Source organism: Phalacrocorax aristotelis, chromosome 12 (genome assembly GCF_949628215.1).
Source record: "Phalacrocorax aristotelis chromosome 12, bGulAri2.1, whole genome shotgun sequence".
NCBI lineage: Eukaryota > Metazoa > Chordata > Aves > Suliformes > Phalacrocoracidae > Phalacrocorax > Phalacrocorax aristotelis.
Window position 1 is genome coordinate 18,099,268 of NC_134287.1, and position 248,733 is coordinate 18,348,000.

Sequence of the window (248,733 nt, forward strand, 5' to 3'; positions counted from 1 at the left end):
GTTTAGTCACTGCCCAGAAGTGCTATATATGATTTTAAAGCATAAACTTTTTGCATTTCCCTTGAATGCACTAAAATAAATGCTACTATTCAGGATGAAGAGATAAAGCAAGAAATTAATTGTCTGAGAACATTGCCACACAGGACCTGTTACCCAGAGATGGCTATTCCTGCCACAAAGATAATCCTGGTAATCTGAAATGGGGCCTGGACTAATTGAAAACATCAGAAACAGAACATCTTGAGATACTTGCCATTCAGCTGCCAGCTCTGCAAGCAAACACAGATGAGGGGAAGCTCTTTTAATGTGTGCAGCTAACTTACTTTAAAAAAAATTGTTTTACCAATGTAGTTCAGTAATGTAAGTTCAGGTACTTGGTTCCTGCAGCAGCTTTTATTTCCATATTTACAGATAATCCCGTGGGAGGTAAAAATCTGGCACCAGATATTCTTCCAGTGGAGCGGGTTAGGTTACAGCCCATCAAATCACAGTATACATTGTGCCAGTCTAAGAAGGTATTTTCAGAGGAATATGAAAGAACAATTATTAATAGAACTCTGAAAAAAATCTGGGGCCCAGTCTGGGGGGATGTCAGGTGAAACAATCCCAACAGGATCAAACCCTCACTGGCACCAGGAACTCTTTCTTTTTAATGACTTGGAAGGTTTCATTAAGTGAAACATTGACACAGGGTTGCTACGACAATATGGGGAAGTCATGCTGGTGGAGATTAAAATGCTCAAAAACTTTCCACTTTTCCCTACAATCCAACAGCAATTTAGTTTAGGAAAATAAATTTTTAAAAAATCTTTGCAGGAAGAAGCAGGAAGTATATACATCAATGATGCCTCAGAGCAGAGAATAGCCAGGCAGCTGCTGACTTGGTGGTCCACCCAGTACATTTCTAATGGAGGAACAAAGGAATTAGAAGCAAATGCAGAACAATGTCAGAATTTTGCAAAAGAAAAAGCCAATTAGTGCTGCATAGAGTTGTGCCCAAATTTTACATAATTGCATGGCAATCTTTTGACATTGAAATTTTAATATGCCAATCATTCCTATATTCCCAGAAAATGCACGGGAATTCGTTTCTGTTTATATTATCTCTAGAAGTTTTCACATATTAGACATCTCCAACATCATGCAAACAATTAACTTAAACCTAAGCACTTCTGTGGTAAGTTTAATCCTTTCACAGCAATCATTTCTTCACATCTTGTGCTGATGTGAATATATTTTTATTACATGTGGTTAAAGGCCTGTAACGCACAACTTATTTTGAAATAAATATTTTTTTCCTCTCTGAAATAACAGATTCCAAGGGAGGATTTTCTAAAAGTACCATGTAACTGTAAACATGTTCTACTTAAAAGTAATTTGTATGATTGGTGTGGGTTTCCTATTGCTTTTGGGGTTTATAGTTAATACAACTCTATACTGAAGTGGCATGTTTTTTTTCCTGAAGGGCTCACAGATGTAACGCTCTAACTGCAACTGCTACATTCAAACAAGTGGGCTGAAAGATCCATCTTACCCATCGGGGGCAGAGACAAGCTGCTTTCCCTCTTTTCTGACTGTGTGGGCAAGAGGAGACTGAACACAGGTGAAGGGATGAAGAATGGAATGGAGGCAGGAGACTTATTCTTTTTCCTTCTCTCCCTCCTGCCAGGTAATCTACTAGCATTCCCAGACTTTAAATGTTTATTCTGAAGTCCAGCAAATCATTCCTCATGCATATGCGGAGCAGTGCTGACTTGCAATGGTTTTCTTAAGGCAGCTATCACTTTTAGCGATGCTGTGGTTATATATGGTTGTCATGTACTAAACTGATTCATTTTCCCAAACTTAGCTTACTAAGTTGATCGGGTGAAACAGAGAGACTGATACTTAGTAGTTACAGTCCTGGAGTGAAAAGCCAGAGGGTAAAATTCCAGTGGCATTGGTGTATCATGGAACTTGTCTCACTGCCTTAAGCAAACAGTAGGCTAACAACAAGGACAGTAGTCTGCACCCAGTGTACAGGATCTATCTCCTGTTATCCTCATCCAGCAACTGAGAATTCCTGTGAAGAACTGATGTGTCATAGCCCTACAGCTCCCTGGGTCAGATTCCTTACACTTCATAGCTGTCCAGCATAGTGTTCTCAAACATAAGCCAATTCACATTAATAGAAAGCTTTCATGTGATCCAGGGAGAAAGGGGATCCATACACCAGCTAGGAGTGAAGGAGTGCAGAAGGTTATAAAAATCAGGGACAGAGTGGTACATTTTCATTTTTAGTCTAGAGGAAATTTAGGTAAGTAATTTTTTATTAGTTCTTTAAATTTAAAAATGTCTAGACTCACAACAGTTTACTAATTATGTTTTAGACATTACGGAAAGGCAAAGGGAGTGTCTTACAAGTAAAAGAAACTTTTCTCCTTACCAGAAAAAAACAGTGGCTCCTTTAGAGGTTCTGTAGTTTCATAATCTCTTGTATAACTTGTTTTACAATCCACACAACCTATAAAGTAGTCTACAGGATGATGTCTGTTTAGTCAGTATCTTTCTAAGACCAAGAGAGTGATCATTAAATGTGCATGCTCTAAAATAGCTGTTTTAAAAACATGTTGCAACATTACAGACTGTAATAGCTATTTGCAAATGCTGGAATTTTAAAATATGGCTCTTTTCCACCGTTGTTCCTTTTTCAGAAATAGTTCTAAGGATTTGTCTCAGAAAGGATTGCTTGTTGATTTTAAGTTGCCATGTAATGACAAGAATATCTGTTTCTCATGCAGAATTTCTGAGATAAAATTAGCTGGCTAGTCACTAGAAAGATTATGCAGATGTTTGACAATGTTCTTAAGTGACAACTGACTACAACATTTTGTCCTTTCGTGCATAATGAAGTTTGCTTCAGGCTGTGCTGAACATCAGTAGGTAGAATATTGCCTCTGGTGACTCAAACATTTTGCAGATATTCAGGTAGTTGAAACCACTTCTAGCCTTTCCCACTAGGAGAACTAATCAGATTAAAATAATACTTCACTAGTTTGAGATTAACAAGAAATTGATTATGTTATTACTTTGAACGCTGACGGCATTATATTGAAATATGTTGTCAGCATGTAAGACCATGGCCACTTCAATTATTTCTGGATTTTTTTAATGAACAGAACAGGTTTTTTTTTTTAATGAACAGGGTTTTTTTTTATATTACGACAATGTTTTGGTATGTTTTGGAAACTATTTTTCAAGTAATCTGCCTTTAAAAAGATAGGTTTATCTTCAGGCAGAAACTAACAATCATATTGACAGACAGAGGATGACAATAGCAGACGTGCTTTTATCTGTATTATAAAGTTGGTATTTCCTACAAAATCTGATCTTATAAAAAAATAGAGCGCTTACAGATTGAATTTGTTTCTCATGATTCAGCTATTCAGGATCAAGCTGCTAATTACATAGAAGTAGGCTTTTTTCCCTTTACACAGCCCAAGAGCTGGGTTAGAAACCTGCTATACGCGTAGGAGTTAAGGAAAAAATCTCCATCCCTTCATGACAAAGCTTTTTAGTTATAGATTCAGATCATAATTAAGTAGATCCTGATACATATATCCATAAATCTTATTTTGAATGTATTTTGGAAAGGAGAAAGGTAGAAGGGCTGGTAGTTGGCCAGAAGTGTAAGATGGGCCTATGGATGGAAGATCTAATCCTCATTGGCTTTGTTTTCAGCACCCTGCCATCTGCATCTACATCCATCCATTTTTCCATCTTTAAAACAGAGATCTTTGACAGTGGCAGACCTGGATAACCTAGCTTAGGGAGATCCGTAACCACTTCAAACGTGCTCCAGAATTATCTAGTTAGTGTTTTTTCACCAAGCGTTTTGACAATCCCAGGGCAAGCTGTGGGAAGTACCTAGTCTACGAAAAAGCTGACCTAAGTTATATTTTAGCTGGGTTTTATCAGCAAAGCAAGTTGTCAATGACTAGGTGTGCTTGGATTGTCACATGGGCACCGGTTTGTGGGGCTGATTAGAAAGGACACCTGTTCAAAACCACTCAAACAGCCTACTGCAAAGAAGAAATAAAATACATGTCCCCAGTTCCGACCTTATTCTTCATACTCACAGGTATGCCTGCAGACTATTTCCCCCATGTATGAAAAATAATTTACATTGTAAATTGCTTGCTTGATATTTTGTGGGGCTTGATACAAAGCAAGCAGGATAGAAATAGAAATAGAAGCAATAGTTTGGAGAGCTTCCAGAGGAGGCAGCAGAATGGGGCCAAGGGGGAGACATCACTGAAGGTTCAGGTTGTGAAATCTCCTGCAGGCTGTGGCAGGGTCCCTGTCTTCATTGGCAACTTCCATTCAGCTGGATGGGAGGAAGGTATTTTTGAAGAATATTGAGGATATTCCTTTCTCATCTCTTCAAGTTTTCTTTAAAATTCTGTCATCTTTTATGGCAGAATTAGTGAATGATTTTATTGCAGTATTAGAGAATGTTTGATCTGTCATACTGGGCAGCTTTTAATCAGTGCTGAGTGGCTTCTTTCAGCGAGGGAAGGCAAACCAAGCTTTCACATTGACCACTGACCTTTCTTCTGGAAATATGGGCCTTCATTCTGGGGGAGGTGGGAGCCACTACTCAGGCTGCAGAATACTTTCAGATCTTTTTTTATGTTTTCTGATGCCAGGGGAACAATATTTAAAGAAGCCCCTTAAGTCCATAACAAGACTGAAAAGTGTAAAATTTTACCCTACATCTATGATATAAGCTTAAAGCTAAATGAATAGGTTAAATCCAGTTGATTCTACATTGAATTTCAGCAGCTAATGGTTTGAAGAGTTGCACTGCTGACAGCCAGTATAAGTGTACACCCATCATAGATTATAGTTTTTATCTTTCTTGACATAATCCTTTTTAAGTACTGGCTTCTAAAAATCTCATGGTGAAAAAAAGTTCCATTTTGTTTTTGCACATTTTCATTAGAAGTTCCTGAGTGCAGGATATTATGAAAATATATCGGTTGATCAAGATACATATACAGAATATACAAGGCTCAGCAAGTTTGACAAAATACTGAACTATATATTCTTGCCAAATTAAATTCATCATAAGATGCTAGTTAGGACTTGAGAGACTCATTTACCTCTCTGGTTTCACAGCAAGCATATGATCCAGCTAGCACTCTCGGTTCTTGGTCAAACCCAAGACTCAGCCAGCTCCAAGCCCTTGCAAATGGATTAGGATATGTTAGTTTGCTTCACACGTAAAGCAGTAGTGTGCTGCGGGGGATTTTATAGGACTGTAATAGGACTATACACAAATAAAAGTTAAGAACAATTTATTTTGTACCTGGATGACATTTAAGTAATCAGAAAAGATTGACTGATTCATGGCAACCTGACTGGGTGTATAGTGTAAGCACTTTTTCTTGCTATCGAAACATAATGTCATAGATATCATGCTAGTGTTTTTTTATATGAACAGTTGCCGTATTTGCAACAGAAATATTTTAGAAGGAAACACAACCAGGGTAATTGTGAGTTAGGAAGCAGAACCATGAGATAATCTCCCTAGAGGTAATGAAAGAAAACAAGAAACTTTATTAGTGAACCAACACTGTAGCTGTTTCTGCAGAACAGATCTGGCTGAGGAATTGATCAAACTAGACCAAATGGCAAATATTTTCAAAGGAGTTCTTTGGAAAATGTTTTCAGAACATTTTCTCCCATTCCCAAAATATGCTTCCTCCAGCAGACCTATAAAATATATAACTATTTTGGGGAGATACACACAAAAATAAAGAAGGGATATGTCCCTCAGCCCTATTTTCTATGATTCTATGAAGCGTTCATCCAAACAGCACCATTTCCTCGCACTTAATATTCAATGTGAGGTTTTCACTCACCCTCCAAAAGAGGCAGAGAAGATATGCCTAGATCTGGAGCAAAACCAGTTTTTGATGTTAGCACACTCTGACGTCAGGAGCAACTCCTAGTTGAAGCCAGAAGCACAAAGATTGCTGCAGTAAGAGAAGGGGGGAAAGTACAAAAACAGTTCATGAGCATCAAAATCCTCATTTTTACAGCACAGTTTTGGACTTTGCATGCCTAGATTTTAATGTGCTCCATTTTGGGTTTAGCATGGTATAGACTGAATCCTCCCACGTTTCAGAGGGATATGTGTGTGATGTGTTACATATAGCTGTCTTTGACTTCTGTTACTGTTATCCTAGCATAATGTGAGCTGTTGACCTATTTTTCATCCTCACAAAAAAGCTTTTGATTAGACTCAAAAGATTTGAGTTTTATATTTCTGTATGTGTCTGTGTTATATATACAGCATATTGATACAATTGAAACTACAGTAATTATTATTAACTGTTCGAATAGTTGCATGTCTACTTGTTACATTGTCTATTACTCACAGTTTCCATGCCACTTCCAACTGTAAACTGAAATTATACTTAACCACTTTCTTTATGAGAAAGAGCTGATTTTGCCCACAAATTTGGAGCATTGCACAGTTTTATTGAACCCATATGAAAACCTCTGCATGATGCAAGGGGGCAGGAGGTTTAAATTTACGGTCTACATAAAGTTGGGGTTTTTTTTTCAGTTCCTCTGGTAGACTCTTAACTTATTACACTGTTCACATCAAAAAGTGACATGTGTCAGGAGCATTGTGCATGAAGATAATCTTGCATTCTGATAAACTAGCCTTAACATTTCTTAATTGTCATATATGCAATATTTAGTCTCTCCATGAAGACTTGCCAGCCCAAAATCAATACTCGAACTCTGACACTATTAAAGCACTTCTGTTGGTCAAAATATTTCAAGAGTTTGGAAATTGCACTTCAGCATTTTGCATTAACATACTCTACAGTGTCATCATATCCTTCTATGCCAAGTTCTGTTCTTACATCTGAAGTTTAAAGATGTGTGATTCAACCTGTAGGCTATTCACACTTTTCAGAGAAGAATATTATTCTTTTCTAGATGTGCACCACTTTGCCAAGTAACCCTTAAGAGTTTGCTCATGCAACAAAAAAAGAACTGCATCTGGATACAAGAAGATAATAATCTTGATTCACTTTAGCCCTTTAATTACAGAAGGTGATACTGTATATACTCCATTCATAGGTGAACTTTAAACTGGACAAACAGTTGTAGACCTTATTTTGTGCTTGTTCCATTGACTTGAAATATGGTTAGTATACACTTTTGGGGTAATAGTGGCTGATATTTACTTCCCTACATTCTGTCATGATTTCATGTTAAGAGTAGAAGTTTTATATTTTTCCATCTACTAATATCTCAAAGTGCTTTGTGATTAAAAACAGTTGCTGTAGCTGGGAGACAAAAGTGCCATCTGTAAACTTGCATATAACATCAGCCTAGGCATTGTTTTTAATATTTGCTCCTGCTCTAACAGGAAAAGGTGGGGTTTTGCCAGCAAGTCAAGGACGTGCAGTACAAAAAGGCACTTGGATCTGTAATACCCAAAAGAGACAGTCAAAAGGCTTGAATAGACGTGTAATACTTCTGTCTGAAAGATGAAATTTCAACAAAAAAATCTGTCAAGCTAAAAAATTTGAGTGCTGCTTTTCTCATTGCACTGGTCTTATGCCATTATCTGAGATCTCAGTGCTGACTCTTGGGATTTCACACCCCAATGAATTACCATTTTAACTTTTGGATCCACATGTAAATATGAATCCAGTCACTGGACTGCAGTGATAGCACCGTGTGCCGAGGTTATAGACACGATAGGTGCAGCTGGAGGATAACTAGGGCAATTATGCTTATTTCCATTTACTTTATTACCTTTTGTTTTTTAGGGATGAAAAGAATAGCTCAATGACAGTAGACAAGTAGATAAATAGACGATAAATAGAAACCAACTGCAAAATCAAATTTCATCTGTTCATCTGTCAAGTTCCATCTGTTGTAATGACCAAAAGCAAAATAACTATAGACACTGTTCAAAAAACATAATTAGATTTTGATGTTAAAATCTTACTGAGATGAAAGAGGAAATTCACATCTTCACATTTCAAAAAGCCAGAGCCAGGCTGTCTGCAGACTTGGGAATCCAATACTACAGCCATTTGCAGATGTTTTCTGAAGATTTTCTGCTCAAATTGTCATTTGGTATTATAATCCCTGCTTAAAAATGTAAATATATTGCTTAGTTATGTATAGCAACAACTATTTTGTGAGGCTGGTGTCCAGGGAACCTGCCCCAAATAAAAACTGAGATTGAGTTGAAGTACTGCAAAGCATGCGTCTGACATATTCACTAATGATGAAGAAATGCCAGTGGAAAAATACACCTGTAAATTAAGAGTGAACTTGTGAAACTGGATATTGTTTATATTAGCAGAAAATGATAACATGAATATAAATAGTGTAGACCCAGCTGGACAAGGCAATATGTTATATGAATTTAAATCTGTCATTAGGAGAAGCTGATTAGGTTTATGTCTGTCAAAAGGATGAAGACTTGTGCCATCTGTAACAACAGTGAGCAGCTTAGTTAACTTTGTCTCCGCCAACCACCATGGATCACTAGGACCACTTCCCACCAACGTGGCATTAGATCATCTTTTAAAAAAGCCACTGCCACAAAGGCAAGCATCAAGAGCTCCAGTTTAGAGTAGGATAGTGCACTTCAGGCATCAGTCATTGTCACCAGATCAACATAAAAACTTTAGGGACTGTCTCTGAGATCTCAATATTGTTTTGCATGCCTGCTTAGTTGAGTCAAAGGAGTCAAGGGGGAAAATAGCTTTATAATTTACATTCACGTTCATCTTAAACATTCATTTGTTACATTCTTTGTAAACATGATGTTATAACAGTGGTGAAACAATAGTAATGACAGTAGGGAAGCATTCTCGTTATCCTGCAATTATTATCCTTTGAAAAAAAGCACTTAAAAATTATTTTAGCCTCTACTGTTTTTCTTTCCTTCCTTATTGATTATATCATTAATGATACCTCTGTGATATTACTGTGCACAAAAATGTTCTTGGCTGGCCGTTACAAATAAGCCTAAGGAAGTATTTAGGTCCTGATTAGCTAATTTCTAATTAACTAGAAATTATGGTCATTTTGTGCAGGGCTAAATCAGTGTAGCATCTTTGAGAAAAGTCGCTCATTCAGTACCTATTCCATGTAAAATATAACCTATTATTTTAGAACAGCAATGTCAAATCAAATCAGTAATAATTTTCATTCCTGAGGCTGAACACTACCCCTGTTTTCCTATTTAGTCCAGGATTACACAATATATTGATGGCCTAATCGCTTAAGCCCTCTGCGCCTCAGTTTCTACTTTTGTAAAATGTCGGCAGCATTATCCTGCTCTGTGAATCAGTGAGGAACTTGCATAAGTAATCCTACCTAAATATTTACAGTACGTGAATGGAAGTGTTGTGCTTACTTAATATAACTATTTTCAAGGTGCAAAAGATTGAAGAAACTCCACCAGTTTAATTTCAAAGTAACCATTTTTTCAGCCAACTTTTCAGCATCTTTGTGAGCAATGATTCATGGCTTTATGAACACTATCTTGACTACAAAATTATTCCAGTGGTCAGTGACTCAGTTCCCAGAGCTAGTGCTGCAAAGGTCTAGTATAATTGCTTGGACTAGAGTCTGACACCTAACCCTGGTCTAGCTATTAACAAGTTGTCTCAAGGTGCAAGTCTACTGAGAGACTTATTTTCATAGTCTGCCCTCACTACTGATAAAACATAGCACACCTGGAGTCAGAATATTGTTCTCTGCTAAATGTTCAGTAGCTGAGTTTATAGCCTAATTTATTCTCACCCAGTGATCAAACAACTATCATGAGGTTATAAAAAACGGCTTCAGGCTAAATGGTCCCTAACTGAGTATGAAGGATATAACCTGTATAGCATTTACACTTATATATACACATAATACATAATATGTACATGCATATATATGTGTGTGAGTGTGTGTATACATGATTATGTACCTGTGTTGGGCCAGCACAAAAAATTGGTAAGCGTCCACCTCTCAGCCCAAGGAAAGTCTCTGAGTGTTGGAGGCTTTCTAGAAGCCCAGGAACGAGTCCTTCTCTCCTGTGATATTCGTGTGGGCATGAAGAGTGTGTTAGCACAGAGCCCAGAAAACAGCTGCAACCTGCCAACTCTGCCATGTCAGCACACACCTCAGGCCAAGAAAGCAGGAGATTAAATACTGCTGCCATCCGCAATTAGGGAGAGACGGTTGCTGACAGATGGTTCAGTCTCCACAGCTAAAGGAGAACAAGAAGGAAGGAATCTCCTACCTTCTGAGCAGCTTTAAGCCCTGCCTCTTCTCTGCCATTCTCCTCAGCTCTCAGGAAACCAGACCTTATGACAACTCTTTGCTCTCCCTTGTATTTCCACTGGTATCTTGGACAAAGGGAGGAGAAAAAAGGGAATGTGTGGACAGAAGAGACAGGTAAACACTACAGAGGGGACAGCAAGGAAATAGTTTGAAGAAGAACCTGAAAAGAGACAAGAAATAATTCACCTTGTGATGTGTTCTTGCCATGCTTTATATGTGCCTGTAGAGACACGTTGAACCAACTGGTCCACACCTTGCTTATGTCTCCATTTCTGCCTCAACATAACATGGATTTTTTGTCTCTCTGAGCTGTGTCCCACCATTCCCAGTGCTGCTACTGGACACCACAGCAGGTGACCAGCTCTGGGAGCAGAGAGCCAGCAGATTCTGAAAATCCACCCATCACCTTAGATCTCCCACCACTCCTTCCAAAACTTTGCCCCAAGTCAGAGTAATGTTCTTCCTGCCTCATCTCTGAGGTTTAGGAACAGGGTTCTCCACTTTAAGTGAATGACTGCACATTTAGAGTGTGACAACACACGTGCACTCTGCCAAGTTGGCTATGGACCTGAATTATACAGTCATATATGTCTCATAATACAAGTATGGGTGATATTTTTCATAAATCATAATCAGCTGTTTATAAAAGGCAGGCAATAATAATAAGGAAATCATCTGCAGTCCTGCCAATGATAGACACAGATTGACCAAGTGAGCTATGTAGGTCAGCTCCTCTATAGCTTCCAAGCCCTGCTAGCTGTTTGCGGTGTTAGGAACTTAAATATGGAGCCTTTACCCAGCTCTCCATAGCCACGTGCTGCATGTGGATAGAGACAGTCAGTGCCACTGCACAGAGCTGTGTGTTTCATCTGGATCAACAGCGTTCCCACTGACTTAAGTGCTGCATATGGAATCTGGTGAAAAACTGCTGGTATAAATGTGGTTTGGAAAGAGAAATGCTCTAATACTTGGATGTTATTTTTTGGATCATATATATTTTGTGAAATACTTTTGGCATCACTTTTAAAGACACTGACATCTGCAATCAGTGCAAATTAAAGGGAATATACATGTGCTCAAAACATTTAAGGCTCAATGCACAAGAGAAAGATTACTCAGATCCACCGATGTAGGGACTGAGAACCATTTTAGACACCCTGAGGTGGCCGTGACATCCTCATGGGACTGGCAGATAAAACACAAAACAAGACCCATGTTTTCCAGAGAAGTAGTTAAGGGATAAGCAGGATACCCTAAAGTATCCAGTGTGACACTAGATGTCTCCTTCAGGCAATAGAATCACGCCTGAGATTTCCAGAATCACTTTTTTTTATTATTGCATGAAACTATATAGTATTATGAAAATTCTGTTAAAAGCTGAAATGGCAGACTTCTTTTTTTAAGCTGGGAAAATATTCCTGGATAGAATCCAAAATAAAACTCATTAGCATCCCATGTTGCTTTAGGAAGGGTACCTCGTGGTGGAGGTTAGAACGACATTAATTCTAATTCCAGCATAGTCTGGCAAGCTGGAGCATGCCGAGGAAGCCTGTGCTGACATCCTAGTTCTGCCTTGGGCAAATCAATTTATGTCCAAAGAGGAGGAGGGACTATCTGTACAGAGACTAAAATGAGAGGTAAAGTCTTGCAGGCACTTGATGTCTCTCATTATTTTCTAAAATCACTTCTAAGGGTACTATGTATAAATAAGGCCTTTGCATTTTCTTTAACTGTTACCACTGCCGTATCTAAGTACTTAATTACTGTGAGCATGAATAAAACTTTGCCAAATACCATAGCTATGTGAAGAGGTTGAATCCTGTCAGAAGTCAAAACAGTTTTTGTTCACAATGGTTTTTTCCAGGTTTCACACTGTAGCAAAATAATTCCCTTTCACTTCCTCCCTGAATACTGTGACTTTGCATCCTGACCCCTCTGGTGCCACATTCGGACCTCCATGGTGCACTGGCATCCGTGGTGCAGGAGTGCCCTGCCATAGATTGGATTTTTCCAGGCCAGGTTGTTATACTGATTGAAAATTAGCCAGGAATGGGAAGAATCTTTTTTAACTTTCTTAATCTGTTCTTAAAAAAAAACTGTTCTGACTCTTAGTAGCAGGTACTCAGCGTCCCCCTGTTTCTTTTCTTTCATACTTGTACATGAAGTGGAGCAAATCAGCCAAGGCTGGGCTGCATTAAAGAGCTGTCTCGTTTGATGTCCTGTAAATCCACAGCCCTACCCTCTATCAGTGGTGCTCTCCTGATAGGCAATTTCTGGTTAACTTGGGGGAAGGGCAGCAAAATACCATTTCACAACTCTCACAAAAGGCCAGCTCAGCTTTTTGTTGCCAAGCAACATCACGATTTTACAGCAGATCCAGCTGCTGATGTTGCTAAGCAACATCTTTCCCATTAAGTTGTGCACTCTTAAATCATTACATGTTTACTAATTCTTATTATAGGATTATGTTTTCCCTCCCAGATCTTGATATTTGCTCTTTTAGAATTTGTGAGATAACAAGGGCTGACGGACTATCCTAGGTCAGCCATTCTTGCAGATCTCTGTGATATTGTTCAAATATGCAGAAACTAAGAATGATTTTGCATTAGTTACATCAAGATCAGTGAAGAGCAAAATTCAGAACACCCCCCGCTTTCTTCTTTTACCTGCGAGACTAGCTGGTGCGTAATGGTATGCTCAGTGCTTCAGCAGAGCTTTGGAATGCTTTCGGGGTAGTATCAATCATGTGAAAGTAAGCAACATAAAAACATTTTTCTTATTTTGGCAGTATTTATACCATAAGGTAAAATTAGCTCAAACTAAATTGTCTTATATAAATACCTACGGTAGCATGTATTCAATATATAAGAAGCTTATGTATCTGAGTAGTGTGTAGTTGGTAAGTATGCCAAACACTTTATATACTAGGATTAAACAAATTGCTTAGATCTTAATGAAGTGCCTAAGTCATTAACCCACTACATAGCTTACTTTTAAGTCTGTGCTGTGTTTTCCCCTGGTTTGAGTCTTCCAGTCCTCCTGGGTAAGATCCTCCTTTGATCAAGAAAAGGCAGTCTCCCTGGATGAGCAGGAAGCATGGATGAGGAACCACAGGGGAATTCCAGCAAGTAACGGTAAAGCAGCCTGGTGTGAGTACATCATCTCCTACCAGTTCTATCATAAAATCAGAGAGAATAAATCAAGACATCAGAGGATGAGGAATGCTCTCACAATTAGTGGATTACACACACAGATTTGACTTCATACTGGAACAGAGCAGAAAAGCAGCATCTGCATAGGTGGGAACAACTTTCAGAGAATAGGTGTTGCTTGGGGTAGTTGGGAAAGGACTTGAGTGTATCCTAATTTATACACAAGAATGGGTCAGAAAACTGACCCAAAGATATAATGTCAGTGTTGCCAGGCAGAGTTGCTCTAGGTCCAGAGATCAGAGGGTGTGGTTGCTGTCTGTTAACACGTATGTCACTCCCCTCATTTCACATGACTCATGGTTCTGGCAGTAAAATTGTCTGCGTGGCTTTGGAAACCTTACACAAGATTAGCCAAACAGAGGGATTCTCCTTTGCACGTGCATTGATAAAAACAATCACAAATCATGATCAACTACCAGAAGGTCGTTTTCCCCAAGTCTGTGCCAGCCAATTGTTTTGCAAAGCAGCTTCTTCACTTTCACTTTGTGGCATTTTCTGGCCTTAGCTTTAGAAATGGAATAGCACCAAATATGAGTTCAGTTTCTGTTTATGAGGAAATAATGCAGCTAGCAGAAGTGAGGATATATTACCAGGCTTGTGTTTTCCTGAGCTCCCACAGGATCCCCGTTCTTAAATTCATGGCAGATAGCCTAAACAAAACCATTGCATATTTTGTTGTCTATAGGCAATGAATTTTACAATGGCCTTATTTTGTTGTCTACAGAAAAGCACACTGAAAGTTTCATTTTATAAACTTCAGCTTTTCTGTATTCTGAAGTAGGCTGGGGATACCAGAGAAAAAGGCAGCCACTTTCATGTCTTTTAATTTTTGAGCTTCACTATAGATCTTGAGTTTTCCATCTTGAACTCTTAGAGGTATAGCACAGATTTATTTGACATATTGGATTCCCCACACACCAACAAACCCACTCATATGTACTCTACTTTATAGCCTGGAAAAGCTCAGGGAATACAGATAATTTACTTCTGAGCTGTGGAATTCTTCTTTGATCAGTAACAGTGGCTTAAGGTGGTATAATATCACTGGAAGTTTGGGTTGCTGGATCACCAACTTCATAGAAAAAGAAAGGTTGAAAAGGCAACATGACTCATGTAGTCCCTGACCTTGCAAGTATTCATTCCAGCTCTTCTCATGCCTAATGTTTTCCAGCCAGATGTTTGTAGACCAAGATGTTGTGGAACAGGGAACAACCACAGGAAAGCCAGCAGACAGCATATAGCTGCCCTATCAAATCCTCCCTCTTATTCATGTCAGATACGAATTTTCCATGCTAGAGTCAGTAAAGCTGCCTGGCAGCTCTTCAAGGTGCAGGAAACCAGCAGCTGCCAGTTCCTTTGCTGTGTGGCACCACTGGTGTTTACAGAAACTTTATAATTCCTTGGAGTTGCCACTAATGATAAATACACTGTTTTGTTATCAGCTGTCTTTCTGAGCAGCCTTTTTTGGAAACATTGCTGGAACAGACAATGAGCATTAATAATAATAATCAGCTTACCCATAAACCCGTACTTCTTGCAACACAACACTTCAAAGGGGTTTTTGTTATGTCTCCACCCTTCAGGATGATTAAATGGGAAATTATTTCAGCATAACCTGAACAGGAACATCAACTTTTGTGAGCAGGTATTTCTGAGAGCTTTCAAGAGTAATATGAGAAAATGAAAGACAAATTTAAACACATAAACAAAACTGAAAATAAAATGCTGGGTAGCTATTCCCCTCAGTACCAATTCTCCCTTGAAAACATGTGCATAACTTCAGTGTGCTGTTGATAGGGTTTCACTGAACAATTCTTGTAGTGCCAGAAGCACTGCTCATACCATAGGCCAAGAAACACTGGAAGTGAAATATGTTTTAACCAAAATCCATTTTCTCTGGGGTTGCTTTTGTGAAAAACATTAGTACTCAATTTATGACACGCTGAGCCATAGCAGTCTCCCAGAAGCAGGGGGAGGCCTGGGTGGAGGAAGTATAACTTGTTTTCTTTTTTGCCTGGGGTGGAGGCAAGTTGGTTGTTCAGCAGGTTATGAAGGTGGGTCCCTGAAAGAAAGCCTACATTTCATGTCAGTCTGAGGAGAAGTAGGAGGAAAATAAGGTGCAAACTTGTGAGGTGAAGATGGAAGGAATGGTTTGAAGACATGCTCTTCATGTTAGTGAATCCAAAGCTGCCAGATTAATCCTGGGATGTAAGTGTAAACTTAAACGTTCTCTTGCTTGCTTGCTTTCAGAAAAGCAGCTGTTTCCTGACACACAGACAGTGTGTCAGTACAGACAGTTGTACAAGTACAAAAGTCTCTATGGGCTGATCAGACCAATTTGGTACTAGTGAGCAATTTTTGAGATATGTAATGGTAGATGATTTTAATAATGACATGTAAATTGTAAAAGATAGTATAGAAAGATGAGAAAGATTATCTTTTGTTTAACCTATGTTTATTTAATGAATAGATTTTTAGCACGTTTTTAATATTTATTTGAAATTGTCTACATATGATAAAGCACTTGTAGTTTGCAACCTAAGTAATGCTTGTGTGCTGAGAAAATGTTTTAGAAATAATGTATATTAAAAGGATTATAATAAGATTGTAATCTGAAAAATTATATCTCAGTTACTCTGCAATGTAATTCATGGATTATTATTATTACCACTTTTCTCATTATTGCAGAACCTATAACGACTTTATTCCCTACTTATGGCATTTAGCATCATTATAAAGCAGATGGTAATGTGAGAATTGTGTGACAGCTGTGAAATTTCTTACTCTAGGGAAAGAAAAGAGTAAGTAGACAGCATGACATGATATGTTAGTGGAGATTGGTCATAGCTAGCACTTTTGCTGTGCTTTTGTAGTTTCCTACTTTGATTCCTGTACATTTTAGTAACAAAGTGCAAATAAAGTACTTTTTCTTTCAACTGAATATTACAAGTCTGGCCTCTATTAGCAGTTGCTGTTCCTAACAGTCAGTACTGCTGAGTTGGTGCAGAAGCACTGAGAATGTACTATGCACTGGAGTGAATTTAAAATAGAGTAACATTATGCCATACACTGGCTAATCTGTTTAAGAACTTGATAAGCAAAAGTCACATTTTCCACAACTGCTGTACAAGACCCCACCCCAATTAACCATGGGGAACTGGAGAGTTTCATTCATTCCCAGCTTACGTTACTACCACAAGTGCTTGTGAGGGGACACCCCTGAGAGTTTTAAATTTCCTGGTGTTTTCACATGATGTCAGTGGAAACAGGAAAAGAGCTGGGAAGAGGAAAGCTCCTTAAGTCAGTGGCACAGAAATGCCAGTATATTCACTCCTAGGGAAATGTGCTGGCTCTTGAGAGAAGCATATTGCTGCTCTCAAGTTATTAGTTCTCTAATAATAAATATTAATAATAATTATTATTTATTATTAATATATTGGACTTGATTATGCTAGAGGTCTTTTCCAACCTTCATGATTCTAATATATTCTAATAACTAGAAATAAAGTTATTATTCCTCTCCTGTGCACTGAAACCTCAGCTGGCTGCTCTAACAGTGTGAGAATATTTTGTTATATCAATACATAATTTAAATATTATAATCTTAACCTGTTGTCTTGGAATATTTCATTGAGCTGGGCCTGAAAAGATTTGTGTGCGCACACTACTTCATGATGGAGTACTTCATACTTGGGGAATAGTGATTTTGCAAATATTACATACAGTCTTTAATTTAGTTCAGTACTATCTTAAAACAGTAGAGGATTTGGAAGTAATCTCAGCAGATGAAACCTAGTATTGCTACTTAATCACTGAAAGTGCAATCCTAGCCTTAGTGATTTCAACAGGAGCAAGTTCAAGCACCAATATATCCCCTGAAGATGCTCAAGTTTAAACAGAGCATATCTTAAAAGCACAATACTGAACTTCTCTCTCTTTCCAAGCCTCCTGTGAAGAAAAATAATCTTTCAAGTTTAAAAAAGTGTACTGTAGTAGTAAGTAATAAAATTCCTTAAAAGCCTATACGGTTAACTTGGCTAACAAGGTGCAATCATTCTTTTAGAGCCCAACTTTAATGGAGTTTTTCTTGACATATACAGCAGAGCAGTCTCACATTCTTTGGAAAAAAAAAAATTGGAGTGTATAATTTTCACCCACCCAGTAATACAATAAATACAGTGAATTTAAATTCCTGGTCTCCAAAATAAAATGTCTAGAACCAGAAGTAAATATCTCTAAGTGACTCTCTATTGCATACATTTACTATTGAGTATCCTTTTAAAAAAAAATACAGAAATTAATAATGCCTGGGGAGACACTTAATTCCAGAGCTGCTGGTTACAGTTCTAAAGCTCTGAGGATTTTTGTGAAATTAAATAATTAGAGTTGATCTAGTATAAAACCAATAGTAATTAAGGCGGGCCAATCCTACTAAGTGCAAAGAAAATGTGTTTCAATCATAACATTGTAAGCAGAATAATGCCTATGAAAAGCAGGGTACGAGCCCAGTGATAATGATAAAAAAATCCATTTACTCTTTCTTAAAGCTGAGTGCATATATGGGAAATTGTTTCTGTTACAGTAACGGTCAGGTTTAACGTTGTGGTTCTGACAATGGGAGAATGCAGCTTCGTCCAGGATCTCCATGACATACAAGTGGTTTGAATACATTTAAAACAATAACTATTTCATATGGGCTCTCCATCCAAAGGAACTTTGGCAAGGAAAATGCCTTTCTGCTCAAATGACATGGGGTAATCCAGAAACAGAGTAACAAAGCTGAGTTTCAAGGAGCGTCTTTCAGTATAAGTGGAGCCAGTCTAGGGAGGACAGCAGAGAGACATTACAAAATAAAAGCATTAGGCGTTCTCTTCCCCTGATTTATGACTTAAAAACATTGTAAGACAACGTCAGGAGGGGCAGCTGATAGGTTGACTGAGATGACATTCTTCCAAAATTTCCAGGGCAGTTTGTTGTTTGATTGTTTGGTTTTTTACTAAAGACTTAGACCTTTTTATTTTCTTCCAGTGGTTTTTCTTTAATCGGTGAGTGATACTGGATGTCAGCATCAAAATGGGCAATGAGAACAGTAGTGCAGAAAATCAGGTGAGTGTGATTACATTTCCCTTCCCTGCTAGCCTAGAGCAGACCTTACAGAAATTGGTTTCATGGGCCACTTACCCCATATTTATCTTCTGCTCCTAGTTACACTCCTATTTAAGTGTCATTAATGGTAATTGAAGGCAACGTTTTGTTTGTTTGTGTTTTCCTTTGGCAGTGCCACTTCTACATAGCACCAGCACACTGTGTGGGTGGTTGTTCCCTGGGGGACAGGAGTCAAGGAGGATCCCCACAGGGTGAGCAGGGCTGGCTCATCCCACCTCCCCAGCCAGGGACCAGGGCAGCCGGGGGGCAGCCGGGGGGCAGCCAGGGGGCAGTCCCAGCTCCACGCATCAGGCACATCCCTGGAGAAAGGGACAGGCCAAGATGGGTCCAGGATGTCAACCCATGGGTCAGCCCAGCTCAGCAGGGCTGATGGCCAGGCAGGGTGGGACTGTGGTGGAGCAGGAGACCAACATCCTATGGCATCACTGGGGATAATGATAACCTCCCCAGGGGAACTGAAATGGGGCCACGGGCAGGGTGGGGAGAGGCCCTGGGAGCCAGGCAATGCCTCTCGTACCCTCAGAGCCCTGACATATAGTAGCTTCCTCTTGTTCAGAAATGGATGTAGGTGTGCTGATCCAGGAATTTGCACCATTTTAGAAGGGTGCTTTGTAAATGCATCTTGGTGTTTGGTGATTTATTTTTAAATTCTTGAAATGAAAGAAACCCATATGCTATGGCTAGTTGTGTACAACTACATTAGAAATTACTATGTTGATATAAATTTGAATAAAGGTTTTAATTCCTCTGATTTCAACAGTTAAAATACTAGAATGTGTTTCATCTTCTCTTCTTCCATATGGTACAGTAGATGACAAAACGCCTTAGGGTTCATTTTGCTTCCACTTCAGGTCTCAGCAGATCTGCTGTACCTTGTGCATTGCCAAGTGGACCCTCTCAATGGAATTAGTATTGCAAGTTAGCCAGATTTTTTCATAAGATTTTTTTAGAAGAAAAATCTGCTATAATTCTTGGTTTTCTGGCCCAGTTGTATTGTTAGCCCAAGATTTGGTCCCATCTTTTTTCAGGGTTTGGGAAGAGAGAATGTGTTAATTCCTATAACTAAGTAATGAGTATTTCTTCTCCAGTGTGTACAACTTCCACTTAGGAAGTTTTTGAAAGTCAAATACATTTCTTCAAGAGTCCTCCTGAGGCTGAGAAGACTTTACTTGAAAGTTATTTAATTTATTAAGAAATTTAATAAAAAGCTCTTCTTTTCTAATAGAGAGAGTAAGCTTCTGGTCTCCATTTCACACTGTAAGAAAGCCAACCAACCAAACAAACAAAAAAAGAAAACCCTAAAGCAAAACAAAATAAATGCTAGAAAACCAAATTACTTTAGAAGTCACTATTAACAGAAAAAAAAAACTAGAAGTAGTAATAAAATCTTAAAATCCACTTAATCTGCTGAACAGTTATTGAAAAAGTATTGTGTAATGAATAGTCACAATTCATATAGTCACTGAAACATTTAAATATATTCATTTTTAGTCAGAAGTTCCCAATGTGAATAAAGTCATCCTTATACCACCAAGCCAAGGAACACAGCAGGTAGTGGATGATGAAACTCATTTGCATGGTTTTCATTTCAAAATGTTAGCATCAGGCTTGGCTGTGCATTTTCTTATGCATCTGCTTCTGGCTTTTGTGTTTTTGACAGTAACTACAAATTTGCAAGGCAGCTACATTTAAGTTTTCAGCAAGTTGTAAAAAAAAATCTGGTTTCTTTTAACTTTTCCTTTGGTAGTGATCTATGCTTAGAGAAACAGCCTGTATTTGACCCTCTTTGCATGCTGGCTTTCCTTCCAACTCTAACACAATTAAAATAGCTCAGTGGATGTTGTTCTTACACTCAGTACCATTTGACACGAGTTGTTGTTCTTGTTTATGTATTTATCAGAGAACACCATTGTCCAGTTCTAGCTTTCAGCTGAGTCATTTGGAAGCCATACACACGGTTTGCATTAAAGATGGGAGAGCCTGTGCTAAGTTTAGAACTCATTTAATAAGAGGGAAGATCTGCAGAATAAATTTGCTACTATGAAGAATGTAGTAGGCACTTATAGGAAAAGTAAATACCCAATATGTCTTGTAAAGACCAGCCTCTGAGGAAAATATAATCTAAATTTAGTAGAAATGAGCAAAGCTAACAAATAGATGAAGCGAGGCTGGGGCCAGCAGTATATTTAACAATGTGATTTTACATATACTAACCACATTCTGTTTTGTTGTAACAGTGCACAAAGTCCAAACTGATGAAGGATTCCAGGTTTGTGCCCTGCCCTATTAGAATGGCAAAGCTTGCTTCCAAACAAGGGTCTCTGTCAGTGGCACAGCTTGTTGGGCTTATGCTGAACTAAATATAAGCTATTTTTAAGTTGTATTTTCCTTGAAAAGCAAAACTCCACATGAAGAGTAATGTGTTTAAATTGAAAAAGAAACAATCTAGAAGAACAGATATTTTGACCCAGTTCGACCCTTGAGATCCAGCCTTTAGCAGAGAAAATACAGGGGAAATAAAGAAGTATTCTGCAATGGGAAAGTATGAAAAGTACCTCAGTTTATGGAACTCTAGAAGGCCTCAGCCATTGTGCTGCCCATTAGTCACATCTTTCTTCATCCATCCAAATGCAACCAATGATGTAGAGAAATGGCAGGGTCTGTCATCAGGCTTCTCCCTGGCTTTTCTGGACAGCCAAATGTTCAAAAATCATCTACATGGTCATAATAAAAAGAGAAGGCTCATAGTTTTGTAGAAGCTGATGTATCTGTGCACTTCCTCAGCCCATGATAGTCTCAATAATCTGGGCTCAGTCGCCACGAAATAAAGCCCCACATATAAACAAACACAAGCTGACCAGAGTTGACCAACAAAGCTATCTGCTATCTAGAACGTTTGGCAGAGTGAGGCACATGTGTGAAGGAGTGTGAGCCCAGCACAGCAGCCCTGCAGCCCAGCCTTGTCCGTGCTGCTCTGGGGGTTTGTGCAGTTAACTCAGGGACCAGCTCCTAAAGTGACTGTACATGACATGATTATTATTGGCTTTCATTACATTTTTTTATCATGGTCTCCAATCTACTGGAATTACACTATTACCAGGACACCTTTGCTTTCATTTTAAAGGGGTGGCTGGAGGATGTGAAAAACAGATGGAGTTCTCTATCGTTGGAAACACAAGCACAAAATTTTCTAAAGCTCAAATAGGCTGGGTTTTCTAATATGTAATAATTTTAACTCAGGTTTTTAATTCTTGCCACTCAAACTTCTGAATAGGAGAGCTGTCATCTTTCACAGCCTTTCTTGTGATTACAGAAAAGTCACAGTTACCAAGTAATTGTAAAGCTCTTTGAAGGTGAAAACTGCTGCTGAATTGAAATTCTAGCAGCGCGTACTCTGCCCCACAGTTGAATAGGAGATTTCAAAGTCATTTACCACATAAGTTATTTCTATGTATTTTGCTTTACCCTTTCTTCTTGTTTTATGAATAATAGCCAAAGCTCGTTATTCCATGTCTATGTTATTGTCCATTTCTCTTTAAGCATATATCTTTACGTGTTGTTATCTTTTTTGTTCTTGTTTGTTTTCTACTGTGAAATGCGTAAGATAGGCAACACATGCATACTTGCCAGAGGGGTCATAACTTCGGAAGAGTCTGTTTGTCTGAAGCATGATGCTGTGTTCCTGCTAGGGTTTCTCCATTTAATTGTTATGGGTGTATCTGACTGCTGCACATTCTGCAGTTAGTAGTCTGCATTATTACTTTCCTCATATTTCTACTTCCTTATGTCTATGCAAAATGATGGATCTAGCTAATTGGCATGGTTCTTCTTCCAGATCCCACTATCATGGGCACCAGCAGAGAATGCACAGGGTGCATTAGCAGCTTCCCAGCCTTCAGTCTCCTTTCTCACAGATGATAACTGGGAAAATTCCTCTGAGTTCTGGTGCTCATACTGCATGTTTTAAATACTTTTTGAAGAGTGCAATAACATCTGTATACATTCCATTGCCTATATTCAACTGGGAACAAAAATAAATTCCCAATTTTCTGCATAATAATTTTGCCTATAGCATTTTAATGAGGTATACTGTTACCCTACACGGGCTTTTCTTTGAGTTGTGTCCATGTGATTCACCACTTTCACTCTGTAAATTGTTATTTTCTTTCATTTTTCCTTCCATTTCACCCATTGCAGAGGATGGCAGAACTGTTCCACATCCTTTCAGTCAATGTTTGCCCACAACAGGGTGTCAATGGCAGTTGGCTACAGGCCAGTATGGCCATTGCTGGTGCTTATGTAGTTCTAGTATACCTCCGGTCACCATATTCACTAATGCTTACTTCTAATGATAATTACTACTGGTCCAATATTCTATGGTGAGTAATGCCAAGCATTTGTTTGAGTTTACACAAAAGGAATGTTGTCTGTTTTCAGAGAATTATATGTCCTTTTATGCAAATACAACAAATTCTGGAACACTTCTCACTACAATGAGTCTTATTGCACTTGTTCTCATCTTCCTTGTGAATGAAGGAGGGGGGGATGAAAGAAGGAGTTGTGACAGGATTCTTAATTTGAAAGCATCATGAAAAGGAAGTTGGAAAACTATTCCTCCTCTTCTGAATGAATGATTAAACCTTCTTTTGCATCTGTAAAGCCACCACCACTTCTAATGGGAAAGGTACTTGTATGGGTAGAGATGAAAAGGAAAAATATTTTACATTTATAAAGAACCTCTATAATTATTTACTAAATTTCTCCATTTAGAAATAGTGTGAAAATGTTGGACCTACATTTTCCACAGCTATGGGTAGTTAGAACTAGGCAAACAAACGCTATCGGCTGAGGAGCACAACAGAGTTTAGAACTCAGCTTGGAGACAATTTTCCCAATAGTACTTCATATGATTCTAACAACATCTTCTGAAGTCTTTTATTGCTAGGCTGCTATGAACCACTCATCAAAAAGCTGCTCTAGCTAAAATTATATTAACTGGAAATTGCAAGTTATGTGATGAAGATTTTTCCCCAACATCATCGACTTTATCCTCTCTCTCTCCTGCTATATCACATACACCTGCCAACCTCAAGAAAATAATGTAAGTACTCATTGGGCCCCCATCCAACCCTCAGGAAAGGGACAAAGGAAAATAAGCTGCAGCAAGACTAGTGGAGTTACAAGGATAACTATGAATTTTCCTTTGCCTACTGAACATAGATCACATAAACAGATGGAAAGATCAGGTTAACAAGAACCATAAAGCCAGTTATACAGCTATGCTTCATTTAGCCCAGTGCAGACTTATGCTACACACATTCAAACAGGCTAAGGCTTAAGGACAGCAGCAAGCTGTTGAGAAGACACTTACGTTGACTTTACCAGGAACTGAAGACAAACAGTTTAGTGCCCTCAGTGGATTGGAAGGGCCATAAACACAAACAACGAAGCCTGAAGGTTTGAACTGCTCTTGCTGTACTGTGGGGAAGCTGTGTATTCTGACAAGAATGCTAAACCAAGGATAAGATGGTGACTATGTATAAATACACACACACATCCCCAGTTTGTTTTTATGTTTGCTGCCAGTCATATCAGTAGGTATTTCTCAGGAGAGAAAGCAATCCTTTTTCTCTAATAAAAGGTCGTAGGTACTTACAATAGCTTGTTATATTTGTAAGAGGCAGATCAAATGAGACTTCCACTAAATGCCAACTTTTGCATTCCTGTCCCTTCAAGGATTTTAATTAGAAAAGGCATGAACTTAAAATTCTATTCCAGTGAGAGACAAATAAACCAAGTCAGGAGCAATAGCAAATTACACGATTACTGATTAAAAATAATTTTAAAAAAAACAATCTACTGCAAGGGCAAAATTCTATATGGAATCTCCCTTAGAGAAAGAGTCTGCTTTTGGCTTCTGATCATGTCATAGTTACATCTGACTAATTAAGTAGTCGTGATGTTTGGGCAAAAAACCGAGAAGTGGTCATGATGGTCATCCCCCTCTCTAAACTGCTGTACTCCAGCCACTCTCAACAAGGGGCAGGCACTGAATAATGCAATGTGACAAAACCAAGTTTTAGTGTAATTCTTCGGATCTGAATTGTCACACAGAGTTTAAACTTGGCCCAATATGTCAGGTACCAATTTGCTACTGTCCCATGATCAGTACTTTGCTGACCAGTGTTTGCTGATTTGACTGAAAAGTTCTGGTTGTTAAAGCAATATCAAATATATCTCCAAACAACAGAGAAACACTGGTTCTCCAAGGATATAAAGATTGAAAAGTCTGATTTGGTACTGAGTTAATGCACCTGCAGAGCAGGGAAAAAAAAAAAAAACAAACCAGAAGAGCAAAAAGGTAGCTCTCAAAAGCTAAACCTAAAAAAATTGCAACATCCATTTAAAAAATATCATTTCCCAGCCACATGACTCGTACAACTCTGTTTTTAGAAAAATGTAACCTTGAAAACTTCTCTTCTATCAACTTTTCCAACACAGACTGGGTATTTCATTGGTATTGACTTCTAGCAGGTCTCAGGGTATTAGGCAGACTCATTCATGAACTGTTATGTTAACCTGACTTTTAAGAATAGCAGCAAGCCATTTTGTGATGCCTCAGTTCTATTTTCAAGGAAAGGATTTAATGCTGAAGTACAATAAAAATAACGGGGAGCGGCCTATTGATTAAGACTTTGGATGAAAAACTGTTCACTCCCTTTCTCTGCAGCTGGTCCTGCAGCGAAACGAGCAGTGAAACCTTCCCAAAGAGCGCCACGTGCACACTTTTCCGCTTGATGTTAGCCTGCTCAGCCACACAGGTGTGAGCCGTTTGGCTAAGGGGGTGTGTGGCCCACTAGCCCTAACAGGGACCATGTGTCCGTCTTCCCAAGGCGGTCAGCTTGGCGGTTGATCCTGAAACCGGAGCCTGGGCACTGCAGGGCCGACCTTTGCTCTGCGTCCCGGCATTCACCTGCACTGCTGCGGCCCGCTCCCGTCCTGCGGAGGTGGTGGTGGCTGGAGGCAAACAACCAACACTTCTAGCAGGCAGACCTTAATAAATCCCTATTAAAAAACAAAACAAAACAGAACCAACTTGTAATGGAAGACATGGAGAAAAATAAAAGGTAAGTTCTGGTTTATTGATTGAGACTTGTAAAGGCTTGTTCCAGCTTCCCCTCCAATAACCAGAGGGAGTTAGTGGGAATGGAAACTTAATGTAACTCTTCAAAGATTGCTTTCAGCTAGTCAGAGCTATGGCATGTTCCTGCAACTGCTATAAAAGGATGTGTGTTTAATGGAGGAACTTTGCAGAGGGCAGATGTAAAAGGAAACTTTTATTGAGAGAAAGAAGAAAGGGGAATCGAAGGAAGTTTACTTATTTGGAGGGGTTTGAGTGTGAACGCTAGGTTGTAAAAGCAGACCCATTTTGTGCTTTGTGATCAGGAGCCCAGTGCCTTGTGGAGAAATATGAGGCTTCTCAAATTGCTGTAACACAAGGCTGTGGCAGCGCCTAATGCTGTTACTGTGGCTTTGAACAGGGAGGGGAGAGTCAGTGTTTTGGGAGCTGAGCTGTGAACAGGCTCCCATGTAGCATTAAAGTAATTTCTTTCTGGTATGATAACTTCAGCCAGAGTACAGCAGCGCACATAATCCTTTTGGCTGCACTGTTAATGGAGTTCTTTTTTTTTTTTTAACTTTTAAGTTCCTGTTCAAAGTCATCAAGAAAATAAAGTGATCCTGTAGTTTACTTAGTGTTCTTGCAGAGTCCAATGCTTGTGGAAAGGTTTAATGCAAATTACATTGCATATTTCAGGAGAATCAGTTTTATTAATTTAAATACTATGCTGGCTTTAAGGAAAAAAGTATAGGCCATTTAGTTTTCCGTCTGTTGTTTGTATGCTGTGTGTGACAAACTTGCTTTGTTGTTGGGTTTTTAAAATTATCCTAGACATAAAGAAGAAATTGCGGAGAACCTCTGTATTCTGATCTTTACTATCAGTATTTCTTTAAGTCTTTCAATTAAGTAACTTTTTATTACCTCAGAATCCTTTTCAAAACAGAGTATGCTATGTTTGAAATGAATATAAAGCAAATTTAGCTGCAAGCTTCTGTAGTAAATCACTTCAGAGGCTGTATGTATTGAGACCTCAAAAGTAATTCATTTAACAGCAGCTTTCTGATGATACTTTTGAACAAAACATAGTCTTTTTAATTGTTTTCACAGATGTTAATTAAAAATAAAAAAGCATCCTATGCAAAGCTCGTTCAGCACCTGATTTGCATGACTAGCTTAAATTTGAAAAACTTGATAGAGAAATTGAATTATGTTTTTCTGCTTGGCTGGCATAGATTCACAGACCATGTTCTTTTGTGATGATTAGATAAATACATTAAATGTAGAATACCAATATATAAAGCTTTCCCATATCTTGGAATATTAGTAGTTCCTTTTACATTTAAATATCTACATTAAAATTTCATTTTGATTATTGTTAAAATCCTCCTTTGAGCTTCTTTTGAAAATATACTTTCCTGGCCATGTGTGCTCTTGCCTGACTAGGTAAGAGGACAACTCTGCTTTTTGATAATTTGCAAAGTTGCAAAGATTGTTTTAATGTATGTTAAAATTGGTCACGTTTGGAACTGGAACAGCAAAAGTCAGATTTTTCTGTGGCCAATGAGGGTTGCTTAGGGATAGGTGGGAGATGAACTACAACTTCTTACCCATTAGATCCATGAAAGCACAAAACTATTTAAAACCAAAAAAGTCAAAACCAAACAAACAAGTGAAAAAACCCACCACCCTCCCCAGACAACCTATGGAAAATGTTAAAAGTAGTTTTCAAAACAGTGCACATAACTAACCTTTTGTTGTGATTGTTCTCCTTGCCTTCTCAATCTGCCCCTCCCAGAGTGCTTTTGTTTTGATATTAAGACTTAATGTAACAGCTGATAAAATCACTGGGATATGGGCCCTTCTCCGTGTCTAATATGGAAACATCCTAGTTTTGATGAGATTAGGTGTCCAGGTATAAAACAGGCACATAAATGTCTATATTATGTAGTTAACTTGTGAATTATGGAGATAAATAGTAAAAGTAAAATCCAGCAAACTTCTGTTATTCTGGCCCCAAAGTGTTCTGTGAAGTGTCAGACTCAGGGAGTCAATGACAAATTAGCCTGACTCCACGTTACAGTTTCAAACTGTCCTGAAATAACCATACTGCTGGCTTGCAAGTACCTACCAGATGTAACCACAGCATGAGGTCTCCTTGTATTTGTTAGTGCTATTTGACCTTTGGTAGCAATGTGCTATTGGATTTATTATATGACAGGCTGATGAGTCGTGCTTCTTTCTAATGCTGCAACTGAGCCCATGTTGCTGATTAACTATAGGTTATCATGTAGCTCATGGAGTTCATGGCTCTGGATGGCAATCCAAAGGATACTGCTTCTCTGCGCAGAAAGGAGTTTTACTTCAGAGGTTTGTGTGCAAGAGGCATCCCTGTTATGCTGTGGCTCCAGAAGTGGGCTGATGCTGGTCAGCAGAACAGAGGATTGTAACCTACAGGAGCCCTTTGGGTGTAGTGGCTGATCTTGTGAAAGAGAGATTTATTAGAAACAATGTGGGGGTACTAAGAGTGCAGGAGGTTAATGACTTAATCCTTTGCTGTGTTCCTTTCTGCCATGGAAGATGACAGGGGCTTTAGAAGAAGGAGACAAAACATGTAGGTCTTCATCTTCTGAAGAGAGCTGTGAGGTATTCCTCCTGCCTAGCACCCAAGTGAGCTAAAGAAAATTTGAGATGGTGGCAGCAGAAAGGAGGAAAAATAAAGAATTAGTTTTCACTGCTTTTGCCAACTGCTGCAGGCATCTGGACAAATTTGTAATTTGCCCGATTTTCTTGGGGTTCTTTGTGTGGTTCTCCCTGCCCTCCCTGCCCTGCTGGGAAAGGAAAGGTCATTTTTGTCTGCAAGCGGCCTGAAAATTATACTTCATTTGGCTGCTACTCTGAGGCCTTTATCTGTGGCCCACCTTCCAGATTGGCCCAATCGTAGCGCTCGCAGTAAGACATGATACATTGACTAAATAAAAGTGTGACACCATGGCTGCCTCACGTGGCTTGTGCATTCACCAACCCCCCGCCCTGCTCTTGTCCTGCTTCCCTGGTAGGTCAAGGCTGACTCTCCATGGGGTTGGGCCCATCTAGTTGAAGGAGTTCCTCTTCTGTCAAGATATAAATCCCACCCACCCTAACTGGCAAGCCGGGGAGGCTCTGGGGTGTGGGGATAGTAGTGATGGTGGGGATGGTGTGTGCGAGGCAGTTGGGCAATGGGTGCACTGCAGCATGATCACACATGACCCCAGAAGTCACTCTTTTGGTTGGTAGTTTTTTTTTCTCCTGATAATGAATTTAATAACACTTTTTTTCATAGTTCTTTCTCTCTGCACACATGTACGCATGCTGAAGTAAATTCTCCATGCAAACTTTCTCACTGAAACAAAAGCAAGGCTGCCCAAAATGTAGCACCAAAAGCAAAACAGAGCCCTGGAAGCTAACTAAGTTCTATTGGGTTTTTGTTGGTTTTGGAGTGGTTTTTTTTTTTCTGGCTGGACGAAACAAATTTTCTTGTATAAATCTTGATGTTCTAGGGTTTGGGTTTTTTTGCCATATACTGTGGTTTTGGGACCAACGTATATACTTAGATAAATATTCCAAATGCCATCTGTCAGCACATGCTGGGTGAGAGCTTAATAATCATACAACCAAGAGCCCTTGGTCTTTCCCAGTGGAAAGCCGTGTGATAAAGGAGACTTCTGCAGACAAAGCTGTAGTGAAGGGGTTCCTCCAAAGAAAAGCAGAGGATATGAGAGTTAATCAAATTTGCCTTAGGTCTAAAGGAAATCTTTTTAAATTTTCAGTATGGCCTGACCTTTTCAATTGCTCATTACATGGGCTTTTCTTGTCCACTGGGTGTCTCTCGCTCCTGATTCTGATCGTGAGAAGACTTTGGTTGTGTGAGAACCCACCATGTTCGCACAGAGAAGTATAATTCTGAAAACAATAGCTTTCCGCCATTTATTATTTCTAGAACAAAATAAACCTAAAAATTCAGAGTAAAAAACCCTAAAAGATTAGTCAGAATAGTATACTGTGCTTTTCATCTATGGCATTCTTCTGAAATGGCTGTCCCATGGTCAGCACATACACTTATGCGTCTTTACCTTAAGTGTTGCTTTGGCTTTTTACAGTTACAGTTAACAATTCTTAAAACAACGGTGTATGTGAGGGTAATCTGATTAAGCAGGTTTCTCTCTCTTTCACTATTGCTTGATGTGCCAGAGGTTTTGAAATGGAGCTTCTTCATTCAGAGTGCATTTTTCCTTTATGTTTGTTTCTCTCCAGTTCTTTTGTTATACTTGAAGAACATCCTCAGGTACTGTTCAAACAGCTTTTACCAGCTCTTCTTTGCCTTCTAAAGATAATTCTGCCAAACCAAAAAAAAAACTCAACAGGAAACTGCCACTACCTGTTGTAAGCAGCCCCATGGGGGTGTTGTAGAACCCCAGGGATTTGCGGGCATACCACAAGTCACAGCCTGGCACTTGCACAGGACTCTCTTCCTCCCTGGAGCAAATCCAATAGTTTGCAGTAGAAACAAAACAAAACAAAACAAATCACATCACTCATGTAAAGGCATGTCTCCATGGATGAAGATCCTAGGTAAATATTTACCTTTGAGAAGAGGTGATGCAGAATTACCGTATTTGTCAAATAGCATTTCTGTAGCTATTACTACAGAAACTGCAGCATTTCTCGTGGCTGTTATTACAGAAAGGCAACATGGTAGTGAATCAGGCCCTCCATTTCAGTTCAGAGGCATTCTGAGCTTTGTTGAAATGAGACAGAAAGAATCTGGACTTGGATTCAAGTGCTGGGTCTTCATTAACGTTGGCTTTATCTCTAACTTCACTCCAAAGATACTGCTAATATTATAAGTGTCAAAGTTCATAGCTTGTTTCTATTCTTTCTCATTTTAAGCTTGCTTAGCAAGGAAGCATTTGCCAGTCTTGGGAAAAGAGATTATACCCTCCTTGAGTCAGTAAAGTCCTTGGCTGCTTTAGAACAATTGTTGTGTTCTTCTCTCCCTGTTCTTTTCCTAGTATTTATTTTTGGCTTAACCACTTCCTTCTGTTTTTATGTCATTAAGAAAAAAAATGGCTTGGCTTTGGAATGTGCAAGTTCCATCAAAATAGTGAAAACTGCCACAGAAAGTTGTCCATCAGTGGGCAGAACAAAACTCCTTAAGCTTATTTATTCTCCAAAACTTCCTGTACTCCAAAATAGCAGGTCTATTTAAACTGTTCTTTTTTCATTCTAGAGCACTCTACAAGATTCAGAATTGGGCGAACCTTCTGGTAACGGGCACGGTTTAAAAATGAGCCCTCAGGAAAACAGCACAGAAAGATCTGGAGGTCAGGACATCTCAGGTCTTCCTGCTGCCGTGCAACTGTCTGAGACCACATCCCCATCAATTCCAGGACCTACAAGGTAAGAAACAAAGTTTCTTCCTGTAAATAGACTTCAAGCCTTGCTGCTGTTGATACCTGGGGGATGTTCGCTGAGTTTCTGTTCTTGTGTAACTGATTTTCAAAATCTATTATTCTGCTGGATGGTGGTCATGCAGTCTTCAAAATAACCTGACAAAACACGGCTACTTACTGTTTACCAAACAGACTCTCTCGCCTTACTGCATAGCTACAAGCAAGACTTCAGCTGTTGTAGTAACCCTTGACCTAAACTTTCTGTGCTTTTTGCTCTTACTAACAAACTCTCATCTGAGACAGAGAAACATTGAAGAGTCTTTTGTAGTCATATATCATTGTGAAGTAAGATGAAATTGTAAGCAATTGCAAGCAATTACAAAATGTCGTGCTCAGCTCTGTATAACAGTCCTATTAAAATGTACCAACTCAGCTAATAATTGTTAGCATTGCACTCTTCTAAACGTCTTAAAATTCACCTGATTAAATAAATAAGACCACTTTCAGAGTTAAGGTATTCTTCAGTGCTATTAAGGATGGCAGAAAGTAACATAATCTGGATTTTATTAAATATCCCAAAGGGAATATTTTTTCTGACGCATTAATATTTTTTGCATGAATATTTGAATTTCCCCATGGAACTAGGGTTTTCATCTGCTGCAGTGAAGAAATTATCTAAGGCCAGCACGATTTTAACATAGGGCTGAACACTTTCCTGATCATCTACCTGGGATAGAATGAAAGATACAGCTTAGAAGGGGTAGCAGTAACTTGCTGATCAATGTGTAAGATTTTTAGGCTGTGGGCACCTTTTTAAGTGTTTGCATGAACTTTCTTTAAGAATGGAGAATTCACTGCAAAAAGGCTGGCTGCATCCTTGTCAAGGGGAGTATGTGTGATTTGGGCCTTTTTCTGTCTCCGCCAACCCTGGCTACCATTTCTGATGGCTATTGTCTTTGAAAGATGTAAACGTGAGAAATGAAAAACAAGAACAAACAGTAGTCAAGTAACATATTTCAAATGCCATTAAGTTAATGCTATCCCAGGCAATAAACTCTTCTTCTGCTTTTTCTAATAAGAAATTACAAAGATTAAGCATTTCTTTACCAAGAGAGTAGTCAAACACTGGAACAGCCTTTCCAGAGAGGTGGTTGATGCACCAATCCTGTCAGTGTTTAAGAGGCATTTGGACAATGCCCTTAATCATTTGCTTTAACTTTTGGTCAGCCCTGAAGTGGTCAGGCAGCTGGACTAGATGATTGTTGTATGTCCCTCGCACTATTCTATTCTATTCTATTCTATTCTATTCTATTCTATTCTATTCTATTCTATTCTATTCTATTCTATTCTATTCTATAATTATTGGTGTCATGCAACAGTTTGTGGCAGTTTAAGTCCAAATCAAATGAGATCATAATTGACCACATCAGGGGAACTTCAGGCAAACCTAGAGACCTGACAATCTAAAAAGACTTATCTAGAAAAAGGCAGTTTGCTTTCTGGAAGGGGTAGTTTGGCTGTGCAATGGAGCTCTTACATTTCAGTAGGTTGTCATACTTCAGTACACACAGAGGAAGATATTTACTATTAATTCTATTTCTTCTGACTGCCACTAGCAAATCATAATTATTTACTAAAAATAATAAATTCTGAGCAAGACTAAGACTGCAAAGTCAGTTTACAATGATAAAGGTATTTAGGCTTGAAGTTTAAAGTAATGGAAGGTTGCACATCTCTCTTCCAGTGTGGCATCACTTTACTATCTAACACCAAGTCTATACATGAAACAGCTCTTCCTTGGATGAGTTCCTTATGCCTTTGGGAGTGTATCTCCATTTTCATGTCTAATAAGAAAAGCCACAGATGGCATTCACACTAGTTAGTAAAAATTGAGTGTGCAGTTGTGATGTAAAATTGGACAGGAAGAGACTTCTAGATGCATTTTTGTTTGTAGGTTATTACAGTTAACAAATATTACAGGAATCTTCTAATTTCACTTAACAGTATTGTGCAAAATCACTGTCATATGCGTGTGTAATTGTGAGTGACCATGTTGTTGTAGCTGAAGAAAATATGAATTTATTTTAAGCTACTTGAAACATGATCCATTGTGATTTGTAACAATAAAATAGTAATTTTCTGGTATTCTTATCAATAGGCAGGTTATATTATGGAAAGGGGAAAAAAGAGTTGAGGGGGAAATTTTGAGTATTAGCAACTGTTAAATTTTCTATGTAGGCCTATCATGAATAACATTCCTAAAAATTAGAGTTGTTTGTGAAACTGCAAAATGACCATTCTTAGACTGTGTACTTAGAACTGCAACACCTGTACACCCTCTGACTGACAGTGTTTGTACCAGCATCCACCTAATACAGTGTTTGTGCCAACTGCTGAGACCTGCCTTATGTACTGCCTCGATCCTGTGAATGAAGCAGCAGCAGAACTCACCTCAGGGTGCTTAAATTATCTAAGTTTGTCTTGTTTCTCAAAAAGCATCTCTGTCCAATTACTTTCTTGTCCACATTTTAAGGAAGATATATACACAACTTTCTCCAATGGCTGCCTATAAAGAGTCTTCTAACTAGCTGCCAGGAAGCTGGTAGGAACAGTAACACTGTGAAACACTCAAATTGGAAAATGTGCTTTCAACAACCTGACCTAACGCTAACTCCCAGGAGTGAACCTTATCAAAGCAATTAATATTTCTGCATTTCATTTTCTGCACCTGTAAAATGGGTATAGAATATTCACAGTGTAGTACGTTAGAGATTCTTAGATGTCAGCAGAAAGCAGCCAGAAGTATGCGGAGATTTAAACTTTCTGACATTCTTGCTAAGTTCATTTGGGGAAATGTAAGGAACTTGGGTACACCAAATCAGAGGGCCCCATATAAAAGCCCTGAGGAGATAGCTTTCCATCACTTCTGTGATGTTCATTTTTTAAATTCAAAATATATAAAATCAAGGAGGGGGCTTTGGAGAAGGGGAGGTTGTTTTACCCTGGTCAGCAACATCCTCCTCTACTTTTGTCTCCAAGAAAAATAATAATAGTTGGCAAATCATATCAAGCAGCTGGCAATGAAGCTGTATTCATCCATTCAGCAGGATTTTGTTGCTCTCACCCAATCTGGTGAAAACCATTCTTGATGAAATGTGTGTGCAGTCACAGCTAGGAAAGAAGGAGGATGAAATTTTGGTGGTTTTTTTTTTGGTAGTACGAAGAAGGAAGTGTCAGCTTCAAGTTCCTCTAGCCATTCATATGTGGGAAACCATTTAATACATCCTGCAGACAGATCTACATCACTGTCAGTACTGGAAGGTCATGGTAAACTTCTCCAAGACTCATCACCTGAATATTTGACCTGAGACTTCTAGAGTTTATGATGGATCTTGCATCTTCATAGGGGTGGACCTTTGTATCTTCACCCTGTGGGCAAGTTTGGGCAATCCTGCCATCAAAGGGAAGCAAAGCTACAAGGTCCTGGCTGAAGACCTCACTGTGGCTTTTAACACAATGAGGAATGGCCTGTCTTTCTGTTGGAGTCTCCCTTGAGAATGCAAAAATCTATTAAATGTGTTGCAAAACTTATATGCTGACTTTGGTGTAGTGGGGCAGAGCAGAATTTAACCCTCAAATTATTGTATCCATGCTATTCTTTTTCAAAACCTGCCATTGTTCCTATTGATGCTTTAGTATACTGTAGGACTCCCAACAGCAGTTTTTCAAGGTATTTGGTTTATAATCCCAAAGTAGCAACTACCTTCTTCCTGCTCTAGTGGTGGTAGAGATAACCAGTTGATAGAGTCTGATTTGAAGCCAGAATTTCTCCCACAATTTTCTCTCTGTGGGTCTGGATTTTAGTGGAGGCACAAGTTCAGGCTCCAGCTGTATGCAAGTAGAGGAGCACTAAGCATGAATGTAAAAATAACAAACGCTGGAGCTGAGGTGGGTTGTGTGATGGTTCCCATTAGTGTCAGCAGTTCTTGCATGTGGCCTTTCGGAAGACTGTTAAATGAAGAGGCAAGTGGTTACATACTGGTGTGGTTTGCAACAACAGGCTGAGTACAGTTAATTAACACAAAGCTAGACGGACACCCACCCAGCACATTAAGCTATCCAAACTGGTGTTAGAATGGGCCAGTGGTAGTAATGGAGACTGTGGGGTGGGGTCTCTTATCTTCGGTTTTGAGTATTTGTGGTTTAGCTGCAGCAAATGCAGTCTTGCTTTTTTTATTATTATAGGTATTTCTATACTGTTCCGTGACCAATTTGGTTTTTTTTAAATGTGTTGCTCGAAAATGGCATAGCTGCACTTCTTTAGGGGTTCCTTTTCAAAATGGGAGTACCGAGAACATTTGGATTTATATTCTAGCTGGCTAAAACAGCTTTACACTTCAGCATGCAAAACTATGACTCTTGCGAGAGGAATGTTACATGGATGAGTCAGCTTGAAGGGATTAATAAGATCCTTGTTTCAGGAAACATTAGATGGGCAGGAGCTCGGGCAATTACTTTTTATTTAGCCTTACTCCTGAAACTGCCGGGACATGCGTGTTTTGGGTGGCTTCTAAGTTATATTCTGCCAAAATAGAAACAAAGACAATAAACGGAAATCTTTGAAGTTTCAGATTCCAGGCTGTTTATTTTTAACTCGCTCCCGTATGCTGCTTTGAACACATCTTTTCCACCCTGAAGTGAACTCTTACAGTCTTAAGAGTGTAAGACCTGCCATCTTCGGATGGAGTATCTCTGTGTGGAAAACTACCACATTTGCCGTTTTCCAGTCTTCTGGGTGGCTTTCTTCCATTCCCCAAAAATTTTCAGAAATTGTTTTGGTCACTTTTAAATTCTTATGTTTTGGAATTTAAAACATCTGTGACGCTTATTTTAAAATGCTCTGTTTCAGTCCAACTTTTTGAACCTGTTTCTCACTAGTCCTGTATGCTGAGAAGTAACACAAGCAACAATTAATCTGTAAACTTGCCATATGAAATAAAAATGCTGAAGGACATACATCTGGGGAATCCTTAGCTGGACAACTCTAGCCCAGAAAAGCATTTTTTCCTGCAGGTTTAGGAAGAAGCAGATACAGCAATTTAAAAGTAGTTAAGGGGAATAAGCATTAACTGTGGATGAACTTGGCTGCTTTCCCACCTTGAGTGCTGCACACAGATCCTGTGAGACCCACACAGCCACTGCCGAACGACAAGCTGAAGCTGCCACGAATCCTGTGGGACCATCCGTTCAGTGCCATGCTTCCTGCTGACCCTCCGGATATCTCTGATGGAGACCAGGAGCCAGCTGTGGAACTGGAACTGAAGATCTGGCCATGTTTGCTTGCTGCAGCAGTAGTACAGCTTACTTTTTAAATGTTAGGATAATTTAGGTCTGTCATACTTAAAATATCACAGCCCTGCATTTTATTCTGTGTGTGGAACAAGGAGGTGAAAAGTGACCAGGGGTGGGGGGAGAAGGGGAGGACAGTTCCCAGGAGGATCATATAGATCATTATTCCTGCTTCACTTTTTCCTGAAAGCTTAGATATACAGGGAGGATGGGGGAAGCTGGCTGCTGTGAGCAGCCTTTTAGCGATGATAGATATCTCATGTGTTTGTTTACACTGAAAAGTTAAAATAGTGACTTGCTCTGCCTCTAAAACTCTGACCTTTTTTTTTTAAGAGAATGTGGAAATTATTTCCATCTTCCTAATTAACTTTCAATACCTGTCAGGGACAGATTAAAGTGCAGGATTCTTTAAGTTAACTCAAGTCATCCAGTACAGTGTGTCCAAATGTGTAAACTCAAAATGTAGATGCTGATGTCTCGTGTGTCAGGGGAAACAGAAGAGAAACATTTGAGAAGCAGCTATATGTGTGCCATGGTTGCAGAGCTGGCTGTGCATTTGTCCCCTTCAGTGCTTTCTAAATTCATCCTCAGATTTCAGGCTTTTATACTCCTGGGAATATAATCACTCAGGCCTTGAGTTACATCAGTACGGATAGCAACCGTATGTGACCTCTGGGTTTCATCGGCTTCAGCACGTGGTGTTTTTCCCTCACAAATGTGACTGAGCTGGAAAGGCTGTCTGTCTTTCCAACAACTACTGCACATTTTAGAAGGAAAGTAAAGGAATAAGAAAAGGAAATTTTAAATTCTCGAGCATCATTTTTTGTTGTTTATCAAGTAGGCTTAACATTTCTGTGCATCTCTACGCCCTGCGCCTCCACAACCCCGCCTCATATAGTTAACACCAGCTAGAGAGCTGTTGTCTAGCTGCTGCTGGTTTTATCTTCTGTCCTCTTGCCTTTGCTGTGGATGGCAAAACAGAGTAACCGAAGTTGTGACTTCAAGTGTTAGTGGTTGGTAGGCTGGGTATGGCTCTTAATCCAGAAGTATTTATTGTATATGCTCTATAAATCATCGATTTCTTAACATCCTTTATAGCTTCGCACCCTGAACACAAACCAGGCAGTGCCGTCCTAATAAACATCTTAGTAACTGGGCAGTACTCTTAAATTGTTCCAGGATAATTGGAACTTGCCACAATATATTGTGAAGGTGGAAGAGGTTAACTACAGGTATTAAAAATTAATTTGTATATTTGCAATGTGCTCCCAAACAAGCAATTTCTCAGTCATTATTTATGCAAAACAAATACTTTAGACATATAAAGATTTAACTCATTGTTATTTGATGTTGCAACTGGAAGGATAGCATTCATATAGTCAGTCCATTCAGGCCTTGACCTTGCAAATCTTTAATTGTGTGCTTAACTTCTAAGAGAAGGAGAAAATTCCCTTTGATAACGCGAGTGTCGTGGGACACTTGCACATTTCAAGTTACATATGCACCTAGATCTTTGCATGACTGCATTTTCTTTTTTTTTTTAACATCATCAATTACGTTCAGCAATTATTCCTAGCAAAATTACTCTTTCTGCCCTAAGATCTACACAAACTGAGGAACTCTAATGTTCTTTTATGCTTTGTCATTTGCATGTTTTGTTTTAAATATTACCCTACAGTATAACTTTTTCCCTTAATAATATCAAACTAGTTCAGATTACAAACAAAAGAGATCCAGTAACCTCAAAAGAGAACACATTTTATTTTCCTGTACTTAAAAAACCCAAACTTTTAGGGTCATAGCTTTATGTTTATCATATTGAATGTATTGTCTGAAAATACATGCTCCCTGCAGGTAATTATTGATTGCTAATACATTGTCATGTGAATTGGGTTTTACTCAGGGGAATTATCTTCAGCATGTGGTGTCATTTCCCTGTAGTGTTATTCCCTTTAAAAAGAGAGGAAGATAATTGGACTAGGTGTGACTTTAAGAGGTCATCTAGTCTGTCCTTCTGCCCTAAAGCAGGATCAACTGAGCTTAAGTCATTCCCAACAGATGTTTTTCTAACTACAGCAGTGTCTTGCAGACAGAAAAGCAAGATCACAAAAAATGAAAAGGAAGATGTAGGATATGTTTCCTATACAGTTTTCCTTGTTACTTACACCAGAAGGAGAAACTTAATTGAAGATATCCAGGCAGGTCAGTCTGGACGTATCTTATTATGATTGGAAACTCAAACCATTCAATTCTCTGTTAGGTCCTGAATAAAACATTGAAGCAAGCTGAAGTAGCACAGATGATGAATGTGTACTACTTCATTATAAAAGTGATAGTTTAAGTTGCTGTCACAGCATTCGCCAGCACCGTCATTTTAATTCTGTTCAGCATATATTAATTACAAATTTGTCCCAATTCCTTCATCTACTCCTGAGTAAAATTAACAAGTTTCAGCATTACTGAACACCAGAAAAAATGTTCTTGTTGGTTCATAATGCTGGATAGATTAGTTCATTGGATTGTTATCTGCCCTTGAACCTGCTAAGTCACAGGTTTGCTGCTATGACTCCTTACAAAGTTGCTACCAGCAGGGCAGTAGATAGTTCATGTGTTTGGCAATAGTATTCAAGAAAACTTAATCACTTCAGACACGTCTGGAGCTGTTTCATATTTAATAGCTGCAAATAAAAGTATAATGTAACAAGAAGTCATATCTGTAAAGCTCTTAGAGAAATTTCAGTCAGCTGAAATATGTAAAATGCAAATATATAACGATGTGTGGTCTGTATGATGAACATTACCAATATTTCAATCCCAGATTTATTACCATGCTTTTTGTAACTCAGTTGACAAATGGGATTAACAATGAGTAAGGAATCAGAGGTTAAAGATAAGTGATAAGGAGAAACTGTAGTTGTAGATGGTGCTTTCTACTTTTCCAACACTCAGTTTCACAGAGGTTAGAGAGCTTTACCCCCATCCCCAACCTACACGCACATTTGTTCTTCCCCTGAACACCGTATCTCTGACAGCTTCCAGGTTGAAGAACCCTAGGCACACTACTGCTAATGAGCAATTTAATCATTAAGAAGATAAAGCTGCAACACAAACAAAAAGCTGGAATGGCAACTGACTCCCACTTTTCCAACACCCCAGTTCAGTGTTGTGGTTTCTGCTCCTCCTCTTCTAATTAAGAGTCCCTGAGTGCAAAATTAATGTCAAATGATAAAGTCTATTCCTTCCTTAGGGAAAGCGTCCTGGCATCTCCTTGTTTGTTCATGTCTCATCATGCCCCATGTTGTCAGTGATCCAACAAATACCAGATATTGCATTGCCACCTGTGTTGTTCCCAGTGTCAGTAAGTTTTATATGGAGAGGTGTTTTCAGTGTGCTAGGAAAAGAAAAAATTTGGGGCAAAAGAATTTTTAAAAGTTTAAATAGAATGTATTAGTGTTATAAATTACATGTACAAACTGATGCCAAGCATTTCTGAAACTTGGTTAAACTATAAACGAATTCCTTGGTACAGATAATTTACCTTAGATTTGAGGCTTACCCTAAACATAGGCAAATTTCAGTAGCTCTTTAAAGACTTGTTCATTTTCCATTGTAACAACTCTGAAGAAGTTTTTATGGTTTAAGACAGGCTCACGTTCAGTTTTACCTGCAGCACTCTCATAAAGAAGTTGTTGCATTGGGCAGTCCTCAGTATCAGAGGGGCTTTAACCCCACCTGGAAGTCCATTTTGTGCACTGTACCATGGCCCAAGAGTGTCGGGTTTCAATGCGGCTTTGACAGTTACTGAAGGGGCAGTGTTTCTATACCTAAACTGCACAGACCTAAACTGCAGGGACCTGAGAGCCGGTCACTGACTTGCTTTTTGGTGAAGTATTTTGTGTGTAAAACTCAGGCAGGGAATGGGAAAGGGGCTTCTCAGATTTCTGGAGATTACTTAAAATCCAGTCTATTCTCGGCCTTACAGAAGGTGTTTTAAGGATCTTTTATAACTCCACCTTGAATTTCTGAAAGCTAGCCTGTTACTGCTAAGCTGTGGCAAGGCTCCAGTGATAAGCTCACCATGAACAAACTCTCTCTGTGCAGCTATGGAACTAGAGCGCACTGCCGTCACACTGACCTCCGAGCATTTGACACCGCGTTGTCTGTGTATCTTGCTTTGGATGGGAGCAGCGAGTTGGGAGATTCATTATTTCATGTTAAGTAAATGATGCCCCTTGCTCCTAGGTACAATTCCATGTCCAGTTTTGAACTGATCTTTCACTCCTTGTTCCCTAACACAATGAAAATATGCCAAGGCTTCCCAGGGGAGGGGAGGGAGACAACAAGACTAACCTATTCCATCACCTACAGACCTAGGTATGGAAACTGAGGTCCACACAGTGCACATGAAAAATATTAAAAATAACTTCTCTGTCTCTGCAGTTAGTGCACCCACATCATCTCTGCTTCCACTTATTCTATCTTATCTTTAATGGGTGTGGAGAGACATCGTACAAACGGTTATAGCTTATATGCACTGAAATCGACCACTGCAATAAAATGACCTCATAGGGCGTGTATCATTGAATGGCAACATCGTTCAGCAGAGTGACACCTTCAACCTTCTGGTGAGAATCGACTGTGCTGATTAGTTAGAGAAAATGTTCAACAGATGGAGCCTTCTTAATCTTCTGCTACTCAATAAAAGTATAGCACAGCATTTACTGTGGACTGCACAGCCTTTAGCTTTGCGCAACATAGCCTCATAGAAGGAGAAATGAAAAACCTTTCTTTGAGGTACTGGCGGTTTTACCAGCACTTTTGTCACTTTTTCCCATGTTGCTCCCTTAGGCTGTCAGATGTGTGTCCCCCCTCCCCACGTTTAACTAAGACAGAGTTTTGGAGTGGTTAAAAGGCATGCCACAAGCATGGTGGCTGTCACGTAAGACTGGGGACATGTTTTCCAGAGTAAGGAGCATTTAAATCACTGTAATATGTGCCTGATGGTTTAGGTCCTGAGAGCAGATTACCAGCTTCTCAGTGCATGTACTGCATGGCCTTGAAATGTCAATAGCACAAATTGTTCTTATTCTTTGCTTCATTTTCTTTATTGACGTGAAACAAATAAACATTTCCATTTTTGGCAGCATCAGTAATGAAGGCAGCAGTAACTACAGTGCTGAAGGTTTATCCAATCCAAATTCAAGCATGGTGTCTTCAGAAGTGAGAGGACAGAAGAACAGTATCTTGCAAGAACACAGAGAACAAACAGGCTCCGATTTCTTAAAGCAGGCTGCAGAAGCAAGAGAGAGAAGTCTGCCTACCTCAGTGCCTTTTGCACACTGTGCCAAAGAACATGTCACAGCAGATCTTACAAGCAACAATGACAAGTTACCAACCTCAAATTGCAATGAAGCAGTGCTGTCCCCAAGCCCAGTGAATGACAAAGAAGAGGGGAAAGCACATGCCATAACTGTGGACAGAGGCCCAAAATGTGACAATATTGCTGCCACTTCTGTGAAAAATTATGAGAACGATCCCAGAAACCCAAGCCTGGAGCCCAGCCCTCCAGCAGCAGTTACAGAAATGCAAGGAGTCACACAAATGAATTTGAGTGAATTAGGATTGCTCTGGCAGAGTGAGCAGCTGGGTGGCATGAGGGAACCACATGTCAGCACTTTTCCCCAGGCTAGAGAAGCAGGAGATTATTTTACTGCTCAGGGGGCCAAGCAGGAACAAGGAGTTTTGGAAGTAGGTCAGCCACAGACTGTAATGCAGCAAGGTAGAGAGAACACAGATGGTGGAGAGGGTCTGCTAATGAAAAAGGAAACCTTAATCCTAAATTATCCAGGAACAGGAGGCTCAGACAGTGAAAAATTTGGAGCAATTGTGAATCCTCATGGCTTCACTGAGATCAGTGAAGTCTGTAATGTACAGATGGGGGCTGTAAAAACAGCTAAAGGGGATGATACAAACCCAGCTCTATCCGGAAGCAAAGAAGAGCAATCAGAAGCCTGTACTTTAATGTCAGAGTTGCCTTCTAACCCTCCAAATCTCTTCCTGGTACCAAAGCCTGAAGAGCCTTCAAGGGAATATGTGCCTGGAAATGACTCTGAAGATCCAATGAGGAGTGAAACAGCGAAAACAGCCTCTGAAAAAAATGAACTCATTTTTCAAAGAGAGCTTCAAAAGGAGGATGAGCTTGTTAGTGCCGAGCATTTCAGCGTGCCGTTATCATTTAAGCGAGAGGAAGAACAAAAATCAGCTGTCACAACTGAAAGCCCAAAAGATGAAGCCAGTAGCAATGAAATTATAAAAGCTGATGATGTGTCTAGAGAAAGCACTACACTTTCTGAAACAGAAAGCATTATCAATCCCACCAAGGAAAATTCCCTAGTAGATAAAAGATTATTACTGGAAGAATATGCATCAAGTACTTCTCTGAGCAGATCTGCAGAGCTGAATCAAAAAGAAACCGAGGCAAATGTAACAGGAGAAAAAACCAAAATCGTAACAGAGGAGGCACGAGTGACAGAAACCAGTGAATTACCTGAGGGGTCAAGCGGGACAGAAAGACATCTATTGAACTCTGTTAGTAGCCACCACCAGGACACAGAAAATAACCAAGGATGCAATCCTGAAGAATTTGGTCTTTGTGAAAAGACTTCAACAGGTGACCTAAAGGAAGAAGAAGGGGAAAAGCCTCTGAATTTAGACAGTATCTTTAAATCACCTGAAGACAATTCATGCTCTCTTGGTTGTAAACCTGAACAACAAATGAGTAAAGAAAAAACAGCTGCCACAGATGACCTAGAGAATAAGCTTGTGGCTCCTCCACAGTTTCCAAGAGAAGAATGCCCACTGAGTTTTGATTGCCTTAACGCTGAAGCAGAAGACAAAACTTCGGGCCAGCCAGGCTGTAACAGAACTGAAAAAGTTTGTTTAGCTGGTGCATACAGTTCACCGCTCCGCTACTCTGAGAACAATAATATTAAGCAGAGTAAGCAAGATGAATCCTGGGAAAAGGCTTTTGCTAGAGAAACTGTGTTAGAATGTGAATGCAAAACTGAGAGTCAAGAAAAGCCTAAGAGCTATAGCAAGTCAGAAGAAAGTGCAAAAATGTCCAAATCAAAACTCGAGCACTATGGCTTAAATGAGTTGGCAGGGACTACGGATAGCGTGGCTGTTCAAACTGAGGAGGCCTCACAGGTTTCGGAAACCACAGAACAGATCAACCACGTTGCTGAAGTGCCTTGCAGTGATCCAGAACAAGGCCCGGCAGCTACAGCTGCACAAAGCAGTGCCATGGATGGTAAAGAAAATGAGGTTATTCAACAAGAGAAGCACCAAACTACAGTGAAAGCTTTTGTGGAGGACAAAGATTTGGCACTGAAAAGCGAATGCAAATCAGATGTGCTGATGCAAGCTCAGCAGGAGCAAGTGACTGCAGAAAGTCACAGAGAGACGCAGATAGCTTGTTCAGAAACCTCCCAAGCTGTAGCTGGTGATTCAGGACTTGCTCCTCAGCAAGTTCACAAGCAGAAAGGAGGTGACAGCCACATCAGTGGAAACAGCTGCCCCTCTGAGAGTGACACGTGCGGCTCTTCTGAGGCCCTGGAGGGCAGTGTCAGAGAATTGCAGGAAAATGCAGATGTTGCAATTGCTCTCCCCCAAGCAAAGCAAATGGAGAAGTCAGTGTCTGTTGCTGGTGATAGTGGCTGGATTTCAAGTACAGAACTCGAACAGGAGCAGCAAAGCAGTCTGACAACTGTCACGAGAGCAGATGATCAGGAACACAAAGAAAGGGCTCTAAAACCTGAATGGCCATTGGACCTAAATAATGACAGCAACATACCAGAAATACCTGTAAACATTTCAAACAACCTCAATAAAAAATCTTCTGTGCTAGGTCCAGCACCGATCCAGTGCTACTCCGACACAGCAAAAGAAAAGGACAAGGATAAAAGCAGTGTCGTGGCGTCAGAGGATATGTGCAGCAGCAAACGTGAGCAAAATATTGATGGTGTGACCATGCTTAATTTGCAAGACTGCAATGAGGTAAACAAAACTGATCTCAAGGCAGAAGAAAACTGCCTCAGAAAGCAAAACTCAAACAACCCCGAGCAGGATAAAAATTCTTTGATCTCAGCTAGTCAGCATGAAGCAGCATGTCATAGCAATACATTTTCTAAAGAATCTGACAAGAATGAACAGCCAGGCAGCGTATGCAGGGTAAAGGATAATAGTGGTGAAAGCCCTGCTGCTGGCATAAATGCTCTTCCAGGGACACAGAATTCAGCAAGTGGCACTAACATATCACAGGCTTTGCCAAGTGATACAGAAATAGCACATGCTTCTGATAATTCTGAGAAAAATGATCCTCAAATATCTCATTCAGAAACTCAAGGGAAAATGCCATTAATGGTGAAAAACTTGGAAAAGATTGAAGGTCTGACTGCTGATGGGGAAATCATCTGGAAAGATGGGAACATGGAGATAAGTTGTGAGGACAGTGCTTTGGTCACAGAAACAAGCAATATGAAAAATGATGAAAGTCCAGGGGCACAAGGATCTCCTTCACCATCACAGGCACACAGGGAAGAAATTCTCACTGACGAGTCACATGAATCCAGCTGCATTCAAGAGACACCAGAGGAGCCTGGTTATTGTCAAGCAAATTTTACAGCCCTCTCTACAGGGACCTCTGTACTCAGCCATCCTAGCCGGCAACCTGGAAACAATAGGAACAACGGTACTTGGGGGGAGTTACTAAATAATGAGCTGGAAGTTGTAACATGCCAAAACACCTTAGAAAGTAACTCGAATTTGCAGATTGCTGCAGGTTCTCAGGTGTCTGTGCACTTAGGGCCTTCACCCAGGGTAAACGCAGGTAAAACAGCAAATTCAGAAAACAGCTCTGCAGGGAGTATGTGTGTGAATGAAAATGATGCTCCAGACCAAAGTTTTCGGGGTGATGGAGATGAAAGTTTAGCCCTGCCAGAGACTTTAAATGTGGGGCAGAGTACTGGAAACTTATCACAGTTCAATTCTGAGAAGCTGAAGAAAGAGATATCTGCAATTAAATCCAAAGAAAAAAGAAGTGAGGTAAACTTCAAAGAACAGCAAAGTGACAGTTCAACAAAGTCTCTGATAGCTCACCCTACTCTAGAAGGGAAGCTGCTGAGCCTTTCATCTGTTGGTAAACAAGAAGGCTGTAATGAGGAAATTGCAACGAATATCTTTGTAGATGACAAGTACGGTAAGATCTTAGAGAAACCTGGGAATTTAGAAAAAAAGGAAGAGCTTTCAAAAGAGAATAATAACATAACCAGGGCAGAGATCAGTATTTCTGAGCAGCCTACAGAGAACTCTGGAAGGGAGCATGAGGCTCTGACTTGCAGCTCTCTGGGCATTGGCTCTAGCCTCCCAGACTTTAGGGAGCATATCAGCCAGATATTCAAAAAAACTGTCCACAGCACACTGAGTGCTGAATTACCCTATCTTTTGTCTGAAAACCATGCAGGCTTCAAGCAGAGTCCAGTGGCCAAGGATACAGCAGAACTGTGCGGTGCTGAGAACTTTTCAGAATCAAACGAGGCGAGCGAAGGAGCTCCCGAGGGCACCTCAGATGCAGAGGGGCAAGACTTGTCTTTAGCTACTGAGCCTTCCTGCAAAGCTGCCAAAGGCAAATCTCTGCAACAAGAAAACACAGTGGCAGAGCTGCCACCAGCAAGTCTCCAGGACACTGAGAAAAACAGGCAGCCCAACAGCTGTTTAGAAGTGGTCTCCAGATTGGATGGCACTACACCTGCTGAAAGTGCTCTGGAAAATCTGCAAAACCCGGACAAAACCACTGAGCATCCAAAGAGCAATGAGATGGAAAGAAAGGAAGGCGCCTGTGCTAGTGACGTTGATCATGAATTGCTAATAAGCTTAGAGATAAAGAAGCAAGGACCGGCTTCATTTGATGGGGCAGCAGCTGAGAACTCCGCATATTCTGACAGTAAGCAACAACCCCCTGTAGCTGTTATCTCTACAGGTGATGTACAGAAGAGGAACTTAGAAGATGCTGCTACTGCAAAGGGAAATAACTTAATTACAGAGTATAACACAGAACCAGTTTCATCTAAAGATGTAAGCCTTCCTACTGAACAGTGCCAGGATCCTAAGCCAAATGAACAGGAGAAAAGAGCGTACGGTGATGTAGACATTGCCAAGAGCATCTCTGGCATGACAGCTTCAACGCTTGTCCTGGGAGGATCTTGCAATCATGAAAAATTGCCGGACAATTTTAACTTGTCGCCTGGGGAAAATCAGGAGACACACATTTGCAGCAATTATATGTATGACATTAAGTCTCAGAATGACATGCAGATGATACAGGATGATGCAGTAAATAGGAAATGCTTGGAAACATTGGAAAATTCACAAGATGCACAGCAAGAAAAGAAAGTGACAATGCATGGGTTAATAGATTACTTTAAAAACGGAGTAAGCCAGGATGATTGCTTGCAAACTGACTCTAAACTAGAATCTAGCAATGTGACTGAGGGAGATGTAAAAGAGAACAGTGACACAGTGTTAAGCACAGCAAAGACAGGTAACAAAAAAGCTGGAGACATCCCTGAAACAGGTACTGCAAGGATGTTAGTCACTGGTGAAGGTGACTTAGCTATAAACACGAGCGCTGAAGAGCAGGAGACAGACCTGTACAAAAATCACTCTCCAGCCGTTCCTGTGATGGAGCAGGGTGAGCGTTCTGCATGTACAGATCTCCCTGTTTCTGAAAATCAGCTGGGCAAGATGAATTCAGAACATGAAAGCTCACTTCAGGACACCAAAAGAAAGCTATTCCCTCTTGTAATAACTGAGCCTAAGAACCTTGACCTCAATGAACTTCAAGACATGGCTGTGGCAGGATTACCTACTGAAAGGTATTCACTTTAAATTACTATGTGAAATGGTTGTCAGGACCCTGGGGCTTGATACGGAAACCCATTGTCTGGACGGTTTGGGAGGGCATGGCACTTATTCTGTTCTTAAATTTCTGTTGCTTCTGAATGTGGACTATATGGAAGAAATTAAAAATAATTTGTAAGGGCAGAGGGGTCCTAAAAGCTGACCTAAATTCTTACGTGTTCCACATTCTGGTCCAGATTCCTGACCATACCTGCGTGGATTTGTTTACACCTCCCAGTGTTCACATCTTGTAGCCAAAAGTTAGACAAACAAATTGCACTTCCTAGCTTTAAGTTAGCAGGGTTTTGCCTAAGTTTTGGTGACCCAGTTAAATGAGACCTGCAGCATTCACATGGCAGATTGCAGTATTTAAAAACAAGCCTACAGTATAACCCAATTACTCACACTGTTAGTTGTCTAGGTGTCCCTCTTATCCTCCTGTATAATATAATTGTATTGACAGTGCCTTTGATCACCCTGTTATTCAGTGTTTCTAATGACATGGAGCTGTTTCAGATGTGAATTCTTCTCAGCTGGGATTTGTGGAGCCTAAGAGTGTTTTTTTTTATTTCCCAAACATACTAGTAACTGCTTTAGTAAAGTTTAGGCTTTTTTTTTTTTTTTTGTGAGTTTCTACTTTGCTGCCTGAATTCTCAGTTAATTCAAAAGAATGACAATCTCAGAAGAGGTGGTTTCCCTTTATCTAGTTGTGTCACTGCTTCCTCTGTAACCTCGGCAACTTTTGTGCACGCTGTCCCTCTCCTTCCCGTACCAGAGGAGGCAGCTATAGCCATAACTGCTAAGAGCCAACAGTGGAGCAGAAGGGTACAGTGAAAAGTTGAACTATTTCAGACAGCATCAATGAATGGTCTGCATAGATGGAATCATTCTAAGTATTGCCAAAAAATTAGATTATACCAACTGAGTAAGGAGGGGAAATATTTCAGCACCACATTCCTTAAAGGTTAAAAAGATAAAACCATATTGTAAGTGAAAATACCTGAAGTGTTTCTGTTGTTGTGAAAATGTGGGGGACTTCCTCCTGTTGTATGTGGGTCTTGGGATGGAGACTGAATATGACCTAATTGTGTGAGCAAAATGTAATTACAAGAACATTAGAAGTACTGGAAGGCTGAACAGCTATATGACTTTCTCTTTAAGGATCTGTCTATAAAATGACAAGGAAATTAGACCCTGTTAGTTCCCTCTAGCTCCTTTCCTTTCTTTTTTGTTTCCCTTTATATGATGGCAAGCTTTACAGTGGGTAGCTTTGAAATTACCAAACAAATTGCTGGCATGGCCTGGTTCAGAAGCCTTAAGGGACTATGGGGTAGTACATGTGTATGTCTGCGCATGTGTTTTATATCAGGTATCATACTTTGAATAAATACCTGTGGCAAGCAGGGCAGTGTTTTTGAAACAGCTGCTGGCAATTCATGGAGTAGTTGCTTAATACTTTCATATGCTTTAAGAATTCATTATCACCTGTTTTTTCCAGCATGAGGGTTTGTATCAACAGGCAGCTGCTACTTTTGGACTGCAGCTGTAAGTGGTGTCACCACATACCAAGTTGCACATGCACATGGGAGATACCATGGGCAGAGTGCCTGTGATTGCAGTACTGTAGATTTAAACACTGGGGACTCTTAGAGGTAGAGAGGAGTACTTTCTTTTGCTCAGGCTCGTATCTTAGAGGAATATGCATTTTTAATACCAAAGAGAAGTAGAAAGCATTAGTTGAGCTGGCTGGTCTGTCTTCAGTGGGTCCAACACGCTGACCAGTCCAGTTTTCCTCTGATCTTAAAACTGGATTTGTATAGTTGAATTTCAAGTTGTATTCCATACCCTGTGTACTCTGGTCACAGCACTTGTTGCTGCAGAGTGGTTTCCAGTTGTTTATTGCCCTATAATCCTTACAGAGGACAAATTACTAGAGCTGAGCAAAAAAAGGTGCACATTTCTAAGAACTGACTGTGGGGGTTTGGGCCTGATGGAAAGAGCTCCAGGGAGAAAGAATCCTCCCCAGCTCTCAAAATAAATAGTAGTAACAAGTATATTATATCTAGGAGAAGGAAATGGCATGTTCTGAATTATTTCAGTGGTTTTCTCCCCCCTCCACTGCTTCTGCATAACTCCATCTCCTACAAAGCTCTTATGTTGAAACCCCACTGAACTGTGGGTGAGGGGGCAAAGTTTTGTGATCTGACTCTTAAATCCTTGTCAGGATTTCTTCCTGCAGAGGAAATAGAGGAATTTCTTTCCTTTGTGGCTATGGCACTGGGAGGAGGGTGCTCTTGTGATGAACTTGTCCATCACAATCCAGGAACTCTCTGCAGAGATTCCTGTACCCACCTCCTTCAGGAGTGGGACAGTGGTCAACTAAGAAGAACCTTTGTGTCTGAAGGCAATAGCACAGCACCAATAACTTCCCTTCAAATCTTCAGTAGAAAGGACAATTATTTTTGGAAGGGAGGTTGTGGCTGAAGCATTAGCCCCACTTTCTTATGGAAGTGCATCTGTGCTATTAGCAGAACTAGGGAAGGGTTGGATTTTGGCAAACCTGTCTGCCAGCACTGAAAAGGAGTTAAAAATAACCCTTTCTTTGATAGTTTTCACATTTCTATATCTCTACTGAATCTGTGACTGAAAACCTGTGTTCAAGGTGGCCAGATCTCGGCATCAAAATGTTGTCCTTCCCACTTACTATTGGGCATCCAGCAGCTCCATTTTGCTGTCTGAGTTTTACTTGGAAAGGAAGATCAGGGCTTGAGGGTTTGTTTATTTTTTCTCCTTTTGTAAGTCTACACCCATATATCTTCATTCTTTCTTGGAGGGAGAAAGGAGGTTCATGTACGTACAAGGAGTCCTTATACCGCTGAAATGCTCCTGTTTGCATCATGGGCTGTGGCAGATGTTGGGCAGAGCATGGAACAACACTAGAAATTATGACAAAATTTAGGGATGTTTAGAGGTGGTGTGGAGTTTTTTGATAACTTCTCCCCTGTAATTCAACTGGCTGGTATGTTCAAACTGCCCTTGGATCTTGGAAAAAGTGCTGAGGGATGTTTTTGAAGTGGAGACTGAGACTGTGAAGTCAGTCCCAGATGTGCATCCGTAAGGTACAGAGAACAGATTGCATCATTCCTGATTTGTTGTGGCGATGCTCACAGACTCGGCTTGGGGACGGGTGTGCTGGTGAGGGAAGAGTTCAACGAGCCATAAACATGCTGCAAGCAATGACACTCATTTTGCAGTAAGGTGAGGTTCTCCTCTGCACCCCTTGGCAGAACTGGTTTGCTGCACAGAGCAGCATGGGCTGTGCTCACTGCAGCACTGAGCAATACACCCAGTGCCCTCGTGGGCCTTGCATGCAGGAGGGCACCACGCAGGCTTGGCATTTCCAGGGCTTCTGGTGCTACTGACTTCTTCTGGAGCTTGTACTGCAGAAGAAATCCCTATTCCAGCCAGTCTATGCAAATCAATAAACAAGATGCCGTGCTTTCATAGCTGTACTCATGCAGGTGCTCATTCTCTCTGTGGTGCCTGAACCTTCCTTGCTGGCTGCACCTCGACCTGCCTCTCGCTATCTGAGTGGCACACAAAGCTAGCCGTAACGGGCAAGGAGGTTGTGGCACTGTACTGCTTTGGGGACAAGCGTTTCCAAACAGTTTTGACACTGCAGGAAACTCCACCAGGTGGGCCCTTCCCAGCTATAGCACCACATTGCAGGTGCTTTCCTATCACTGCCGTTGGTTTTTAGAGAATGCAGAGTTCTGTTGCATTGTCTCACACCACTTATAAATCTAAATATTCTCATATGAGAAGGACGTTGCAGCAGTTGGCATCAGCAAAGCTACTTAAAAAAACATTCTTTATGTCCTATGCATAGGTCAGACAAGATCTCTAAAGTCGGTCCAGACATACTTTTGGATTTGCTTCATGCTTTGTTCTTGCCATCAAAAATCATCAAGTTCAGTAAGTCAGAAAAGAATGTTCTCTCCTTAGCAAATACTGACTTGGTCTTTTTTGTCTGCATAACAAATACAGTATTAAATATTTTAACAGTCTTGCTGGATGAGGTATGGAATGTAGAGCTGCTTTTCAGCTCAGTGAAGTGTTCTGAGCAATAAGGCTTTGTGTCATTAGGATCTGAAAATAAGAGTTTGGAGTTCAAAGGAAACTTACCAAAACAGTGATTATGCAGCTTCCTTTATTTCCCTATTGTTTTATCTTCAGAATTAACTCAGATGTGCAGCATCTCAGGATCACAAAACGGGGAGAAACAGCTGAAGGAGATTTACACATAAATGAAATGCACAAAATTAATCAGTCTATTTGTCTCTCCTGCTCTTCTCCCTTTGCATCTGAGTTCTTCCTCTTTATTTCCCTCCCATCTTACTGTCATTGTTATCCTCAGTAGGTGCAACTGTTAGTACAGTTGTGCTTTTGGAGTTGCCAGGAGCTCAGCCGGCAGTCTTTAACTAAAATAACTGGATGGGGAGTTCTGTGGGAATTTTGTCTGTGTGAAGCCTGCAATATTTAATTTTGGTATTTTTCTGTTCATGGAACAGTAAAATTAAGATAACTGCTCTCTTACCCAATGGGCATCTCACATTGCTTTCTAAGAAGTGAAAGGGAGTTTTCCCATCTACTCTAATGGATGCCATTGACCAAACCGACCGCTGCTTTAGGCAGCGTCTAAGTCAGTGTGAAGTATTCATAAAATGCTGATTTGATAGTATACCCTGTTGTACTCAAAGCACATACCAATGGAAAACTAGGTATGTGATACCATGCTGGTTGTTTTTTAATTTTATTTACGTATGCTTCTGCTACACAAAAGTACAGAAGTAAATCACTCCTGGTCCTGCCAAAGTGCTGGTGGTACTTGCTGTATTGAAAATATTCTGTAACGTTCTTGAGAATCTTAGCCACATATTTTTAAGGGAGGCATTGACATGGATGGATAATACATCAGCTGCTTTTTACCCATCCTTTTACGTTTCTTGAGAAATTACATTTATTCAATCAAATATAGGCATTTTCTGAAGAAATCCAGCAAGGACACTGATACTTTGTCCAACGTCTGGACAGGCAATTTAGCATCAATTTTTGTCTTATTTTCTCATTAAGCTAAAAATTACTTTCAGATTACATTTTGTTCTGATTGCCTTTCCCCAGATGTATTTTTCAACCTTGCTTCTTCCAAGTAAGCGGTCTATTTTCTCAAAATTGTTTTTGCATATCCTACAGATACCCATATTTTCTCTATTCCAACTTTGTATCTTCTGGCTTTTGGATACCATGGAGCTAGTTCCACTGTCCCTGTTTCTAATAGAATATGCAAAGTAGAATTAGCCCCAGCTTTGAACCCTGCCGAGGGCAGCTCTGAGAACAGCAATTACAGACACGGGCATATTCTCCATGACTTGGATGTGGCTTTCTTCCAGTTTGTCTGCATCTTGGCATGCTTGCGTTGCACAAGTGCTTCTCCACAGAGGCTCCTCTGGAGACATGTCTGAAGAGCCAGAACTCTGTAGCACTTGCCTCGTCCTTTGCTTTTGGGTTTTTCTCCTGCTATCTTTTATGTTGATATCCTTGGAGCCTGTCTTATCAATGTTGGTCCAGCTAATTGGAAGCCCACATGTGCATTGCTAATAGCAGGTGGGGTTTATGTAGATATTGCTATTCCTTAATATTTGGGCACTCTGGAAAAGTCAAAAATTGTTATATGGATCTGTTTGGGCCTGCTCATCTACACTCCCCTCAACAGGTTAATTCTTATAGTCTGACCTATAAGAAGCTCTGCATCTCAAATTGCAGTATGTGTAGGAATGTTAATTGCTTAATTGTTCTGCATTCTAAGGTCCCTGTAAAATGCTGAGTACCACCATTCTGTGCTGTTGTCAAGAACCAGCCCTAGTATGGTATGTTAATCTTGTTCTCCCTGCTGAAATGTGCTTGGGATCTCCCAGACTAAGCATTTCCTGATAAACTCTTTTTTGTTCACCAGACTTAATCCTTCCTCTTCTCTACTCTCCCTGTGCAGCACCTGCCCCATTCATCCATGGTCCTCAGTAAAATAACCAGCGGTCCGAAAGTGCCCAAAGACTCTGCAAGGTTGTTTCCATTTTAAATTCACTAATTTAGTTTTTATGCCTCTTGGTACTTTCCTTTCAAGACAGCTGTGTGAGGAAAGGCTAGGGCTGCAGCCTGCCCTTAAAGTCAGTGGATTTTGGGCCAGAATCTCTGTTCCAGCGCCGTGATATCAGCAAAGAATTTGGCCCTGAGCCTCTAACAGATCATCCTGGGAGAATGATGCGCAGTCCTGTCGTCCTTTTTCACCCAGACCATCCTACAAGCACTATATTCCCAGTTATCCTTCTTTGCTTAAATAAGGGGGGTGTCTGGTTGTTTAAACTGGTAAAAAATCAGATTAGGAAAATAGGCTTTAAATGGAAATTTAAATGGAAAATGGAAACAGAAAATGGAAACTAGGATTCAAATGATTCGTTGGCCTGAACTACCTGGTGTTTTCCAACCTCAAACCTGCAAAGCTTGGCTTCTCTTTGTAGATGATGCTCTGCAAAACACAGAGCACTTGCTTCATGAAACTGAAACTCATCAAACTGCTTTTTTATTCTTTTTCAGCCTGTTTTTCCTAACTCCTTTGGCTAATGAAACACAGTGTAATCAATAAAGCCTTTTTTTTTTTTAAGGCACTCAAGAGCTTATGTAAAATCCTTGGAATTTGTTAGCATGATAACATTGTTATGCTCTCCTAGCTGATAGAAATATCAAAGCCAGCTAAGAATAACTCTGCAGCAGACAGAGAAGATTGGATTTGTTTCCTGGAATGAAAGCAAAAAGCATGTATGCATTGCTCAGTTTCTAACAACTAAGGAAAAAATTTTAGCTGTCATTAAAATAAATGGACAGTTAAAACTCCCATCTCCCCTTGTTAACAATGTAATTAAATGGGCCAAATATAGACTTAGTTTTGCCAAATATTTGGAAGTCTCCAAGATTTTCCACACTTTTTTTTTTTTTTTGAGTGCTGTCATGGTACGTGAACTTCTGTTGCATGCAGCAGTCTTCAAATCTCGTTCCTCTGGTAGAAACTCCAAATAAACTTGGTTTGCTAGAGAAGTCATCATTGGAATTTGTGAAGCTTTGAGTCTAGCCTATGGTTTTCTAGAAATTGATCTTATTAATTTGGAAATTTTCAAAATGGCAGTTTCCCAGCACTTTGATCCTCAGAAATGTAGTGGTTAACATTAACCTTTTTTTTTTTCAAAGCAGACACTTAAGGTAAAAGTCTGGGAATGTAAAGAGACAGCCATCCCAGAGCCTTGCCAATAAAAATTGCTGGGGATTGCACAACCTAATTTTCAACCACCACAAATGATGGGTGTGGGCAATTTGTATGTGGAAGGTAGTGGAAATATAAAGTTCAGGTGTTACAGAAGTGGCTTGGATATCTCGGCCAGGCTGCTCTGCAGCTAACTGGGTCTGTGCTTTTGCAGAGTCTATGACTATGAACCTCTGATTAGGAAATGCAAAAGAGAAAGTCCTCTTTAATTTTAAACAAAACAAACCTTAAAAATGGGCACTAAGTTTTCACAAAGAACAATTTAAAATCACACACGCACATTTTCCTAAAGTTTAGTCACATGATTGTTTCTTATTGTTCTGAACAAACACAGGTATTGCTGCTTTGCTGGCCTTTTTGCAAGTTTATCACAAATACAGTAGTATTTGTATTTGCTGATAGACCAGTGACAATCTTAACATCAGTTTAAAGAGCTGGAGAAGAAAGAGCCTTGTTTTCATGCTTACAGTGAAAAACTTGACAATCTGATCTGAGTTCACCCTGTATTCCCAAAAAAACAGAATGCAAACTTAAAATAAACTGTGTGGGGTTGGTGACAGTTTTTTAAACATTTATTTAATGTAGCATTCTTTCCAAGCAATTTCATGGGGTTTTCACAGGGTTTTTTGAGGGCTGGCTCACTTCTTCCCACCCCCAAGTCCTTTGGTTTGGCAAAAGTGATATGGTTTAAGGGAAAATCCCTCTGATGGAATTCACAGAAGCTGGCCAGACTGGGTCACCACTAGCCATATGGTGTCCGTCAGAAGCTTTCACCAGGTATCCACCCATAATCTAAAAGCACCCTGATCATGGAGTACAGCCAGGATGATGGGGTCTCTGACAACATTTCTCAAGTCATAGTCCAGACCTGAGAAGGCAACCTAAACTGATGTCCCGAAATCCAGTACCTCTGAAGGTACTGAACTTGAGTACCTTTAATTTTTCTGTAATTCAATTTCCCATCTTCCTGGGTGTAGGGTAAAAATGTTGCACGCCTGAGAATATTCATTTGTTGGTCCCGCAATTAGGAGTGATGTGGGACATGGAAACTGGGGTGAAGTATATATACATATATATATGCTCTGCCTTCCAGCACCATGTGCCTATGTAATGTCAGGTAACTATAGCGTCACCACAGGAACTTCGTTGTTCCTGTGCCATGAACTACTTAGCATTGCCAAACTAAAAAGACTATTATTTATTTTAGGGTTTCCAACACCCCTAAGATTGCAACCTAACTTCCCACGTTGAGCTTGGTGAATGTTAGCTTCATGGACACATACATATGTAGAAAAGCAAAAAGTGGGGATCTAGCAAAGATAAAATCCTTCACCCAAATGCAAAATTTTGGTGTTCTTTAAAAACACTTGGGACCTACATTACAGAAACCCAACAGTTCCCCCCAGTATAAGCCAGCCCGATGCTTTCTGGCCTTCCCTTGAGGCAAACTGTTCCCTGGGAGCAAGGGGAGGGCCATCCTGCAGAATGCCTCCTGCTGCCGAGTCGCTCTCCTCAGCATGCTCACCGCTCCTATTCAGCTCCAGCCCTCCAGAGAAATCTTTTGCAACACTTTCTTTTGCGGCCCTTTGATCTGTGGGCTCCCAGCCTCAGCCAGACTGCGTGTCACTGCAGGCTGCAGCCTGAAAGTCAGTCCCTGTCCTGTAATTGTCTCCCCAGCCTTGCTGGGAGGTTGCTTATCTCTTGTTTTCCTGTTGCTTTTCAGCTTGTTTCCTCTCTCCTCCTCCAAGCCTTCTATTAATGCAGATTAAGTAATTCTCACAGGAAAAAATCAGATCATGAAGCACACCTTAGCACTGCATTCCTGGATTTACCGCATGTCAGTTTTTTCCTATGTTTAAGTAGCAGAGGGCACTGGGAGGAAAGTAGAAATGTTTTTGTGACAACAGTGGGTTGAGATTGCTTAGCAGTAGGTGAGAGGGGTTTGGTACAGCAAGAACCTATTGAATAAACAGGGAGAGGCGCATTATTGGAGCAAAATGACTGTTTTATTCCAAAAATGCTAAGTTTGGTTTTGTTAGCAGGAACATAGCTAGTCCACGGCTTTGCGCCAGACTGAAGTGTTACTTGCAAAGAAAATCGAAATTTATTTTAATGACTTATTCTCTCTGGGGTCTCCCTCCTCCTCAGGGCTGCTGTACCTGCAGAAGCTATTTGTGAAATGGTTTCCAGATGACAAAAGAGTTCAGCCACCCTCTCATTTTGGGGGGAACTAAACGCCTGTACCTGTATCAGAAATCACAGTAACTTTTTCCATGCCTGGTTTCCTGCTGCTTGGGAGGCAGGATATGAGAGAGCTGCTCTCCCCAGAAACTTTAACTCTCTGCCTGATTTTAATCCTTGCTGTCAGAGTGGATGCTACTGGCTCCCGGTGCTGCGACTAAGTGAACTCTCTACAGTGTATGGTTCCGTAAGTGATGTTCACCCCTCACTGAGCCATAGCTGGCATCTCAGGTGATGTTGGTAGTCTACATGATTTTCAGCATTTTCACCCATTACAGCATCTGATTTGGTCTCCAGGAGTCACTTCTATTCCTCGTACAGGTATCTGAATTGTTAAAAGCAGCAATGAGCACACCCAGGGGATGTCCCTGCCATCTGCTTTCAGACTCATGAAGTGAAAGTTCCCCTGTAACACAAAGTTTAGCTGGGCAAAAATCTGTTCCCTTCTTTTGCTCATAGAAAATTGAACAAGGGCTAGAAGGAAAAACAGTTCAGGAGTAAAAAAAATAATATTTAAAAAACCTGATGAATACCTTTTTACATCTGAAGCTCGGTTTTCAATCGATGCTTTGAGAGGTCCAACTGGTATCATTACTGTACCCTAACATTAGAAGGAGATGCACGGTCCTGCTGAGAGCTGGTCAGAGTTCTGAGGAAGAGGAAATGTTAGTCCTGTCACCCAGGCAGGCGGGGCTGGCACCACAGTTGAATAATGTCCAGAGTTTGGGCAGGGCGTGCATGCAGTCCCCTGGGAAGCTCCAAGTCAGCGGAATCAAGCCTCTGTAGCCCCAGCATTTTACCTGATATCTCTCAATTGTGCATTTGGTAAGCAATGAATCTACTGACCATCTTGCTGTGGGTTAGATATTACAGACATTTAGTCTATAGTCATTGTATGACAGCTATAAACACGATAGTGACCTCCCTGGGTAGAGACTCTTAATTCCTTGGGTGCTGGCAGCTTGTATATGCAATTTGGTGTATCTCGATGCAAAGACTTATTCACCTGCGAAGCCATTCCTTTGTGTTGTCAGAAACCCATAGGAAACCCAAGAGATTAACAAGGGCAGGCATAACTAAAACTGCTCCCTTTTCTTGTAGGAAAGGAAACCTGTAAGAAAACCTGTGTGACTTTAGGAGCTGGAGCTTAACACAAGGATTAGTAGGAATAAAAAGGTTTGGTTTAGATGTACAGCTATAAACAAACAAAGTTTCAGTGGAAGTTGTTAAAAACTTTTCCTGCATCCTGAAGCTTTTAAGAAGTTATCTTTAAAGTTGGGCCAAACCCATTCCTTTAAAACTTTTAAAGGTTGCCAGACACCATCAATTAAGCAAGGCTCAGCTTAAGTGGTTCTTAAAACGATAGGAAGTATTTGCGTACGCTTTAAGTGTTACACACGGCGTAATTTAACCTGCCCGCAGCCCCCCCGAGCAGCCATCGGCTTGCCGTGATGCCAAAAGTCGGGGGAGAAATTCCACCGCAAAACCAGGAGGAAAAGAACCAAACCCACGTGGGAGCCGCGGCTCTGCAGCTCCGGGGCGGCGTGCGGAGCCCTGTGTCCGCCCGGCCGCCCGCCCCCAGCACCCCGGGACACCCGACCCCGGCGGGGAGGACGCGGGGCGCGGCGGGCTCGGTGGCTGCGGCCTTTCCTCGGGGAGCCTCATGGGAGGAGCCTCCGAAAAAGCAGCTCCGGGCTCCTGCTCCTCGGCCCTTTGTACGCCCAGCGCTCGGCCGAGCTGCCGGGGCCGAGCCGGACTGGGCCGGGCCGGGCTGGGCTAGGCTAGGTTAGGCTGGGCTGGGCTGGCGTGCGGCGGGGCCGCTACTCCCGCCCGCGTCGGGGGGCCGGGGGAGCGGAGTGGCGGGGGGGGGGGGGGGCCAGCGGAGCGGGGGGCCCTGCCGCCTCCGAGTCGAGGATGACTGAGAGCAGCGAAGCTCGTGATTATTTCCTGGCCTTGGTAAGTAGACACTTGCGAGGGGGAGGTGAGCCAAGGCAATAACAAAAGCAATGTGCGGTTGCAGTCGGTGTCAGAAATTACAAATTAGCTGTAGTTCGCCACTGCTTTTCTCTCGCGAAAGATTATTGAACTTTTATTTCCCCCCCCTTTTTTTCCCCTTTGAACAACTTTTTGAAAAGTAACGCTTCCACCGAGCCGAGCACCCCGCTGCCCCCAGCCCTGGGAGGCTCGGGCGGGGATTGCCTCCCCGCGCCGCCGGGAAGGGCTTGCGACTCCTGCTGCGGCTGGCTTTGGGCTCGGCCGGGCTCGCCGCCGGGGGGGAGGAGGAGGAGGAGGAGGAGGCTTTCTGAGTGGTGGTGTTGATCACACTGAGGAACTTCTGGATCGGGTTTACCAGCTGGAATTTGGAGACTTTTAAGTTCTGCAGCAATGGCATCAGGACGTGCTCAGGAGCCCTTCAGAGGCTCTGAAAGACGTGGTGGGCTTTGTACAATGGTTGAAAGTTTTTACAGTAAATATGCTTATTCATCCCGTGCAGGTGTGATTTATACTTCTAACACTTTTATGTGGTTTTCTGTTGTCCTTGTTCTGGCTTGCAAAGGAAGTAATACTGTAATGTGTGTTTCAGTCCCCTTAAGTCTTTTAATCTAAAATAATTGTTTGTCTAATGTAATAACTCCCCATAACTTCAGGTTCTAATGTGACCACAGTAATGTAGAATACTCAGGCAAAAAAATTTTGTTTTCTTCCATTTTATGGTCATGACTAGTCACATAGATGATCAATCTGGTTGCACGTGTTACAAAAATTAAGGGACTTCTAAGCAAGAAGGGTTGGGTGAGACAGAAAGGCCAGGCCCTCAGGTAATGTGTGACTAAACACCATCCCCTGCCAAGATAAGTTATCTATCTTGTCAGGATTTCCACAAGCACTGCCAGAAAAGTATTGCTTCTGAGAATTACCCTCCATCGTCATGTGCGAGGATTGCCTGACAGCGATAGTGCTACCGTCCTGCTTGGCCGGGTGACTTGGTGTTACCTGCAGGATTTGCCAGCTGCTGGGCAGCTGGCCTTCTGGGACTGCTTTTAGTAGATGGGGTTTTGCCTTCAGGAAGTCTTTCAAAAGATGCTTTCATTTCTCCAGAATGCAATTTCTGCGTTTATTTCCCTTACTTTATCAGTACGGAAGCTTGCAGTTGGAGAAGAGACTCCCTTGCTGCTGGAAGCATAGCCTTGTGTCTGGAGCCGGGCAGTCGCGCATTCCCTTGTGGGCTGCAGACAGCCTGCAGCCTTTGGGAGATGCAGCTGGTTCCTGCGGCTCAGCCGGGATGGTGGCCGTTCCCTTCCTTGGGGACAGGTGTGGCTCAGGTGCTGCCCAAGCTGTGTTGGGCAGGGCTGGCGCTCCCTGGGCGCTCCGAGCACGATAACCCAGGATCCAGACCTATTCTGCTGATTGCTCGGGTCCGGCTTAGAGGAAGAGCATGTGTATCTGAGACGCTGGAATAACTCCCCCAGCAGCCAGTTCTGATATCTTGGTGGAAATGTCTTTTTTCTGTAAGTGTAGAAATGCTGCTGTGCACAGTATTGCGCATCAAACTCATGTGTCCCCTGAATGGGAGTGATTTTACTTGTTTAATTACACGTGCCTGTTCATCTGCTGGATACCTTCATTACGGTGTTTACAGAGCGCCCAGCTCAGCAGGGCTCAGCCCAGCTGAGGTGTGCACAAGGCCCTGCAGTGTAAATACCAAGTGCTGATGCGAGGCACTTAAGGCATAGTTTCTCCTTCAGAGTGCAGAAGGAATTTGAGAGATTTTTCCAAAGTCACACATTTAAATCCGTAAGTAAGTCTTTGTTGGGTTTACAAAAGGCAGCACATTTCCCAAAACTTGAACTTTTGGCTGTGATTGTGTGTTTAGCTGGTAAAAGTAAAGCTTTGGTTATATCTGTGTATAGTGACAGCGAAAGCAGCCGGTGACCCCCGGTTGTTGCTGTACCTGAGTTTTTAAAGCTGCTGCTGGCATATGGACTTGCCCTGTGGTTGCATGGATGTCCCCTTAGCTCACTGGGAAATAAAGCCAGACTTGCCATTCAATCTTAGCATCTCATATTTTTCCTAAAATTCTCTTAATATTTAAATCAATCTTAAATAACCTCACAAGAAGTAGTATGGGTTAAAATAAAAGAGGTGTGGGGTTTTTTTTGTTGTTTTAATCCTGTGCTGGTAGCTTATGCAGCAGTCCTGAGCTGTTTCCTGAACAAGATCAGTTTTAGTTTCTGACATCAGTAATGTTGATTTCTAATCAGAGAAATAGCTTCTTACCTCCTGCTCTGCTAAATTTTATTGACAGGAGTCCCAATAATCATGGAAATACTTTCAAAGAACAGAAATATCAAAGGTACATAGAGTTACTGTAGCAGGTTATTGTTGGATTTTCTACACCTGAAGTTTATTTCAATGAATGTGGCTAATGTAGGAGATAAGCTACAGAGTAAAGTATGAGAAGGTAAAAATGAATATTAGGAAGGAATTACGTAATAAAATGGATGAAATTTTGCGAGGTACACTGTGTTTGAATGAATGAATGAATGAGTGTGAACTGATGTAGATGCTGCTAGATGTCTTTCCCTTGCAAAGAACTGCAGTGTAAGAACTTATCAGAAATAGCAAATACTCTCAATCTTTTTGTAATTAATTAATATTTTTTCTTCCACATGTGTAAACTGAGGCTCAAAAAATTGACTCTTTGGCCCAAGTTATTACAAAGCCAAGTATGAAATCCAGAGGATTTTGTCTGCCAGCCTTGCGGTACCCAGCAAGCAACATCTTGTTTCTTGAAGAAATCGCAATAGCGGGTGTGAGAGTGCTGAGAGCTCAGTCCTGCCTTGCAGTTGTCGGTGCCATTTTCCAGAGATTTCTGGAGTAAGAGCAGGATCTATAAATCTTACCATTATCTCATTAAAAGCAACCAAATGTTTGGGACTAGGAGATAGCAGGGCTTGAAATGCTTATTGGTTTCCCTTGGAGTAAACTTGGAGCTGTTGTTGATTGTTCAAAGGGAGCCACATCCAGCTCTCCTGATTGGAAAAACATGGACAGGGAGAAAATGCCAAGACCCGTAGCTGCCTTCTGTCTCCAGCGCCAGTGTCAAAACATTCTAAAACTTTAGTATGCAGTTAGGGTTTTAAGGTTTGCATCGCACTGATGTCAGTAGGAGAGCAACAACTGGAACCAGCAGAGTACCTCGCTGTGTTCATGGGGTTGGTGCCGAGGAGCTGACCTTGCTTGGCTCTGTGTCCACATGTGTAAAGCTGTGCTTTTTTACATATTTGAAATACATTCCCTGCCTTGGTTCGAAAGCGTCTTACGTAGATAGAGGTCAGACCTCCTATGTTTAAACAGAAGAAACTACATAGGTTTCTGCAGTTATTTATCATTCATTCATTGATATTTAATGACTACTACAGGTCAAGCTTTGTCTGAAACTTGCTATTTGCATACCTGCCTTCTAACAGTGACTTGGAAAAATCTCTTTTTCAAGGACAAGCAGAGGCCTTAAAAGTGAAATGAGGAAACTCAAGGTCCTAAGGACACTTGATGGGCAACGTTTCTCACTTGTGACACACTAATAACAGACTGAACCCCTTGGTCTTTGGGCTGAATTTAGTGTGCTCGCTGCAGCTGTTGGTAAGCAACTGCTTGTTATACTGTGAGGTATTTTCCTTTGAAAAGTATTTCAGTCATGCTCATTGTAAGTAGAATTTGGAAGTCATTTTAAGTAGATCCTCTTTCAGACTTGACCTGGAACTTGGGCAATGGAATGGAAAAAGCTCATGGCCTTTCTACAGAGCTTGATTTTTGAAACAAATTGGCCTGAAAGGCCAGTTGCTGGTGAGGTCTTACAGCAGGGACCTGGTGGCGAGTACCTGCGAGGCAAAGGCAATTGTGATGCCCCGCAATGTCAGTTGTGGAACTAGTTTGAGTGTTGTCTACATAGCTTCATTGTTTGTGCTGCATGGAGCAGGGTGGCTTGGCAAAGAGCAGCTTTGCCATCACCTCCCCAAGCCGGAGTTTCAAGTTACGCTGTCCAAAGACTGCATGAAAATCGCTGTCTGGGAGTTCGTGGTGCAGCAGATTTGAGTGGTGGCGGGCAAACACTTAGCTTCTCACCAGATTGTGGTACACCGGTACAACAGCTTCAACTGCAGTTTTGGCTTATGCTGTATTTTTGATACGTTCACATGAAAGACCCTCAGTGCTCTGCCAGTAGCCAGAACAAGACCTGCACATCTGCGTTTTTCTCCTTATGTATGTAAGAAAGAAGTGTCCTGTTGTCAAGGTCGGCTTTCTAAACGCTCATTTTAAGGCAAAGCAGGGGGGGCACCCCAGTTTGTGCTATAAGTATATGCAACTCTCAGCAATGAGTGAAAACTGGTCCTCTTCCACTAATGAACTAGAGGACTTCAGAGCTTGTAAACATCTTAGCTCAAAGCTTCCTACAACAGCCTGAGACCTCAGGTGTGGTTAAGCCAGAGAACATGTGGGCAGTTAATTGCTTAGTATTGTAATTGGATAAACGTAATATTGTAAATTTAAAAAATAATCAGATGTTCTATGCCATTATCCGAGAACTGCACTTGGTGCAGCAGCTTAACCCTGCCCTTGTTAGTGTTGCTGCACCAGAGGGGAGAACGTCACTTGACTTGTCAGGGATGCTGTGGACAAATGAACCGGACCGAGCGCAGAATGATGCTGTGAAAACACTGGAAATGAATAGCAGAAACACTAGCTTACAGAGGCTCGCAGGTGTAATTAATTAAAAATAAATTAAAAAATCAGAAAACAAGCTTGACAAATAATTTTTCCATATGAACGTGTTACTTTACAGAATCCTTTAGATAAAATGTGTGAAGTGTGAAGTTACTGGAATAATATTGACATTATTACGATGCAATTTAACTGCTTGTTATGTACTTTGAACCAAAATCAGACTATAGTAGAGAATTGTACTGATCCACTGGGTTTGAGTTAGGTAAGGAAGTAATTGTCTAGTGTTAAAGCTGAGGTCAATGATTTAGGCATTTTTATTTTTAAGCTGAAATTCCAAATGCTGAGTGGCAGTTTTAAGTGTATGAACTGCGTGTATGAACTGTATCTGTGTGTGTGTAAGGTCCCATCCGTCTGCATGCAGAGTTGTATTCACCGGGTAGTGCTGGAAACAGTATGGACAGTGGCATCTCAGAACCGAGCCAGTTGGGTGAATCCGCAGATGTGAAATTGGAACCCAAATTAAAAGTCACATTTTATATTTAACAAAAACCTGCACATTTTAGTGAGGTTTCAGGGAAAACTGACGCATCCGGGTCCTGGTCTCTGGATGGCCGCATGGGAAAGTCAGGTTGAAGTAGGCAACAAAAATATTGTTTTCATGGGGCTCCCTGTTAAAAACAAACAAACCCTACTTCTTCCCTGGGGTCCTTTCCTTACTGAGTCAGGGGTGTGTTTCCAAATTGCTGGCTTTTAGCCATGTAGTACTTGGCTGTGCCCTGCTTTACCTGGATATGGGGCAAGGCTGGGTGTCTCCTGTGTGTGCTCCCTGCAGCACCCGGGACACCTTTGTCTGACTGTGCTCCCACTGATGAGCCCCGGTGTGGCTCCGTGGCAAGTGAAAGCTGGACTCTAGCTCCCTGTGTGCTACGTAGTTTCAGAGCAAGGAAGTCTTGCTGTTTCTCTTGTTCAAGAAGTAGCTCCTTTTCTCACTTGCTTTTAAAAATCATAATGAAAATGGGGGTAATCTGCTGTTGGATTGTACTATCTCATTGCTCCTGCAGTTGTAACACAGGCAAAAATCCAGCAATTTCAGGCTGGTGGGAGTGGTAGAACTGTGCACAAAACCAGTTTGCGTTAAAAATGCCAACTTTTGCTGCGTTCCCTAACACACAAGATAGCATAAGCATGCAAAAGTCCAGGGGTTCAGACAGCCAAATGATAGTGGTTCTGCAATAACTCAGACCTCGAAGGCTGCCTTTTTCCCCGTCTTTTCTCTCCGCAGCCCTCCTGGGCCAGGTGTTGATATACAGTTGGCTTCTCCCCTTGATCCTTCTGAGCACCTTGATCCTTCTGAGCAGCCCTTAGCTGTTTCTGCGGCATATGGAAATGTTGACCCCGTGGATGCTGCTGAGCTGACTGCAGCAAGGTGTTGTCCAGAGCCATTGCAGCTTGCAGCTAGAGTGGTGGGAAGCAGCTGCAAACTGCTTGCTGTTGTGGGCGGGTGGAGGACCAGGAGGTCAGTGCTAGCTAAGAAATTGCTCTCACTCTTGTCGGGTGGATACATGTCTGGTATGGCCAGTTGCTGATGGGTTTGCTGAGTCTGTCTGTAGTCGGCAAAGCATCTGTCAGTGGAAATCTTTACCAGAATTTAAGTCTCCCTCTATCAAAACCTTCAAAGGAAGATGCTGTTTACCTTTCCCTGAGATTGACTCACTTTGGCGTGTAGGAGGGTCATGCCACGTGAGGGTGCAATATATGCCTTCTATTTTTCAGGTGTTTATACTTTTTTTTTTTTTTATTAGTACAAGGTAACTGATCCTTTGGGTATTTTCTTTAATTTTGAGAAGCTCCTTAACAGTCTAATGCTGATTATAAATCATTCAGGTATCTCATCTCTGTTGGACAGTGGGCTTTTTGTCTGCTTTTACTTCACAGAGAAAGGAAACTGTTGCTTTATTTGTGCTGGTGGCAGCTGGGTTGTCAAGATCTTTGGGTGTATGAGTTTGTCTTAACTGCCAATAGTAGAGGAAGCCTTGTAGGGTGTGTTTATCCTTCAATCATTGTGAATGCAGTGGAGTTTAAATATACACAATATATTTAAGCTAGCATTAAATTGGTTAGCTGAAGTAGCAATAATATGCTATAAAAGGGAGAAAGTGTGGTTTGCTCAATCCACCTTAAAAGCTGGTGACTTTGCTGTTTAGCCCATACTGGTGTTCTGTCAGTCCCCAAGCTGGTTAGTCACCAATGCTGGCTGGGTGAATCTGGGGGAAACAAACTTTTTCCTACAGCTGGTGTAAGATGATCTAGAGAAGCTTGCATGGGAAGCTAATGATGTGGATTTCTTCCAGTTCTTGTAAGTTTTTATTCAGTGTCGTGTTTCTTTGTTTTTAACAAATGTAATTGGGTTACTGATGGGTTTTTGTGGATTCTGTTTCTTCCTGCTAATGGATTGCTGCCCATAGTAGCAAGGCAGTTAGGAAAGAGTGAGCAGTAATTGAGGTGGAGCTATGAGCTACTTTCTGAATGTGGAGGAGTGAAAGAAAGACCAACACCAGAAGTGCCAGGAAGATTTATTCATGGTCTCTGGACTACAGTCTGAAACAGAAGACTCTCTTGCCCTTGGGGTGATAGTTTGCTGTTTGTAGGGAAACAGGCACACAAGCTGTCCATGATTAAATGTCACCTTAGGAGACATTTAGGAAGAACAGTCTTAGAGTGTTTTAATTTACAGCTTCTTGTAAACCTCATGAATTCACGCTGTTGGCATTCTCATCTGGATCTGGAATTTTGAGTTAATTATATTATACCTTTTCTTTTTATCTACTTCATAACACCTGACTTTAAAACGTTCTCACCATTAATGTCCAAAAGTTAGTCTCAGGGTTCCTTTTTCATCCCGGTTGTGTAGGCTGCAAGTGCTGGTGCTGAGCTGCAGTTAGCGCATACAGGCTGGCTTAGCCTAGTACTGGTGAGGGCACACAGGCTGTGCAGCAGCTACAGGATCTGGCTGTTGTTTCCATATCCTGACCTTGATGAAGGTACGTGGATTTTTGCAAGGGTTCAGTGCTAAAAAGTTGCAAACCAGAGGCATTCAGCATGGAAGTAGGTAGTTTTTCAGCTCCTGAAATGGGGCAAGGTGGGAGAGAAATACACTGCGGTCAGCTGGGGTGGATCTGGCTGCAGGTAGGTGGCCTATGTTTGTTGGGTTTACTTTTTTGTCTATTTTTTTTTTTAAAGCTGCAAAGTTAACTTTTGTCAGTATTGTTTGTTTTTCTTACTCCTTTATTTTGCATCCTTGTTTGGCTTTAGACATAGAAGCCTGCCTGTTCTCCTTGCACCTGCCTTTCCTGTCCAGGCTATTGTTGCTTGCCAGCTTCTCTGTGACCCTTGCAGAGGTGTTCCCTGGTGTCCCGGCAGTAGAAATGTAGTAGGTCCCACATGTGTGCACCTGCAGGTGCAGGTGATCAGCAGAGGAGGGGTTAATATCAGTGCAGCTGGACTCCTGCTTTAGCTCCTGTCTGAAACAGGCACGGCACAACTCTTCCAGCAGTGACAAACTCTGCTGACTTCTCTCTGGTTTGGTCAGACCTAAACTGATAACAACTGCTAATAGCAAATGGAAGTAGTACTCTTAAAATGCATGGGATTATGCTCACAGTGAGGGGCAGTGATAGCAGGACTGGGCTTTTCTTATCCAAAGGAAGGGTTTCAGTGATGTTATTTGTTTCATGTCATTGCTTTATCCCTCATCATCTCTTCATGTGTGATGTGGAGCAGATTCTTGCCTATATAAGTAAGATGATCATATTAAAGCCACTGCTTTTTTGGCATATTTTGTAGAAATACTGCACCACTGCTTTTGAGTTTGACTGCAGAAAAATTCTCTAGTGCACACGCATGCCATGTCTCTGCGTTGATGCTTTCTGGTTATACCTGTGCACTACACTTCTGAAATGTTACCAGGGCTATTAGACGGCGTGGTGCTATTCCAGTCTGCCTGCAGTAATGTACAGTTATAAAGGGTTTTTCCCTCAATATATTTAGTTATTTACTAATAAGTTCCTTTTGTTTCCATGTATTTCCCCATCAGGGGTGTCACATAATGCAGATGATGTGCCTTTTGACAGGGAAAAAATAATGCTGCATATAAGGCAAGGGGTCAGTTTGTACTAGATGTCTTCCAGATGGCAGTACATAATAACAGATCAGGTTGTCTCTCCATCTGTCCAGTCAAGAAACTGTATCTTTGTTTTCCTTCTTGAGGATGACTGCCTGCCTCCCTCCTCCCCTGCTGATTACATATTGATCAGGGACAATATGGTATAATTTGGTCAGTAAGTAGATTTTATTTACTGTATCTACAGAAGAGTGCCCTGAAAAGAACTAGGTAAAAAGTTCACTGGCTGTTCTGCCAAGCATTTTTGTTTAGCAATGAAACTGAAAGACGAAGTTCACTCTGATTTGCCAGTACACATTGCACTAGGAGATATTTTGGCTAGACACATCTTTCTTTTTATGCTGCAGGTGCAGAACCCTGCAACAGGACTTGTGTTTGTATGAGAAAAGTCTGGATTGGAAAGGCAGAGAAGGCAAAGTGCCCCAGCTGTACAAGACCACAGCTTAGCTGGGCTCCGTGGTTAGGGGTGTTAAACGTTTCTGAGCAGTGTCTATTTGTTCCCTGCAACTTGCTGCCTGTCTCGTGGGGAAAAAACCCCAGCAAATGCGCAGGAAAAAATGTCAGCTTGGAAAGTACTTGCTGCATGACTTGTCTTTAGGGACAGGCTATAGGTAAGAGGCAGGGTAACCCAGTCTGGTCCCCTCCACATGCTGAGGAAAGCTTCTGCTCTTGCATTTAATCTCCAGCTGACGTTGCAGAGCTGCAGCACGATGTTTAGTCCAGACCAGACAGAGCTGTCACAGCTCTGTCATGAATACTAGGGGATGAAAGCTGTTGTATACCTGAGCTGGCGTCAGAAAACGTTGTGTTCATCAGCCCCTCTCTCATAATGCAGAGGGCACATTAAGCTGTCATAAGGGAATTTGTGATAGTTGATGTCAGATGCACTAAAAGCTGCAGATGGACCTTTCCCGGTTGCATAGGTCACAGCCTGGAGAACTGTGATGCTCTCAGGGCATGCTCCTCAGCGTTAGCAGCGCAAGCAGGCAGGAATACCCAGGGTTATCTGTACACACAGACGGTCAGAAAGTGACATTTGAGAATTACTTAAACAGAGATGGAGCTTGAAAAATGTTTTCTAATCAGCTCTGCTCTACAGGGTAGAGACTGGTCAATGTATAGTTTATTGTGCACTGGGGAGACTTTGCCCTTTTGGTAGTATCCTTGCTACAACCATTAGAATATTACTGACTGGAAAATAAGTTCAATGGAGAGTCTTGTTTCAGTAAGAGCTGTGGAGAAGCAGATGTGTTAATGTAGCCAGTCTGAGCTGACACAAGTACCATGAGTTGATATATGTACCTGAGTCAATGCAGTCTTAGGCTGGAGAATTTAGAGTGGACACAGAGTCTGTGTTTTGGACAGGGTTGTTGTGCTGTGCTACCCTGCCTCAATTTGTGCAGTATGTACCATTTCTGAGCTGCTCTGTTTCTGCCTTGTCCCTTGTGAGCCCATTATGCCACCAGTGGGCAGCACCCATCTGCAGGTAATGCCCACCTGGTGATGGGCAATAACTGCTAGCACTACGCTGTTGCAATTCTACCTGCAAACCACGCTGAACAGTGCCAAAATTATTATGTGGTAATATTAGCTGTGGAGCTGCTGTGATTAGTCCTGCAATGTACTTTTCATGGCCTTGCTCAACGCTCCTTGATACTCTGGACCCCTTGTCAGAGTGAGAGCAGCAGGGAAAAGCAGGGGAGGCTGCCCATGGTCCCCTGTCTGGCAGCCCACCATCCCATGGACCCAGGTGGATACCTCCTGGTACTTGGTGCAAGATGTCAGAGAACATGCGAGTACCAGCTGCATTTCTGCTGTGTTCCTTTAGAAACTCACTTGCACAAGTGAGGCAGCTGGCATATGGCAGGCATGGTGTTTATGGGAATCCAGTATTTGGCAGTTTAGGTGAAGCGTGGAAAGATGAAGAGGAAATTATTTGTGGATTTTAAGAAATACAGATGCTATAGCTCATAAAAGTAAGCCCTGCGCTTTATGAAGGCCGGAGAGCAGAGCTCTTCTAAAAATGCCAATATTTTGATAGGTAGTTTTGCTTTGCAGAGAGTGTTAGATATGACGTTAGTCAAAAGTATATCTCTGAAAATGTTTTCATTTTATGTGGAAGGACTTAAAGGAGGAAGCTGAAGGGCTGCAGATGGGCAGTGGGGCCTGTGCAAAGGCTGTGGGTGAGAGGGGAACAGGTGCTACTGTGAGCAGTTAACAAGGAGGGGTTTATGTGTGCCTAACATAATGTCCATAATTCTACGTGCGTTTGGTATTCTTGCTTGGTTGGGCCCTCTTGTGAATTGTTTGGGGTTTGCAATTCTTTGTTTATTCTCCAAACAGATGTTCAGCATTCGCTTATTTTTAGCAGTTTACTTTTTGCTTTAAAATCTTACTTTCCCTAATCTGTGTGACCCTATATAGTCACATTGCCTTTGTATATATGTGCTGCTATTACTATATTAGGACAAAGACATTTTTAGCAAAGAGAAAAGTCCTTTGCATGAAAAAGGAAACGGCTTGCTTTTTCATAATTATTTATTTATTTTAACTCGATTTGACTGAAAATTTAGGAAATCTCTGTCAGTGTCAGACCAGTTTGGACAAACTGGAGGAAGGAAGGGAAGGAGTGTGTGAACCAGAGATAATTTCTTAGAAGAAGTAACAGAGCAGCTATCCCATATGGCACAAAGCAACTTCATGGATATGAGCTAATCAACCTAAATCACTCTCAGAAGGAGCTTTTGTGATCTTAGTAAGTTAGTGGATAAACACTTCGGGGAATAACTGTTCTCGTGTTCATGTATTGTAACTGAAGTTAGGGATGTGATTTGTGTTTGTCCTCTGTACACGTTTCTAAAGAAAGGAACAACCTGTCCCTGAACTTTACCAGCTCTTATTCAGTAACACAACTTAATCTACCTCCTACAATTACAGTATAACTGCTGGGGGTGAGGGAAGAGGAACTTTTAAAAAGGAATGGCTAAGATAACTTTATATTTAGTTCAGGAAACCTTAGAGAAGCTTCTCAACCAAGGCCTGGTTCCACCAACATTTCCTTAAACATTTGTATCTGGATCTCTGGACGCAGGAACTGGCACGAGGGGAGGCTGCTGCGTGTGGCTGCTACCCCAGAACGTCTGTGTCCCTCTGCTGTGTCAGAGGTGCCCTGGAAAGGACAACGTGGTGTGGCAAGACCCTACACTGCTCCTGCTTTTGAGACATGAAGTAATTGGTTATTTAGTTCCTTTTCTGTCATTAGTTTAATGAGTGTAGCCGAGAGCAGGGGGAGTAACTGGTTACCAGTCTGCTTAAAGTGAGGGAGAGGCAAGTGAGCAGCTTGTGGGGTGATCTTTTGGATACACAGGTGATTTACCTTCTTAAAGAGAGTTAGAAGGCTCACGAGAAGTGTTTTATTTGTGTTGCTGTCAAGGGCTTTTTCTAATTTGGGTTTTGCTTAAGAAAACAGAAAGTTGATGGAGCTGTAACAGTGCATTCTGCTCTGGTCTGCCTTGAGGAGAGGGAATGGCAAGACTACCCTCCTCTGCGTGCCCGGCATTTGGGCAGCTGGCTGCTTCCCCCTGTACTCTGGTTGGAGGCTGTGTGCAAGAGCAACTTTTCTGCAGGGACCAGCAGAGGGCACGCCTCCCCAAAGCACCCCGCAGGGCCTTCCCTCACTGTGGAGCAGCTCGGTCTTTCCAATCTGTATTTACATGCTCTGGAAATCATTACATGGCTGTCATGCTTCTGAGCTTGGGTCTTGTGGGGCTCCACTGAGCAGAGGGACTTAGAGGAATTAACAAATACAGCAGTACTACAGTCCTGTAATCTCAACATTCATGCCATGAGTTCAGGTATATTACAGTATAGGAAGAGCTTTTAAAGTAAGAGAATTTTTTAGTCCCAGGTTTTAGTTTTTTCTAAAACACAAGTCACTCAAGTCACTTAATTGAATGTTTGTATTGTACGTTGTGGAGAAAGGGCTGAGTGCAAACTGCGAAATAGTCATTAGTGATCTATTTATTTTACTGATTTCATATATTCTCTGGCAGTTACTGTTACAGTCTACAAGAGCTGTCCGAACTTTGCAATATTATTGATTATATGGTCATCTGAGAAGTGAAATAGAGTTTGTAGGAAGAACTAAGTTGTGGGAGGTGTGAGAGAGACAGTACTGGGGAGGGGATGATATGCTCCTTATTTTAGATCCAGCCAAAGTTCATCTTTTAAGGAGACTTTGAAGCTTCACAGGCACTTCTGAAATTTGTCAGCTTATTTTTAATAATTGTTTTGCAGCGTTTCCAAGTCTGACAGCTGCAAAGAAGTTGATAACCTCGTTTTTGGGGATGTACCTTTGGCTGCAGCTCCTGCTGATGGTGTAGAACTACCTGCTCAAGAAACTGAAGGTTTCACAAGGGAAAAAAAGAGGTATTGTGCAATGCTATTTCATACGTTACAATAAATTTCCATGTCTGTACGTCCTTTGCTTAAGTAAACATAAGTTGTGTTAAAGGTGCTGAATAACTTTAACAAGTGTTTTATCTAAGTTCTATGAACACTGTTGCTAGATTTTGAAACCACATGGTAGACTGTAGAGATGTACTTACTCCAGTATATTTACTGCAAAAGACCAGAAGAGGGAGCTTGGACTACACTGGTTATTACTGTGCTGATCTTTCCTAGTATTTTAAAATTAACACATTTTTAGGGTTTTTCCCAAATATTTTTCCCTTCTTGAAGTTCAAGTTTGTTTTGTTTTGGTCGTGGTGGCATTGTTCGTGTGTTTGTTTGTTTTGTGAAACTATGCAAAATCAGGTCACATTCAAGAGGACTGTTAACTCATTCCCCTTCAGATGCTACCAGCATCTTCCCCACCCCACACTACTGATTCGTGTTGTAGCTGTCAGTACTAAAGGAAGAAGTTCAGCTTGGTTTTGCTCTTGCTGAAGAAATGTTGAATTATCTTGATTTTGAAGTTAAATGTTTCTCTCCTTCAGATTTGCATTGATTGGTGCCACAGTGTTTGATAGATGGTCTAGGGGACTTGTGCTTGGAAAAGCCCCAAACCGAGCCCTCCCATCTCAAATATAGTCAAGGAAAGACATGTGCTTGGATATTCATGTCAAAGCTTCAGATGACACCTGTCTTGCAAGTGATTAGCCGGTACGCTGTTGTGGCTCAGAAATAAAGGCATGCCCTTATTGTGGCATCTATTAATGGAAAAGGTCACAGCACAGCTGAGAATATTAAATGGGCACTCCCTGGAGAAGAGTGTTCTCCACCCCACAAATACAGGCTGGCATCTTGTGACAAGTATGGTACAAGACAGGAGACACCACGGGAAATACAGCTATTCCACTAAAGCTCTCTTCAGAAATGTCAAAAGGTGCTGCTGTCAGCAGGAGGATACTCTGAATCACAAACAAAAACGTATACAATAGACATGTTCTGTTGAGGAACAGTGAATGAATGACTGTCAGCAATGCTATTCAAAAAACCATCCATGGTATAATATCTAGGAAACATGTTATTTAATTATTTGTTCTAAAGCTCTGATTATTTTGATCAAAAGATGGTGTCCTCACCTCTAGTGTATGTGCTTGCTGTAACACAGTTAGGCCAAGTCTTCTGTGTGATGTTCCTCCATGCTACTGTACTGGGACCCGCACTTTTTAACCTGTGGGTAGTTGATGGGGAACAGAAGTGCTCAAAGGTCTTCCTGTGATCTGCGAAGTTCTGTGATCTGGAGATAATTTTCTGAATGAAGGATAGATGTCATGGTCACTCTCTAAAAATGGAGCAAAATGGTCAGGTGAGGTTGTAAGTTAGAAAATATTCAGCCCGAGATATTGACTCTTTCTGTTGTTTGAACTTTATGAATACCCCTGGACTGAATTTCACATTCTGTGAGTGCTTTAGTGTAGTCACAGATGACTATTGTTTACAAATCCAAATTGAAACCACCAAAACACATGGTGATTTTTTTTTTTTCCTTTTTACCAGAATTCAGTGTCAAAGAGAGGAGAAATAATTTTAGAAATCTGCAGACAAGCAGAGGTGCTGTACTCTCATGTTTGGATTGGCTTGTGCCTCTGAAGTTTCTGTTTGGTTTTGATAATGATGTAGTGTATTTAATAATGTAAATATCTATGTGTGCATAAGACTCTCTTGGATGGGGTGAACAATGGTGTAATTAAGTAATGTTAGTAGAACTGCTTAATGCAGAATCAAAACCCAGCCTAGGATGTCACTAACCAAAATGTACACTGGCAAGCATCCTTGTTGGGCTTTGAGAATAGCAGTGTTATCACCCACAGCCTTCTTTCTCTAAAGCTGAACTTGCATCTTTGCCCTTTTTGTTACGTGAACACAGACTTCCACAGATCTTAAGGAAAATAAAGATGCATACGGAGGTGAGAAATAGAGATATCTGTTGGAAGAAAGATGATTCTTGCATCCTCTTGAAAAGCAAACATACTACTGTCCAAATAGCTCTTTGCTGTTATAATCAGCCCCTTATGTAAATACTTCGTGGACTATCTTGCATTTTTATGTGATTCATGTGTTTCAAGTCAAATCAGCCATGGAAAATTGAGTTATCTTTCACTTTGTCACCTGGATGGCAAGGTGCTAAACTTCTGCAAATGCTGTGCCACTGCACAATTTTCTGCAAAATGGATCCTTGAGTTATTTCAGTCTCCTCTGATTATTCTGGTCACATTATGAACTGTGTCACAGACACTTCATAATCTGGGAGAGGTGCTGAAATATTGCTAGTGAGTGTAATTTGTCCTTTATGGAAGCCCTATAGGTAGAGCTGGAAAGGCTCTGAAGAGCTGATCCATCCCCCTGATTGTCCCATGAGGAAGAGAGATGGAAATGATCTGTTCTGCAGACCAAAAAGCAAACGCTGTGTCTGTGCATGTCCTCATATGTAGCTTCACTACCTGCTTTGAAAGCTACACCTGTGATGTTAAATGTGGCTGGTGTGATTGGAGAGGTGGGACCTCCTTGTTGTCAGACACAGGGTCAGTTTTCTTTCAAAAGCTAAAAGAGACTGGAATCGCATCATTTTGAGGGACTGGATGGATAGGGAACTTCTGATCTCTGAATCTCTGAAATTAAATGCACATCTCTGTCCTACCCAATTTTCCTGAAATGAGCCTGGAACCAATCGGAAGCACAGGAACAAACCTTTCTATCTGAAAGCAGAGTCACAGCAGGCTTTACAGAAATCTTTACTTTCTGTGTTGTTTGTTTCCAAAAGGCAGTTTCATAATACTTCCATGGGAGGAAGCAAAGCTGAATTATTGGTGTCACACAGAGAAACAGCATAAGCTTCTGGGTTTTATTTGCTTGACCACATTTTGAAAACAAGTTTTCTCCCTCTGCCCACCTTTAGAGAGGCTTGATGTAGAACTAAGTAAATAAAAATAAGTGAATTGCCAATGAATGACCAATACTGATAATCCTCGACTCAGTTGCTTTTAATGATGTAATGAAAACCAAGAAGGGTTTAAATGGGATTAAAAACCACAAGGGTTTTTTTCTTGAGTGAATTTAACCCTTTTGAAAGGGATGAGTCGTTTCACTAAGTTTGCAAGTGCACTGAGCAAGGAAGATGCAAGTGGGGGATACAGATGCAATCTCAACACCTTCTTGTTTCCAAAGGGTGGGGCTTTGGGTTTTTAAAATTTTCTTATTTTTTGAGGGGGTGTGGTTTTTTAATGTGTATTATATGAACTGGGTGGTAATATACCTCTAATGTGTGTCTGGTGCACAAGTGAAGTGATGCATTTTTCATAATAGCAACAGTAAGTCTTGGAAACTAAAACCCAAGAATTTTTCCTGAGGTTTTGTGGCTGGTATCCCAAAAAGCATTCACCCTCTTCTGAAGCACAACATAAAAAATAGATACACTCCATGTAATCAGCCAGTCTGTAACAAATGGACAGGAATGAGCCATAGTCCTGCTTTTCATTCATTCCTTCCATTCCAGGTTTTTAAAAGAGATTGCCTCCTAAGTGATGTGTTCAGAACTGCTCAGCCCCAGGCAGGAGGACGCTTTGTGTTGCTCAGTGTAGATCTCTTCAGCCTATTACTGAGTAATAGCATCAAATCGTGGGATGTCTGCTGTGTTTGAAGCCAAAAACTGTTGTGGACTAAGTGCATTTTCTTGTAGCTGATTGTGGGTTTGGTGCGGTGGGGTCCTCAGGTGAGGGACTGGATCCTGCAGGCTTCTCTGGGTGAACTCAACTGGGGGGGGGTCGTGGTCCTGTGTGTGATGGGCAGGGTGCTTGGGGACCCCCATGTTGTGTTCTGGCAGAGGACAGCTTCCATAAAAGAGCAGCAATTCAAGAAATAGCTTCCAGTAACTATTTTTAAAAGGCAAAGCATTAATGGATGCTTGACAGAAGTGGGAAATTTCACTGGTTTTCTAGCCATATCTTTGTTCAGAATTTGGGCTCTCTGGGGTGTGTTCTGCCTGCATGTTTATGCTCAAAGAGAGCAATTATTTTTGTGTGTTGTAAAACTTCTCTCTGTATGTGGCAGCAGACAAAAGGGCGATGCTAGCCCTCTGTTTGCTTGTTACTACTGTGTATTTTACAGGTTCCCTCAGGCAATATATGGTAATTTCGTTGCTGCTAGAACAGGTTCAGCAGCATGAAAATGAATATGTCATTACACTAATTAATCCATCCACAAGGAATTCTAGAATGGCGTAATCATCTTGCATCAACCCTACAAAACTGGCAATACAGATTCAAGGCAGAGATTATACACCTGGCTTGGGTTGCTGCTCCCTGGCACTGTGGCATGCACGGTGACAGCTCTGAGTGTACCAGAGGAGTCTGGCACTGGCAGGAGGGTGTAGGACTTACAGGGGATAACCTTTTGTCCTACATCAGGTAATGCATGGGATAAAACTGTTGAATCAGGTGTATTTTGTATTTCTCAATAATCAATGTTATGCTTAAATATGACCTGTGCTTTTGGGGCACTCTACTCCTAATGCTACGTCTTCTCACAGAATCACAGAATGGCAGGGGTTGGAAGGCACCTCTGGAAATCACCCCGTCCCACCCCCTGCTTGAGCAGGCACAGGACCGTGTCCACGTGGGGTGTGAATGTCTCCAGGGAAGGGACTCCCCAGCCTCTCTGGGCAGCCTGTGCCACTGCTCTGGCACCCGCACAGGAAAAAAGTTTTTCCTCATATTCATGTGGAACTTCCCATGTTCCAACTTGTGCCCGTTGCCCCTTGTTCCCATCATTGGGCACTATTGAAAAGAGCCTAGTCCCATCATCCTGACCCCTTTGATATTTATAGGTACTGATGAAATTTCCCCTCAGTCTTCTCTTCTCCAGGCTGAACAAACCCAGGTGTCTCAGCCTTTCCTCATAAGGGAGATGCTTCAGCCCACTGATCATCTTGGTAGCTCTCCGCTGGACTTGCTCAAGCATCCTTCTTAAACTGGGGGGCCCAAAACTGGATGCAGTACTCCAAGTGCGGTCTTTGTTGGAAACAAAGGAAAAAGAAACCCCTGAAAAATACTGAAAATACATCAAACTGATTTTCTGTTAACTCTCTTGCAATCAAAATAAAGCTGTAAGCTGACTTATTAAAGAAGTTACCTAGTCACCATTTGACCACCCATCCTTGGCAGTTACAGCAAAGGCTTGCACCAGGCAGGAATACTGTTCTTGTCTGATTTCTTCATCCTGCATTTTCATAATCTAATTCTTCACCTACGCCCTGAGGGCAAGAGGCCTTTGGATTCTGCCCCCTGAATCTCCTGCAACAAGGTGCCCCCAGAGAGTGTTATTCGCACTGATCTTGTCAGCTGAGGGTGTGTACATGAAAGCCCTTAAAAATGTCAGTCCCTTCCTGTCATTACACAGTTCCTTTCCTAATGAGTCTGGCTCCAGCTGTCGTAGGGATCTTATACCTCGGGATGTTTAAAGGCTTAGAAAGAAGCACGGAAGCAAGGTCATGGTCTGTGATGGTGGTTCTGTGACTCTGGTGCACAGAAATGTCAACAGAACTTTGGGCGTGTGGCTCATGGACATGGTCTGCAGAGGCATATTCAGCAGTAAAACAAACTCCCTCCTTTGGTGTGGTTATGCTTGTGGTCCCAGTCTGAAGGCTGGGCCAGAAACTTGGAAAACGGGTTTAAAGTTTTGGTTGTGATCCAGTGAATTCAGGCCTGGTTCCTACCGTAGTAGCATGATACAAATGGAATCAAAAATTGAAGTGTCTGTGCCTCAGCTGGAGGGGAAAGTGAAGGAGCAAATGTCAGGCCAGAGGCTGCACAAAATGATGCGGGATGAAGGGCTTTCCACAGGGGTTTGGCTGCTCTGGAGCCTTAACTTGACTCCTCCTCTAGGTCTGTGTGGTAGACAGACCTCCTTGTTCCTGTGGTGAAGCCCCTGCACAGCCACTGCGGAGGTGTCCATGCTTGAGGGTGTGCTCAGCTCTCAGAAACTGAATCTCCCTGTTTGTATGGCTTCTTAATTTCATAAAATGCTTTTGTACATGAATCTTCTGGCGTGTTTAGTTCTCACGTTACTGATTGTAATCCACTGCTGACCTCTGAAAGACTCTAGCCCCCTGGCAACCTGAATAGTGCTGTGCAGAGGCCCCTTTTGCTGTCTTTGCAGTGGGTTTCCCATGCAGGAAATTTCAATAAGTAAGCAGGCATCTTGGTTATTCATAACTCTTAAGGCCGTTAATCTCACTTGCAATTTAGATTAAGCAGTGAGCTTAGCAACCAACCAGTGATCATGGGGGTGGGGGGCACAGTTGTTCTTGGGTTTTAAAAATTTTTGTTTGTTTGTTTGTTTATTTTAGAAACCCATTCTAGTGTTTCTTTCCTGTGAGTTGCAGTGCCCACCCTGGGCACATCATTGCTGGTCACTGCATTTCTCTTTGACTTGTCAGATGGAAATATTCTGTCAGTGTGCTCAGGCTTAAAATTCTCAGTCAGTGGGTTTTTTCATCAGCTAACAATGCATCAATGCAAATAAAGCACTCTCACCATGTTAATTTAGGTAAGTGATGGAGCAGACAATGTGTTTGTCAAAGTATTTAACCTAGAACAGTAAATTAAATCTCTGAAGCTTCACACGTAGTATCTTATGTTATTTTGTGGTGTATTGTTTTACATCGTGGTAACACAGGGCTATGTTATGTCAGGTATTGTACAGAGGCAATTGAATGAATTGCTTTTATTTTTCTTGAAGAGAATATTGAAAAATATCCCACTGATTTAGCACTCTCTTAATTATTTTACTCCTCAGATCTCATTTACACTCTCTAGTCATGAATCAGTACCCCACTCTAAGCCCATTAAAAATAAACAAAACAAAACAAACGCAGCTACAAACCCCACCCAAAACCAACAACACTGTGGTTTCAATCTGAAGGTCTGCCGTTCTTTCTTTAGGGCTGCATTTCTGATTTATCTGTACTGGATTGGGATTAAATTAGTGATAACTGGATCTTTGAAGAATGGTGATGGATGTGCCTTTAAATTGCTAATTATAGCCTATAGTAATATCTTAATTATACTGTGGACATGAATTGCACTAAATGCCTATTTATTAGGCACTACTGAAGCATAGGTGTTACAATTTGTGTTAATACTTCACTTTTTTTGCCAGTAAACCAAAATTGTTCCGTATTTCAGGTACTTTTCATACTTACTCTTTCATTTGTAGCACAAAGTTGCCCCATAAACCTAAGGGAGAGAAAGAAAGAAATCTGCTTTTCTTCCACTGCTCTTGGTACCTGATAGCAAGAGGTCATTTATCTCTCTGAGAAGTTGCATGGCTCTCCGGGAGGTGGCATTTGCTGAGGTTCTCTCTTTGGGATATCATCTTTCACAAGAACAAAAATTTTTAGTTGTAAGTGGTGGCCTATTCACATGCAATACTGTGGCTATTCCCCAAGGCAAAAAAAAAAAAAAAAAAAAAATCAAAATTGCACCTCTGGGGAGAGAGGTTGAAGGGGTTAGGGTTGCTTTCTGTGCTCAGGTGTGACTTTCTGAAGAATTCGATGACAGTAGCAGCATTAAGTATTGCCACTGTCCCTGCCCCACAGCAGTGCAGTAGTGCAGGCAGTGAGCTGGACCATGGAATAATGACCTGGCTGGAAAAGCAAATGCAAGATCGATGTGATCTCCAGAGATTCTTGCTGGCACATCTCTGGGCATAACCTAAGAGTAGAGTTAACTGGATAAAGTGGAGAACCAAAGTGAAGGGTAGCAAATGCCTTGTGGTGTTTGACCGGCAGCCTCAGCAGTTCATTGCTTGAAGAAGACTTTTAAGTGGCTCTCCTCAAGGCAAGTGGAAATTATAAGACAGATGCGCTCTTGGTCACTTTAGAGAGGGAGGTAAGGCTAAGGAGCCAAAATCTGCCTGCAGGAGTGAGAAAGACTGATTTGGAGAATAAACAAAACCAAAGAAATCCTAAGCATCCCAGGACTGAAAAAATTCGTGGTGAGTAAATTAGCACAGGTAACATGTCTACAGCCATGTATTTTTGTGCAGCCCATGATGAAGAATGCTTGAATTCTTTAAAAGCCTGTAAAATTGCTTATTGTATAACCTTCAGAAAGATGAACTCCAAACCTTGAGTGCCGTCATGATTGAAAACAGTCTGTTTGACCTTCTCTGTAACACAAGGATCAACACTGGTCCTGGGAGAATTTCTGGGAAGGGCTTAGCAGATGGATCCTGTGTTTAGGCAGCTTTTCAGCAAAGGCCAGGGAGGGCTGGTGCTCCTGGAAGGGTTTTAGAGTACAGGAGTTTCCAGCCTTTGGTGTCCCAAAAAGGCTGTCACCCCGGCACTTCAGGTGTCAATGCTCTTGTGTGCTAATATGTTCTCAAAAGTACAGCCAGCCTCCCGGAGGCACTGGTTTGCCTTGCAACTGTGTCTATACAGAGCAGTGTTGATTTTTCTGAGTGGTTTGGTCCCTTTAGTCCTTTAGGAAAGATATTGCTGTTTCTTAGTAGTCTGATGTGGTTGCCCTAGCCATGACCCCGTTGATACTCGGCAGCCTAATACTAAGGGAGTCCTTGGGGTGAAAACTTCTTCCCAGGCTGCACTCAAGGCTTTGGGATCCAAAAGTAGTATCATCTAAATACTCAAATATTTTTTTTTATAAGAGGGGGATTCTATTTAAACAATAATCTATCCTTTGTTTACATTTCCCTTGGTTGGTTGGTTGTTTCTTGTAGACAGTGCTGTTCCTCAGAGCTTTGGCAGCAGCCTTCAGGATACTAGAGAAACCCCTTTTTGTTATTCAGATGTTTGGTTTTGCTCTGTTCTGTGCAGTTTGCTTTATATGGTGCTCCTTTCTGCACAGTACCTCAATAATGCATTGCAGCTCGGAGGTATAGCTTAATATTCACCCACTCCTTCCCAAGGGGGATAGATGTGTGAGGAAGGGTTGTCTTTCAGTGGGCTCTTTGATGCTTCCGTGTGTATATGTGTGATCATGTTTATAACTAGCATAAATGCCTAGTGTGACAGACAGTGAAGCCAAGAGCAAAGAAACACAACATAAATTTCAGGATATCATAAACCTTATCACAGTCCCATCCAGCACTGTTTTTTGATGGAAGCTAGAAATTTCAAATTGGGTGCAAGTGACTGAAGTTTGAATTCATATATAAACACAAAATGTAATAAGACCAAATATTTAGGGATCTGTAAAGCATTTCAAGCAACTAACCAATAGACATCAAGTTTCAATAAAACATTAACTTAGTATAAGCCAAAATATGGCTCTTGCTTAAATAGATGAAACAGGCAGGAAGAGAAAATGATGAATTTTAAAGGATGGTACTGAATACTTAAGTGGTCTTTTCAGCAGGGGGATCACAATGAGTTGTTATGTTGCTGTTCATCCCTAGGCTGAAATGCCTGGGGCACCTTTAAGTCCTTTGAAGCTACAGTGGGATTTTTTTTATTTTTTAGGTACATCTGTGTATTTTCAGGTTCCAGAGAAGTTCTTACAAAATGTACTTACAGTGTTGACGCAGTTCTTATATTTTTAAAAACCAGCACTAAATTTAGTACTAAATTGATGCTTTTTGGCAGGCCCAGAGGTTGGATTGGGGCCAGACAGGAGAGGGAGAGCTCCCCTCTCATCCGAGGTCTTTCTTACAGATCAGAGTGGGCTGCAGGGAAAACCTTCCAGTGCTGCTGATCACACCACGTTTGTGCTTAGACTCAAGGTCTATCAGACTCCGTGCTTCTGCCCCACAGAGAAATCAAAGTCCAGGGCCAGATTTGCAAGCTTACTGCTGTAGTCGCATGATGCTTAATTACACATCTCCTCTCTGAAATGCAAGAATTGAAATGAGTGACATCATCCTCTGAGCATCTAGAGCAGTTTAAAGAATATATGGGTTTAGGTGAATGTAGCAACAAGCAAGTGACAGATCCTCTCCAAACCTCAACCTAGGGTTGGTCCACAGACAGCTTTTTGTAACAGATTTTATGGCCAAATCAGAAGTAAATCTACAGTCTGGCTTCTTTCACAGTGTTGGCCAGGGGCTAGGGTCTATTATTTGTTACGCTTGCATCCCTTAATCAACAAACATATCCAAGTCCAAGGCTCTCAGTTGCAGCACATCTTTTTTTGAAAGACCATCGCAGTCTGGAGTTTTGAAAATACTAAATGTGTTCCCTCCCTTGAGGTAACTGTACTCAATATTATGAATTTGCATGTAAAGGTTGATTTGATTTCTCTTTTCCTAATTTTAGTTTCCCTCATTGGATCTTGTTGATGTAGTACTTAGAGCTGCCACTGCTTATGAGCATGTAACTTCTCTTTGTGCAGGTGCCTTTGGCTGTAATGGACCAAGATCCTTCATTTTTGGTCTGAAACATTTTCCCAAGGCTCCCAGCAGCTCTCTTCTGGCCAGTCAATGAAGTATTGACACTAAACTGACAGAAGCACATTGATCAAGGTTTCACTAGTGTTACAGCCCATGTTGTTTTACCAGTGCTCCAGTTTACGTTGCTGTTAATTGAGCTGCTTGGATGGTTATTTTTCAAAGAGAAGAGCTAAATTCTGTCCCCTTTATAAGCAGGAGCGGTACAGAGGTGGCGAGCTGTCCTCATGGTGAATCTCTGAGAGGTGCTGTGAACTGTGCACATGAACTGGGGGGAGAAGGAGGGGAGAAGGAGGCGACGCCTTGTCTGACACCCCTCATGATAGAGCAGAGCCCTCTGCTAATCCAGACAGTATGTGCAAAGGGACCAGGGGCATAGCTGGGCTCGTAAGGCTGAAGCCCTTGATGCTGCAGACTGTGAGGTTGGACCTGATGATCCTAGAGGTCTTTTCCAACCTTAATGATTCTATGATTCTATGTGGGCCATAACCTGCAATTTCTAGTTGAATTCGAATGTCTGTTGCATGGAAGTGCTGGGGAATGCGGTAAAAAATTTCTCTGCTCTACAGCCCCTGAAAGGGCCATGCTGCCTCAGGGTAGGATTCAATCCAAGCCTTTTTTTACTAGGCCTTTGTTTATTTAATAGATGTACATGTGAAACTTGAGGGAGGTGACCCGGGCATTTTAAGTGTATTGTTTACACTTCTTAGGAAGATGCCACAATATGCCTGTTTCCCCTCTGGCAGGACAAACAGTGCCTGTGTTCTCCCTCTTGGCTTCCAGATACCTGCTAGGGCTTTACTTCCTCAGCATGGTGTTTGTCTGTCTAAGGAAAATTTTTTTTTCTCATTGTCTTCCTTTTCTCAGTAACAAATGAAATCCAGTAGGGAGCTCTTACGATATTCGAAAGAGAGCTAGCACATGCAAAACTGAAGCTGAGCTGTAACCTCAACCTAATAAGGTCTCTGGATGCAGCCATGTAATTTTAGTCTGTTGGCTGGTACCATTCATTTCCCATATTGGATGGAAATACTGGTGTTATTAACCATTTCAATTCTACTGCCAGAGTGTACGTGGGGCTTTTCATACACTTTCTTCAAATTCTGTGTCCTACTTAGTTGGGAATGCTCGTGACAAATGTTACCTGACATTACATTAAAGTTTTGCAGAGTTGTGTTTTTATTTGGCTCTGATGGTTTGCTGTCATTAACAAAATTATCCATTTTATGCTTATCCTGCTAAAAGTCTGGTGAAGTAAATACCGCTGTAAAAGGGCTAAAAAGCAGTCTGTATTCTCTAGCGCAGAAGAGGCGCAAACCTGTCAAGTGACAGAGTCCTGTGTTTTCAGCTCTTACTCTGAGAGTTGCGGAGTTGTGATGGTGCTTGGGATGAGTCTGGTTCCTCGTCTCTTGCCTGGTGATGACTGGGAACGGCTGTCTGGGTGGGTTGGGCTGCCCAAGTTGTGAGAGCCTTTGCGGGGAACTGGCAAATACAGAAGGCGTAGTGAGCTGCCACCAGAGCTGGGCTCTGCTGCAGAGCTTGGGGGTTAACTGGAGCTGGGTGCCAGAAATTCTGAAGCTCAGTCCCTGATTGAGGCAGTGCTGCTGCTGCTCTGGGGCACTTGAGATGAGTGTTGAGCAACAAGACAGGAGATATGAGGGTTTGGCTTTCACCAGAAATGAAACAACCCCAAAATTGTAACTTGCTTGGGAGTTTGTGGCTAAACAAAGTGCTGGCTCACTAGCTTTTCCCCTCAGTTAAAAAAAAAAAAGGCACATTTATTTTGATGCTGTTTATAAAACAGAGTTTAATTTTAGGCAGTCTCTGGAAATTAAATGTGCTTTGTGTTCACTGAGGGTCTTTGTTTCTTCTTATCCTAAGAACAATTTATTGCGGGTGCACCCAGAGAGGCAGAACCTTGTGCATGTATACAGCAACCCTTATTTCTGTAAACTAAGCAAACCCTACTGCCTTTCCCTTTTTGCAAGCAGAGAAAAAACCCAGAAGGTGTTTAAGGTGTGAGCCTAGTGAGCCCTCCACTGAAACGCAAAAGCCATGCTGTGGTATAGGTGCTTGGAAGTTAGTATGCTTTAGTATTTCTGTTCAATTTCTCTGATCCTTTTGACCTCTGCCCTGTCACATATCCAGAATTGGTACCTCGCTTCAAGCCATTTGTGTCCCTAGAGTTTAATTGCTACTGCAGATGATAGTGACGGATTTATTTTTTTTTTGGACACAAAATATAACTTCTGTGTGGAGCACCTGTTATTTGCTGAAGACAGTGATGTGGAGAGTGATGGTGCCCAGCCCTTTCAGCTTGTTATGCACATGAATTCCCAGTACCCTGCTACCTCCACAGTGGCAGGAGGATAAGCTTATTGGTAGGGTTTGGAATGCTGTTTGCTTTGGCTTGTACTTCCTGGGCTTAAAGATCCTCACCACTAATCACATCAGTATTAGATGATGAACATCACCACGGCTCTCTGCCACATCGTCCAGCAAGGGGGTCTGTGCAGGCAGAAGCAAAATGGTTAAGTGCACCGATCTGTTGGATGGAGCTGTGCCGGGTAGGGTCCGCTCCCACATTGGCTTGTTTACCTTGGCTGCTCATGATATTCTCCCTATGTTCCTCATGGAAGATTCCATTTTTGCAAGAGGGATGAACTCATTTGTTTAAATAAATAAAAAAAAAAAGCAGCCGTTCTGCTTATTAATCCTCTCTGCAATCATCCTGATATGCACAACTTGCCTGTTATTAAAGGGAAATGTATGCATGGCATCCAGCACACATGTGCATTTGCATTTCAAATCAGCTGAGTCAACACAATATAATGGTGCTGTCTGTAGGTCCTTAGGGAGCCCAGTAGCTGACAATGTGTGCTTAAAGGGAGGGTCTGCTTTTCTTCTTTTTTTTTTTTTGAAGCCAGTTTCAGTAGCAAATAGTCCTGTGTTAGAGGCGCTTGCACTGTAGCTGCTTGGACCACTGATGTTTAGCAGATGATTAGCCTCTCACAGTGGCTGGGATTTGATTTTATTTTATAAATAGTGTTCATCTGGACAAAAAAAAATTGGCAACAGTTCAGAGAAGAGAAGCTGCTGCTGAAGTGTTTCTGCTTGTGCTGCCACTGATGCAAGCAGCTGTTTCCATCTGCACTGCAGTATTGCAGCCTCAACACAGTCAGAGCTCTCAGGGCTCCTTGCTGGTGGAATTACAGAGGAAGCTGGCCTTGCTCGCATCTAGCTTCAACCCAAGGGCACACCGAGGATGGGAGGGTCGCAGTCTCTGCAGCAGGCACAGCCAGGTAGCCTGAACCGGGAGCCGTCAGAGGCCATGTAAGTGTGGATTCCCTTTGCTCTCCTCTTTTTTTCTCTGTACCATTGGGCCTGCAGCCTTTCTGCACTTAACCTGTGCGGTGCGTTAAGGAGGTGACTTTTGTGTCTGAGGCCTTTGTTTAATGCTAATTGTGTTCAGCTGGAGACATAGTTATGGTTTTGCTGAATATTGCGAGTTATCTTTCATAATGCCTTCCTAGTATGAAGGCAACTTGCTTGGACTGACCACCTCGATTCATAGCTGTGTACCATGTTTTGTCTTTTTACGTTTTGGATGCATAATCAATCAAACACAATGACCATTTCCAGTGAACAAAAACACACCCCTTCCCCCCCTCCCAAGCCCACCCCTCTGTGTTTTCTATTTAAAATGCACAGCATGGAGCTGCATTTCACTGGTTTTTCAAAGCTTCTGCTTTTCTCTATACCGATACTGTTTTTCAGGTCACATCACCCTTGTCAGCATCCGTCCCTGTCATGGTATTCTATCCTCTGATGAATCGTAAGCAAGGGGTCCTTAGATCTCTTCTTGCTGAAGGCCAACTCTGAAAGATTCGTTGTAGGGAGGGAGGAAAAAGCAAACAATTAGTGGTTAGTCATAATGAGTTATCACTTTTTCAGATGGGTAAATCATATATAAGTGCGTATGGAATAGGCATGGAGAAATAGCAGAGTAATTTCCCATTTGTAAGAAGAATTTTGGCATTTTTTGGTTGAGAATTTATCGGTTTACTTAGCCAACAGTCTTTCTCCCTAACCCCCCCCACCCCTAACCACTCAGCTGGCATGATAAAGCATGGACCTTACCCCTGGATGGAATTTAGAAGAATTGCCTTGTTTCCTATTGTTGTTTCGGTTACATAAATGACATTTATCTAACACACCTGAACACCAAGTTAATTTCTGATCAGGTAAGTTTTAGGTATGTAACCACTAGGGCCAGTATATAAACCAGCTTCATGGAGGTTTCTTAATTTTATTTTTTTTTTAATGTTATGTGTGCTTATTAAAGTGGATTGGATTATAGTTGAGACATCATTTGTATGTTTGAGATAAGTGCTTCAGGGTCAATGGGGAATGCTAGAGCAGTAACTGGTAGTTTTGCCTCCATAATAGGCCTTACAAGTAGGTATGTTCTCCCTATTGTATTATTGCAGGATATCAGCCAATAGCTTTGCTTGATACCATCTTGTTATATTTGTAAGATAGAGGCCTAAGAGCATTTCTGCATCCTTTGTTCCTTTGATGTATAGCTTCACCAATTAAGATTTTTTTTCTATATAGTTCCCTCTTATATAGTACTGGCATTCCTATATACAGCATCTATTTTAATGATATGGTAGAATAAACTGATGCCTCATTATCTGTAAAGTACTGTAAATTACATTTTCATCTTCACAAACTGGTGCTGATTTTTAAAAGTGATCCAAGGACTGGGCAAAGAAAGAGATGTAGCTAAAGCAGGGTTCAGTGGTTTTTATCTACAATTTTCACAGCCTTTTAAGAATTCATTCTGTTGAAGAACATATTGATCAAGGGGTGTGGGTATATATATGTATATATTTTGGGGGGCACATGAGTACATTACATTGTCATCCCTTTCAGTGACTTCTTTTATATATAAATATACTCATCTTTTGCAGTTAGTCATTCCTGTGAGGTTTCAGTATGATCTTTTAGGGCCCTACAAAATCAACAGATATAGTTGTAGCACAGGCGTCATTCAGTAACTGTTGATGTTGTTGAGAAGAGTTTGTGAAAGATACTACTCATCTTGTATTAAATAAATCACTAAGAGCGTGCCATTTTCTTCACTCCAGCTATATATTCTTTAAAGTAAGATAAGTAAGTAAAGTAAGATAAGTATAGAGATGTTTCTTTATATTTGAGAAAGCATGAGGGTGTTTTCCCAAAACAAGAACCTCCTCATAGGAAGTCATGGCAATCAGCTCTGGTCTGAGGTTTTGACTTTGTACCCTAATAACTATAACTTTTACCAATGCTTTTTAAATGAGGTTACATTTAACTTACTTTGCAGACACAAGCAAATTCCTTAATGGCAGTGATAGTTCAGAGGTAAAAACATCTGGCCATGTCCCAGGCAAGTTGGGTAACTGCCCATGCCGTTACAGCATCCCTGAAGTCATCGCTTTAGCAGAGGCTGACTGCTTAATGGAGACAGCTTCTTAACAAAGGGAAAGCCAAGTTGGCTTTGGCTGCCCTGACTTCACTAGATTGGAGGGGTATAAATCAGAAATCATTACGGGAATACATTTATGTTAACGTCAGAAAAGTAGAGAGTCAAACAAATTCCTTAAATAGCTGCTGGTTTAGGAGTTCCCTCAGAGTGTCCTAGGGTGGGTTTCTTCACTAAACACTAAGAAAAGTAATCAAAAGAAATTGATGGTAGAAGCAGTGCTGAAAAGGGGTCTAGGTTAAAATTTTAGAGTGTATGCATGATTACATATGCTCCTTTTGCACATGTATGCCAAATTTCCAATTTTAATGTAAATTTGTTTCAGCCAGGATAAAAGTATTTGTAATAAAACCAGTATTGATACTGACAGCCTGGGGTCTGTGGATTGTTAGTGATTCAGTCACTGGCAGTAGACAATTGTCCTTTTATTTAAAGGAAAAAAAAAGCCAATTTTGAATGATAAAAAAGGGAAAGCCCAAGGGAAGCCTGTGACAATAAAAGTTAACTGCAGATAAAAGCAGTGTGGTTCAGACCTCACTATTGACATTATAAGCACTGTCATGTGCTTTGCAAATTGCAGCAGGCACCCTGGTGGTCCCAGATTTAGCTAAACCAAGGACATGTTTCAGTTGGATAATAGGAATGGACTCCGTTGAAATAAAAGCAGATGACAGTATGATGATGATTAGTGTGCAGGAACTCTACAGGTATGTACAAACTTACATCTAGCGCACTTGTGACGGTGTCCTCCTTGCGTGCGCCGTTCACGCTACGCTGAGACACCAGTTTTGTCCTGCTGAGGATGTGATCACAATTCAGCTTGCCAAGTGCTGTCACCTACATACAGTGGTTTTCTTCGTAATTGTAATATATTTCTATCTCCTGGTAATACTTTTTAAGTATTAGAGGACTGGAAATGATGCTAGGTTTTTATATGTTGGTAGCTCTTAGCCAGTTGTCATCTCCGAATCATTTTTTTTTCTCCAGTGGAAAGGGTTCCTTTCTCCTGAGGGCGAACCACACCTTCCTTTTGTGGAGCATTATGGTTGGTGTCCTTGTGGCAACTGGGCAGGATTTACATTCAGTGCCCATTTCTTGATCAGCCAAAGGGCTGATGATGTGTTATTTCCTCCCATCAGGAGCTCTGTATGCTGCCTCTCTAACATTTTCATCCCTTGCCAATCCAAGAGGAAAATGACTGAAGACTGAGCCAGCTCCCACTGAAGCTGATGGTGAAATGCCCACTGACTTCAGTGGGAGCTGGATCATGCTCCAAGAAAGAAATTGAATGTTAGTGATCATTGGTCACAGGCCAAGATGTTGGTGCTCTTGTGGGTTGTTTTTCAACATTTCTTCTGCTGCAAGGTCTTTTCGTTTGTTTGTTTGTTGCTGGAAAGACTCAGAAAAGTTTAAACTGGATTGACTCAGCCTTGCCCATAAGAGATGGGAGCAGCTGTTCTGTGAGTGTGTGTATATGTGTGTATATATACAAAGTTACCTGTGCACACGTACAAAAACGCAGCCCTTGCTTGCTACCACATTTTTTATTTTTCTATCTCCTAAACTTAAAAGAAGCCAGTGTATGGTTCTTAAAGGTTTGAAAGAAGTTAGTCTGGTAAAATATTTGCAGTTTTATATGCACATACGTAGGAAAATCATCTTAATGAATGTATACATGGAAGAGTGGGAGATACATATATATTGAAAGTATTGAAAGGAATTTGGGTGTTGGGAGGAGGGGAGGCTTCTGTTACTGAATTGGTGTTTAGTCTGAGTTCGTCCCTTGACAGGTAGTTCTGCCTACTGTCAGCGTTCTACGTAAATTTGTCATCATCTTCCTCTTATTGACAATTGTCAGTAACATCCCCATCAATAAGAGCATACACTATCTACTAGATTTGTCTACTAAATAGGGTGAATTGCTGGGAGACGTGGGGGTGTTTTACTTAAGAGAAGATGGACCAGAAGTAACAAGCAAATTCTTTTGTCAAGCTCCCCTGTCTTTTATTCCAGCCTCCCTTATTTGAGTCTGAAGGATCTGATCTCTGAAGTCAATGACAGCGCTTCCTTTGATATGAGAGGTTATTACATCAACCGCTACATCTGTCACTAGAAGTAGGCAGGTCACGTTTAGACTTGAAAACAAAATAAAAAGACCCTAGAATCACTAACCCTTCCATTAGCAAGGCATGCCACACATCTGGCAAATACATGTATATTATAAAGCTCTCTGTAGTGAATGGTGTGCCCTGTGCCATGAGTAACAGAACTGCTGTCATCTAGTATGTATTATGACATACAGGCAAACTGGAAAATACAAACTGATGTGAAGTAGTAAAAACATGAATGAAAAGGCATTCCTTGCCATGCATTGTGGCTGTCACATACCGTCAACTGTTTCCCTATCTGCTTCTGCTTTTTGCTTTGCTTGACCCAGCAGTCAGAGTAACTGCTTGTTAAATTTAAAGCAAAGACGCTCTTCAGTCCTGTGTGTTTCAAAAGGTGATAGTCTGGGTGCTTTTAATGTTTCTCTAACATTATTATAGGACATAGAAAAGTGGTTCTGTCTATTACAAAACACATTTTATTTGCTTTAAGACCTGGGGGAGTTTTTGTATTTGCTAATGTTTAGATACCATTTCCTTATCCATCTCTGATGCGTTGGAAGTATTTAGCTGTGTAACAAACTTCTTACTTAGTCCAGGTGAGCAGGCTTTTCAATGGTAAGAGGCAGAGTTTTAATTATGGCTAGAATTTCAATGCAGTTTGCATTTTCTTTGAAGAACTGGAAGTGTTTGGAAGAAACAAACAAAAAAAATGATACTTCTTTACTGTGGATAAACTAAGAAAAAAGGTGTCATTTCTCATCAGATCCTTAAATGCTCTGAAGCAGCTGTCTGAATTTAGTAGCAGACTATGGATATCATATTTTATACTCCCATTAGCACCAGAGAAACAGCTTAATAGAAAAAAAAAAGAATTATTTTCCTTTTTCCACCACCGTCTGAGGTTTCAAAGGTTTCTTTTAAGGCATGTTTTGGCCCGAGAGCCTTCATAGAGGGTGATACCAGACAAGATAGTAAGATCCCTCCTTAGCTCTAGAAACCAATGTGAAGTTTGCAGTGTAAAATTGTCTAAAAATATAGCATGTGGACTGGGAAAATTTTGGTTTAAGCAAGCATAGATATCTGAGGCAGATGTTAGGGTAACTGAGAGCTGTATTCATGGTTTTGTTGTATTCCCATAGCACCATTTGCTCATCCCCTAGTACCATTTGCTACAGTTCCTCTCCCTCCGCTACGAGGTCCGATTAGCGAGCAGAATGGGTGCTCGGGAAACCTCTTGCTTTAGGGAGGAAGAACTGGAGCCACTGGTTCGGTTGGGATGAAAAGTAAACTTTGGGAAAATCTGAGGCTCTCCATTTCAGTTTCTTTGATTTTTTGATTAAACAGGATCCTTAGAATTATGGTCAAATTTACAAAACAGGGTTTTCCTAAACAAAAGAAGCTTGTTTCTAGGTCTAAATATAGACCAGATTGTATCTGAAACCTCATAGTACTTAGAATCAAATAAGCTTCTGCTTTTGAGTTTTGATTTCCTTCAGCATAGAAACCTGCATTTATTGGTCTTGTTAATTGGTCTTGTTCATTGCTCTCATTAGAAATGGGTCCAGGGTTGTGCTGGGAAAGGGCTTGGTTGCTAAAGGAGGGGGAGGATGAGCAAGGAATTGGAATCCCTTTGTTTAACTTCCCAAGTGCAGGACTGTCCCCTCCTGAAGCGAGAGCCTGCCAAGAGAAAGTTTAGTGACGTTGTTCCTCACCTGGCAGAGCTGTGGGCAGTACAGCTGGGGTGCCAGCTGGTGAGGTGCCACTGCAAATCAGGGATTGCTTTTTCCAGCATGCTGTTGTGCTGAGTAGGCACTTCCCTCAGCCTGGGCGGGAAGGGACAGTTTCATTGTGCTGAGAGCTGGAGCAGCAGAGTGTGCCCATGGGAGAGGTAAAGCTGAAATCAACGAGAAATCTTCCAGAGCTACACCAGGCTGGAGCGGCAGCAGGAGGATCACACCTACCCCTGAGTCAGGAAATGAGATTATTATAGACCCATAAGATTTTTTTTTTGTTGTTAAGAGGTTGAGATGGCTTTTTGTCCTCTGCTCCTATTGCTTCCTGGCCGTGTTTCTATCCATGCTTCACGTGTTGAAGTAGAGGAATAAGGGCTAGTGAGGATCTGTGCGAAGCTCTGCACAGGTTTACTGAGGCTGTGTAGGGGTAAAATAGGCAGAATGTGGAGCAGGTTGAAGGCAGAGGGACTCTCTTCTCCCCTCTTCCCTTTAAGCAAAGGGAGTCTCCACCTCCCTTCTTCTCCACCTTCCACATAGTCCTTATCTCCTTTCTGAAAGGAAGGACCATAATAGTTTCTGGAACACAGTCTTATTTCCACATCTCACTATTTTCACAAATCACTGTACCTCTCAAGATAAGTTGGTCCCCCAGGGATTATGGGTGTCATATATTCATCTTTGCACTTCACGGTCGCTGTTTTGTCCCCGGGTCCTGCTTTTGAGCAGTGTGGCTGAGCAGAGATGTGGCTCTGGGAAGCCTTCTTGCATTTAAAAGGTAGTTCCAATAAAAGCAATTTCAAACCTATGGCTCTGGCTGCCGAAGGATTATTGATTGTTTTCCCTTGAAGCCACTGTGTGATGCTGTATAAGAGTGAGCACAGGCACATGGATGCTTTCTGAGGAGATAGTTAACAGGATGTCATTTCCTGGATTAAAACTTTAGAGCTCGGTACTAAAGGCAGGGGAAAGATATTTGCCACAGGTATTAAATACTTAAACATCAACTACTGATTCAAATAGTAATCTCTAACCTAGTAGGGTGAACAAATTGAAGCACTGACTGGGTTATTGTGTATTGTTTGATTGTAACTCTATATGTGGTACACATTTTCTACCTTGGATATTGGGGTATCCTGCATCTTTATTGTTTCTTCTCATATCTTAAGAGACTTATGTGTCTGAATATTTAGCAGCCTCTAGTGATTTAGGGACACATTAGTATATTTGCTGGTGTGATGCCTGAAGATGAGTGCCTTTAATTAAATGGTATTTTCCTGTTGTTCCTCTGAGAATGAAGCATCTGCCTGAAAAGAGCATAGGGATTAAAAAAAATCTTCAGTTCTGAGTCCTGTTTCTGTAACATAGACATTTTCATTTTTCAGACCAAAGCCAGTAAAAAGAAAAGCAGGCTAGCCAGAGAAGCTGGGGGTTCATTTCATTATTCATTTATATCAATAGTGTTGAAAAACATATGCTGTTAGATCTCAGGAAAAGCAATAAAAAGGAAAAATTTAACATGATTTAAAGCAATATGGGGAGCTTCTTGCTAATCAGTTAGAAAAACGATTTAAGTAGTTTGAAGTGCTGCTGTAAGTATGCCATGTTACATCCCTCAATCTTTTTTTCTTCAGATGTGGCTTCCCACAGCTTGAGACATTTCTTTCTGGTTGCTGTGTGAAAGCAGGAAATGGCTTTTGTTGGGGGAGTGTGAATTTGGCTTCTGCACAAAATGCTCTCAAAATCACTGAATAAACAAGCAGAAAAAGCAGGAAAAAAAATTCCTTCTTGCCATATCAGTTGTGGTAGGATTAGTTATAATACAACAGCTTAAAAACAAAAAATCAATATTATTTTTAAGGTGATTATGTCCTTTTAATTCTCTTCTACTGCAGTTCTAATCATGTTCTCTAAATATAATCACACTGTGAGGAAAAATTGGCCTTTTCATAGTAAGTGATTAATGTTTAAGGGATTCTTAAATTTATTTTTGCAGTCTACTCTAGAAGACACATTTCCAAACCGACCTGTGTGGTTTGCATAACATGCAAGGTATTATTTTCCATTGCTAAAGTCTCACATAATGATTTAAAAGTGGAAGCCATAGCATTTCATTTTAAATATTTTAAGTCTCAGCTCAGACACTAAGTTGTCCAAAGACTTGACATTGGAGGTCAAACGTTATCGGAAGAGCAGTGAAGTCGCTCAGCAGAGCTACAGCAGCAGGAGGATGTAACTGAGCTGTATTTACCCTTTCACACCAAATTTAGACTGGTGTAAATCATTAACGCTTCAGCTGAACTGGCTGAGATGCACTGGGGCAGCAGAGGACATTAAACCCTTGGGGTCACGGCATGGAGGGGAAGCAGAAAGCTGCACAAAGCAGGGGAACAACTCAGGTTGCTTCTGAGCATGATACAGAATGATCTTCCTCTCTTCTGTCCCTAAATTAAACGATGTGACTGTCATGACACATCACTTGTAGGCTGGGAAGTATCACCTTCGATGCAGTAGTGATTATTTTTCTGGGGAGCCATGTTTTCCGTGGCTCTTGTAGGAATATTTATGCTGAAATAATAGTAAAATCTTTCTCTGGAGAGGAGTGTCTGCCCTGTTTTCTGCACACATCAGTGTCAATATGAATTCTTGTGCAGTTGCGTTGCACTAAAGCAGGTCTTTGTCATTTCAGTGGAATGGGATTTATTTGATAAAAGCTTTATTCTTAAGTGAGGACTGCAGAGGATACTTCCCTGCCACGTTGTAGCTCAGGCCATACAATGAACACAGGACATTTATCCTGCTCTTATGTTGGGCAGAATACCTCTGCTGAGGAAGAAACTGCGGATGATTTTGTGCAGTACTCCTTTTGCTGCAGAAACCCATGAATGCAAAACATAATTCCTATTTAAACCTCCCAGCTTTGATTGGATATGTTCTTTCACAAAAACCTTAAAAAAAATGGCTGTTTTTCTGTCCTACAATATTGGTTTTATTAGGGTTTTAATGCATCAGAAAGATAACAGGATAAAGAATGCTGATGCTGGGGAAATTAACTTCATCCCAGTTCAGGAATTTCTTCTGTAAAATTATTTTAAATTGCTGTGATTAAAGAAGCTGGAGTTGTACCTGTTTTTCATTGAGCCATATCCAGTTTTAAAGTAAAAATAAAGACAGAAGGTCTATAGGCCAGCAATGATGAGTCTTATAAAGTAAGACTAAAATTATTCTACAGCATTATTGTTTAAGCTGAAATAATCCTGTGATGAAATTATGGTTTTGCTTTGATGATCAGACTTTGCAAGTCAGAAACATATAAAATACAGCACCAATGTTGCAATGCAGGTGAGTAGCACAAGGCGTAATTGCCTTTTCTGGTACGCATATGATACGTATTCTGTACATACGCCGTACATATCAGATAGCAGACAAAAATATTCCCCTGTAAGGTGATGTACCTGCTTAGTACAGACTCAGCACTAGACAGCCGTGAATTCCTGCTGACTCCTGGCGTAGCCTGGATCTTTCTGCTCTTCTCTGGAGCAGACCCTCGGAGACCAATACACTCTGGTTTTCCTGTGGCTGCCTCAGGGGTATCAAACATTATTTTATTTGCAAGGCTTGATTCTCATCTCATGTGCGCAAATCAGTAGTAATGTTCCAGATGGGACAACGGTATCGTGCCGGTAGGATCAGGACATGCGTTGAAGGCAATGTTGGTGATCTGGCTGTTTCCCTCTCAGCATCCTCTTCTTCTGACCCATTTTGCAGTTTGTCTCCTCACAATATAGGTTTGTTGTGAATTTATTTGATCATAGGATAGATGATCTTGTCACTGAACACCCTTACCACAGTGTGAGAGAAGTCCATTAATAAATAGTTCACGGTCAGAAATGTGTTCCTAAAGGAACTTTTAAATGGAGTCTGGTGACACGTAAGTGATGTGTTAGTACCTCCCCTGGCTCCTAACCCAAGGTAAGCCTCAGATCCAGCACGGAGAACATTCCCCATAGTGGGAGAGGCAGCAAGGCAGATGGCTTTCAGGGGTCCCTGAAAAGTCACCCACCCTTGAGCTTTGGTAGGCTAGGCTAAGGTTACTGGTTTTGCTCTCATCTGGACAAGACATTTTCAGAGCTATCTGGACTGTTGAATTCTTTTGGGAAACTCCATCATTTCAATGGTGTATTTTATTAGAGAGAAGGGAAATGTTGTTTGTGAGGTTTATGCCTATCAGATTTTGTAATGTGTTGGGTTTTATTACCATGCATTTAGCAGATCCTTGGATGCTAGGTTTGATAGGTAGGCTAATTCAGACACCAAATATTAATATTGAATACCTGAAGTAACCAGGTGAATCTACAACTGTATCCATGTGTTCTATATGTTGCTGTACAAATTTAATATTAGAATTTTCAATCTGTGGGGATGTTTAATATTCAAAACATGTAGGTGAACAACCAGCATGTTAAAAGAAGCTAATTATTGTGGAATGTCATGTTTAGCTGGGAGTCACTGAGTAGGCAAATACTGTACAAAAATGACAGCATACGAAGTTGACACATCTTTGATATTATCCTAACCTGGTGCTGGGATGAAAAAAATGACCTTCTGTTGTAGCTATAGAATATTCTTGGTCCTTGTGAGCAGGCCCTCGGGTCAGTTAATGGCTGCTGGCCTAAATTGGTAACTTGATCTCCAGGAAAGCAATTACCATTTGGCATCTCTTGATGATTTTGAATTATGATCCAGAGCTGTGTTTGTAAAAGTCTAAAAGACAGGAAAAAAAAAAAAAAAAAAGATTGTGTATATCTCAGTATTAGACTTGTGTAACTGCAACATGAGTGATACCACAAGATGAATTCGAAGATATTGTCAGTTATTGAACTTCATATAAACAGAAGGAAAAAACCCTCAAATGTAATGTGTACCGAGCCGTCTTTTTTCCCCCTCTGGACCCTGTATACATCCAGAGAGAAGCTGCTCATGCTGTTGAGAATCCCATCCTGAGTAGATAAGGCAGATTTGAGGTGGATGCAGAAGTGAGCTGAGCAAGACCATGTATGTGTAGCAGTTTAGTGGCAGAGTTGAGAGTGGGATTGATCTTTGTCTGGAGGAGATGTATCGCTGAAACATCCTGCCACAGCGTTCTTTGTTGTTGTTGTTTATTTGGTTTTGGTTGTTTTAAGAACTATATGGAAAAAACAGTGTAGCCATTGAAAGTGGCACCAGGAAATCTGAAAAGGTTTTATCAGACTGTTGACAGTGAAAGAGCTTTGACTGAAATTAATGTGCATCTCTGAGTGCCTTGCCTCTCTGGCTTTAGAACTCTGAAGTTTGGAGTTACTGAGTTTCTTTTCAAATCTGCCAGCCTGTGAGGCTCTTCCCAGTGCCGTATATGTGCCTGCTTAAGCAGCATGCAAACCAGATTGACCTTAGAAGTATACAGCCAGTCCTGCATCCTTGGTTATGATCTCATTAGTAAACCAGACCTGAATTATTCATGCAGGTTTTATGAGGATCATCTCTGAAAATGATCAATGGAGGTGAGACTACAGAACTTATTTCTCCTTTTTATTTCCAGCTCATCTCCCAACGGGTTTTACAAGAATAAAAACCAAAATCCATCTTCAGTATTAAATTGATCATTATAAGAAGTTGCCTTTTTTTTCCTGATTTAGATTCCTCTCATGGTGTGTGATAAATTGTTCAGTAAATACTCATGAGAAATTTATACCTTAACTTGAAGTTAGAACAGCTACAGATGGTTTGGAGGGTCAGGTCTGATGGAATCTGTGCGTTGCCTTTAGGTGTTGCCACAGGTTGTCCTTATGTATCAGCACTGCAGTGTTTGCTGATTTGGGTCCACAGGCTTTGGACTCCCTGTTCATCTCAGAGCCTTGCACGTACCTCTGGTGCACAGAAATCTCACTCTGGGAGACGAGCATTGCGTGATGTCCTTCTGGTAACAGATGCATGTGCCTTGTGCGCTCTTATTCATCATTTTATTCTTAAGGCCCAGGGAAACAGATCTGCAGATAACTCTAGTGTGGTTTTATGTGGCCTAGAGGTGATGTGTGTACTTGGGCAGCTATTTTCCCCTTGAACTGCAGATCTAGCCAGTTGTAAAGAACATGTGGATCTAAAGATGAGATGCAAAAAAAGACAAAATATCCATCTCTATCTTCTCCCCCTCAGGGAATACTGCTATCTCTCAGGAAAAGACTTTAGAAGTTAGAGCCAGTTAAACTGATCACGTAGGAATTACTTATCGTCTGAGACAGTCCTCAATTTCTCTGTACATTTCCAAACATCCCACAGACTACAGTTTGAGGGCAATCTGTAAACAACAGCTCTCCAGCAAAGCTTTGGAGTAATCCTTGCTTTTGTTTCATTACCCTCCAAGCACTCTTGGGTGGTAATTGAGCACAGTTTGGTTTTGTTGTTGTTGTATGTGTGTTGTAAGATTACCTGACCTTTTTCCACCTGATATGTTATGTTTCCAAATACACCACGAGAAGGAAATTGTCTCCTCTGGTCTGATGTCAGTAAAACAAAGGTACCTAGAGGCAAAACAATAGCAGATAGAGTTTTTTGAGTATCAGTGAGAAGGATGAATTTATGGAGTGCTAGCTGGGCACCAGTGATACTGCTGACAGGTATGAGAGACCTCAGTTAATCTGGGACATGTTCCACTAATAAGGCAAATTTAACATACTTTGTCCTGTGTAAAGTTTTGAAGAAAATATACAGATTTAAATACAGGTGGACAGAGGCTGTTCACCTTAGCTCTGATGGAGCAGATCCCCCTGAAGCTGGTCTTGATGTTGTTACTTGTGATTCCACAATCCCAGCTGGTGGAGAGCAGCTCCTTTGGCTCCATCCCCCTCTCCCCACACAGGCAGTGCTTCTCGGCAGTGCAAGTCCAGCTCCCAGCTTCAGAACTTCAAAATGTCACACCCCTATTGCTCTCCAGACTGTCTGTATTGCACACCAAGAGATCAGTGCTCCATAAGGTCATTAGGCATGGGTGATTTCTTTCTGAAGTGGGCTATATGCTAAATAAAAATTCTATATAGATTTGACTTGAAGTAACTCTACAAAAGCCTGTTGAGCTCCCTCGGCACATACCAGTTCCAGATTTCCTCCCTTGTGCCCTGCCATAAGAAGTGATGCTGCTGACCTCAGTCCTTGTGTCAAAGCCCTGCTTTTAAGTTGCTTTTATATACCAGACATCCCTCTTATTCCTGTGAAATAAAACCAGGGTGCACACTTGCGTTGGTTACTCTGCTGTCGTGTAAATATTAGAAGAATGTGAGACAGATGGCAGGGTTCTCGATGCGGCTGAAGGCCACAGCTCTGCAGACTACTTTTTAATGAATTGAGTTTCCAAGTGACAACTAGGATGACCTCACTTCAGGGGCTGTCGTGCCTGAAGAAGGCTAACAGTGAGGAGAGGCAGTGGAACGAAGAAAACTCATTCTTGCTTACTGAGTGCTTTCCAGCTACAGTGTCAAGAAGGCAATTTTTCATTCTGAAATAGAGAAGGATTTAAAATTATAAGCATCTGTGGTTTACAAAAAAAGGTAATGTAACTTATGAGGCTGGATTTCTACAAGACCAAAGGTGAAGAAAAATCAACCCTAGTGACTCCCTCTAGTATTTCCTCCAGAGATTTATGTAACAGGCTGGGCAAGACCTCAAAGTTTCCAGATGAAAGTGGGAGTGCTCCTGCTCCACAAGTTGATGCAGTGTTGCCAGAGTTGTATTGGTCTAGTAGGATTCTTGCATTTCTTGGTCCCCGCTGCTTCTTTCCCCGCCCCGCCTACATGTTACATTTAATGTTTACTGGCATCTTTAAAGAAGGGAGGTGTAAGAGATGAACTAGAAGAATATTTCTGGTCATTTTGTATTCTATCACTATCATCTAATAATTTTGTAGCTTCTACAGTCTATACTTTTTTGCCTATTTGTACAAAACCCAAAGGCTACAGGTGGAAATTAAGGCATATGCTATCAAGGCAAGCTCCCACTGATTTCCCAAGCTGGCCGAAAGGCGGCGTGAATGTGTGTTCCTTCCTGTAGCTTTTATTTCATTGCCACCCTGCAAACTAGTCCTGCAGACTTGGACACTGCACTTGCACACCCCATCTCCACAACATTATGACCTGGGGCCAACAAATGAGTTCTCCATCTCTAAAACCCATGCATCGCATCTTACGGGGCTTCATCCTCAGCTGGAGCTTCAGAGTAATATTCTAGATGATACAAGGGCTCTTCCTTTCATGAGAGCCTGCCCACAGCTGGATCTGTGGTGGCTGCTCCTTGCACAGCTTTGAAATGGTACAGATTCTCATGGCATATCACAATTTGGCAATGTGTTTTATACTGTGAACTCCACGGCAGCATTATTTTCTTTCTGTGTATTCCAAGTATTTCTCAGAGAAAGGACGTTATGAATAGAACTGGCTGAAATATGTAATTTCCTTTTCACAGGAAATCCTGTTCTGGGAAAATCTTTTCTTACAGTTTGATAGTAGGACTGTAGTCTTAAAAATATCCTACGCAAGAGAGACCGTTCGGATTTTCCTGAAGGAAAACTAAACACAGGGTCTAATTTTTCCAGGATACATGTAGACCTTGGAGCGTAGTCCTAGTATGTGCTTCCAGGCTTTATGCTCTCTCCCAGATCCTAGGCTGTGACAAAGAACGATTTTCTGGTATTCAGCTTCCCTTCATATTTCTTTGTTAAATACAGTATTTTGCCAGCACGATTGCTTCTCATAACAAACTCAGCAGCATGTGGGTTACAGTTAAGACAGTTCTTACTTGATTACACTGCTGCTTGTGGAGGGCTGCAGCTGAAAATTAGGAGTATTGCAGCAGAATCTCTTGGGGGTTATTAAATATTAGCAAAATGAAACCTCGTGCTGGAGCTCGAGCACCACAACTGTCTGTCCACAGACTCAGGAGGTTCTGCAGTGTGGAAGCTCTTACAGTGAACAGAAAAGAATAGACATTTCTTTGCTTCAAATGCTTATGCCCACCTCATCCAAGGGAAGAGGCCAAGTCAACACAGGTAGTTCGTTTAAAAGGGAGAGAAACATGCACAAAGTTTTTCCATCATTTAAATAAAGGAGGGGAAGACACAGAACTGTGCCATCAGGCCAGTTTTAACAAAGCCATTACAGATACGAGTAGGACGTGAAAATAGAGACTCTTTAAAGTTTCAGTGATAGGATATGTCTATATATTTAATGTATATGTTACATGTGCTATACAGACAGTTTGGAAGAAAAAGGGGTCTAAACATGTGCAACCATTATTGTTTCAGTATTACAGAGCAATGCCTTGGGTTCGAAATGAAGAGTGTGAAGCATTAATTAAGTACAGCGCAATGCAGGATTATGAGAAAGCCTGAGAGATACGAATTACCTTTCATTTTGTTGGTTTAGATGATAACTTTCTAGGTTTATTTTTATGACACAATAAACATTTTGCTACTGGGAGAATATCGTACAACTCTGTTTGTCTTTGATTCTTCAACTTAAAAGTTTCCTGAACCAGCTTTGTGGAAGGAAGAGAAAGCATTATTTTGTTGAATACCTATTGTGCAGCTTTATTTACAGAAGCTCTTTGTTTGCAGCTTTTCTTCAGCTTTTTTAAGCTGAAGTTATTTTGAACTTAAAACGTGGTATATCTTTGAAGGGATATAATTTAAAATGCAGCAGCTTACCTCTTCCAATTTGTTTGTTCTGTGGCCTGATGAATGATTATCATTTAAGCAATTACATGAAGAAGGTATTTTGAGGAGCTGCAGCAATAGCTATAATCAGAAGCCAGGCACACTATTTTTAAGCAGTTCCCCGGGCAGTGACATAAGTTTGGGGAAGAAAAAAATTCTCCCAAAATCCCTGAGTAATGCAAACACGCAAAGCTATTAGCTAGTAGAAATCCTTCTGCTTTGCACAGGCGTAGAGGCGACTAGTCAGGGGAGACAGTGGTGGGCGCTGGGCTGTGGCATGCGCCCCGACTGTGTGTGAGGAGGTGGGAGCCCTCATTGGGATTCTGCGGAGGCAGCCAGGGAGAATCGGGTCCACTGTGCTCCTCAAGCTGTCAGGGGTGACATCGAGGTCTTTTCTTCCCCAGCTCACCAAAGGCTTCATGCTGCGACAGATTTAGGCAAATGTAATCGAATGCAAATCTTGTACTTGCACTGACATTGTGCTGCTTAAAATAATCATGAGCTTTGAGAAACCAAACAGAATCAGGCAGCTCAGAGCTATCTTTTGACTTGAACAAACTGAGAAGAGTCCTCGGTTCAGGATGGCTTGTAGAATGCTTCTGGGGGATGAAACGGCTTTTCATTTCATGGCAGATTTTGTCCCTTTTGCACCGTCGTGTGGGGTGCAGACAGCCGTAAGGAGCAGTGAAGACTACAGCCATGCAAAGAATCACTGGAAACAGGCAAATCAGTCTTGTCCTTTAGGAAACTGTTGTATTCAATTCACTTTATTACAGATCAGCAGTAAAAATCTACATCTGACCAACAGAAACGCTTATTGAACATATAATGAACATACATTCAGCACATATTGAATATGACACCGTTGTTACTGCATTCCTTGCTCCCAAAAAGAAGGCTTCAAGAATAAATGTTTAAAAGCTAAAATTTGGTCTCAGTTTGGTTTAAGAACAAATAAGATCTATAGTTGTCAGATTTAGAAGGACAGTTTCCTAAGGCTGTACTGCTGTAAGAGCAAGTTGTGTGTCCTGTTGTGGTTTAGATCTTTGCTTAATGTTTAGGTTACCTATTGTTTTGTACAGTTGCTGCCTTTCAAGCTTGTTTCATTTGATTGGCTCCATTTTGGGGGCTGTTGTTCCCTTGCAGGGTTTTTGTGTCTGCGTGAGCACATGGTGCTAGAAAGGGGTTACTGATAATACCAGGACTCCATGCGTTTTACAGGTTGTCTTACCTTGTGTAACAAAGCCATACGCTTTCTGTTTGAAAAGGGCTACGGTAAAATTCTGCTAAAGCTAGAATGTAGTATTTGCATGGGAGCAGGATGCACGGGGATTTCCTGTACCTCGGGTATCTCTGTATCTGCTTTCTCACCTGTAGGAGCACACACAGAAATTTGGTGCTATTTTAGATGTTTTTTTTCATGAAGCTATGAAATTTCTTGAGGGGTGTCAGTGGTGCTGTCTGCATGGTTGAGCCACCGTCACAGTGGAAAGGAGGAGGCTTTGCAGGACGGATATATTTCCAAGTGCATGTTCACTTCTGTAACACAAAGAAGTCTTATGTGACATAAATATTTATATATGGAGAAGACCATAGCGATGACATTCTGCTCTGGTAACCATATTGCAATGTAAAATCTCCTTTGGGAAATGCAGAGGTAGCCTGATAGCTGAGGTTTATGCCATCAGTTCAGAAAGCCCTGCATTTCCAAGCATGACCTGCAAACATGAATCTTCACTCTGCTCACTAGTCTCTCATTTGATTTTTACCAGGAGCTCTGACTCTGAAGAAGCATTTGAGACCCCAGAGTCCACTACACCGGTAAAGGCACCACCTTCACCTCCGCAGCCACCCTCCGAAGCGGCGGCGGCAGCAGCAGTTGTAGCAGACATAGCAGAACAAGAAATAAAGCCCCAGCTGTCCTTGGAAGACACAGGTAACGAGCATGTAATGAGTGCAAGGGGTTACTGGGGAAGGTGAAGCTGCAGGGAGGTGTTTGTGTTAGCACAGGCAAGGAATTGATGCCAATAAAATGTTTCCTGCAAGGTTAGTTGATGTGTGGTGGGCCTTATCCATGCTGAGAGGAAAAACCCTGTCGCTGCCGGGAATAAAGTATTGGAGAATCTCTCTGTAACATTTGACAAAATATAAAGAAAGGAGAGGTTTTCTAGAAAAACCTGTCTTCCTTTTGAATCAAACGTCATCCCCTCCTGTCAGAATTGTAAGATATTTACAGAGTCAGATGAATAAAAAAATTGAGGTATGAGGTACAGGTGCAGGTACCTGCATAGGCACCATTAACAATGACAGTTAACTAAATGTTATTTTCAGTATTACCAGCTGAAACAGAAGGTAAACAAAAAGCTTATTTATAGAACAAAAGAAATATTTATATTAGCTCTATGGTACAGTATTACTCTATGGAACAGTATAGGAGGAACACGGGAGTATGTGTGAATGTATGCATAATGTACATACGTACATACATATAATATACATACATAAAAATTGGTACATACTGGCAAAGTAACCTTTAAAAAGGGAATATTCTGTTTAAAAAAACCAGATAAACTCTTTAGCCAGAAAAAGTGTTCTTTGTTCTCCCAATTGAATAATGGAATATGAGGGAGTAGAAAGCACTCTGTTACCCAAAATAGCTTTGTTTGGGCTGTCAGATGACAGCTCAACAGTTTAAGATTGAATTCCCCATTATGCTGTCTTCACTCCCATCTACAAGTCAAGTCATCTTGATCATATGGCTAAATTGTATAAAGGTAATTTTACTCTAAACAGACTAAAGCTCACTTGTCTTTCATTTGGAAACATGTTCAGCATTGCCAGGAGTGTTTTAAAGCTTCCATTGCCGCTGTAGAAGTGGCTGTGTTTAGCAGTGGGCAAAACCATGCCCATGGCTCATGTGTATGTTATAAAGGCTGTCCAGCTTTGATTTAAACCTTCGTGAAAGTGACAAATAAGTCTTGCAAATGTCTTGAGCCACCTAATGCATTTCTGGGAGTTATGCATTAAGGAATGCTCTTTAAGATCCTGATTATTATATGAGTTTATAAAAAGCTAGAAAGGTGTTCAACAAACTGATTCCACAAAATAAAAATTAAATACTGAGACATCCTGAGACTTTTTCTTTTCTGCTCTTACAGTTCCCTCTTCACTGTAGCAAACAACATTACTCATTCTCCATCTTCTTTCCTTTTCTAATCTTTTGTAATCTAATGATTACAAAATAAGTGCTGAGAGAACAAAAGAACATATATGCTAAACAGGGTTGGAATGTGGTTTTAATTACTGCAGTAGATTATCTTCAAACCCTTGATTACACATGTGCTTCCCTGGCACATGTGCTTCTTTTCTCCCTACATCCCAGATCTCCCCCTCCTTTCTTTCAGATATTTTTGAAGAAAGGTAGGAAACTGAATATATCTATTCACAGCCAGCATGAACTATGTTGAAGGCCATTGGATGGCAGAGATGAAAACATTTCATTTGCAGCTAAGATTTGTTCATGGGAGGCAAGTTACCACAAATGAACAGAGCTATGTTCAGCATCCCAAAATTATGCAAAATGAAGTTACACAACAGGGTAATTTCTGTGAGGGAAGCAAGATGTGTAATGGACAAAAAATTCAAATGTAGGAGGGCAATGCAAAGCACTCATTTGTTCTGGAAATCTTTAGAAGAAATTAATAATACTAAGACCATAGCTTAGGTGTTTACATGCTTCTTCAGAAATGAGAACAGTTAAACATTTTGTACTTCATAAACCACTTGAGTAACAGTTATCTTGTAGTTTGCTTACCTCATAGGTTATGCATGTGGCTGCAACAAAGAAAATTAGTCTCTTCCTCGGGGCTTATGGGCAGTTGAAGCAGAGTTCCTCGTTGGTATCATACAGCTAAATAAATAGGTTTCAGTAAAAGAGGAGTAAGGAATACGGGCAACCAGACAGCCTGGCACACACACAGGCTGAGGCAGCAACGTCCATCTGGGTTTCTGGTTCACCCGCTGCATGGCTTTTTCTTCTACATGAGGCTGGTGACAGAGCGTGTGCTTGGGTGGAAGGAGGAGGCGTAGTAAGTTTTTTAAAGGATTATTTTATCTATATCTGACTATAATTACTTGTGCAGACGGTTGCAGTTATGCTGCATGATATCATTAACGCAACAGCTGGACCCCACTGGTGGACAGCCAAGAGGAGAGTTTTTAATTAGGTTGACTTCAACACTGGCTTAATAAATATGATGAAAGTGAAATATAGCTAGACTCACCCTGGGTTTGTGCCAGCTCCTGGTGGGGCAAAACCTGCTGCATGGCTCCAGTCCATCAGCAGCAGAGCAGAAGAGGGGAGTCAGTCTGCGGGCGAGTCTGGAGGCGAAGGGGAGTAACAGAGCATGTACGGAAACTACCTCTGAACCCAGAAAGTGTCACTAATGAGCCCTCCCCTTCGTCCGTAAATACTTTGTTGTTGGGAACGTGGGTTATACTCTCGAGAGAAATGACTTTGAGGGTGCTTTTTATTTTTTTTTTATTATCTTGGTAGTATTTTAAATATTGTTGCCTGTCTCATCAGCTTCACATAGCAGTGTTCCCTTGTCCCTTGTGCCAACCATCTGAGCACCAGAAAGTGCCCCAAGCCCTTTCTCCCACATACCCCTGTTTCTGGCCAGGAATTCCTGCCTAGGCAGGGGCATTTCTTCTGCCTCCCTGCTGCCTTCCGCAGTTAATTAATGAATTCAGATTATATACACAGGGGAGGTGTGAGAGCTGGAATCTGCTCAGTGCACTACAGCCTGCCGATCAGGGGATGGGAGACCTAATTCAGGTCCTTCTTGTGCCAGAGAAATTGAGGTCAGGCTTTCCAGTAGAGAGATAACGACCCAGACAAAAACAAACCAATTTTTTGTGATGGAAAACATTCTTCTTCAGTGTTTTTCCTCTTGAAACCTTACAGAGAAAAGTTGTAAATAAACTTAAATCCAAAGTTTTCTCTCACAATAAATGGCAAAAGTATTTTTACAGTAATTTTTAATATAGCGTTACTAATTGACTTCATAACTTCAAAGGCTTCTCATAACCAGCATAAGCTGAAATAGTCTGTGTTTCAAAATTTCTAGTATTAGGTAATTCCGATTCCTATATGCAATGGGTTAACTGTACTTGTCTCCTGAGTTATTCCATTATAATGGAGTATGTGGGTTCATGCCGTATGTATTTTCCAATGGTTTCTCTTTGTTTGTTTTTCTCTAGAAAACACAATTAGAATTTAATTTCTTGGGTATTTGCTTTATTAGGACCGGTTAAGTTTTGTTTCTAAGCCTTTCAAAATAGTGTTTCATTTTGTTTCCAGCTCATCAGTGTCAAGGCCTTCTCAGTCTATTGGGGTTTCCCCATTTTAGAGATGTATCAACAAGGAAGAAATGCTCAGCTGTCCTAGTGCACAGTGCAACTCCTCCTCTAGAATTTGTTGTAATTTAAAGGGAAAAATATTTAAAAATACCTAGAAGTACTTTATATGTTCCAACTCCTTCATATATTTTCGTTATTCATAAAGAAATAGTCAGATTTAGATTCAATAAGCTCATAGCTGGTGCAGATACTTCATTTTCTTCTTCAAAATATCTTTACAACAAATCTGAAGTGCCATAGTTGTTGGAAATGTTTCCTTCTGTGAGCACATCCTGGGAGAGCGCCCTGCCTGCGCTGTGGTGGGGGATGCCCCGGCATGCTGTGTCCTGTCTTGCTGGCACCGCCGTGCTCAGGGAGGGGAAGGCACAGAACATGGAGAGCTCTGCAGGTGAGGAGAACAGCGATACTGCAGCAAAATGAAACCAGGCTGCTTTGGTTCTTCTGTAGCTCCTTGTGCAGCTATTGCTGCTGAGTTTCTGCAGTTCTTTCCCAAGGCTGTACAAAGATAGGCTGTCTGATATAAATCCTAACGCCAGTCCTGCTCTGAACCTACAAATGCCTCCTATCCTTTCATATTCAGTATAAAGCAGCAGTAGCAATGTAGTAAAGCTTTAATATAATCATTAGTGGATAGATTGGAGCACATGCATGGGATTTGTTGCTGTTCAGACCATTTATGGATCTTTATTTAAAGAAGGCTGAGTTAAGTGAGGTGCGTGTCTACCTCGCTGTTCTTGTGGGACATTGAAGCTTTACTGTCATCTGAAGTGCCATCAAAATCTTGCTATTTTGTAATGTCCAAAAAAAGAATTCTGTAGTTGACTGGAAATGTTTTTCGATTATTTTTTTTTTTAATTCCTTTTTGTTGATACTAACAATAGAAACTTGGTTTATTAATGCAAACAGTCTTATAATATCTTTCTAGCAACTTTTGCATCTGCCATAAGGGTGACAGGTGAAAATGCCAAGCATTAAACACGTCATGGAGCTCTCATTTAGAGGTGTCATCACCCGGATACTAGAAGCCTGGGGGGGTTTTGTTGTTGGTTTTGGGTTTGGGATTGTTTTTGTTTTTCATGCCTGATCCATGGAAAATTTCTCTGAAATCAGGGAAATTTCCTGTGGAAGGAGCTGAACTTGGACCTTCATTTTTAAGGAATGAAATGGGAGGGGTTTTGGGGGGGATTGGCCATTTTTTATGGCAAGGTAAGTGTCCCTGCTATCACTCATGTTCTTGGAATGCTTTATAACACTTAATATCTACCTGTGGGCAGCTCTTACCAGTATAAATTGTGGGTGACTGTCAGCGCCAATAAAAGGCGTAAACCATATTTAAAACCTTGTGCTGGCCTCTCTCTAGGGCAAGTCCTGCCTTAATTTTCGTAGCTTGTGTTGTAGCATGTTCCTTTGCAATCAGATTGCATTTTAATAAAATACTGTAATTAGTAATACTGATTTGCTTAATTCTGTGCTGTAGAAGGACAAATGGCACTGCTTTCTGAAAAGGCTGTTAATGTCGGGGAAGAATGGTCTTCATATTGCTTTGTATTAATAAAGCCGTGCTGTTTTGCGATAGCGAGTACCTTTCCTATCTTCCTCGCCAGCATTTCTGCTGTTACTTGTACTGGGCCCGTTCTGTTTTAATGCCAGAAGAGTCTAACAGCAGCACTTCACTTCTACCAAAAGCTGTGTTTTCTGGGACAGTTTCACATATTGTTTCATAAAGAAACAAAAAAAAGTATCACAGTAACGAGTCGAGTGACACTCTGCAGACATCTGTACTTTAAGTAAAGGATTTGATTAGGAGAAAGTTGTGAAATAAACAATTAAAGAAGATTAAAGCTCTGCACTATGTGGAGCACACCAAATTTGAATGCTGTTTTGCTTTGAGTAGCTGGAAAGCCTTGTAGGGTCTCTTTACTGCTGTGATGCATCCCTAACCTCAGCTCTACCATGCCTGTTATTTGCAGTCCAAGTCCTGCAGGGCATAGGTTTATTTTATTTTATTTTGTTTTGTTTAAATGCATGTTTGTACTGACTTTGAACAGGGGGCCTCAATCCTGTTGAGGCCTTTGGCGCATGCTGGAATGAAAACAAGGTGTAATTGCAGATGACTTCATGTTCAGATCTCCCTTTTATTTCACGCTGACCTACATTTATACTCTGCTGACATATTAGAGCTACGCCAGTGTTTGCTGTAATGTATTCCCATTACGTGTCTTCCATTCCCGTTTCAGTGTAAAATGTAGATTAGCCTAATGCTGGAGTTTTGTGGCACTCTTTGAGTCCCCTTAACAGGAGTCCCATCACTGTCAGAAAGGGATGCGTGTATGAAGTGAGCTCCAGCTCAGCTGGCAAATCAAGTCTAATTAATGACCTCTCAGCCAGGCTGAAACCAACCCCAACCCAGCAGAGATTAAGGAGAAAAATAAACTTTCCTGAAGTACTGCCATGTTATTAGCATTCATTTAGCAGAATAACACATTAAAATATTATTTTAATTGATGTAACTTAGTAAACATTCACAGTCTTAAAAGAGAAGCCGGGTAGCTGTCATTCCTTTGACAATCTCTGGAAATATGTGATGCCACTCTAAGGTACTGCTTTGGGAAATGTGTCCAATTTCCCTAAATCGTTTCTGTCTTCTACATTCATAAATAATAATTCTTGTAATCTCTATGCAGACATATAATTTCCTCTGTTCTTAATCCATTAATAGCTTCTGACTAAAAGTAATTATTGATTGCCAGTATTGCATTTATGAGCAACATTAATGAATGTAGCTGAGCAAAATGGGAATTATTTTGCAAAACATGCCAGGACTGGAATGAAAAAGATGTGTAGAAATTTCCCTGAAATCATTTAAAGATGAAAAAAGCATTCATTTTTGTTTGACTGGTTTTTTTTTTATATAATTGCATAATTTTAAAAACTGACAACATGAGGAATGCTGCGTTGCTTCATAGGAGTCACTGGGGCATTTTGCTGCGGTACATATCAGTGAGAGCTCAGAGCAGCTGGCTTACCCCAGCTTGAGCCATGAGCTGGGGAGAGATTTCCCCGGTCTCCGATACCCTGACTGGGGCATGCACACGTAGGCGGAGGTGGCTGTGTTACACTCAGACAGGGAGCAGTGCAATGACACCAGGAACAAACCATATTCAGAATTTGTAAAACATTTTCGTACTGAACTTTTATGAACTGGAAGGCAGAAAGGAGCATCACCGTAGTCCTTTCCTACCTATGTATTTTCTACCTTTTTTTATATGCACTGTGTATTTTTCTACTTTGTCCAATATAGTTGTATCCCAAGTCAAGAGACTTCTAGAAAACTTTTTAGGATTCCATCAATAAGCAATCCTTTAATCACAATGAAAAGCTGCTCAATCTAACAGTTTTAGTATATAATTTTCTTTTCATTGATGAGTTAGAACTACACTTTGAGAAATCTCTTTTAAATAATTTGTAGGAAACTTCTAGTGGACTTTTTTAAGGAATATTTTCAGCTGTGGATATCTGTACAGTATTCCAATTGACTGATTTTCTTACCTTTACCATAATTTATTTAATATGAAATTCTCAGCGAATCATGTCTCATTATAAACTTGGAATTACAAGGTCAAATTCGAGTGTGTTGACTGCTTGGGGCAGGGAGAGGAGCAGTATTGATGGGTTATGGAGAGGAAGCCATGTTCCTCTGGGAAATTGGTCAAAATAGCACATGGGAAACAAAACTTAAGATCAACATGTAATTGCTGAAGAACCAGTCAATTTACAGGGAATTTACTGCATAAGAGCTCTGACACAGTTCTGTGTGGACTCTTTATAACAGTAGAAAACGGAAGTAATAAAGTGCTTAGTGTTCAGTTTTTCTGGTATTTGGCATATTAGCACGTTATGGTAATATCCATCTCTTTAACTAAGTGATAATTAGTTTAGAAGAGATGCTCCAGAGGCTATTGCAAATGCATATTTTGTGTTTTCATGAAACTAGCCTTGAATACTTTTCTGGGGAGAACGGAACTATTTTTTTCCTCTAATCTAGTTCATATATTGGAAATGCCACTTTGCTTTGTATGTCCTTTAATCATTGCTTAGTCCATTTGTATGATTTTAACCCTTTGGGTTTTTTTACTTGTAGTAATATTGTAGTAAAAATTATTACGCTCCAGTTTTAAAAATCTGTTTAAAATTCACAGAGCTTTCTGTTTGTTCCCACAGGATTATGTTCAGAAACTGCACCTGTAACTGATGTGACACAGAGTGAATCAGTTGAAGAAAGCCCTTTCCGTCCCCCTTCCCATTCTTTTTCCACTGTCTTTGATGAGGACAAGCCAATAGCCAGCAGTGGAACTTACAACTTGGACTTCGATAACATTGAGTTGGTTGATTCTGTCCATGCCTTAGGACCAAGCTCTCCAGAATCGAAGAATCGTGACCCCAAAGCGAATGTTCGAAGAAAATCTACTGATTCAGTCCCAGTTTCCAAATCTACGTTGTCTCGATCTCTTAGCTTGCAAGCAAGTGATTTTGATGGAGCATCTTATCTTGGTAATAGTGAGACATTAGCACCGGCAGCAGATGTGTACAGTACAGGTTCAAGTAGTGCTTCTAGTACCCTTAAGAGAACAAAGAAATCCAGACCAGCTTCTGTAAAAAAGAAGCAGTCAGCAAAAAAACCTCTGGATGCTCCACCGGTGAAGGAAACACCACAAGAACCGTCTGACCTTGGCCAAGCAGCCTGTGCCCCAGGTGAGGATAAACCAGTATCTGAAGCAAAGGCTGACTCAATAAAGCCTGAATGTACTGAACCTTCTAAAATCTCTGCTGAGAAACAGGAGGCCCCGCCTGTGCCTGAAGGATCCTACCCTTTGGATCCAGACAGTTTTGAAGGGATTAGTGCATTTAGCACTGGAGGCAGCAAAATACAAAACTCTCCCCCTGCCAATAAGAAAACACTACCTCTTACAAAGGCACCAGAGGCTGTGGAGGTGACACCACCTGACACTGGAGGACAAGAAGACCCTCCAGTCAAAGGCATTGCGGTGAGGCTGGAGTTTGATTATTCTGAAGAAAAAGGGGTGAGTGAAGACCAGCAGGAGTGTACTCCTCCTCCCAAAAAAGCAGGTAAAAAGCCTGGTGCTAAAATGCCACTACGGAGGCCAAAGACTAAAAAGTCAGTGGAAAAGCTTGACAATGCTCCAACCACACCGACCAAGTCACCCACTGATCCAAATGAAATCCCTATCACGAAAGGCTCTTACACTTTTGATATTGACAAGTGGGATGATCCCAATTTTAACCCATTCTCATCTAGTACAAAAATGCAAGAATCACCCAAACTGCCTCAACAAACATACAGTTTTGAGCCAGACATGTGTGAGGACTCTATTGACCCTTTCAAGTCATCTTCTAAGATAGCCAACTCGCCCTCTAAATCTCCAGCTTCCTTTGAAATACCAGCCAGTGCCAATGAAACAAACGGAACCGAAGGAGACAACTTGAACAAGCCTGCAAAAAAGAAGAAGACACCACTAAAAACGTAAGTTAAAGGGCACAGATGTTTCCAGATTAGAAGCAGCACATTCATACGCCTTAGCACAGTTACACCCGGTTTATATTTGAATAGAGAAAGGAAGATGCTGTCGAGTGTTGGTAGCCTCACAACTGGACTCATGCCAGAGGTCTGTACGTGCTCTCCTCATCCTGTTTCCTCAATAGCTTGATGTTTCCAGACTGAAGGGGAGAACCAGGGCTAAATCAAGCCAGACTAGGCCGCTGACTGGCAACTGGATTTTTGAAGTTTTGGGGCTCAGCGTAGCTTTGAATCTGATTAAGTCTGAATTTTATCAATTTTGTGCTAAATTTTCTGTGACCTCATCTTGGGAATTTGATATTAAGCAAGCTGATTGAAGTATTCATACCAATAAAAACTCTGAATTCATGAATCATCAGTTTTGAGAGGGAGACGTGAAATAGTAAGGCAGCGACAAATCTCCTGTTGCACGCAGCAGGAAGATGGTTTTATCTAGTGACTTACAGTATTTAAAAGAAAATAACCTGAAACAGAAGAGTGCAGTACTGAAATATATATTCTTAAATACAAGACTAAAAAATGTGAAAAATTTCCTTTCTGTGAAGGAGCTTACAGTTCTGCAGAAGGGTAAAAATCGCCTAGATCGCTACGTATTAGGGACATATCCAACTTTTAGACACAGTTGAAAAACTGAAGGATAAATTCTCTAGTTTGTTGTATTTAGATATTTGGTTAATGATTTCAATGGCTAGTTGCACTGATTCCATGGTTAACTTGCGGGTGTGCATGTCATCTTGTTCAGACATAATTACTTTGAGTTGGTAATCAGCAAGTTTATATCCCATTTATCTGAAACTGATATCCTGTATGTATCTATAAGAAAGTATCTCACTGCATGTCCCTTTATTAAGTCTTTCAGCTAACTAAGAGAAGTGTGATTTAAGATTACAAAAGCCTGACAATTTGAAGTTGACATGGTTAATGTAAAGCAGTACAAAAAATTACCTCCTTTATGGAGTGAGGTGGAGATTATTCTGTTTTTTCTGAGCCACCTGCTGCCCTCCAGACATCTAATTCATCCTTTGCCAGATTTGAGGAAGCTTGTGCCAATTTGTTTATTTGTAGGGGCATTTCTGACTTACAAAGTTTATAGAACACTGTATAGTTGACTTTGAGTTGTTCTGATGTTGCTTCTTTTTGGGGTATCCCTGAAATGTCAGGGAAATTAAGGCAGGAGTTAAGGTGCATGCTAAGCTGATACATCTTCCAAGCCTACAGTCCAAACTGCTTTTGTCCGAACAAGAAGAATTAAAAGTCTGACTGCGAGAAGGGACCAATATGAATCTTACTGGGGAATTGCAGAGGGAGAGAGGGGAATTTTAATATCACCAGGTCCTGAAGCCTGATATTTGCAGCCAGCCAGAGTCTCTTTATGCGTTCAGTAGCTGCAGTGGAGTTGACAGACTCCCAGTATAAACCTCTTGGTTTATACTGCTTGATTTATCTGCTATGAATATTAGAATGGATTCCAAACATGAGCTTCCAAAGAGTTTGCTAAATGGCATTTATCCTTGGGAAAATCCATCGCGGGAAGGCCCTGTCCTACAGTCACAAAGTTCCCTGCTGCTCTTTATCATGGTGGAAGAAGTGAAACTACCCTAGAGCAGGGCTTACAGGTTCTTAGGTCAGGAGGTTTGCAGGAATTCCCAGCTCTTGCCTGGGACTGCTTTCACTGCCTTGTATGTGTCTGCTTGCTGCAGCTTACGCTGCAGCCCCATAACCTACTTTTGCTAGCGGTTTCTAACAAAGAAAAGAATCGCATATTAATACACAGTGCAGCCTGGAGCCATAATACTTTCTAGAAGACAATTAGCCTAAGGCTTGTTGCGGGTGATGCCAGGGGAAGCAGTGGCTCTATTTATCTCTGCCTGTCTCTGGTCTCTCCTCTCCCCAAAAAGGGCTCTCAGCATGACTCTTCCATGGGGTCGAGTGCAGGAGAACCCCTGGCCAGGCAGGGAGATGGGGTGTAGGACCCTTCTTGGTGCTGCTGTCTTGGTGGGATGGGAGAGAAAAGCCAGTGCAAGATGCTTCAGCTGAGAGGAATAGAAAGGAGGGTGTTTGAATTAGGAAATTATATTATAATATACCAGGATTTGTAAATATGAAATAATTGATAATTTGGTGAAGCCAGGGGTTTTTATTAGCACTGTTGAAGGGTGCAGAAATACAACTATGTGGACCAGTTTGAAAATGTATTCCTTATATGGAAAGACAGCGATTTCAAGACCTATGGGAGGTCAAGCCAGGCATGAGTTTAAGCCGTTGCTAAGCCTGTACTGCTTTGAGTCTATGCCATATGCCAGGTCTTACCTGTGTTAAATCAATAAAAACAATCAGTTTTTAATCTGGAATGAAACTTGCAGCAATCTGAGCATTGACCTCCATGTGAAGAGATGAGATTTTTAGAAGAGATGTCAGCTCGACACAAATTACGCTCTGGTTATATACCTAAGTGCTGAGCTGTTCTGAGATAGATCATCTTGTTCAGATGATACTGAACAAAGAGCAGGTGATGCGTCCCGAGTGCCTGCTTATAGTGATGAATAAAAAGAGGTGGCTCGTATAGACATTGCTCCCGAAACTGTTAGATGATTGGAGGCTGTGTTTAGAAACGCAAGGTGTCATCTTTCAAGAGCATTGCATGTGAGAAGAGCTGAACAGAAGCTGCCAAGTTTATAAGTAGGTGAAAACTTCTCTTAGCCTTAATTGTTTGGCCAGTTTGCTTCTGGTTTTGGGGTAATCAGTTTGTTCTTTCAGAACACAAAGTTAAGTTTCAGTGAGAGCCAAATAGATGAGATCTAAAGAAATATTTTCTTTCTTGACTTAGGTGAATGATTTGAAATGGTCAAGTAGCTTATTCTGTACTGTCATAACAAATCAGCAGACACAAAAAAATGATGCATAACTGTGCTCTTAAGTTTAGCTGCCATTCAAGAACAGTTTTACATCCCATATAATAACAAATACTGTGTTTTGAAGAGAAAGCAGGTGGATACCATCAGGGAAGGCAAGGATGCTCAGTATGTGGATAGAAACTTAACTCAAAGGCCTCAGCTTTGAAAAATGTGTTTTGTAAGATGAAAGCGTGTCAGAAGTATAACATTTAATTTGAAAACTTTAAAGGACTTGATGGATATTTTTTTTTCTGCCCACATATTTCACAATAAAAAGTAAGTTTTATAATTATATGGTAGAAAATATGCATGGTGAGATTGTCTTAACACATTAACATTAACAGTATTTGTAGGTTTATCTTCTTTGTCAGTTCCTTCTGTCTGTCTCTCTTTGTCTTATTTGTCTTAGGATGGTAGAAGATGTGATGTCTGTATGTTCTCTGTTGTAAGTAATTCCAAGCTAACAATTCAAGTTTCCTCTTTGATTTATGGGCTTTTTAAATTTGACTTATTTGTTTTGCAGCATGTTCAGTTATTACTCAGCATGAAGCTTTTATGTTAACTATTTCACTTCAGTGGTGCATATGAAAGCTATTTTAATTAAGATGCCTTGCTGTGAATGAGTTTGAGGAATCGATTGCCTCATTATCTGTTTGCCTATCAAAGATGACCCTCTTTTAAAAACTATGTATATTTTGTATCCTTGAGCTAAAACATGAGCATATTATTTCCACCATTGTACACAACAACATTGTACAATCAGTTTTTCGTAAATACTGCATAAAGTATTTCTCCTTCTTAAAGGAATAAGTTATCCTAATTACTTCTAGCATCAGAACTAGATAATTAGTAGCATCGAACACACCGATATTCAGCTGTCCAATTTATTTTCCCCTCTAGATGTGGTTTTTGATTTACCCTTTACCAATTGAAACCCACCGTCATAATTTCTAGTGTTGATCTTGCCGTTCATTGATCGGGGATGAGCTGGTGGGCAGTAATTTTTGCTACTGCATCTCAGTTCAAACATTAAGTCTTTATTGGCAGTTTTGGTGTGATCTTTTTCTCCCTGTTCTAGTTAGTAGCAAAAATGTGTTTGAATAACTCTGGCAATATGCATCAAGACAACAGGTGGATAACTAGTTTATTTCCTTGTTAGAAAATATTTTTAACCAATTGTGAATAAACATAAAAGGCAACATTCATAATTATACACCAAAACATAAAGTTTATTCTTCATTCCTTCTGCCTGACTGAAACCTATGGGATTCTGAGGGGCTCGAGTGTCTGTGTTCCCAGTCCACACTGTGAGCTGTCAGGGGAACTGGAAGCAGGATCGCCATATTTGCTGTTATTTGTTTTAAAGAGGGAGGGGGTCCGTTGTGCACATTTATAACGATAGAGCTTCGTTCTGGCATCTTGGGAGCAGCATCTGCCTTAGCTGTTTTTATGTAATTCACCCAAAGCATGCCATTTTTTTTTCTTAATGATTTATGGGGTAATTGGAGCTTACTGCCCAAGTTTATCAGTTTTAAAGCTCATTTAAAGATGTGTTTTAGACCTAATTTTCAGAGGGGAAACTGAAGCAGACAGAAGCTAAATAATTTGCTTAAGGCCACTGAGGATGTCTGTGGTGGAGCAGGGATTTGAATTGCAGTTGAGCAGCAGCTACATTCTCTAAATGTGTCAGTAGTTGGCATGAAAAATGTGGCAATCCTGCCTTTCTCAGATTTTGGGGAATTGAGGTCTTTTCCAAACGCATGACAAGAGTATGTACCTATGGCATGTTTTTCTGTGGTGCTGCTGCCTAATGGATGGGATTTTCAAGCAGAAGGGCTTACAAAGGTTGCATTGTCTGTGTCTGTCTCTTGCTAAGTGTGAAATGACCCAATTATTGCTGGTATTACCATATTAACTGCTTTAACTTTATTTTCAGTGATACATTTAGGGTGAAAAAATCACCAAAAAGATCCCCACTATCTGATCCTCCTTCTCAGGTAAAGTACTGCCATGTTTTGATGCATGTAATTTGTGTTCTTTTAGGGGCAAAAAAGGAGAATTTGTTTTATTTAATTGTAGAATTGTACATTTAATAATAGAATAGGTTTTTGTAAAGAATATAAACATATTGGTGTTCAAGTACAGCACACTGGCCTATAATCATAAGGTATTGAACTTTGGGTCTCTAGAAGCATGTATACAACATATATTAGATCTAGTATTTGGTCTGGGAATTCCAGTTAGACAATTAGTGCATGTACTTTGGAAAGTCCTATGTTACAATGGAGCGACAATGTAAATAAATATCTTCAATCAGTTGTCTGAAAAACTAGATGTAACTATCTGCCCTGGAATTTTTAGATTAGAAAGTAAAAAACTAAATGCATCAAACTGGTGGGCTGGAAGGGAAATAGAAATAAAACAAGTGGGCTGATCTACCAGGACCATGTGCTTGGATGGTTTTATTCCATGTTATAAACTGCCAGCGGGTGGTTTTCTTGGAAGAGAAGTTAACAAAAGCTGTTCTGCCTACAGAAGCTGTGTCAAGTGCTTTGATGTGGCACAGCTCCTTCCATGCTGCTGTTCGCCTTCCTGTTATCCATCCTACCCTTTCATTTATGCTGCTTGACAGCCTAGAAGTGAAGAAAGGGTTCGTGACCTCACAGACCTACGAAGGCTCACTCCCATGAGGGAAGCCTAAAAAGTCAGTTTTGGTAGTCAAAGACTTTGGTCGTGGGTGATGCGTGACACTTACGTCAAGTGCCTAACAGATTTAAACAGCTCTGGGTGTTCTTTCTTCCTTGTTATCAAGGCAGCTTTGCAATGCAAGTGTTTATCATCAAAGAGCTTAGTTATACTGGGAAAACTTGCTGTTAGGAGAGTTCTGAATGAAGTACTTTAATATTTTCCATTAAATATTTCATACAGAGCTGCAGTAAAGAGTATGGAATTAAAAAGATGACTGTGGTCTTGCAGAGGAATTTAAGGAGTTGACTATTCAAACTGTTAATGAAAGATAATGGAATGAATGGGCGCTTGTTTTATGCAGGATCCCACTCCACTGCCTACTCCAGAAACACCTCCCGTTATATCCACGGTGGTTCATGCGACAGATGAGGAGAAACTGGCATCTTCGGTGACCAGTCAGAAATGGACCTGCATGACTGTGGACCTGAACACAGATAAACAGGACTACCCGCAACCGTCTGATCTGTCTACATTTGTTAATGAGACTAAGTTCAGCTCTCCTACAGAGGGTATGCTCTATAAAGGAGTGTCTGCATCCAGCTAATGTTATATTTATTGAGAGGGGGGTTTTGGTACATTCGAGGATGTTGGCATATACTTTGCTGAATGAGAACTGTGTTATTTAGGAACCCTAAAAAATTATGCTCTTTGCACCACTCTGGGGAACTTGGCAATTACCAGGGAGTTGAATGTATGACCCCTGTAGTCCCACCGTGAGTTTTCAAGAAACTGTAGAGAGGAAGCTTAAAGGAAAATGAAAAGGGCCCTCTGATAAAGGCTTTTGCTTCCTTTGTATGGTTAAATGTAGACACGCTGTGTTCTGTATATGCTACCTTTTTGTCTGTGCCTTCATGGGAGACTGGGGTCTGATACCGTTGGCAGTTAGTGCTCTGGGATCCAGAGTCACTGAACTACTGATTTTGCCTGAGCCTGTTCCTCTAACCTGAATGAGAAGGTCCCAGGTTAAAATTCTGCCCAGAGTTTGTGTATTGCATTAAGACCTTATGTTGTGGTTTAGCGGCAGCTCAGCCCCACGCAGTCGCTCGCTCACTCCCCCACCGGTAGATGGGGGAGAGAATCAGAAGGGCAACGCTCGTGGGTTGGGATAAGAACAGTTTAATAATTAAAATTAAAAGAAACAACAGTAGAAATGCAATGTAAAGGAGAACAACGAGAGGCGCAAAGCCCCGGGGGAGGGGAGAGGGGGAACGAACCGCCGAAACAAACCGCACGCGCCACAGCCGCTCACCGCCCGCCGACCCGACACCGTGCCGCCCCCCCGCGCTGCCACTGCCCGCCCTCAATATATTGGCCATGGTGTCACATGGTATGGAATGAACCTGCCATTGGCCAGTCGGGGTCAGCCACCCCCACCATGGCCCTGCCCCTCCCAGCCCCCCCTGCCACGCCACGCGGCAGAGCGCGGGAAGCTGGAAAGGTAGCTGACCCCCACAGTGAGGAGAATTAACCCCTTCTCAGCCAAAACCAGCACATTCTCCACCCCTTATTCCATACCATTTACACCATGCCCAGGTCCCATATGATGCAATACAACCGTACCAACCACCACCCCTCCCCTTCCCATCCTTTAACATAATACACAGACATCATTCCCTTAGTTCATGGATCTTCCCTGTAAAATGTCCATTAAAACGTCCATTGAGTTCACCCAGTCCATGACTCTGGACTCCATCTGTTGTATCAGTCTTTCCGGGTGGGAGAGATGGTGTGTGGCGTTGGGTTGCTGCATACCGAGTCAGTCATCGTTCCATCACTGCTGCACGGCTTGTTTCATAGTTGATCTTCCATGGGTTGGGAGGCTCGTACTCTGATATCATTGATACAACACAGAGGTGACACACAGTATTATATAGCAGTTCACATTGTGCCATTCAGTTCATTGACTGTTTTCACCCAAAATCACCCCTTGAGGCACACGTCGGATTTCTCCATCCTCCCGCATCACCCACCAAGTGCACCCAGGTCCTCGAGCAAAAGCAATCCCACGAATGGGTTTGCCTTTGCCGGAGGCAGGAAGAACCCAGACTGTTTTGCCCAGCATACTTTTTGTGTGCACTACAGGGACTCTATCCCCTTCCACAGTATGTAGGATTTCTGACTGGGCAGGGCCAGCTCGGTTGGCAGATCCCCTCATGTTGACTAACCACGTGGCTTTTGCTAAATGTGTATCCCAGTGCTTGAATGTTCCACCCCCCATTGCTCTCAGTGTAGTTTTTAACAGTCCATTGTACTGTTCAATTTTCCCAGAGGCTGGTGCATGATAGGGGATGTGATACACCCACTCAATGCCATGCTCTTTGGCCCAGGTGTCTATGAGGCTATTTCGGAAATGAGTCCCGTTGTCTGACTCAATTCTCTCTGGGGTGCCGTGTCGCCACAGGACTTGTTTCTCAAGACCCAGGATAGTGTTCCGGGCAGTGGCGTGGGGGACAGGATATGTTTCCAGCCAGCCAGTCGTTGTTTCTACCATTGTAAGCACATGGCGCTTGCCTTGGCGGGTCTGTGGGAATGTGATGTAGTCAATTTGCCAGGCCTCCCCATATTTATATTTCAGCCATCGTCCCCCATACCACAGAGGCTTTACCTGCTTCGCTTGTTTGATTGCAGCGCATGTGTCACATTCGTGGATAACCTGTGCAATAATATCCATGGTCAAGTCCACCCCTCGATCACAAGCCCACCTGTATGTTGCACCTCTCCCTTGATGGCCTGAGGTGTCATGGGCCCACCGAGCTAGAAATAGTTCACCCTTATGCTGCCAGTCCAGATCCACCTCAGCCACTTCAATCTTGGCAGCCTGATCTACCTGCTGGTTGTTTTGATGTTCTTCAGTGGCCCGACTCTTGGGGATGTGAGCATCCACATGCCGTACCTTTACAACCAGTTTCTCTACCTGGGCAGCAATATCTTGCCACAATGTGGCGGCCCAGATGGGTTTGCCTCTGCGCTGCCAGTTGCTTTGCTTCCATTGCTGCAGCCAGCCCCACAAGGCATTTGCCACCATCCAGGAGTCAGTATAGAGATAGAGCACTGGCCACTTCTCCCGTTCAGCGATGTCTAAGGCCAGCTGGATGGCCTTTACCTCTGCAAACTGGCTCGATTCACCTTCTCCTTCAGCAGTTTCTGCTACTTGTCTTGTAGGACTCCATACAGCAGCCTTCCATCTCCGGTGCTTTCCCACAAGGCGACAGGACCCATCAGTGAACAGGGCATATTGCTTCTCATCTTCTGGCAGTTTGTTATACAGTGGGGCTTCTTCAGCACGTGTCACCTCCTCCTCTGGTGATAATCCAAAATCTTTGCCTTCTGGCCAGTCCATAATCACTTCCAAGATTCCTGGGCGACTGGGGTTTCCTACTCGAGCCCGCTGGGTGATCAGTGCAACCCATTTACTCCACGTAGCATCAGTTGCATGGTGTGTAGAGGGGATGTTTCCTTTGAACATCCAGCCCAGCACTGGCAGTCGGGGTGCCAGGAGCAACTGTGCTTCAGTACCAACCACTTCTGAAGCAGCTCGAACCCCTTCATATGCTGCCAATATCTCTTTTTCAGTTGGAGTATAGCGGGCTTCAGACCCTCTGTATCCCCGACTCCAAAACCCTAGGGGTCGACCCCGGGTCTCCCCAGGTGCTTTCTGCCAGAGGCTCCAGGTAGGGCCATTCTCCCCGGCTGCAGTGTAGAGCACATTTTTTACATCTTGTCCTGCCCGGACTGGCCCAAGAGCTACTGCATGGACGATTTCTCATTTAATCTGTTCAAAGGCTTGTCGTTGCTCAGGGCCCCATTTGAAATCATTCTTTTTCCGGGTCACTTGATAGAGAGGGCTCACGATCAGACTGTAATTTGGAATATGCACTCTCCAAAAACCCACAACGCCCAAGAAAGCTTGTGTTTCCTTTTTGCTAGTTGGTGGAGACATGGCTGCTATTTTGTTGATCACATCCATTGGAATCTGACGACGACCATCTTGCCATTTGATTCCTAAGAACTGGATTTCTCGTGCAGGTCCCTTCACCTTACTTTATTTTATGGCAAAACCAGCCTTCAGAAGGATTTGGACTATTTTCTCACCTTTCTCAAAAACTTCTTCCGATGTGTTGCCCCACACAATGATGTCATCAATGTATTGAAGGTGTTCTGGAGCTTGTCCCTGTTCCAGTACAGTCTGAATCAGTCCATGGCAAATGGTAGGACTGTGTTTCCACCCCTGGGGCAGTCGATTCCAGGTGTACTGGACACCCCTCCATGTGAAAGCAAACTGTGGCCTGCACTCTGCTGCCAGAGGGATTGAGAAGAATGCATTAGCAATATCAATTGTGGCATACCACTTGGCCGCCTTTGACTCCAGTTCGTATTGAAGTTCTAGCATGTCTGGCACAGCAGCACTCAACGGTGGAATGACTTCATTCAGGCCACGATAGTCTACTGTTAGTCTCCACTCTCCATTAGACTTCCGCACTGGCCATATGGGACTGTTAAAGGGTGAGTGGGTCTTACTGATGACTCCTTGGCTCCTCAGTTGGTGAATGAGTTTATGGATGGGGATCAGAGAGTCTCTGTTGGTGCGATATTGCCGCCGGTGCACTGTTGTGGTGGCGATTGGCACCTGTTGTTCTTTGACCTTCAGCAACCCCACCACAGAAGGGTCCTTTGAGAGACCGGGCAAGGTAGACAGCTGTTCAGTTTCCTCCTTCTCCAAGGCAGCTACACCAAAAGCCCACTTGTAACCTTTTGGGTCCTTGAAATACCCTCTCCTGAGGTAGTCTATGCCAAGGATGCATGGAGCCTCTGGGCCAGTCACAATGGGGTGCTTCTGCCACTCATTGCCAGTTAGGCTCACTTCGGCCTCCAATACAGTTAGCTCTTGAGATCCCCCTGTCACTCCAGCAATGCTGATGGGTTCTGCCCCTATATAGTTTGATGGCATTAAGGTGCACTGTGCGCCGGTGTCCACTAAAGCTTTATACTCCTGTGGGTCAGACGTGCCAGGCCATAGGATCCACACAGTCCAGTAAGCCCGGTTATCCCTTTCCTCCACCCGGCTGGAGGCAGGGCCCCTCTAGTCCTGATCATGGCAGTCACAACTCACTTCCTGTAAATGTGAATCAGGAGTCCCTCTATTACACTTAGAAATAAAATCTGCGCTTCTACTCCTCTGTCTGGGGACTTGCTCGCTGGAAACTGGAGCAGCAGCTTTCCTGGAAGAGCCTCCCTGAGTGACTGTTCTTCCTTGCAGTTCATGTACTCGTGCCTGTAGGGTCGAAGTAGGCTTGCCATCCCACCTCATCATGTCCTCTCCGTGGTCACGCAGGTAGAACCATAGGGTGGCCCGTGGTGTGTATCCCCTTCTTTGAGCCAAAGGACGCTTATTCCTAACAGCTGAGACACTGCTCTGTCGAGGTGGGGAGTAGGACAGATCTTCTTTGAGTTGCTGGACCTCTTGGGATAGTTTCTCCACAGCAGAGACAAGCGAGGAAGAGATATTTGTGTCGTAATCCCGGAGTCTATCTATCACCTCTGCCACCGTTGGTGTCTCGTCATCTTTCCAGGACATCACTGCCAATGAGCTTGCATGCGAAGATGGTGCGCTCCGTACAAACTTCCGCCACATGGGTCGTGTGCACTCGGCTTCATCTGGATCTTTGGATGACCGTTGATCATCCAGGTCACCATAAATCACCTCAAACACAGCTAATTCCCTTAGATACTGGATGCCTTTCTCCATAGTTGTCCATTTTCCTGGGCGATATGTAACATCTTCTTTAAAGCGATACCTTTCCTTCACTCCAGACAGGAGTTGCCTCCAGAGGCTGAGGGCTTGTGGTTTTTTTCCAATTGCTTTGTCAACACCCCCTTCCCCAGAAAGGGATCCCAATTGTTTGGCTTCTTTTCCCTCTAGTTCCAGGCTACTGGCCCCATTATCCCAGCATCGGAGCAGCCAGGTGACAATGTGCTCACCTGAACGACGGCTATAATCTTTTCACATATCTCGCAACTCGCTTAAGGACAGGGATCGGGTGGTCTCTATTTCATTTATTACTTCTTCCTCCTCTCCCCGTAATGTCCCTGGTTCTTCATCATCCCGTTCTAAACGAGTTGATGTCCGCTTCCAATATTTCGTCTTGTGTATGGGGGCAACTGATACTGGTACGGGTTTATTTTCTGAGCTAGCTCCAGTACTTGTTGTGGGGGTTTGAGTGGCTGCAGTGCCTGTTGTCAGGGCTGGATTGTCTACAGTGCCAGTCACTTTGCATTTCAATCCAGAGACCTTCTCTTCCCCCTGGGGGCACTGAATACTGTTGAGCAGGGCTCGGTATGCATGGGCCAGACCCCAGCATGTTGCAGTTATCTGTGTCTCTCTGGAGTTCCCAGCGTAACAACATACTTTCTCCAAATATTCTACTAGTTTTTTAGGATTCTGCACTTGTTCGGGGGTGAAACTCCAAAACACTGGGGGTGCCCACTGCCCTAGGTATTTGCCCATGCTATCCCAAATGCCCTGCCACTCGTAACTATCAAGCCTCGGGGCAGATTTCTGGGTGATATTCTTAAGTTGCTTAGTCAAAACCAAAACAACATGCCCAAAAACTAACAATAAGTGCACCTTAACCACCCAAGGACGTTCAAGATACAAAAAGGTTGTTGTAACAAAGGCACAGACATCATAGAACAAAGTTGCAAAGGTACTATTCTATATTTCCTCCATATAAAATCTCTCAGAGGAGGAGGTATAATTGCTAATTGCCTCAACAAGGTGGTATCTGAAGTACAGTAACAGTTTCAGCAAAAACCCCAAATACCAGATAAAGCTGAAAACGAGTGTTTGTATAACAAATCTTGTAGGCAAAACATTACTAATCACAGCAGAACACAGCAGACTAAAACAACCAACACCGATTTTTAACACCAACTGCAAAAAGGACAACATGGTGCTGTGACCAGCAGCTGTTGTTATCTCCAACCCTTGAGCCCCACGTTGGGCGCCAAAAAGACTGTCGTGGTTTAGCCGGCAGCTCAGCCCCACACAGTCGCTCGCTCACTCCCCCACCGGTAGATGGGGGAGAGAATCAGAAGGGCAACGCTCGTGGGTTGGGATAAGAACAGTTTAATAATTAAAATTAAAAGAAACAACAGTAGAAATGCAATGTAAAGGAGAACAACGAGAGGCGCAAAGCCCCGGGGGAGGGGAGAGGGGGAACGAACCGCCGAAACAAACCGCACGCGCCACAGCCGCCCACCGACCCGACGCCGCACCACCCCCCTGCGCTGCCACTGCCCCCCCTCAATATACTGGTCATGGAGTCACATGGTATGGAATGAACCTGCCATTGGCCAGTCGGGGTCAGCCGCCCCCACCATGGCCCTGCCCCTCCCAGCCCCCCCTGCCACGCCACCGGCAGAGCGCGGGAAGCTGGAAAGGTAGCCGACCCCCACGGTGAGGAGAATTAACCCCTTCTCAGCCAAAACCAGCACACCTTAACATGCCATCTCTCCTCCAGGTTCCTGGGATCCAGGTATCTTTATGCATAAAAATGCCCAGGATATTCCCTGCAGAAGATAGTCACCATTCACGTGCCAGATAAAATTTCCTTCTCATTAAGTTAATTAAGATTTCTCTTGTGGTACCTTCCTAGAAGCAGGTGTAAGGTAAAGAACTAAAGAGAGCTGTTAAGAGAACTGTTGTTCCAGGTCTGTGAAATGTGGAAGAGGTGGAATTTAGAAAATTTGTGTGTGGCCTTCCCTGGGGTTACCAGAGGGAATACTGCTTTGCAACATCTGCTCCAAGGCCAGATTTTCAGCTTTGTAGGTGGGAAGAATGTATGAGTTTAACTTGGCTTAAACAATTTCTTGATCAGGAATTTTTTTTCCCCCCTAACCTTTCAAACCATGTTCCAGTCTACCATTAAAGCTACTTTATGCCATTTTAGACTGAGTCTGAGGAGGTTTTGCCTAATTAAGAACTGCAAAGCTTTTAGGTCAAATATGTTTGACATTAAAAGGCATGAATAATCACAGGGGTTTTAGTGGGACTGCACATGTTCATGTTCACATGCTTATACGATTGTGTGGCCTGGGCTTTTTGGATATCTGTTGAGTATTCTGTTCCAGTAAGTATTTCAGTCTGGATAAGTCCATTTGGCTTTATTGTCAAATTATAAATTTTAGACATCAGCTTCACTTCATTTGTATTAAAAAAAAAAATTAAAGAAATATTTTTTAGAAAATAAGCCCCCAAAATCTGGGAAAATGGAAATTATATGGAAATTATATGGAAGGAAATGTAACAAAAGAATAGTGAGAGACACTCTAAGGCAATCATTTTAGCTATCAAAGTTGGTAGAAGAAAGTGAGCAAAGCTCCTAATTAAATGCTAATTGACTTGTCTCGTGTGCTGCATGGTATAGTCGGAGTTTCAGATTACATGCTAATTATAATCAACAATGCTTCTGCTTTTCAGATCTCTTAAAAATAATAATTTTTTTCCGTTGACAGTCTTGCTCCTGCAGCATTGAGAAATTTTTGAGTAATTCCAGGGCTGTTTCTCAGTGCAAATATTTTTACCCCTCCCAGATACTAGTATGAGTGTTATCTGGTAACCTAACGCTGCGTTTGTATGGATACAGCCCAGCTACTGAGTCAATACATCCAGCTCTCATCTGTTGCGTGTGCCGCTTATAACCGCTGCCATTTTCCTGTCCGCAGACCAGAAATAAGCAGTAATTATTAGCAGAAAATTCTGATGTAATCTTCAGCTATTTGTAGGAAGTGTTGGAGAACATCACTTAGTAAGTCTGTATGTATTTCTAAAAAATAATTATCTTACTTCATGGGATATCCCGGGCATTTGTAATTTTTGATATATAGAGATAACCGGGGCCTAAGATTTTGGAATGAAGATGATGCTTTAGAGGATATACTTAGGACAGGAGATGGTGCCTAATTGTGCTGGAAACTTCTGAGAGCAATGACATGAAACAAACCGTTTAGTGAGCCGTGTTATTCTTTTGTTTCTAGTTGAAGTATTTCCATCTGTTCTGCTTTTTTTAAATCAGTCAAGTTAAATACTGGTTGTCCCAAAAGTCAGTTTGGATTTCAATTGCAGAGCTGCCCCTTGCCCTGCAAGGCAGGTGGAAGATCACTGCAGGCTGTGCCAGCAGAGGCCAGTGTCAGTACGTCTCCTGCCCACGAGGGTGCTTATACGCTCACTCACCGATTGCCCTCTGGGCTCCTAAAGCTGCGCCATAAACATTTGTGAGGCACCTCACTGGACTATGTGCGGATAAATGAAGTACAGAAAAGCAGTTACCAAACACTGGATGCTATGATCTGGTAGTTGATGCTTTTTCCTCCAATGCTGCACCCAAAAGGTGGTTTGGATCTCATCGTTTCAGTTTTGTTTCTGCTTTCACTAGGAAGAAGCTTGTGTCTGATACCAGGAGGTTGTCCCCTATTACCATTAAAACATACGGTGCTAGGAATTTAAATGTGAGGGGCCTGCTATTATAGCATTCTCTTCACTTAGATGTTTTACTATTAATATCTACCACATGTCAGGTGCTGAGAGTTTGTGGCTGTTCCTCTTCAGAGGTTGTTTGACATAATACATAGACTCGTAGAATTACAGTGCTTGTATTCTATGGTGCTTTTTGTTATAAGAATTTGAGTGTTGTAAACTCACGTTGCACCCTTTGAAAAAAAAAATTTTAACAACACAGGTAAGAGAGTATCTGTAGGGTTGGGTTGTTTTTAAAAAGCAAATGTTTTAATGATGGTTACCATCTTCCTGATACAAGCCCTACTTTTCAACAGCTGCCCAAACCTAGGAGAATTTTAGTACATACTTCTATTGTAATGTAAATGCTAGTGTGCCACTCATTGGAATTTATCTATAACGGAAGTGAAATTTTACAAGTGGTTTATTCAATTAACTCATGAGAACAGAGCAAAATACAGCATTAAAACAAATTAATGATGTTTTAAACTTTTAAATTAAGGTGTCATTGAATGAAGTCTTTGGTTGTATTTGGCTGCAGGAAGGTATGCTCTCTTTTCCATTATGCTGTGTTTTATCTGTCTGCATCTATATCAGCTCGCTACTGAGTGACCATTGATTGGAAGGAAATACTGGTTATTCCCTCCAGTGTAATTAGGAGATTAGAAATAGAGAAGCAGTAAAGATTTGCATTTTTATTAGGGTTTAGATTTAGGGTTCTTCATAAATCTTCCCGCCATAGGCTTTTTGTCTGCAACTAAAATGTTAAAGAAGCCCAGTAAGCTGGGCTGTTGTCACCCCTTGTTCAATGAGCAGGTGTTTTATATAGCAAATAATTATCAAAGTACAGGCATTTTATGTGTCTTTTTATCTTAAGTGATACCACAGTAGTCCTTCTTAATTAAGAACTGTGTAATAAACATTAAGAAATAGAAATGACTTCATTTCTCAACTGCCTTTAAAATCTTTCTGCGTACATTAAAGGAAACTGGTATCAGCATTACCAGTTACTGAAAAATCTGTTTTCTTTGACAACACGATAGGGAAATGTTACCAGTGCTCTGAAAGTGCTCTGAAACTTCGTTAATATTCTGGCCCCTGGGGCAGAATCTTCAGCAAATTGATGAAGCTGAAATTTTTCAGGCAAATGAATTTGCTAGAAACACGTCATAAGTTCATTGTCAAAGATCACTGGAAAACAGTGCACCACCTTCTTTCTCTCTGTATATTCTATTAACACCTCATAGAAAAGTATTGAGCAGAATGAGTGGCCCTTGTAAATGAGATCTCATTTACTTATGCAAAAATAATTTCATGGCATGTATTTAATGGCTCTTTTTTGTTTCTGTTGCAGAACTGGAATATGGCAACTCATATGAAATAGAATATATGGAGAAAATAGGCTCCCCTGTGCCTGTAAGTTCTCACTTCCATTTCCATTCATTTGCATCTCCTTGTCATAATATACTATCCTGATAATGCCATCAGCCTTGCTACCCCTTAAATTAATTATAATGTACCTGCAGCAGATTTGCAAAACCAGTTCCTTTAAATTGGCGTAACTGTGGTAAAGTGCATGTGCTTTGTTCTCTTATATCCTCTAGAGCTCGTTTCATTTCATTATTTTATTTTTAAGCTAGCATCATAGTAGTTCTTTCTGGAGATTAAAAGAGAATCAGTATTTCCAGCAGTGTAGAGTACAAAGATGTCTATATCAACTATTGAACTATTTTAAGAAACTGAGAATAAGATGATGGAGGGAATCAGGAGAGAATACAGAAAGAATGTGACATATGGAATGCAGTACTACACACTATCAGTTGTTTTGCCTTACTTCTATTTAATTCATGGATTTGATAGCTTGACCAGATCCAGTAGGGGTACATCCACAGGGGAAGTTAGAAAAATCAAGTGTGTAGGTCAGGTGCTTAAAATGATGAGAATAACATTGGTTTCAATGAATATTTTAGTAACTCTTTCAGTCAAGGGATGCCTCCTGCCTGACAGGACCAGAAATCTGATTAACCCCAAAGTGGGAGAAGAAGAGCCATTACAAAGAGTGAACTGTTTAGGTTTTGTTCTTTAATGGTTTTTTCCTTAAAGGGATCATCTCAGTATGAGCATACACAGTCCTGTATTATTGGTTGTCTGTCAAGTCATTTGGTCACTTAAAGCTTCAGTGGCCTGAATTAGCTTTAATGGAGAATGGTTGAGTTGCTTAATGAGTCTTTCTTTTCCTGTGCCAGCAGGATGATAGCACTCCGAAGAAACAGTCTTTATACCTAATGTTTGATGCACAGCACGAGAGCCCAGTCAAATCACCTCCCATCAGGCTGTCTGATTCCACAACACCATGCTCTGGGTATGTCACTGCAAGCAAACTCAGCAATGAAAAAAGAATGTCAGGGATTGGGTTACCATCATAGCACGTACACAGGCAATTCTTCCTCTTTCTGCCTCTGTGTTGCAGAGCTGTTTATTTAAAAATAGATTCCCATCTGTGTACACAGATGATAGAGAATAGAGGGCAAAGATACAGAAGTTTTATCATGGGAAGGAAAAAGGGCATATATTCCGCCTTCATATTCTTACTAAATAGAGTCACAGTGGCAACTCTCTCACTAGACTGTGGCTTCCTCCTTACAATTTTTTTCTCAGATACTGAGGTCATTTTCATGTCAATCTATAGAAATCTCCTATGTGCAACTTTTCGCTTGGCCTTTCCTAGATATATTTTCTGAACAAGGAGTCTAGTTCATAAGAGCAGGATATAAGGGTTATACTTACTTCCAAAAATTTTGCTTGTTAAGGACGTCTGTTCCTGTTAGTAAAAGTTGTTCGTTTGGAGTGATGTAGGTCACAATGAGAAAGGGGTAAAAAGGCAAGTGAGAAATATTTCAGGAATGTGCATAACATTTCTAATAGAACTGATTTTATTTAGCTGACTCTGGTGCCTTGCTTTGAAAGGGTATTGCAAAGTGTTATAAGATATAATGATATAAAGTTGAGTTGAAACAATGTGTGTTTGTCTCTGTTGGTATATATTACACACACATGAAAGTAATAAAGAGGACGTCCTTAGCTGTTACCAGAAGCAGAATTGTGAAGGCCTTGTTCTCCATGCTGAAAGCATGTACACAATCTTTTCCCAGGTCAAGTTTTGAAGACCCTGAAGCTCAGCAATCCTCTGGAATGAAAATACAACATCCAGCTTCCCGAGTCCTAGCTGCCAGCCAAGAGGCACACTTACAGTCACCTGACAAGTCAAAGCAGAAAGACATAGAGCCCATGACCCTAGGAACAACTCCAGACACTATTGAAATAGTAAGTAATTTATTATAAGGATTTGGAAATAATTTTCCTGCAGAAATTTCTCATGTCATAGGTAGTAAAGGTGGATCTTGAAAGTAGAGTGAAACTCAACCTGATACTTCAAGATCTTGGTAGCAGCATGTGGTAGGACACAAATGAGGGAGGTAGGTTGATGGAACTGATGGAATTCAGAAGAATTTTCTGAATTCTTGCCATAGCTTAACTCATTCTTGTGATAACTTATTCCAAGTCAATACACTGAAGCACTTCTTTTTCCTAACACAGGCCTTTTTACACTGTGTTTTAACCCAATATTTGAAGAAATATTTTATCTATAAAATAAAGGGGTTATATAAACATAGAGACATGATTTGTTCTGTTGCAGGTACTGTGAAATTTCAAAATCTTGTTGGTAAAGCCCTTTCGTATTTGTGTATAAACTGTTAACTGTGTTGTTGTTATCTGACGCTGATAATGTGGCATTCACTTCTTTGATCATTAGAACTCATTCCAGCTTCCAGTTAAATCACTTTTTTTCAGTGGCTTCTCTGGTTTGGATCTGAATTAGTGGTGAATGCTTCCTGGCTTCCAGCCTGCGCTACATACAGACTATAGAGCATTGGTTCTCAAAGTCATGAAGGTTCCCTCAAAGCCTCCACTATTCCAGGCAAACTTGTTTCACAAATGCCTACAGCAGTACGCAAGCTAAGCTATATGACAATATATTTACTGAGTAGTCAAAATAAGAAGCAGCTCACTTTAATACTATGCTTAACTTATATTAACGACGCTGTTGATACCATCTCACAAAACATTTTTCAAGAGCTTGGATGCTTTCCTCACTGCAGGGAGTCTTGGGTACTCAAATCCCAGAGCTCTTGTTTTTGCATTCTAATTCTGTCCACCCTTATATTGTGTGTTAATCCTGATGGTGTTATAGTTGTGAACATAACTAAGTTTATCCCCAGTAAGCAGCAAAATAATTTGTAAAGACTACAAAAAGAGTCTTGCTGAGGTTTCCCTCAGTTTTGGTGGTCTTCAAAGTTTTTGTTCTGCCTTAGAGATGCCTGAACTGAACATAAGCTATTGTATGAACAAAACCTATGGTAACTGCTTGAAAACTGTTGTAGAAGTATGGAGAGTAGCCTGTGGTCCATGGTTTGAGAGCCATTGCTTTAGAGGTCCCAATAGTACTTTCTTCATGTTAATCTTGGAAAATTTACTCAGCTTTTAAATTAGGAAGATTCTTCATGTTTGTCTCTTACACCTATGAATTGTATTCAAAAGTACACTGGGGCATGAAATTACTAGGAATCAAAGATTTGCAGGCAGGTGTGTTGCTTTTGGCCTGAACTACTTGGGCAAAATCTCTGTTGCTTATTCTGTATCCTCCTTACCCTTCAGACATCTCCTGAAGACTCCTTTGTCTCTGCTGATGCTCTTCTCAGTAGGATATCTAAGAAAACCTCAATATGTGATCAGCCTGAATATCTAGATCCTGACTTAGCAGAAAAGAACCCCCCAGTATTTGCTCAGAAACTTCAGGTTTGTAGCAGAAATATAAATGTCACTTTTCTTTAAGTTTGTCTATACATAGGTAGAGGGATGCTTTGCCTTATCTGAAAGGGGCGGGGGGAGGCTTGGAGGAGAGGTGGGAAGGAAGCAAAATGATTTGATTCATTCCAAATTAACTTTGGCCTTTCACGAACTTAAGGAGCAGAGATATTTTAATTTAATTCATATAATACATAAAGTTAAACTTAAATTTCATCAACACTTTCAGCTGTCCTATGCCACTGATGTATATGTTTTGCAGAAGTCTTAATAAAGCAAATCTTTTAAGCTTGACCACAGGACTTGATGTGTGGAGAGTTTTCTTGACACCTGGCCTTAGTAGGTCTGTATGCATAGATTCATTTTCAGAGATTTATGCCCTAATTCTGCTGAAATGAAAATTAGGCTTTGTTTTTCTGGTAATCTATCTAATGCAGAATTTGGCATGGCTTCTAGGAAAAGCAAATTTATCTGCAGAGCACTTCTGTATGTCAGGGCATATTTTCTAGAATATTTATAGTGAAACTTTAAAACAGCAAAGGTTGAACTGAGAGCAGCAGCTGGCATAAGTTCACATAAAATGAAGGCAAAAGGAGAGAGGTCTGTGAAACACAGCTTTAGCTTCAGAGAACATTTCTTTTACCCAAAGTATTGTTCATACTTACCCCTAATAAAAATTGTTTATCTATACAGCCACCTCAAAACTAAGCAAAAACGGGAGTTCTGTACCAGTGATCTAGTCATGAAAGGAATATGGGATGTGTTTGTCACCCAGGAATTGTCAGAACTGTGCATTAAAATATAACATTCCATTTTTGAATGTGTTAAACATTTTTGCTATGTTCTTAATACGTTTGTTTCTGTGGATTGCTCACAACCAAACACTTGACAGGAGGAGTTAGAGTTTGCTGCAATGAGGATAGAAGCACTGAAGTTAGCCAGGCAGATTACCCTGTCTTCTTTTCGCTCCGAGGTATCTGTTTTGTAACTGCCGTGTGTGTGAGTGTGCAGACTAAGAAACCGAGTGCTGCTTTTTCTTTAACAAGGTAACTAAGACTCTCAGAGTGCAGTGCTAAGCTGTGCACAACTCGGTGTGACATGGAAGAGCATGCTGAAAGCAGTACTGCACACGGAAATGCTGTCACCTGCTTCACTTACAGAGTACCGCTATATCCAGATGAACAAAAGGCAAATTTGAAGGCGAGAAGCAGGCACATACCTTTCGCAGGAGAGAGATTCTGCATTCAGGTGGCCATTTGTCTTCTGTCTGCAGCAAGATTTGCCCTAAAATACTTGATGGCAAAACAATACCAAACCTACTCCTTATAAAGATGCCATAGATTTTGACTGTGGGGGTATTTTGCCTTTTGTTGGTATTTTCAGCTTGAAATCAGACACCTTGACCCTCAAAGTTCAGAAGTTAGAAGTTCAATCACCCCTGCCTTCAGGCTTCTGAAGAAAGGGACTACAGCAGGCTTGGAAGGGCTGTAGAGCTCCCAAGGAAAAAAGGCCTCCCAACACAATGTGTCTTTATTCATGAAGTTCTAAAGCTTTTTTTTTTTATTGCTGCTTCTATGTTGTGCTGGCTAGTGCCTCCTCAGCGTGATGTTTTGCACTGCTCTAGGGATGCACATGGTCATCACTCTGTTTGGAACGGGACAGAAAAGCAAGTGTATGAACTCCTTAGAGAAACAGGGAATGGATTTCCTGTGAGTTTGTAGAAAATGCCATTAATCTGTGTAACAAAGATAGCAAAAACAACAAGCAGAAGTGAGGAGAGAAAAATAAGCAAAACTCCACCCTCTGACAGAGGATCAGCAGCATCTTGACATTAACAAAGACCCACGTTGATCCAGTCATAGGAATGCTTTTAGCTGAATACTGTGGGTGTCATGCTAGGCTGGGAAGGACTTTTGTCCTTGCATAACTTGCCTATTTCAGTGGGAGGTTGCTGATGTTAAATTAGCCTATGATGACAACCCTTGTGACCTACAGTGACTGATGGCCTGGATTAAGTATAATAGGATCCACCAGACGACTGCAGTGACTTAAATTTGGATGCTAACTGGCAGAATTCCCTTCTGGTTGGCTGGCCTCTGTTCTTTTCTTCATGTTGTATAATTCCATTCAACATTTGCTAAACCATTACAGGATGGTGTAACAAGAACAGGATGCTAAATAAAGACACAAGCACTTGTTATGGCAAACTAGGTCACCTAAAAGAAAGATTAAATATAAGCATTTTCTGCTGTTACTAGGGCTGAGAGTAAGGATGTGCAGTTTGTTGTTCTCAGACCAAGGGACGTTATTTAGCCACTCCCAAACTTCGTGTCACAGACTTCAACAACAGCAGGCCTAGTCATTTTTACATTGCCGAAGTTGTCTATCTTCCAGCGTTGAGATGAATTAACACTTCTCTTTTAAACAGTCTCCAACAGGATATCCTGTGGCCATTTGTTTTATAGATGCAGTTTGAACAGAAAGCCAATCGGGTGTGTGCCCACCACCCTACACATGCTGAGCTGGGTGTTGAAAGAAGATCCAAGGAAAGGAGAGAAACTGAAAGGAAAGGCATCGGCACAAATGTGAATAGGGCATCACAGCTTTGGGGAGATCTCATGGTAGTGACGGGGAGGAATATTTCCTTCACAGGAATGCCATTTTTTCTAGTAAAAATTTACAAGCAGAGAACTTATGCTTGGATTTTACTTGCTTTCCAATATACTTGCAAGCACAAATAGGTATTGTTTTGCCTCCATTGACCTGTCTGCACACTCATCAATTAGTTAAAAGAGTAGATCATTTGATACACACCCAAGCAGTATTGGAATGCTTGCAAAGAGCAAGCTAATGTTCAGCAGGGCTAAATACATATTCGTCTAAACAGTATGATAAAAAACAGTTTTCATTTTCATTGCAGTGCCTTTCTCTATTTTCTTTCACTTTGACCTTGAAGCAAGATAACTGCAGCCGGTTAATCAATGTGCATTTAGTTCCTTTCTGGTCAGATATCTGGTTTCTGTGAAAGATGCTGGGAAAAGAAGAGGAATTGCACTGGGGTCTCAAATATTTACACTAAGATTGCAGTGACCTACATTTAGCAGTAAATCCCCTGCAGACGCTAATCTTTCTGTGCGATGTTCAGTGACTTATAAATCCCTACGCTTATTATTACCCCAATTAACTGCTTACCTTCTCAGCAGTTAGGTTTTGAACTTAAAGTATTGACAGAGTTATTTTGGGTAATATCATCAGCCTGTTGGTCAGCTTATACTATTTACTCAGCATAGGAGTATTTGGAGGCAGCAAACAACAGTTGCTGAATTGTACATCAGTTTGGAGCTGTGTAAAATTGGCTTTTGAAATAAAACCATGAGGACTTTCACTGGTTGCTCATGCCAAAGAGGGAACCTGGCAGCCCGGCTGTGATTTGTGTGAAGTGTTTCCAGAGTTAGGACAATACTGGTTGGACCAGTACCAACCATTTCTGCTCAACAGTTGAATTCCAAGAGTTTTTACAATAGTTTTTGGAAATTTTAAGTTGGTTTGCATGTCACAATTACTTTTGAACAATCTACTCAAATGCAAGAGAGAACTAGTGAAAACATAACTGTATTAGGTGTTGAGCACTATATAAAAATATGCATCAGTATGTATTAAATGGTTTAAATGTTCTTTTTTCTTTAAAAATCTTTATCATCCTTGCAGTTACTTTGACATGTTTTTATATGTGGTTGAGGAAATTAGTGTTTCTTTCACCACAATTAATATTTTCCAGCAATCTCTTTATGAGATCCAGCAAATTAAGCTGCAGGAGGCTTTTGAAACATGATACGTACAGTTCAACAGATTGATCTTCAGGACAACCTTTCTTCTGAAGGCAGCTTTGATGATTTAATCACTCTTTTCTCTCTCTCAGTTTTTCTTGCCTTGTGTTTGAGGAACTAAAGTACATTTTTCTGAAGTTAGGGTACTGAGCTGAGCCAGCAGTAGTCTTTCTTATTGGCTGTTTTACCTTTGCTCAGGTCTGTGGACAGCACCATGTGGTTTTGTATTTATGCACTTACATAGATGTCTGAGCTTGTGTCCCAGATGTATTTTCTCCTGCATAGTTGTTGCATACTGGGAGATACTTTCAAGAATATAGGCTATGTAATTCTGATAGATCTTGTGATGCTTTTTGCTCAGGTAGGAGAATCCACTGGGTTTGAGGTTGCACCTCCTATTTAAGTTGGAGTTGATAGTTATTTTGTGTGTTCATGGTTAAACGTAGCAGAAAAGGGAAGGGATGGCTGGCTCCATAAATGCTAGAATTAATAGTCAGTTGACTCCCATGTTTATTAAAATTAAATTTAATTGAAATTAAAGTTTAAAATGAAATTAAAAATTAACAAAAAATAGAGCAAATTAGTGAGAGTCTCCTATAAATAAAGATGCAGTATGGTGTTTTGTAAGTACTGTTTAGCTTGTTCTTTCTCTAACTAAATTTTCTTGCCTAGTCTTTTAATGTTGCTGTGTGGTTTCCTCATGTTGTCTACAAACATGATATCCAGAACATCTGGTCCTGTGTTTATCTCGAGTGAGCATTGTATGTAATTTCTAATGTAGCTTCTTCAGTAAGGAGTGAGTGACGTGAGAACTCAGAAGGGATTGCAACAGAATTAACAGTGTGTTTGGATCTTTTCTATTATTCTGAGCTTTGCAAGAAGGACTGTGAGCAAGTGAATAATTTATGGAACAGCATCTGACAAAATTTCCTTTAACTGTGTTGAAACCAGAGCATGTGGTGTTGGCATTAATGAGGTCTCTCTGTGTGCATGTGGAGAGGAGGGCTGAACCTTGATTCAGACATTGTCCACTCGTTTTCACATTCCTGTGCTTCAAGCAGTAGAATGTGACTTTGCTATTTTATTTAAAAACAAACAAACAAAACAACCTAAAAAACCCCAACCCGCTTTTACAATGACATAAAATCTTTTTCTCTCTTTGGTGTAAAAAACTCATTTTAAAAAATTCTTGATTACTACTCTTAATTATTGCCAATAAAGCCTAAAGCCTAACATACTGCATTAGTGAACTTGAAGGAATGGAATATATTGCTTTATGCACAAAAGTTACAAGTAAATGGGAAAAATATGTTATCCCCTTTTCAGCAGCAAGGAAGTGCTGTACCTGAAAAGCTCTATGTGAATATCCATTTCCGTCAGTGGATGGGAAAAGGCATTGATCAAACTCGCTTCCCTCTCCACCCGCACAAACTGTGGGCCATGTCCAGCCCTCTCTGTGGCTACCTCTAGCATGGTCATAGAAATAATTCTAATTGTCTTGAAAGCTGGACAATTCTGCTACTGAATCTGCAGGTTAAATGAAAAAAAAAAAATCATTCCATATTTTAAAATGCAGTTTTGACACTGGCTTAGCAAGTGATGTGTGTACACTTATACAGCGAGAGAGGGATTGCTGGGCATGCGTGTCCTCCCTGCTGAAACCAGTGTGTTTGAATGTTCTGTACCATGTGAGGTATCTTCTTAGGTCACAGAAATTCAAGGAATTTCTGCCATACTCAGATACAAGATCTTTCCTGTGAAACTTCTTTTGGAGGAAGAATTTCATGTAAAAAGAAAGAGAAAGGAAAATACTTAAGTGCAAGAGCACATCCTGGCCAGGGCTAGGCCCATCTTCCCCACGGTGCTCCACGAGGCGGGGGCTCCCCTGGGACTGCTCTGGGCAGTGCGGAAACCAGAGCCGCTCCTCAGCCCGTGAAGTGGAGGTGCTCTGTCTCTGTCTCGCAGAGTTATCCCGAGGACGATGTAGCCTGTGCCTGTGCAGGTAGTCATGGGTGTCCCAGCACTGCGTGGGTGGAGGGGGATCCCCTTTCTCTGCTCTGGAGCCTGGAAACGTAACAGAGCTCATAGAGACGCCTCTCACCATGAACTTGCTAGCCTGTGTGGTCTCCGTGAGGGTTTGTTCTTTTTAAGAAAAAGTTTATTTTAAATTTTTATGACATTTTGATTCTCCAGCCTGTTTTAGTCCAGTGCTGTAAGGAAGCAGTGTTCTGTTGATGGCCATGGCATCTGTGCTGTCTGTCCCTCTCCTCCCTGACCCAGTAGTGCTGATTTCTTTGGCCAGTTTCACGCATGTTTAACAGAGGAGTGGAACATTAAACCCCAGCAGTAATGTTACAGTCACTGCCACCTCCAAAATTATTTTGTTACCCACCAGCAGCTGAAAGAAGGACCATTTTGTTTGCCAGACTGCCAGAGGCAGTACCCAGCCAGGCGGTCAGCACGTGCATGTTAGCTGGTTGATGGCGAGATGCAAAGTATAGGTAGGGGACAGAGGGACAGAGCTGTAGTGGTGCACCTGCTGCAGAGGGGTCTGCTCTCTTTTTGGTTTTAATGTGCTGTAACTTGGATTATTTGTATCTAGAGTTGTTTGCAGGACTTCTCATGCATCTCGGTGTCACATACCTCTCTCTTGCTCTTTCTCGTTTCACATACTGCTCTCCTCCTGCGTTAATCTGGGCCACTGACATTAGCAAAATTAGCAGCTGCAGATGAAACCTCATTTAACTTACTAATTGCATGCTGACTACCAGTGGGGCAGAAACATCACTTGTATATTCACACTTTTTATGTAATACCATTTTTGATAGATACAGTATATTGGCAAGTCAGACCCAAGAAAGTAAGGTGTCCTCTTGCTTCTTGTTCTTGATCAATTTTCTTGGAAGCAGAATTCCCCTTAACAAGCTCTCTGCCTCCAATTCTAATTTCCTTTGCTGATGTGCATTTGTTGTGGATGTTTTAATGAAATCTCTGCATCAGACAGTAGTATATCTTCTAATATAGGACCTTAAAATATTGATGGCAAAGTGCTGTCTTTATTTCCTCTCTCCAAGGGTAATATGGCTCCCTTGGTGCTTACTATGGATCTTAAATGTATATTTTATGATTTCTAAATTCAAAGTTCCTTGTCAGTGTTACTGCTGTTATAATTTAGTAGTGCACAGGATTCTAGTCCTACCTCAGGACCCTGGTGCCTAGCACTACACCCAGAAAACATATGAGCTAAACACATATTTAATGGTTCATTTCTTTGTATTTAAAAAAAACAAACACACAGAGAGAACCTGCTATCCCAGCAGATGTTTCCATCTCTAAAAGTGCACTGTACTCCCGGATCGGCACCTCGGATGCAGAAAGCACCACAGGTCTTCTCTACCCCCAGCAAGACTTAGACTCTGCACTACGACTCGCCAGAGCAGAGGTAATTTTCTTCAGAATTTGGAAAAGAAAAGATGTGCCCTTTGTGGTTTCCTTCCTTCCTGTTTTCTCCCAAATGATTCATATTATGAACACTTGTTCTGTTCATGAAACCATCCTCAGCCACGCTAAAGCCACGCCAGAGGCTACTAAAGCAAAGGGCACTACACTGTAAGTTTTATATTTTTTGACATAAGTGAAAAGCAGACATTATATGGAAATATATCTTTATATTTTTTAACCTCAGGTGTACTCTGTGCATCTTGACGTTGCTATATAATTATATAAAATTGTAAGATGCTAGAAATAGGAATAAATTTTTGTATTTTACAAAGCTATATATAAGATTAGTCTGGCTAATAATAACAATTTAAAAATGGGTACAAAGTAGTGTTAGAGTATTCCAAACTTTATGATAGATTGTGTGAACAAAAGGAACACAAAAGAACACAGTCCTTTAGGTATAAAATTCCATGGATGGTCAGCCCTAAATACGCATGTGGAAGCAGTAGAACCCCGTTAGAGGACAAACCGTGTTCCAAACCCATGGACAGAAGTATTTAAGGTTTGGCACCAGGTCAAATCAGACACAGCGTAGTGTAATATAGTATTTTTTGGAAAGTGTCCATGTTATAATCAGGAATGAAACATGAAACAAGAACATTGCATCTACTTTACTAAGATAGTTTTTCAAAACTTAAGTATGATTTCACACCTGAACTTTTTTAATTGCATCTTGCAGTCTGAAAAAGAAAACAGTCACTGGGGGTGCTTATATTTGAACCCCATTACGCACTTGAAAGCTATACCACTGTTAATTAGGATTTCATATTAAAATCAAATATTGTACAGTTATTTAATTTTCTCTTTAATGGATCACTTGGTTTTACTGTTTTGGTTTGGTTTTTTCCCTTTGCTTGCTTTGTTTCAGATTGTGGCCAAGGAAAGAGAAGTATCTGAGTGGAAAGAGAAATATGAAGAAAGCAGAAGGGAAGTGTTGGAAATGAGGTGGGTTATGAACTTGTCACTAATCACACTGACAGCGTCTCATCTCAGCCTGTGAATACTATGCAGAGTACCATGGTTGTACAGCTGTTTTGGTTAGCTGAATTTGTGTCGTTATTTTTAACTGCAGGCTTTGGATTGATCCTAACCTGATACTTTGTCTTTGCCCTGCATGGTGGGCACCCCTGTTCAGGGTAATCATTGAAAACTTCTATGTTGCCAATCTCGTTTACATGCTCAAAATACTGAGATAAGAGAGGGCTTAATCTAGGTTCATGTAAGGGAAGAATTTCCTGCAGTTTGTGCTGTGAATTGTCACATAGATTGTGCAAAGATGTTTGCCTTGCCTGACTGAATGAGTCTGCCTGCAGAGCTGGCAGGGGTATGCACATGCTAATTTAAAATTCACTCTCCACAAACAGTTTTGCCAACAGAAGGAGTGTGAAGGTTTGCAGATAGGTATGAGTAGTACAGGCTCCCTCCAGGGCATTACTGTAAAGTTTTTTTAACAGTAGAAAACAAAAACCCAGTTGCCAGTAGGAAAGCATTTCTTGCAAAGGAACCACTCTGGCCTCTGAGTGTTGACTATCAAGGACATTCAACACCCTCTTCTTTGAACTGAGCTGATTTTTTAATTACTGCACACGCTAAGCTTGATTTTAGTAAAGCAATAGTTATCTTGCATTTTGCTGCACCATTTGAGAGCTGACAGAAGGACCTTGAGCCTTTTCAGTTTATTCTAGTTGTACCAGTTGTATTCTCTTTCTCCTTGCAAACCTGCCTCTATTACATTAAATATCTGTGTACTGGAACATAACCGGTCTGATCTTCCTTCCCAACCTGGGTCCTACCACTTGTAACAGGGACAAAAAAATCACTGTAGTGTGGATAAGGTGAGTGGAGTTGCTCAAAGAATCACTGTTGCTTCCCATTTCAGCCATTTCTTTTTCTACAGTGGTAATACCATAAGAATGACATACCAATGAGCTTGACCTGCTCATTGATCTGAATCTGAAAAAGTAATCAAAAATATTTCATGGAGTCTTTAAAGCCTATTATTTTCTACCTTCAAACAGACAGAAAAACCACACACACCCCAAACTGATAAATAAAAGGAAACTTAGCATCCTTCTTTTAAGTAGTAATTTCTGCTATTGCTTCTGAGACTGACTTTCCTTCAAAATCATTTCTGTTCTAGCACCAGCTTCTTCCAAAAATTGAATGTCTCAGTGGTTTAAAGCTAAAGCCAATGAGCTGTATCAAGCGATGACCTGCATATGCAATTCCTGCTTATATCCAGGAAAGCTGTACTTAGGGAGTAAAGGTAAAAGTCAACTGCAGTGCAGAACTCGGCAAACGGTAGCATGGATGCCAGGAGTCGCACATGGCAGATTTGAATAGCAGCAGCGCCGCGCTTTGAGCCAAAGCATCTTAAGAGAAGCATCTGAAAAGGCAAGGGCAGCTGCTTTATTTCTTTTAGAAAACCATCTCCCAGCCCTCAAATGCACAATGAGGCAAAAGGGGAGAAGAGTTGCTGCAAGCTGTCGAACCGAGGAAGCGAAACAAGGAATGAACAAAATTAGGAATTGTGTAAGGAATGTCTCAGAGTTCAGCACGTGCTCAAGTGCGGTACTTGGTCTGTTCTCTAGAAACTGCCTGGAGGCATGTGCCTGCCGGCTGCGAACGGGCACTGGCAGAGGTTGCTTATTCCTTAATGAAAGGAGGGCAGGGGGTGACACAGAGCAGCTGGCACGCTGTAGATCTGTACCTTAATCTTCCTCACAGTAATTTGCTTGTGTGTCTACACCCACAATGAAATTTGATTTGAAAAAAACCACATTATGTAAGCCAAATTTCTCACAGCCCCATCCCTAGAAAAAGTGAAAAAAATCAGGCTAATATCATCACAAAATGATAAAATACATATGTGTGCACAAAGAAAGATTTATCTTGGAAGATAAAATGTTGAAACAGTCCATGTGTGGTAAATTGGAGATGCAGCAATTAGATACAACATAATGATACACAAGGAGTGAAGGGATTATCTAGAGTTACAAGCACAAAAGTATCACTTTCCACAGGAGAAGCAATGCTCCTTTACCCAAGTCCTGTGTGCTCTACCTGGAATATCCTGAGTCCAGCATAGTTTCCAGAAAAACATCAGACTGGAGGAAATTTCAGTCCAGAGAACAGCAGCCAAGATGAGAAGTTGTAAGAATGTAATATCTGTCAAAGAGCTAAACCAGGGTGGGCTATGCTGTAATCCAAGGGTACAACCAGAGGTGGGCAAGAACTATTTAAATATGGTTATTTGGAGGACTAATTGATTATGCCTCAGTAAGGGAAGTCAAGCATATGACCTTGGAGATCCTTTGTAACCCTGGATTTTGTTGGTGGGTTGACTTCTGAAATTGCAGAAAGTCAATAAATAGAATGAATGTATAAAATACCAGGAGTTAAGCCGATGCAGTGTGTCAATCTAGGGTGAAGATGTGCCGTCACAGAGAGGAGTGATGTGGCCAGCATCCTTTGGTTCCCCAGCCATAATGACCATTATTGAGGCTGCTTGACTGAAAAAGGCCTTTGACAACGATCCGGAACAAGACTTCACTTGACTAACTTGCTTTCCAAATCCAATATTATTAAAAACAATGTGCCATTGCAGTATCCACTTCTATTTAATAGCTGCCACATGATTCATAAGGCTGGATAATGCAGAGAATGCAGTACCTACTTGAACTAGTCTAAGCTGGTAAAAATAAGAAATATATTAGGTGATTTGACTTTGCTGCCAACTTCCGTGGTGCAGCGTAGGCTGGGAAGTGTTGTAACAGTGTCTAATGTCGCGTTCATTGCCCTGCATCCTTGGCTTCATTTCCTAGGATGATAAAACTTCCTAAAGGTGCCTGGTGTTACAAGGATATGACATGGCTTTAAAATCCTTATTGCTTACAGCAGGCTTTTGAGGTAATCTTCTTTGGACATGAAACCAATCCCTTCCTTTTTAGGGAAAACTCTTGCCACTATCTGTGCTCTCAAAAGTGTAATTTATAGTTTAAAAAAAAAAAAAAAAAGAAAGAAGCCAATTAAAACAAGAGGACTGGCAGCAGGGAAAGCAGCATCTGAGCAGATCCCAGTGGAGGCAGCAGCTGAAGCAGTAAACCCCTGCTCTGCTGAGTGCTCTGCAGGTCCAGGGCAAGTGAGATGCTACTGACCTTTGGGGCAGGTGGCCTCTTCAGGGGTTTCTGGGCTTTCTTTGTGATTCAGATTTGAGACAGGCGGTACTGGACTTACTGCGTTAGTATTTTGGGAGCTCTGCAAGTTTCTCCTTTCCTTACTGACTTCTGTCTCAGGATTTTCCCACATCCTTTCTGTAACCTCACCAACTGCACCAGACCTCTAAAATGGAGCAAGTGAAAGCGAGCTAAGACTTCAAAAGAGACTTATTCAAATACCAGTGAGCTATTTTGAATATCCACTTCAGATGAAGTGTGGGATAATTTTGTTTTTCGTAGACAGTCCTATGTGGCTCATGAATCAAAGCACAGATCAAGTTAGTCTCATTTCATTAGCTTTATTTGGCTCTGGGAAGAGATAGATCATCTTTCTAAATCACATTTAATCTGCTTATTTTGGCTAACCTCCTTTTCAAGAAGGAAAATCAAAGTCTACCATGATTATATGAAATAAAATAGTCTTAAAAGTAACATTTTGCCACCTCTGTTTCAAAAACAGATTTGGAAAATAGGACACGATGGATTTTGTGCTACATAATTGAATATTTTGGTCTTGTTCTCTTAAGTGCTAGTGGATCTTTTAGTCACATTTGGAGAGTAGAAGATCAGATATATTTTGGATGAGTGCCAACTCTACTCCTGTTAGATTTACTTGCTACCAATTATAACTTAACGTTTACATTAAAAATAAGCAAACACAAACATGGAGAAGAGGGGAGAAAGTAATAGGAAAATCGGACTTTCTAAGTCTTGAATTAGACCAATGTGATTATGTTTATATTTATATCATGACCGGTAATGTACTTCAGGCACATTTCAAATAACAGAATTTGTTTCAAAGCAATCTCTTTTCCCTCTCCCCACCTATACTAATTTACATGGAGATTTAAAAATCAGGTGCAATGTTTAAACTGTCAGTTTTATTTGTTACTCAGGTAATAAGGAGCATATAAAAATGTGAAGGGGTCCTGTATCTCTTTTAAAATACCATAGTTCAGTTATTAAGTAGCATTTTTTCTAAGGAAGCATTAACAATTATGATATTTGCCAAAAACTTTTCTTTTTTTCCCTCTTACAGGAAAATAGTTTCAGAATATGAGAAGACAATTGCCCAGATGATAGGTAGGTGTTCTTAACCTGGAAGATTCTCTCCTCCACTTTGATTTTCTGAAAAGAGCCTAGAAACATGGTTGAAGTCGGTGGGCTTCATTTTGATGCTCGCTACATCTGCTGATGCTGCTGGGAATAGTGAATGCATCTGAGCACACTAGCATACGGTGCCAGGTTGTGATGGAAAGCTAAGGCTTCGTTTTACAGAAAGTAGCCCCCGAGGCAGTTCAGGTAATACAGGAAGGTCAGGGCTTTTTCTTCTGCATCAAAGCAGACTGTCCCATAGGAAACATGTTCAAATGCTTTGCTCAGAATGCACAAGTATCTCTGGGAGAGACTTGCAGTGACCTAAAATCCCTTCAGTCGTCTGCTCCCAACTCTTTAATGGGAGATACCAAACTTACGTCTTTACAACAACAGGGATTATCTGTGTTAAGTGCATTGGTCAGACCAAAACCTAGATTAACTCCAATCCCAGCTGAGTGATTATGAGTGGTCAATCTCCATGTCCCCAGTTATTTGCTGACATAGGGGTCATCCTTAAGGTCTAAACTATGACATCTTTTGCCTCACAATATATAGAAAATGCCTGTTTTAACAACATGCCCCAAAAATGAAAACCACTACATGCAGTAGCTTTTCAAAACCAAAGGTTGCAGGATTTGTGTGCTTCCTTGGCATGGGAGGTCTGGCCCTGGTGATTTTAAAGCTTTCTCATAAGATTTCCAAAGCTCTTTTTCTTAGTCTGGCTTTAGAAAGCACCAGTGGCTTGTGCTGCCCTGCACTGCTTCAGCTCAAGCTGCTCCCAGGAGGGCGAACGGCTGAGCGGGGTCATGGGCTCTCTGTGGCCAAAATTGCTGGGAAGAGCAGGAAAAGAAGCAGTGACTGATGAGACAGCAGGACCAAGCTCACCTGGACAGGCTTGAGTAAAGCAGCAGTGAATGGTGAAATATTGTTAAAAGCCATTAGGAGTGGCCTCGGAGTTAAATCTGGGCTGCAGGAGAAAGGCTGGCCTAGCTAATGATATCAGCGAGCAGGGAGTGTTGTGTACCCAGCCTGTTTGCACTGTGCTTAGTGAAAAAAAGAAAGAAATTATTCCTCTTACTCCCCCTGAGAGAACTGTCTCAGAGAGTGCAGCGTGCCAGGAACGCAACAGGCATACCTGCATCTTTCTAACCGGTTTTTAACAGGGAGGGATTTTAATTCCAGCTATCAACATACCATATTGGTCTGTCCCTTTTAAAATTGGCAGTCCCCTCATATACAGTAAGTATTGTGTGACCCCCAAAGTTTTGCTTTCTTTTAAATCTTTTTTAATTAATGCCTGAGTTGTATTTACATAGATTTGTAGCAAATTTTATTATTTTTGCCCAAAGAGAGTGGGGGAAGGTAGTTCAATGTCTGGTGCTTTTGCTGCCTTCCTATATTTCTTAGCTGTTGGGAGACACCCCAGCTTCCTTTCAAGTGAAGGGGAAAATGGGCCTATAAATAAATAAATAAATAAATCTAATAATAACAATTACAACACTAATGATATATAATAATGAATAATATGCCTGGCTTCATTCTCTATGGTGTTATGCCTCTGTTGCCTTTTGTATGTACAACTGAGCAAATTTGCCTGCCTTCTAACATAACATCTGTCATTCTCATCATGCAAGTGTTAAAATAGGAGTGACCAGAGTATGCAAAGAACTTAATTCATTTTGGTTCACACTAAACATACTCTGGTATAGCTTTGTCCCTGAACCTGGCCATTCATACGGACAAACACAGTCTTTTTTTTCCCCAAGCATATGTATATCGTTAGCAACAAAAGTTATTTTTGATAACAAGTTCAAATTCTGTTTTTGAGAAGCAGTTTTAAAAGAAAAAAATTCTAATTGTGAGACCACAGTGCAACAAGAACATGTAGGATAGGGGTCCTAAGGCAAAGGCACAGCCATGGCTTACATAGTAAATTCTACAATTGCCATTTCCTATTGTTGCAAAAAAATCAAGGATAATTAAAGCATTGGGCCATTGGTCACTGAGGAAGTAGAAAGATCTTTAAACTTCAAATCAAGAGTATCAGTCAGAGTCTTTCAAATGATCTATGGCAAGTTTTTAAGAGCTGTGGCTATAAGTAATGTAATTTGCTGTCCGTTTGCAAAGGATCTGAAACAACAATAGTGACACAGAAAGCATGTGTTAATTAGAGCAGTATGCAAATTCTACAGCATGGTAGTACGTTAAATGCAAGGCTTCCTCTCCCTGCCTTTAATGTAAATTTTTGGTATAATTGTCCCACTTTCTCCTGTCATTTGTCGTAAATTACTGTCCCTTTCGATAAAGGAATTCACTCATCCAAATGCCACGATATAGAGGAAAATGATTGTCTGTGTGCTATTTGTATGTACTTCACTGAACTATTATCACATTATTTAGCCTTACTGCTAAAGCAAAACATGCATTTTGACAAAAGAAATGCCTGTGCTTTAACCCTTCTGAGCTATTCATACAGCCCTGGTAGGAGGGCATTACAAGTGAACCACTTCTGCAAATCCCTTTAATGAATATTCAGTATGGTTGATAAGTCCTGCTCAGCTTTTTATAGGTCGTTGTGTGTATGTATAATGAATATTGAAAATATCCCATATTAACAATAGATGATTGTGTATGTTTGCCTATAAAGGCACTGAAAACACGCATTGCAAACAGTATTGCCTTGGATTTCCATGGCTGTGGAATGTCTAGTATTTGCTGTATTACACATATATAACCCAATATTACCCAACGTAGCTTGTGCAGTTAGTTTCATGCCACACTCTGTACAGCCAGAGCTTGCAAGCTGTCGGTGTATAGATCCCTGTTAGTGTCTCTTTGCATATTATTTCACTGGTGCTTCAACAATTTTTCCTTGTTTCTTACACTCGCCTCAGCCCCTAACACATTCTCATTTATATTAGGGAGGGGTAGAAAAAAGACCAGGCTTTCCAGGCTAGCCTGCTGCTTGTGCTACTGCTTTGCTGACTGTTTCCCAAGTTCTGTGGCTCACAACTGCGTGGCACTGGCAGCTGTATGGAACGGAGCCTGCGTAACCCCCGTGGTCACGGCACCCCACCCTACACACACCTTGATCGCAGCCAGCCACGGTTCCCTTCCAAAACCCCTGTCGTGGGTTTCCTTTTTATTGATGGATTTGTAATGTTGGGTTTTTTTCTGTTAAAAATGTATCCTCGTATTTGTACATTTAAATACCTAATTAACTTCTCATTATGAAAAACAAACAGATGTTATGCTTTGTGCATTACAGGTTGTTGCATTACTTACTTTCTGCTTTCCTAACAATTCCTGATTTTCTGTTTTGCTTCCGTTTTTGTTGCTTCTTGCTATTTGCTTGCAAAAACAAAACAGGCAAGCCTGGTAAGTAAAGCTTTTCACCAACTTTCACACCAGCATTTTGCATTTTTACTTTCTTTTACTTTTGTTCTCCGTTTGCTGCATTCCCATTAAGTAATGTAAGTAATACTGAGCTGAGCCTGAAAGCGGATCTGCTGTGGTGGTGCTCTGATTCTGTCAGTTCGGATAGTGTTAGTCCTGAGCATACTGTTGTTATTGTTGGTGAGCCGTGGACAGTGTGTGTCACAGACATGGAAGCCATTTTAATTAAAATATTTTAATCGCATAACCTCATAAATATCTTTAGAAATAAGTATCTGTAACAGCCCAACTAAGATTTGACTGGCAGACTATTATCAGTGCAATTCCACTAAGCAGATTTTTCATTAAAGCTAAATTTTAGCTTTAGAAAATATCACAGGGATCTTCCAGTTCCCCTCCAGCCAGGTGCTAGTTTCTGTTTTCTGTAGTATTTAACCACTTTGGTTTTAAATGTATCTTAACTGTTACCTGAGACTATCAGGCACCCGTTTCCTAAAGCTGACTGGAAACTTTCCCTCTTTTCAATTCATATGTCGCTGTCTTCCCCAGTATAAATTCCTGTTTTCCCCTTGGAGTCTAGTGAGGCGCAGCTCGCTCCCTGGTCCAGGGAGAGGAGAAATGGAGCATCGGATATCACTTGTCCCTAATTCAATTCCTGCATGCATTTGAGGTGGGCTGGGGATGTGTGTGAGGAGCTGGTCCCTTTGAGGAGAGAGGAGGGCACCGCGATGCACTGGGAGGAACAGGAAGAGCTCGGTAGTTGTGAGGGAGTGAGTCATGAATTACTAACTTTCTAGGTTGCCCTAGAAGCAAGTAAGAAGGAAATTGCTAAAACACTGCAGACAGCAGTCTCAGGAAAAGTGAAGTTGTGACATTAAATACATTTAAGTACATTACGTGATCATGCAAATGCATCTCTTCCCCTGCATGGAGTTGTGATGACAGGTTTTGCCAAAGAACAGGGTCCTGCCAGTAAGTGTTTTGGAATTAAGCTGTGTATAATCTCCAGCGTGATTAAACAAACCTTGTGCTGGAATGCAAGGTGACAACTTCTCAGATTTAGAAAAATAAACAAAGGATGACAAATGGTTTTCTCATTTTACTTGAGAATACAGTTATTTTGACACTACAGATGATTACAGAGTGTTTTTAAGAAGGCAAAATAGAAAAGAATGTTTATTTTTTATGAAATGTTAAATGTTGTCAAACTAATGTGGCATTGCAGGGCACTGGGTTTCTTGGTTCTGCCATGTCAGTGTTTGCTGACCAGTAAAGTAAAGGCATTAACAACTTCCAGTGCTGCAAACTCAGTGCAGGTCCTGGGAGCTTCTCTGGTTCTTTCAATCGTCTCCATTATGTAGAGCAAAATAACCTCAGGTCAGGCTCTGTCCCAGCAAGATGCTGTCAGTGGGTGTGCAGAGGAGCACAGAACAAAACCAACATGAGCTGATGCACAGCGTGGCATCGTCGGTGCTTTGGGCTTAGTTAGGCTAGCAAAAAAGTGTATAAAAGGATTGAGTATGCAGAAGAAAGAGATTAATCTCAGTTTGGGAATTGACAGTATCAACTTTGACATTTCAGAGCTGACCAGCACTATGAAATACTTGATTCAGATAAAAACTTCTATTCAAATAAAAAAATTAAGTCTTGTTTAGTTCTTTATACTACAAAATATAAAGGCCTGAATGAAAAGTTGTAGATTCTGAAATGCCCCACACTTCTTACACGGGAGAACTTCTTACCTTATTTTAGTTGCCATCATAGACAAAGGGAAACGGTAATATAAAACCGCTGCGTTTTGCGGGTTGGTTTTCATTTCAGTATCATTCAAAGTAGCTCTTAAAACATGGACACAAGAATCATATTTTAGGATATGAAGCATTTTGGAAGACAATGCCAGACCTTTTCTTCCAGTTATATGCCTATTCCAATTTATTACTAGGACAATTCCTTTCAAAAGTTCTCTTCCATATGGATTTGGATTCCTGTTGTGTTCTTCCCACTATCTCTGCCTCAAATGTAACTATACACAGGAGAAGTTTGGAAGATGTTTTCTGCAGACCAGAACTTAGAAAGTCTGTCTAATGTTAGATTTCCTTTCTGGTACTTGCTACAATAATCCTAAGAATGACAGTTTGCAAAACAGTGTTTTTCCAAGGAAAGGGTTGAATTCCATTAAACAAAGTGCCTTGTTTGTACAGGATTAGAAGAGATGCCAGGAGATGACAAGCATATATCAACAATGGCAAATAATTTATTGCCAGTGCTAGTAATGGGCATAAATGTCTTTCCCTTCAGGCAAACAAGGGAACTCCAAGAGCTGCCTTTTATATGGGAACAGCTGAGTTCAGAGTGAAATAAATCATCAGTACAGAGATATATTCACATTTTTCCCCAACACCAGAATATTTAAATATCACTGTAATTAGCAACCTTTTTCCAAAACAGGATTGTGTCTTTATATAAAAATTACTTTTCTGGATCCTGCAAACTTACTAATACCCAACATAGAACACAGCATAGTAGAGACTCTAGATGACAGTGAAATCAGTGTTCTTACTACTATTACCCTTCTAAAAATCACTTTCTTTTTTCCTCCCCCTCTCTTCTTTCTAACAGAGGATGAACAGAGAGAGAAATCTGTCTCCCATCACACTGTTCAGCAGCTGATAGTGGAGAAGGAACAAGCGTTGGCAGATCTGAACTCAGTGGAGAAATCACTGGCAGATCTTTTCAGGAGATACGAAAAAATGAAAGAAGTATTAGAGGGGTTTCGGAAGGTGAGTAGTGTGAAAGTCCCCTCCTTTACAGAGCAAAACTGAGCAGGCTCTCGTGTACCAGTGCCTGCATAACAGAAGGCACATCTTTGTGTTCCAGTTGAATCTGATGAACTACATTAGACTGTAGCGTGCTGGGGGGAGGGAGGACATGAATGCTGATTTGTGCTTTCATTTTGGAATAGCTTTAAAAATTGAAGATTTTGCACAAGAGTAACTTGCTCCCATCTGCGACACTGCAATTTCATTAGATGTCACATAACTGTGGAACTTGAGCATGTGACAGGGCTGGCTTCTGGGCTGAGCATTCTGTTAACACCTAGCACGTGAATTCCTCAGGTCACAGGTTGTGCCTAAAGTGCAAAACATAACGTAATCCTCAGATGAAGGATTGCAACCATGATCAAATGCAAACAGAAGAACTGTAAATATTTTTGCATTGTGTAATATTGCTTCAGACACCTCTGTGTGCGGATGTCAGTGTTAGCCTGAATGTGACTCCCACAAATAGATACCTGTACTACAGTTTGACCTCTTGGATTAAATTTTATGTGATCTTCTCATTTAAGAATGAAGAAGTGTTAAAGAAATGCGCGCAGGAATATTTATCACGAGTAAAGAAGGAAGAGCAGAGGTATCAAGCACTCAAAATTCACGCTGAGGAAAAACTGGACAGGTAATTGATTGTACACATCTCTTTCCAGGAGTTCATGCTGCAGGGAGATTCCTGTGGCTGGACCTTGCATCCCAAACCTGCTCCCTCAGGATGCAGAGGACAGGCTGCATGGCGATGGAGGGTGGAATAAAATGCCATGAGAATTTCTGTAATGTCCTGGTGTTTCTTTCGGCTCCTGACCATATAGAACACCTCAAATTTCTATCTTTATCAAATGTCTTCATGTTTCGTTAACGTTTTTTCCAGGGAAGATCAAGAAAGAAGCCATTAGCTAGGGTTATGCAGCTATGGAGGGCTGTGCTCAGATATTTGCACCTGCAGCCAGAATTCCTGCCCCCAGAGACTGGGTGTTGCCCATGTGCTGCATTATTGCCCCTGCGTCAATCAGCAGAACAGAACGTGTAAGTGCTGCTCAGCTGTTCCAGTCCAGAGTCAGCCAGGCAGTCTTTCCCTAGTAACACCAGTTATCTAAGCTGGATCAGCCCAACTTGTGCTGAGGACGATGAGGAATAGTTGCACAAAAGATCATGCCAGACGTGCAGAGATAGTAACTCCTTAAGCCATTGTTAAGGAGGAACCATCAGACTGTGGCTTAAGAGAGGCAGCTCTGGTTGATTTTTTTAAAATTAATTTATTTTCTATGCTTCCATATAATGAGCAATTAAGCATTTCTAGGGATTACATTCAGGACTTGTATTACAGTCTAGTAGGCCCAAGAGATGTGTCCAAAATGTCGCTAGGATTGATCAGTGTCTAAAACAAAGTAAGACTTGGATTTGCTTTCCAGCTGTTGTCCCAGCTGTTAGTCTAGTCTGTAACAACTGGAGATCAGGTTTAGAAACTGCCATAAAACACTTCTACCTAAGTGGTATTTCTGACCCCAGCAGAGATATCTGAGAGAAGCATGAAGGGAATGACACAGACATCAAGAAAAGATTTTACAACCTGTGCTGAGCAAGAGAGGGAGTCATGAAAAATCTCCAGGGACAAGTCTCAGAATACTTTCAAAGGCATGCAGAAAGTGGTCCTGCCCTCGCCACCCATCTGTTAAGATGCAGTCCATCCTTCAGTACCCGCTGTCCTTTCCTGTGAAGAACCTGACATGACAAAAATCTATGTTTTTTCTAGAGCCAATGCTGAAATCGCGCAAGTGAGAGGCAAGGCTCAGCAAGAGCAAGCAGCGTATCAGGCCAGCCTTCGTAAAGAGCAGCTGAAAGTGGACGCATTGGAAAGAACACTGGAACAAAAGGTAAATAGCAGTTCAGCTCTATTTAATGCAGAAGTCAACAGAATGACCAAAGTCAAGTGAAACTTCCCCAGAGTGGCTGCATCCAGCCACTGGAGCTCAGACTGCAGCCGACCGAGGTCTGCCCGAGGACCTGTCTTGCTCCTCATGTCCGGCTGGCCCGGCAGATTACCGGCCCCAGGGAGAGCAGCACTGCTCAAATCTTATAACAAAACCAGCTGTGTGCACTGGGCAGTTCAGGCAGATGGACCCATCTGCCAGGCTTTGATCCCAGAGCCCGGGGGTCAGACTCGGTCAAAGCTCAGTGTGCACCTGCGTACCAAGCAGGGCCCTTGGTTTGCTTTCGTTCTTGGGTGTAAGATCATCTTGTTTTAGTTCTTCTTTTTTTTTTATTTCCATTTTTAGTTTTAGCTGTAATTCCAATGCTAGCTTATGTGCCTCCATGGTTAACATAGATAAAATGATCAGATACAGATCTGTATGGCTTCGGGCAAAAGTGACTGTAGGAAATCCCTATTTATATTTCATGTTCTCTAGCCCAGCAAAGGAGCTTGCTTTCAGTATAGTGTGGCTTGTCCTTGCTTAGAGCCCGTGGAAAACAGTGAAAATAATGCTATAAAAGTGCAGCCTAGAAACAAATTTGCACTATGCGTTATTATCGTGTGCTAGGAATGACTGCAATAAAGCCGTCTGCCTTAGGGCTAAATTGTATTTATTGAAATTGGGGGAGCTGTGTGTGGAAATAAGTGATCATATTGTTTGAATGCTGTATATGTAGCTGTACTATGTATACATATATATACCTATATAGATAGATAGATATTCTGTTCTCTATATTGGAGAAAACTTAATTGTCCCACACTTCTTCCAAAGGTTGGATAACTTAAGAAAAAATACTCATCTCAATGCAAAAATATTTCTCATAATACTTAATATTCCTTTTATTTTCCAGAATAAAGAGATAGAAGAATTAACAAAGATTTGTGATGAACTGATTGCCAAAATGGGGAAAAGCTAACTTTGAACCAAATTTCTGGACTTCGATATTGAGTGCAATATGACCATTGGCACACTGATGTCCATACATTTATGTGGACAGGTTATATTTTCACTTTTTCGTATGCACTACTGTATTTTCTTTCTAAATAAAGTTGATTTAATTGTATGCAGTACTATGATGACTATCAGAATTTCTTGCTATTGTTTGCATTTTCATAGTATAATTCATAGCAAGTTGATCTCAAAGTTCCTGTATCAGGGAGATTGTCAAGTTCTCTAAGAAATTACAAATTGCTGATCCTAGGCTTCCCTTTGTACATGAGTTCCCATGTTGGATGTCTTTTGGATTTAATATAAACATGTATTACTTGCATGGGGACTCTTGCCTTAAGGAGTGTAAACTTTATCTGCATTTGCTGATTTGTAAAATAAAATTAAAAATGAAAAAAAAATGCATGTCACTTAAATGAAATTCTCTATTGTAAATAAATTTTTTTCGTTGAAAGTTGAAGATAAGTACGGCTCTGTTTTATGTACTTCACTTGCTTCCTTCATGTGCAGCACCAGATACAGCAGCTGTTATTAAGGAAGTCCTCTGCAGAAAGCACTTCATGGGTCACTGCTCGGAGCACTCCATGGGCCATGAGAATATACTACTTCTATGCACATAGCTACGTCTGTACCGTGCTCTCTCTATAAATATACATATATATATGCGCTAGACTTGGACCATTCATGTCCCAATCATGGGCTTAATCCTCAGAAATGTTCGATACTCTGACCCTGATCCGGCAAATCACACTGGCAAATGTAAGGAGGCTGTTTCCGTGAGTTGGAGGCTGTGGCATGTGATGGGGTGGTGGTTTTTAAGCATATCTATTGCTGAAAGGTGAACACATTGTCTTCTTCCTGCTACTGAAGGCTTTGCCTGCAGGGTTTGTGGAGGTGAAGTACGTGTGATTAGAAGTACAACCAGAATAAGCTAGATAAGTAGCATTCTCGCACACCTCTTTATCCTACAAGTTATCCTCTGCAGAAGATTAGGTATGTAAGATAAGCATTAAGGCTTTATAGCAAACAAACTGCTTTCTTTGGGTAATGGTGCATCTCTTGTATCTCCATGATGTGGACAGTCTTCGGCCTGGCTCTTGTCAGCTCCCTTCTTGTACTCAAAAGTAAGTCAAGTCCCTTTTCCATCCTTTTTTTATTTCTTTCATTTCCTGCGTCAGGCATGGCTGAGCCTCTTTGCTGTTCTGGGCTTCTCTCCTGGTCTGGGTTGGTTTCAGATGATGTTGTGTACGCGGTTAGCAGCACTGGATTTCACCTCTGCTATGTAATGTAAACATAAACATGTATGCTAATATATTTAAATGCATGTGTCCCTGTGGACAGCCAGTGTGCCTTCTGCTCTGCAAGTCTGAAGTGTGGTATTTGAAATGTATTTCAAAATCATGCTTGCCTTTGAAAATACAGTGTAGTTTGAATGAAGCAAAAGAAAGGATCAAGTTCCGGTTGTAATGTTTAAACAAAAGCAAAAGTCTTTAAGATATACTGTTGTGCCTTCCAGCTGAACTGATACTTTAGGAGGCAATGAAATACGGATCACAGTAAGATTTGATGTGTTTACAATGCACTTTTTCATGGTACTGTAGGCCAAAGATCATGACAGAGGGGAAAAAACCCTGATACTCCAACTTGTTACAGTGGACTCTGCTCTGAAGGTGTTACAGGAAAGTGTGGATGCAGTTACAGAACATCAGATATTCTTGGGTTATATTAAGGGCAAACTGTAACATCATCATAAATGGCATTTTTTAATATCTTTAAAATCAGTATCTGGACCACTTCTAACAAAGAAAAATTAATAGGATTTGCAGAATCTCTAGATATTTTTTAAACCTTTTTGCAATTTTTGCATGTGCTTCAAACAAAACCAGAAGTAGTGCGTAGTTGATATTTTAAAACATTTTTTGTAATCTCTAAACACTGTTGTTATAAGTGGTCTTTTTTTCCTTAATGCCAGGTGAAACACTGCAGTGTTACACCTGTGTAGGTTCTAGCGATGAAGACTGTAACAGACAAGGAACTCAGCAATGTCCAGGGCATTCGGATGCATGTGCGGTCATTAGAGGACAAGCAAGTGAGTAGTCGCAAACAGTTCTGACTGATTACATTTTTAATAATAGAAATAAATATGCAGTGTTGGAAAGAGAAGAGTATGTAGTAAGCTAAGGAGAAGAAGAAAGGTAAATGTTTTCTCTCAAAATAAACCCTATTGGTAAATCTCAATCCCTAATTTTATTGGTTGAGCAGCAATCTAATACAAAATCCCACTGAGTGTGATTTGTCAGTATGCCATGATGAGCCATGTCCACACTATGTGAATGCTGTTAAAAAGCATTTTAAGTATTGCCCACTTCTTTTTTAAGTCTCTCATTTTTAAGTTAAATGACTTACCTGGAAATTAGGAAGGCACTGCACTTGAGTATGCTCAGAGATATTTAAGCTGTATCAGTTGCTTCTAAGATAAATTACAATTATTTAAATTAAGTGGGACCTTGTTAGCATGCTGTAATATGATGCAATTGTATTAATCTACTTGCAAGGGATGGCTAACCCTAGTGCCGTTGCTCAGCATTGGGTGGTCAGGCTCGTGCTGGGGGGGTTAGGCAGGAGCGACTGACCATGCAGGGCCATTTGGGTTCAACGTAGCTCTGTTCTAGGTGGCGTTATGAAGTCCTGTTCGTTCAGGTCCTTCTGCGAGCGGGCAAGGAGGGATGGATCCAGGGCGCCGGGAGTGAGCGTTCACTGCTGCTACTCAAACAACTGCAATGCAAAAAGCCTGGCTTCGAGAGTCACCACCTCCGCAAGCTACTTCTCCCTCCTCGTCTTTACATTGCTGTGGCATCTGTTGCTGAAGCTGACATGAGGGGGTAAAAAGAGTATCCTGAAGCAACAGGGGTGATTATATTTCCGAATCGTGTTACTCCATGTACCGTATTTTTCGGTAGGCAAAAAGCAGTAGGCAGACCTGACATGTATAAAAATTGTTCTGTCTGCTAAATATGTCTTGACCTATATGTGAGAAACGCTGCCCGCTTGCTTATCATAAGGGGTTGATTGTGCAAATATGTAACGTTTTCCTACAATTTAGGTAGTACGTATAAAGAAAAGGAAAAATCTTAACTGCAAGTAGCCTTGTAGTAGGGTAAAGGACCAATATCATCCAAATGCGGTTTGTTGTTGGCAGACATTCAAAAGCAAGCTAAAATTTTCAAGCACAAAGTGACTGGGAATTCTAGCAAGCAAATTAATCTTTCAGAGAATATTTGTGAACTGGACAAAGGCAGAAAACTTGAAATAAAGATGATTTAGTATTGATACAAACTGGTGAGAGAAGGTCATTAAGAGAACAATGCAGGGAGGTATGTTATATTATGCCTATTTCCTGGAAAAGAAACCCTTCCAGTCGTCTTCTCCTTTCTGATCCTTTGAGAATCTTACCACAATGTTAGAAGGAAAAGGAAAAAAAAAAAAAAAAAAAAGAGCTTAGAAGTTGTTTTGAACTGGCAAGCTCCCTCCAGAGATCAGCTTCTTCCATCTCGACTGCTGGTTTTGAGAACAAGGGGTTAACTCCTCTCTTGTAGGCAAATTATAACTTGAGTAATAACATTTTTGTTTATCCAAATTCTTCTTGTGGTTTCAACTATGTAGTTAGTTCTCCACTGTCCTGAACTTCATTCTTTGAGAGTAAGAATACTTATCTCCCCCTTCAATGATGTGATTAAGTTGATCTGTGGTGGTTTATATATCCTTTTCATTTTGCAAAGTTAATTAAATTACTTGAAGATCTTTATAAGGAACTCAATCAACATTTACCAGGTAAATATGCCACATTGTAGAAGGCATTGTGCATCGCTAGGTAGTAGGCAGGCAGTCCTTTGAAGTGGTTATGTTGAAACTAGGCAAGATGAGAAATGACATACAATGTGATAGCACTAAGCAGGGGCTTGGGTCTAAGATACTGGAGAGCAGGGTGGTACCTCCTTTGAATCAAAACTCAGAGGGACAGACAAGCAGCTGAGTGGTATTTGTAGATTTTAATGTCCAACTGTGATGATCTAGTCTAATCTCTGGTATGCAGCACGCATAGGACTGGCTTAAAGTCCAGCTGGTGTAATTGAAGTAGAGGTGGTTTTCTGAGTTCTAGTTTTAGTTGCCTGTTTGGAAAAAGATTTGGTCATCAAGTTTATGGAACTCACAAAATACGTGGCAAAGTAGTTTTTCCACTAGCTTTGTGTCATGACTTTTTTTCAGTATAATTCTTTGAGAACTCAATTCCAGGCAGTGTGTCACAGAATTCTGCACATTCACAAAAATTTATTAAGGCTGCAAACTCTAGAGAGCTTATTCAAGAGAAATCAGTGAAACCTCCACTTAGAGTATAACCCTAGCCTGGCTTGTAGCTGTTGCCTGTCACATGAACCAAACCGTCTCCTTGTCTTACTGCACTCTTGCCTCTGTATGGATCCTTTCATGGTCTCATGTAGGTTGTGGCTTCAGACTGGGACTGTTCTTCTGGGGTTTTGTTCAAATGGGCTCCCAGACGAGGCGGTTCTGGGCTATGCTTAGTTGCTAGGCATAGGTCTGAGAAAGCTGTTGAATATAAAGGTTGCAGCAATGCAACAGATCTTGGCTGAGAATGTTAATTTAGACTTAAATATCTCATCTGTGTAAAAATCACTGAAGTTGGTTTAAGTATTTTTCAATTTACTCTCAGCTTGAATCGGTTCCTTCAATCTGTTCTGCTACAGGAAATATGTATTGATTGTATCTTTATTTTCTGATTGTTCTGCAATGATAAATCTGTATTGAATGTAATTGCAGTATATGCTCAGTGCATTTCCTTAATGAGAAAATAAAATACATGCAATGGCTGACAATGTCTCTTGGTAAAAAAACTGCATCTTTTAATTGGGATTTCCAGTTGCATCTGGCGGTCTGCTTTCCAGCAGGAATTCTGGCTGTTTTTCTGTGGGGTGTATTTCTTAAATCTGTTAGAGAAATTAGTGAACGTTGATAGTTTTCTTACTGTGATATATCCATGATAAAATAAGAAGGTATGCTGTATCCTCTTGACAAACACCATCTGTCATTCCTGACTACAGCCAGGGCGCGGATCTTCAGGCAGCTCACAGCCTCCTGCCGCCTCCGTTTGCTTCTGCCACCCAGCACATAACAGGCTCTGCTTTGCTTTTTATGGGTCTGACATTTTTCCTGCCTAATTATGAACCTGAAGTGTGCAAACATGTATATATCTAGAAATTATAAGCCGTATTTATGGATCGATATTGGAGGGGTTTCACCATGGTTCTTGCCATAAACGTTGACAGGAAGACAAGCGCAGAAAAAATGGAATTAAATAGAAGGAATATTTTTTAAACTCCGTTAAAAATACAGAAAATATTTTCAAGTTTTCATTGCCATGACTGTGCAGAGCTACTCCCAGTCATATGTAAAATAGAACGTAATTGTCTTTAGTTTGGTTGTTCTGAAGCCTCACCATTCCCAGCGCAGTGGCATGCTCTGTCTGCCTTCCTTAATGTTGACAGACAGTTGGGACAAAAGGAGCTGAAACTGATAATGAAAGGCCTTCTGCTGCAACTAAAAGTGATAGCACTTCTTTTTTGTCTCTCGTATTAGTCAGAATTATGTAGTGGATCAGTTGGGTAAGTACTGGGTTTGAGTTTAATGCTAGCCTCTCACCTTCAAGAAGGATCTCCACAGCAAGAGATTCATAATTTCTAAGTTAGAAAAACTCTCAATTATAATGAAAACTTGCAGGACTTACAGGCAGCCCTAAATAATAATTTCCACAATTTCTTTATATCCTCTTGGTTTTGGCAGTGCAGGCAGTGTTCCCATATTTTCCCAGTCTTCTCAAAGACAATGAGAGCCTCTGGGACCTACCAGGAGGGCGCGTCTGAGCAAAGGCCCCTGCACGTGCAAATGTACGATTTAATTTGTGTCAATATTCATCCACACCTGAATTTTCACATGGTGAGAGCAAGGTTCCAAGCTGTCCCTTGTTCTTGGTAAGGAATAAGCAATTCTGGAAGTTTGTGAGCTTTAAAGTCTAGATCAGAGAAAATTACCTTGATACCGGCTGTGCTACGTAATGAAAGAAGTTTTAACTACATCCTGGTGTCTCAGACCATGGTTTCTTTTTTTCATGTGAAATGTTAGTCATGTGGCTCCGTTCGGTAGGGATTAAAACAAAGAACACCCGTGTACCTCATGCTGTCGTGTCTTTGTGTGCAACAAAAGCCCAGCTGTGACAGATTTCATTGTGAGCTTCCCTCCAAAGGGTCTCAACCTTCCTGGACCCTTAGGACGCAGCCCAGAGCTGTGGCTGGTGACTGCCCTTGGGCAGGAGTTTTATGCTTTTGAAGTCAGAAGTCAGACTGCAACTCATGGAGGTCAAGGTTATCGCTGTACGTACACACACACTCCCTCTTGTCACCCAAAGCCAGCGGTGCACGGCGTATTTTTAACTGGTAAATTTACCACATGCTTAGATGTAGCATATTTATTCACAACAGTGTGGAAAGAAATGCTAACTGTTAATCCAGGCACCTGTGCATATGAGGAGTGTAGATAGCCACCACCGTGTTGGTGGCATACATACAGGTAAACTTCGTTAGTGTCTGGACAAAACAAGGGAAAGCCAATGTGGGTTTCAGTTCAGAAAGAACCACAGAAGCAGCATGTGATACTTCGCAGCATGGCTCTGTGGAAAGTAGGTCTTGTCAAAAACATCTTGTCTGAGGTTATGGACTTTTGCTGATACAGGCAAATACTTACATTTTGCAGCACATTTCAGAGAAAATTGCAGTCGTGATATACAGACTGAGAGTTCAAGAGCTAGAAGAGTGGAAGACTGCAAAGACAAGTTCTCAGTAGAAAATCATCCAAATGGTATCTTGGGCACACGTGATCTCACACCATCTTTCTGACAGCCCCAGGATGTTACCATAAGAAGTGTCACAAAAAGAAGGGGCTGTTGAAGTACTAGCGTGTCTGTGTCAAGATAGTCCTATATGTTACCATAGAGACAGGTTTCCAAGGGAGGGGGGTAATGCACTTTTCTGGAACAAAACTAAAGCAGAGGAATAAGAGTGGGAGGAGATGCTGAGCATTTTGCAGCCAGCCAACCCTCCTCTGCTCCGCATTCAGCACCAGTGATCTCTGAAGTATGTCATTACTAAAATTGCTTACACCTTTTCTAGCAACCTGGTTTAGCCCCGCAGGCAATATTTCTTTCAAAAACTACCCTTTTAGCTGCTAACTCAAAAGGCTTGTAAGTATTAGAGAACGTTTGAAAGGTGAAGGGGAATTTCTCAAGTCGTTTCCCTTTGCTGAAGACTTCCTGCCCTTCACCCTCACCAAAACGTTTTTCATTTTTTACTTTAAGCACTCAAGGAGAGAGGTGTTTGAACGTCAGCAGCCTTGGCCAGAATAGTAAGGCTGCTGTTCAAATGAAGTCACTGATTCCTATCGCCTTCATTTGAGACATCTGTAATCGTATTTTAAACAGTGCCGGTCACCATCAGTTTCTGATTCTCAGTTGAAAAAGGCCGGTGTCTGCAGAACTGGCCCGGAGCGCAGACGGATGGCTGGCATCTCTTCAGCCAGGTCGGAGCCCGATTTTGCTCGAAGACAAATTTTTGATGCATGGTTTTGCTCCTGTGCTCTCCCAACCTTCACAGAGCTTTTGAGATCTTGAGGATGTGCTTTGTCGCCCTTTAGGAATGTGTCTTATCCCCCTTTGCAGCTTTTGGAGGCTTTCTGTTCAATGAAAATATCCAAAAGTATGTATTTATTAACTTCAAGTTCTCATATATCTGTGTCAATGGAATTCAGTTTCTAACAACATAATAATCTCTAAATTGCACCTCCCAACTCTATGATGATTACTAGTTTCAGTCTTTATCAGCATGATGGGTTTTGCTCTATTTTGTTTTATGCTGAGTGTATGAAGACTTAATGGCTAAGGGCTATGTAAGCCAGCTCTGGAGAAAAACTCCTGCCCCACCGGCAGGCAGGCATGCCAGAAACCCAGAAGCTGCATTTGAAGCAGGATCCATTTAAATCACAGTCAGCTGTTGGACTGAGCCTTGCTGGGGCTGCAGAGCCGGGGGTTAAGACAGGCTTTTAAAGCAATGCACTGTCACAGAAGAGGAATAAGCGCCTTTGCGGTATCAGACAGCCTCGGTGCTTTTTATGGTCTCAGCTCTGTGTTTCACTGCAGCTGTGAAAGCTGCCACCTCCAGTTGGACATGGGCAGGTGTGAGCAGTTGGTGACAATCCCTGCCTTCATCTCTCCCCTCATTCGGTCCTTCTAAGGGTTAAGCTTTACTTTTGGGAGACATCTTTTTGGACATTTCTTTTGCACTGTACCATTAACGGTGCTTATCAGTATTTGGCAGTCTCCATCACTTCAGTTTCCACATTCTCCCAGCCAGCTATGACTCCTCGTATTGGATAAACATGTCTGGTTTTGTTAAATATTCAGTTTCAATTAATATGACTCTGGAAAGAGCAAATCAGTTACCAGGATGAGGCAAATCCACGAGTGGGGCAGTTAACTGAGCCAGGAAAAATGTTCATCAGGAAGTCATCCGAGCAGGGCTGTGCCCATGGGTCATTGGCAGCAGGTTTATTAGCATTCTTGTAATTAAGCGTAGGAGGAGCTCATGGAGAAGAGAGATCTACCAGGCCGCTTTGCATTTGGCGATGTTTGTGCAGCAGGTGAAAATGAATGGTTTGTCCCTGGGTTGACAAGCCACGGACAAATGACAAGGTTGTCCCTGACCTGGTTGTCAAGGTCTAGGACAGGGAGGAGCTTCTGCTAAATCGTCTTTCCGAGGCAGCTCTGCACTGTCCATTTTTTCTAGATTTAGTAGATCTTCCCTCTGAATCCCAGCAGAGCCGTGGGGCCAAAACCCTGTCCCCAAGACGGATACATGCATGAAAAAATACCCGTGTGTGTTTAGGGTGGGGTGCTCTTGCAACAAGGGCAGATTCGCAGTCAAGTGGTTTTCACCAATTGCTGGCAATTTCAGTTGTGGTATTTTAGGAACGGTGCAAGCCAATAAAGCTTTCAGAGCTGGCCTCGATGAGACTCTTCTGAGGCTAATGACAGGTAGGGGCAAGAAAAGAAGATGTTGACTTGGCACCTCCTGTTAACGTCAGAGAGAAGCAGTCCCTGAAAAAGCCATCTTCTGCCCACTCAAAAATCAGGATCCATTGTGGAAACTGAAAATAATAGTTTGCTCATAGAATGATCAGCAGCCTAGTGATCTCATCTGACCTCTACTTTGACATGGCTTATCCAAAGCTTTTTATGCTTATCCAAACTTTGGCTCCAGACCACACTGCAAACATGAGCTATTTGGGGCAAATCCGGGTGACCTCTCTTTCTGCTTGCTCTCATCAGGAGGATGAACAGAGGATTACCAGCCCATGGACTGGGTGTCCTGAGCCAGCAAATGAAACAGTCCTCCCCATCTTGGAGCTGATTTCTAAGTCATGATGTGCTTGAGGATCTTTCTGTGCCCAGTCTGAGAGATCAGTTCTCCAGGAGACAGAAGGCCTGTGGGCTGCTTTGGTCTCACAAAAGGCAGTCAGCCGCAGAGCTTGGAATAGTTCTTAAAATAGTTTTCTCGTTTTTTTTTTCCTTTTTTTCTTTTCTTAAACAATTTTGCTCTAGATTTGCCCAGCAACTACAGAAGCATTTTCATTCATGTTATTTTCATAACTGGGACTCTGAGGTCAAGGTGGCCACCAGCCCCAGTCAGGCAGAGGAAATGGGATTGGAGCCGATGGCTGAAATTAGGACAAGGTTTAGCGATGTTGCTGCCATTGGTAGCTTGCCCTGATTGAAACGAGGTGCCTGGAGACAGGCACCAACCCTCAGGTGTCTCAGCCCTCTCCCAGCTCCAGGTTCCCTCTCCAAGCTGGCTGTCTGGATGTCAGCTTTGTCCCGCTTTCCTGCTGGTTGCTGCTGGGACTTCGGATGCATTTTAAATCAGATTAGTCTCTGCTAGTTCTGCATGAAAAGCCTGAAGAGGCTGCAGTGCTAAATCAGGGGCTTATTTACGGAGTTTTCCTTGAGCATCAATGTGCTCGTTCTTTATTCTTTCTGTGGTAAAATCACCTTCATTGCTTTACTGCATAATTTACAAGAGAAACTCCTTAGGGTGTCAATGTAGTTCCACTGGGTTAACAGAAAACGGCTTCAGCCCCGTAGCCGAGGCATGCCGGTGTCTCCAGGCAGTATAGCAGGTCTGGCATCTGGGCTGGGACATGCAGGATGAGCTCCTCAGACGTATGTACTACCATGGCTTCCAAAAAAGGGTGGCATGCTGGACAAGTAACACAAACACATCTTACGGTTTTGGTATCTGTGAAAAAAAATTGAAAAATTGCATAGAAACAATAGAAATTTACATTAGCTTTGGATAATGCCCTTGCAGCAGTGACAGACCAAAGGCAGAGAAGGAAGGTTTGGGGGGAGGTGGGAATCTGCTGAGGCCAGCTAAGAAAGCTGGAAAAAGAAACAGGCACATAAGTCCTGCAGGTCTGCAAACTCTTAATATTTAAGTTTTCCTCCTCTTTTTTTCCTTCTAAGGTTATATATAACCTTCCTCTAAGGTTATATACCCAGAAACACCACCCAAAGGAACTCTTTTTGCCCACATGCAGAAGATCACAGAAGAAGCTGGTCCAAGTCAGACATAGTGACTTGAGGGAAGATTTTCCTTGGAAACTGCACTTTATTTTCCCTGATCTGCATAGCAGGGCTATAATGCAAGTTTTTCCTATTTCCGTACACGTGTTTTTGAAGTGTTGGGCTTCCTGTGGGATCCTCATCAGATCTATTTATTTAAATCCAGAAACTCTCGGACCTCATGCATTGCTTGCAGATGTGCTCCTGAAAGCTTGATCTCAGTCTCGGCTTCTTGGGGCAGCGATGGGAGTGGGTGGGGAAGGTGGGTCACTGCAGACAAGTGACCTAACGGCTGCCCACTGCCAACCTCCCTTTGCTGCCAGCCTTACCCCTGCTGCCACTGCTGCATTTCTGAGCTTCTGCAGCAGTGGCGAGATCACATCAGGAAACTAACTTCTCAGAAGTAGACAATAATCTGGCAGCTTAATTTCTTGAAGCAGTTCAAGGGTGACTGAAGCAGGGCTGGGACAAGACAGAGAGAGAAGGACCACCCATAAAAGCCATGCCTCCATAGGCTTTCCTACAATATTTTATTTGCACTGTGAACACAGATGTCCATACAAAGGAATTGCCATGTGTTTTGTCTAACAAAGCTCATCATGGTCTGGGAAGGCCCTTTCAGGTGTGGTTTTGATGGCGGTTTGGCTGGGTGGATTGTGATGCGTCTTATCCTGAAATATTGGCTGCAAGTCACGCCAAAGGCCTATTTTTGCCCACCGTACTGCATTATCTGCAAGAGAAATGAGAGCAGCCCTGCTTCTCACACCTGCAGAAGGATAAGGTACATTAAAAACCCTCCAGAGGTGTTAGCTGCATGACTGATTTGCTAATCCTCAACACTGGGCTGTGAGAAAAGCCAGGAGGAATAGGGCTGGGAAGGCAAGGGGTGGTACAGAACCTGCAGCCCTTACAGATCATGGTCAGGGCTTCAAGACAGGACAAAATGAAAACAGCTTTCAGCCACGCTGGCTCTGGCGAACTGAGGTAGTTCTCAGGAAAAGCTATTTGCTTTGTAGTATTTTTTAAGGTAAAATATAGTTCAAGATTACTTACTTGAACTAGAACTGCATATCTCAGTGGAATCACTCAGCTGCAGTTAGCTGAAGGTAACCACCTTGATTAGCAGAGACGTGCAGTGCAATATCACTCAGCCTTTTAATTGTTTTTTAAAATCGCAGTATATGCTGCTATTTTATACAGTGCATAATATATAATAATATACAGTGTGCTAACCCGTGAAAAGTCAAATGATCTCACTGAAGGCAAGGGAACAGCACACACACAAAAAAATGCCACAGAGGGACATTTATGGCAGCAACAACCAGTTTTGACTTCCCCATCACTGTGATGGGGCTGGCAGGCAGCAGGAGCTGTGCTAGCCATTTGTTTGCTGCTCAGCATCCATGAAATGCTTCTTGCTGGATGGGTTCCCCTGCAATAGCTCCAGTTCTGCAGCCAAGCTGTTCTCTCAAGAGAGCTGAGGCGTATCGTCTTATATATGCAACACTGCAGTATAGCTTTGTTATGTTGGTAAAACTAGCCCAGGAATGAAAGCAGTCTACAAAAACTATATCCCAGGCGGGAAAAGTAATCCCTTCCATAGCATGTGTTCCTCTCAGCATCTCATACCCTGAATAGTAGGGATGCAATGTCATGCTTCTGAAAGCTGGGGACCTTTTGAGTCTAAAAAAAAAATTAAATTAAAAAAAAAAAAGCAGTATCAGAAGGAAAATCTGCATATTGCCAAACACTCAATCTGCAGTAATTGTCTTGCTATAAGGAAGGGGATGATGTGATCTATAGTGTGAAGGTATCAGTGGAAACACTCCTGCACACTCTGAGTCCAGTGATCAGATTCAGACAAAGCTTCAGAATTCCAGCTTATCGTAATGCCTGAATTAGTTTGAGAATGAGCCTATTTTTGCACAGCTTATCATTAGAGTATCTGCAAAATTTCTCGCTGGCCTGAAGAACAGTTAGGCCATTTTACAGCACTACTGCCGAGGAAGGAGATGTCCCTCACACATGTGTGGGCATCCTTCATCCCGGGAGCACTCTTTGGTGTAACCATGCTAAAGCCAAGTGAGTATGACCAGTGTATATGTCTCATATTTGAGTTGACAAAGTTCTTCCAACTGAAATACAGCCAGGAAGCTGCAGATTTGGTCGCCATCACATACATGATACGCTTTAGGCATTGCTATCCCTAAGATGTACATGAGGCTGCTGCTACTTAAATTGTGCCAGCACCTCCATACTGCTCTTTTCTCACAGCTGTGACCTTGATGCCCAAATGACGTTTTGACCCATAGCCCAGATTTACTTTACTTTCCTTTTCGGAGGTTTATTTGCTGTGTCTCTGGGCAGGAGAGCCTCACCACAGCATCTCCAGAGTGACAGAATGGCAATAAATGGCCTCTATTACCTTGCTGCAGCACATAAAAACAAATATTGATCACCGGTATGAAACAAGGCCTCTTGGTTTGGTATTGAATATAGAAGTAACACATAAATATTTAAAATTTTAGTATTTTTCTTGAATAATTAGAGTGCAAAAACCTCTTGGCAAGCAGCAACCAGATAAACTTCTTTTACAGACAGTTTCTCACTTTCATATCTCCTTATTCGCCTTATTTGATTTATTCAGCTGTCTGGTTTGGAAATGTCTTTTTTGCACATCCAAAATAATGACTGCAATGAGAGTGATTTACAGGAATTTTGAAAATTAAGAATCAAAGCCACTACAATTTCACCTGCAGTCCCATTCTGTTAATATTTAAGTGTCCTTAAATCACACTTAGTTTGCACATGCATGATTTGTTCCTTTTGATGGAGCAAGATATCAAACAGCAATAGAGAAGTGACTGATTAGGATCATCAGCAATCACTTCTTTTTGGTTCAGTAAAGTACTTCACAGCTGCCTGATGTTCTCCAGAAAGGAGTATTTGCGGAGCTTTCATGCTCGAGTCAAGTGAAAAGAAATTAGTCCTTCTGGAGGAACAGATTATAAATACCAAGGAATATATGTAGGAATACAGATTTCCACTGATACCACCTAAGAGGGTGAAGAGCTGAAATATATGTGTTACCTTTTCATCCTGATGAAAATTAAATCGATGAAATAAATTCTGATGATATGGAAGTCAGAGTTTTATTACAAGGGGTCATATATGTGGTTCTGGGAATGCAATACTATTTTTAGAAACAAGATTATACAAGAGCTAAAACACCTTTCACCTGAGGATTTGGAAACCCTTCAGACAAGCACCCCACTTCTAGCTCAGACCTCCCCTCTTTCTCTCTTTTGCTCGGGTTTTAGCAGCCCTCGTGTTATGGAGCACTGTGTCTCAGCTCCTGTCTTGTTATCCCCAGTCACGCTGGTCTCTTCGAAGCACCCAAACATTTTTCCCCCATGTATTAAAATAATTGGGCCATCACTTATTCATGGTCTTGTCACCCCAAATCATCTTCAAATTCATTCTGAAAACTCCTTTTTCTCAGGAATTCCTTCTTTTTTCCAGCTGGCAGCAGTGCTTGGTCACTTGTCAACTGTTGCTCTGCCGCTGCCCGTGCTTGGCCTGGCATCTTGCTCCCACACAGGGTTTCAGGCTTCCCATGCTTTGCTTACAATAATAGGAAACCTAACACCCATTCTGGAGACAGCTAATGTGAAAAGATCTTTTGAGGTTTCCTCAAAGAAAATGCCAGAGAGTGTTTCATTGGCAAACAGCTGTTAGTAACCAAAGTCCTCACCCCATGCCATTTTAACTACTAAAATTACTTTTTTAACTCACATCCCTTGATTTCTGATTACAGAATATAAGCATACCTTTTTATATAAAGCTTTAAAAATAATTTTCCTCTCTGTATCACAGGTGACAGTCCATCATGGAGTGTGCAGTTTGCTCAGCTGCGTCTGTAGCTGCTGGCCAGGTGAGACAGAGACTGGGAACGCTGCTTGGGGCAGGAAGTCTCAAGGTCACAAAACTGGGGAGCAGCTCCGGAGCCTTTGAACTGCTGTTAGATCCCTCAAAACTCCTGGGGAAAGCCTTTTGCATGCATTGACTTGCATATAACATCACTGTACCTGCCTCTGTATTATGTTACTTGACAAAAGTCGGGCTTGAAATCTGTTGACCCAAATAAGATGCTGAATAACTCACCCATCAATTTATGTCTATGTGAGGTGAGAACTTTTCAGTCGCTGACTTTCTTTTCTGCGGAGTTTGAATATTATGAGCATGAACAATGTGATGAAATCAACTTGACAAGGAAATTATATTCCTCGACGGCCGCAGCCCGGGCAGACGGGAGGCAGCACTCCCCGCGTCCACCAGCAGATGGTACCTGGGGGTCACAAATAGATATCTTCCCAGGGCCTTGGGCTCGCCGCTAGTTATTTAACCAGCAAACACAACAGATCTCGAAAGAAGACTTAAAACGACCCTTGTTCCTCAGCTCCCCCGCCAGACCCGACTAGGGAAACCGCCCGGACATTTAATGCCTGGTGTGTGCCATCTCCCCGGCCACACCGCCTCGAGGGTCCCCCTTCTTTAAGTGTAACATTATTTTACTGTCGTCAGAAATAATGCTTCCCACTAAATACCTCGTGCACTGGCCACTTCTACTGCATCCTGCAAAAGCAATGCTGTGCTGACCACACATATCACCTTATGATGACCATAGCTGTCGCGAGCCTGAGACGAACTGGGAACGGCCAAGCCCTGATGTGCTTGGCGCTGCACAAATGTAAAGGACGGGGCTGAGTCTCCAGTATGAACCTGGGCTGGACTCAGGTCCTAGTTCCCCACGACTTGCATTTCTACACAGAAAATCCATTTGTAGCTGTCCACACTTCTTTAGGAGGATGAAAATAATGTGCTACATCATAAATTGGTCAATTTGTGATTACCTCAAAGAAGTTACCTCAAAGAAGACCTGCTTCCCAAACCAGATGCCTGCAGGTTTGTTTTTATTACATGTCCCTTGCCAGATCTCCCTGTGTGCAAACAGTAGATCTGCTAGACATTGATTCCCAGTTCAGCTCCCTGCCCTAGGACAGACAGGATGGGACGGCGTTCCTCTGGGGAGGCAGCCGGGGAGCACTGGAGCAGCTCTGCGAAGGTATGGCAGCCTTTCTCCGTGGGGCGAGTACTGGCTTGTGAGCTTGTCCTGCTCCTTTTCAGAATTTCTGCTTTCTGCAGAGACCCCAGGCTCGTGTCTGGACCTGTTATGCTCTAGTTTTTCACTTACAGAGAATGACTTCTCCTTTATGCCAGTGTCATAAAGTGGAACCAGGCAAATACACTGTTGAATGGCAAAAAAAAAAAAGATCAAACTGTAAGACAGGTGTAAAGGATTGTGCTTGAAGTAAGAACTCTTACAGGGCACGGATTGTAAAATCTTACCTAAAAAAAAAAATTAAAAACCTCTTTCTGTTTAGCTGTTTTATCCAGACCTAGTTCAAACTCCTGCAATTATTTTATGTGATACTGGCATTGTCAAGAGTTTATGTGTTATGAAGGCTCTGAAGTTCATGGTCATGTCTTCCAGCTACAGAGGCAACCATAAAAAAGTAGTTCCAGTTCTACCTTGCAAACTTGGCAGGGTGACCCAGAGCAGAGGGAAGGCTGATGGGACAAGGCTCCAAACTGAACATCAGCCTTTTACACCCAGATACATAAATAGCTTAATTTAAAAAGATAGCTAAATCTTTCCCCACAGATTTGTAAACATTCTTCCATGCCTGGAAACACTGCGTGGTAACATATCATACCATGGCCACCAGTGGAGTAGAGCATTTTAAAACAAACAAACAGCAAAGAAATGATGACGGGCAAGAAAACATGAAAGCAAATTTTCTGGAAGATTTGTTGTTGATGCCCTTTTAAAATGAAACAGTCTGTAGATTTGTAAGAACATTCAAAATATTGACAGTCTAGCACCCACCCCCCCCCCGGCTTTTGCTGCTAAGCTCTTCCACCTTCAACTTGAGTGTTGTATTTTGGTATTAAGTGTAGTTTCTCTCTAACAAAATCAGTTCTAATATTCTGTTCTAAAAGGCAAGAAACTCAAATTTAATGGAAGTTAGTTAGCAATGATTAGAGAGAGCCATAACCTACTCACCACGAACACTGACTTAGGATAAATGTGATGCAGGGCTTTTTCCCTCCGGGTTCCTCCTTTTAATATCTAATGAGGATCTGAAAGTCAGTAAAATGAGAATAGTCTTGATAGATAAACAACTTTGGTAAACAAAAAGCTTTGGTAAACAACAGCCACCCCCTAATCCATATAAAAAGCTCATTAATGTTCATGGACTTGAAATGAAAGTGTAGGCTGTAAAATTTTATCAAAAATGTAATACAGCACCCTCACTGATCTCTTGGTGATATCTGAGTGAAGACTGATGCGAAAGCAAATGGTAGCTCCCTTGCTTTTTCACATATGTCATTTACCAGCCCTTTCTTCACTGTGATTAGGGGGGTGGGTCTCCTGCAGTCCTGCGCTCCACCGGAAGCATCAAGCGTGGGTTACAGTAACTGCAGCCAAATACAGTACAGATGTTTAATTCAGCAGGACCCAACGTCTATATTGCTATATATAACTTGCTGTGCACCACCCGATCCTTCCTTTGCAGAGGTTACCATTTCTCTCAGACTTTTAAGGTCTTAGTTACCTGTTATACTAATTGTCTTTTCCTTCCCAAACCAAGTTTTCCGATTTTAATGTCAAAACCAGAAATACCTGGCTGTTCCTGTTAGGCTCCTCCACTACAAAGCGTGCTTTTCCAACTTCTGATGTAACTCCTCCTGACGTCGCCTTTTCCACTGGAAAATAAATACTTTTTCCTTTACACCAGCTGTCATCACAAACACCTATGACCACCGGATTCCTCCACACATGCGCTCACCTTTCAAGCGGTCTCCTTGAGATGTACGTTTTCTCTGGCAAGCCTTGGTTTCCTTATGGTCAGCCAGGGATACTTTCTGTCTTCTTCTGGCTTGAAACTGTCCGCTCAGAAAATCTGCTCGCTCAGGCTCAGATGAGTTCCCTGGTCGCTGCCTTTTGAGTTGGTGCTGGATATGGACCACAGGGCTCCTAGCAGTTCATCTCCTGCAGCCTGGGCTTGTTTGAGAACCTCTTTTCTGCAGTTCCCTGTAGCCCTCTGATGCCAAAAGGCATCACCATAGCCTGCAATCTGCGGCCGGGGCACTGGTGCTCCCCGGTCGATCTGAAGTCCTCAAGCCCTACGGCAAATCAAGGTGTAGGTCTCACTAGTCAAACTGTTTCCCTTTTTTCTTCTAACATGTAAATCATCTGCCACTTTTCTTCTCCCTATTAATCAGGTGGTCACTATATGAAATAGAAATGATGCATAATGTTGAAGGAAAACACAATTTAATAAGCTAGGAAGACCAGTACAACTCTCGTAGTTGCAAAGCTACAGTAGAAATCTATAGTATTTATTATTTTGATGGGGACATTTCATGAAACAGGCTTCTGGACTCAAATATTTTACCCTGTATAAGGGCTAATGCAGCAGAGCAGAGCAGTCAGTGAGTTGCCAGTGCTGCTATGGGCAGGGTAGTATGAATGACACAGCTGCAGTGCTTTCTGATATTAAACGAAGGTTCATTATCCTTGCTCTTTCAGTGTCTTCTAGAAGGCATTTTCAACCCTGGAAGCCAAACAAAACCAAGACAGCCCCAAACCAGGAAAGCACTTGGCTCTCACTGTGGACTGCAAGAAGTTGCTCAGGGCTGGAGAGCTTCATGTCCCACAGCAAGTGAATTTGAGATGGTTTAGACCTTACCCTGGAACATTCACCATAGACCTGTGGTGAGAGATCAATCCTTTCATCTGTATTACATCTTCCAGAGCAAAAGTCACTCTGGAGATAGTGTCTTACAATTTCCCAAATATTTGTAGAAGTCCAGGCTATGACTCCCCTCCTAGTGCTTCCGAATACATCATGGTTGGAAGCAGCGGCTTAGGGCTGATCTCTTCCTGGCACGGTAATATGGAATAAATAATTTATGCCAATCTGTTACTAATAAACCTTTTCTTCCTGCAGGTTATTTACACTCGGTGCATTTCACCTACTGAAAACAACCCTCTGGTGGATCTTCCTGAGGATAAATCCAACCGTCCAGATAATTCTAGCTCATGAAACAGCATTTTAGCAGCTAAGGATGTGAATTTGAGTGCAAAGAAATTAATTAAATTCCAATTCAAGCCTTTTTTTAAATACAAATTTTAATTTTATAATTTGTTTTCCTACGTCCTCAGGAATTAACTCTTAAGTAAGAAACTGTGCCAAAGGGCATATTTTTATTTCATCTTTTAAGTTCATGAAGGATCAGAGAAAAAGGGTTTATTTATTATAGCACTCATGGTATATAAATGTATAGTTCATTTGCTGTAGCATCCTTATAAAGGAAAGGAGTTGAACAGGAAATTACCCTCAGGCCCCAAATTATATCTTGCTGGAACCTGAATTGCATTTTTTTGAAAGCTCCTAAAATGTGTGGGTGACAGTAATGATTTATACTGAGATAATACAAATAATTTTCTTAGTCTTCACAGACTGTAATTAATTGGTCCTGAGCATGGCTTTAAATGTCTGACATTAAAGCAGCACATAGTTACCCGACGGGAATAAGCTACCCTACATTTTAATGTTGCATCATTGTCTCGTTTTGCATTCCTGGCCACGTGATATTGACTCTGGAACAGGAGGCAAGATGTTTTAATTACTCATAAATAATTATGTAAATGTACATAGCAATGTTTGTTGAAATTAATCATCCATTAACACTCTGGAAAAAGAAAAGGAAATCAGATGAGATATTGCTGCTGAAAGCTGAGTCGAAATTCTGATTCATTTCACAATCAATGTTCATGAAAAATGCTTGCTGACTATCAATGTACGTGGCTTGAATAAATCTGTCTGAGGGAGGAGACACTTTCCAGCGAGGGCAGGTAATATTTGTAATAATTAAAGGCTCATCAAGAGATCTCAAAGCAGCCTATGGAGGAGGGTGAACTGCTTTTATTCACATTTGTGAATAAGGAAAGAGTAATGCAAAAGAGACACTTAAGTAAAGTTACAAATAAGGTATTGGACATAAAAAAAAAAAAAAGACTAGAGGGTACCTGCTGACTCTGTACCGCACCTCCTACCATGGATCACTGCCACGTAACTTGCAGGGTCAGCTCACAGGATAAGGGATGCAGAGCCTTCATTCACACCAGGGACAACCTACGGGCATGCATTGAAAAGAAAACATCTGTTCCCAGGGTCTTATAAGATGGTGTGAAATTAATTCCTTATTCTGATTTTGGCTTCTTTAACCAGTTGATGGGCTTAAGCTGAGCCTTGAGCTGCCCCACAGTGCCACACACCTTTCTGCTCAGGAGTGCTGACCCTCTGATACTCCACCTGCCTCGGCAGCTGCCTCAGGGGCTCCTAGGGAAGAGGTATGGCATTTCAAGGCAGAGGAGCTAGAGGACACAGTGAAGACCACAGGAGCAACACAAACGCAGCTGAGAGCCTTTTCTGACCTTCTGCCCTTTACTTGATTGCCTGTTTCTTTAAAGCGAATTTACTTATGTTTTTTTTTAATTTGGTTTTTTCTCCTGCTATCCCCATGAGGCATTCTTTCCTATGAGTCACGCACACCATAAAGAAATTGCTGTTTGGCTCAAAGTTCTGCTCCCATGCCTGGAATCAACATTTTTTTAGTGAGAGATAGGAAATGAGCTGAATTTGTGAGTGATTCATTATTTATTATTTTGACCTGAGATGTGTTTTTACCACTAGCTTTAAAAGAAAAGAAAATCATAAAATAGAATCCCTAAAACATGAGGCCAAAGCTACGTGTGGCTCAAGAAACTTAACATGCTCTTTAATGGTTTCTTTGCATCGTATACAGTAATATTCCCTTATATCTTGTGAAGTTGATTTTGCATTTTACCAGGATTATTAATGTGACTAATTTTTATTCCAGAATTAAAATGGTATCTAAGTCATTTAAAATACCCTTCAAGAGTATATTTTCTCATATGGCTCAGAATAATGGTATCGTTTATGCATTTATATTTTTTTACGTGATACAAAATAGCAAGGCACTTTTTAAACACCTATAGAGCCTGGTGGGTGTTGGACTCTCCTCCCAAGTTGCTAGCGATAGAATGAGAGGAAATGGCCTCAAGCTGCGCCAGGAGAGGTTTAGCTTGGATATCAGGAAAAATTGTTTCACTGAAAGAGTGGCCAGGCATTAGAACAGGCTGCCCAGAGAGATGGGGGAGTCGCCATCCCCAGGGGTATTTAAAAGATGTGTAGACACAGCACTTCAGGGCATGGTTTAAGAAGCATAGTAGCATTGGGTAAATGGTTGGACTTGATGATCCTAGAGGTCTTTTCCAACCTTCATGATTCTATGGTTCTAAAAATCATACAAATATATATTAACAGAGCAGTCCTGGGCACTAAAGCCTGTCTAATCTCAGAAGCCCAAATTTGGAATACAACCTAATTCCAGATGATAAAAGAGCAAATCAGATCAAAACCTGGCAACCAAAAATCCAATGCAATAGCCAGAGGCAGAGCCCCAGAAGCCACTTCCATCAGGGACAGGTGGAATGGCCCCAGCAAAAAGGTTAAGAATTGGAGGAACATGCAGAAGCCTTCTAGTTAGCAGGATTTTTAAGGGTATTTTAGTATTAACTCCAGGTGGATTATGACCATTTCCAGTTGCCAGACAATTCCAGGAGTGCTATTTGCCTGAGCTCCAGCCCAACGGGCAGACCCTGAAGGCAACCAAAATCTTCCTGGAAGCCAAGAAGGTGAAGCCTAATGACTGGTGCCTGTGGTAGGAATATTTGCAATGTGCCTGGAAAGGTTGGTCCTGGGATCAAAGGCAATTACAGACTGCCCAGAGACAGGATTTCTTGAACCATACAATGGCCGAAGGGTGGCTAAACACCAAGGTTTGCCAGTTTTTGGTGGGGTATTGAAACATATTCTCTTTCCCTACAGGCTTGCCTCTCAGTATGTCAAACCATTTGTGGGTTTGAGGGGTGGACCCTCCTCCATATCCATCACAAATAGTGTTGATGTGCTTCTCTGAACATGTTGGGGTCTCGCCCCATGCACAACTGCATATGGGTCACAGCTCGGCTCGGAACCCCGCCACGGATCAGTAAATCAACAGCAACTCTGTAAATGCCATGAATCAGCTCTTCACTTAAAGGAGTGAAAATAAAATCCAGACCAAGCTCTGAAAGCCTTGCTTGAAGTCACTTTCTGAAATTGGATTTAGACATTTAGGTCATTATAAAGCAGATGCTGCCACCAAATTTGTTTGGATGTAACTCATTGCAGCACTTTTGCCAGTAGAAACAAATTAGAAAATGCTGGCTAGCTCATCAAATCCTCCTGATTTATTCATTACGAACTGAAGCAGTTGCAGAAAGTTCTTAAGTGGTGCATCTCTATCCTTGGCAGATATTTATGTAAAAGGCAATGATTTTAATTTTTACTGCAGGAAACGGAACACATCTGGGATCAAGAAGTCTCTTTTATGGTGGCCATCACTTCAGATGGGAGGGGAGGAGGAGGAAGAGGAGATGAGGAAATTAAATTCCCAGAAAAGGCCACAATATGTTTTTAAAAAAATGTATAAACTAAAATATTGTTCAGAATGATTTCTCTTAGTTGAAGTGAACATTTTCTGTTCTGTTCTCCCAGGATAGCTTCTGGATTTGAAGGTGGGTTTTTAAAGTGCAGCTGTTCTGATTTGACTAATATTCTTACAGCCATGTAGTGATAAGACTGTGTGGCAATGAGATTGCCTTTCTATGCTCCATGCAAGCAGGTGGAGGAAAGTAGAAGTTATCGGTGACCTTGTCACCCATAAAAGCTACCCCATATATGCACAGTGCTGCCAACTTGCTAGTTTTTCACAAGACCTATGATTTTTAGTTGAGGGGAAGAATGGGTTTAGAAGTCCCACACCCTGGAAGCAGCTAAATCGGCATGTACCACCCTAAAATATCTTGAATCACAGAAAGCCAGGGTTAAACAAGCACAGCCCCTAAACTATAATTTACAGACAACAATGTTTTAAGCCACCCCACAATTTTTGGAGTCTGATTAATGAGTCTGAATGGCGGCGTGTACAGCCAGCACACAAACAGCATCTAACATTTTCCTATTTCTGCTTGGCTGCGACTACTTTAAACAATTACTTCAGAAGGGTTTGACGTCCAACTGGGCATATGCCGTGCTGCTTGTGGTGAGGAGACCAGGGGCCTGTTGACCATAATTGGGCACATCATGGATAATCTCTTAATTACCAGACACACTGATGATGTTCTAGCTGCAGAGGTGTCCTGAGGCTTCCCTCCCACTCTTCATCAGGAGTAGAAGTAAGGGGATCTCCGCTCCCCATTCAAAGGGATTGTACTCAGCTCAATCTGCTTGAGCTGTTAGGGTTCTTTAAAGCAGGCCATTTTTAGCCTTTTCATCTTGAATGAGTGATTTCGGGAAGATGTAGCATATCTTACAACCATGACACTACTCAAAACCCAATGTAGGACTGCAGCAGCTGAAGACCTTGCATGCTCCTACACAGGAAATGAGATGTCAATGGCATTTCTGTCACATTTCTGAAGGAGCCCAGCCCCATTCCTCTTCCTTTTCAGAACATAAACAATGTGTAGAATGGTATAGATATTGCTAATTCAAGCAGGGGTTTTGTTCATTGTTAATGCAGTGAAAAATATAGACTTTTTACACAGTTTTCTCTGTAAAGCCAAGAGTTGGCTACAAGCAAATGCTCTGTAAGCACAGGATGCATATTACAGGGAAGAATGCTACTGGACTGGCAACGTCAGGTCCACAAAAACAATTAAATGATATGATTAAAACTTCCTATGCAGACTTAATCCACGGCCTTTTGCGTAAGCATTATAATAAAGACTTATAATAAATAATTCAAGTACTATTTTCCTCATTGTGTCCCCTGTTGCAGAGTAAAAAAACATTCAAAAATGAGGTGTCTGCATGTCCTGTCATCTTCTTGTTGCCTACTGCACCTTGCAATATGCTGTTTAAACACTTTATTGAAGTCATACTTAATGTCACCATCAGGTTTATGATGGTTCTCAATCTTGCCTAGCGAACATCACAGATGTTTATTAATAATGTCCTTTCACACCAATTTGAGGTGAGAAGACTCAACCCCTCTAAATTCCTTCTGTGGGAAAAAGGACAAAGGTAAGCGAACATCAGAAGTGTCCACCTTCTCTGCTCAGCTGCTTCCTCTGACTTGGGGTTATTTCAGAGGATTTAGAGGTATGTAGCATTTTGTTTGACACACAACTTCAGCCAACCCCAGTTACAATGAGTTCTTGACAGCTCTAGAGCTCTGAATCAAAGGTCTCCAGAAAATAAACCATCAATAACTGGTGACCATGTGGGGAATTTATTCAGACACCAGGTGTTACAGGCAACCCAGCCTCTCAACCCAACCCATGCCCAGAACAGGTCCATCCTCTGGGGAAAATGCTCAGGTGGCACAAAGGAAAGAAGTCATACCATGGAACCGCTGTTCACCGGGCTGATTTATGTGAGGCTGATCCAAAGCTGAACAAGTGCCGTTTGGGGCGTTCTTAACTCATTTTCATGTTTTAATGTGCCTTTGTGTATAACTTCCCTTATGTCTGGCTGTGATAACCACACAAGGAGGGCCGATGCTATCCAGAGGGACTGGGTTGTCTTTAGCACATGTGCCATTACCTGCTGTCAGAGGTACGAGAGCACACATTCAGGGTTGAAAAGAGTAAATACGGCAAAGACTCGTCAAAACCACAGCTATTATAAAGATTTCATGCTGAGGTGGCAGAAGAGATTTGTGTTTGGACATGAGACCTGGAGTGAAATTTAGCAGTATGTTTTGGAGGCGCTGGTTCAGAACAAAAGAGAAAGAGGATCTGGGGCTTTTCCAGAAACACGGTTGCTGTTGTGATATTTTAAAAGGTCATAATGAAAAATCCATTTGCTGGATACTTGTTGGGGTTTCCACCACGACTCACTGGATGATCTAGCCCACATAATGTAATTCATTTTTGCCTTGGAATTCACGGCTGCTCAGGAGATTGAATTTCAAAGCCTTTCAGTGCATTTCTTACTTGTTTTTCTTAGGCTGAGATTTTCCAGTGTGGCTGCATCTTTCAGGAGTGGCACGTTATTTGTGTTAGACTTGAGGTGGGATTCAGTACAAACCAGCCACGCCAGAGACACAGTGCACCTCAAGGAGAAAAGGTGCTATGAAGCATTAATGCTTATTTACCCTGGAAACAAGCAATTCAAACAACATGTTTTCTTTCAGAGTTAAGACAAACTTGCTGTTTAACTCCTTTGTTACCAAAGGCTGCTGAATTCCCAGGCAACAGCATGGCTGAGACAAATCACCATTTCCTCTTCAGAAAATGGAAGTGGTGTACAATTGTTCTTTTTTTTCTTTTCTTTTTTTTTCTTTTTTTTTGGTGGGAAAAACAACTTCTTGTTTTTTTTTTGGTGGGAAAAACTAAGTTCCTTTACCACTTTCTGAGCCGAGCTACAATGGGGCCCAGCCAACCATGACCTTTCACAACGTGGGGGAGGAGATACAATGGAGTTAACAGCTAGTTTCTTATTTGTAATGATCCTTTTGCAAAATAGTACCTGTGTTTCCAGGACCCACGAATGCACAGCTGCTCAGAGGAGCAAATGATTAATCTTTCATTTCCTTCAGAAGCTGTGGCAGTGGCGGTGTTCAGCCAACCCATATATATATATGTGTGTATTCTTTGCAATCAGAGTATTTAGATTATTTTAAAATGCATCAACAAAAGGCAGCACATGGAAAATTTGGATTGAAAACCTATGGGAAGTTGCATCAGAAACAGAGTTCTTTTCCTCTTGCCTTCTGCGGATGTTGATTTACTCCACTCACAACTATTTGGGGAAATAGCAGGGAAAATACATTTCCTTTTTTGCTGAGCACCATCTAAGCCCTGTGGATTGACAACCTCAATGCTGCTGTGATCTCTACCATGTTCTGCGAGCTGAGAGACTTCTTTGTCTTGAATTGCATGTGTCCTATTAATAATTAGTCAACCAAACTTTAGTTATGTATTATTCATAGCTTTTCTTGAAGTCATTGACACCACCTGCACTTAACTCTGACAACCAGTCCTGAATCAGCTTCACAGGTCTCCACCAGATTTGGGTGTCACCCAACGAAAGATATAACTATTACAGTAAAACAATTTTTTACTTTTTTCCTTCCTAGAGCTAACTGCTTTAATTATTTACCCCTTTATTTCCTACTAGTAACCAGCTGCTTCTTCTTGCCCTGTCTGTAATTGTGTTTATTTGTTAATGCCAGAGACAGAAAGAGAAGCTACTGCTGTAGGAGTGGAAACAATCTTAAATCACCTTCAGCCCTCGCTCCCATCTCGCACAGTCCCGTTCATCCAGCAGAGGCTATACAGGTTTGTAAATCAGGCAGGGCCCTATGTTCTCACACCAACAAAAAGCAAAGTGAATCAACTATGGACTTAGGAAAGAGTGTTAATGATTACAAAAGCCTAAATTACTGGCATTACGTGTTGTACAGCTTTCTTCTCATTTACATCCCAGCTGCTACAATTCATTAGTGTGAACAGCAAAATCTTAAATGTACCTTTCAGTTCATGCAGGAAATAAAGGTCCAATTTGCAGGAATTTTTTAATGTAATTTAATTTTAATTTCTTTTTCCTGCCCACAGACAAGAAAAAAAACCAAGAAAAACACTGATCTGGCATGAGCGGGATGCCCAGTGTCAATGGTGCCTGTGCCAGGTGCTGCTCCTTCCAGCACAACAGAAAAGGACGGTTGCAGCCTGTGCCGCTGGATTTATAAGCACACAAAGGTTATTCTTTCATTTCCGGCATTCAGATTCTGGTTTGTAACAAAACAGGGACCTTGGATGCCAGGCTGAAAAGCCAAGCAGCTGCAGAAGTTCCCCGTGTAGCAGGGCTGAGCCCAGGCAGGGGGCTGCGGCATGGGGGTTTGGTGCGTCTTGGGGGTGACATGGTGCAGGAACGTAGCCTGAAATTACCTTCTCTAGCCAGTCTGTTGATGAATTTGTCATTCTCTTTCGACTATTTTACTTGCATAGGATTAAAGACCCCCTCTCACAGGGTTTGTTCTAATGCCTTAAGAATGCCATAAAAAAGATGTTATTTTTCACCTGTACAAATTTGTGACTAAAAATTCACTTGCTTAAAAATTTTTTATTTTCTTCCCTTCCTCTTCTTCCTCCAATATCACTGGACTGAGGTGAGCAGCAGATACTACTTAGTCATAGTTCGGTGATAGTTTGGTAACCTGGCATCTCCTTACCCTGGAAAAACTCACACCACAAAGACGATGCGATTCTCAGTTAGGTTTGAGAAGAAGCACTTTGTTGTGGTCTTCAGCTTCCCCAAATCCTCACATCCAGGAGAACTAGTTGCCCTCAATTTTAGACAGTTTCTAAATGTACTTGTTACTCTTTTATGCTCTTTCCAGCATTTATACACCTTGAGCTGACAGCAGTACAAATAATCCCTGGCCTTAAAATTAAAGGTTTAAAAAGACAGAGACAGACGGAATGAATAAAGTTTTAAAAACTTTCCAAACCATTTGTCAGATCATTTTTTTCTGTAGCAGGAGGCTGGCAGCAGTGACCTGTGCTGGGAAATGCTTAGTGCACCAGTGTGGCCTTGGTATTTCTAGGCTAATTTTTGTTTTGAGTATAACTCTTGACTCATGGAAAAATAATCTGAGTGTTTTGGGCTGGTCCCTGACTTGATCTTCCTTGAATTAATGACTGTCTGTTTCAAAATAAGCGTGGAGAAGCTTTTATGATAATGTTTTTATCCTCTTCTCTCTCTCCCTCGCCTGCTCTTGGAGAGGCAGAAGTCCCTGGAAGTCAGTTCCCAGCAGCTGTTCACTATGTGGGTGGCTGGGCTTTTCCAGTGAGCAAAATTCAGCAATCAGCTCTACCAGACTCCTGCTGCCACTGCAGCACTGCCGTCTCCAAACATAAAGTGACATTTTGTGTCAAATATTAATGCTAAGATGCAAAATTAAATCAGCCAGTTTTAGCCAGAGTGCTACAACAGTTGCTTTAGGCAAATAGCAAACATCCTTCTGAAAGTCAGTGCGTAGGAAGGCACATGCACCAAAGAAAATCTAAATGGCTAAATTTAGTCTGGATAGGAAATTATCTTGAGGTTAAGTAAAGTTTTCTGCTACTTTGTTTTGTTTTTAGATTACCCAAGAGATGTTCCTTCCTGGAAAGGGAAATAGGACAGGGATACATAACTGTTTTTCAATCCTTTGGTTTACATGGATTCATTTCAAGTACGTTTTAACGTGTGTTTGTGATTTAAACCTTACAGTCTCCTATTTTCAGATGGAAAGATTTGAAGTGCCGGTACCAGGACTGTGTGCAGCACAGCTCCTATCGGTACCTCTCTCCTGGGCAGGGGGACACCTTTCTTCTAAACTCTTACCTACTCTGAACACAGGACAATGTAAAAGTTTATTAAAAAAAAAATAAAACAAACAAAAAACCTGCTTTACACCTAGTAGTTAGAATCCGTATTTATTGCAAAATTACATTCCAGAACAGATGAAAAATTATGAGCTCTGCTATGTAATGTCTAAGCCAGAGGAGACAGAGCTCCTCAATCCAGCAACTCCAGCCAAAGCTCAGTAAAATCTAACCCACAGACTTTCTGGATTCATATTTTATCATCTACCCCAACATTTTTGCTTGGGTGACATTTTGCTTAGAGAGATACTTCTAAACCTAAATCGTAGATCTAAGCAGCCACAACTGGCTGTGTGTCTGCTTGCAAACATCAAGCCAGAGCTATAATTTCTGGCCTTTTTCACGGAAGACATCAGTTTTCTTTGTATACATGTAATATTTTCCTACTTGTTTAATTTTGCAATAATCAGGGAAGAAGTAACTGTAGGAAAGCATATAGTTATAGGTTTATTTACTGATCTAGGATATAAATCTTGTTGCTTAAGTAAACACAAACTGTTTAAAACAGTTGTTTAAGCAACCATGAAGGATGAGGTACACTGGAAAATGTTCTTAAAATGCTCTGAAATTTGGGGGTTTGGTGTTTGTTTTTTTTGTTTAACAAGGCTATACGATCACTTCTTATAACTGCTGGGGAGGTGATGGGAGAGGAAGAGGACCCTCAGCACTTGTATAATGACGTTTTTTTGTTGGCAAGCCTGCTACCTGTGCTGCTGGGGAGCCCCCACAGGGAACTTGCACTGCTGAAGTCCAAGTCCCTGTGGTCCAGGGGTAACAAAAAGGTGTGCACAAGGGCAAACTAGCCCTGGCCACTCTCTTTCCCGCTTTGCTGGATCCCCATGGGTGGCGATCCATAGGGGAAACCGGTGAGAAACTGCCTCGGTGCCACTGAGTACTCAGACTTCCAGAGCTGCAGCAAGCCAGGTTAAACGACGACACAGTGGGATCTCCCTTTGAAGGCTTCTGTTTACTTATGCCAAAGTTATTCTTTCAGAGGAAGAGACAGGAATGTACAGTTTCAGAGCAGGAAATACCACTGTCTTAATAAGGAACACAGGGTGTTACGGTAGCATTGAGCTGGACAGGCAGCTGTTGAAGCCAAACTCTCCCCCAGCAGTCTTGCAGCTGGAGGGATTGCAGGAGATTGACTTCTTCCCAGTGCCTCGGCTAGCGGGGCCCTAGCCAAGCATTGCGGTGCAATGAGATGGAAGAATCCTTTGCAGAACAGAAATAGAAAATGTTGGAGGTTATTCTTTGACACTCATATCCCTGTTTTTTCTGTTGCATCCTTACAAAGTGCCTTAAAGTCCTGGTAAGATTTGGGCCATGTTGAGTAGGAAGAAGGGTGTCAGAAACCACCTCTGAACTGCAAAGCTTTTACTTGCTTGTTGCATATATGAAACAGCTTTGGTGGTACACCTTGGGATATAAGGTACCCTATAAATGATGTTAAAAAGTAGATGAGGCCAGGAAGAAGGACATTTTTAGCTTAGTGGATAGACTGTTGTTATCCTTATATGCACTTCATAATTTTTTTACTTTCTGGAGGTTTCAGTGTTCAAATCATCCAGCTATTCCTTCTGAGACTGAGTGTGTTCAGTGGCATCTTACAAAACGCTCACTGTATTTAATTATTAATATATTTCCAAGTACCTAGGAGTTTTTTCCACTCTGTACAACATGTGCAAGTTCACCCCTCAAAATGATAAGGAAGACGGAGCTGACGGTCATCTTGGCCATGACCCATTTCCATTTCCAGCGTTTCTTGCTGACCTGCCTCAGGAACCTTGTCATGACAGTCTGGTTTCATCACAGCATGTGACCCCATGGCTCCTGACGAGGCAAGCTCAGGATGCTGCTTTTAAAAAGGATTAAAAAAAAAATATGCAGAAAGTGATTACTGAAATCAAACACCAAATCAGAATTGCATTAGGGATTTCTTTTGCATGTTCCAGCTTAGCAAAAAGATCTGTCCTACAGCTCCTGGTACTCCTTCTCCTTGGATCTTCCATAGTCCTCTATGCCACTGGAAAATGCCATACAAAATGGCACCATTTTGAATAATTTTCTTTGTAAAGTGCAGCTACTTTCCCTTCAGCTGGAAAATGGTGATGGCACAAGAGACCGCAAAGATTTTTCCTTGTGAGGTGTGAGATTTGGTGTGGTGTTTGAACAGGTATGTAAAGCTGAGAAATAGAAACAATACAGTGCAAGTTTCAAGATTTAGCATGTTTTTCAGAAGGTGCCAATATGTTACATGTGTAATGTGTGTATTTCTGGAAAATTATGAATCACATACTTCTTTCCTGTAAAAATGACAGCTGTTTTCTAGGATGTCAAATCTGTAACTCCTTCCAAATAGCAAAACAAATTAAGTAAGATTAGCTAAACTGGTACGGACAATATTTTGAAGAATGGGCAGCAGAGCAGATTGCATCCTATTTTGCAGCGCATCTATGATGGGAAATGGGAGAGAGGCCAGCTCCACGCCAGAGGCATGTGGGTAACACAGTCCTTGCATGGGACTGATGCATGGTAACAAAAATTATTTATTCTATCAGACACCAGTTCATTCTGGTAGTGACTGAAGGGGGATTTTACTAAGTATGCGGGTTTCTTTAATACGCAACACAATTACTACATCTTCCTGTTTACTTTCCTCCTGTGTGTATTGTGTGCATTGGATTAAGGCTGCAGTAGATCAAGTGTCTACAGCAAACCAGGTGAGAGCTGTTTTGGTCCAGCTCCAAGTTGGCAAGGGCCTTCCAGCACTCCTCGTCCCCGTGAGCATGAAGGAGCCGAACGCCAGCAGTCCCAAAGCACACATGTTGTACAGACAGGACCAAACTCGTATACACTTGAAAAAGCCTTCACAGCCTTTGCAGTGCTACAAAAACATGTTGCGTGTTTGTTGGTTGCATTGTGATATTTGCCCTTATTACTGAGATTAGCTGGTACCAGTGTTTTTCTTCTTTAATTGTCTTTTAGGAGCCAAATCACCACAAAGGAATAATTACCATTTATGAACCCTGCTTTCAGGTAGAAGCAGTTAAATATGATCACAATACAGCTTTTACACTGGAGTAAGAATTCCCAGAGCAAAAATGGGGTTTCTGCCTGTTTGTGAAATTACCTTCATTTAAAGCAGTAATTTGATGTTGAGAAGAAAGGCAAACAATTACAGCAATTGCTCTTTCTGGTACAAGTGCTTTCATAATTTGTCTGCCTTCTGACTGCAAAGACAATATTTACATATGCATACAAATCATTTCACGTATTTAACCAGTGCTAGAACTGCAAATATTAAAACTGCAATGATATTTTGTTGATATTTTAGACACTTGATGATCAGGAAACGCCAAGGCATTGATGAAACAGCTGGTTGTCAGCTGTTTTGCAGGGTCCATCTTCAGAAAGTCACTTTCTGAATGTCTGCAGATATGTCAGGAAATTTATTTCATTGGCCCCTTCCTAACGAAGCCCCATACCACCCAACAGGGCATGGCAGGAGAGATCCATTCTCGTACTCAATTCTTTTCTTCCTGAGGAGCAGGTTATATTCTGGGAATGTAAAGAGCAACACAAAAAGTCCCTCTGCCTTCGGTAGCAAGTTGTACGTTGAGATGCCAATGGAGAAGATTATCATAGTACACATGTTGTTGCCATTTAAGTATACCCTTTCCTGTAAAGAGCCTTGCTTTAATTAAATGGCAAAACAAAGTGAGAATTTTTCTCCGAGCCATTTTAAAGTGCTCACTTCCTCCTCTGTGTTCTGCGGTTTATTAGATTTGAATGAGTAATGGGGTGGTTTCATTTGTTTAGTAAAATTAAAGTGGTCAGTAACAATTTCCTGTCTAAGCAAACCATGGGCCGATTAATAACATTGATGATGGTGGTGAACAGGTTTTTGTGCAGCATGTAGGTTGTGCTGTCAGCCTGCTGCTGTTTGGGGGTTTCCAGAGCTGCTAATACTTATCAGGCTCAGCCTCAAACCTCACTGAGACATTGCGCTTACAGGTATGGGCTGACACAGGAAGAGTTCAAAAGGTACCTTCAGAACCGAACCCCAAAGCAGTGTGGAGGGGATAAAATTTCAAACCAAAACTGATCTTTCTCCTTACCCAAACATTTAATAATTTGCATTTGCAGGACCAAGTCTGGGTGTGGTATGAGCACTGGAAGCACTGTTGAGGCGTCCGAGGTTGGAACATGCATCAATCATGTGGGACAGCAGACAAAGTGTTTGCCTGGTCCTCTCCAAAGTGTTTCCCAGCGTTGCTGGCAGGGACGGATGTCCCTACCAAGGAATCCCTTTACTTTTCACAGAAATGCATTCTTGTTTAACCTGCACGTAGCAATTTTGCAGAACCCTATGGTCCTGGGTCAAAACTCTACAGCATCCCATGAATTTGAACTAACAGCAAAAATGGTAGGGAAATCAAATGCATTGTGCAAATCTTGGTGTGGGGTATTTTTACTCCTGCAGAAAACACCTTGGAGAACTTTATCTCTGTTAATATCTGAAAAAAGCTGCATGTAACCAGGGGCCACAGTCTCCAAACCTAAATTGCAATTACCAGTTGACACAAACAATATTTAGCAGTTGGTTTTACCATACACATTACAGATTTTTGCCTGAATTTTATTCATTGCCTCTTCAGAGAGTCAGACACACAGACCAGTTTCAGATCAGCTCACCCAAAATCTGGAGTGACACAATCCTCCGGCAAAAGGCATTTGGAAAAGGATGAATGCTACCATAGTTATTCTTGCTATGTCTAAACACTTACGTGGTATCTGTGGTAAGTAAATGCTTACTGCTCGTAAAACAGCTGGGACTCTCATATGACATATACAAAATAAAAAAAAATAGGCATAGTCCATGAATTTTAAAATGTGGTGGCACACATGGAGCACCAGGCTTGTTGCAACACCTATTGAGTCAATGACAAAAATGCTGTCTTCAATTATTGTTGTTCGGTTGATAAAAAATGCAGTGCTTTGCCATTAGTAGGCATGTACAAGGGTTTGTCAGCACGAAAGACTTCAAAACCCAACATCGACATCCAACAGTTTGTTTAAAGAGCTGATTCAACACATTGCTGGCATGGTTTTTTGCTAGACATACTTCTTCAGCCTTTGTCCATTGATCCTCACATCTACATATGACCATTAACTATCTTGGCTCCTTCTAGAAGCTGCAGAGTGTTTCAAGGGTCATGGTTATCTAAAGGGTTGATAAGCAGAGATTCTGTAAATAAAATACTTTGTGCATCAATGCCAGTACTTTCCACATGAGAATTGTTCTACCCAAGGTTCAATCCTGGAGTATTTGAGTTCCTTTAATTTTTACTGAAATTGGTGTCAAAAGAAGATACTTGTACTTCAAAGAAAATGTTGGTGGCCTGTGGACTCAAGCCCTCATGGAAAATGCTAATTGGTTATCTCAGGAATGTAACGCACTGAAGCAAGGTTTTCAGCTTAGAAAAAGGTAAAATGACTTCTGTGGAAGAAAAGGCACATGCTAAGTAGGTATGTGTAAAAAAAAAAACTTAAAAAAGAAGCATACTTCTTTCCTTAATCATACTTCCTAGTGTAGATAACACCAAGCCTTTGCACAGAAAGGAAGTCAGAGAAATGACGCTGTTCCACATGAACAAGCAGGTTGCGTGGGCGTAACTGAAATCAGAAATGACACTAATAAATAATGTCTCTCCTCTGACAACCCAAAGTGCTTTGCAAATATTATTTCAGTTGAGCAATAGAGGTGGGCAAATACTTTATAGTTTTAGAGCTGAAGGTTCAGAGAAAAGTAACAATGTAAGTGTCTTGCTTGAGGTGAGATACAAGGCGAATAAAGACCAGGAACAGTACCCCTGTGTTATGGCTTGTAGACCTGTGGTCTAACTACCAGACAAGAAAGGGTTTACTAAAATTAACAGTGTTAGAAAAGATTATGCTACCCAGCAAAACACCAAGTTCCTGTGAATCACTTGCAAAGCTTTTGCAAAAGGTTATTTAAGAGTCACCATCTGTGGTTCCTCTGTGTGCATCTCTGTCACAACTTTTGAATAGTTACTTAGAAGTCAAATGTGTTTCTTCTTACATTGTCTGCAAAACTCAGATTTCAGGTATAGATTATACCCTGTCTGCTTCATGGCAGGAAAACAAAGTGCCTAGACCTACCCTTTCCTCATTTAAAAATAAACCGTCTTTTTGCTAAAAGTTCAAAGCAATCAGATTGCAGCTATTTTGCCAAACCAACTACTTGGCCAGAAGTTATCTTAGCATTTTAAATTCCTAATAAATTAGATCAATTTCTCCAATATGGATTCTGGTTTGGGTTGGGTGTAGGTGCTGAAGCATGGTTACCATCCGTTCCAAGCCACATGGCATATGCTTGCTTTCTTCCACCTCGAGTTAGTCAGTCCTGGTGTTTCCTCTCTTGAAGAACCGATTTTAGCACCTGATGGGGTTGGTGGAGGAGGAGCAATCAGTTTAGCCCACTAATCATGTTTGTCACAGATTGACAAACTGCACCCTCTTCTCACGTCATGCTCATTTGAAGGGTAAATTTGGTCAATGGCCCATTTCCATTACCCACAGGTTCTTGTTGAAAATTGGCAATTTCCTGTTTTAGGCAGATTGGGCTCAGGTGACAAAATTCCTAGATTATAGGAAGAGGAGGTTTGGGGGAGTTCGTGTCTCAGCTTTCCCGCAGTTCCACACATGTTTTCTAATTTCTTTTTGACTGAGTAATATTTTCCAAGTGGGCTCTAACTTTACAAAAACCAGCCTAATCTTGATCACTTGTGTGACTTTTTGTAAACCCTTATGAGTTTACACACTACTCTGTGCTCTCTCTGACCCTCCAGCCTATGCCCCTTCCTCCTACCCCACTCCCACACTTGGAATTTTAGTGCACAACTCTTGGCAGCCTCTGGCCCCTGCAAGTCTGACTTCTGCAGCCACCCATGTAACACTGCTGCCTCCAGAGGGGACAAATACAACCCGCTTCAGAGCAAGGGATCTTGTTTAATGCCATTAGATCCACACCCTGGGTATAAATTGTTTTTCCCAGGATGATTATTCCAAAATTTCTGTGTTACAGCTGAAATATCGTGCAACACAGTTATATTTGGAGAGGCAGGCTCAGGCCAGGACTGATGCAGCAGTGCCATCCTGTACTTTGGTTATGATTAATTCTGCCTTTCAGCACATGAAACATCGCTATCAACCTCTTTCCCCTCTTCCTCTACTTTAATAACAGCAGAGACACTACCTGAGATATTCTACAGTGCCATAAAGGATGCTGATTATTTGTTTAGAATAAATGAAATGTGGTTTAATGGAGCGTGTGTTGGGCTCCAAGCCAGCGAGTGGGTTCTGGTGTTCTGGGCTTCAGTGTATATGTTCTATAATGAGGGTTTTCAAATGAAAATCAGGATCAACTGATGCTTGTCTTGCCTTTACCCTTGGCTCCATGGCTGGCTGAATCGCAGCCTTTTGCCTGACTTGCCCATCACTTGAAATGGGAGAAAAATGGGCTCCAGATCTAGATGAGTTCTCTATTCCTGCAGGGCTCCAGACACAGGGATCTCAAAATTGCATTTCCAGACAGGGGAAGCCTTGCCCACGGGAGCTAGAGCTGCCGTCTGAGCAAGTGTTTCCCACCACAGGGAGGGGCACTGTGGGGGCACTGATGGATACCTCAGAATACTGTTTGACCTAAAATCTGGGCGGTGCAGCAATCTCCCTCAAGCTGGCCATCATGCAGGTTCCCGGGGCAGGTTTTGCTCAGCACTGGCTGTCCCTCCCATGAATGTGGACTGGGATGCCTTAAGGGATTTAAGCCTAAACTTCAGTTTCCCATGTCTCGCCAAGTTCTTACTGTGCTCTCCAATAATCCCACCACCAAGGGGATGGTGCAATGGTCAGAGATGAAAAGGAGCCTGTATCTAAATGAAGCCACACCACTGGGGAATAAAGTCACATAGCTATGGGAAAAACATGTGTCTGTAAAGACTTCCCTTAACTTTAGCACACATTCTGCTTGTTATAAACTGTCTTTTTATATAATTTAACCTAACAACATCTGCAGAATTTTTGCCTTTTTGAAACAGCTACGAATGAGTCACTGTTTATTTCTGATTAACCCCGATTCATTTATCATTCTGTTCAGGCTTTCATTCCTGTAAATACATTTACTCTCAAGATTCTCAGTATTTAAAATACATGTTTTGTAGTAATTCTGAGGTCAGGAAAACAGTCTGCCAAGACCATGTGCACATTTCTACAGCATAAATTTTATTTTTTTGCTTGCTAAAAAAAGGGCAATGTTCTTGCACTAAATCACAATTTTGAAAGGAAATTTATGGCAATCATTTCTGCAAAAGCTTTAGCAGTTAACAGTTGGCTGGGTATTTAAGTGTAAACTGTTCCTAGACACAATTCAATAAACCCCCTGTTCAATTAGATGTATAATTATAACATTGACATACTGTAGGAAATGTAAAACATTTAGGATAGCCTTTAGCAGATAAGTCATATAGGTAGTAAGCTCCCAAGCTCACACAGACCGTTTTTCACATGTTCTTACATAGAAACCAATTTTAAAGAAGAGTTAAGGCTAAAATATATTTTGTCAGAATTCAGAACCTGCTGGCTATTTACAATCGGATTTGCAGGAGCCTAACAAATCCCAAAGATAATGACATCCCTGCCCATTTGATAAAAATTGGCAGGGGGTAGGGAGGAGAGACGTGTGTCGGGATGCTGGAGGAGAGGACACAAGGTACTTGACTGCAGTCCTGCCCACTGGGCAGCTGCCCACAGCCCCAGCCCACCCCAGGGGACAGCCAGGAGGACATGGGAAGGAGCTGGGAGCCTCACAGCATGGGCATACAGACACAAATCTGTAAGGTTATTCCTTGGCTGCACAGAGAACAGCTTGCTTCTTTGCAAAATTTCCACTCGAGGCTTTGACCTTGTGGTTTCCATGTATTTCTCAAATTTTGTTTGCTGCAGTGGCACCAGGTAACCCCAAGAGCTGCCCCAGGAGGTGAGGTGCAGGTTGAACCTGCTGCAGGATGGACACGGGGATGAGCCAGGAGCCACTCCAAGGGCTCAGGGGATTTGTTAATACCCAGCCTCAGCTTCTGGCCATTTCACAGGTTTCTGCTCTAGCTGCTGTAAAGCCAAGCAACCACATCACCTCTCCAGCTGGCGTTGGACTAATTTTGGCCTGATGATGGAGGTGAAAAATGAGTTGCCTCTTCTCTGCACAACTGCACTCTGATCTTGTTATGATTTCATCTGTGTTTCTAGAAATCCAGACATTTCCAGAAATATCCGACTAGGTAATCTCCTCATGGCTCCTCAGCATCTCCACCGGTTCCTACCACTCAACCTGTTTATTAAAATTAGCAAAACATTACATAAACACTAAGGCAGTTTTCGTCCGTGGCAATTTTGTCATTTTGTTGTTGAGTTAAGTGAGTTCAGCTTAAGGGTGTTCTAACGAACACAAACTAAACTAACCTTCCAAGAAAGGTCCCTGGGCAAGGGTGGGAAGTTGCAAGAACCATGAGGTAGCTGCTAGCAGAATGCAGACAGATGTCAGAGACATTTCTCTATTTGTAAACAAACAAACAGCCCGACACCCAAATAGGGCCAGTCTGGTGGAAAATATCAAAGTCATGACCCCCATCAAATGAAAGAAAACAGATTACACAGCAGCAGTACTTGCCATTTTCCGTATCTTTGAGTACGTGGTGCTGGTTTTATGAGGCTATCCAGGGGAGCCGAACCGAAGTGACCGTGTCAAGTTCCAGTGAGGTTTTTTTTATTTCACCATCGCCATCTGAAAGGGGACAACTCAGTCTCCATTTGTTTTTGTTTTCTGTCTGCTCCATAATTTCCTTTCCCTTTTTCTTTTTATACTTCTCCCTGTTCTCTTCCTTTCCTCTCCTATTTTACCATTTCCATCTACTTTTCCTCTGTTCAGCCCTCTAACTCCCTTAGAGCTCTGCATCTTTACTCCTTAAAACTAAGTCCTTAATCCTGCTATTTGCACACACATTTGTTCAAGCAGTTGAGCTTAATATGCCACTTCTCATTCACTGAATCATATTGCCCACAAACAGCCCATAGCCTACTGCAAACATTAAGAAAATAGATATTTTAAGCTAGCCTTTCATGGGGCTGAATTAACTTATTAGACATGATAACGACCAGTTTCAATTGCCTAGCCTTACTTTTAGTTCTGCTGAGGAATAGACCCTTTATGCTACAGCCCCATTTATACCAGCCAGGCATAGACTGTAACTGCCATGTGCATTTGGCCACAGCATTGAAAAATAAACATTTATGATAACATACTTATAATTTTTATTTTGGATGCTTCGTTTGCTTCCAAGCGACAGTGTTCAGAGATAAGCTTCAGGAGTAGGATATTTTCAGATTTTGCAAACAGAAGTCCCTTTTGCACATCTGACCTTTTGTGCATCTGGATTTATCGTGGCAATTTAACAAAGTTGGTGTATTTGTGAACAAGTGTGCAGCCAGGGCACCTCTGTTTACCTACTCTACGTACCTAAAAGTGGTGACTTGGAACTGTGTTGTAGTTCTTTCACAGAGTCTCACCGTGGCCCCAGACCTTCCTGGGTACCTGAGTGCTGCACTGCTGCTCAGACAGCAGTGGAGATGCTCCAGTGGGAAAGCCTTCATTGCCAGCAACTGGGGACTTTCAATCCCCTCTCTCCAGCTGCCCCCAGACACCTCCCTCAGGGATAATGCCCCTCACTTGTACCCAGTGGCCTCAGAGCCTTCCCTGCTGGTAATCCACCCCCTACCCTTCTTGCAGTGACTCATTGCTGTCCACAGGAAAAAACTGAAACATGATCTCAGCAGCTTCTGCTGACCCCATTTACAGCCTGCAACACAAACACAGGCGGCGGACCAAAGCAGAGAAGGAAAGCCAAGCTTTTTGTTAAGCAAGCGCATTGTAGGACCCTGGAAAGGAAGATTTGTTTGCGTGCTGCTTGCTCCGGCATGCCTGTGCATGCTTGTGCTGCATTCCCGAGGGAAGCTGGGTTTCTCTGGGGACAGGAGCTGGAGCGAGATGGAAGCCACGTGGGAAGCTGGCAGCTGCACTCCTTTCTTTGATAAAGTGGTGGTTTGAGTCCACATACAAGAGGACCACTTTTGTGGTCTTTGTTTTGGCAGGACTGTTCTGGAAACATAAATTCAGTTCCTTGCTTTGTAACGTGGGATGATTTTAAATCTCTTTCTCCTTTTTGAAGTTAGTCAGAATAATTAAAATTGTGCTGGCAAACAGGAGAGGCGGTAAGTATCAAAAGCCAAATTTCAGGCTACAGGCAGTCTGCATGTGCCTGGGATCTGCCTGATGAATAAAATGGAGCCAAAGGAGGACAAGCTAGTGGGGTTACAACAGCTAAGGAGGGGTAAACCCAAATTATTCCTTTGCAGGAAAAAAAAAAAAACAGAGGTACCCTTTTGCCTCTTAGAGCTAGAAACCATGCAGATAAGATGGAGCTTCTTGCTCTGCAGAGAGACAGAGCTGCTGACACCCTGCTGCATCTATAGAGATGGCATGAGGGCTTTGCACACAGCATACTTGGCACTCCTGTTACAGACACCCCCGTTACAGGCAGCGCCTCCAGGGCGGAGGGGAGCTCAGTGGAGGAGGATGCGGCTGCACTCGTCCCTCAAGTTCAGACCTTGCTACGAAGACAAAGCCTTGGGGGAATTCAGAGGGTGTTTTTTTGTTTACTTAGCTTGTGGGAGTTTAATGTTTAATCATTGCAAAGGAGTGAGTGGGTTAGTCATATAATTGTTAGCCATGATTCTGCCTTTTTTCCTTTTGTCCTTTGTTCTTCCTTATCACAGCTCTTGCATTTTGTGGACTAAATTGGCTTCCTCTCACAGCCCGCTGGTCCTTGGTTTCTCAGTAAACTGAGGTTTTATAGCATTCACAAAAGTCTCTTCATTTAAACAACCTGAATTAGGGGCATAGGAGCCAAGGGCGGTTGATGCTTAGATGGCTCCCTAACCTCAGACGAGGCAGATGCTTCCCCAGGTCCAGGCTGGTGCCCATCACCATGAGTACTGCTGCTCCCACAGACCAGAGTGCCGCGTACCGTTCTCCCAGCCTTCACCCAGGAGAAGCAGCACTGAAATTCCTCAGTCTCAAGAGGCGATGGTTGCCGATTTCTCAAATGAAAGAGCCGGAAAAGGAATAAATGACAGTATAACTCCAAACAAGGGAATCATTTGCCGTTAAGTGAATGGGACACTTCTTTATCTACTAGCTTCAAACTGTAAAACAACTCAAGGATTCCGAGGTTGCATGCCACAGATATGCATGCCATTACTTGCAACAACATAAGGCAACCCTGCGGGGCTGTGCCCTAAGAGGCAGTTTTGTGCCCCAGCGCAGCTCAGGGCTGTCCCCCAGCACGGGTCCACCTCTGCTCTCTCCCAGCCTGTGCTGCAAAACCCAGCTGCTCTATTTTGCCCATCCTTTTTTCCCTTAGAAATGTCAGATCTGGCCATGGTCTGCCACTGCAAACCACTCTGCTACACTTTTAAAGGACAGAGCCAAATTTATTTAATGATTTTGATTACTCTTGCTGGTTAATAATTAATTCAAAACAGGACCATAAGATACTTCTGTTGAGTTCTTATTGCTTTTAACAAAACTGAAAGATGCTTTTAACAAAACTATAACTCAATTTCTGTAAGAAGAAATATATACATCTTCATTGCCATCAAATATTCATTTTACCTTTTTTTCCCCAGCATCAGCTCTACCTTGCTCCTTTCTAACTTTAACTCATCCTTGTGTTAGTGGTTGATAAGACATTATTTAACATCTGCAGAGCTGTTTTCATACCACTGAGGTCATTCCCAGTCAGACACATGACCCATGCCATTACAGTTGCTTTTAAATGTTTCTAAGGTGTGATAAGCCTACCAAATGATCCAAAGACTAGGTCATTTCTCTTTTCTTTTCCCCAAGACAAACAGGATTGACAGAACCAGTCATCTTTTCATCATTAATATCAGAACTGCACTCAGTCATAAAGAAAAGATTGACATATTTCATAGCCCAGCTGTCCACAGAATAATAATTAAAAAATCCTAAACTGTCACAGAGCAGCCCAATGCACCTTCTGGAAATGTTGCCTTTCCAGATACCGGGGAAATAAAAATCCAATCCACTTACCACAGAAATAGGCTCTGTAGCTTCGAAATACAAAGCCACTTGGCTAACTTAGATAAATCATGGCTGGATGAGCACAGTAGCTTGACGGCAAAGGTAGTATTGGGCATGAGAACAGCTGTCAACATCTGTCTACTTTAGGATGACAGATTGCAGGGAAGAGAGACGACAGCATTGCTACCAGCTGAGCCGAGGTGCAGATGACCTGGCAATGCTGCTGTTTGCACAACCCGTTGAAGCTATTGCCACAACCTGTGGAGCTGGTTTTAGCAAGAGTGGAAAATCTGTGGAGAGAAAGGAAATTCTGCAAAGCCAGGCAAGCTAGAGCAATATCTAGAGCAGTGCTGGGTGCATTGTCAGTTAAATAATTTTCAGCATCAGTCCAATTTCATCCGTGTTCAGCCCTGGGTGTACTCATTGATGGCAACAGGGCTTTGAAAAAGGGCTCCAGGGAAAAATTGTTATCTCCTAAAGCATCCTTGGGGGTCAAGAAGGAGAGGCCATGCTTGCCTCTGTACCCTGCAGTGGGTACTCGCTGTGCCCCAGGCACAGGGGCTGCTGTGCAAAACCCTGTCCCCCTGCTCAGCTTGGCTGGAGCTGGCTCTGGCTCCTGCTCCGGCAGTCTCCCCCATCAGCAGTTACCAGCTGAGGGTGGCTTCTGGATAGGTACTGTTGGCAATGGGGGATTTTATAGACAATGTCATAACTGCACTCATAACCATAAGAACACACTAAAAAAGCCTTGTCCTTGCACTGACTTCAATAAAAGTGTAAATCCTAGAGAGAATGGAATACAAATGCAAGTATTCTAAGATGGGCAGATTTTGATGACAAAATATTCACAATCAGTTTATGTCAGTAACCCATTGTGTAATGTGCAAAATGTGCAGAGGCTTTGGCTTCCTGTATTAAAAATTAGAGCAGCTGGAAGTTACAAACACTGAAATTTGGTCGAGTTTGGGACCAAATTCCTTTACATTCCAATGTAAATAAAAAGTGACATGACTGAAGGCAGTAGAGTTTGCAGGATGACACAATGGTATAAAAATGGTATTAAAACAGTATAAAAAACAAATAATACTGGAAGATACTGGCAGCTCTTCAGAAGCAATGAGCTGGGAAAATGGGGATTGTCCTAGAAGGATGCTCAGAGACCAACCTGAAACACTACGAAATAATTTTTCTGAAGGAGGTGTAGAACAGCACTCAAGGAACAACCTGGGAAGGGGACACCAACAGGCTAGAGAGCTGGAAGTGGGAACGTCACCAGAACCTCAGATTTTCAAACATGTTCTAAATCTGAACATTGAAGGGTTTTTGCATTCCTTATAGGTGTTCTGAAATGGTAACCATTGCTTCTATTTTCCTGTTTAAATGTAGACACAGAGTTGTAATTTTTGTTATCTATATGAAATTGTGAAGTATAATATGGTGGATTTTACAGAGATATCCTTATCTTTTAAAAAACCTTTAATAATTGCTTCTTGCATTTTATTTTATGAGCTTAAAAGTTACAATGTTAGCTCTTAACCAGGGTTCCCGTACACTCAATTTGGTACATTTTTTAACAGCCACCAATATCTGTTGCTTCCCAGCCCTGCAAATTGCTCCCTGCCCATACAGAAATCATGACAGCTCTTTGCTTTTACAAAGTAAAACACGTTTCAAGCATATATCCTTCAGGCTTATGAAACTGGCCCATCAGTATTGGGCCAGTTTCCTCTGCGCCGAAGGCAATGTTGAATTTTGCTCCCAAAGGAGAACGGCTCCTGCAGTGCCTCGACCTGCCCTGGTGTGAGAAGCCAGACCAGCCTTTCTCTTGACACTTGCTGCTTCCTGATCAGGGCTAACGTTTATTTGGGTGCGTGCAGAGGTGACCCATGTGCCCAGTCCAGCCCCAGGGATGTCAGAGGATGTCTCTCCTGCTCTCAGCTGCCCTGAGAGAGGGACAAAGCCCCACTGGAGAGGTGCTCCTTGGGCTACAGTTGCAGCTGCCCGTCCCCCACTGGCACAGGCTGGGTCAGGATTAGGCTGGGTGGGCACACAACTGCATTGCAGCCACATGAGCCACGGCATGTTCTCTGGAGCTCACACCAGCTTTTGGCTTTAACGCTGCCTCTGTGCCAGCTGCAGAGTGCCAGGTGATACATGATCTGGCATGGTGCCTGCCAGGCAAAAGTAAGCTGGGAAAAATGTTGACCCCGTCTGAAATTATCAAATGAGCTTGTGCTGGTGCTGTGCTGTGTCACAGGGCTGAGGCACTTTTGACCTTGTACTGGGGGCCCCTGTAGTTACTCCTCTTACGTTAAACAGTACATTTTTAGATTATGCTGCTGCTTGGATGTCCACCGGCAGAGCTGTTCTTCCTATTAAAAACCTTGGTCTAAGGCTTTGCCACTTTTGTGGGCATTCCAGTGGGGGCTCCTCCATGCTGAAGGAGCATGTCCATGAGTGGGTACCAAAGAGAGGGGTTGAGGGCTGATGGCACCAGCAGTGGGACTCTTGCCACCTGGCACACTGCCTCGACCTACTGCCTGGCACAACCAGATGGGGAAACCCAGAGTGCCGTCACCAAGGAATTCCCCAGCATGGAAATATTAGCCACAGCTAAGGCAATATTAGCCACAGCTAAGGCAGAAGGGTGTGCCGGGGCAGGGTATTGCAAAGTAGTTTGGGATCTTGCTATAACTGAATGAAAGCTTTCATACTTCCACCCACCGTGACTGCGACTTAGACCGTCACTCCAAGACTCTGAGTTGTTAACAGTGAAGTCTAACATTATGGTTCCAGGCAAAAGTACAAATGAGAGCAGCTTCAACCATCTCTTGCTCCTCAGTATACTACCTAATATAAATGTAAATGACCTCTGGAATACAATGCATAGTGAAAAATTAAATAAATAAAATAGTGCATCTCATTACCTCCATCTCACATTCCGTGTGCTCCAACAGAGTTATCACTTCTTCTAGTACTAAATCATGTTCACACTATTGTATACCCTCAATGTAGACCTCAGGCCCTCACAAGAGAAGGTGTACGTTGCTAACCACCATCTGGTGAAGGATGCCTGCTGAAGGAAAGGCATGGGGAGGCTGCGAGCAGCCCGGCATTATGTCTGTGACGCTGCTAGAAAGCAAACCCACGCGTCTTGACCTTCTATCGTCATCCCAAGACCAATACAGCATTGCGTGCTGGCTTTCTCTAGGGAAAGACACTGCTGAGCCCAACGACAGTAGGAAGCAAAGCGCCGGCCTGAGCTGAGTAAGTGACTGCAACAACCATGCAAGCTGAAAGCCCTCTGGGTGGTTTGCTTGTGTTTCAGTGCAGAATATGCCCTTTTCTGAAGACGATTAAGCTCTCGTCTTTTAAGCTTTGGAATGAAAGTGAGATTCCCTGGCTGAAAAAAACATTTCAAACTTTTTATTACGGAGACACTATATTTTAAAGATAATTAATTTTTTTTTTTTTTAAGTGGAAGGGCTCTGGGCTAAGGTAGAATAAAGAAGAAAAAGGGGCTTTTTGGTTTTCAGTAATAAACTTTATATCTAAAAATGATGGAAGAAAATTAGAAACACACTGTTTGATAGAAACTGAAGAATTGTCATCTAATATATTTTAGGATAATACTATGCACATAGAAATAAGGTAAACAACTGCAACGTAAGTATATTAAACTCCTAGCGCTAATGAGCTCAAAGTGTTTAAATATAACTTTTAGGGAAATAGAGTACTTAAAAGGCTGAGAAGCTACTTCATCACTATCAGGACTTATACACAGCAGTTACATCAGGGTGCTTTTCTACCTCAGTAGCAAATTAATAATAAGATCCAACAACTGGAAGCTGAAGCTGAATGAGTTCAGCCGCCAAGTGAGATCAAATTTCCAAGCTCTGTCAACATAATTGCATCAGAAGAGATGAAGTTTTGGCTCTCACTTAGAGGCTTTAAAATGCATATTGTAAACACGCTTTAAAGCAGCTTCTGAATTAAACTCTGCTTACATGTGCAGGGATTTTAATGCTTCTGCTCCTTTCCTCCCCCTGGGAGGCATGCAGGGGTAAGGCTCGGCTGTGTTGCCCTCAAGGTGCCCATCACACATACAGTTTTGCTGTAAGGCAATGACTGGAGGGAAACCACCTTCTTTAGTGCTTTAGCTAGTTGCCTGCAATGATCCATGGGACATTTTTCCTTCACTACCCATTAGCTAGTGATAGCTCAGGGATCTTCTCAAGCTTCAGAGACTGTCCATAATGGGAGGTGAACAAGGGTGTGTTCCCGAGGTGGAGAAGACAACCTTGTTTCTTACAGTCCATCTTGCTCATGTGTTTGAAGTCATGATGACTGGCAACCTTGAGGTATGAAGGGGGGTTCTTCCCAGGTCATACTGACAAGAACCTTGGCGAACTTTTGTCTATCTCTACATTATGATAAATAATTTAAGTCGGTAATAAATATCACCTCATCAACCCTGCGTCATTGCAGGAAACTCAGATGTTCATCCTCTGGGATAAAGTTTAACAATGGAAAAGCTTTCCTTGGTTGCGAACACTGAAGGTGTCAGCAGAGTAACGGCCTTGCCTGATCATAGCCTCTAAGAAAAGCAGTCCCACTGAGTTCAGTAACACCCCTCTTGAAATAGTGCACAGGAGGCATACTGCATGTGGATGGAATTTGCAATATTGAACCCATAAAAGAAAAGAATATAGTGAGACCATTTTGCTCTGCACTTGGTAATTCACTGACCAGGCTTTTCCCTGCTTTCCACTGTAACATAACTGCTAGTTTTAACAAAACCGTTTTGTCTAAGGCAGAATTAATTTCTTTAGAGCAATGAAGTGAGGTTTTGTTCATAGTGCTTTATTTATGTGTATGTATAAAGTTGCTGAACTTCCTCTGCTGGATAAAATTATCCATCATGGAAATACAACTAGAAAAGTTAAGAATTGGGATATTTCGGGATGGTTGAATATTTTTGCTTCATTGCCAGGACATGCAAGACGTTTATTTATATATGTGGGGTATACATGTGATATGCATATTCATATCTGTATGTCTGTATATACCTGTATAGAAAGACACTGTTTTGGTATTATGGTTATATGCATATATTCGACTAGGATTTTCCATACCTTGTGAAATAAACATGTGTTCTTAAAGGTGCATATTGCTGCAGGTGACCCACCAAATGTCATCTATTACAGACTGTATTTTGAGTAACTGGAATCCCAGCAGGAATTGATGTCCAAACTCTCTTACCCCTTTCAGTGATGAGAATCACAAGCAACTCCTGAGTAAAGGATTGGTATGGAAGAGGCCTGCCAATATTTTTTCCCAAGCCCGAAGACTGTTGTGAGAACACCTGCCAGCTTTTGAAAACTATGAATAGAGACAAGTGGGGAGGAAATAAGTGCCTGTCTTCTAATTCTGCTGGAATATACTGGGCTCCGAGACAATCTCTAAACTGAAGTCAGTGGCATTGCATGAGGCAGAAGCCAGTGCAGACTTTATTCTTGACCATTTTTAGATGTTGCAGGGGAGGTAAAAAATGGATTCTGTCCTTTGTAGTTTTTGCACACCTACTTTGCATTGCAGAAGAATGGGAAAGTATCCGCAAGATCTGATCTGTTCAGATCTGAAGTTCATCTGTTTGTCACCACAATTTATTTCAATCGTTACCTTTGCACACTCCACAGAAAGGAATACTGAAAAAACGGAATTGCTTCAAAGTCCGTGAGCTCAGCTGAGCTTCAGGTAGGCTGTGTACCAGTACAATATCATAACATTAGAACTGTGAGCAGCCTCCTACTGAAAGTAAGTTTTGCTTTAAATTGAGGCACTAGAGATGGCTATACTTATGTTTCCACATACATAAGGTTGTCTTGGACATCAAAGATTGCTACCTAAATGGTTTAACATGGAGACATACCCTATTGGGCTCACCTGCACTTTCTGTGTAATTAATGGGGGAAAAGCTGCACTGGTGGCAGCTCACTTCTCCATCTCACGCTGGTCAATGGCTGAGTTCATCTTTTGCTTCCCCGCATGCATATTTGGTGAACACACTTTTGTGAACAGTGCAACTTACAGAATTTGGCTATTTTTAAAAGATTGTATCTCAGCTTAAGCAAAGGTAGTTTTTTATACACCTGATTGTCTCCTCACTACATTGCAAACGTGGGAAGAATTAGGCCATCTCAAAAGGAAAGTTGCAGCAGTCTTCTGTGATGGAAACTACAGTAAACTAGGATATGAGCTTTGCTACCTGATTCCAGTAAAATATACTCCCCCTTTTAAATGTAATCATCTTCTTTTTTTCCTTTCCTGAGTTCTATTTTCACAGTGCATCATTACCCAAACCTTGGTTGGGAGGCTGGAGGAAGTAATAGTTTTCATTCTGCCACCTTCTGCGCGCACATTATGAAACAACTTTTGATTGCATGGCTTTTTGATTGCAAAAAGGGCACATAGTTTTAGCACAGGGCTCTTCCATGCGCAGTGTGATGGCAGGCCACATCCTGCACTCGCTTAATGAGCTGCCACAGTCGCGACAGTTCTGTCAGCACGAGAAATGGCAAATCCGGACCTAAGCGGGGGAGGGACATGGAGCCGGCTACTGTTAATCGTCTTGCATTAACTCCAGTAAAACACTGTTAAGTGAAAATCATCAAAAAAATGTATGAATAATTGTGAATGGAGTCCAGATTGAAAAAGCTTCTGGCTCGTGCAGCTGCAGAGTGTGTGACCTAGCCAGGATTCGGTAGGAAAAAGTTGCCATGGGAATGGTGCGGCATTGTTTGCCGCTGACTTCAGCCTTTATTGTTGCCCTCTGATTACAGCTTTTGTTTACAGTGGAGTACGGTTGTTAAATGCCAGCTTGAAACAAAGATGTATTTACATGCAACGGCTGAGTTCAAATGGTTTCTAATTTTAGAGATATCACAGCTTTAAGCTAGGAAAATAATCTCTTATTACGATTTTGGAAAACACAAAGCATTTTGGTATAACATGTGCTTAGAAGACAATTCCCGTTAGAATTGGTTAAATACCATGACTGGAAATTGTTATTCGCCACCAGAACGATAGTGACTGGTGCCTTCAAAAGCTGTGAGATGGCACCTGGGCCAAGGAGCCTCCTGTGAGGGGCAGGGGAGCCGCCGCACATCCCAACGGGTGATTCCTCTCCACTAAATTTAACACTAAAATAAAAGCAATTGCACGTTCAAAAAGCGGAGCCGCAGAAGCCAAGCGGTGCCACACGCGTTCGTGCCCTGGCTGGCGGCTGACGCTCGCCCGCGTCCGGCGGCCGGCCCTGCCCAGCTCCGCCGAGGCAGCCGCCGCCGAGGCAGCGCCAGGCCCCGCCACCGCAGAACTACAACTCCCGCCAGGCCTTGCGGCGCCGCGCCACCGCCTCCCCCCACCGCACTGCATATCCCAGAGGGCTCCGCGACGCCGGGCCGTACGCTTGCCACCCGGGCGAGCGGGTCTGCGGCGCATGAGCGGGGCGGCGGCGGCGGCCTCGGCGGCATCGCCGCGGTCGGTGGAGGCGGAGTTTCTTTGGAGGGAGAAGGGGCGGGAAGAGACAGGGCCGGGCTGGGCCGAACTGAGCCGGGCCGGTAGCGCGGCAGGAGGCGGTGGGTCCCCGCGCGGCCCGGCTCTCCTCACGGGGGCTCCCGGACTGCCTTGGACTCCAGTAAGTGCGCTGAGGCGGGGCAGGGGGCTGAGGCGCGGGGCGGCCTGGCCCCGCCTTGGCCGATGCTCGCCCTTCCGTGCCCGCCCGGTGTGTGACCCGGCACGGCACCGTCCCGCTCCTCCGACGCCTCCGCCTTTGTGTAGATCCTCGGCCGTACCCGCTCTGTGCCTTCCCCTTCCCCCCTCCCTTACTCCGCTTTTTATTCCTTTTCCCTGGAAGCCGCCGCCGCGGGGCTCCCCCCGCGTGTTACCTCGGGGGCAGTGTCATAATTGCCCTGGTGAAGCAGTCAAGGCTCTGTCACATCCCCAGAGGTAAGAGGATGATCTCATTACCCGTAATATTTTATTTATTTATTTATTTTCTTGTGCTCTCTTCTCAACTTCGGTCTTTGAGCATTCTGGGAAGGAGCGATGTTATCTGGGCAGAGCCCTGCAGTGATGGTGCGGGAGGGTGTGGGCTCCCGGGGCACCCCGCCTGCCCGGCCCGGCCTTTCTCGGTGGTGCTGGCGTTTGCTGTGGAAATCTCGAGCTGCAGCTTCAAGGAGAGCTGAGTGTGACTGGGACAGCTAACACTTAGCGGCTGGTTTGCTTTTAGTGCAGGCGCTAGTTCTGAAGGACTATTTCGGAAAGCTCTTGCCTGTGCGAGCGATGCAAGCCTGCGCCCCTGAGTTGTGTTCTAGCTTAGCTGTAACCTGGACTGGTTATTTACTGAAGCAAAGTGTCTTTAAATGGATAACTTGACAATTAATAGATGTTAAACTGTAACTAATGTTGTCGTACTTGCGGTTTTTAGCACACATAAAATTCTAGATGTGCATCTGGCATGCCACTGACTTAACATGGACTTAAATACTGTATGTCTGTGCAGTTCCCTTAGGTGTTACTAAAGCATAACCTTCATAAAAGGCATTATATATTATTGCATAAAATGTTTGCAAAGTAACATCAAGAGCACAACTTCTCTTTGGGGAACAGGCTCCTGTTTTGAGGCTTTTTTTTTACAAATAAAAAGTCTAATTTTTACTATAAAGGTACAGTTATAAACAAGCAAAAAAGAATGGTTTATTTTCAAGTGGGGAAACAGTTGTTAATTTGTTAGGCTGAGAATTATGAATTAGGCATGAAGAAAAAGGTGTTGCTCATCTGAGTAAGGCCGAGAGGGAGAATTGCTTTTTTTTTTTTCAGATTCTTAAGAGCTAGATCTCTCCATGCTTCACCTCCTTACAAAAGCATAGTACTTTTAAAGAGACTACTAGACATCCCTGCATTTAGTAAGCTGAATGGCATCAGCTTTTTTGTTGCCTTCTGACAAATTGCTAAAAGAGGCCATCGTGTCTGTAAAGATACGTTTTCTATTCTCTTCCCATTACCTAGTCCCATACGTGCCACTGGAAGACAGAGCCATATTTGATCATACGGTTTGGGCCTATGAGGTGCCAGGAATAGCTTCTCACTGTTGAATCCAGCAGGGTTTGGGGTTTTTTTCTTTGATTTGTCCACTTCCTTTTTATTCTTGGGCTGTGTTCATTATGATGCAGCACAAACACAATCTTTACTGAGTTGGAGCTGTGCGTGGCAACTTTGGCTGGTTGCTCTATGATGAGTTACTCTGTCTTAATGAATTTATAATGCTGTGCCTTTAAGGATGGGGTTTTCAAATACTTTTGATTTGAAAGCAGTTATGAAGTATGATGAAGTCTTCTATCAGTTTATTTCACAACTGAGTTACAGATGGAGCATTAAAGCAAATTCAGTAGTCCTTGAGAAGGTCTGTACATCCAGTTATGTGTAGGAAGACTTCTTTAACTTTTATCACTTGTTCTTATGAGGAGCCACATTGGATAAAATCACAGGACACTTGCTGCATTCTAGTAAGTCTTAACAGTGGGTTTGGAACAGTGAGCTTGCCTTTTAGGTCCCTGCAGTCTTGTCTCCTACTGGTTATTTTCACTTGAGAGAGTCACACAAGTAACAAGACATAAAACTGTCAAGTATGTAAAGCAGAGAAGCGTACAAGTGCCATTTTCCTGTTTGTTGCATGAGTATGTGTTAAAAGTAGGCTGAAATCTCCTGTGGTAGAATGATTCTTAGCCTGGTTGAGATTTGGAGGAGAGCCTTTAATTCAGGGATAGATAAGCACTGATGCTGCAGAAAGTGGTAATTCAAGAGGTAATAATGTTTTTTTTGTGTGTGTATCCTAAATATCATTGAATACCAAACTGCCGGAGGCAGCTTTGCATAAAAAGTAAAGCTTTGTGTGACTGTCCTGTGTTCTTTTTGCAGTTATTAAACATTGCAGTTTTATTTTGTTAGCATGGAAAACTTACTTCCACGTTAGTAAATTGTAAAGATGAAATTTATTTTCTTAAGCTATTCTGTGTTTTATAACTACAGTTGGCCTTATGTTCCATTGTATAGCTATGCATTTCAAGGGTGGAAACAAAGAAAAAGATGCATAGTAGGTCACTGATGGGTATACTGCAGTGTTAAAATGTTTTGGAGGAGCAGATGCTTTCATATAAATTAGAGAATAGACAAAAGAAGAACCAGTGTATGAATAAAGTAGGAAGCATCTTAATACTTTTCCTCCTCCTCCTTTCCCCCTGTGCTTCTTCTTCCTTGGGAGAGTAGCTGAGTGACAGGGAGGAGAGACACACATGGGAAATAAGGAAGCGCGTATATGGGGAAAAGACCTGAATGAAGGAAAAGGCCTTGGTTTTTCCAGGTACCTGGGGCTTATTTCAGAAGACGAGGAAGCTATATCAGCAGGAATGAGAAGGGCTGACTGTATGTCAAAGTCTTAGTGTAGAAGAGAGGAAGTGCAAAAGTCAGTTTTTATTGACTGTAACAGATTAGAAAGAACTTGTGGACATTACTGAAATGTGAACAGATCTCTACTTGTAATAGAGTCTCCAGTGCAGTGTTGGACATAGCCCAAGCTGCCAGGCCTGCAAAATTCTTAATCTATTTTAGTAGATTTAGAATTCCATCAATGTCTTTAGTAATAAATGTTCCTGGCTATTTAAGCTGACAGCTATTGTAGAAAATATATTTCCTTTAAAATGCAGCAAACCAGCAGCATTGGGAAGTGAGTGCATGTTATAAGCGAAGTTTCCTTGCGTGCTGTGGTGTGCACTTTCTTGTATCCAGCTATATGTCAGTATTTGTCTAAACAATAGCTTGTGATACAAGAGCATGTATCTTTCCTGCAAAAGGTTTTTTCCTTGATAATTATGAACGATAGAAATATTCTTAGTAAATACTTAATGGGTTTTGGAGCCAAATCTTAGTGCAGTTGTATAATTGCATGAAAATACAGGATAGTGACTGCCAAAATATGGGAATTTAGGTAGCTGGCTTTAGCATAAAACACTCTTACGAAATGGAGTGAGTGCTGTAGATGTCAGTAGGAAACAAATGGTACAAGAAATAGAACAGTCAGTATGTGTATTCTTTTGGTTTTGAGCCTAATGCAACAAGATGTGGCTAGCAGCATTGCTCTCAATGCTTTATAAAATTATATAAGAAACATAAGCTCAATAGGATTTTGATATTTATCTCACATACAGAAATGATGTAGCTGCTTTAAAAAAAATTAGCTGCAGAAGAGGTCAGTGTGACAAGAATGGGTCAAGTTCAGGTTTTGAAGTTCTACTTCAATGCACAGAATGACTGAAATGGAATGGGAGATATGACTGAGCTGCTTCAAAACTTTTTCTACTCATACACTGATCTCTGAAATTAGGACTTTGAAAATCTGTAAGTGTAAGGTCATCTTGATACATGCTGCAGGCTAACTTTGAGAAACATTTAGATACGTGTTTGTATATAGCTCAATTTTATAAATAACACTTTCCTGTTGGTGCTAGGTAAAGTAGCAGGGTTTTGTTACTGTTGAGGAAGGAAGCTTGGTTCATTGTCTCAGCACTAAGCAGCATTTTCTCCCTCCAGGGACTTGCAGAAGCATCTAGAATGTGTAGGTGTTTCTTTAATCTTGGTGAAGGAACTTATTAAGCTTTCTGGTGCAGAACTATGAGCCACTTACTTTTAACAGATGTTATCTGCACGAATAGGGAGTTGCAGGTCTGGTAGACATTTGTGGCATTCAACAGTTTAAACAGTTTTCAGGTTTGAACATATGCCTTTGCCTTGAAAATCTGAATAGTTTAAGGTATTTTATGTAGAAGAAAGGTGGTTCAATGGCGAGGTTCCTGCTCTGGCACTTGGGAAACAGGTTCAGCTCACTGTGTTGCCAGAAAGCTTCCTGTGTGGCCTGGGACAAGCTGCTTCTCTGTCCCCCCATTCTCATACTGAAATTGCAGAGCAGTAGCAGCTCTCGGCATTGCTTAAGTGTTACAAGGGTATGTTAGTCACATTTTGATGTGTTCAGGTGCAGTGGTAACATGGGGCACATAGCTCCCTAATGCTAGGAGGGAGAGTTCTAGGAGACCGCCCAAGTTTAAAGCTAGGGGTAAGCTCCAGGCAGAAGGAGTAAAATGAGAAAAATTGGCAGGGGAAGGGGAAGGTTTTGACTGGAAACTTCTTGAATCAGTTAAAAAGAGAGAAAGCAAGTCCTTAAAGCTTTAAGTAGCACTGCACTGTTTTGTTTATTTAAAAAAGTATAAAAACAATGCTTAAAGCTGAATGAACCAGGCAAAATTTTTCTGTTATGATTCTGCCATGGAAGGAACAATAACAAAGCTGTCTCTGTTTCTTTATTAACTGTTCTCTTATTGGGAAAAAGCTTTTAATTCTAGGTAATCATTATATCCGAATGTTTTAGCTATCAATTTTGTTCATTTATTCTGCTGGCGTGGTAGGCAGAGTCTCTGAAGTTCAGTCTGATTTACTGTCTCTTCATGAGAAAGAGGATGAGGAAAGATCAGCTTCTTGCCTCCCCACTCCCCTCAGGGGGAAAAGAATTCACAGCCACCTCTAAACAGCAGTGTCTTTAACTTCATAGAGCTAAAAGTATTTTGGATTTAAAATCCTTCTGGTGGGAAATGTAAGGTGGTATTGTCATTGCTATAAACTGACAATGTAGACTAGACAGCAATTATCAAGCTTTGCAAATGTGTTCTCATTGTTAAGAGTCAACACTCCCAGGAACAGCCTCTCTATACTGACAGGTGATAAATTCAGTAGTTTAATATGTAATTATTTTGATTCATATGTTCTCCATGAGTGCTTTAGTACCCACCACACTTACATCCCATGTCCAAGAAAGTATGTTTGAACTTGCTCAGACTGGTGGCTTAATTAAATGTTCTTCTGTTAAGCGCTAAAACAGTTACATGTTGGGTTTGTTGTAAGAATAGGCAGTCCTCTTAAAAATGCACTTCAAAAGATGTTTTTAAGTATATTGGTTAACTCTGTAGGGAGGTTTATAACAACAAATGGAAATTTAGGCTGTACAAGCAATTAATCTGGCGAGTTATTTCTGGCTGGCAGACTGAGTGCCTGTATGTGCAGTAGTGCTGCATAGTTAGGTGGCAGTGCTTAAAGGATGTCGCTTCAAAAGCGTGTCTGCTTACTCAGGGCTTTGGTTATATTTTTATTCTCATGAACTTTTTTCCTCTTAAATCAAGGTCACTGAAGGTGCTGTAATTTATTTATACTCTCTTCCCAATTTGTGCTGGTGCGCTGATTTTTGGGTGGAGAACCAGGATTTCTTTGGGAGGTCTGTTTGTTCCCTTCTTGGGGGAAGGCTGCAGTACAGTATGTTGAAAATCAGCCTGTTGCATACTCATGATAAGTTTAGGATTTCCAGGCATGTTGTTGTACATACACAGGACTTGCAATTCTTCTGGAAAATTTCCTTCTCACTGTGTGTAGGTCAGACAGCGATCCTGCGAAGTGCCAGGAGCCTGACGACTTCCTGGTGGTATTGGGATTACTCTGTAGGTGGAGCATTGTTATTTGCTGTATGCATCGTAATTTACGCTTTGAGAAAGACCAGTGTTTGTGCAGAACAACAGCTGTGCAGTAAACTGGTATTTGTGTCATTGCACAAATAAGAAAGGTGAGGAAGAAGGCCAGCAACCAGACATGAGCTTTATCTGATGTGAGGACAATTCCTTGGGCTCATCGTTTGCTTCCAGCAGGCTTCCTCCTTGGAAATGAATTGTGTGAAGTGTGTGCTCAAGTGAAGTGCACGCTGTCATTGCAGATAAGCTAAGCTTTTATTTTGTGGGGTTTCTGTCTCTGTCAGGTGAGACTTCTATTAAATATACCAGTGTGGGATTTCATTTTCTTAAATTAAGGAGTAGAAAAAAAGCGGGGGTGGGGTGGGGTTAATGACCTGAAAACCTTAAGCTTAATTAATTAAGCTTTACTTTAAATAATTAAGGGAGCTTAAGTTTCTCCTCCCACCTTGGTAAACAGGAGCTGGCAATCGTTCTGTAAATGACTATTGGTTCACTTACATGAGACAGACAAAGCCTTATTCTTCCTGAAGAACTTTAACTAAACTTACACTTACTGAAGAGCTCTGAGATTAGTCCTAATTGCTGTGAATCCTTGCTAACATGATTGAGAAGTAAGCTAAATTCTGGAGGAAACATCTAGTCCTCACAGCAGCAGGAGTTTTGGCCTGCGTAGTGGCTTGTGCAATGAACTGAACGCGGTCTGTACTGTGAAGTCCCACAGAATTAAAATAACAGCGAGGTGAAATCTTAATGGCAACAATTTTTCCTTCCTAATGCATTAACACAGATGAAAGTTGCATTTTTTAATTCTGTGTTGAATTTGCTAAATTACTTCTGTAAAATCAAATTTGGTAATCAGCGACTTGCTTGTGCTTTGATTTCATTAAATCTTTGTACATTTTTTTAAAAAGGTCAAACCAAATAGTCATCCGATAGTTTTCTTTTCATTATCGGATACTTAAAATGAACTGAAAAATCAGTTATTTACAGTCCTTGTTAGACTCCACAGTTGGTTACGGCCATTAAAAGAATGCTTGCTTTGTCCTAAGCTCACTGTGGGCAAAATTGTTAAATGTCTTAAACTTGTGTTCCAGTGACCTGTAATATGCTGTGCTACTAGTAGACATATGTAATGTGAAATCACAGCTTGCAGGTATTCAGCTATTCAGAGCTGGCTTTAGGGTGTCTTAAAGGCGCAGTTTAATGGAACTAGTCTGAATGTGATGTTCTTGCATTTAAATTTCCAACTTGCCCTTCGATCTGTATGTAAAAGGTAATCTTTTATGTCTGCAATGCTTCTAAGTTTCCCTCTGTTTGGCTTCTACACAATGTTTTCAGCACAACATTTTGGTGCTACTATGGTAGATAAATTGTGAAAGTACTACTTCAAAAAGAAATAACATGTTCTTATGTACATGCTGCCATTTCTTTAACACTGTAAGAGTACTCTGTGAAAGCTGAAGAAGATATTTTCAACTTAATTTCCTACCCAGCTGGCTGTTTGATTTTTTTTTTTTGCCTACTTCACAGGAAGAAGGTATAGGTTTGTGATGGTGAGTTTGTATGCAGTACTTGGAGTGAAAATAGCAATGCTCATTCAAAAATGGCTTTTTTTGTTTACCAGCCTCACAGTTTCATATTGAACTTCCTCAGGTCAAATAACCTTCATCAGGATTTGTCATTTGATACAGATAGTCTTAGTGCTTCAAAGTCATTGGGATGCTTTTGAGTCTTTTGCCCTATCGTATTTGAAGGCAAGTTTGGGTTGAATTTGAAATAGTTGGCAGTGTGTGGAATCTTAAGTTCTCAGAGTAGCTGGCTTAGATGAAACAGTTACTAGTGATTGAAATTAAACAGCTTTTTTTACTAATGAGTAACTAGTAATAATAAGTAATGTAGTTATTCCCTGCTTAATTTTTAATTTGGCTTAGTTGTCATGAATGGAACAATTTCTACAGATTAATGCATGGAAGCATTTTCAAGATCAAGGACCTCATTTGTCATATTTGCAGTTTTACATACAGCACTTACTATGGGCCTTTTCAAAATTTTAAATAACATTAAAAATAATTGAAAATAATGATCAGCTCTGGACCTCCATTATTAAGCATTGTAACTAGCCTGTAACTGAATTTAATAAGCTTTTAAAAAAGTGTTTTGAGATTGTATGAGAAGTCAAAGTGAATTAGTGTACCTATATTTTGTTTTCCTCTGCTGTACTTGTCTCTCTGGTTATATACCTCATTTTGAGTAAATATGTATTACCTAGACTTAATAGGGAGTGGTGAAAACTGCGCTTCTGACTGTTGTAAAAACTTTGCGTTGTTGAACATATTCTTTCACTGTCTTTAACTTTGTTATTTCACTTTATTGCTTTCTAGGCTACTCATCAATTATAAGTTATTAATAGATAAATTTCAAGAGTTTTTTATAATGGCCTCATTGCACAGGATGTTTCTTTGTCTTAGCTCAGTGTGTTTAGAGGGACAATTAAATACTTATTTTAGCTAGGCGAAAACCCCTAATAGTGATTTTTGTTTTGGTTGTCTTCAGAGATCAGTGACAGAGGAATTTTGCATCCTGTGCAGTGCATTTCCTCATTTCGTCATATCCCAAAGTCTTGGGCTGCTATTGCAAGTACCTCTATTAAAATAGAGGAAAGGGCTTAAATTGGGAGCATGAAACATCACCTGCAGAAATACCTGTGAAAGTTTTTGAGGAAGTACCAGTATGTTCCATTGTGGAGCTTGTAGATCAGTATTGGAAATAGACCAACGGATGATGGGTTCAGGTAACTTCAGAACATTTTCCTTAGAACTCCAGTCTTCCCCTAAAACATAGTGAAATTTTACCTAGACAAAAGTAATGTTGCTGTAGTTTAGCCTGAAGGTGAGGAGCTTGTGCATGGGTTGGTGTCTATGGTGAATGATTGCAGCTTTCTGGTGAGCGGTGTGCCTTGAGTTGGGGGGCAGACCGAACTGGCTGTGACAGACCTTAACTGCCAATGTAGTAGGGAGGGAGGCAGAGCTCTGTTTAATTAATTGCATGCATCTTTTGTGGTTAACTTCATCTCAGTTTCTCGCTTTGGTTTGAGCCAGCATATTATTATACCAGGGGTCGTGGGGTGTTGCAGGTTTTACTGGCCTCCATCTATACTAAAAGGAGGTTTATCAAACTCTATGCTTTGATGCATTTCTGTTGTAAAATGTGTATTTTAATAAACATTGGTTATACGTGGATGTTGAAAGCACCCAAGATTAGTGCTTTAGCTTTTTATTAGTAGGTAGTATGGAATAAAATTATAGTCATTTGACTTAAAATCATAGAGTAGTTTGGACTTGCTGAGGTACAGGGGAAAAGAAGGGAATAATTGGCTCACCTTGATATAACAAGTCTTCCTGGAAAACAGCAGATCAGATGCATTTTGAAGACAGTGATGACTGAGTAAGACTTTAGTGCAAGATAAGACTGCTGGTTTTGTTAGATGATTCATCAGTGCAAATGATTCTTCTGTATTGTGTCCTGGTTAGAAGTTGGATTAGATGCTGAGGGATGGGTATATTGTTTGATATGCCTCATAGTTTGATCAGGGATAGGAGAGGTCAATGCTACTGTTTTTTTTGTGTTTTTTTTAAATTTTGAAGATTAACTTCATATGCAGAGGAATTCTCTTCCAGGTGTATACTGACCTTTCATAGCTGCTTTATTCCTTCTTGACCACTTTAGAGGAGTCTAAATTCAGGGGTAAGAATATCCTGGAGACTTCAATTCTCATTTGTAGATGTTGCTAAAATGTTGTTAATAGTTTCATGCTTCTAGGAAATCAAAGTCATGCCTTCTCTGTTTAACAGAAATGTACTATGTCTGCTGTGCCTTCCAGAACAAAAACAAATCAGTGTAGGGTCTTTGGGTAATAGAAAAGCTCAGCATGTCATTTTAAAACAGTCAACCCTAAATTATCTTCTGTTGGTGTCAGAATTGTACCCAAGTCATGTCTCCAGCTCCTGGATTAGTGTTTTTCAGTCATATTCTGGGTACTTAGGAAATTGTGGCCTTAAGGGGTTTGTGAAAGATGAGCAGAGACACCATCCCTTGGTTTAAATTATCTATATGGTGTTCCACCTCTACTGGAAGGTTTTCAAGGGGTTGAAAATAAAGAAATTTGATCAACTGTTCTGGAAGATTTATGTGACTTGTTTTCAGAGGCAGTTCTGAGCTGATTGTCTCAGGGTTGGGTTTCTCCCCCCACCCCCCTTCATTGTCCTGGATGTATGCAAGAAGGAAAGCTTTCATTGCTCTGTTCTTCAGGGTATAAGCAGGACAGGCTGAACACATCCCTTACCCTTGGGAGTCAGTAAATGGAGTAAATGGCCAGTAAAAGAGATGACCAATTGGAGAATAGCTGATTTACAGCAGGAAGCTGATGGTAATTGCCTAGGCAAAAGATGAGCACTCAATAATTAAGCTGTCCCTGGAACTGCAGGAAAGACTGGAGATTGCTGGGGATACTGCTTACCTTCCCTTTGTGGTGATGGAGCTAGTTTAAATAGTAGAGCTTAAAAAGGGGGGTGGGGAGGAGGGATAGGTATGACTCATGGCATCACTTTATATTTATCAAGTGTAGTTTTATGAATGTTGCTCTTCATTTCATAGAGATGAGTAAGTAGTAATGTATATTTTTAGCTAACAGAAAAAGAACCCCAAAGTCATCTCATGTGGTAAGTTAAATCCAAAGTTCAAAATGTCCATACGCTAATAGAGCAGGAAGTAGAAGTGTTACTCTAAAGAAATAAAAATAATAAAATCATACACAAAGCTTGGGGAAAACACCTGTAAAGTAAAGCTAAAAGGTATTAAGGAGTAGTGTTCATCTTGCTGCATTTCTTAATCAAGCTTTCATGTGGATAGTGTGAAGCCTATTGCATGGTCATTTATTCATACAAAGTTCCACTTTCTCAGTAAGCCAGCGGTCTGTGGTTTATGCCTGCTTGTGGAAATCAAGCATGAGCTGTCAAAGGAGAGATTGGGCCACAGAAATGTTACCTGGCATGCCACTTCAACAGTTTTGCTTAGAATTTGTACTTGAAGATATGGAGACTGCAACCAAACTGTAAAGGAGGTGAGCTTAAGAGCGGGTGCTGGTGTGAAACTAAAAATAGAAATTAATGTAGAAGAGTTTAAGCAGTCTGTTATAAATGGTGAAAACGAGATGCTTGTGTGCCTCTGCAGGTTCTAGTTGTACAGTCATGCATTTACAGTTATGGACTGGGAGAAGGTGATCTGTGATTTTTATTTATAGCAGTGCCCAGGAGGCCAGGCAGCCTTCAGTTTGTGACATAAATGTTGAGGAATGATGGTATATGGTATACCTGAGAGGAAAAGAGTGGCGAGAGGGGAAATCTGAGAGAAGCTGGGCTGATGAGGTACGTGCCTACTTAATTTAGTACACCGGCACTGGAAAGAAGGATGTAAGACTTCAAAAATAAGTGAGACCTCCTCTTTGGATTACAACACAACCCTCCAAGAAGCAGTTTTAAGAAGCTGGGAGTGTTCTGGATTCTTGCACATGAGTGTCCATATACACCACAAAATGGGTTTTCAAAAATATTTTAGCTTATGGTGGATTATGGTGAGAACCAAGAGGGAATGGGCCACAGGGATATTTTTTCTGTAATAGCACTATGTCATTGACCCATGTCATCTCCCTCCCCTGCCCCCCCCACTCCAGGGAGGGAAGGCAAAATAAAATGTTGTATGTAATCTGTTATAGGTTTGATTTCAGCTTTTCTCTCTAAGAACTCATAATCTTTTTATAATATTTGATTCTAAAAGTGGGAAAAGTTATTACACTGTTCTGTGCTGCAGAAAATAAAGTGTGCGTGTAACAAGAGCTGTAAAGTGTATACAGAATTGGAGATTTTTGTTGTATAATTGGCTGAAATAATTTCATGAAAAATCGTATCTGTGTAAGACAGGATCTGATTTCTGAACACTTTCAAGTTGAAGTTCTGGTGAATTGTTAGGCTGGTGGTCTTCCAGCCAGATTTCCTACCTCGAAGAGTAAATGCTGGAGTTGTACAATTCCTTTTATGAATCTTTAGAAGTAATGTGGTAAGTCTGTTGCTTTTTCAGTCAGTCTGGAGTTACCAGGAAGGGTGTCATAGTGGTGGTTTTGTCATGTGTGTTCAGTTGCTTTAGTAACTGGAAGAAAGGCACAAATTGATTTTTTTTAATGTGCGCTACAAATTGTGGTTCGTTAATGAATGCTGAATAGAATTGGTATTAATTTACAGTGGAATCTTGCCAAGGTGTAATGATGGAAGCAGACTTTTAAAACTGGAAACCAGTTACATGATTTAATATTTGATTTCAATTCTATAATAAAGTTAGAGGGTTCTTTCAATCTCTTGTTCTTTAAGAGCATCGGTCTGGTAGATGTAAGTAATCCTGCAAGGAATTTTAAACCAACCTGAAGAAAACAGCAATTATACAGGTTAAGTTTTTAAATTAATGATAGTTTATCCTGTGTTGTCATCAGAGGACAAAGAAACTGCAAATAGTATTGTTTTGTAGGCTAGAAATTAGCTAGTAGTACTTTGAAATGGAAAATCTGCATTAATTTGGGGGGTGTCTGAAAATTGGTTTATTGACAGATAAGAGAAATCTTCTCAATTTTGTCTTTTGCCCTGGAAAAAACCCAATCATTACAGTATTGGAGTTGTTCAACTTAAGCTAATTTTATGCTTATAACAGAGCATTATGAGTATCCTCCTTTCATTTTTCGTACAAGTTTTTTGAAAGATAAATGCTTTAACGTTTGGTTGGCTTTATTCAAGGATTCTTGATCAATTTGTATCTTGTTTCAAAAACAAGTTTTCCTTGTTTCATTTTCTTCACATCTGCAGAGAACGCAGCTTAAGCCTGCCCAGACAGGAAACCAGCCACCAATATTTGCTTTTTTTAGGCACAAGTTTTTTCTGGGCTTCATAAACTCTTGATATTAAGCTGAAATTGTTTGTGTCCTAGAAGTGCTGTGTATTTTGTTGAGGGACCACCTGGCACAATTGAGGACAATATTCGTAAAAGACAAATTTTTCAGTTCATTTAAATGAATACAATGTGTGATGCCAAGTTCTGCCTGCTTAGAAGTATAATTTAGAGGATGGCTACCCTTAAGCTTGCCCCTAGCTACAGATGTGTTATAGTGAGATGTTACTTCAGTGTAAAGTGATCCCAAGGGCCAGTGTGTGAATTACCAATGGATATTTGTTATGATTGTGACATGTCTTAAGAGTGCTCAAGTGTTTGTTTTTGCTGTTACTTGTAACTTTAACTCAGTTACAGAACTTGTCTTAGATCTGTGATATTTAAACTGAGGAACCTACCAATAAAATGCAGATTACTTTAGTGAATTTTGTTACTTTATTGAAGAACAAACCTATACCTTAGAAGATTTAAACCATCATTACATACATTAAACATGGGAACTCTTACCTTTTGGAGGTGGGAAGAGAAACCAATCAGTCAAATGCTTAATGGAAGGCTTATAGACATGTAATGTCTTTGAGGCTATATAGAAAATGTCTTGCATCTCAAACAGAAATGTGACTTTGCTATATACAAAAATTCATTTAACTTTAGATTTAATAGCTGATATTAAAAAAACCCAAACCACTAATGTTTTTAATAGTCCATCATCACTATGGTATTGCAGTCATCTCTTCAACTTTTTGCAAATACTGCTGAATTGAGACTGTTAGACCTGGTCCCTGGTGCCAAACTTAAGGTATCAAACTTGAGTTTGCACCAGAGGATTAGTTTGGTGTTGGGAATAATAAGGTTAGTTATTTTACAGATTGACTTAAATGATTTTTAAATGTTCACTAGAAATTCTTCTAGTATGGTATCAAAACAATAGATTTTTAAAAAATTGTTTCTCAAAATGATTGAAGCAAAATTTGACTAACATTCTAATTTGTCATATAAAAGGATAGCTGTAAGTACAAGCATGTATCTACATGTTTGTGTATCTGATCCCCAAAAATGCATATGCTTGTCTGTATATGATTCCCCAAAACACACTAAAATGTGTTTAACAGTATATCATGTTTTACTGTGGTGTACCAATAGCAAGCTACAGATAGTTATCAGGTGTCTGCCTCACTGTGTGTGTATATAACTATATTTAAATCAAATAACTTTAATCAAGGAAATAGTAAAAGAAAACAATTTCAAGAAATATTAAAAAGAAACTTCCATAGTACACAGTGAATGCTGTGTGAAAGATGTTATGAAAACTGTGGTGTGCTTAAACCTTCTGTGTCTCATTAACTAACATTTTTGGATATGTACTATTTCTGAGTTTTGTAACAAAATGTAAAGAAGATGGAATTGTTTGTTTACTACTCTGGGAAAGATTGGCATCGACCTGATTTTTGTCATATTTAAATGTTGGTTTATTGCCATTTTTAGATAAATATGCAAATTTATCTTTGGTCTTTGTAAGACTTGCTCTTAAAGTAAAATGACTGTCCTGTAGAATAAAAGGAAGGAAAAAAAATTATGCAGTAGCCTGCAGTAAGGCAGTAATGGGTGGTCAGCAGTACAGATTTTTATTTATTTATTGTTTTAAAGGAAGACAAAAAAGGCAACCCCCTACCACCAACAACCCAAAATAAAAAAATCTACCACCCTCAAACTGAGTATCATGTGGATATTGAGGATTTCAGGTTTGGACTAGGTGGTGTGTTTGCATCTCTGCTGCATGTACCACTTCATTTTGACTATTTAATGTATAAGGATGAAAAGATGTCTGTTCTTAGACATGAAGTTCTCTTTTGTAGGAGAAAAGAAAAATATGAACAGTGTTTCTAAAAGCCTTTTTTGTTGAATTTGCTTAGGCAAAATAGGAAATATCACACTGGATAGTAGAGCTGCTGAGAAAGATCTTTTGACCATGAAAGGCAATGTCCAAGAACGCAGTGTAAACCTAGTTGTGAAGGAGAATCGTTATTCTTTAGTGGTCTTGTAAAAGCTAGTCTTGATGCTCATTTACTGTTTACCACTTGTATATTTGCACTTAGGGAATAAGATATCCGAAGTATAGCCTTCAAAGTAGCAGGAAAGACCTGTCTAAAAATTCTGTGGTGGTAGTGGGGGGAAACAGCTGTGCTTCACTTACTCTTCTGTAGAAAATTCTTTAAGCTACTAGTTGAAACTGCTCAATTTCATGGGTGGGCACAGAACAGTGTTAAAATTAGTAACAAGAAACTTTGCTTAACTTCTATGCTTTTTGTTCTGCAGTGTGATGTTCAGGGTCAGAAATGCCTTATGTGGATCGTCAGAATCGCATTTGTGGTTTCTTGGATATTGAAGAAAATGAGAATAGTGGGAAATTTCTGCGGCGGTACTTCATTCTGGACACACGAGAAGACAGTCTGGTGTGGTATATGGATAACCCACAGGTGAGATATTCTTGGCAGTTGTTATGTGGCTTCTCTCAATTTAAGCTTTTTCAGACTTTTTTAACAAATTTACTTAAGAAAAATGGGGTTTAACATTAGTTTGTGGACTTGGAAGCTGGGGGCAGGGGACAAGCTATGTGAGTGAGATCACTGTAAATCAGTCTCTCTTCTTTGCTAATATGTGCAATATTTTAAAGTAAAAAAATGTAATTCATGTTTCTGTTTAAAACATTACCAATTGCATCTAGTAGTAGAACATTAAAAACAACTCGAACATCAGTGAATTGCTGACAGGAGAATTGGGGATAAGATAGGAACCTGAATTTGATACCACAGTAAATCAGTTATTTGGTTTGAATCGTGATGTGTTATATTTGTTTTCTATTAAGTGTCTTGAACATGCATCGCAGGTTCTCACAGGCACTAAGTAGTGCTATATAATAAAACCAGGTGAGCCAAATCTCATACTAGCTCTGTTATTGCAGGTGTTTCATTCACCTTTAACCCTATGTGGAAGTATGTAATTTTCCTTACATTGCCTGGGTCAGTTAGCAGTTTGTTACTTTACTTCAACTGAATTGATCATTGAAAAGCAATTTTTAATGATGCTTCCAGTTTCAATACAGCATGAATGGTGTGTGAATGCAAAAAGCTTGTATCCATCATGATGGAGAGCATCCCTTATATAAAAGCTACTTCTACAATGTACACGCATCAATGTGTTTTCTGGTATAGGGGAGAACAGATAATTGCATAGGGTTTGGTACAGAGGCAGTGAAAGCGCAGGATGTAGGTCAGCTGACAGCTGTCTGCCAGAAGAATATATGTGTGCCATTCTGCCAGGAAGACCACAGTTAAAATGCAGTAGAAGGCTACTGTTCAAAGGAACCAATGAAAAAATAATTATATGATATTTAGTTCAATAAATGACTTGTGACTGAAGCATTCAGAAGCTCTTACTGAGGAGAAAAAAGAAATAACTTCTAGAAATAAGAGATGTCAAACATTTGTTCTCAATGAGTGATAAGAAGCAGTTCTTTTTTTCAGTTTCTCCTGTGATATAACCAGGCAAAAATGTGAAATGCCCTAAATGGCAGGTCATCGGAAGTTTTAAGACTGATATTTTCAGTGAACACCTCTTAAAGCTTTTAGTTTAGGCTTTCTTATCTCTTTTTTAATGTTACAGTTCATGCACAAATGAAGGGGTGCCTTGCAAAGGGCAAGCTGGAGCTTCTTGGCTTTCTTCAACTGCTGCTTTAGGTTTGAAGAACTATGGAGCTTTCATAAAGCCACTGTGTGGAGACCATTCTTAATCCCTGAAGCAATGAAACTCTTCATATAGAATGAGTTTACCATGTGTGCAGAACTTTACTGGGCCCTTTGTTGCTGACAAAAGTGCTCTCTTTGTCTGTGAAAATCAGTTCAGCTGTTCAAAGAGATCACATTTTTAAGTCCACCATTAACCACATGTTATTATCCTAATATAAAGATTATGAAACTGGTGTGGGCTGGGATCAAAATAATTCTGATAAAGTAAAACTTAAATTTATTTAATTTCAGTGTTACCAGTCTATAGTAAACCTAACCTACTTCTTACCTTTGAAATATGAATGGAGTATAAACCAATTATTTGTCTATTTTTCTGACTGTGGGTAGCATTAGGCTCCTCTTGGTGATGTACAAGTTCATAAGGCATATGGAATAATGAAGGGCACTTTAGCTGGGGAAAGGATCAGTGAGCAGGTGCAGTACCATCCTTATGGTCTCCAGGGATGCCTGTAGTGGGAAGAATGATACTCTGACACAAGGGGCCATTTTGAAAGTAAAAATTGTAATGGAAAAAAGTATGTGGAAAACAATGCTCTATGTAAAGGAATAAAGTCAGGAAGACAGTTTCATCAGAAACAGTTACTAAAAAAGTTAACCATGGTTTGTGATGCTCGGTTCTTTAACTTGTATTCCTAGGCTACTAGCTGATTGAGGATAGTAATGTAAATGCTAAGACTAGTGTGCTAAGTAAGGATGTAAAAACAACGAATAGCTCCTTTTTGGATTATAAATATACTTACACCTAACTGCAACTTTAGGAAGTATCATGGTCTTTCCCTACAATAACTTCAATATTAAATGATAAGACTGATTTTTCAATCTATTTTGGAAAATACATGGGACAGCCTTTGAAGTATTTGACATAATAGATGAATGTCATTTCTTGTCCCTTCCGCCTGCTCTGGTCAAAATACATAAGATGCCAACATCTGTTAAGGAAAAAGTATTCTTTCCAAATTTCCTGGATGTAGACCTGCAAGAATCCTTTTTCCTCTAGTAAAATACATAAACCTCTGAAACAATTACTATTTGTATTGTTTCTAGCAGTCTTTCTGGTTTTAGTTGATTAACAGATGTGTGTATAATAAACAAGTAGTTTAGATCCTGTTTCCAGTATACATTGTGTATTGTCTGTAAAAACATAGGTTTTTCTTTTTGCTTGTGGAATTGAGTTATTTGCTTTTTATGCGTAAACACTGACTGGTAGTAGAGTAAACTAGTTTCACTTTGTAACATATGATTTGTTTCAGAATCTTCCCTCTGGATCTCCACCTGTTGGAGTCATTAAGCTCACCTATATTTCAAAGGTAAGATATTAGGTTGCTGAGTTTTGGTGATAACTACCAAGGGCCACTTCTGAAAGCCTCAACTTGAGACAATTTTAAAAGCCTCTTTTGTAGTGCATGGGAAGCTGTTTGCTTGCAGGCTACTCCTGACTTTTGAAGTCTTTTAACACTTCTCTAATAGTGTCAGATTAAAATAAGAACAGACCAACTACCGTGTTGTCTAGGTTTGTTCTGCGATTTCAAATGGCAGCTCTTTGTGCTGCATAGAATTAACATCTCTGAACTGTGTTTCAGTTCTTTGAGTATTTGAATTCCAGTTAGTCTTGGAGAAAAGACAGGCCATTTATGAAGTGGAACATGTCTTTGGGTGTGATAGTCTACAAGTAATAATGATCTTAATAGATGGAACAGAAAAATTTCTAGAAAATACTTGGTTCATTACACTCTGTATACAGTCACTTCCAAATATGTCAGAAAGAAAATTGTGAACTAAGAAAGTCTCCACAGTTAAATTTGTAGCAGACACTGCATTAACGGATAAGTGGAGAAAAACAATTGACCTTCTCTTGTCTTCCTGCTTGTTTCTCATCCTTCCTTTGTCTTTCTTGTTGTCATACTACATCTTCCCACCTTCCTTGTGGTGTTTTTTGGTTTTGGTGTTTTTTTTGTCTGGTTTTGGTTTTTTTATTGATGTAAAAAGGTATCATTGGTGCTGGTTGCATCATGAATCATAAAATGTCCTGAGCTGGAAGGGACCCACAAGGATCATCAAGTCCAACATCTGTCCCTGCACAGGACAACCCCAAATTCACACCATATCTCTGAGGGCCTTGGCCAAGTGCTGCTTGAATAGTGCCAGGATGGTGCTGTGATGCCTCCCTGGGGAGCCTGTTCCAGGGCTCCACCACCCTCTGGGGGAAGAAGAACCTTTCCCTAATACCCAGCCTAACCCTCCCCTGGCACATCTCCCTGCCATTCCCTCGGGTCCTGGCGTTGGTCACCAGAGAGCAGAGACCAGCCCTGCCCCTCCTCCTCCCCTCGTGAGGAAGCTGCAGAGTTCCATGAGGGCTGCCCTCAGCCTCCTCTGCTCCAGGCTGGACAAACCCAGTGACTTCAGCTGTTCCTCGTATGGTTTCTAGCACAGAAATGTCTGTGGAGACCTGCTTAGGTCGTTCCTGGTTTCCTTCTTCCATGCTTACTTTGCCCCAAACCTAATAGTTGTGATGTTAAGAAATCTGAAATCTTGTACCACAATTTTAATGGGAGCAGGGGGTGGTCACCTGTGCCTTTGCACCTGCATGCACCTTTGTAGACAGCTCAAGTGTACTTCCTATGCAGAGACTTGGTCTAGCTTTCCATAGTTGTAGTTACGTAGTATGTCGGTTTTGTTTCTGGCCCAGAAAAAAAGGGTTTTGATGTGAGAGATTGCTTTGCCTTCTCCCCCACCCTTGATAGAAGTACTCTGTAATGTAAAAATGGCAACGTCTCTCTCAGGGCACCCGCTTCTCCCCTCCCTCGGTGCTGCAACGTTGTAGACATGAAAACCAAAAGATGAACCAAAATACAACTTATGTCCTTGACAGTATGAAATGTCCTTGAATTTTTAGTTCAATTGAGACGTAGAACTTCAAAACGAAAGTAGAAGTGTTATGTTTCTAGATTTCAACATTTGTCTGGTAATGAATCCTTAAATTTAAGGAATAGAACATATGGCTTAAACTGCCTTCTTACCATAGGCTGCACATCTTGAACTGAATTTTTTTTCTTATATCTGTATATCTTTATACCTAACAAGCTTACTATGTTGTTAATCTTCATTCAGCCACTTGAAAGAAGAAAAATTTCTGATATCTGATGTATGTTTTGTATTCAGTGTTACGTATAATCTTAATTTCCCTACTAGGTTAGCGATGCAACTAAGCTAAGGCCAAAGGCAGAATTCTGTTTTGGTAAGTTCTTGCATGTGACATGTGCATCAAATACATTTCTTCAGAAATTTGAAACAAAGATAATGCTGCAATTCTGTTACTAGATACAGCTGGTAGTGTATGTTTTTAAAAAATAGCTTGTACTCACTGTTCTTTAGTATGAGGGAAATATTGACTTTGTAAGTTGTTTTTGTGGCTTTTCATATTGCAGCTTAAAGAAGAGTAGGTAAGAGCTGTTTTTCAGATGTGTGAAATTTTTGAGACATTAATAAGCTCACCAAATGATGGGTGTTTTCAGAAACATGGCACGCCTGTCAGCTATGAAGACAAGTAATTTAACTATTTTAATCTGCATTACTGAAAGAAGAGTTGATTTAATTGATTTTAAAAATACTGTCAGCCAATGCTCTTATATTAAATTTCAGCCTCTATTGGTGCCTCGAAGAAAAAACTTGCATGGGGTACCTTCTAGGTTTCTTGACACTTAAATTTGTTTAAACTTGAGTAAAGCTTTAGATAATCATGAAAGTCCCTAATGGTCTTTTATTTTTAGAATTTTTTAATGTAATTTGTCCAGAATTTACCATAATTCCAGATTAATTTTTTTACAAGCAATTGACATTCACAAAAGTATATGTAGCGACTGGAATCACCCTCTGCTCTGTTCATGAGTAACCATTCTTTATGGCTACATTCAGCTAAGGGTTTTAGCTCAGGTGAAGATACTGAAAATGCCTGAAGGTTTTATGACGATTGGTTAAGGTGTCTTTTGCCATGTGCGGTGTTGTACAGGCCCAGAGAACGCAGGTCCACCAGACTTGTGCAGTCTCTGTGTTGGAGCTCATGAAACACTTGGTAAATCACCCCATGTGTAAGGCTCCAGGGATTCTGGAGTAGTACCTGGCACGTCAGTTCAGTGTTTCAGTCAACTCATAATATAGTTCTGTATTTTGAATTTATATTTGCATCTAATGTTTGCTTCAAACCATCCACTTTGGGCAGAAAGATGAAAAAAGAGTAAAAAGTATCTGTTTCCGGCACGTGTTTGCTGTTAGCAATGACCTGAAGAACTGTTATGTTATAGGTAGAGCAGTGAAATCTGTTCAATGCTTCAAAGTTCTGGGAAGGTTTTAGTCACTGTTAACCTCAAAACTAATTCCAGTTGGAGTTCTTAGAATTTGTGAGAAGAATAGACGTGATTTTTTTCTTCCCTGATACACAGACTATGTTTGTCCTTTTTGGACAGAGGTATGCTAGGTGTTACCAGGTACTAAAAATATGCTTTTCCTGCCAAGTCACTAAAGTGAAATAATATTTTATGTTCTGGGTACTTCAAAGTTGTCTGAGCATCATATACTTAGTAATCAATACTGATTTTTCCACCAATTAAAAAAAATAAATCCGTGATCATAGTCATTTTAATGAGTTTGTTGTAAAGGATAACAGATACTGCTCAGAGGATTAGAAGGAGAAACTGTAGACGTCTCCAAGTATAAAACTTTGTGGCTCCGGGAATTTGAGAAAAGGGAAGTGGAGCTGTAGAAAATTCTGATAAAATTCAAGGCTTTATTATAACGTTAAACTGGGCTGTAGTTAGCTCTATATATAGCTTATATATTATATAATAAAATGCTATGTAATAAAAATAATTTCACAAATTCTGTGTGATGCCCTGTAAGTGGAGAGCTTAAAAAGAATAGTTTATTTAGAATAAAGCAAGCCCATCAGGTGGATGTATGTATCTTGAGATGACTTTCTAAAAAGAAATGAAGTAGAGAGCTTAAGTATTTCAACTGGACTTTCCATCTGCAGTCTTTTTATGATGGGTTTAAGCTTGTTCTTAAATTTCAGTGTTGTTAACTTTTCATAATGGTTTTTAACAGTTATGAATGCAGGGATGAGAAAATACTTTCTACAAGCCAATGATCAGCAGGACCTAGTCGAATGGGTAAATGTTCTGAACAAAGCTACCAAAATCACAGTAAGTGGTTTCATTGCTACTTACCAATGCTTTCAAATGGTGACTGTCTCAAGGTGCTTAAATGTAACCTTTGCCTCCAGTTTTTATGCTAAAGTAGTCTCTATCTCTATAACCAAGTCTTGGCTTGGCTTTCCAAGACTTGGAGAAGCTGTACGAAACTCCCACTAAACTTGAGTTTAATTTACTTTTTGCTTTAGATATTGGATAAAAATGTGATTAACTTTTTATTACAGGTGGTTTCTAATAATTTAAAACTAGCCATACACATTTAGTATTAATTGAAATATCCAGAAGATAATTGTAAGCAATGGAAGGATACACATATGTTCGCCTCGTGTTAAAAGTTTATATTTCTTAATGTATCACTAAAATAGCGAGCAAACACATCATGCCACGTTCCAAAAGCACTCTCCTTGTTTCAGGTAACATCCATTCAAAGAAACATTAATGCATTTTTCTTATAAGTGTTAAATGACTCTTCTGGTTTATACCAGGACAGCTTGTTATCACATGATAGAAAAACCCACGCATATTAGTTCAGTTGTTTAAGGAGGCAGAAGTTATGGTTTTGTTTTGTCTCCCATTTTGGGGAAGTGATGACACGAACTGTTTTGTGAGCATACCCTTACAAAGAAGGGGTTCTGAGCATGGATGTGTGCACATTTGTATTTGTTGTCAGTAACTTGTTCATTTTTAAGTCTTCTAAGGGTGTTTCCATAAGTTTGCATTGTTTTAATGTAATCCTTTCTTTGGAGTTATAAAAATGTTACTACTAATAATAAATTAAAAAAACCCAGCAACACAAGGCCTTTTCACTTGGGTGTTTCATAAGGAGGACACACCACAACCAGGCTTGAATTGTTTCCAGTTGAAAAAATAGAGTGAATAAAGAATTAATTGCATCAAATTAGAATTTAGTCTGAAAGCTGTTTATCATATGTTTAATTTGCATTGTAAATGGCTGGTGAAATCATTAGCATTTTTTGACTTTGAAGGAACAAGCCTTTGAACTGTTCAGAGGTTATTTAGTATGGCTAATTATTTAATCAAATAAATAATTCAGTTAACTTTCGTATGAGCATTACTTGCTGTAGATTGTAATTGGCCAAGATTTGTTGCATTTTTCATTACTCTGAGTGCTTATAATTTAAAAATAATTATAAAAACTATGAACCTTTGCAGTCTAGCACATTGTGTACCTGTTTGAGTACTGTTTGAAAATGCATTCATATGAGATGTAGTTTGTGGGTTTGGTCTGTAACATTTTAAGTAGGAGTCTGACGGCTGAAGCCCTTACCCATGAGGCTGTAGCTGCAAGCCCCTTCTCTTGAAAGGCTGAAGCCAATGATCTGTGTGCACTAGGAGAATGTCTCATCCTTCACTGCCAGACTTGGCTGTGAATGGAGTCACCTCTTACCTGTGCTAGCAAAGCTGGGCATTATGTAAGGCAATGGGGATGGTGGAAGTGAGAGAATGAGCCTGAGGCCACAGCTGAGTGAGCTGCTGAGTGCCACCTTCACTTGGCCAGGAGGAAGCTGTCCTAGGCTGATATTAGTGCTCTCAGGACTGTTTGTACTTCTTTGCAGGCTGGGTTTTTTTGTAAAATAAGCAGTCCTGGGTGTAGTAACTAGAATCACAGCAGACTATAAAGTAGCTTTGGTTTTGTCTAGATTAGTTCAACTTCAAGTTTTGAATGTGCCAGTTGTGCATGGTAATTCAGTGTGTAAAGACAACTTGTGTGTCCTTCTTTGAAGGAATTTGGATGTCCTGTGCAAATATCCAGTAGGTTGCTGGCTCAGATATTTTGGTCTGGCACACTTGGTCTCTTCTTGAAGTCACTTCAAATTTACTATATTAACATTAGGGGTGAAAGGACATTATAAATGAAAATGTCTTAGGTGGCCAGTTAGTGCATTTCTCAGGTTGCAGATGTTTACTACTTGCACAAACTCAGAAATTTGAGTAAACTTTAGATCAAAACACTTATTGGGGAAATTAAATTCCTATGGTGTTTCAATTGCTTTAGTTCCACGTTTGAGTGAATTATTTAATATTTAATGATAGTTAGAAGTAGGTATTCAGGGTCATTTTGGACAGAATTTAGCAATATATGTAGGATTCATGGAGGCAGTACACACAGTCTTCATGCCAAGTATTGAAATGCAAGTGTGAATGTCATACTGGTCAGGCATCCTATTTGACAAGTCTCAGTGCTGTAGCCCTGTGTTCATGGCCTTAGTGTGCCAGCTGTGTAGGAACTGGGGCATCCCCAGTCTAAAGCACTTATTACTAAAACTGAAAGCAAGTGAAAAATAACGAACCAGTTCTTGACAAATATGCAGTGCTTTTTGAAGATCAAGTATAGCACTTATGGCAAAGCTGGGAACTGATTTTTAGGTTTCAGGGGACCTGGTGGAATGTCTTCATTGGCACCAGTTTTCTTCTGAGAACCAAAGCGTAGCTGTTGCAACAAATTTTCATGTGAGCTATTTCTAGCCTTTTACAATTAGAGAATGCTTGTTAAATCCCACTGAGGACAAGTTAAAGATTCTTGAGAAATAACAAGGGCTTTTTTAGGTCTTCATAAAACTTAGTTAATTATCATATTCTGCTTTCAGGTACCAAAGCAGTCAGATCCTCTCTGTCAAATGGATAATGCAAATCGTCAAGCTGAAAGCCCAGGTGGAAAGAAGCAAGTCTCTTACAGGACAGAAATTGTTGGTGGTGTTCCTATCATTACACCTACCCAGGTAACACCCTTAGAACAAGTGAGCTATTATTTGATAGCTGAAGCTTTGTTGTTTGACATGTGCGAGTAAGTTGATATATCAAGATATAGCTGTCAGCTTCTCGCCGTGCTCAGAGGACTTATACTTTGATGTGCACCTTTTATTGACACTGACTGGGGGTCTTGATGATTTCATTCCCTTTATACAAGTTTATAGATAATTATACGAGAGACTAAAGAATTACTTGAGTATTGATTTTTGCTCACAGATATCAGTTAGTATGCTGAAAACATCTTTTTGTGTGTGTGAAATGAATTGTTGGTGTTAACAGTGCTGAAGTTCTGTCTTTTTAACTGCTAGAAGTGTGCCAAAAAGGGGTGATTAAGTCAGCTGGTTGTATATATGCTATGTTATTAGAGGTAGTAAGAAGGACAGCAGATTAAACTCTTGCAGAAGGGCCTTACGAAGTGGCATGTGTGGACAAACAAGATAACAAGAGAAGTCAGTGAAAATCAATCTGTTGTAAAGGATTCTGGGAAAAAAAATCCAAGCTTTTATAGAAAATACTAGATTGTGAAATAACAATTTCCACTTGAGTGAGAGGTAAGAGTTAGTCACACCATGAAAACATCATCTTGGTGTTCAGTAACAGTGGTGGAAAAACCCGACAAATATTAGAAGTTACTAGAAAAAGAATTACGAGCAAAACAGAAAACATCTTTGTTGCTGTAAAAATCCTGTCTTTGACCAGACCTTGATTACTGTGCCCAGTTTTGTTCTCATCTTAAAAATTAGAACTGGAAAAGTTCAGAGAGATTTTTCAAGGATGATTGGTCCATGTGGAATGATCTCCATATGAGGAACAATTGAGTAAGCTAGTACTCTTCCGTGTGAAAAAGAATAACTAAAGGAGGGTGTAAGAGCTCTACAAAATCACGATTGGCAGGAGTGGATGGTGTGAACTGTCTTTTCCACTATGGGAGCTATGGGCTTTTAAACAAAGCTAATGGTGTAACCAGATGAAACAAAGGGAAGGGGTTCTTCTTTCAGTAAGTAGCAAAGCATAAGGTATTCCTTGCCAAAAGATGGATGCAAGAAACCTTCCAGAGTCTGAGAGAATGAATGGACAAGTTTGTGGAAGCAGAATCTATGCAACGTTAAAGATATAGACCTGTATCTGCTTCTGGAAGTTCCTTGAGCTGAAAATAGTTACAGATTGGAATTAATATCATGTAAATGACATGCATAGACATGAACTGCATTTAAAAAGCTGGTGAATTCTGATGTGTCTTACGGTCCTAGAAATAGCTTTTTCTTCGCTGTAGCCACTTCTAGTGTTTTGCCCTCAAAGCCATATTACAAGTTTGCATTAAATACACGCATATATCTTGGGTTTAGGTCTGTAACATTCATCGCTGAGTGTCTGTCAGTATTGTTGGAGAACACTCATCACTTCAGTTTCTAAATGGAGCTTGCAAGTACTCAGCCAGGGCCCTTGGAGAGTCTCAGTCATTGTCTCTAGAAATCAGTTGAAATAGCTTATCCTTTCAAACAAATTGGAAATGGGATTTGTGAGTGTGGAATGATACAACTATTTCCTACTATAATGAGTATAGTTCTTTGACCTTTAGAAAAGATGGAGAGTATTCTGAACTTCCCTGCTTCTTTCTAGAAAGAAGAAACCAATGAGTGTGGTGAAGGGGGTGATAGGAATTATTTGAAACGGTCACAGAGTCACCTTCCTTATTTTACTGCTAAGCATCCCCCAGATAATGCTGTTATCAAAGCTGGCTACTGTGTAAAACAAGGAGCAGTGGTAAGTATTTGAGATGTGTGTTTCATTAATCAAGATCAAAGGTCCTAAGGTGGTAGTTGTACTTACCACATAGATGATTTAAAAACCAAATACAAGAAAACACCCCCAAAACCCCTAAACATAATCACCAGTAACTTTAGCATTAATATTATGGATGGCGAAAGATAAAACTTGTAAGTTACGTGTTACTGGAGGATGTCTGTATTACTACTTTCCATTTCTTTCTTCAGTGTTATGTTGTTGATGTTTTGGAGAGAAGTTGTGTGCGCAGAGACTCACATTATGGTTAGCACATGCAACTAGGAATTCTTCTACAGTTTTGTAGAGGCCCTTATTTCGCTTACTAGGAGCATCTAAAGGCAGAAGTTCAATATTTGCGTGCTTTTTAAATCACTAAAATGTTTAGAAAAAGCTAATTTTTCAGTCCAGAGGAAGAATTGTACAACTTAGACTGATTAACACAAGTGAAATGATTCACATGATGCCTGGCTAAAAGAGGGAATAGATAGTTCAGATTAAGCAAGATAAGCATGCTTCGTGAGTTCTCAGAGTAATTTTATCTTGGATTATGAAGCTGCTTTTTGTGACATTCCATTTCTAACTAAAAATAAACTAGAAACCTTTAATGCACTGTCTCTTAACGTTTCTTATGCGGTATTTGTGCTGCTGAGTTGCTACAATTTCAGTGGAGACTGAAAAATTCTCATAGAAGAAAACAGTAGCTTCCAGAATTTTTTACTTTTGCAGTTAAAAAAAAAAATATAATTGGGCAGGGTCCTGCAGAATTATTTTGGGGGCACTATATACATACACACAACACATATCAATAAATATGTGTAACATATAGAAAGTATAATTATTCATCTATAATATTTATAAATATGAATTATACAATATCATAATTATAAATATAAACTAGAATTATAAATACATTAATAACAACATGCAAGTATGTTTGTGTTTTATATTTTTATAAAATTATATATATATATTTATTTTCCTTTAACAGATGAAGAACTGGAAGAGAAGATACTTTCAGTTAGATGAAAACACAATAGGGTATTTCAAGTCTGAACTGGTAAGTTTCCAAATATGTGTTATTTTCCAGTTATATTTGCAGGAAAATACAAAAATATGCTTGTATTTAAAAAATGCGCTGCACTGCTCCTGCAACTCTTAGCTCTGTACTGTAATAACTTTTCATGATTGGGAAGAATAAAAAATTAATAGGGTGGCTGTTAACTTGTGCTACAGTCTTCTGTTTGAGAACCTGTCTGTAGGGCACTGAAGAACAATAATAGAATATATTCTACAAACACCCTGATTTTTGTATTAGTATCTTATGTCACTTTGTAGTCACATAAAATTAATTGTGTTCCTGAAACAGCTGATCTTTATGGAGAGAGACAAAACTAATCCTGCAATTCCTAATTTAAAGTTTGAATTCTGGGGTGTTTTATCATACAAATTATGGGATCTTTTCCCACACACGTGTTTTGCCAGGGTAGCCAAGACAGGCAAAGAACTCTGCTGTTCAGAATCAACACTTCTAGAGTATGTTTTGGTTTCATGATCTTCTCCACTCATCATTCTTAAACCTTTTGACCAGTTTTGACCAAATGTTAAGTGCCTTCAGGCTTTGCTTAAAAATGAAGTGCCTGGTACTGGAGACAGTCTGCTTTCCTCAAAAAGGAATCCCACACTTAATAAACATGAGAAAAATCTGTACCTAAGGAATGAAGTCTGAGTTGTATTGTGTTATAAGGGAAAATTGAGTTTACAGGCCGACTAAGATGTAAAATGTCAAGAACCCAAATTTCAGGCTGTTTCTGAATAGAACTTTTGCTTTACTTTTAAGGAGCAGGAGTTTAATAGCAGGAGTTTGATCTTGCATCATTTTTGTTAAAGTGTCAGCATAACACAGTTCTGACTCATTGCCTGTAATAAACCCTCTATTAAAAAAACCTGAGTGCAGATTGCGCACGAGCAAATTCTAACTCAGTGAGGAATTGTACTGTGTGAGAGTATACTTGAAAGATGGTAAAATGCACACTTCTGGTGTTTCGTCGTGCTCCTTTCCAGTTTAACTATTTTGAAAAATATGAAGTACTGTAGTGCCCTCTATTCTTCAGGCTCATGTTTCCTTGCTGCAGCTGCAGGAAGGTACTGGACTGACCAGCTGGCAGACAATTGGGAAGTAGCTCCCACTTCTTCACAATTTTTAGTGAAATTAGGTTTTTTCCATTTTAAGAGGGTCATCCCTCTTATTTTCAGGGAAATAAGTACTGATTAGAGAATATAGTGTCCTTTTATTGGACTATAGTGGTTAATCAAAGAATTGCATGGTTAGAAACCTAATCATGATAATCTTGTTTTATGTAGTTTTTTTAAGCAATTAGGGTCTGCCTTGTCTGAAATGTACATGTTGGAGAGACATTTAATCTATACTGAAAAGGGCAAAACTTTCAGAGTGCAGCCCACCAAAAAGAAAACAGCTACAACCATATGTCCATCAGACTTTTTTTGTCTCCTACAAACCCAAAAAGTGTAAAGTGCTCCATTCTGAAGACTTCAAGTGGTGAATGATTTCTTTCAGCAATGTGTGGGATCTCCATTTCCTTAATAATCTCCTGTTCCTAATGAGAGTAATACAAAGATAGGAAAAGAAGTCCAATAGCGATTGTCATCCCTTTGTGGTTAAGAAGGCTATGGCATGGAAGTTGTATTCAGCTAGTGTAGCACCAGACTTCTAATTCTGGAAAACTGCTTTCTATTGGACTTCAGTTCCCAATAGCTACAGTCAAGTATGGCTCTTCCTTGAAGTTAGTTTGTCTTGGCAGCTAGCCTGCTCACCAGTAATTCAAATGACTCTTACTGGATATCTTTGTGTTGTTGTATCTGTAGAAATATACCAGAGTTCTCTGCTCTCCAATGTTAAAAAAAAATCATATTTTTTTGATTGAAAAATGTATAGATTCTAGGGAATTTTTTTTGTGGTTTGCTGTTGTGTTGTCATCCCTGCCTCCCCCCAGTGATCTCCCCTTTCCAGTTTGAGGAAGAGCCCACGTCAATCTTCAGATGGAACATAGTAGAATACAGGCAATATCAGACTTGGAAAATGACTATTTCTGAGCTGAGGTTTTCCCCGCAACAGGTGTCTGTTCCAGGGATGATCCTGCAGTTCACATCTGATGTATTACTTTGAAAGCTCTGTTGTAATGGATAAGTGAACCTAGGGAGAGCGGGGGGGAAGAGGGGTAAAATAACTGAAAACATTGAGTTTTAAACTCTACATTTTATTTGCTATAGAGACAAGTACTCTAATGCTCAAATGTCAGTTTTCATTGTTATATTTGGGTGACATTTGCTGTTTGCCATGACAACATAAATCTCTTCAGTATATGTAATAGAAACTGTAGAGAAAGTAGCCATTCCAGAGCTGACAGCTTTTGTTTTGTCTGTAAGCTGAAGCCAGCTGAAGTAGTCCTTTGCAGCATTACTTAAAGAAAATGCACTAGGAGGTAAAAGAAGTTGTTGTTTGTGTTCTACTGCAACAACCACAGGAAAATAATGTGTGACATTACGTTGTTATGGCAAAAGTGAAAGTATTTCTGTTTGAATGTTCTCACTTTTTTCCTGTTCTGTGAAACTTAGAACTATAACACTTAGTTTTGTTATGGTAACGGAATTTTCATATGCTTTAAGAATACTTGTGCTTTTACAGGTTCTAGTATGATTGATTGCTTTGGATTATTTTTAACTGTATTGAGTATAGGATACAATTAATCTTCTTTAAAGCCAAGTCATGCAGTACCATTAACAAAGCATCTTGTATTGTAGCATTTCATAGCAAATTAATATAATAATGGTTTTACTGAAATAAGCTGCTTGAGGCCAGATTCAGTCTTCTGATCTAGTTAGGGGAAGGGAATGGGGTGGTTCTCTCCATTACGGTATGGTAAATGAATGGTTTGGGGGTTTTTTGCTTCCTGATTTTTGATGCCTCTTCATTGTAAGGGCCATGGTTGGTTTAACACTTACAAAAGCAAATTAAAGTTTGGTTGACATCACCTTTAGTATAAGTGATTGCCTTGAAAGTCTCATTTACATAAGTCTGCTGCTGTCAGCTGTCCTGACCTCTGGCTTTTTGACTATGTTCTAGTCGTTAGATATATTCTACTGAAATATTTTTGCTGGTTTTTTTTCAGGAAAAGGAGCCTCTCAGGGTTATACCACTTAAGGAGGTCCATAAAGTTCAGGAATGCAAACAAAGGTGAGAAGAGAAGCACTGATGTGGTTACATGGGATGTAGTTCATTGCTTCGTCATGGCTAGACTGCTCACTGGAAACAATGGAGAACTTATTAATAACTTCGGTTATGTATGTGTGATACTACTTACAGGACAGCAAGTAGTTTGGTGCATAGAAGTGGTTTTGAGTGTTCGGCATTAGTGTGCATTTCAAACTAGTAGCATTCAGTAGAATGTAAGTGCATTGGAAAAGGGTGGAACAAAGGAGTATCATGCAGTCATGTGTTAGAGATGCATGGGTGCAGTCTGTCTGAAGCAGCAATTTTAGGAGTCTCTATTCTGCTTATATAATCTCTACACCTTTAGAGGGCATCACCTCCTGCTAAATGTCTGGATTTAGATGAGAACACACTTCCTCCTGCTGTTTCCCTCCCACCAGATGGCAATCTACAAAAGAACTAATTGCCTTGGTAGTAGTTGGGGTTTTTTTAGCAGGCTACTACTTAGGAGGAATACTTTGCAAAGATATAATAAAATATAAATGTGAAATTTTACACAAATTTGACCAGAAGGATAAATGTTTTTAAACTTAATATGATTTGGTTTACAGTGTGCCAATTAAATATGTACATAGTAGTGCGCATGCCAGTGGTAAACTAAAGAGTCTTAAGGTAAGTAAGAGATGCTGATTTTCTTTTTCTACTTGGTATTTACCAGAAAAAAGTAGACTGTTAAAGAAATGCAAAGGTCTTAAGACAACAAATGCTCTGGTTCTCTGCACATCCTACAGTCTTTTTTAAATGTACATGCTGTTGAAGTATTTTTGTGTTTCACTTCCAGTGATATAATGATGAGAGACAATCTCTTTGAAATTGTAACAACTTCTCGAACCTTTTATGTACAGGTAATTTCTTCTTTAAACTTTGGGCAAAACGAGGAGACTGCCATAGTCAAAGCAAAGAAGCACTGCTGGTCTGAAGTTGTATTTATCTATGCCATGATTTTCAGAAGGAGTGTGATCTTTGTTATGTTTCAGAGATGTATATAAGAAATATTCCTCATAACAGCAACTGTTATGTTGGTGGTGTATGAAAGCAATAAACAATAAATCCTTGTGATTTTTTTGCATTTGGGTCTTAAAAATATGTAGGATTACCTCAATATTTTAAATCTTTTATTTTGAAGTACTGAATTTTTATGTATTGAGTTCTTAGATTCAAGTTAGCTGCCACATTAAAATAGTTACTGAAGTATAGCAACACTTTGATTTCAGTACCTATTTGGTGATATGTATCCATATGCACTTTACTTGCTGCATCCTTACCATGTTATCTTTTAAATGTTTGGATATAATGCAAATCAAAGGCTTGTTTTTCCTGCCTCTGTGAGAATGTGATGCTTCTAGTACTGGAAATAATTTTTAGTTTCTCTTGTAAGATTAGAAAAGCCTGTATAGTCTAATACCAGCAGTGGTGCCAGATGCTGAGTTATGAGCTGGCCTATAGCTGAACATAATTAAGTGACATGTTGCAGATGTTTATTAAACTAGTACATCCACCCAGCAAGAAAGGTGCAACCTAGTTAGGAGATAGCTTTAGCTTTTTATCTGTCTTTATCCCAGATATGTACACCCTTGGTATTTGTTGTTAATCTATTGCATCTTCGTTGGATTGTTCTACGTAAATGTACAGCCGACCCCCACTAGACTGATTTTTATTTTACTGTAACTCTTCAGTAAACACCTCCATAGAAGTAAAGTGCAACAGTGACTGAAAAATACAGAAGTTATGTCATTGGCCACAGTCTGCTAAGAGGGGTCAGCAGATCTCCTGTAAGAATTTGTCGGTGCTTTAATTTTTTGTTTGTTGGAAGTAAAAATTTGAGACTAGAGGATGCAAATAGTATAAAAATACTTATTTCTTGCATATTATATAACTACATGCATATAATAGTAAATTCAGGGTAAGATTTTAAGAAATGTCTGGGTTAAGAACTGGGAAGTTCTTAAGTTTGCAAAGAACTATGGCTTTAAATAACAAACTGCTAAAGTCGGGTAAGGCTGTCATTTTAATGTAGGTGGTCAGGACACTGGGAAAGTTGAGAGGTGATTATGTTAAATATAATGTGTATTGTTTGATCCAGGCGGACAGTCCAGAAGACATGCACAGTTGGATAAAAGCAATTTCTGGGGCCATTGTAGCACAGCGGGGACCTGGAAGATCAGCAGCTTCCGTATGTTGTTCTGAACCTCAGAGAAAATGTGATTAGTTGATGTTCACTTGTGTACCTGAACTTGTAGTTTTTCCCATTTCGCCTGTCCTCTATCCTGTCCTGTAGTAACGTGGCATCTTTGCATGAACTTTCATAGACTGGCATAAAATATTTTGCATTTTTAATTGAGCACTTATCTTAGTCTTACATGTGTGTAACTTTACGTGCATTGTATTGTCTTGAACACATAGATACTGCAAGTGCTAACCTAGAAAAGCTCTTCTGAGTTCAGTATGATCTCTGTCACTGTGCTGCTAGTAGTTTGGAAGTAAAATTTAAACATTTTAATTCCTGCGAGGTGTTTCTGCTAATTGCTGAATTTTTGCAATCAAATGACGATATCCTAATTTGTTTTTAACAACTCTCACAAGTAAATTGTCATTCTCTATTTTTGATAGCATATGGTATATGCAGATACGGATTCAAATTTAAAGTAACTTCTCCAAGAGATCTCTGCTCGCATGAATTAGTTTTTGATGTTGGAAAGGTAGTGTGAACACCATCTAGCATTACTGAACTGAGGCACTGTGACAAATCTTAATATTTGTGAAGCCATGCGGATGCCAAGATTTTGTACATACTTGCATTTAAAAGGTATTAAATGTTCAGTATGGGGTATGTAACTTGCAAATAGTGAAGGCTACTGTAGTGTCGCAGTGTCACCAAGTATGTCCAGATTTAACAAATGGAATACTTCACAGTTCAGGTGTTGCAAGCTATGGTTTTCACCTTCTGACTACAGGATGTTTTGTAATAAGCTGAATATATCATTGCCCCTGTAATCTGAAATCTAGTTTAAATCTGGCTTTTGACTACACATTTGCATTGTGTTTCTGTTAATTCAATCTGAGCTCTCTATTTTTTGCAGCTGGGAGCTGCTTCATGCTTTTAAGTAGAACTTCCTACTACAAATGTTGTTTCTTTTTGGGGGAATGAAAATATGCAGATAACTTTTTTCTTTGGTTTGCTTTTTGGTTTTTTGTGGGGCTAACCGAGCAATCTAGCTATTACTGTCTGCATCACTTCTTTCTTTTTCCCTCTCTTCTCTTCTTTCCCCAAGTATAGGTTACTCTAATCTTAGCTTTGCACTGTGTTCCAGATGCGGCAGGCCAGAAGGCTGTCGAATCCTTGTATACAGAGGTATACATCAAGAACTGGTGAATGCAGCACGTATGTGGGCTCTCATGTAAACCCTGCCCTCTTAACAGAGGGCTAGCACTAGAGACTAATTTGCACTATACAAAACTAAAAATAATGCTACCTCTTGTCATTACCATTACTGAAAACTAACTCATAAACTACATCATTCACTTACAGGTTTGCACTGTTTTTTCTTACATTTAAAATAATTGGAAACTAAAAATGGCAAAAACATGTATTTATACTTCAAAGCGTGCTATGTATCTAAACGTAAGTTATGTGATGTTGTTTTAATAGGAAAGTATTAAAACTAATTTGCATGAGAGTTCATATTTCCACTGTACTTTACACTTTTTGAAACTGCAAAGGCAAAATTAAATTTAAGCTACCCACGAACTAATACAGATCCGTGCACACAAAAAATGCACATCATAACTCTAGTAATTGGAAGGATTATGTAGCCTGATTTGCATGGCTTCTAAGTCTCTGCATGGAATTAGTATTTCAATGTAGAAGCATTATAATGTACAATCAGTATACTGTCAAAGCAGTACACCTTAGGAGTGATTCAGCAGCATAGCCTCTTAACTGTGAAATTACAGTTAGTGTGGGTAGTAAAATCTGAGTATCTTTCAGTTTGATTTAGCAAAAAGTTTGTTGTAGAGATCTTGTCCTAATATCCCTTACGTTTGTCCTAGTTGTTGAACTAAAATTACTAATAAAAATAGTAGGTAAACCGCTGAATCATATATTCTCCTAAAGCAAATGTTTTTCTTACAGTGGAGTATCAAGTCCGGTATGAAATAGGCAGTGTAAATAATGTGAAATACTTCACTGAAATTGAACACAAAACTGAACTCCAAAAAGTTGCACAGCTCCTTCACCCAATAATATTAGCTAATACGTAAAAAGTAATACAGTAGTACTTGGTGGAATCTGATATGACATGAATTCATAAACTTAATCATAACATTCTAAAAGAAACTTGGAAAACCGCGATGAAAAAAGTATTTCATTTAGGATGTATATTTGCATCTTGGACACACATCTGTGATTTTTTTTTGCTAACGAATGTGCTCGAAAAGTGACTTGATTCATGTACATGTGCATTCGCAGGTTTCCTTAGTTCATGTACTAACACTGGTGATGGCAGAAGTGGCAGCAGCTGCAGCTCCTAATGCACGCAGAGTGAAGTATTCGCTGCATCATCGCACACTATTTTGGTCATGCCATTTGACACTGTATCCAGCGCTGTTTTAGATATCTCTAGGCATTTGAGCTGTCCTTACAGAACTGATAGATAGGATGCAGAACCTGAGGAGTGTTTTGGTCTGAAGATACAGCTGTAGGTCAGGCAGGATATCCCAGGGCATCTGAAATGGCACTCTGTGCCTATGCTTTAGACACCTAAATCATTCCTAGGTAGTCTGGGAACATGTGTCTATCAGTAAGTAAATGGTGGAAGACTGTTTTCACAGTATCAATTTAATAAAGTTATGTAAAGGTCAATGGAATGGCAGTTTACAATAATAAACACAAAATAACTGGACAGAAGGAATAGCCTAAAGATCGTTTATTTCCTAGGTCTGTTAACCTTGGAAACAGTCTTGATAGCATGAAATAGTTACTGGTTTTGCTTGGTCCCTGGAACAAAATGGGGAGATTGGTACCCCAAGAAGTGGGAACAGTAAAATGTGCATTACTTCAGGATTTAGGATATGAGTGCCTGATCCGTATGAATACATTTGAACACATCTTTCGTTTGGAAAGATGTCACTTTCAATGGCCTTTAAAGCGTGAATCTTCAAAAGGTTACTTAGCATCTTAGGAAAATAAGAAGCTTCAATTTGCTGGACTATACTATAAAGTCTAAAGAGCTGCTGAACTTGATTTGAGAAATTTAATTTCCTCAAATGAAGAAACTGATGTTGCTGGCACATACTGCTGTAAGGTCACACTTAATACACTGCCTTGAGAAAAGCAACTACCTCCTGCTGCTGAGGCTGATGCTTTGCTTTGTGTATTTTCTGTCTTGATTATTTTTTTTTTCTGAGAGCGAAATCTGAACTGCATCTTTCCAACATGATGTCAGTGACTTCATCTGACACGTGATCTTCTTTTCCAGGAGCATACCGAGTCTTCTTCCGAACCCAACCATGCTCTCCGTTCTGCCGTCCCAGCCCCAGCCACCTCACATTTCGCAGCCGCTCACGGCAGCACTGTGGTCCCAAACCCTCATGCCAAATACCCTGCCTTGGAGAAGCGAGGATTTCACGAATCTTTTACCAAGGCCAAGCCAGGGAGCTACAAGATCCAGGTTGTCGCTCCAAGAGAATCAACTTCCAAAGTGACTGAACGGAGCCTCTCGGAACTCCAAAGTAAAAATGACACTCAGGAACAGGATCCTGGCCTTGTGGATCTGGATGATGCAAGCCTTCCAGTTAGTGATGTGTAGTGATGGAAGTGTTTGGAGAATGATGCATTTGTTCGGTCCTCTAATTTCCTTGCTTGGACTTTTAACCAAAGAAAATTACAGGAAATGAGAACAAAAATCCCGAACACTGATTTTTATATATATGTGTGTGTTTCTGTGCACACATGTGTATATATACTGTGTTTGTACATTGCCTTTTAGCTGAGGGTCAGAAACGGACCTTAGGCACTTTCTCAAAGCCTAATAGTAAATCACTTGCCAGGGAGGGGCCAAACTGCACAATTCAGAAGAAAAACGAAAAGACAAAACCAAAAAGGTACTTCTGCAAGTAAGCAAAGTACTAGCAACCTTTTCATTCCTAATCTGGCAAATTCAGTAAATTTACAACTAATGCTATGTTGTGGAGAACTTACTGCCAACAAATGTGATTATTTAATTTTATTTTGAACTACAGTAAGATTTTAGGCATAGATGAGAATTGTTTCTCTCCATGACTTTCAGATACCAGGAAATGCACGAAATGTCTCTTCTGTTCCTTAGGATCAACAGTGTCAACTCGTTACCAGAACAAGAGTTCTGAACGCCCTTGAAATTCTAATTATGGTGCTGTAAAATTCCCACTCAAATACTATTTCGACTAGTCAGCCTATTTGTGACGCGCTCCTAAAGGTGGGTCATAACTTTTTGCACATCTGGATATTAACGGACTGGATGTAATGGTGTTTTGGAGGGGGAAGAAGAGAAATTGGACTTTTGAATTTGAACACTTCAGATCTGTTGAACTAAGTAAGGTTTATTTTGTGTTACATTGGGCTTTGCAGCAATCATTTTTCTTAAATGTCTAAACATATCACTCGATTACTGTTTTTTGAGAATGGTTTTCTTATCAGTGTTTTGCGAACAGTTCTCGTTTCTATATCAGTGGAAGACCTCCTTGTTCAGTTTTGTCGTTATTGGTACTGAACTGTTCATAGTCATGCAATTGTGGCCTTTAACTTTTGGTGCACTAATAATCTTAAGTGCCTGTGGTTTTTTCATGTTGTTGAAACACTTTTGGGTTAGTTATGTACACAAACCATTCTTAATGGTTTTGAACATTGGCTTGGGGTTGCTCTGAATAGCATAGTTTGAAGCAGCTATTTAAAATAGAAAACTTGTGCTAGGGGTACCAGACTTCTGGTATTGTACCTACTAGCTGTGCAATATATGTTTTGAAAAAAATGGGTGTGTGTAGTTTGTGTACACTGTGTTATGTGGCTTCAGTGATGCCAATGAAAAGAACCTTTACATTTCAAATATTGGATTACGTTATGTACTTTTCATTGGTTTTGAAAAACACTTGCTTTAATCAAAACCCCACAAAATCTCATGCTGCTGTGTATTGTGATTCAAGCTGTCCAGCTTTGATACCTTTTTTGTCTACTATAACCTAAGATACATATCAAACAAGTCAATTTTCTCTCCAGCTTCCAAACTGACTTCCTATTTGAGAGATATGGACGGCTTTACCACAATAATTTGTTGATCCAAGGATAGAATAATTGGTCTCATACAAGAATGAAATATAGTCTAATTTCAGAACCTGAAAGTATATCAGCACCTTCTTTTTTCTTATAATCCATAAGCTAACTAAACACTGTCTTAAGACAGTGGTGTTTGTAAATGACTGGTTTTGTTTGAGTGTTTAGATTATATGTGAAAACTAGCACAGAATTGGAAGTTACTGTAAATGTCTGACTAGTATTGTAGGTTTTAACTCCTATAAAGATTAAACAGTAGCTCTTTAAAAGCTTATTTTTTCACAAGTACATTTTGTGTGGAAGACACTTTGCATTGAAATATTTTTACTGTTGTCTAATATCTTTTCACTTCTGGTACAGCTTTCACACTGCATGTTCATTTTATTACATTTTATTATTGGCAATTTTACATGTTGGGTGGAGGTAAAGCAGCTCCAGTATGAGACTTACAAAAAGGGGGGGTGGGGGGAGAGAAAGAAAAGAACTACTGTTGTAGTTCGCTAGCATAGGGAAGTATTTGTGGTTGGTCATTGTCATGGTCTCCTATTTATCAGTGCTTTTATAAATCTATGAAAATCGTTAAATTATTTTCAAAAATGCTGTAAATATGTCACATTTAAACTGTCAGTAAACAGTTTGAGTAACTTGAAATAACACCTGACTGAGTTTCCTTTGTGTTAAATATTTTATCAGAATAATATTCCCTTTTTAGCGTATAAGAGGTCAGATTATCTCTTATCCAGCTTAATTCTTCAAACCTGATGAGGTTGTGTTCCCTAAGAAAGAAATCGAGCAGAATGAGCTGGTTTCTCTTTTACTGTTCTTGGTTTCTTATGTGGAATTTTTAGACGTTCTTCAGGGGAAGTCGATCAGGCTTCTTTTTAATCAATGGAAGGCAAGAGATTATGCATAGTAAAGTTAACCACTTGGAAACACTCAGGCACTATATGAAAGGGGAAAAAGCCACAACAAAATGTAACACTTTTTTTTCCTCGCATTATACTGTTGCATAACAAAATTTCTCTCTCAAAAGTGCTTTCCTGAATTGACAGCACCTCTATGACATCTGGAAGCACCTCACTCTGTACAGCAGACAGGACGGTCACACTTAAGTGCCTACATTTCTCAAGTCCATTTTTCCCTCTTGTAAAGCAGCACGGTTAATCTGTCTGTCTCACCAGCCTGCAAGCTTCAGATAAAGAATGGTAACTGAATAAAGTGTTTTATATAGGCTGTACAGTTTCCCAAATTCCAGTTTGACTGTGACATCTGACTGTGAATAATTCCAGGTATGTACACATCTGCAGTGACACTACTATCAAAATGTGCATGTGGTTGCCCCCAACATTTTACTCTAACATATGACTTCTAGAGGAGTCACTGCACTGAGTGTCTTGAAGCTTCCATTTTAACCAGTTGCACCACAGGCCAGGGTTGGTATGAAATGTCAATATAATTGTACCTTTGGTTATCCCCTCTCCATTTAACTGGACATTTTCGGCTTTATCGTAACATCACCAAGTTCCAAAAGCAGCTTGATTGCAGCATTATGGAGTTGATGTTGCGGTACAGTTGTTGGTATACCAAGTTAGATACTAAACAGATGTGCCCAGTCTAATATGTGGCTCCATGGCTGGTGTCACCACCTCAGTCTTTTTTTTTTTGATAATGGGATGGCATATGTGGCACCATGCTTGCTGGTATCTGATGGGATTCACCTTTTTCTAAGGGGGAAGAGGGTCTTTGCTCGTGAGCTAATGGGACTCATTGACACACCTTTAAACTAGGCTCAAAGGAGGAGTGGGGTAATATCATGCTTGCTCGTGACAAGCTGTGGGATGATGTTAGAGGGATGGGGTGGTAGCAAGGGCTCTCAGTCTGTTGCTCTGAGATGTGCTGGGTACTCTGCAGGACGTTTGGAGTCTTTCGGAGATGAGCCAGGATCTCCTGAAGTGATAGGAGCCAACAGGGAAACACCAGTGAAATACCTCAGAGGAGTTAAGGGTGTTTCCCTAAGAAGGTGACACAGCCCAGCTGAAGTGCCTCTACACAAACGTACGCAGTGTGGGCAGCAAACAGGAGGAGCTGGAAGCCACTGTGCTGCTAGAAAGTTACCACCTAGTTGCCGTTACTGAGACTTGGTGGGACAAATCCCATGACTGGAGTGCGGCTATCGATGGCTACAGGCTGTTCAGAAAGGACAGGTGAGGAAGGAGGGGCAGAGGCCTTGCTCTCTACATCCAGAAATGAGTAGAGTGTGAAGAGCTCTCTCTGAAGAATAGCCATAGCCATGAGCAGATTGAAAGCTTATGGGTAACAATCAGATACTGAGGCAAAAAAGGGAACCTTGTGGTTGGTGTCTTCTACAGGCCACCCGATCAAGGGGAACCTACTGACAGAGCCTTCTCATTTGAGCTACAGGAGGCATTGTGCTTGCAGGCTCTCGGCCTGCTGGGGCACTTCAACCACCTTGACATCTGCTGGGAAAGTAGCACGGCAAGCTGTAGGCAATCCAGGAGACTCCTGGAGTGCATTGAGGATAACTTCTCAAGCCAGGTAATAGGTAGCCCTACCAGAGGGGATGTGATATTGGACCTGATGGTCACCAATGCAAATGAGCTAATTGGTGGTCAAGATTGGAGGCAGCCTGGGCTGCAGGGTTCATGCACTGATGGAGTTCACAGTCCTGAGGGATAGGGGTCAGGCAAAGAGTAAAGTCAGGACCCTGAACTTTAGGAAAGCAAAATTCCAGCTATTCAAGGAAGTAATCGACTGGATCCCCTGGGAAACTGCACAGAAGGGATGAGGGAGCAGAACAGAGCTGGAAGGTCTTTAAGACCTGGAAGAACTTTCCATAGAGCACAAGAGCTCTTGGTCCCCAGGTGTAAGAAGTCAGGAAAGGAAGACAGGAAACAGACATGGCTGAGTTGAAACCTGTTGGACAAACTAAAGGGCAAGAAGGAACTACACAGGCAGTGGAAGCAGGGACAGGTATCCTGGGAAGAGTATAGGGACAGTTGCCCAGTTGTGTAGGGATGGGGTCAGGAGGGCCAAGGTGTGGCTGGAGCTGAACGTGGCAAGAGATGCAAGGAATAATAAGAAGGGCTTCTACAGGTACGTCAGACAGAAAGGGAAGGCTGAAGAAAGCTGAGAGCAGCCCCATGGAGAAGGGCTTGGGGGCACTGGTGGACAAAAAGCTGGATATGAGCCAGCAATGTGCACTTGCAACCCAGAAGGCTAACTGTATCCTGGGCTGCATCCCCAGCAGCATTGGCAGCACGGTGAGGGAGGGGACTATGCCCCCCTGCTCCGCTCTGGTGAGACCCCCCTGCAGCGCTGTGTCCAGCTCTGGAGCCCTCAGCACAGGATGGACATGGAGCTGTTGGAGTGAGTCCAGAGGAGGGCACAACAATGCTCCAAGGGCTGATGTCCCTCTGCTGTGAGGCCGAGCTGGGAGAGCTGGGGTTGTTCAGCCTGTGAACAACCTGTTCAGGCTGTGAGGAGACCCTATTGCTAAAGGGGGCTTATAAGAAAGATAAGAACTGTTTAGCAGGGCATGTTGTGATAGGACAGGGGCTAATGGTTTTAAACTAAATGAAGGTTATTTTAAACTAGATACAAGGAAGTAATTTTTTACAATGAGGTGGTGAAACACTGGCCCAGGTTTGCCCAGAGAGGTGGCAGATGCCCCATCCCTGGAAACATTCAACGTCAGGTTGGACGGGGCTCTGAGCAACCTGATCTAGTTGAAGGTATCCCTGCTTGTAGCAGGGGGACTGGACTAGATGACCCCTAAAGGTTCCTTCCAACCCAAACCATTCTGTGATTCTAATCCACGTGCAGCAATACAGTTTATTTTCCCTAGTAACAAATGTCAGAATAAAATGCATTTAACTGTCTGCAACTCAAGCTCATTAAAGGAGCTGAAAGAACCATTTCTAGTTCATCTATCTTATCGCATGCATCTCTGCTGTTTAGCTTTCAACTTTTTTTACCCTCTAATTTTTTTCATAAAAATATTAAGTTATTTTTCACAGCCTGGTGAGACCTGAACTGTGGTCACTGAAATTACTTGGATGCTCTCCCTTACTACATGCTGCCTTGCATATTTTCATTGGCGTGTACTTGCTGTTGCCCCGTTAGTGAAAAGGGAGTTGAATTATTCTTTATGTTTAGAGATTTAAAGCCACCATATTACAATAAGAAATTTACAGAAGCTTAACTGCTAAACCTGCAATTCATGTGCCCAAAGGTAACCAAAGGGTAACGGTCCAGAATATAGTTTAATAAACTGGCATAGGCCTTCACCTCATGAACTAACAGGATGTCGGCACCACCTAGAGGTCATGCTCTGGCTTTAAAAATGAGCTGAGTCAGGCATTTACTTTTTAAGTATATTTCTGGATCTTATAAATTAATTTTGAAACTCCAGTTTTTGTCACTGGACTACTCCAAAGTTTTTTAAAATTCTTGCTACTTGTAAGCTTTGAATAGCAATGGCAGTGAGTTGGTTGGTGACAGAACAAAATAGCCTGTTCTCCCTGCTGTTCTTGTTTATCATACCAGTTTACTCCTGAGGAAGCTACGATGTTATAGGAAAAAAGTGAATAATGAAAGTGTGAGGCTTCTCATGATGTTACTGACTATGGAAAGCAATTACAGGCAATCAGAATAGAGTAAAAAAAAAAAAGATGAAAAAGAAGAAATTGAAGAACTGACTCTGGGGAATCTGCTTTTTCATTCTAAAAAGTAACAAAACTCAAACCACAACACTATTGAAATATATTGGTGATAGAGAGCTGATGTCTTCTTCTGATAAACCAGTACAAGAGAAACCCATTGCGAATAGCCCAATATTCAGTCTGGTAAGAGTACCCATTTTTGAATGACAAGCAAGTGTATGTTAGATGATTGTATAATATATGCATGCTCAAAACATTAATTATTGCTTGACAGACTTGCATATGTCTAGAATCATAAAATGTCCTGAGCTGGAAGGGACCCACAAGGACCATTGAGTCCAACCCCTGTCCCTGCACAGAACAATCCCAAATTCACACCATATCTCTGAGGGCCTTGGCCAAGTGCTGCTTGAATATCGCCAGGCTGGTGCCGTGATGCCTCCCTGGGGAGCCTGTTCCAGGGCTCCACCACCCTCTGGGGGAAGGACCTTTCCCTTAATACCCAGCCTAACCCTCCCCTGGCACATCTCCCTGCCATTCCCTTGGGTCCTGGCGTTGGTCACCAGAGAGCAGAGATCAGTGCCTGCCCTTCTTCCTGCCCTTGTGAGGAGGCTGCAGAGTGCCATGAGGGCTGCCCTCAGCCTCCTCTTCTCCAGGCTGAACAAACCCAGTGGCTTTAGCCACTCCTTGTACAGTTTCTCCTCTAAACCCTTCACCAACTTTATGGCCTCCTCTGGACGCTCTCTAGTAGCTTTATACCCTTCATGTCCTGCAGCGCCCAATGCTGCCCACAGCACTCGAGGTGAGGCGTCACCAGCGAGGAGCAGAGCAGGACAATCCCCTCCCTCGCCTGGCTGCGATGCAGGGCTCGATGCACCCCAGGGCACACTGTTGGCTCACGTTCAACTTGCTGTTGACCAGAACCTCCAGGTCCCTCTCTGGGGAGCTGCCCTCCAGCCTCTCATCCCCCAGCCTGTCTGTACAGCCAGGACTGCCATGCTCCTGCTGTCTGGCAGTGTAAGGCAATAACTTTCTGTACTAGGAAGCCTTGAGCTGAGCTTGATGACTTTCAGTTACTGCAGCTTAAAAACTCTGGAACGTACCTAGGAAACTGGTTTTCCAGAAGGATGCAGCTAGTCAGAAGGACCTTTAAAAAGTCTTGTCTGAGTACAACCTCTCCAACTACTGGACTGGAAAGGAAGCATCTCTGCTGCTTTTGGTGGACAAAGTAATGTGAGCCAAAGATATGAGTTTGGAAGTAGACCAGAGAAATGGGGGCTGCAGATTGAAGAGGGGACCTAACCAGTTTGAAACCTTATTCTTTACTGAGCTGCCGTTTTAATAATTTAACTTTTTGTTATTGAGGTTTTGGAATTGCAAATGTAGGTTCAGAAGTTGAAATTCTATACAGAAATGAGTTAAAAGCACATATGGCATCACAAAGTATCTCCCACCATAAAAATAGCTGTATTAGTAGAAAATGTTGACATTCAAAGACTAATTTTTTTAGGCTTGATAGGAGGTCTAAACTATAATGAATGGAGTAATTAGTGAGCACACCAACAAGGTGGGCTCTGAAGGTGTGGGGCAGAAATATTCCTGTTCTCATAAAGATTTTATATTAATTTGAGGTGGGAGAGAGGGAAGAAATGAAGGAAGGGTAAATTTGGACACGGTATTTTTAGTCTAAAAGTTAAACTGAAATTAA

At 41.0% G+C, this 248,733-nt stretch overlaps 3 protein-coding genes across 21 annotated transcripts; all 3 read left to right on the top strand.

Moving 5' to 3' along the window:
- The first annotated feature begins 1,582 nt into the window (after nucleotides 1-1,582).
- TACC2 (transforming acidic coiled-coil containing protein 2) lies at nucleotides 1,583-155,076 on the top strand. Of its 6 annotated transcripts, XM_075107437.1 has the most exons (21): nucleotides 1,583-1,669; nucleotides 18,606-18,683; nucleotides 31,130-31,299; nucleotides 41,786-47,572; nucleotides 72,413-72,544; nucleotides 103,900-104,063; nucleotides 111,770-113,090; nucleotides 116,448-116,483; nucleotides 117,975-118,035; nucleotides 119,088-119,295; nucleotides 129,655-129,716; nucleotides 130,547-130,662; nucleotides 131,453-131,624; nucleotides 133,017-133,157; nucleotides 140,292-140,435; nucleotides 141,363-141,439; nucleotides 145,751-145,794; nucleotides 151,825-151,985; nucleotides 152,552-152,658; nucleotides 153,787-153,907; nucleotides 154,857-155,076. In XM_075107437.1, the coding sequence occupies exons 2-21, from the start codon at nucleotides 18,651-18,653 to the stop codon at nucleotides 154,920-154,922; spliced, it is 9,123 nt and encodes a 3,040-aa protein (XP_074963538.1). In that variant the 5' UTR covers nucleotides 1,583-1,669; nucleotides 18,606-18,650; the 3' UTR covers nucleotides 154,923-155,076. The 6 variants fall into 6 exon arrangements, with proteins under 6 accessions (XP_074963538.1, XP_074963534.1, XP_074963535.1 ...); XM_075107433.1 differs by lacking the exons at nucleotides 1,583-1,669; nucleotides 41,786-47,572; nucleotides 116,448-116,483 and adding an exon at nucleotides 15,621-15,785; XM_075107432.1 differs by lacking the exons at nucleotides 1,583-1,669; nucleotides 18,606-18,683; nucleotides 116,448-116,483 and adding an exon at nucleotides 25,779-25,870.
- An 877-nt stretch (nucleotides 155,077-155,953) lies between these two features.
- LYPD3 (LY6/PLAUR domain containing 3) lies at nucleotides 155,954-158,416 on the top strand. The gene is made up of 3 exons (XM_075107449.1): nucleotides 155,954-156,078; nucleotides 156,927-157,043; nucleotides 157,627-158,416. The coding sequence occupies exons 1-3, from the start codon at nucleotides 156,024-156,026 to the stop codon at nucleotides 157,830-157,832; spliced, it is 378 nt and encodes a 125-aa protein (XP_074963550.1). The 5' UTR covers nucleotides 155,954-156,023; the 3' UTR covers nucleotides 157,833-158,416.
- A 45,598-nt stretch (nucleotides 158,417-204,014) lies between these two features.
- On the top strand, nucleotides 204,015-243,004 carry PLEKHA1 (pleckstrin homology domain containing A1). Of its 14 annotated transcripts, none has more exons than XM_075107453.1 (14): nucleotides 204,125-204,269; nucleotides 204,489-204,580; nucleotides 219,499-219,659; nucleotides 222,239-222,295; nucleotides 224,178-224,223; nucleotides 226,086-226,183; nucleotides 228,802-228,933; nucleotides 230,585-230,728; nucleotides 231,738-231,806; nucleotides 234,937-235,001; nucleotides 235,819-235,882; nucleotides 237,121-237,238; nucleotides 238,349-238,389; nucleotides 240,515-243,004. In XM_075107453.1, exons 3-14 carry the CDS (start codon nucleotides 219,519-219,521, stop codon nucleotides 240,842-240,844), a joined length of 1,305 nt encoding a protein of 434 aa, XP_074963554.1. In that variant the 5' UTR covers nucleotides 204,125-204,269; nucleotides 204,489-204,580; nucleotides 219,499-219,518; the 3' UTR covers nucleotides 240,845-243,004. The 14 variants fall into 14 exon arrangements, with proteins under 14 accessions (XP_074963568.1, XP_074963567.1, XP_074963553.1 ...); XM_075107460.1 differs by having other exon boundaries at nucleotides 237,121-237,210; nucleotides 238,349-238,419; XM_075107463.1 differs by having other exon boundaries at nucleotides 237,121-237,210.
- Nucleotides 243,005-248,733: the final 5,729 nt, after the last annotated feature.

Bases quoted from the DNA above. Each gene is read 5' to 3' on its own strand.
- TACC2 (XM_075107437.1), top strand. From the start codon at position 18,651: ATGGGCAATGAGAACAGTAGTGCAGAAAATCAG. The intron at 119,296-129,654 runs GTATGCTCTATA...TTTCTGTTGCAG, and splicing joins GTTCAGCTCTCCTACAGAGG to AACTGGAATATGGCAACTCA. The intron at 130,663-131,452 runs GTATGTCACTGC...ATCTTTTCCCAG, and splicing joins TCCACAACACCATGCTCTGG to GTCAAGTTTTGAAGACCCTG.
- LYPD3 (XM_075107449.1), top strand. From the start codon at position 156,024: ATGATGTGGACAGTCTTCGGCCTGGCTCTTGTCAGCTCCCTTCTTGTA. The intron at 156,079-156,926 runs GTAAGTCAAGTC...CCTTAATGCCAG, and splicing joins CTCCCTTCTTGTACTCAAAA to GTGAAACACTGCAGTGTTAC. The intron at 157,044-157,626 runs GTGAGTAGTCGC...GCTCTGTTCTAG, and splicing joins GGTCATTAGAGGACAAGCAA to GTGGCGTTATGAAGTCCTGT.
- PLEKHA1 (XM_075107467.1), top strand. From the start codon at position 204,072: ATGAGCGGGGCGGCGGCGGCGGCCTCGGCGGCATCGCCGCGGTCGGTG. The intron at 226,184-228,801 runs GTAAGTGGTTTC...TTCTGCTTTCAG, and splicing joins ACAAAGCTACCAAAATCACA to GTACCAAAGCAGTCAGATCC. The intron at 235,002-235,818 runs GTGAGAAGAGAA...TTTCACTTCCAG, and splicing joins GTTCAGGAATGCAAACAAAG to TGATATAATGATGAGAGACA.